We start from the raw sequence: 288,358 nt of genomic DNA, 5'->3' as shown, positions 1-288,358 counted from the left end.
ATCATTCTGTTATGCATTTTAAAGGCTATCCAATGACCAGTGTTCCCAAGTAGCTTGATACAAATCCAGGTGGTTGAGCTGGTGCAGACACTCCCATTTATTATCTGCAGGACAGGGTTATGCAACTGTTAAACTGAATGGTGGAAGTATGTTGGGAGAACTTTAATTTACACACAGAGTTCAGTCACCTTTACAACGCCTTATGTGCTGCAGAAGTGCCACTGCCAGAAAAGGTGGGCCAATCAATTTGTATAACACCAGGGCCTTTTACAGTGTGCCTGCCACAACCACCCACCTGACAAAAATGATTTAGATCACAGTTAAGCTAGCAATTAATTGCATCAGTTTACACTTGTATGACTCAATGAATTATTTTGCCTTTGTCTAATTCATTACACCAACCTTTACCCAAGCGATTATTGAGCCAATGTGGTTTTTCAAGTCACTGTGGTGCAGCTGTAAGCATTTTGGGTCTCAATATGGAACCTTCCTCTTACTCCAACTCCGACTTTAAAAAGTTAGTCTATAAACTCCAGTGATTGGTAAACATGCCTTGCCTAAATCTGAACACTAAGCATCTAACAATTTGAGCTCAGTTCTAATATCACCAGCTTTGCGTTTTACTAAGTGGAGACTGAAAAAAACCAAGAAGAGAGTGGGAGAGAGAGAAATTCTAAAAGACTGACTAAATAAATGCAGCATATATACTGCAGACAAGGTGCCTACTTGTGGCAGTCCAGGGCTGAAGGATGGTATTCTAATGTCATAGCCAGACTTTCCTTTAAAATGTGTTGATTTATTTTCCACCCCCATTGAATCACTCGAGGGGGACTAAAAACCATGAGTTCACAAAAAATGAATATTCACATGAATTCTGTGGGCTCAAAAGTAGTCCGTGAGGTTCACCAACCCTAAACAAACAAACAGAATTCAATTTTATCTGGCTAGGACACACTTAACTGATCAATAGCAAAAGCCTGTTTTGATAGTTTATGCTCCCACATGAGCCACTTTTTTCTCATACCTCTAAGCAGTCTTCCCCTCAAGCACTTGAGAGGAACTAAGAGCTAGATCAAGCTACTTCTATCCTTGATGAAAGGGGTGTGCTGAGGTGCGCCACTTTAATGGCAGCTTCTTGTGCTTGAGTCAGGCTCCGTGGGCTTGGTTTATCACCTCACTGTGGCTCCATTAGGCTGGTAGCATAAAGGGACTATAAAGTTGGCAGAACCCAACACTGGGGAAGACTCATGGCATAGAAGGAGCCCCTGCATGGTATCAAGCCAGTATAGTGGCTCCATGCCCAACCCCTGTCAGCCTCAAGACTAGGGGATTTAGTTGGTGAAGAAGCGGCATGGCTGAAGCATGAATATGCTCTGGCTGTTTCTGACCAGCACAGTGTCCCTTGGGGCCATAGGCAGCCAGGCATAAGTAAGGTCTAATTGCTAGTTCAGGTCCAATTTCAAGTCTTAAATTATTTCTAGATCTGGCAGGGAACAGTCTATATAGCCTTAAAACTGGAAGACATTGCAGAAGAGGAATACTTTTATCCTGTATTTTGCAAGTACTGAGAAGCAATATGCTCTCTAGTAAAGAGAACTGGATTTAGTTATGAAATGGTGCATCATAGCATGGCATCAGTTTTGCATAGAACAAAGTGAAGGGCTCTTCTTGAAAGTAGATCGGGAGGTATGAGAAAGCAGTTGCAGCTGCCTACCCTGGAATCTCTTGTGGATGGATAGTTAGTATTGCATTGGCACCAGTCCTTCAATTTACCAATCTCAAATATCTCAAATATTCATCCTGGTGTCAGAATTGGTTGCAGTCAGCACTTAATTTTGAAGTACAAGATTAAGGGGGTGGGGGTTTACACCACTCATATTTTCCAGCCAAATCTCTGGGTGTGTACATATTTAAACTATCTTGAATGGGAAAAAATGTAAAACTGCCCAAAACCAGTATGTTAAAGAGTAAATTAACTTCTCTGCCAAGGGAAAAAGAAGTTTAAAGAGATATGGCTGTGCTTTTATTTCCCAATACTTACATAAAATTCTAGAGATGCACTTTAGGTGTTAAGGGCCTGTGTCCTGAAAAACCTGCTGGTACATTTCAGCCCCAGTTTTACATTTCTTGACTTTAGTGGAATTCTTCTAAAACCCCAAGTATGTATTTTATGTACTGTACATGGGGAAAATTCCTGATACATCAGCATCTTTGACTGGGGGGAAAAAAAAGATCATCACAACCAATTCTATTCATGAAATCCATTTGACAAATCTCCCAACTCAAAATGTTACAAAATTTTAATAATTTTTTTAGATGAATTCTGATATTTGGTTCAAAATGATGGTTTACAAATTTAGTTTAATATCAACTGACCCAAACTGAAAATTTTTGGTTTGTGAACATTTGAGATTTTTGTCCTAATTCAGGAAGATAAAAATGTTCAAACTCTTACAAAATATGGGAAAACTGTTCCCCAGCCAGTTCTAACATACATAAACAACTGATATTAACACGATCAGATTTAATAATTTTAAAAGTATTAATGCATCAAAAGCAATAGAATTGTGTTTCCTTTATTTGCTGTTTAAGATCACTGTAAACGTTCAAAAGAACTGAATTCTTTGTAGCTTGACAAAAAAAGCATGAAAAAGTGGAGACATGCACAGTAGATATATTTTTAAAATGTCCAGTATCAAAAGTTTAATACCTGCAGGCCATATACTACAATAAGAACTATGCCAGGTACATGTAAACTACTTCTATTAATCTAAATTAATAGCGTTTGTGAGAAGAAAGTCAATACATTATTTTATGTTTGCCATTCTAAGATGGAAGTCAAACCAATGTTCTTGCAGTTTTGAAAAATAGTGGATATTCCCTTGTTCATACTGTGAATGAGTCAACTTATAGCACAATTATTTTTTAAACTATTTATACACTTCAAAAAATGAATTTTAAAAAAGTCTCTCTTGTTCAATTTCCAATTGGTCATTCTTCTCTCTCTCAAGCTGACCAAAACCAATACTACTTTAATTCTATGCATCTTTCATACAAACTATATCCCAAAATACTTCATAGAATTATATGATATACTGCACCACTATTCCTTCAGTCCAATGCCAGGTGCTCCTGAATATTTTTCTTGCACATTACATTTAATAATTTTACTTCTGTTATACACCACAGCCACACTCCAGTATGGCTAAAGCTGCAGAATGGAAATATTGTCTTTGATCTGCTGTGCATGATCTGGTCCCCTACAGCAGGAAGAATCAAAATGTCTGGATAATGTGAGTATAGTAGAAATTACTTAACATGAGATTCTCTGGTCCTGAAACCATGTGTTTACTGCATCTGTTTGATCATGTGCTGATGATTCCTGATGGTTACATTTGAAAATGACACTTAGTGGTCAAGTGATGCAGTACAGTGAACGGGAGATTAGAAGTGGCTCATACATGTGTGAATTGAGTTGCATGAACAGGTTTTATGAAGTTATTTAATTTGACTGTCAAAGTACAACTTTATGCTTGATCTTCTCTGGCTATCTGAAAGACAGGAGTGAAGGTTAATGGATTATATGGCTCCATTGCATATGGAGTAATCCTATAGATTTAGAATACAATAGGGATATAAATCCTGATTTTCCTCTCCCTTACAATTTGTGATCTCAGTCAAACTCAGTGCTGCTGAAAAGGAAGGGAGCTATAAGATAATTTTTCTTCTCCCCCACTCCTGGGCCAGCCGAGAGCCACAACAGCCCCCAGTGTGACTTGGGTTTGTCTACATTGGAACTAAATTGTACTTTCCTGCTCAAGTAGACACACTTCTGCTAGCTTTGATAGTTCACTAAAAAAGAAGCAAGAGAAGGGGCTAGCTGCCCTCAATATGATCCTGTCTGAGCACCTATATATGTATATCAGGGGGCTAGCCCCTCCCACCACTGCAGCTACACTTCTATTTATAGCATGCTAACTCAGAGTTAGAACGAGACATGCCAAATCCGTGGGAAAAAACCATAGAAATTGGCCTTGTTTTTGGCTTAATTGGCTTCTGAGTTGCTTGTTGGTTAGTAGCTTGTTTGGCTTGTAGCTTCTTTTTTTTCTTTTTTGGATTAGCTCTCGGCAAGCAGGGGCTTGGGGGGTGGGGGGAGAGTTAGCAGTGCACAGTGGGCCCACCACAGTCCCAGACTGCATGCGGAGGGAGGAGAGAAAATCTAGTCACAGTGTGTTGGGATTCTTAGGGATTGGCTTGTTTTGACCTTGTTTTGAAATGGAATTAGCTTGATTTTTGGTATATTGTGAAAGTCAGGGTGCTTATTTACTGCGTGAAAGTTGGCAACTGTGGTTAGAACTGGCATGTTCACTCAAGCTGAAAATTACATCTTCCAGCTCCAGTGTAGAGACACCCTTAGAGCAGTTGCAGGGCTGCTCTAGGTTATGCCTCCTGTACATCCAGCAGCTACAGTGGCCAATAATTGGTCAGATTGCTGTGCACTCCTCCCTGCCCCCTCTGATCTTCTTATGTTTCCTGCATTAAGACGGAGAATGGGTGGCATAGAACCAGCTACGTTGCCTTCATGCAACCTGAGGATTCCATTGTGGAAGGAAAAATGCTCAAATGACCCTTCAGGGCAGCTTTCTTCCTGGTCATCAGTGACTCTGCTGTGAGAGTAGAGACTTATAATTTGGTAGCACTTTACACAGGTGTAAGTGACTGCACAAAGTGCAAAGCAGTAGGGAATCTGGCTCAAGATGTCTGTGACGATGGGTTTGTATTACATTGATACCAAACTCTGGCAGTTTCTTGATTTATTTAGGGCATAAGCTTTTGGTGTATGATGTAATCTACATAGTTTATGTGGCTTTTAAAATTTTAACAAATTCAATATTAGGAAGAGTTGGATCCCTTTGTTTCTCTCTCTCTCACACACACCCACACACCCTGTCAATGAGATGAAGCACAGCAAACACCTTGGAAAAGTAGCTTCTTGACCTACTATTGGACATCTACAGAGACTTTTTCAATAACACTAATGATTAACAGTTCCCAACTTCCACGCACACCCCTACATTTTGATATAGTTGCCCAACTCATTGTGCTAGGGCAGGGCTGGGCAAACATTTTGGCCTTAGGGCCGCATTGGGTTTCATAAATTGTATGGAGGGCTGGTTAGGGGAGGGGGTCATGGCCTAGCCCCCACTTCCTATCTGCCCTCCTGGGACCCCTGTCCCATCCAACCCCTCCTTTCATTCCTGATGCCCCCCTGGAATCCCTGCCCCATCCAACCACCCCTTCAGGCCGGGGTCTGCAGCTGTGCTGCCCCAGAAACTCACAGCCCCACTGCCCAGAGCATTGCACTGGTGGCGGAGCGAGCGAGCTGAGGCCATGGGCGAGGGGGAACAGTGGAGGAGGGGCTGGGGGTGGGGGCGAGCCTCCCAGGCCAGGAGCTCAGAGGCCGGGCAGGACGGTCCCGCAGGCCAGATGTGGCCTATGGGCCATAGTTTCCCCCCCTCTGTGCTAGGGCAACACTTTATGTTTTCCCAGCTTTCATCAGCAGACAGATGAATATTGCACTGCAATTTCCTCTTTATTGCACACAACAGCAGCAAAGTGTGCACAGATTAAAACAGAGCACTGGCTCTGTAAAAATGATCAATTTCACAATATAAAAACAAAGAATGACCTTAGCCTGGCTTTTCAGAACAGGCGGTTCTAGCAGAAACAGGCAAAGTACCTACTTCTGTTCCCTCTGAGGTCTTTTAGACATAAGCATTTTCAGACCCATAATTCCCAACATGTGCAGCTCTATTACTGGTACCACTGATGAATCTATAGTAAACAAAGCTCAGGTCTCCATGCTTATTTTGAGCCCTGTCTCCAATGCAGCCTGCACTGCTGCTACTACTAACCAATGGAAATTACAAGTCTGAAAAGTCCTCTTGCAGACACAGCTCTAAGGCCTGATCCAGAATTCACTAAGGTCTTGTCTATGCAGGGAGGTTTTTTCCCCCCACCCCCACAAACTTTGGGGTTTTTAAGTTTAAAATTCTATCAGTGAGAATCAGGAGCAACTAAATTAAATCACTAGAAACAGATTCAACATCTGATACCTGTTATCAAGATTAGCAGTTAAAAAATGACCTAAGTAGAATTACTGCAGAAGCCCAAGGCCCGTCAACAGGCCATATTCTTTAAGTGGCTTTTGATTTGGGGCTCTTTCAAAATTGTTTTCTTTTGCTGAATTTATTGAATAAGCTTGACTCTTCAGAGGTGACATTTTCATTCCTGTGGAAGGTCTACAGTTTCCAATACTGCTTTTCTAGAGAGACAATGACCAAGATTTTCAGAACTAACTAGTGATATAGAGGCGCTTTAAGGGGACTGATTTTCAGAGGGCAGGTGTAGAGCACATCCTGAAAAGTTGGGCCCATTTAAGGTACCTCAAGTTGGAGACACACACCCCCACCCCAAAAAAGGAAGCAGCCAGACACACACCCCCACCAAAAAAATAAAATCACTAATCTAGGGTGACCAGATGTCCTGTTTTTAAAGGGACAGTCCTGTTTTTTGGGACTTTTTCTTATATAGGCGCCCCACCCCCTGTCCCATTTTTTCCACAGTTGCTATCTGGTAATCCTACACTAATCACTTTTGAAAATCTTGGCTGATGGTAGTAATTAGACATCAAGGTGTGGTAAGTACCTTAGAAATATGTAAATATTATATAAATCATAAAGATTAAAAACAGACTGCAAGAGGCAGCATTGAATATAGGAGATGGATAACATGAAAATATATCATTAACAGAGAATTTTAGATCCCATCTAGGTTAGGAAAAATTGTAACTAACCTGTACACCAAAAATAATTCTGTTTTCCAATGCATATGTTTATGTATTAGCATTACTTTTTTCCCCAAATAGTGGAATGGTATAGTTGATGGGAGTTAACTGCTTAGAGTTGATGTTTTTCTTTGGAGGAAATGGATGAGGTTATGTCTTCACTGCAAAAAGGGTGTGGTTTTTTTACATCAAGATGCTATGCAGGGTAAAAAACTCTATTGGAGACAAGGCACTGACATTTTTTACCTTGATGTGGCTACATAAAGGTAAACCCCAGATTGGAGGCAGGGGAAAGTATAGGGTTGTTTTAAACTAGAAACATGGAGGAAAAAATTTACATGTCTTTTTTTAAAATGAGGAGATAGCTAATTCAAGACAGTTATATCAATATAAAACAGGGGTTTTTTTATTTTTCAATGAAGATATAGCTTGAGTTGCTTGCAGTAACACTATTGTGTTTGTTTGTATGTAACAAGTCACTCTTTACTGAATTGAGATACTGATGTGTATTCTTAAAGTATTTTATTGAGTTAAATACTCAGTTGCAAGAAATTATTGGTTTACGCTTTTTGATTTTTCTCTGTTTAAATGTTCACAGTTGCAGGAATATATTGGGAACTCAGGAAATATTATTTAATGGCAGTAGACTGAGATTCAAAAAGTTAAAACTTTATAAACATTAGAACTCAAGTTGTCAATATTATGTCAAAATATTGAAAGTAAATATCCTTAAAAATCAAACTCTAATAAGTTTTCAAGTAGTGTTTTTCTTATTTTGCCTGTCTATAAATTTCAATTATTGATACAAATATTTTCTCATTTGTATATGATTTACATTTACAGATAAAAGTCTAATTCTTCCAAGCCTATGTATAACCAAGTGACTGTTATCCAATAAATATGAACCATTTAAGTTATTTAAAATGTTAGTTGAAAGTTTCCAATCCTTTTTCCCCATATGCAAGTCATCCTGCTGTGTTAGTATTAGCCATTTTCAGAGTGTCTAGAATATTTTGCAGCCCTGGAGACAGCGCATCATTTCATCCCTTTGTGTCTATTTTTCTTACTATAGCATGTGTCACCAACACACTATACAACTTTTGGGGGAAAGCCGTTGTATTTAGTACAACTACAACTAAGAACAAACTAATTGCCATTGTCATCAAAAATGCTGGAAGTCTACACTAGAGCCTCACTGGTGCAACTGAACCAGTGATAACACTAGTGGGAATTTTTCCCTTAAATTCCTTAATAGAGACATGTCCTGAATCATGATGCCAATAATCAAAGCCATTAGGCCACTGCATCTGTGCTTTCAATAACAATTTAATTAAGCTCTAATTTACCTTTTTCCCCCACTACTGCTTGTTGAAGGTATGGTGAGTGAGGTAATATCTTCTATTGGACCACGTTCGGTTGGTGAGAGAAAGAAGCTTTCAAGCCACACAGAGCTGTCTCAACAACAGAAGATGGTCTAATAAGAGATATTACCTCATCCACCTTGTCTCTCTACTATCCTGGGACCAACATGGCTACTGCTACACTGTATACATGTTGAAGATATGTTCAGTTGCCTCTGCTATCAGGATAATTCGTCCTGCATGTTCACACGTGGAAATGACAAGTCATAAAGTGGTAAAAACAAAAAGAAGTGAGTAAATTAACCTAAACTAAACTGAATCATCCCCAATTAAGAAATGGGTAAACTTCATTTACCCTTCACTATTGTACTGGAAGGGACCCCTCTCTGGGAAGAGAAAGCTTGGAACAAGGAGAGTGAGGGAGTAGAGTTGGGCACAGCAAAAAGGAAAAGGAAGAACCAGGGAGAAGAAACAAGGAAGAGGGGAGATCTGAAAGGGAAGGTAGAATAGAGAATTTATCACAGAGTTTCAAGTAAGGAAAGGCATCTTTACATGATACACAAAGTGCCACATGAGACATGGAAAGCCCAGTGATAAAAGAGAGGAGCTATATGATTTAACAAGTTTTGCATTGGTCTTGTTCCCCACATGCCCACTTGCTCCAGGTATCAAACTCACTTCATTTTCCTGTGCATCAGGATAGGCATGACTCAAAAATCTGTGAGACGGGAAAGGAACATTAGCATTATTTTATTTACAGGTATTTTTAGAACTGGTTAAGTTTTACACAGGTATAATCTCTTGTATCTGTCAAAGTCATTTCACTGGCATGGGGGGCACGGAGTGGATCAGCAACCATAGATCATGTTTCTTCACAGAAATGGGCAATTTTCTAATCTTCATTGCTGAGGTTTTTCTCCAGTGTTAAAAAAATCCCTATGATTATTCTAACTCCAAAAAAACAAAAAAAACAAAAAAAAAATTCTTCTACTATAAATGGCAGTTATAATGCTTACTAAATGATGCAAGTCACCCAAATTGGAAATTATTTTCAATCATGTCAGGGGGAGGAAAAAAAACAGTGGAAGCGTGTCATGGTATTTAAAGAAATTATTAAAATATAACATCCAAGGGTTTTTTTCTAAAAATCAGCTAATAAAAAAAATAGATATCACATGTATTAAACATCAGTTGCAACCTTGCAGTTCTTTGATGCAATAGAATGGGATTAGAAATTTGGAGCCTGATTCTCAGTTTCCCTGTTGTAAATTTGGAGTAACAGCAGCATCACGCTGGTATTAAACTAGTGTAAGTGAGATCAGAATCAGATTTTTGGAAAGTATCGGATTCATAAATATACTCCCTTTTATGTGGCTATAATAAATGACTGGCATAAAAATAGGTAGCTCTCTCTGATTAAAACTGGAAGTAAATCCAGTCAAAACGAAAATGGCTAGAATTTTCACTTACCTAGTATACTGTTTACTGGGCCAGGTCCTTGGCTCCGATCCATTCTATTTATGCCACTCCAGCAGCATTATGTAGGGGAAGTTATAGCTATGTTGGCTCTATGCCACCCCACTCTGCACCTATTGCTCCCCATCCAGGATAAGCAGCGTTCCAGGAACATGTTGTGGGAAATATGCTGAAGCACCTTGCACTCCAGCATTTTTGGAGCAGCAGAAAACACTCTGGGCATGTTGCAGATTGCATAGGATATAGCCCCATAAGCGTGTCATGGTTTGGTATTGCTACCCTTACTTCTGCGCTGCTGCCTTCAGAGCTGGGCAGGCAGATAGTGGTGACTGCCGACTGAGGGCCCAGCTCTGCAGGCAGCAGCGCAGAAGTAAGGGTGCCAATAACATACCTTGCCATCCTTACTTCTGCACTGCTGCTGGCGGTGGCTCTGCCTTCAGAGCTGGGCTCCCAGCCAGCAGCTGCCCAGCTCTGAAGGCAGTGCCACTGCCAGCAGCAGCGCAGAAGTAAGGGTAACCATACCACAACCGCCCCCCACACACACACAATTCCTTTATGGGTCAGGACCCCCAAATTTACAACACCCTGAAATTCCAAATTATAATAGCTGAAATCATTAAATTTAAGATTTTAAAAATCTTATGATCATGAAATTGACCAAAATGGACCATGAATTTGGTAGGGCCCTACACATAAGGCTGCTCAGATTTATACTTAGGGCAAAAGTGATCACCAAAATTGGGCAGTAAGCCACCTTTTCCCTGACCCCCTCCCCCCCCCCCCCCTTTGGGTTCTATGTAGCTCAGCTGGAACCCTTCACGTAACCAGTCTTTTCTTAGTAATTTTTCCTGTCTTTGGCCAGGCAGTCTAAAACAATAGAGCTTTCTACCACCTTGAGAACAGATAGTAGATAATGTTTTCACCCCTCTTAGCCAGAAGGCCGATAGTACCTGAACAGAGAACTAACACCCAGTCATCAATGTCATTTTTATATGCACAGCACCTGATACCAAATGATATTAGAAAGACATGGTGGGTGAGAATATTTTATGGGACCAACTTCTTTTGGGATTGACACAGCTACAACCACATTATATTAAGCAGGACAAGAATTTAAACCACAGTAGATAAAGTTAGTATGTGCTAACAACATGTCACTGAAAACTAAAACCCACGCTGTATGCGCTTTTTCTTAGTTAATGTACACATTAGCGTAAGGATTACGACAACATGAAGGAGCATTGTCTAGCGATCTCAACCTAGGACAGAGAACCAAAACTCTGGAGTTCCAGTCTTGGCTCTGCCACTAACTATATGCTGGCTCTGCCCTGGGAGAGTTACTTAACATCTCTACCTCAGCTTCCCCTTCTGCAACACAAGAGTGATCATACTACAGACCTCTCAGGGCTGCTGTGAAGAATGAGAAGCTAGTGTCTAGTGCTCTGCGTAATGTAAAGTGCTTTTATTCTGACACACAAAGGGAGTAGGATTCGCTTAGATTCTGCAGGCTCATATACCAGTCCTGCAGAAATGGCACAGAATCTATAAAAACCTGCTGCAGAAATCATTTCTGAAGTGCCGCAGAACTCCAAGGGCACTGATCACAGGAGGCACAGAATGGGAAGCAAACAGCTTCTTTTTCAAATATGAAAGTAGAACTCACTGTACAAGCATGAGTAAAAGCTTGCTTTGAGTTACAAGCTGAACAAATTTGATGTTGAAGCCACTGAGAATAAACATGGATCACCACAAAGGCCTCATTTTTAAACACACCCTGTCATGTAAGACTATAATTAAACATATCAAGCAACATTTTTTTTTAGTGAGTTTTTCCTTCAAATGACCAGGATTTTCTTCAGTAGGATAAACTAGAGATTTAGGCCCAGTCCACACTGTGGAGAGACACAGAGCTCTCTGTCCTGTGATTACATTGACATACAGGCCCTCCATTTTAAGACTCAATATTTCATTTAAGGAGTCAGTGACCCTACATGCTTATGAGAAATGGGTCCATGAGTGATAGGGCAGCCCCATCTTGAGCACACTCCTGCTGTACTACACCCCTCTGGCCAGGGGCTAATTGAGGTCCCCATGTTCTCCACAATATGTAATAAGGCAACCTGGCCTGGGGTAACCTCCCGCATCAGACCACTGTATGACAGATGCATCTGCCTCAGTCCAGCCATGAAAATAATACAGTTCCTTTCATTGTCCAATTCAAAGTCCCACCTCTGGGCATGGTTTAGTCATGTACACATAAAAGTCCATAGAACCTCAAGGTAAAACAAGTGTCCCCAGTTCCACTGTAAAACAGAGACACAGCAGTTCTCTCTGGGGACCTCACTTCCAGCTCATCCACCTGAGAGGGGAATGGAGACCACCAGCACTCAGTTCCCAGGGACTTTCTGCCTTTGGTCCAGGGCCCCACTCTCCTGGCCACTCACTTGAAAGTGACCCGCATCATGACCCTTCAACCCAAAACACAGTCCAGCAACTGAGCTCTGTCAGATATGTTTATACTGCAGCTGGGAGTGAGCCTCCCAGCCTAGGTAGACAGACTCATACCTAGCTTGGCTGTAGCTAACACACTAAAATAGCAACGTGGAGGTTATGGTCCTGGCAGCAACTCAGGGTAAAGCTCAGACCAGGGGACTGGGCAGACTTGAGCACCCCAGCTACAGCCCAAGCTGCAACATCTACATTGCTATTTTTAGCACACTAGTTTGAGCCCCACTAGCACAAGTCTGTCTACCTGGGCTGAGAGAGACACCCTCAGGTGCAGTGTAGACATAGCCTTTCAGCCTCCCAGCTCTGGTTCAAGAATCAGCAGTCTAGCCCCTCTCTAGTCTACCAGCCAATTCCTTGCTGTTCCCAGGGAGGGCCTGCAGAGCTTCCCACTCTGCAACTGCCCTGACTCTCCCAGGTAGTTCTCACCTGCTCTGTTCTGCTCCTTTCCGCTGGTGCTCTGTGCCCTGCCGTGCCGTGCCCAGCCCCTTTCTTTGCACTTTCCTGTGACTGACTGCTCTCAGACTCTTCCAGTCTCCCTAATGTGCTTCTCTTAAGCCCAACTTAAGCAACTAATCAGTCACAGGTGCACTGGACCCTGCTTCATACCAAAGGGGCTAATCACCCTGTGACACCAAGGCTGCCTACTTGGAATGGAATACTGCTCTTCCTTTCCAAAAGCCTATTCTGATTACCCCACGTAAAGGAAAGCTGGCCTGTCTGGCTGCTCAGGACCCAAGGTGTTTGAAAGCAACCCCCCCAGACTTCCTGCTTGGGAAGCTAAACCACTAAACTGTACGGTTCTCAATGCTACATCTTCAATGAACAGTGCATGACTCCTCCATCTGGGGAGGCTGTGTGCACCCGACTGTGGCCACACCACTAAGCCTGCCCCCACTCAGCCGCCTTCCCCAGAAGCCCCAACCATGCTCCACTCCCAGCCCCTCTCAACTCCCTTCCTCCACCTGCCAGCTGGCCAACCAACCACTCATGCACCTCTTTGCCGCCTCCCCCAGTCCCCACGCCCACTGTTTGTGCTTCTTCGCCTGCTCCCCCGCCTGCTGCTCACACCTCTTTGCCGCCTCCCCGAGTCCCTCCCCCACCTGCCACTTGTGCTTCTTCACCCCCTCCACCCACTGCTCACACCTCTTCACTCCCCCCCCCTTGGCCACTTGCACCTCTTTGACATAGTTACTGCTGCTCATGGAGGTGGTTTTATTATGTCAGCAGGAGAACGCTGTCCTGCCAGCATAGAGCTGCTACATGAGTGATCTTACAGCAGCGCTGTTGTAACCTTGCTTGTGTACACATGGCCTTAGGGTAGCTCCACACTGCAATTAAACACCTGTGGCTGGTCTGTGCCAGCAGGGCTAAGGCACTGTTTAATTGTGGTGCAGATATTCAGGCATAGGCTGGAGTCCGGGCTCTGGGACCGTGTGAGTGGGGGATGGTCTCATAGCTCAGGCTCTAGCCTGAGCCCATGTGTCTACACTGCAGCTAAACAGCTTCTTAGCCCAAGTCAGCCGGCATGGGCCACTTGAGAATTTTTAATTGCAGTGTAGACATACCCTTAAACATACCCTTAAGTCACAGTCCAAAAACTCATACTCAGCCTACTAATTAAACTCACTAATGTAAGCAGAGTCAAAATTATGGGGAGTCGGAAAGTGTTGCATTGGTATTTCGGTTATTTGATGGGCACTCACACCCCCCTTACATATACTATGGCAGCATGGGATGGTTATTTTTCGCAGAGCTGTGGAGCAATTTAATATTGGGGCAGGAGGAGGAATGAAACTGATTGGGTAAATGGGGAACTACAAAATTGTCTTGTGATGGGGGTTCATTTGTCAGCTGATAGCGCTTTGCTAGATGGGCACACATGGGTTCCAAACCATTTGAAAGAGAGAGGCTGGAGACAGATATCTACTGCTGTAGTGCAGTTCTTTGTGTGTGAGCTGAGCAGCAGTTTTCCTGTCCTCTCTCCTCTCCAATGTGGGAATGTTAGTGTTAATGTTCCTTAAGAATAAGATACAGGCACTGGGGCTCCCCTACTGAGTTGGAATCTCTAAAGCTGAAATCACTAAAGCTGGACTTACTGAGCTGAGAGCTGAGAGTACTGTACGTGCTAATGGGTGGGGGGGCTGAAGCAATACCGTGGAGCAGAGCAGCTGGCAGGTGGTGGTGGAGAGCAGCAGTGCCTGTGAGTGGTGAGTGGGAAACAGCGGCGGAGGCAGAGCAGAGCAGCCCACAGAGCCAGCCGGCTGAGCGGCGTTGCGGGACGGCTGGTGGGAAGCAGAACCCCAGAGAGGCAGCAGGCAGCCCCCCCCCACCCACGAAGTGCCCCTTTTTTTCCTGGGGGGGGGGGGGACCTCTGCAGAAGACTCTCTTCTCTGACTGGGCTGCAGGACACCGGGACAGACTTTTTTTTGGGGGGGGGGGGGGGGGGGGGGGTTGGGGGGGACTCAGAAAGAAGGAGAAGGACACGCCCAATTTTGCTGATGGTGGGGTCTCACGGTTTGACCCATGATGATCTTCTGTTATTTTATTTTCCAGATTTTTATGTGTTGTTGTTTATGCTACACCAACACTCTGTGCTTGTGAGAGGGGAAGGCCTCCTCCTTGAGGGCGGAGGTGTGTGTAAGATTTTCCCAGGTCACTGGGTGGGGGCTCGAGCTGGTTTGCATATGTTTGTGGGGCAGGGACCCCTATTGGGTTTACACTAACAAGGTGCCCTCTAAGGCACTTTACACTGTAGTTTGGACTTGCTGTCTCCCTTGAAATCAATGCTACCAGGGCATGCGCAGGAATCTAAATTTGACCCCTTTTGGAGGGAAACATTCTGTGCCCCTGCCAAGGCCCAGGGCTGGAGGAGCTGTCAGCTCCTACCGTGGTCCTGGGGCCGGAAGAGCTCGCTCTTCCCCCTCCCTTGACACAACCCCAGGGCCAGGAGAAACTCGCTCTGCCCCCCTCCCCCAGGCCGGAGGAGTTCTGTGCCCACCGATGATTACTGGGGAGGCCCATGCCCCTGCTCCCCCCCCCTTGTGCATGCCCCTGAATGCCACTGTTGTCTTGAGATGAGAACGCCATTTGTTCTGCCAGTTTAATGTCCTGGGGTTTGGTTATCATGACCTGTTGTGGTTGTTGCCTTTCCGAGACTTTCTCAGACAAAACAGCAAACTTAGTGTCCCTTATCTCCCTTCCTTCTGGAAGGTGGAGAAGGTATTGCCTGTTCCTCCGCAGATATGTCTGTCTGGGGTGACAACCTCGTAAGACTGCAGACAGGGCCGGATTCTGACATTCTGAGGCCCTAAACTATGTCAAGTGTAAGAGGCCCCATATAAAAAAAAAATGAATGTCTTATTTTCACAGAAAGCACACTGAATATATAAACACGAAAACTTTATATTTGCATATATACAAAGGCGAAGTTGTAAAAATAAAGTAATAATCATTTTTCAGCAGCCCTCTCTATAACAATGACATCATGATAGAAATACATTTTAGTCAAATTCTTTGAACTAATTTCATGTGTAAGTAAAGTAGAAGTAAACAAAACAATATAAAAAAAAACAAAATAAAAAATACAGTAAATACAATTTATTAGAAGAGTTCTCAGGAAATTTTTCTTCTCTGTTGGGGCATCTAAATTCTGGAATTCCTTGTCTGAATACCTAATGAGACTCTTAGAGGATATAAAATGGCAACAGAGAATATAAGCGGCAATAGAGGTTATAGGATGCAGATAACCCACAAGTTTAAAGCTCAACTATTAGTTATATTAATATGAATTACACCCAGGTAATAAGCCAACCATCAGAAAATTATATATGGGTTGTATTTTTCCAATACATTGATTTGTTTTGTTTTTATAGAAGGTTATGCTGAATTACCTAATATTGGTACTAAAATTAGTAGCAGAAAGTTTTTTATTGAAACAAGTAAAAATTTTAATTTTATATTATAAATATTGAGATGTATATATCTATAGAACAACAAATTATATATATGTTAATAATATATATAATATTATTTTTGTTGTATAGCTATATACATCTCAATATTTATAATATAAAATTTAATTTATATATAGATGCCAAAAACCTGTGTTATTTTACCAGGATATTTCTGTGAAAAGTTACTGCTTTTTTATCTATGTTCTCACAGGAAAATAAGAGAAGATATATAACTTTTTCTAAACTATGAATAAGGAAAATGATCCTTCTTTTCATATGAATACATAAAAAATTGATTAATTTTGTTAGGGAAATACAAAGTTTATCCAGACTATATATAAATATATATTTATAACTGTTTATTCCAATTTAATGTTTGCTGCAAAACAATTAATTGTTGGGATTTTTCTTTTGCTATACTATAAAACACAATATATTATGCATATGGTATGTGATTTATAAGTCTATATAAGAATTTTTACATAGCATACTACCTATAATAAAATATTATCTTTCATGCTCCAAACCCGGTGAGCAGAAAATCCCAGTCTTTTTCTAGGCAGACATCTCTCTTTGCGTTTGCTTGTCTATCCTATGTCTCCCACAGGACCACTAATTAATCTCGAGTAAACACCTCGGACACACAGAGTGACAACAAGCTCTATGCATGAAAGAGAAAGAAAGAATTTACCAGAAAAAAGACTGGTAATCTCTAGACAGGCATTGAGAAAGTGCCTGAATATATATTCAAGAAATATAATGAATATTATGGGCTTTATATATATATATGCACATAGTTTGAAATAACTTACTCACCAAATACTCAGAATATTTCGATATATAGGTATAGCTTCCTTCATGTCTCTCAAAACCCTCTATTTATCCTTTTATCAGCGCTCTTTGATAGTACTATGAAGGTTCCTGAAACTGATGGAGGAAAACCAACACAAATGTATCCTCCTCAAGATCCATTCGACCCAAGTCCATAAGATGATCACCTACAAACTCAATCATGTGAAGTATGGATAGTGCATGAAGCAGAAAGTGGCATGCGCACTAAAATACACAATTGTACGTATGTACAGATCAAAAGAAGAAGGAACACACTAACATATGAGTATGAGTTTGGCAGGATTGCTTCACGACACTGCCGTCTCCGACCTCACATTTTTTTCCCGATTTTGTCGGCAGTGAGATTATTTATTTATTTAAATACGTTACAAAGGCACGGTCAGAATTTTACCAGAAGCAGATGGCCAGCAAAATGCTGCCTTAGGAGACTGATAGCAGATTTACATGTAGAAATACTAATTTTACAAGTGCAATTATCATTTCTTTTTCTCAGCCCTGGCCTCCTGTTTGTCACTAATGAACAATTAGTGAAAGGTAAGGGTAGGGTAAGGGTATTTGTGTAGCCCGATGTGTATATTTTTGTCATATTTGAACAAAAATGTCTACATTTAGACAGAATCTTCTTTTTGCCATAGCTCCTTTATTTATCAACTGATTTCAATAAAATTTGAAATTTAGTCAGTTTTTTCTTTTTTAGAAGCCCCTCATATTGCAAGGCCCTAAGCTGTAGTTTAGCTATTTTATACCTGGCACTGACTGCAGGACAACCTCACGTGACACCACAGCTCTTTGTGGCCACCGATTTCCACTGCATCATGTTCATGAAGTGGTACATTATCTAGTATATAGTGTTATGTTTCTGACACACCACACTAATAGGTCTTGTGCACAATAGTAACATTGTACACATTGTATTGAATGCTGGGTAGTTATGCTAAATTCTATTACTTTAATTTGTGCTATGTTTTTTCCCAGAATGATGTTAACATCACATAACAGTTTGCAACATTTGCAACAGTTTTGCACAGCCAAGTACAAACCCTATCAGAAGCAAAATGAATGAATGGTATTTCCTGGTACCACAAGGGAATTCTGTCATGACCTACTGATACCTGGAATGTGGTATCCAAAGCAAAGATAAGGAAGCTACAGGATGGTATCAAAAAACAAGTATAGACTGGTGGATGACTTATCAAGTGCTCTCTAACTTGTAAACAGGTGTTCTACAAATATAGCTAGACTTAGGTACCTATTTTCAAATCAGACCTCCTGTATAAGGTGAATGCCATGCTGTGAGACTGATTGCTTCCTAGAAAGAATGGTATGGATGGCTCATTTTCATATTGTGCTTTGTCTTTCACTAATAAATCAATTAAACTTGGTTATTTGGTCTCTCAAATATTTTTAATATAAAACTGTAAGTGTAGTCAAGCAATTGGCTACACTATAGTTAAAAGGTGGCATTTTTTGTTTAAGCTGGCCAGCATTCATGGCACTGCAACACTCATCTCTAGACTCATCTTCAGTATACCCTCTGCCTGGGGAAAGTGCCAGGGAGGGAACTCTAGGCTAGGAAGTGTTGGGAGTGTTGATATGTTAGTACTTATTAGTTAACCTTAACCCTATCCTTCCCTAGGTCCTATATTCCTGCTCCCAGTAGCTCTCCCTTTGTTATATTGTTACTTTGGGGTGTCATTCCTTTGCTGGGGTTTGGGTTGATGTACTTCATTGTTTCTTGTGTACCGGGGTCAATACTCTGTGCCAGCAGTGGTAACATTATTCATTTTCCTAAGGGACAGCAGCCCTTGTGCCTCATGTAAATTGAGGAGTCACCTTGGTTGGAGGTACCAGGCTTCACAATAAAGGACCCTCTCTTCCCTCTAGAGCTGGCAATAGCAATTGGGAATTATCTGCATGAACTCCAGCTACATTCTATGTGTTAGGTGTAGCTGTATTGAATGGCAGAGGAATAAGCCAGAGCAGCTTTGAAGAGCTGTGATTGTGACATGAAGAAATCTGGTCTGAGTCTCCCCCATGCATGTTATAAAAGGAAAGAGATGCACAGGGACCTTGAGGTTCCAATCTGCACCATTTCAATACAGAATACTATGGCTAGATAATAATCAAAAGACCTAACTTTTACATAATGCTTTACGTCAGTAGATCTCAAAGGATGTTACATCATTATCCCCATTTTGCAGATGGGAAACTGAGATACAGAGTGGTAAAGTGACTTTTCCCAAGGTCACCCAGCAGGCAAGTGACAGAGCTAGGAATAGGCCCAGTATCACTAGGCCAAATGGTTGCTATGTGATTCCTTAACTTCCTTCTGCCCCTCTCTCCCCCCACCCGTACATTTATTTTAAAAGTCAGTGGGGCTTTAAAATTTTATTTAATCACTACATACAACTCATAAAAGAACATTCCTACCCCACCTGTAAATCTACTGATGCTTGTAAAAAAGCTACTTTCAAACAATAAGACTTTCTCCAATAACTACAAATCAAAGTATTATTCTGAGTCATAAGATACCATCTATGCTATATATTGTTCCAATATGTTTTGAAGCGCAGTTGTTTTATTTTTTCCCTCCATTAGGAGAATCACCAGTCTATCTTCAAATGTTTAACTCGCTTTGACATTTATTTAAAAACAAATTAATGTTTTGTTCAGTCATGCAAGGCAGCTTTTATAATAGCTGAGAAAATTGGGGGGAAATAAATCTACATTCCAGGAATTTTTTTTAAACCAAACTCCTCTAAATAGTATTTCTGAGTCTCAGTCTAAGCCAGGGCATAATCAAACTGTCCTTTCTCTAGCCCATCAAGTCCGTCAGCCCAGGTGGAGGTTGGCATACTCCTGTAGGGGTCTAAGAGAATTCGGAAGCATCGGACAATGAGGATGCCTAAGAAAATAAATAATAAGATCACAAAGACAAAGGTGGTTTTCTGTTCCAGGGTCAAGCTAGCGTCTTGTGGAACATTCCCAGGTGGCAACAAAGTAGAGGTGATAGGCTCTCCTTCCATTGTCCAGGGAAGCTGAAAGGAGTAATCCCACAGTTTCCTTATTTTCATCATCAGTTTGCTGAGGCCATGGTAGAAGTCACTTAGATGTACTTGTGTTATCTGCAGGGGAAGGGGAAAAAATGTTAGCTAAGAATGCACCTAATTTTTTTGTGTGGTCTCATCTGAACGCAGAGGGCATATGGGAAGGAACACCATGGTTGCTTCCATTCCATGTTTATTGGTTTCATAATATGAAAGACCTAATATTACTGTTAAATATCATGAACAGTCATCTTGTCTATAAGATGGCCAAGTACTGGGTGGTAAATCTGATCATGTACCATTTGGATTGATGTAGAATTTTCCCTCTCTTCAAGGGGAAGTGTCAGGGTTCCAATCACGCTGCTCAGAGAACACTGCTAAAAGGTAAGCTACCGAAAGGACAGGTCTGAAGCAGACTGTCTCTCATTCCACCTGGGAGAAGAGTGTCATTACTGTGCCAGCAGTTTTGGAGGAGGAGCATCAGAAAATAATAAAAAAATTTAACACCTTTTATCCCAAATGGACCCAGATGACACAGACAGCGATCTCTTACATACAACTGAAATTCAGACACCTCTAAGCTGGATTCTGGCAGCCATTCTGTGCCCATAGCACAACATGGCATTTATAAAAGATAGGGAAAGTAGCTTCTCCATTTGAAACAAGAGGAATTTTAGGGAGGCAGACTGAAATTACTCAAATGTAGCCCAACATATTAGTTAATGCCCTTATCTCATGCTGAAATTCAACCTATGATCTTTTAATAAGTAGAGTGAGTCGGAAGCTAGGTTTCACATTTCAAAGCATGCTGTAGTGCTATGTAGTGTCATCAGGTCAGTACTGACTCAGGGCCACATCATGCCATCCTTGCATATGGGCCCACTAAATCAATGAGTAAAGTGAAATGTATTCAAATGGGTGCCCAAATGTGGCTGTAAGAATGTCCCCTACCAAAATCATCAGCACTGCCTACAGTACTTACATTTCTATTAGTCTCACCTCAGGCATTGGTGAGGCCTAAACCTAGGTACCTAGATTATGAAATCCATATGAGGTATGATGGCTACAGGTTATCCCTGTTTGTCCCCAATTTAGCACAATAGGCTACAATCGGAGCACTTCATGCAGATGGTAAGAAAAGAGACTGTTTTTAAACAAAATTGAACCTGAGCTAGGAGGAAGGACGCAAAACTGTGGAAAGAAGCAAAACTTTTATGCTGCCATTGAAATCCATTGAGAATTAGCTGTCATTCAAAATGGAGACCTGGTCAGTAATGACATACAAGCAAGTCAATAAAAATAACCACCACTGAATGTGCTACTGAGAAAGCACAGTTATATAATTACACGTCAAGCGTAATTTTAAAACCACACATACTTCAAATAAAACAATGGAAGAGGTAATAAAAGAACAAATGTCCCAGCTGTACAATTATTAATGCCTGAACCAATGTATAACTGAAATGACAGAATGATATAAAAGTTGTTAATTTCAAATCTTTGAAAGTATATTTCCAGCTACCAGCTGATGAAAAATTTGAGAGCCTGGCTAATGAAAAGAGCTGTAATCCTAAGATCAAGCAGTTTAATAAAAGTGTCAGATCTTAGATGATAAATGGAGGAGGAAATGTAAGTAAGGTCCAATGATAAATCTTTGAGACACAGGATTTGAGACACAGGATTATAACATTGTGGCAATGATGCTATAATGAAGGTTGAAAACAAACTACTTCTACAAAAAAACCCTTCATTTTAGTCACCAAAGCCCTGAGTTAGCAAAGCACTTCAGCACATGCTTAAGTCTCAAAGACTACAATGACTTCAGCATGTGCTTTAAGTTAACCACAATCTTAAATTCTTTGTTGAATTGGGGCTTGAAAGTCTCTCCTAAAACTACCTTTTGGAGATACGTTTTGTCATCCTTGCTTTTAGCACAGATTTGAGTATTTTAGGAAAGGTTTGGAAACATACATTCAATAATGTACAATCATCTAAAAATGGGCTAAGGATTTTGGGGATGGTGGGAAATGGAAAGTTTTCACCTCTCAAGAAAGTTCAGATTTTTACTGTGCTTGAAAAACCTCGTTTTAAATTTAGCAGGTCTATATTGCTCAGTAAAACACAAATGCTTTGCATTCTTTGAAGAAACCGGATTTCAAAATCATTTGATGAATTATTAAAGATTGTGAGCTAATTACTTTCTTTAAGGATTGAACAGGCACCCAAAATGGGGTGTGTGCAGAGATGTATTGGGTAATCATTCTCATAGCCATAACTGGTTTTAGTTGATTTTATGTATCAACAGAGGTGTGAAGCATGCTTTGGATTTGGCAGCCTTTCAACCCCAGACTGCTCATTATCATGCTACAACTACATGCACCAACACCAAAAAAAGTCATCACAAAAGCCAGTTAAGGCTACTTCTTAGGCATAAGTCTTGCCAGCACTTAACCAAAACTTGTAAGCTTTTTGGAGCACAAAGGGTCTCTCCTTAAGTTCATACTGGAGTTCACTGAAGCACAATGGGACTCTGATCCTAACTGTGGCCGCTGCAATATAAAAGTTAAATCCAACAACAAAATGTTGCTAAATGACAACAAAGTGCTTATCTTTCACATCATTTACAAAACTCACCTTTCTGAAAGCAAGGAAATGACTGCCTAAGGACCTCAGAGATCTTGCACTGCCCATAGAGCAGACAAACATGTAGGGACAGATACTTAGCTCCCAGTCCAGCTCCTTTGCACCATTGCTGAGCAACTGTGGATCCCCTTCGTGTAGGTACCCAGTATAGGGGGCTACAGGGAAATGCTAGTACAACCTCAGGCTGTATTATCTTCGTGGGGAAACACCTGTGCATTCATCCCATCCACAACCTACCCTCTTCTCCTCCAGCCTGCATCCCCTTTCTGAGTATAGATCCTAGATTCATGGGGAGATTTTTGTGGGGCCTGGGAGATGGAAGGTATGGTGCTACAGAAGTAGCCAAACAACTTTTCCACATACACCTCTACCCCCTATAACATGACCTGATATAACATGGGTTCGCATATAGCGCGGTAGCAGCGGGGCTCCGGCGGTGCTTTAAAGGGTCTGGGGCTCTGGTTGCTGCAGGGAGCCCAGGGCCCTTTAAATCACTGCTGGAGCCCTGCCGTTGCTACCCCGGGCTCCAGCAGTGGGGCTCACCGGCAATTTAAAGGGCCTGGCGCTCCCCGCGGCTGGAGCCCCGGGCTCTTTAAATCACCGCTGCAGCCCTGCCACCTCTGCAGCCCTGCCACCGCTACCCCAATATAACGGCGTTTCACCTATATCGCGGTAGGGATTTTTGGCTCCCCACGACCATGTTAGATCGGGGTAGAGGTGTACTTCTGGGGACATCTGTGCATAAAGGGTCCCTTTCATGTACAGATTTCACGGTGGTGGTGGCATCTTACACTGCAAGCTTCTTGGAGCACAGACTGTCTTTCTGTTTGTTTGTACAGCACATAGCACAACAGGGCCTTGATCCTGACTGGGTCTTCTGTGAGATATCATGATACAAATGATATTATCATCTCCATTTTAGAGACTGAGAAATGGAAGAAGAGTGATTAAGTGACTTGCCAAAGGGTTCACAGGAAGTAGCACGGCAAAGTCAGTGATCGGAGCCAGATTTTCCACTTTTCCATTAGCCACAAAACCATCCTTCCACCCCTCATTACTTTTCACCTTCTTGTCTATGCAGTGATTTATGAAACATTGATGATAATTGTGTAAAACTCAAATAATGATATTGCATATGTATACATTGATCCAGAGAGGAATTCATCGTAGGCATCACAGAAAGTTACGACTGAAGTGGCAGCTATCAGATGATGAAAAAAAGAGTAGGACTGTGGTGATCTGAATATGTTTCTTATTGTTGGTTTTAAAAGCCAGCCAGAGCTGGGCCCGGTTATTACCTGGATTAGAGATCCTCAAGGGAAAAAATATTATAAACAGAGGTTTGTCTAAACACCAGGCAGCTGTCTATCTGACTTAAATAGAATTAAGACTGATTGAGCAAACAGATTAGCCTTTAACTCGATGAGTAGCTTTTAGAGGTAAAGGCATTCAAGTTCAATTTCTTGTTGAAATGATTTCCTCACAGATATGAATAATCTTTCTTTTTATGAGTACACAACTGAATACCTTTCTGTCCACATCCGTCTCTGTTGTTACCATTCATTCTTGCTAACATGCACATAACCATTAGCTCATTTTATTATAGTTCCGGCTGAGATAGCACTTTCAAGCTAAGTCACTCAGTTGTAGTAGCTATACATTTTTTAAAACAAAAGAACTCAAATGCTTATGATTAATGCCAGCCCAGAAGGTTTTGTTTTGTTTTTGTGGATTAAGCAGAGATGTTTGAAGAAATCGGTGGAGGTCTGTTTTAATGGAATACATCATTTTCCTTGGAACAATAACTGAAATATACCAGGTTTCAGAGTAGCAGCCGTGTTAGTCTGTAACCGCAAAAAGAACAGGAGTACTTGTGGCACCTTAGAGACTAACACATTTATTTCAGCATGAGCTTTCGTGAGCTACAGCTCACTTCTTCAGATGCATAGAATGGAACACACAGACATGAGATATTTATACATACAGAGAACATGAAAAGGTGGAAGTATGCATACCAACAGGAAGAGTCTAATCAATTGAGATGAGCTATCATCAGGAGGAGAAAAAAACGTTTGAAGTGATAATTAAGATGACCCATAGAAGGTGTGAGGAGAACTTAACATAGGAAAATCAGGCAGTTTCCCACTTTGCTGCCTGATGTTGCAGCATTTGAGTTGCTGCATAAGTTGTGAGAGGTTCTCACGACTAGTGCAATCTTCCTGTTGGTATGCATACTTCCACCTTTTCATGTTCTCTGTATGTATAAATATCTCATGTCTGTGTGTTCCATTCTATGCATCCGAAGAAGTGAGCTGTAGCTCACGAAAGCTCATGCTGAAATAAATTTGTTAGTTTCTAAGGTGCCACAAGTACTCCTGTTCTTTTTGAAATATACCAACGACCATGTCACTGCCACATAGGGACTGAACTTTTATTTCAAACAAGTCAGGAAACAGAATTAGGGTTACCACAGCCAGCTCAACTCTGTCCCCTTGCACATTTGCATGACATTGGGATCTCTCACTCTTTTGGACAGTCTCTCTCCATCGTTAAGGTTGTAACAAGGTTATCATTATCAATCAAATTTTGACCTGTCCCTAGTTTCACCCAGACTCACCCAATCTACAATGACTGGACAATCTACTCTGGATGCTATAAACTTCCATTGCTGGTTCAGTTACCTATCTCATGCTACAGAAACCACCTACCTGCAAACCTGAAATTTGTTAAAGTTTGAGTGTCCCTGCAGGAGTCAAACCACCCAAGTATATGGAGTTGAGAAGGTTACTAGCTTTGATACAGATGCACTTATTGAATACATTACACTGCTTTAGAAAGTTGGGACACAGACTACCAGGAATATGCAGGCAGAGTTAAGGTCAGCATTTCTAGACTTTCCAACATTTGGTTTTGAAAAAGGCAAACTTGCATTGAAAATGGTTGTGTTTTTTAATTATTTCTTTGCCAGGAACCCTAAAAAGCTTTCAAGCTTCTTAATTTGAAAAAAATATAACAGACTAATGGAAAAGAGTTGGGCATGGTGGCGTGCGCCTGTAATCCCAGCCATTTGGAAACCTAAGGCTAGCAGATCGCTTGAGCTCAGGGGTTCTGTGCTGCGGTGTGCTATGCCAATTAGGTGTCCGGAGCCACTGACAGCCTGGCCAGTGAGTGGCTGAACAACTTGAATGCCGTATTGTGATCGGCGCTCTCTCTATGAGGGCTAATGGACCAATCGATCAAGAAGACAATGGAAAGGAACTGTTCTTTTTTTAAATGTCACTCTTCCAAAACCGCTGTGTTTGTAACTGAATTGGACTTTGCACTGTTATGTTTAAACTGCACCTTTTTCTATTACCATTTATATAAAATAGTATTTTATATAATTGAATATAGGATTTGTGTCTGTTTTATGAAAGACTCTTGTAACATACATGTACAAGAAGGAACCTGAAATCTCAATTTGCTAACTTTTGTACAATTAGAATCTCACCATTTACCATTCAATGTGTTGTGTTTTTTGCAATTCTTATACTATATTTGTGTATAAACACTGCAGTGAACAGAGTCAAATATTTGCAAAACCGCCCAATTTTTGAAACACATTTGATGTTCGGTAGCAAATGAAATTCTAGGCTACTGTAAATGGAAGTAGCTCCACTGCAGTCAGTGGTGTTACACAGATTAACACTGGCTGAGGACCTGGCCCTTTGTTTCTAGGTGTGATGAAGAACGCATAATCTCCAGGCTTTTAAAGACATCAGCAAAGGAAATTCAAAGATAAAAATCCTGTAATTATTATTTTTATATTATTTTATATATATTTATATTTGTATCTATTTTTATATATATATATATATATTATTTTTATATAAAATTCCTTTTCCATAGACAAAAAATGAAATTCCAGGTTAAGTGTATTCCAGGTCACATTTATCTCTATTATTTAATAAATCACTTGCTATACAGTTTTAAGCAAATTACCTAAAATTAACAGGCAACCCTTTAAAATGAGCTGGATCAGTGGAGGAATCTGACCAGCTAAAACCAGTCCTGAGCATATAGATACACAATTTAAAGAGTTTTGACCCACTTTGACATATCGGACCAAATTCTCTATTGGTGTAAATGGCCACAGGTGCCATTGATTTAATTGCTTTAGATTTATCGTGGCAGAGAATTTGGCCCCTGAAAACTGTAAAATGTATAAATAATAAACATGTTAGGACTGAGATTGTGTGGGAATATCCTTGCTTTTAAGATAAAACTGAGGGACCAAATTTTGCCCTTACTTACACCAATGCAAACTCACTGACTTCATTCTTAAGAGCAGAATTTGTCTCTGTGACTTCACAAGGTACCTCACAAGTATGTATAATTTAATGTAAGTATATGGATTTAATGGCACATGTGGGTTTCCATTATGGCTTATCTAGTGTAATGTAAATCATGTGATTGCATGCAAGACCTAAGTTGTGTCACAGCCACATGTACTATTTTTCTATAATATCCTTTCTAGTTTAGCAGATTAGTCACAGCATTTCCTTACATACAAACATCACACAAGCTTCTTCGCACTCAAACATCCCTATTCTAAACATCTGCACAAAGATTTTTTCCGTACGCTCACAACTCTGTTGTAGTGATAGTCATATCAAAGCCACCTGGAATACATATAACTTCACAAAACTAGCCACTAAATTGGCAAATTGTATTAAATATGCCCACTGTGGTATCTACTTATGCCTCACAACCCTCATGTACAATATAACACTTTGACCCTGACAACCATCACTGCACAGTCTGAGTGTGAATGCAGCGACTCTTGTCTTATTTTACACTGCCTCACCCTCTCCTATTTATGAACTCAGGGCCAGCAGATTGCCACTGCCCTCCATGCACACACATCCTCATCTTCCTCCCAACAGCTTTTAGGGGCAGAGCCTCGCAGCCTGGTGGTATGGCTAGAAAAAGACCACATAGTGCAAGAATCAGTGACTGACTTTGTTAAAGCAACTTGATGAAGTTAATTGGATTTCAGGGGTAATATTAATATTATATTACTATAAAAGGAACTGTACTTTTCTTTGGCTGCCTCTCCAATAACACTGTGTACTGTAATTATGTTGAATAGTATATGGTAATGTTTAAACTGCACCTGTATCTTTTACCTTAGATGTAGAGAAGTAGCATTTTGTAATACTAAATATATGCTGTGTGTACTCATTTAATGAGACACCCTATTGTAAGGTATATGCACGTAGGGGCAAAGTTACTGGGGGAACCACTTAGTGCCAGAATCAGCAACTGACTTTATTGAAGTAACTGCTCACTTTACTGGCTAACTGGATTTAAACAAAAGGAACAGCATGTGGGAGTCAGCTGGTATAAATCAGCATAGCTTCAATGGGTTTACACCAGCTGAGGACCTGGCCCCTAATCTGAACCCGCCATACAAAATACACTATTTCCTTTTCCCTTTGTCTCCATGTACTTTTCCTTCTAAAAAGTTTACAGCTAGCATTGTAGCTAACAAAATTTAGAAATGCTAGCATTGTAATTCTTTCCCCATTGCATAGTGCTAAGGCATGTCCATAATATATTAAATGTTAAAGCCCTTTAAGCTAACATGTTATTAAAATATTTGATTAGGCTGGATCCCACTGGGAAGAAATAATCCGATTACAATTACAAACCTTTCCAAATTAAGAAATCCGCTGCTCAATGAGACTAATATATTTTACATTCCTCTTTCTTGCATTAGTAAAGGTCAACTTTGTTAACCTTAATGAACTTTTCAAAAAAAAAACATAAAAAACCAGTACAGGTCACATATACTTTGTATTAATTTATTTTAGATACATTTAATTTTAGTAGGTTTTAGATCTCCATGTCACAAAATCTTACCTTCTATCCAGGAAATATTGCATATAAACAGTATTAACCAGGCATGTAAAATATAAAGATTATTTATTAAATAAATAAGTACAATTGGGCACACAGTTTTTGTTATACAAGTACCTTCATCTAGTCGAGAGAAAACCCGACCCATTTCCTTCTGCAGCTGTTACGGGTAGTTCCAGGTATCTTTAGTTTCCATTCTTCACCTTGCTCATAATGTAAGTGCAAAGTAGCAGGGGCTGCAAAGAACCTGGATGAACACCTAAGCACTAGAGCTGCCTTTAAAAGGCTTAGAATTTTACATGAAAAGCAATGTTAGACAAGAATGCTGTTTGTGTGTTAGAAATAATTAGCTGACAAGACTGTCGTTTCTTTGAGGCGAGGCATGATTTCAGTTCTGCCTCAGCAACTCTTCAGTAGATTCTGCTTCACTGAGTACAGCAGCAGCCTAGCAATCTGTCTGAAACTGTCTTCAGGAGTATATTAACATTCAAAAGTAGTACATGAAATAAATAAAAAAAATTACAGGGCATTCCCATATCTTTGCTAAAATTGAAGCCATAAATATACCAGTATTTCTCTTTTTACTGTAAGGATTGCTGTCAGTATTAGACAAATAGCATTCATCAGCCAATCTGATTACAGTTTGTGACCTTCAGGAAAACTCCTTAATTAGAAGACTTCTAAAAAACAATGTGTGAGAGTAATTCTCGGCTACATTTACTATATAAAAATAACCTGCCGGCAACAGCATCTGGCATGCACCCGTCAACATAGCTGTTGATTGTTTTTAAACTTATTTTGATGCATTTCTTTTTTCCTGGAAGCCGTATTTGTTTTCAAGCCATGTGCAAAAGTTTCCCTTAATAAAATAGCTGCTTTATTTGAGGAAAAAACACTCTGTAAAGCAATATGGTTCTTATTTTCCCTTCCTGAAAGAAAACAACGCTAGTTTTAAAATGGTGTGCCAAGTAAATGACACTGATTTAAACACTGTTTTCCCCCTGGTTTCCACTTTTTCTGAAAGGGCTCAAGGGGGCAGGGGAAAGGATGAACAATTTATAGTTAGATCAGGGCATTTGTGCTACAGCCCTGTGTAGGGGGCAATGTGGAACCAATCCCCCCCAGCAGCAGCATCATGGGACAATTTGTTTCCCATCTAAGGGGCAATCCGTTTCCCAAGGTGCGTTGATGGTTATTGAGAGAGGCCCTTTGTGGTCCCCCTTCCATCCCTGCAGGCCCGTGTAAGGACTACACGCAATCTGGCTCTTAATGCTTTGTCTGATTTCACCATAGTAAACAAAGAGGAATAATATCTCCACTCATTCATCACACACACATGCAAAATTCCACATACCTGGCTCCAGGTGGGGAGGAGTGGCAGCATGGATGCAGAAACAGGGGTTGTACTGAGCTTTACTCCTGGTCTACGCACAGCTTTTGTACAGGTGTACCAATTTCAGTTATGGGTATGATTTTTTTTTAACTGAAAGAGTTATACCAGTACAAGCCCTAGTGTGGATGCAGTTATACTGAAATAACAGTGTTATACCAGTATAAACCTAATTATACCAGGTTAACTGTGTCCACACTAGAGTATTATGCTGCTTTAGTTATACTGGAAAGTGGTACAACTTATACGTGTAGCTAGCCAAGGCCTTACAGTGTTGGTAGCACAGAGGTAGTACACTACTGCTTCACTAAAACTGAATTACTAAAAAGAGCCCAATTCAGGACAGCTTTGTGATCCCAGCAAAGTTATGTGGGTTATCGGGAGGTACTTTTGTGTTTTTAAAGAATAAACTGTTTCTGCTGAGCACTTCTTATTGAATTATTCCCTTTGTGACACCAGCTTCAGCCTTTGTATACTAATCCACTCAGTTTCTCTCCTAGCTAGAGGATCAGCATGAATATACACAATAACCAAAAGATAAAGGCAGGATGGAAGAGGTTTGTTAGATCCAAGAGGAAAACTGTATGTGAGAGGCTGTTTTACTATATTAAACAAAGTTGTAGATAGGTTCTAAATAATTGGAAAATGTCATTCATGAATGTTTTCTCTTTTGGTCTGCCCATCTTTGTAGACATTCACAACTCTGAACCCATGTATGCTCCAATGAATGCACAGTTTGTGGCTAATAAACATGGGGACAGAGAGAATTGATGAAACAACGGGTGTAAAGATTCATTTTATCTTTTTGTTTTGTATTTTATTAAAGTCTACAAACAGCTGACAACAGTGACATTCATTTAAGGCCCAATAAAGTCCATGGGCGTCTTTCCAGTGAGTTTATTGGGCTTTAATGCAGTGGCCTTGCATACTATTGATATCAGCAATGACATCACTGTGCTGTAGTTACCAAATTAACAATACCTCCCACAATTGTCCCATGGTATTTACTATGGGCTTAAATCCTTATGTCCTTACTCTATTGTGCTCACACTTTACTGCACTGGGGTTTGTCACAGCAAGGACCTCAAGCTTTCTCTTTGTAACTATGGCATAGTAGAGCTGTGCTTGTGAAGATTACATACATCACATTTGGTGAAAACACTCTGTAGGAACAGCAAGGTAAAAATCTATTATAGCCATTTTAGTCAATTGCTCTCCAGAGGTAACACTCAAACCATCCCACTAATTAATTCTCATTACAGTACTAAACTACAGCATCTCTATATCTGACTCTATTTGGTGTTCTAGGGATGTTCTTGGTGTGATTTTATTAATAGGTCTGAAGGTATCCTTTTAAGTTAGCTGGTTATTATTGCACAACCTTTCCAAACGGCTATGAAAAAATAAAATGTCACCCAGAGATCCAATGAAACCTCTGCACCAATACTTACCATGAATCTGCCACATCACTGGAAGAATCCTACTCATTTTGATTCACTCTTCACCCTGCCATGTCACTCAAAATGAGCTGTGCAAAACTGACAGCTCTGAAAGTCACAGAATATTGCAAACATTCTGTAGGAACACATCTAGAGAAGTTTCTAAGATATGCAAGCGGGTCTGAGACTACCAATGCTGCTGTCACTGACCAACTGAATCTGACAGTGAGCAAGAGAATGAAAGAAAAAAAATCAATAGCCCATTTATCTACAACTCACTTTCTCAGATACACCTCTACCCCAATATAACGCTGTCCTCGGGAGCCAAAAAAAATCTTACCGCGTTATAGCTGAAACCGCGTTATATCGAACTTGCTTTGATCCACTGGAGTGTGCAGCCCCGCCCCCTTGTGCTGTTTTCCTGCGTCATATCCGAATTCATGTTATATCAGGCCGCGTTATATTGGGGTAGAGGTGTACCTGGGGATTACAGACTCCTTTGCAGTTAGACTCTACACCCATGTGAATTGACTGAAGGGAAGCCAGAGGAACATGCTAATGGCTTGCTCTTGGTCTATTGCTCATTGCCATGTATCTTGTCAGACTGGCTGCTAGGCGTGCATGTTCCAGCAGTGGCTGATTTTACAAGGTCTGTAGTGATGATCACTTAGGTATCCTAAAGCAGGACTGAGCACTAACCTGTCAACTCTGACATTCTGAAAATAGGCTGTGGGCCAGATTAACTGAAATGGATGAAGGGAGATATTATACTTCCCTGAGCCAGCTTGGCCCCTCTGTGCTCCAAGTCAGATCCATCTTAAATGAGGGCAGGAGCTAGCTTCACATCTACCCTTCCCTCATTGTTTTCGTGGGGGAAAGGGAGACAGGCAAGAAAGAGAACACTCTATTTTTAGGAGGTGAGATCCACTGGAGCTCCCCTGGCAGATGCTGTGAGGGGCACAGTGTTCTAGTGCATCCCTGATGACTCTTCCCATGGCCCCTTCAGGCTAAAATTTTCTACAGGCCCCCTAACAGAGGAGAAATTGCAGTTTTTTTGACACTTGCATCATTGTGGTCTGGTGGATTTTCTGTTGTCATGAGTCTCTGAGACTGGCCTAGAACTCGAGCTAACCCTACAGTTCCATCTGGTAGCTTTTCTGGACACACTTCTCTTGCCTGTCCATCTGGACTCTAAAACATTGAATCTCTTAATATTGAAAGGATTTGAGTGCAAGTTAAATAGAGCTATGAATTATGGTTATAAAATGTCAAGTAAAATGCAATACAATTAAATTTAAAATAATTCATTATACTTACTCCTAGCATGCTTGTTATCTATTTGCAATGGTAGAAAAGGGATAAAAAATAATAGGTATAATTGGTCAACAATTTTCTGCAAGAATAGTTTTCAGATGAAAAATGCAGTTTCTGCAAAAAATAAAAAATTTCCACAAGAAATTTGGGTTGTGTTCAGTTGTGCTGAAATTTTTCAATTTTCTGTCGGGAAAATCAAAATGAAATATTTTGTTTCTGCTCGGTTCAGTCTGAATTGGAATATTTCATTTTATTGAACTAATCTGAAACCTTCCATTTTGAATCAGTTCAGAAGAAATTAAACGGTATTTCCCTAGTGCATTGTGCTTTTGTGTTCTTCACAGATTTTCTAAGATAATACCATTGTAATATTTTCCATATTCTTAACTTGTTTTGATGTGAAGAACTACATTACTCTTGACAACTCCTATAAAAAGTGGTTTAATGATAATTATGATCAATATTTATATGGGCATCAGGTCTGAAATCAGTGTGCATTCAAAGATAGACACAAGCATTTTTTAAACGTAACTATAAAAGCAATCTTTCATAGCCACTTAGATTTTGAGCAAAAACCCACAAGCGTGAGGATCTTAGCAAAGATGCCACATTCACTGAGATTCAGTGACATTCCTGCCAGCACACAAGTGTAAAACTATATTTTGCATAAGTAAATTGATTTTTTTGTTTTTCATTGAAAGTTGGCCTTTAGGCCTCTGGCTGGCTCAGACACCTGTAAGAGTCTATCCCCTCTATGTATTTGTCTGGCACCATGAGAATATTCTGGCACATATATTATAAACACTGTGGATCACATTTTGGTTCCAAAAACAAAGCTGGAATTGGGATGTTTATAGGTGCTTGGAGGACATGGAGTTTTTCCCCCTACTCCTTTCTCCCAGGTCACAAAGCTCTAGTACTGGCACACCCTTAAGCCCTCAATAGAGCTGATTTTGAAAAGTAGATCTGTACAATCATAGATCTACTTTCTACACTCCTGCTTCTTTCCAATTATCCCCTCTATCCTGTTGTGTGTAGAGGTGTGTGTGCACACATGTGTGCGTATTTCCTCCTCATTACATTATGGCCCTGTAGCTCCAAAATAACAGGATAGTTTAGGCACTTTTAAAGAAACATTTTGACCACGTAGGCAGCAGTGGCTCATAAGGATGTATTTATTCTCTCTATTTACATCTATCTAACTCAAACATTATTCCCTTTGGAGTCGGGGACATTGTACCTCTAAATGAAAAAACTTATTCAGTGTACTTTTCCTGTCCAGATATGGAAAACTTATCACAGTTTTACTAACACTCATGATTTTATCACAAGTCTCACAATATTTGCTGTTTTAATTAAAGCCCCAGTTCCTGGAATCAGGTGATTGTGAGTATTTCAACTTTAATTTTAAAAAAATCTTTATGGTTGCAGAGAAAAGCTTCAAAGACTCAGAAAACACAAGACAAATAGAAAGAACCCAAATTTATTATTTTGGAAATCTCATGATTTTAAGCCATGTGGGGGGATTGAGGGTGGGGGTGGGGACTGACTCTGGGGTTTTGAATGTGTGGAGTTGGCAGTACTGTATTAGTCTCAGTTATGGATGGATATATGGCCTGAAGCAGCAATCACAGAATCATAAAAGTATAGGGCTGGAAGGGACCTTGTAAGGTCATGTAGTGCAACCCACTGCACTGAGGCAGGACCAAGTAAACAGGCCATTCCTGACAGGTGTTTGTCCAATTTGTTCTTCAAAACCTACAATGACAGGGATTCCACAGCCTACCTTTGAAGCCTATTTCAGTGCTTAACTACCCTTATAGTTAGGAAGTTTTTCCTAACATCCAGACTAAATCTGTTACAGATTAAGTTGATTAATCCTTGTCCTGCATATGGACGACAGCTGATCACTGTCCTCTTTATTACAGCACTTAACATATTTGAAGACAGTTATCAGGGCCTTCCTCAGTCTTCTTTTCTCAAGGCTAACGCTTTTTAACCTTTCTTCATAGGTCAGGTTTTCTAAATAGTTTATCGTTTTTGCTGCTCTCCTGTGGACTCTTTCCAATTTGCCCACATCTTTCTTAAAGTATGGCACCCAGAACTGGATACAGTACTCCAGCTAAGGCTGCACCAGTGCTGAATGGAATAGGACAATTACTTCCCATAATTTGCATAAAGTCATACAGTTTAAGGTCAGACGGGACCACCAGATCTTCTAGTCTGACCTCCTGTATATCACAGGCCACCAATACCACCCACACACTAAACACAGCAACTAAAATTAGACCAAAATATTACAGTCTATAGGAGACTGGACTATTATGTGCCACAGGCAAAGAATAGGCGGGATGGAGATGCACCAGTGCCAGAGACCCCCACAATGGCAGAGAAATGATTAAGTTAGATATGTCTGATAATCCGACCAAGTTAAGTGAAGAGGGTAAGATGTCAACGTGGCTTAGGAAAAAGCCACATTTTAAACTGAATTTATTCTGGATATTGTGCTTTTTCCCTTTTCTAGTTGACCTGCCCTGACCATTTTATAGTAGCTTAAACAGTCACCACTTTTATACCAGCCAGCATACAGATACCACATCAATGAGACTAGTCTAAATCCTGTTTATATGGTCATCATCTACCAACGATCTTAAAATTTGGTTCAGGTAGAGGCGGAAATTACATTTCATCTTCTCATTAAGCATTTTTGTAGACAGAGAAAGTTGAGGAAGGGAGAGGACAAGAATCACCATTGCGGTGAGGTGAGCATGACTTGAAGTTACCAAAGAGCTAAGATTTTCTAAGAGGTTATGAAGCACTCTCTTACATTTTTGTTTGTCAACTTTCAGTTTAAGCACGTATGGCCTAGGCGATAGTATTGCCAATTTCAGGCACTATTCATAAACAGTTCAATTATGGCACTTCTACAAAATCAGCAAAAATGTCTCCTGTTGCAAATCACATTGAGTTTACCGTATCATTTTCAGAAAGTGCTATAGATGAGAACCTTAATCCAAAGGTGGTGTTTAATACACTAGCTCATTTCAACATGACAATTCAGAAGATGGACTTGCATATTATGCTTCACTACTGATTCATTTATTTTCAACTTGATTTGCACTCTTTGTTTGTGCTGTACGGGTATCAAACAAAAAGAGAGTGCCACAATATCATTTAAATAATTCATTATAAAATCAACATTTCAAACTGAATTTACTTTATTTGCATTCCTCTGTTTCTTTTAATGCAGCCTGGAAGTGAGGTCTAAAATAACACAACACATTTCTGCTGCCAAAACAAAGATTATTGTAAAAAAAAATATTAAACATTTCCGCTTTCCCCTCCCTCAAAAAACATAGTGGTTTATGTAAATTGCTGTGTAAAAATCTGAAAGCAATACAGCAGTGATAAATGCTGGTTGCATTTAAAAGGGTACTGGACAACCCATGACAGGCAGCTCTGGAAGAAAACAACTACTTAAAATTACAGCTCACGTGTCCATGGCAGAATAAAAGGTCATGAATAATTCCATTTTTTCATTAGTACATTTTATTAACCAATAACTAGCAATGTGAAATTTTACTACTATTGCTCTGATAATTAAAATACTGAATTAGGATATATACCCTTAAAGAGAGCATTACAGCATATTAAATAAGAACTATGATACATTTCAATTATGTCAGCTACTGTGCCTTCAAGCAGCATTTTATGTCCAAGTGACACACACACACACAAACAGTAACAGCACTGAACAGACTTTATTGTTTAAAAAAATATAACTCCTCCCTAACATTCCTAATTCCATTAGCTAATAGTCCCTGAAAGTCCTTTCAGAATAATATAAACAGCTTCGTAGCATCAAACAAGAATACAAGTGGGGGAGAGGTAAGGGACAAAACACTGACTTTTCTGCTGGATGATTTTTATCCTGATTTTCAATAACTCAGTAGAACAGACAGCTACAGGTCAGAAATGAGATGGTATTGTCTTAGTAGCAATAGATACCGTAGACATAAGTGCTGGCACATGGAGAGATTTGAATGACAGTATGTTTTCCTCCTTCAAGATTTCCGTCTTTGGTGCAAGAGTTGTCCCTTTTCACAACCATGTAACCTTTTCAGGATTGGAAAGGGGAGAGAGAAAGAAATGTCTCTAACAATAAACCCATTCTGTTGAAATTTTATGCAGTGCTCCACATGGGTTTCGGCAGAGAATGCTGGTACCGGCCAAATAATTCTCCCCTGCTTTCTAAAAAAATTATTATTATTATTTAAAATAAGCCACTTACTTTTGGGGGTGGGAATGGGATGAAAGTGTCCTCTTGCTGACTCTTCCAGAAATGCAAAAGGCCAGCTCTGCCCACATTGCTTTTTCTAGTTAAAGGGGACAGTGTCAATTTGAAAATCAGATTTATTTGAACAATTTGTACTTGCTATATTTACAACAGCTGAGATTACCATAGCTGAAAGAGAATAGTGGGGAAATATTTTTCACAGCTCATATATTTCAGTTGCAGTACTCTTGTGTATGATTTATAACAATAGTAGGTGTAACCCTTCTGCCAGGCAGAGTTGACAGCAACAGGGGTTGGGTTTGATACATAGGGGTTCCCTTTCAACAGTACAATGCAAAACCGGCTTGAGCCCCCAACCAGTGACCTGGGGAAATTACACACACATCCCTGGGCGCCTCAAAGAGGCAATACTTCCCCTCTCGCAAGCACAGAGTCTTGGTGTAGCAAAAATCTTTAATAACAGGAGTTAAACAACTCAACATTAAATTGGGAAAACACCACAACTAGGGTCTGTAAACACAAAGTAGGAACCAGAAGACCCACTCCCAAGTAGATTGGGCCATGACCTTTCCCTTTGGTTCTTGAGTCCAGCAACCCAAAAGTCACCTCACTCACAGTTTCTATCCTTGGTCAGTGCAGCCCAAGAGTTCAAAAGTTCATCTGCAGAGTTTACCTCCCAGCCTGGGTGGAAGGAGAGAGGTATGGAAGCACCTTACATGCTCCGCTGCTCAGGCCCTCGACAACTGATTGATACACCTCTCTGTAGGGTTCTGCTGCAGTCTTCACCGCCAGCCGCACCTCTCCACCAGCCGTTCTGCTAGCCACGCCTCACTGCCAGCCACTCAGCTGGTCACACCTCTCCACTAGCTGCTCACCAATATGGGAGGAGTTATAATTCTGTTCAGTGCTGTTACTCTGTGTGTGTGTGTGTGTGTGCGCGTGTGTGCACGTGTGAGTGAGAGAGAGACACAGACACTTGGACATAAAATGCTGCTTGAAGGCACACTAGCTGACATAATTGAAATGTATCATAGTACATTTAATATGCTGTAATATAGATCCTAATTCAGTATTTTAATTATCAAAGCAATAGTAGAAAAAATTCACATTGCTAGTTATTGGTTAATAAAATGTACTAATGAAAAAATGGAATTATTCATGCCCTTTTATTCTGCCATGGACACGTGAGCTGTCTTAAGCTCCTCCCCAACATAGCTCTCAGTGATTTCAGCTGTTAGTAGGGGAGCCTCACTACTGGTGCACCCAGCTAGTCTTCTGCATCAGAACCACTAGCCCAAAGAAGGTCTAATGCTTAGACCTAGGTATCAGTGATTTCAGCTCTGCAGCATAACACAAGATTCCTAATTGAGTCAAACTTAGCTCTGTTATTACACAATGGAGAGAGGAAGGGTCAAAGTGGTGTTTTGGGCCCTCAGAAGACACCCACATTACCAGATACAAATACCTGTCCCCAACCTCTCTCAATTCACCAGGCTTTGGAACCCATGTCCCTTGCCTAGCGAGTGCTGCTTAGTTGAGGGCGAGTCCTTCCATCATAAAATACCAAGTACAATTCTACTGTCCTTGATTCACATAACCAGGATAACAACATTTTATTACTCCTGCCCCAATAACAAAGAGCCTGGGGATCCCACAGCAGCCAAAGTGACCATTTGGGCAAGCAGTCCATCATGCTAGACAGGGTGGGTGTGCCCATGCAAACGAGATCAGCCCCCGAAGTCCTTTTCCACAGCTCACCACCGGATATCAGGGGAGAGCTCATTCTGACTCTGCTTACATAGGTAAAAAATGAAGACAGAAATTTGTGCCATTTTAATCCCTCAGAAATAATAGGCTGTAAACAGTTATTGAATAAATTTCAAATGTGAACAAAGTTAGCAGAGTTAACCTTAGGTGATAAAATATTCAGTTATTATCTTAGCTGGAAAAAAATATGTAAACCCCCAGTATTTCATAATTCTACATCTTCTTATGATCCAGTCTCATGGAATTTATGATTCTTTAAAACAGAATTAGTTCCATCAACTGAAGATGAAATTATATACATGAAAGAGATATTTAACACTATTGATTGTGTCAACACAAGAGCAACCTATTAACATTTGCCATAACTTGAGTAAAAAGTTTGATTCTATTTATATATATTGATAAGCTTTCCTTTGAATGATCCTTAATATATTAATTAAAAATTAATTTGAAGGGTCCCATAAAGAAGCCGGATGTTCTATAATGACACGAACAAGGAAAAGTATGCCAGCAAAATGTATAAACAAATCTTAGATGGTACTGCACATAAGAAAGTTTCTTTAGGCCTTACTCTGTTTTTTATATGCCAACGTAATTAATCCATTACAAGTTCATCTAAATATTTATATCCTTTGACTGGTGTTACATTATAACCGCTAGCATGAAAGTGAAATTCATAAACATTTCTATTTTGAGCAGAAGTCATTTGTCCAGCCTTCTCCCATGTTAGCATATTCCACTTCACTCACCCTTGATGAAGTCAAGCTGCATCTTAGCTGAAGTCTGTCCTGCCCTCCTTTGAAGTGCAATGTATAATACAGAATCACCAGCAAAGAACCTAACAACATTTACATTGGATTTCAATAACCAGACTTTTACAAAGTTATTTCTGTCAGGACCATTGTTGTGAGCATGCCCTTCACCTCCCCAGTTCTCTCCCACAGCCTCCTCAGGCTCAGCCCCCATCACTGGCAGGTTTGGTGGTGGTGGGTTGTTTTTTTTTAAATCCTACTCTTCTAGCCTCCAGTCAGGAGGGGCTGTTGTGCTTCCTCTGTCTGCAGACAAGAAAAAACACCAAGGACAAACCCTCACTCTTAAAGCCTTAGGAAGAATGGGCTAGGAGAATCTGGTTATGAAGATGGGTTGGGGTGGCTGGGTGGTACAGATACACAGGTAGCACATGGACTGGTGTTCATAGGGACTGGGTAACAGATAAACTAGGGGTTGCAGATGGACCATGGTCATAGGTGTTACAGATGAGATGGAGGTGCTAGAGTGCATAAGAACTTTGGGTTGAAAGGAGGAGGAAAAAGACTAAGTGATAAAGGAGGGAGAATTGAGAAAGAAACCCAAACTGTAACTGAGGATGAGCGAGTGAGAAAGATGAGGAGACCATCGCGGGAAGAATTAAGGAATTAAGTTTTTAAAATGACAAAATGTTATCTCTTCTATACATAAAATGTTTGGGGAAATATTATATGAATTAAAAATACCAGTTACCATAACTCAGGAAGAGGACTTGAAGACGACACTGGCTGCATAGGTTGACATCTCACCCGGCTCTGTTCAGCCTCTACACACTATATTTAATCCAAAACCTATTATCTTCCTGGTGTTTACTGTCAGTAATCAAAACAGCCTAAACTCTCTCCCCATGGCTAAAGTTTCCCTGCACAGACATCTCTGTCCTACCCCCTAGTTCCTTCTGTCTAAAGAGGCTACTCCCACCTCTCTCATCGTCCACGTTGAGTTAATGGTGCTACATTTGCCACGATGGGTATGTCTACACTGAATTAGAAACCTGTGGCTGGCCCATCCCAGCTGACTCAGGCTCACGGGGCTCAGGCTACAGGGCTGTTTAATTGCTATGTAGATTTCCGGCCTCGAGCTGGAGCCTAGGTTCTAGGACCCTGCAAAGTGAGAGGATCCCAGAGCTCAGGCTGCAGCCTGAGTCAAAGTGTCTACACCACAACTATACAGCCACTTAGCCCGAGCCCTGCAAGCCTGAGTCAGATGGCACAGGCCAGACGTGGCATCTAATTGCAGTGTAGACATATTCAATGTGTCAGCAGCAATCAGTCTCCCTGCGGGATTCTAACACCTGCCAACGTGGTCAACAGAACAACCCTACCACTCTGTTAGGTTATGTCTTCACTGCAGAATTAATTCAAGTTATCCACTCTCCAGTTACATCTCTCAAGTGAAAGCAGCCATGCTGTAAATAACACTTGAGCTGCTATGTCCATAGTGGTGCTGCACTTACTTCTGCATAGCATTAAAACATATCCCTTGGTGCTGTGTGCTGCAGTAAAGCTCATCTTCCATATGAGTTTTTTCCCCCAATGAGTTGTGGGAGAGTTTGTCCATCCTTTCTGGGCAAATGGAGCAAACTGAGGGGAGGCATTGGAGGATAAGTGGCACTTGAGTGGCATTAGCCTGCATCCACACTGCAAACTGGTTGTGTTAGCAGCTGGTGAGTTGTGCTCACTCAAGCTTAGGTCTGTTCTACACTACAGAGTTAGCTTGATGCAAGGCAGCTTACGTTGACCTAACTTTAGACGCGTCTATACTTAAATTTAACTCCTGCTAATGTAAGCATCCCACTACGCTGACTTAATAACTCCATCTCCATGAGTAGCATAGAGTCAAGGTTGATGTAGTTAGTTTGGTACAGTGTTGGTGTAGACACTGTGTTGCCTATGTAGACTGTTACTGGCTTTCAGGCTCCACCCCACAATGATAGTACAATTGATACAAGCACTCCTGGTGAGGACATGCACTGCTGATACAAGGACCAAAGTCTAGACACACACAAATGATGTAATGCCGACGTAAGTTAGGTCAACTTAATTTTGTAATGTAGACATGGCCTTAGTCTATACCCTCTGAGCAGTCACCCAACTTAAGAGTTAACAGCACCACCACACTCAAGTTAAAGGATTTTTATGTGTGGATGGACTTGAGTTAAGAGCAACACTTGAGGTATAACTACAGTTAACTTTGCAATGAAGACAACCCCTTATAGAGATAACTAGCATTCAGATCATGTGATTACCACAAATTTAAAATGTTTAAAACATGTTCCTGGCTGGACCAAACAGATTTGACAGAAGCATCATTCCTCAAAAAGATTATCTAACATGCATGGGTTGGGTCCAGATTTTAAATTTAACATGGTCCAATCACAGTTACAGAAAGTGAAGGGTATGGTTAGACCCAGCCTAGATCCTTTAACAGACTCCATGCTAGCATTTTGATGAGTGTTGGTTTGTTTTGGAGGAAGGTGGGTACCATCGATCTTCTGTGCAAAGCAGTGTCTCAACCCATATACAATATACCACTTCCAGAATCCAGCATAAATACCTTAGTATTCAAGCTCACAGTTAGCTTTCAAGCTAAAGAAAGCAACAAGTGTAATTAAACCTGTATTTCAAGGCATAGGTTATTTCCTTGGATGATAGGAAAAAAATTCCCAACCTCATATTTCATAGGTCTCACCTACACTACAGACCTATATTGGTATAACTATCATTCAGGGGTGTGAAAAATCCACATGCCTGAGTGACCAACCTAATCTGCTTCCCCCCCCCCCCCCCACCCCCCATGTAGATAACACTATGTTGGCAGGAGAGCTTCTCCTGTCCACATCGTTGCTGCCTATTGGGAAGCTGGATTAACTCCGCTGACAGGAGAGCACTCTCCTGTCAGAGCAGTCTCTTCATTAAAGCGCTACAGCAGTGCAGCTGCACCGGTGCATATGCGCCAATGCAACGTTTTAAGTGTAGTAAGGCATAGTTCTCCAGGAGCGGTAGGGTGTGGTGGGAAAGGAGGGTGGCACTTTCTTGTATTTTGATGCACCTGAGCAGCAGAGAGCCACGCTGCATCTTCAGTACAGCTTCTCTGCCTCTGCAGAAGGAGCAGCAGCATTGTGCAGATAACATTTAAGTCAGCTACAAACATTCTGACTCTTTCCACACACTCAAAGGGAAATCACAGAATCTGTGACTCCCCTTGTGGCCAACCACTAGCACTAATTATGAGACTTCCTCCGCATGGCCCAGTGTTTTAATGGGGGCAGCCCTGGGGCTCACTAGGAAATCTGTCACCATCATCACACCCTTACATGTGCCAGAGCTTCAAAATGTGAAAGTTATGGATATTTTATTTTAAACCATGAAAATCACAGGATCTGTGACTCTAGTGACAGCCATAACAAATATATAAGCTTAGGGCCTCATCGTGCAACTGACGTCAATCAGCCTTATTGTGCCATCAATTTTAATAAAGTCAGCATTGAACAAGTAAATAATAATGAAAGGCTCAATGTTCACTCATGTGAGAAGTCCCAATATATGCCATCACTTTTTAAGCAAACCCTCCCCGATTCGTTTCAGCGGCATGTGTTAACCTAACGGGACTATTGACATGAGCTAAATTAATCACATAAGTGTTTGTAGGATCAAGCCTAGAGACTTTCATCTCTTTTAGGGCCATCTTGCAATTCACTACCAGGTGTATTAAAGTGCATTACAATGAGTCGTCCCTTTGAAGACAATGGGACTGCTCATGATTTTAAGTTCTACACTGAGGACTTGATGTTTGCAGGATCAGGACCCTAGACTGTAGTCTCCTGTGTACAGGAACCATGCCTTTATTTTAATTTGTAGCATGTCAGTAATTGAGTCAATGATAAACACATATAAGTAAAATTACTTGCAGGGGTTCGCAGAATGGGGCAATTCATAAGCAATAATACATAAAAATAATAATCCAGAAAACCACATTATGGGCAATATATGCAAGCTATTATCGCTATGGCAATCTTCATTTTGCATTTGCTGACTTATTTTGTTTCCTTATAATTGTACTATAGTTCCACCTGCACCCCAGTTTGTTGAGGGGGGAACAAAAGGAAAAATGCTAGCTATCCCACTAAAGAATTAATCAGCTATGCCTTATGCATAGATTTGAAACTACCTTGCTTGATATAGACTCTTGCCAAGACTTTAGGCCTCAGCCAAGCACTGACAAATTCATTGCTAGAAACCAGTCCAGCTCACCTGTGTATTAGGATGGTTAAGATGGTTATTGGACTTATAACAATGCGTGTAGTGTTCAGACTTTATGAAATGCTCCTAAGGTGCTACATGTATTAATCCTACTTATAATATCTTTATCACATGCTATAAGGTAATATTCAAGTTTTTGCTTTAAAAAATGTTTGCCCTGAAACTGTCAACCTGTCAGAAGGGATCATCTCCTGCTCATTAAGGAGGCCTATCAAAACTAAATGGGCCATCGTGGGACATCACAATACAAATTCTTTAATTGCCCCTTCACACCCATGAAAATGCTAGGTGCAAAAGGACTTGTCCCATCAGCTTGAATTTTGGAAGAAGGAAATTAAAGGTAGTAGACTAGAAAATTTTACATCTCTTTTGCTGTCTGAACTCCCATTGGGCAGAAGCTACAAACCAGAGAGTAGAGATTTCTAGCGTCAACCTAAGTTATCCCTAGAAGACATCCATAGCTGACCTATTACTACAACTCTGTTTAAAACCATAGATTAACTCACATGTATATAAGTTTAACTTATGCTGCCTGACCCTGTCATTCACCTAACTCCAATGACTGAATGGATTTCCTGCAAACTTTAAAAAAAGAAGATGAAGTTTTGGGTGAAGCCAAACTAAATGAGTGAAATTAGGAGGTTATAAAAGATGGTGAGTTGCAAAATTATTTATAATTTATGCCGCTGCAAATATAATTATACCATAACATTGCATCAACATGCTTTCAAATTGAGAGAAAAAATTTCCCCTAGGTTTATATTGCTGTGATGCTTTCTCAGGACTCGAGAACTGGAGTGCATGATTGTTATCTGCAAGGCAAAGTGAGGCTAGCATTGGAGATTGTTTGGCTGGTTAATGCACTGGAGGCGTCAGGAAGCTAACACCCAGTAAGCACAAATTATTCTTTCTCTAGCTCGAGGCAGGGAGATAATAAGGTGACATTGAGCCCTTGGCGTCCCAAGAAAGCATCACAAGTGCCCATTATGTATTATCTAAAGAGTCTCTTTCTATGTATGACTTCTCATCCAAAATAAGATTTATACATTTTCATTATAATACTGAACTGGAAATGTGTATATCCCTTCCAAAAAGTTGACAGGCAGGGTGTTGGCTTGAAAGCAAACACAGTACATCATAGAGATAGAAAAGAATATTAATGTAATTGACATTTTATTTTAAAAGCATCTGAACACCTACTTTTATTTCAGCAGTATTTTGAATGTTAACCTTTCATGACCACTATCTTATTGTCCTCTTGCCTTTTATAATATGCAGCATACTTAATTTTATTTTCTATGATGTTTTTATTTGTTTTGTATATTAAATGGTGGATGCCTAGTAGACAAAAGTAGTATTATTTTTTAAGGATACATATGCTTCATATGGCTCTGAGAAGGGTTACAGTCTTGTTTAATCACTGTTATAATTTAATCTAATCACTGTGAGATACAGTAAAAGTTCTGAAACTCTATTACAAAGCTGCTTCAGATATAAGTTTACTTTGAAGTACTCTGAACTTCACAACAAACAGCCTCCATAGTAGAACATGAAAACGTCATGGAATTCCTTAAAGAGAAATTGAATGATATTTTATCTTGAATTACTGTGTCTGACATGCTTTAAAGGATTGCTGCAAGGATCTTCATCAAAATAGCATGTCTTTTCACTGGGATTTTCAAAGCAACCTGAGGAAATGAAGTGCTCAGCTCCCACTGACTTTCAAGAAATGGGTCTACAGCTCATAAAGTTCAACATGTGCATCAATCTTTGTAGAATTGGGGACTTGAAGGTTTATAGCTAGAAAATGTTAAATGTTTTGAGTTTAACAGTCATAAAACTCTGCCCTTCTCTGTATGCCTCCTCCAGTCCCCTGCCCCATATCTCCATGTTTTCCCTGGATATTTGCACCCCGTGTCATGACCGCCAGTGTCTTGCCACTCTTCCTTGACCTTTTTTGCATGTTCTCCATTCTTGTGCATCCCATTCAGTCACCATGCTTGACTCTCTAGCCTTTTGCTCCCTTTTCGTGTATCCCTCTTTTATATCTCCCCCAGAGAACATGGGCTCCAAACACTATTTTGATGTCACCTCCTTCCCAGCATTGCCAGTCGCAAGAGTGCAAAAATATGAGATTTAAAAAAAATAATAGATTTTGGGTGCTCCTCAGCTGGTCTACACCTCCCATGGTGCAACACAGATATGGGTTCACCAATAAATGAGACCATGGTGCATCTTGGGAGAAATAGGCGGGCCAGTGGGGCTGGCCCATACAGGAGAATGGGGGCATGAAGCACCTGAACTACAATTATCATGAGACACCACAATTGCATTCCCCAATCAAAAAGTTTTTGGTTTTCAGACAAAAATGTCCAGGTTTTGATTTTTTGCCAAAATGGCAACATTTTCCCTGGAAAATTTTGATGAAAACAATTTTTTTTAATTTTCAGAGACATTTTGCTTGGAGGACAAACCTATTTTTTGACCAGCTCTAGATGGGAGAGAGATATTTGTGGGGGGAGGGAATCTGACACAGAGAAGTGTTGATAGTGAAGCTATTGCCAGAGCTGCTAAAGAAGAAGTTGGAGGAAAAGATTTAAGAGCACAAAGTCCCAAAAATCCAAGGATGAGAGAGATTAATGAGGGAACAAATCAACTGTCTCAGATGTTGGCTACACTGGAGAAATCCATCGTGTTAAGAAACATGTCAACTAATACCAAGTTAAACATGATTTTGTACTTTTTGTGGACAAGGACAGTCACGTTTAAAAAGGTCCTAGCTGAACATAGTTAACTCTGAGGTGGAGTTAACCATGAGACGCTGACACATTTTTAAACACTTGTCTCATCTAGGGTAGGTGCAAAACTATTGGTTAAGAAATGTTAGTTAGCATGATTATTATAAGCATCCTCTGAAATGCCATTCACCATAATCTCTAGAAACTTCGCACACCAGGAAACTATTTATATTGAAGCAAAATAAGTATCTGAATTTTTCAGTGAACTGTAAGTGTGCAAGTTGAAATTCATCTTATACTAAAATTTCTCCTGTGAAAAGAGTAAATTCACTAAGGTGAAGAAAAATAAGTATCTACTCCTTTATAAGATTGAATTAATGTCAGTACAGCTTCGAAGAAACCACAAAACTATAAAAAAGAGTGAGAATTTAAACTCTGTGAACTAATAAAAGGAGGATATCACAATTTCTTTGTCAGGGATTTACAAAATTATAAATTATTGTTTCTCCTACCTCTTTGTCTTGTGTTTTCTTCACCAGAACATTCATTGGTTAGGTATCAATCAAAATTACCTTTAAAAATCACATGTGGATAAAATGTTATTTTATTCTTGAATTTATTTAACTGAAATATTTTGCTAAGTTTCACAGGACAAAATAGCAGTTTCTAGACTGATAAGCTGAATATATTGTTGCATTTATGGCCTATAGTTGCAATTTCTGAAGAGTGCAGTGTTTTTAAAAATGAGAATGCATTTTGGAATACGTGATTGATCCCCCTTCCATTCTCACAATAATCCTGTTAAAAATGTTTCATTTCAGGTTTGGTTGTTTGTTTCCTGTTAAAATGTTTTAAACCAAAGTTTTTATAATGTTATTCCTATGATTAGAGTTTATCTTATCCAGTTTAATATTAAGTATTACGCCACCAATATTTTATTTCTAATGATAAAATTGTGGAGAAATATCCACAGGGAATATGACTGTAGCCCTCATGCAAACATTTTCATAGCTTTAAAGAGAGAAATAAATTCTCTTTGACAGTTTATGTCCAGACTTTTCATGTAGGACAGATGCATAGTCAATGTATTTCATCCTGATAGCAGTGAGGGCATGAGGCAGAAATTCAGTAAAGCCACCAATGTAGCAACGGATGAAATAAAAAGTTATCCCAGGACAAGAGCACTTCACTGCCTTCACTGAAAAAACAGGCTTTAGATTACCATTTTATTTTTCTTCCACTGAATTTTGTATGCTATAGAAAGATCTTCCTCTGTAAAAGCAGTTCTTAAGCATCTGACCATTTTGCAGTTTTCATTTAAAATAGATGTTAGCAAATGGTGTCCTAGATCAAACTGCCTTGGAATGGACAAGACCCACGTGTTTCCTCACCAGCCACGTTTGGATCCAGATGTTTCCTCTCTAACACTGCCATCACTGATTGTATCTGATTGTTTATTAACTGTACCTTGTGTTTCCATGGAACTGGCAGGACGGGAGTATTTGTCAGTGATAGTGGTGAAGTGATCAGTTTTGCTTTGCTTCCTGAAAGCACTATTCAATGTTGAAGTAAACAGAAATGATCATAATTGAATTTCAAATTTAACACCCTGTAGAAACTAGAGCTTGTGGACTGGACTCTTGACTAGTTTAAATCAGTATGGGTGCCACTAAAATCAGTTGGAGTTCATGCTGATTTACACCAGCTGAGAATTTAGCTCATAGTTTCAGTTCATCTGTAGAAAATGTTGCCACAAATCCACTGGGAAGAGCCAAAATCTTGGTGTCAGAGGTCACTTTCCATCTTCAGTTCAGTGAAGGCTGTGAAGTGAACATGCCCTGGGATAACATTTTATTTCATCAGTTGCTACATTGTTGGCTTTACTGGGAGTAGTTACACTGACATAGCTGCACTGGTGCAAACACATAGTGTAGACATACTGCATCCATACAGAATAGGAAACATTACAAAAAGGATAGGTAATAAGACAGAAAATACCACAACGCTATCATATAAATCCATTGTACATCCATACCTAGAATACTGCATGCAGTTCTGGCTGTCCCATCTCCAAAAAGATACATTAGAATTGGAAAAAGTATAGAAAGGGGCAACAAAAATGATTATGGGTATGGAACAGCTTCCCACGCAAGGAGAGATTAAAAAGACTGGAACTGTTCAGCTTGGAAAGAGATGACTAAGGGTGGATATGATAGAGGTCTATAAAATCCATGAATGGTGTGGAGAAAGTGAATTAGTAAGTGTTGTTTACCCCTTTACATAATCTACAAACCAGGGGTCACACAATGAAATTAACAGGCAGCAGGTTTAAAGCAAACATAAGGAAGTTCTTCACATAACATAGTCAAGCTGTAGAACTCATTGCCAGGGGATGTGGTCAAGGCCAAACGTATACCTAGATTTAAAAAAGAATTAGGTAAGTTCATGGAGGATAGGCTCAACAATAGCTATTAGCCAAGATGGCCAGGGATGCAACCCCATGCTCTGGATGTCCCTAAACAGCTGACTGCTAGAAGCTGGCACTGGATGATGGGGTGGATCACTTGAAAAAGTGTCCTGTTGTGTTCAGTCCCTCTGAAGAACCTAGTGTTGGCCACTGTCAGAAGATAGGATACCGGGCTAGATGAACCTGTATGGCTGTTCTTACGTTATGTTATTATCTGTATAAACTGTGGCTTGCATGGTTTGCATCCATGTCTTTTATCCTGGTTTGAAACAAGATTGTAAGGTTAGGAAAAAAAAAACCCAAACTCACTGTACTCTTTGGTGTTGCCCAGCCATCACTATTTCAATTACTTTCCCCAATAGATGGAAGTTTGAGATTAGTGCATTCATTTGTTGAGATGAAGGGACATCTCCATGGAGCCAAAACAAGTTGCAGTTCATTGCTTTGTCAAGCTGTAACAAAATGAAATTAATAAAGCATTGGTCAGTTTCACTGCTCTTATCTGGAATTTGGCTGCAGGAAACTGTGAATAATCATTTCAATTTCATTGCTGTGTTGCTCCTTGAGAAATCTCTAAGCAGCAGCAGACCTCTGTTTCCTTCCATCTGTCTTGTCTGTTTAGGCACTGGTGTTACTCAGAGGAAGCAGCTGCGATGACTGAGGCTGGGAGAGGAGTAAAGCACAGGAAACCTTCTCCCCACCAGGGGCGGCTCTAGAAATCCGGCTGCTCCAAGCAACGCGGAGCGCTGCGCCGCCCTTCCCCGGTCCCGCGGCGGGTCCCGTCTTCCCGCGGCTCCGGTTGAGCTCCCGCCGGCATGCCTGCGGCAGGTCCACCGGAGCCCGGGACGAGCGGACCTGCCGCAGTCATGCCTGCGGGAGCTCAACCGGAGCCGCGGGAAGACGGGACCCGCCGCAGTCATGCCTGCGGCAGGTCCGCTCGTCCCGGGCTCCGGTGGACCTGCCGCAGGCATGCCGGCGGGAGCTCCACCGGAGCCAAATGCCGCCCCCCCGGGAAACGGCCGCCCCAAGCGCCTGCTTGGCGCGCTGGTGTCTAGAGCCGCCCCTGCTCCCCACACAGCAGGCATGTGGCAATGGGAGAGAGAGAGTAGCAAAGTCTCTTTCTCTTTGCAGAAGCCAGAATGATACAAGCTTCACCTCTTTCAAGGGAGAGATCATGGAGTTACCTCTTCCTTATATAGTATTTACTGCCTTTAACAGACTTTGGGTAAAATCCTGACCTCATTGGGAGGCAGTGTAGCCTAATGGATAGCCCTGAGTTCTAGTCTCAGCTCTGCCACTGCCTCTAATGGGTGATCTTGGGCAAGCCACTTCAGCTCCCTGTGCCTCAGTTACCCCATCTGCAAAACGTGGATGAAAAAAGCCTATATAAGAACTAGGTATTATTTTGTAGTCAGTGGGAGTTTGGACATTGACTTCAATGGGGCCAGGATTTCACCTCTAACTTTATATAAATTATTTGATGCTGACACTATACAAGAAAGAATAGATGAAAATGAATAAACAACAACATTTAAGACTTACTGCCACCAAATTCTTGTTGCAAATTGTTTGGTTAGCAAATTCTCCACACCTAGAAGAGAACACACTTGGACAGGTTCATGAGTGGGTTAGAAAGGTAGGGGATTCCTTTACCAGTTAGCAAACACCAAAGAGATAGTGATGTGGATGAACTATATTTTCTGACCCACACGCTTTACGGCAGAAAATATATACATTTTGGTTTGGCAGTGCAAGGCATTTCCCAAGAGAAGTCAAAAGCAGTTCTATGGCCTGTGGTATGCAGGAGATCAAATTAGATTATTACAGTGGTCCATTCTGGCCTTTGAATCTATGAACCTTCAAACAAGCAAGCAATCAGTATTTCATTGATTCAAAATAGCTTTCCTTCTTAGAATGCATCACTGAGCACAACATGTAGTTCTATTCAAGAAGATGGCCTGTGGTTTGCATGCTTACTAGAGGTCCAGTAGGTGAATGCTGCACTCAAGAAGCGTCTGAACACAAGTACCAGAAGTGCCATCAGATGCCATTCTGTCTCCTCAAGAAAGTTCTGGAACGGCATCCTAGAATTTCCCAGCAGGACTCAAACACTGTATAGCTCAAACATTCAACCTGAAGATCTGAACTGAAGGGAATTAATGTTTATGCTTCATCAAATATTTTAAACTGAAGACCCAAAAAGTAGCCAAAATTTACTACATATGAAACACCTTTGGGGGAAAGATTTGTCTCAACAAAATAGTGGAGCAATGAATGTAAACATCTTTGTTGAACAGAGAAACAATATTTTGGATAATGAAATTCATCATATCTCAAATTAACTGTCTCATTTTATGGTATACTCTAGTGTGTTTCATTAGGTGGATACACCACCAACCAGAATATTTATAGGAGTAGCAAAGGGGTAGTTTTGTATTTGTCCTCTCACTATATTGTTCCTGAGTTATGGAAATATTAACCATATCCTGCATGTCAGACATAATCAATGGCCAGTTAACATCCCATTTAGCAAAGAGTTTATGCAACCCAGTATGACACACTCAGGACAAGTGCATCCGACGAAGTGAGTATTCAACCACGAAAGCTCATGCTCCAATACGTCTGTTAGTCTATAAGGTGCCACAGGACTCTTTGCTGCTTTTACAGATCCAGACTAACACGGCTACCCCTCTGACTCAGGACAAGTAATGTCTTCAGCACCAAAATACAATTGGTTTGTCTGTGCTAGCAACTCCACTTAGATATATTTACTGCAAGTTTTAATTTTATCTGTCTTTCTGATCACCAGAAAATGAATTTCTCTTAGAGCCAGGAGACCCTTGAAAGGTTCTAAGTTATTAGGCAGTATAAAACTCTTCAAAATGTTCTAATAGTTTGTGGGGGAAGAAAGCACATTTCAAATGAAAGAGTTTGTTTTTTTCCCCCTAGGACATATTGAACAAAATAAAAAAAAAACAAAAAAGAGAGAGAGAGAGAAATGTTCTAGTTTTTTAGAGTACAGGCCAGATCCTGCTCTGTGTTCAAGTTCCTCTCAGGATTGGGTGGTGGTGGGTCATCAGGGAGCCAGTTACAGCTTCCTGTTAAACTGTTTATGCCAGGTGGGAGTTGAAGTAACCGTTTGCATAACCATTATTAAGATTCCATTTTTTTAAAAAAATCAGCCATGAAAAGTATTTCCAGGACAATACAATTTCTCATACAAGGAGCAATTTTGTGTTACTTTCTACAAGTTATTATTTTTATAACTATTATTATATATTATAATAGGCAAGCACTGTTCAGGTTCATAAACAAAATATACAAGACCATCTCTCTTGGTCTCAGGTTTACAAAGAAATGAATCCTTTCATGGAGTTCATGCGATCATATGCCCAAGCTAACAAAACGCCTGAGTGAATTCCCACACTCAGTGCCATAAGCTCTCAAGAAACTTCTGTAGTAAAAGGAGAGAAAAGAGAAAGACCAAGTTCAGCTCAAATACTAGGCTAGAAAGAGGTACCCTTTACAATAAGGGTATATCATAAATTAAAGTCTTTAATCTGAGTGGCTCCAGAGTCTATAGCCTAGTTATAGCACTCACCTGGGATTCAGGAGACTGGGGTTCAAGTTCCTACTCAGGCAGAGCACCGACTTGAAGCTGAGTCTCCCACTTCAAAAGAGCCCTGTTTGTCCCAGTGTGGAATAGGAAAACCCTGCCAATTTTTGAAGGCAGTGCTACATGTCAAGCTAAAGAAATGTTCTGTGAAGACCCCTCTAGCCATTAGTCATCAAGGTCAGCATGATGGCCACTAAGATTAATTGGCTCTGAAATGCCCACTGGAAATACCTGCAAATATATTTTGGAGTCCAGTCATGCCAATACATAAATTTCACCATTCAAACATCTGAGATTTTTGTGCTAGGCAAAACAGGTAGTTTCCTTTTATAAAAAAGCTGAGCTGTGTAATAACACCCCCTGGGGTGCTGCACAGATACGCCCCAATGCTTCTACAATGCAGAGGCACAACATGCCAATCATGGTAATCAGGTAGTGCATGTCCTCCTACGCCAGGCCTTTGATAACTAATGCATATTCAACAGTTCTGTTTAAATAAATACAACTCCTCCTCTTAGAAACATCATTCTGTCAGAAATTCCCCATATGAAAATGGTCTAATCAGCAGTGAAATGGTATCCATGCAGTGAGCATATCGATTGGACAGGCACTCCTCTAATATTACCCTCCCACTGATGAATCATCTTAGCCAACTCCACTGTTAAAAGTGGATAGACACCATTCAGGAAAACATAAAAGCTCACCTGCTATAGGGACTTCACCGATGTGTCAGATGCTGGCTCTTTGAAGCAATCAATCTTTTCTTGTAATTGTCCTCAGTGAGGGTACTAAGCATGGTACCTTGTCCTGCATTCATACATTTTCTAAATAAGAGGCTTGCTAAAACTCCCAGCTCCCTGCTGGATCCCTGACACAACCGATTAAACACCACATCCACTCCAGCAACAGACTACCAAGCTAAAATTCTCCTCCACTCAAAACGTGAACCAGGAGTTACACTCATGAATGGCACTAGCCATTTTAAGTCTAGGAAACACCTGCTTTATTTCCTCTCGCCAATTTTCAGTCAAATACTAATACTGGCAAAAAAGCTGGTATTTATATGTGAACTGAATAAAAAGTTTTAATAACTAGAGGCTGAGCAGTGAAGGAGACACTAGAATTTTCACCTCCATCAGAAAAACATTTTTAAAGAGGCTTGCATTTAAATCAGTTTAGCTACATTTTAGTGGCATTAAGGCTATTTCCTAGTGCCTTTTTTCTTGTCCTCCAGTAACAAAAGTAGACTCTAAAAAAGGAATAGATTTGGAGTCAAGGAAAGATTCCCATGACCTCAGCGGGAATTGGATCAAGCCCATACAGCAATGCTTCCATGGGCTCCTCAGGAGGAAAGAGAGCATCCCACTGGCTGAATTCCCAAAGGTAGGTAGATAAAAATACTTAGCCCATACAGTAATTTTTACCTGGAGATCTCAGAGGGTTTCACAAAAGAGGACACATATTATGCTCTCCATTTTGCAGGTGGGGAAACTAAGGCACAGAAGAGTGAAGTGATTTGCCCAAGATATTATAGAGCAGGCCAGTAACAGAGCTGAGGACAGAACCAAGGTCTCCTAAGTCAGTCCCATGGTCTAGTCACTGGAGTGGGATCTCTCCTTCCCTTTGTGGTTCCTTTGCTCCCCTCCACACTATACAAACAGAGGGGAGCATAAAGGTGTTGGTGAAAGAAAGCAAATTAAGACTCAGGCTGCAAGTTCCTCTTCAGCTATCTACTGCTCCTGAAATTCTATTCATCTGCAATCAATGATGTGCCACATTTATCATAGATTTCAGACTAGTGCAAAATACTATTTAATGAGATCCTGTCAGGTACTAGCATTTTATAAAGATTAGCAGCTGTCAGCACATTCTCAATAAAACATGCAACACTTTGTACCTTGATGTTTCCCTTTAAGGGCTATTGTCTGCGATGCTGCTCATGAATTGGAAAAATACATGTGAAACTATATTTTAAAAATCATAAGTAGAATTTGGCTTTTGTGACAAATACTTTTTTGAGAGGAGACAAATGGCAGTGCTATAAAGAGGGGTTCACTGCAATTGGGCTCATAATTCTGCTGGCTTAGACAACAGGCTGTAACTTGAAGAACATTAGACATTCTGTACTCACTCCACCTCCCACAGTAAAAGAATGTTATGGTAGCAAAGGGAGCAAGTCAAAAAATTACAAAGTTATGGTTGCCTGTTTATGCCTACAGTGACTAATAAAGAATACAAAATTATTTGTGATTAAAATTTTTTTGCATGATGCACCCATGGGGGCCCTAGAAACCCCAAGACTGTCCATCAGTTTTTGTGCATCGTAGTTCACATGACAGAATTAGAAGCCAGCAGCCAATCACGCACAATTGAAAAATGAGATTTCAAAGGAACAAATAATTTTCTAAATGAGCATCTCATTCTATTCAGTTAATACTGTAATGAATTGGTTAGTGTGTGTGTGTGTGTGTGTGTGTGTGTATATATATATATAAATAAAACATTGCCACCTTCTGGATGCAATTAGAAATGCTTACTGAGGGCCATAGATAATTTATTATTATTTATATTATTGCAGTGTCTCAAAACAGCTGAAGAAGATTTCCCAATCCTTTTATGTGGTAAGGGCCTGTGTTTTTTTTAGAGCATGAATCCTAGCTTCTCTGGCACTGCAAAGTGCTAAACAATCAAAAAGTCTGTAGCATTAATGACAACCATAAAGTTCTGGGCAACCATGGATTTGTTAAACAATACAAATAAGTTTTAATACATGTAAGCAAGACAATCTGATGAGATTAAATTATTAAAAATTGCCTTTTAAGAAGATTTTAGTTAGAAGCAGAGGTTGCATCCTTTTGTTTGTCTTTAATTCACTGAAAAACTTCACAAATGTGAAAATATCCCAGACTGCAGTCCCTTCTATGGTAAAATTACATCATAAATACTCCTTTGAATTATGGCTCCAAATGTTTGGGAGCATTAAATAGGAGTAGGTAGCATTCACTAGGAGTGTCAGTGGTTCCTTTCTGCCCTTGAATACCTTTTCAAATATATAATAAAAAGAATCAGACAGAGGGGAAAACACACACCAGGCAAGATAGGAAACATTTAACATCTTGCTTTGAATGCTACATCCACATACATTGATGTTAAATGCTGAACGCAAAAACAGAAAGGGGGGGGGGCAACTTGCCTTCTCAGTTGATACATAGAGCCCCTGCTTCAAAGAGTAAGTGGAATGACCGGGTTTATGTCAACGGTAGGAGGAAGAGATGGAATCAGAAGGTTCAGAATGGCAGCCTGAGGGAATATGAAAGGTCTGAGGAAGATATAGTGACAGCAGCAGGACTTCCATTGAATGGAGAATGGTATGATCAGTTTTATAAAGAAAAGTTTAAAGAACAAAATAAGAGAAGTGACTGTTTGGGAGGAGATGGGGAGAAAAAATATAGACAAAATGGAATGACGGAAGTACTGGAAACTAAAAAAGGAAAGCTAAAAACAGAGCAAATCAGATGTCATCAGAACAGAGGCAATGACTTTAATCTCATGTTGTGCTGCTTGCTAAAGTAGTTTGAAGACAATTAGGGTCAAAGCAGGGGAATCCAACCATAGTACAGAGAAAATCCCTACAAAGAATCTTTGCGATAACAGGAACTGTTCCATTTTGAGACAGCGTAACTAGTACAAGAGAGCTAGGAGTTGCAAAGTGATGGTCACGTTTTCACAAGCACCACACATTTTTTGTCTTTGTTTTAAAGTTTTCGTTATAAATTAGTTGTACCAGCAGAGTAATGGCAGCATAGAAGTGACAGATGGCAGTTTCCTAAAATGTTATTAGAAGATGTGATTGAACTAAGTTTAAGTATCTTTGGGGTCCATGGTATTAAATGAATCATTTATATATTACTGTGAACCAGTGTTGTATATAACCTCTCAAGGGAGAAGATGTGACAGTTGAGACACTGGGGAAGGGGTTCAAAGGACTCTGTTGAACAGTGTGACAGACACTAGTGGACTTTTGGAACAAAACAGGTTTTCTCCAGGGGAATATCTGAAGGGAGGTGAATGCAGCCTTTTGAAGCTATACCTGCAGTGGGGATCACTGTCTGTTGATCACCTGTCTGCTGATCACCTCTCACATGAGGCCAGGATCAAAGGCCCAAGCTGTATAAAGTCAAGACTGAACTATTCATGGCTGATCTGGTTCTGAACCTAAGACAGTTATGAACTTTTAACCACAAGGAAAACCCAGTTTAGGTTTTTAAGGACTGACACCTACTAGAACCCAAAGGTAGAATTGGGGTGACATGGGGTAAACTTTTTAGCATGGGTGTAGCTTCTTTTGTTGTTTTTAAATGTTTTCTCTGTAATGCTTTTACCTTATACACAAGCACATTTATTCTTAAAGAACTGTGTTAATTTATAATTGTGGGCCATCATATTGTTCACTTGAGAGACCACCTCACTTCCCCCATGATACAGTCCCAGTTACCATCAGCAGAAGAGCTGATGATAGATCTCCCTTGATGTAACAGAGGAATTGGAGCAGCTAGCAAGGTTTCTCTTATAAGGGCTCAGACTCTGCAATGGGCTCCCATGCTGGTTCAATATAGCCTAATTTGTCAGGTTTCAGAGCACAGTGCAGGGAGTTTGAGGTAGGGACTCATGTATGGGGGCATTACTATTTGTATGAAAAGCTGCTGCTAGATAGGAGTGAACTGATTGAAAATTAATAAAAATCAAACATTTCAATGTATTTGTACAGTGTTCAGCTCTCTCATTTAAATCAAAATCAAAATTTAAAAAATAAGCCTTACACAGAACACCTTTTCCAACTTCATTTGGAAGTCTGCTGCATGCAAGTCTTCCAGTGGCCCACTTCTGCCATGCCGCCTACGAGAAACTCTCTCACTTATACTGACAAGCGTTAGGAGTAATTGGGAACAATTTATATTAGCAAAACACAGAGTTGGCTTTACCTTATAGTATCAGGATGCAAAGTGAAATTCAAGCCCTACCTGCTTGCCTTACAGACCATCAGTTTCAGTGCTTCCTTTTTCTAGCAGCAGTCAAGAATGTGTTTGATCTCGCTGTGGAACTACTTGCATTCCACAGAGTAGATATGCTCGTGCCTCATACACTCCAACTGTTCAGAGTTTAATACTCCGTTTGAGAAGAAACTGTTAGTGGTTTGACTTTTTGTCCAGAATACAAGTAATAGGGAATTCCTAGTCTGAATGAGTGACATCCTTTTAAAAAATTACCATCTATCCAGAATTTTGGAGCCATGCTCCTGGAACATTTGAAGAAGCAACTGACACTGGGGATTCAGAGACTGCACTGGCATAGCAGATTCTTGACTGTTTTGTATGGTGGTGAACTCTCTGAGGTAAAGAGTTATAACAGTGCTATACACTACACAAATAACCTGGGTCAGGCAGTTGGGCAACTTCAATCCTACCAAGTAGTATCATAGGAAGTAGACGTCACAGCCACCCATTCTGTCATTGTGAGCCAGGTGCTGAAAAATTAGCAGCGGTTCACTTCATCATGGTGACAACTGTCAGGAGAGAGGACAAAAAGGTCCAGCAGAAAAACAAGGTAGCCTATTAAAATTGAAATAGGCTATCCGATTCATGCCTGGACATGTAACCCCTTTGAGTATTAGAAATCTTTTACCTCCACCTTGGGGAAAAAGAGCAACTAACATTTTTCACAATGTGTATTCAAGAAAAAAAAATCCATGAGTTGAAAGGGCAAAGATGCCCTTATTGAAGACTGGCAGACAAGAGGTTTCTGTACCATATTTTTGGATTATGATGGAAAAGGCCAGGCTGCTCTTACAGACAGGATTAGACATAGCAGCAGTTTACCATCTTTGCTGAAAATATTTCCCAGGTAGCATGTTGCCTGCCACAGCTGTAGTACAAATAAAATTGACTGGAGACACACTCATTCTGTAAGAGATCGTGTAAGACATAAAACTGACTCAGTTTCTGGAGTGATTTTCATTTGCTTGATTTTCTTCTCCTGATACTATCTCAGATTCTTGATTTACTTTTATTATTCAGTTATTTTCAAAAGATTCATGAGGAGGGAAGAGACATGACTCCACATGAAAAGTCTGTCTAGATACCTCTGTGGTCTTCATCATTATATTATCAAACCCCACTTTTCCTGGGGAAGAGGTCAAATACTCTAAATTTGAGAAAGAAAAGAGGGCCTGAGATCAAATGGTTCAGAGACTCAGAGCAGCGAAGAAAATAAAGAGCTTGTTCATGCCCACTTTTCTCTCTTATTTTGAGCTCTTGGTCCAAAAATATTGAACTAGTAGGTTTCTGTTTTCAGATAACAAGCTATGCTGTGTCACTACATACCAGTTATACAAATGGCCTGTTTAAGACATAGTAAAAGTTACACTCATTCAAGCAAACTATTTTAAAAAAACGTTAAATGAAAAAAATATAATTCTGTAGGAAAAATGTTTATTCAATATTAATTTACACTGAGCCAATTATGGCAAAATATATTACTTGGAAAAAGGACAGGTTTTCACTGGGTACAAATATAAGAAGTTGGCTAGACAGTATATGGCATATAAAAATGTTCTTTGAAAGCATCTACAAAAGATAAAGGCAGAGCAGTTCAAGCTGAAAAGCTAGTGTTTAAGGCAAAGAATTCATCATTTGTTTTTAAAACAAACCTATTATCAAAATGTTCTTTTACAATAACTTCTGTATTTCTGAATAGAGATTTAGGATTATCTTTGAGCACAGATATGGGGTATCTTCAGCTATGAAGGACAGATATCAAAGATGTATAGGAGAAGCAGTGAATCAACAACACCTATCACACCATGCAGAAATCCATTCCTGCTTTGGAAAATACAGAATGTTTGCTATATTAACTTGTAGATGAAAACCGATAAAGAAAATTACATAAGAGTTTGTGTTATGTACCCCGGATGACTGTATGTAAATAAATGCTGGAGTAAGTGAATTGTGTTATACTGAGTTGTTGACACATTTTCATGTGTATGAAGTGCCTAATTCATTGGTTTCCAGGGGAGTTGGCTTGGACCATACTTCAGAAAAAGTATTTTTTTTTTTTTAAAAAAGAAGAGGTATGGAAGATGAACATTCAAAGTTATTTTGGCCCACACCTTGGATACATTTGAGCATGGACTTATGCCCTTCCTCGGTTATTCACTTTTAAGATGCTTTAGAACTATTCAGCAACAGTTCTGAAGTGCTAAATACTTCCAAAATTTAGGCATCTACAAAATACAGGGTAGTACCTCTACTGAAATGCAAAAGATAATATTTGTACCCTCACCCCCTTTTAAAAAGTTATACTTGAGTAAATAAAATATTAAGTTAAGTGTCTCAGCAAATACCTATTGTCTGAAATGACAATGCATCCCACCTTACAAATTTTAATGCTATTTGGCCCTGCTATAAATGTATCTGTTTGCATCTAATTCCCTTCTCATTCATTATACTGGATTATTAAAAATTTGAGTTGTTCATTTCCATTATTGGAACAGTACTCATTTTTTTAAAAAAGAAAAAAATTACAGTTGACAGGTAGATTACAAAATTGTGCTGTATCCACGGACGACTTGTATATTGGCAGAAGCTGCAATCTTTTCCTTCATATCAAGCTGAACAGAAAAACAGTACTCAGTGTGATGAGTCAAGCTTCTTTCAAACGGTCCTGGGTGGTAAGTGTTGTTTGTACATTCCTGCTATAGCCTTGGCTGCACTGTAGATCATTTGTCGACGGGACATACCAGTGAATGCCACATGCCAATCAGTCCTGTTGATATTCACTAAATTCTTCTCCAGCACTTCACCAACTGTCACCAAAAGACCTGACCATCTTAGATTGTAGTCCTGGGGAGTGAGACTCTGAGCCTGTGTAATAATTTGAGGAGATGTTATTAAATGAATGAGATAAAGGGCCAGGTTCTAATACCCATATTCCCCTGGATTAACACTTTATTTGGTCAGTAGTCTCAGTAATTTTAATCGGACTTCCTGAATAAGAATATACAAGGAGAAAGGGTATTAGAATCTGATCCTAAAAGTTTGCCCCATAATAACTGGTTACACCTCTGCCCCACCCCCCAACAGTTTTTCATAGTTCTACATATTACAATCTTAGACAACCATTAGACATTCCCAGAGCTGGAGTACAGCATGACTATTAAAATAAAGTCACCTTGTCATTACCAGAATGTTATATAAAAAAAGCTGCCAAACAGATGTGATCAATAAAGTTACTTATATATCTAGTGATTTTCATCTTTCAATGGGCTTTAAAAATATTATAATCCTTATAACAACCTTGTGAAACAAGTAAGTATCCCAGCTCAATGTGGAAAATCAGGCAGAGACTCCAAGCAATTTGCCCAAAATTAGAGGGAGTCCATACCAGAACTGGGTGTCAACTCCTTAGATCACCATACCATACTAATTTCATTAAAATTACAATGGGTTACATTCTTAGCTCCTTGCTGTGGCAACATTCTCACTGACTCAATTAGATCCAGGGTGTGCACTGTCTATCTATGTTGCTATACCAATATTGTGAGCACAGCCTCACTAGATCCTACTGTCCTGTAGAAGCAATACACCATTAGATGACAATAAATGCCAGTACATTTGCTAGACCACCACCAAATTCTGCCCTAACATTGTCATGAATGTTGTCATTGACAAGAGTATACAACAGTTTTGATGCAAGACCAAAGTTTCCTCTCCAGAGAATTAAATCAGCAGCAAAAGAATTGTTTAATAAGGGGATAGATAATTGTGACAGATGGTAATATGTGAGAAGTAGGCCCCAATGGCTGAGAAGGAGGAGCCACCTGCGCCCAAAGCTAGGATGCTTACGGCCACCCCCAACCCCAAAAAGGCAGTGCAGAATGTTGGTGGTCAGGGACTCCCTTTCGAGGGGAATGGAGGAATCCAACTGCCAACCTGACATGATATTTCAGGAGGTGCTCTGCTAGCCTGGAGCCTACACCTGAGATGTTACAGAAAAGTTGCTAAGGCTCCTCTGTCCCTCCAACCACTACTTCATGCTGCTCATCCATATGGTCATGAATGACACTCCAGATATGACCCTGAGCAGCTCAGCAATGAGCACAGGGCTCTGGCAGTGAGGGTGAAGGAGTCAGGGGGTGCAGGTTGTATTCTTGTCCACTCGCTTGGTTGAGGGTAAAGTCCTGGGGGGGGGGGGGAGGGGAGGAGGGGAGAAGAGAGCTAATAATAGATGATCAAGAAGGCTGAGGTATTTCATATCTATTTTGCTTCAGTCTTCACCAAAATGGTTGATGGGTGACAAGATACTAACACCATTAGTATGAACAACAAGGGAGAAGAAATGCAAGCCAAAACAGTGAAAGAACAGGCTAAAGAATATTTAGATAAGTTATTCACGTCAGTAGGGTACTTAAGGAACTAGTTTCAGCAATCTTAAAACCATTAAGCAGTTATCTTTGAGAACTCAGGGAGGACAAGTAAAGTCCCAGATAACTGGAGAAGGGTAAAAGTAGTACTTATCCTTAAAAACAAGAACAAAGAGAACCCAGGAAATTACATAACAGATCCCTGGCAAGTTACTGGTACAAATTACTATACAATCAATTTGTAAGCACCTAGTGGATAACAGGGTTATAGGGAATAGCCAGCTTGGCTTTGTCAAGGACAAATCATACCAAACAAATCTACTTTCCTTCTTTTACAGGGTTACTTGCTACTGACTAGGAGGGAAGCAGTAGATGTGATATATCTTTGTTTTAGTAAAACTTTTTATACTATCTGACATTCTCATAAGCAAACTAAGGAAATTACTATAAGGTGGGTGCACAACTGGTTGAAAGATTATACTCAAAGAGTAATTATCTATAGTTTGCTGTCAAACTGGGAGCGCTTATCTAGTTGGCTCCCACAGGGGTCACTCCTGGGCCTGGTACTAGTCAACATTTTTGTTAATGACTTAGGTAATGGAGTGGAGTGTATGCTGTAACACAGAGACCCATTGGTGGTTTACTACTCTGTGTCAGCAACTCTTATCAGGCCTGACATGCTCACCACACCTGACACACCATCATGATACATACCTAAAAGATGGCATGTAATGTGTCACTGGAAAGCAATGCATAAGGCCAGTCTGACCTAAACAAAGAAATATGTATTTGCTGGTTAGGCAGACCACGAAGGCACAGTTATATAGAAAGGTAAACAAAGATATCAATCCAGCGAGTGGGGGAGAGAGCCTCTGGAAGGGATTTGAACCTCAAACAATAAGTAATGGAATTAACTGATTGTATATAATTTTTTTTTATAAACGTGTATCAGGTATGGTCTTTTATGAAAGCTAGTACCGCACTGTTGATTAATATCATTATGAAATGTATGTATTAACACTATATGAGGAAATTTGGATACTCAGTGATATTATGCTTTAAAGTCTGTGACCAAACACAGAGAGAGAAACAGGTTTTTCCCTAGACAGGAGGGAAGGTAGCACTGTTAAATGAAAACAAAAGAAGTCCTTTTACATATGAATCAGCGTGGGAATAGAAAGTCCACAGAAAGGGAAGAACAGCAAGAGGTCCATCCTGAGTCTGGGGACAAAATAGTGAGATTGGGAAGATATAAGGAGAGAGAAGAAGCTATCTTGGTGTCCATCACTGGACAGAGACAAGGGGCCAGAGCTCTTGCAAGCTGAGAAAGATAGATAATTCAACCAAGGGGGCTGAAGTCTCTGGGACCTGAATGTAAGTAAAAAACTTGCTTAGGCAAAGATCTTTGACAAAAAGGCAGCTGTGGCTGGAAAGAAAAAGATTGGTAAGAAATCTGCCTTGAACAAAGGTTGTGGCTTATTGAGTTAGGTCTTAGCCACTACAAATTGTATTTTTACTTTTGTATGCAATTTACTAAAGACAAATGCCAAGTACTACACTTAGGAATGAAAAATTAAATGCACAACTACAAAATGGGGAATAACTGGTAATGTGATAGTACTGCTGAAAAATGATCTCAGGGTTACAATGGATCACAAATTGAATACAAGTCAACAGGGCTCACGAGACCAAAAAAGTTACATTTTTCCTTTTGGAATGTGCACATTCCCCAAAGTTGGACAAAGTTCTGAAAAATTAAAGTGAAAAAAGATTCAGGCAGTCTTCCATTGGATTCAGTAGCAAAACAGATAAACACCCACATCTGGGTGTTTTGGGTTTTCAAAAACTGAAACTGAAGTTAGTTTTTGTTCTGAATATAGTTTTGATTAGCAATGTTTCATGGGAAAGTTCCTACAGAAAAATGTTGGGAAACAATAGGAAAAAATTCTTATTGGTTATGTTTTGCAAAAGCTAGATGATGATAGGTTATATTTGATTTGTGTTCTTTAAAGTGGATGAGATAAACTAACGTTGTATGAAGTGTAGTTGTAGCCAGGTAGACCCCAGGATACTGGAGAGACAAAGTGGATGAGGTAATATCTTTTATTGGACCAACTTCAATTGGCAAGAACGAGAAGCTTTGGAGCTTTTACAGATGTCTTCTTCAGGGCCTGTCTCTCTCACCAACAGAAGTTAGGCTAATAAAAGATATTACCTCACCTACCTTGCATCTCTGATATGAGCTCAGACATTCTGAAGTTTAAACCTTCAAAGGGCATTCTGATTGGAGAGTCAGTTCTGAAATTCCCTCTCTTTGTTGGAGTGCCACAGGCCAAAGAGGAAAGATCACAGCCTACAACTTCTAAGGTCACAGCCTCAGAACAAAAAATCTGTTTATGCAGGATTTTAACTCATACACAGGTTTGGATAGGAGATACTTCCCACTAATTAAGAAATAACAGGGCAATTGTTTGTTTATTCTCATTTCCTCCATAGTGGTTGCTGCTACTGAATCTTGGAATTGTCTGTTTGCTGCTAATTGTTGGCAGTTTAAATTATATTTATGAACTCAACTTTTTAAAAAGTCATTAAACTTGGCCTCAAGTCTTATGTGATAGCTACATATTTTATACATGAAGATCTAAATGGAGTCTAGGTCACATTGTTAAAATGCTAACATTTATGTATACAAACAATAATTTGCACTCACACAGCTCATCTCAGCCAAACCTCTCAAATAGTTTTACTATTAATTGAAACTCTCAATACTTCTGTGGAGATGGCAAGTAAAGAAGGGCAAGCTAAGAAATAGGGTGGCTAAGGCCCTTAGAAAAGGTGATACTGAGTCTGTGGCAATGCTAGGAATTGAATCCAGGAGTGGTGAATACCAAGTCCCCTAGACCAAGGCTACACTTCACTTAAAGTGACAAGACAACGTAAAATAATAAAACTGATCCTTATGTGCAAAATAACCTAAAACCAAGATTAAATATGCTAAACAGAAGGTCTTAACCCAGCAAAACACCATGCATGGGAAGACCCTTGCATATAGGTTCACTGAAGGCAATAGGACTCCACGCTGGCTCACCATTTTGGCCCTCATATATTGTGGGATGGGGCAATAGCTTGTCGTGTCATTGAGTCACACTTAATACAAATGCAAGCATTATGATTCAGAAACTGTCATCTTTTCAATGATGGAAAAATATATTGACTCAGCAGTAACCTGCACAGCATGTTTTAATAATTCATTATTTTCAAACATTCCATTATTCTTTATTGAAAGCATTTTAAAATTTAAATTTCTTTCCTGGGCCCAATCTAGATCTTTATGACATGGCTTTTGCCAACTGTCATCTTGGATTTAAATGACTACCTATGAAATATCATGTTTGCAAACTGAAATGTGTCTACACAAGTTGTTCTGGATTTTTTAATTTAAAAAAGTAATGAGACTTGTACAGTGTTTATCTGCAAAAAGCCACTACACACATTGACTAACTTTCACAACAGTTTTCAGGTAGACCGTAGCCTCATTTTATAAATGGAAAGGTAACTGCCCAGAGAATCAGTGTCAGTGATGAGACTAGTACTCATGAGTTCTGAATCCTAATGCTCAGGCCATAAGTCTACCCTCTGATAAAAGATGGAAAAAAACCTCACCTGTTGAATGTATTCGAGAGGCACTGGTGTCGCTTGGGTAAAAGTTTCTAGATGAATTCCATGGACTGGATCTTCAACAATCAGACATCCAATGTCAAACCACCTGCAATGGCACACAAGTTACCCAAAGCTTTAAACAGTAAAGAACATCAACCAATTGAAGAATGGAATTCTGGCAATGATGCAACTCTGGCAGGGTTAAAATCCAAGCTCCATCTTATACATAAGGTATTAAAAGTAGCTTTGAAAAGTATAACTGAATGGAACAGAGTAGGTTCAAAAAAATAAACAAATCAAAGCCCAGCACATCGGCAAGGCTGTGGAGGGGTTCTTGTTTTTTTTCCCCGCCCCCTTAAGAAGTATTTTCTGAAGAAATCATATAAGACAAACAAGAAATGGGCCCTAATACTTCTCAAATTGTATTATGAAACAAATTACCTCAACAATTACTTGTCAGTTCCATCTTTTCTTAGGAAAATAGTTTGTTTAGAAAACAAGTTAATGTGAACTCCAAAACAAAAGCCTGTCAACTGCTGAGAGCAGTGCTGGGAAGTACATTTTGTGTGAACAGTAAAGGAAAACTGACCAGACTTGAGAATATCATGTTATTAGATGAAAGTACTACCTCAGCATAACATTACTAGAGTCTCAGTACCTACCCAGTATACTCTCCAAACCAGTTGTCATTTCAGAACAGAACTGGTAACCAATTCCAACTCTTACTTTATTATAAGTTTCTCACTTCTGTAGATTTAAGTGCAACTGTAGCATGTTTTTCAACTTTGAGTCTCAAAACCTGACAGAATTTAGCTATTAAGCTCTCAAGATTTTTTGGACAAGAAGCTGAACAATTTCATCAAAGCAGAGCCTGCCAAGACAATACCGTACACTGACAGATTCTCTCCTTTCATCTCCCAAGTAGAATACTGCTAACAACTCTTTATGGGGCACCTGGACCTAATACAGAATGATTTTTCTTCCAAAGAATACGTTTAAGCCTCTCACTTGTCAGGAAGCAATTCTGCGATGAAATTTTCTACAGATACAGCAGGCTGTTTCTCGTGTATCACTCCAGTCCGACGCAAGCTGTCTATCCTTTCCTGAGCTCCCTAGATGACAACGTAACAAGTTATTAGAAAATATTCTCCTCATGTCACAACACAGCATAAAACTGATGGACGAATGTAACTTTTATCATTAAGATACACCACAGATATTGTTCAAAAAGCCTTTCGTGTTGCATAACAAACAACATTTTGAAATAAAAAATGCTTCCTTTAGAATCCCAAAAGTTACAGGAACTGTGATAAAACTTTGACAGTTTCAAATTTGCTTTAGTTCATTACAAATCAAATTACTGACTTCCTGTGAAAAATAACTAGCTTTACATTGAAAGAAAGTTAAGACACCTTTATTTGTAATGGTGCCGAGTTTCACCACGGTTAAAGATTGTAAATGTTTCTATTACCCTCACCTATATTCTCTAAAGTTATGTTCTGGTTGTGTTAAAACTTTATCAAGTTGGTAACATCATAGGAGACTCTCTCCTTTAAAACTAGTGTAATTTATTTAAAATGGTACTGTAAAGTAGACAGGGGACCAAGAATTGATACACTGTGAAACTCTTATGATTTGACACAATATGCTAGGTACATTTGCAGTCAGTGACCTTGTAGAAAATGGACAAAATATTTATGCCCTTTAACTGTCTTTGCAACACGACACAAATGCCTGAGACCATTTTCTAATGACTGACTTGGCATAGATGACACCTATACACAAAGATAGTAATGAACAAGAAAGCTTCTCCATTTAATTTTTCTGGGGAGACAAAAAGGTATTTCTCAGAGGATGGGATTGTTCTAGGCAAATTGCTCCACTCATGATCACTGATATTTGTGATATTCTCTGCACAAAACTTTCGACATTGCCATTAACCCCTTACTTTTAATCCAGCTGCATAGCCCACAGGTTGTGGTGCAATGTTAGACAGTCCAGCTTCTCCTGTAATTGTGGCCATTCCGAAGACTTCTTGGAAAGCATCTCGAATGGCAGCAACTTTTACTTCTTTATTGGAGGTAACCACTATGTCCAGTTCTCCCCCAGATTCTACAAAGACAAAATATTTTAATAGAAGCTAATTCAAAATACACTCACATCTCAGAGTAGGCCTCAATAAAAATCAGTAGTCTCTTTCCCTATCTTCCTCATGTACTGTACATGTACAACGCACTATCCATTGGTACATGTCAAGCTGAGTTTCTTGTAATGGGTACTGGAAACAGGAGTGTTGGTTAGAAGGAAACTGTTCCCACAAGCCATCTCTTATGAAGTAACCTCTACTTAGGAAATCTTTTAGGTGAAGGAGTTACAATTAAGTTTTTTTAAAGTAAATTTTGCATTCAGGGAAGTCAATGGGAGCTGATGATAGTCAGCCCTTTTTAAAGATCAGACAACTTATAGAAGCCAGCATATGAATTTAGAAGCCTAACTTTGGTTAACGCTTTTTTTTTTTTAAATCCTGGCCATAGGTATAAAGTCTGATATGTTTTGGTGATGTGGAAACTTGCTCACAAGCAAATGAACTGACACCTCATACTTGTTAACACTTACAAGACTGTAAAAGCTCAAAAGAAAGGGTTTTTTCCAAGTATATTCTTGAACCATGAGCTTCAACATAGATTGTTTAACTGTGTCTGCTTGTTTGCAGCTCTAATGGTTCCGCATCTTTGTAGTTCATGTTTTCCTTAGACAGATAACATCTATGAAATGTGGGTTGTATTTTTAATCAAGAAAATAATTTTTAAGGAAAGAATTTAAAGAAAAACGTTTTATAGTAAACAATTCATACTTTTGGAAGAAGCCTAAAAATGACATTTTCACCACCTCCACACAATTGCTTTTTAACTGCTGCTAAGACTATTTTTGATATTACATTCCCTTTATTTTCACTAGTCAATCTTGGATAAGCTTTAATCCATCACAGCACCTTCCAAAAGTCCTTGCTGCAACATGCTTCACTTCTCAAGAACAGCTTAAAACCCCTCTCAATATAACATGTTGGTATTTTCAAGCAAACAATGCTGAACTTCAAGTAGTTTAGTTGGATGTTAATTTTCCCTTGCAAAGTATCAAATATTAATACTTTGTACAGACAGAGAAGACTGGAAAGTTGTTAGTCTGTTAAGCTGCCATTTCTGAAAATCCTCTGACAGCAGGAACAAACAGAAAATGAAAGCAGCCTCTTTAAAAAAGGCCAAGATAATGTATTGCTTGGGGGGGGGGGGGGGGAGAAGAGACAAAAAACAAGCAGATGCTACAGACATCAAACACTGCACCTAGAAAACCTGCTGCTGAAGTCTGCAGTACTTACCCCCAATATGTCATCAACAGTAGCATTTACCACAATCAACATGAAACTTAAAATATTGGGAAAAGAAGAGTTTTCACCTTGGCCCATATTGATTTGTCAACCCTCAATTACGGGAAACAGTTTCTCTGTATTAGAAGTCACTGAAGGTTTGCCAGAATGGTGACAACAGGACATTCTACCCAAGCCTTTCATTTTTAAAACAAAAAATTCAAAAAGTAACCATATTGCTTGATGGAATTTTATGTATATATTACTGAACATTAACAATTGCATTAAACCTTAAGGTACAGCAAGACAGAAAACTGAGAACATCTTGATATGAATAAGGAATCAGGCACTATAGTTTAACAGGTGTTTGAAGAGTCACGTAGGACTTATGCAGGAGTAAACGCTAGTGGAATGCCCTGACAGCATAAAAATCTTCCAGGGGGTTGGTGCTAATGCTAATCCGTTATATGTCCAATAAACTATTCTACATATGGTACACTCTTTATTGTAGCACGCACTACATGAGCTAGAAAGATACTGCAGCTTGTCAAACCAAAGCTATCAGGATTCAAGGACACACTCAGAAATGTAACTAGGTGGAAAAGAAAGCGATTCATTCCCAACATTATATTCACTGAATTCAACAGCGGTTTTGCCATTAACTTTATTAAGAGCAGGACTCGGCCCTGGGTTTATGATCATTATTTTTCTGTAAAGAGTGTGTGAGAGCATGTGTTCACTCATCTTATATGCTGTACAATGCTACAATATAGAAATAAAGGTATTATGTGAGGGGTTGGCAACCTTTCAGAAGAGGTGTACCAAGTCTTCATTTATTCACTCTAAGTTAAGGTTTCACATGCTAGTAATACATTTTAATGTTTTTAGAAGGTCTCTATCTATCTATCTATCTATATATATATACATATACATATACATATACACACATACACTAAACTATTGTTGTCTGTAAAGTAAATAAGGTTTTTTAAATGTTTAAGAAGCTTCACTTAAAATTAAATTAAAATGCAGAGCCCCCCAGACTGGTGGCCAGGACCCGGGCAGTGTGAGTGCAGCTGAAAATCAGCTTGCGTGCTGCCTTCGGCACGCGTGCCATAGGTTGCCTACCCCTGTATTATGTGCTAAAAAGCTATGTTAAATTTGAGGTTTTAACCATAAGTCAGGAAATTCAGAGTTAAGGTTAGCATGTCAAGTTTAGCTCTCCTCCTCTAATGTACAGATTACAACAGAGGCTTTCATTACGTGATTACAAAACTGGTAACACATGCTTCATATAAGCAGAGCTGGCAGCGCCACCAATAGTAAAGCCTGCTCAATGCCTTCCATTATAAGACCCCATTTTCAGCAGCTCACAATTTGGCCAAACTTCAGACTGAAATATTCCATGCCAGGTGCCTGCCTTAGGCTAAATTCTTTTTAGAACATGTAAGTTAAAACAGTTCAGCTCTTTCCAAGAATGACATAAGGGAAAATATATTGTTTTTGCCCATGTTAAAAAAAATTCTTACAACCTTTCCACTGAGCAACTCTAGCACCCCCAGATTTGGAGCCGGGATTTGAAGTTCTGCAAAGAAGGGGGAAATCACCCGGATGCCAGGGATGAGCCTTTTGCTATTTTCGTGACAACAGGAAGGTTGCAAATTTGTCATGATCCTGCGACATACAGGGTTCCTCAAATACAAAAAATGGCAGTATACATAACAGTTAAAGTTCCAAGAACTACTTTCCCCTTTGACACGTGTGTTTTTCAGACAATTTGATATAACTTGCAACGTGGGCAAGTTCATTTGGTTAACTGAATCTTAAGTTTCCAAGTTTATTACTGCATTAGATAATATTGTATTGTTTGCTGAATATCACATAAAATTGCCTAGAGTTACATGATCAGATCCTCTGAAAGAGGAGAGAGTTAAGATTGCATCCGAAGAAGTGAGCTGCAGCTCACGAAAGCTCATGCTAAAATAAATTTGTTAGTCTTTAAGGTGCCACAAGTACTCCCGGTTTTTTTGCGGATACAGACTAACACGGCTGCTACTCTGAAACCAAGATTGTAGTAGGAACCTTTAACTCTAGATTTACTAGAGCTTTGGGGTTCCCTGCCCCAAAACAGCTCTCAAATCTATTATAAGTAACATATTATGTATTCCAACACCTCCAAAGTGCTGAGTACTATGAAGTCTCTCTTTGAATTCTGCTGCCAGCAATTCTCAAGCAGCAATGCAAATGCTGTTTTTCCTCTCAGCCCACTCACCATACTCAACAGTGCTTCAGAACTGGCTGGGCAGCTTTAAAGTTTAACTTTGAAACAACTCCCAAGTCAGCTATGAGTAAAGATCCCAAATCAGTTTCTTAAATGAAATATAAAAAACTTTTGCCAACCCACGTTGGGCTTCAGGTCTTGGAGAGAGGAGAAACATTCAAGTATTAGCATTTCCTCTTCATGCCTCTACAAACCCTCAAGTTGTGTTTTGTGGCCTTTTAGTGATTTTCCATTCTCACTTTCTGGTATCAGAACTATGCTGGATGATATTTAAGTACTACATTAGGTAGGTTTTACTACAGAAAGTTGAAAGTGGCTGTACAATGACATTGTTGCATGAAAACGCAACACATTTAAATGGAAGCATACTGGATGGAAGATTTGTATAAGCAATTTACATAACCTTAAATAAAAATCTTAAACATTTATTCAAAATATAAGTGGCACACAAGAGAACTTTATCTTCTTATTGTTCTTCATACTAGAAGGGTGTGGTTAATGAAATTCCCTCAAAATAGTTAAAAACGAAATCCAATGGACTTTACTGCAAAGCACAGTTGCCAACTTTCATGCAGTAAATAAGCACCGTGACTTTCACAATAAGCCAAAAATCAAGCGAATCCCATTTCAAAACAAGGCCAAAACAAGCCAATTCCTAAGAACCCCAACACTCTACGTGACTACATCCCCCCGGCGTGCAGTCTGAGACTGTGGTGGGACTGCTGTGCACCCCTGACTCCCTCCCTCCCTTGCCAGGAGCCAATCAAAAAAAAAAAAAAAGTGACAAGCTACAAGCCCAACAAGCAACTCACAAGCCAATTAAACCAAAAACAGGCACAATTTCTGCATTTTTTTCATGGGTTTGGCATGTCTGCCACAAAGGCACCATTTTATAGTAGAAATAAGCCACTAGCCGGGTGAGTATTCCTTGGCCATTAGCATACTTATTGGACTACTAAAGGGACAAAAACAAATTCCAACACACTTGAGGCATGCAACATATTTTAGCTCTAAACTACATTACATTTTTTTTCCTTTTAGCCAAGAATAACTATGTAATTAAAATATTTTAAAGTTGCTGTACAGTCTGTTCTAAGATTCCAGGATGCTCACTGTGTGTCACTCTGAAGTCTAGAATGTCTGTTTAGCCAGCATGAAGCAATGGAAACAGCTACAAGCAAGGTTGAGAACTCTTTTTGTTCAGAATATCACCAGGTTCAACCATCACTGGGCTTCAGAGTTTATTACCATCCAATTTAAGTTCTCAGCCATTGTGACTTTACAAATTACATCCATGCAGGGAATAGATGCATGCCTTTATTGTAGCTATGCCATGCAAAGTCTTACATCATTGTGACAACAGAGGTAACTCAACAAATCACCACTCTTATGCTACAGCTAATTTGCATGCAACAATTTCATTATTGTATGAAGGAGACTGCAGGGATGGTGAATTACTTGACCCAAATGTCATACCCATGGGTGGGCACGGACTTTCAGTTACTAGTTATTAAATAAGATTCCAAGCTCTTCCCTCTCCCTTCCCTCAGTTTTTGTATTTTCATATGCATCTATGCAGACGACTACAGCAGACAAAGAACTGCACCATAAAGAGATAGCTGCAGGTGCCCAGATAACTGCTCACCTTCAAAAGTTTGCACCTGCAAATATTTAGAGACACCATGAGTGATCTTTCTGAAGTTAACATATTGTGCAGACATAACAACCTATACATTAGAAATCCAACCAACGCTGGTATAAGCAGTGTGGGCCACTGGCCTATCCCCTGGACTACACTGTAGACTTGTGTTCTATTCCCAGATCTGCCACTAACCTGCTTCATCAAGTCACTTTACACACCTCTGTTTCCCATCCCATTCTTGTCTGTCCTGTCTATTTAGACTGTGAGCTCTTTAGTGAAGGGACTGTCTCTTACTGTGTGTTTATGCCGCAATGGGGCACCAATCTCAGGTAGGACTTCTAGGCACTAGTGTAATACAAAGAGACAGTCCCTGCACTGAAGCGCTTACAGTCTAATGAGAGGGACAAAGGGATATAACATACAAGCAGAAGATGAAAGCAGAGAGAGATTAAGGCTACATCTACACTGTGAGTTAGGGGTGTGATTTCCCTGCTTGTGTAAACATGGTCATCCCAGCTCTTATTGAGCTACCCAAGCATAAATAGCAGTGCAGATGACGTAACACGGGTAGTGACAGCAGACGCATAGTTGAGCACAAACCCACCTGAAACCAGTGGATATGTACTCGACACAGCTCAGCCATGCGTCCACTACCACCACCTATGCTCCCACAGCTACACTGCTATTTATACTCACACTAGCTTGACAAAAGTTAACGTAAGTATGCGTACATGAGCAGGGGAATCACACCCGTGGCTCATAGTGTAGATGTAGCTGTGTGACTTGCTCAAGATCACACAAAGTCTGTGGCAAACTGTGACTAGAATCCAGGCCCCTTGAGTCTCAGTCCAGCGCTTTACCATAAGACCATCCTGACAAAACATCCAATTAAGGTGGCAGAATGGGTTTTTATACAACTTTCCAAAAAGTGCCTATTTTTAGAAATTATGGCATACTTCCTGAGCCAAATTAGAGACATTTCAACCCCAAGTTTAATTGAGGAAGTTACAAACTGATTGCAAAGTGGGGCATAGAAAGATAGCAGCATTCCAAATGTAATGATTCCATCACTACCACATCACTAAAAGTCAGTGTTGTGTAACTTGAACCATGGCCCAACATTAAAAAACAAACAACAAAAACCCCTGTCTTACATACAAAATTTGGTGTACACCACACTCCAGTACTGCTTTTAAATGATCAGTTTCATTGTAAACCAGTACAGTACCTAAAAGTTCTTCTAAAGAGTATAAGATCCACTTTAAGCTTACAAGTTCTGTATGATTCACACTTACTACCCTATGGAAGTTTGCCTCAAATACTTACTGATATATGGAGCCATGCCAGGATCCAGCGTGGTGATCATGGACTCTACTGAGTGTTTTGTTTTATCAAGCACCGACTTTACCATAGGATTCCCAGCTACACCCTGTAAAATTAACAAATAAATAAGTAAATACTGTATATTGAGTTTATTCTCAAACCTTTAGGCCTTTTCTTAAACCTTGAAATATTACACTTGAAACAAACCTGGGACAGCAAGTTGCTTCAGATTTTCCATTCAAATAAAACAGTGGTTCTCAAACTATTATACTAGTGACCCCTTTCACATAGCAAGCCTCTGAGTGCGACACCCCGCCCCCTTATAAATTAAAAACACATATATATTTATACCATTATAAAATGCTGGCGGCAAAGCAGGGTTTGGGGTGGAGGCTGACAGCGCACGACCACCCATGTAATACCCTTGTGACCCCCTCGAGGGGTCTCAACCCCCAGTTTGAGAACTCCTGAAATAAAAGTCAAGACACTTAGTAGGCATCTAAGGAAGATAAATCCACACTTTTTGACATTATGCATCTCAGGGCAGAAACCAGACTGAAATGATTTAAAATCAGTTTGAGGCTTTGTAAAACTGATGCAAAAATTTGTGCCATTGCAATTTTAGATTAAAATTTACACAGAACTAATGTTTTTTTAAATGCTCATATGCAGAATAAGTGCTTTTTTGAAATGCACTTATTGGTGGTGTATCTTAGTTGAATTTTACACAAATGCTATATGCAAAAAACTAAATATTGAAAATTAAGGTCCTGATCCCATAAGTTCTTGAATTCAATGGGACTACCCTGTGCTTGCTAAGCATGTGCATAATTGTTTCCAGAATTAAAAGCTAAAATGTTTATTAAAAATCTTAGTGGTATGAAATCTCTCTCGCTTCAAAATGAAAGTTACCTCAGTTTTAACAATTAAACATTATTTAAACTTTCAATTGAAGGTATGGTGTACTAAAAAAGTAAAAAAAAAAAAAATTAAAAAAACAGGCCAAAGTTCAGAAATAGAAACCTTAAGTTAGATTTCTAGGCCTGAATTTAGGCTCTTAATGTTGGCATTTTCAAAAGAACCTTTGTAATTTGGGCACACAGCTCCCACTGACTTCAAACTCTGATGAAAGAGGACAGTATAATCAAAGCATTTCAAGCTTTCTTGAAACGTAGAAATTCAATACATCAAAAAGTAACATTGTTTGCAAACACAGCTCAGGCTCTTTTGCTTATCAATTTTGGGTTGGAGTTTGTGGTGTTGTGCATTAAAGATATTAATGAGGCCCTGGATTTGTTTCAGCACAAATGAGCAATTTAAGTGTGAAATTTTTCCTATTGAATTTCAGATCTCAGTTGGGGGAAAGGAGATTGAACCATTAAACTAAGAAACAAGTACTACTATAACAATTTAAGTCTATAAAATGAAAAGTAAAAAAACAAAACCAAAAATGCATGTAAAAATATGATTTAAGTTTTTTTTAAATCATGATTTTTAGCCACAGAACAGAGACTGAGATTTACCTTTTCTCTTGGCTAACAGACACATACACGAGAGAAAGAGCAAACGAGAACGAGAACGCATATGTATGCATGCGCGGTGTAAACACATTAATGAATTCTCTTCCACCACAAGAATTTTGGGGTCTCACTACTGTAGTATGACTCTTTTCAACTAGGGTACACTTTTCTGACCTTACCACTAATGCTACTCCATAAATTCATTACTGAAAGGCTTTATTGAGATGTACATTAAACAACCCCTCTCTCTCAGTGACCAAGAGCATTACATACTGTAGCTTGTCTAGTACCACTACCCTAAGACCAGAAATCCTAGGGTTGTATTTATGTATAGGTCCCTAGTATTGATTACAGATGCTTTCACACCATGTAATTGGACTGCCTGAAACAATTTTAAACGAACATTAAGAAGGAGGGTTTCTTTTTTTACCTTCTGGAAAAGCCAATGTGATCTATTTTTGTATAGTCCACCATTAACAAAGCTTTCTGAAGCGACATAGCTGAAAGTCATTTATATATAGGTTCCAGACAATATTGGCAATGTGCCCAATGTTCCTCTGCCAAATCATCATAGGTGGAACTGCTTTCTACTGCATTCAAATTGTATTCTTCAATATGAATGCAAATACTCCCCCAAATCACAGTGAATGCCAGTGTCACTCCAGAGCAGCTTAATCAGACTTATTTAGTTTAGTGAAGGCACCAATGAAGAGTCAGCTCAATAACACTTTGACAAAAAGCATTTCACAAGCACAAAAATTAGCAAAAAAAAATACAATCAAGTATAAAACCAGACTTAAAAGTCATTCACATTTATATATCTACATTTTTGCTTTAGAAAGGCATCTTATAGCCCAGGAAATTTTCTCTTAGTGTGCAGCACTTGTTATTTATGTTGCTCAGTATATTTACAATATTTTGAGGAAATGTGCAATACTTAGAAAAGTTATCAAAGTATTTTAAATTGCTGACCACCAAAGCACTTTCCACAAAATACTGATAATTTCCATTTCTTTGTTGCAGATGCAGCACATAAATAAATCCACATAATTTATAAACAATAGCAATGACTGCTACATGTTAACAACAATAGTCAATTCTCATTCATCAGGTCACAAGATATTTGATACAGGAATCAGGATAAAAATCTGTCCCTCTGCCACCCTGTGCAGCACTGCAGAAGTAACCATGTGCATTAATTTGGGGATCAAGGAGATGGGGGAGGAAAGACATCTTCCACTTTCCTATGAACCGTCACACTGGTCATTGCTAGAAACAGGTATAAGGCTTGATGAGCTAACTGATTAGATACAGCAAATAAAACAGTTACTTACCCTACAGTAACTGTGGCTCTTTGAGCTGTTGTAGTCAGTGTAGTTTCCATTGTAGGTGTGCATGAATGAGAAAGGTTTTTTTTAATAGTTATGTCAGTCGTGAATGCACACGTTCCCTGCATTACCCTGCGCTTGTGCTCACATTCCCCGCATTACCTTATGCTCCCACCATGACCTTCTGTCAGTTCCTTGTAATTCAAAGTTTGTATTGCTGAGGACTCCAAAAAGAGGGACAGAGGGCAAGATATAGGAACCACACTGATTACAACAGATCAAAGAACCAGTGACTATCGGGTAGGTAACTGTTCTCTCTTCTTCAAGTATGTGTCAGTGTAGATCCTGCTGCAGGTTACTGGCAAGCAGTATCCTCCCTGGATGGTAGGACTGAGAAGTTTTCGCTGTCTCAGTCAGACAGTGAAGTATTGTTCTCCCAAAATTTGACGTCTGGCTTTGCTGCCATGTCAAGTGCATAATGTTTGTGTGATGCAGTCAACCGTTACTGGGTGTGAAAACAAGAAATCAAAGTCCCTGGAGAAGCAGCTGTATGTGGTGGACTACACCAGGAAGTCAGAACTAGAGTTGTGATCCAGCCTACGCTAAGCAATCACTAATCTTCACAGAAACTGCTAGGAGTGGGAGGGAGCCCAGCTCACTCCAGCAGATAATAATTAATTCCAGGAAGGGTGTTCTATTGCTTCCAGAAGGATTGCCTAGTGAAAACTGGGAGTCGGGAGGCTGACAAGTAACCCAGGAAGGCTAAAATGGAACCCAAGAGATTCTGGAACACGACAGACCTTCAGAAAGGAAAGTATCAAATCAGGAACAGCAGGCATGGGCTGGGCCTGCTTCCTTTAAAGCAGAGGTCTCAAAGTCCTGGCCCGCAGGCCATCTGCAGTCCAAGAACCTCCCCACTGCCTAGAACCACAGTGCTCTATGCATGACCACTACAGTGGCCAAAGACCGACCTGCAATGTCTAAAGCATCCATTGCTGCCTGCAACACTGTCTTGGCCACCATTGGTGCTGGCCTTTCTAAATTATGTCCTGAAGATCCTCTGCTGTCATAAAAGAAATTCCATGTTGAACAGGGTGACACTCTTTCTTGTAAGTATCATACTTCGGCAGAAAGGGCTGGCTGTTAGCCTCACACAGCTGGAACGAAGCTGAACAGCATGACTTCCTCTCAAATAAATTGAGTATTTTAGGGTCTTCGTCCTTAGATGTGCTTTAGCTCAATTTCTACCTCTCTTGTAGAAGTCACATAATTAAGGAGCCCAGCTTGGGGACAGTGAAAAGGTCCTCAAATCCTGTGGCAGACACCTGGTACTTCTCAGCTTGTTTTGTCATTGGCGTTACTATGGATGGAGTCTGCCACAGAGCTTTAGCGAGGTCGAGCAGTCCCTCATTAATGGGAAGGGTGATCCTGACAAGACCAAAAGCTGACAGGTTTTCAAAGAGCTTGTGAGATTTCTCTGTTCTGAGGACTGCTGAGACTGGAAATTGACAAAAGGAGTGCCTGGAACACCCTGAAGTCATCTGGTGCCAGTACTGATATCAAGGATACAGTTTCATCTGGCAACAAAGAGAAGAGATTCTTTTGCGATGAGTTGGGGTACTGATGTTGTTCTGACCCTAAATCTGGTTATTTCTGGTATTCAGGTATTAGAGGTCTGGCCATGCATACTGCTAGCAAGAGAGAGCTCTCTCTTTCCCTCAGTTATGGAAAATGGCTTCTCAATGCCTGTGATACTGGCTGTACAACACAGGAGTACAGCAGACTTTGTTGGATGCTGGTCAGTCTAATGCCAGTCTTGATGGGCCAGTCGTATTTGAGATCTATAAGAGAAGCCCATAGGGCTCCCAATAGCACTGATCAGAGGAAAGTTCTCTACTCAGTGATGGGAAAACATTTGCCCCAGTGACGGTGAGAAGCAGTAAGCCTCTTCTGGGGCAGCAGCAACATGTAAGGTGCTCGCAGTACCAGAGTCTGTACCAGTGCCAGTAGGTGTCTCAGCATCAATGATTGATCCAGTTCTGCCCTAGTCTCATCCCCCAAGGCCAGGATTAACAATGAGTGATGAATTATTGGAGCCAGGACTAGGGCCAGCAGAATCTGCTGCATAGTAGCCTGCCCTTTCTCAGTTCTTGAGTCTGTACAGGGCTTGGACTTCTCTGTGAATGCTTTGCAGCAGTCTGTCCTTGTGGGATGACAGTGAGCTTCTTCTTGAGTGTCAACCTCTATATTTGGAGCAGCCCTTAGTGGTACTTGACTTCAAAATCGGAGGTTTTGGTGCTAGCTTCAAAATTGTTGAGGGCAGCTTCAGTGCCAGGAATGCCTGTACCAGATCTTCCCATGGAGCAGTCTTCTCTGCACTTGTCTCAGGTGTCACCTATCTGGCTTGACAGAGCCAATGTAGGATGCGGACTTGTTCACTGGTGGGATTCTGGAGCTTGTTTCCTTGAGGTCTGATGAGACCTATATGGACTGTTCCAGAAGATGGAGTTTCAGGCCTTGCAACTTGTGCATTATAGCAGAGAAGGACAAGCAAACCAAGAATCTGCTCAGAATATGCCATTCCCCAAGCAGAAGACACAAATACTGTGTCCGACCTTCAGGGGGATTAGTCCATCACAGGACACGGCTTAAAGCCTGAAGGTTTCAAATCTGCCATGTTAAGAAGCTTTCTATAGAGGGGTCTGACCAGTAAAGCTCAGTCTACATTGGTTCATGGTAGTTGAACATAAAAGATAAGTAGTAGTGCTGAAGACTTTGTAAGGCTTTGAAGTTTAGCCTGAGTTATGAACTAATGGTCTGAATAATGCCAGGCTCTATCTTGTTGCCACAGGCAGTAAGAGGGAAATGAGGGAGGGATGCAGCCTTCTTGACATTAATGCCTTCTGGTCTCACATGCATGAAGTTCATGTGCACCTACAGTGGGATCCACACTAACACATACTTGAAGAACCTATGGTACATTTTAGTTTGTTAAAAGACTTAATCCACAAATGGTAAAAGAAAAAAAAATTACTTTTATAAATCCCCAGAGGCCTCCAGCAGATGCTTCATTCTGTATGCCAGCTCCTCTGGGGTCTTCATGCTCCTCTGGGAAAGTTATTGCAGAGCCACTTCCAGTTCCGGGCACCAGAGAGGATGGGAAAGTTGTTTGTGGAGTAACAGGATTTGTCAAGACACCTGAAAAGCAAAAATAAGCCACACACAAACATTCATGTATCCTACCACAATTAATTTGCTATAGCAATATTCTTTTAGCTGTCTTAAAGCAAGAGAGAGGCTGGAAATAAGAAAGCAGAAGCCAGCATCACATGACCAGCCAGCTCTCTGTATCTCACCAGCTGGTTTAGAAACTACAGCATTTAGAGTATACTTTATGGATTCAAAATGTTATACTATATTATCATTGTACAGCAAGTGGAGTTTCCACCCTGTTCTGAACAGAGCCCACATACATTACTTACAGTGGAGTTTGGCTACACAGGTTATCCTGAGTAACTTTTTGTTTTAGTTACATTTTTTCCCCTAAACTTGTATGTTCCTAGGGTTTCCCTGAAATGACACTTCTGTACTAGACCATGACTACTTCTCCCCAAAAAGCCACTCCCACCTCTTTATACGCAGAATGAGATAGATACACCTGGCATAATACAGAAGTCAGCCAGCATTTCTCTACAGGGAGGCAGGTTGAATAGAAAAATGCTGACACCCTACTATCCCTTATGTTACACATAAGGTCACTAATGAAAACTTGCCTCATCTTACAAAGACAGAACAAAATACTACCTGTGACGGAAGGTGCAGAAAACGATGGCATCAGCGGGGTCTGTGGTGCTCGCCCAGCATGACCTTTGGTAATGTCATAGGATGAAGCAATGGAAAATCCTGAAATGGGGGGTGCCGTGGGAGGTGCAGAAAGGTTAGGGCTAGGAATACAGCTTAGGGGAGGTGGTGTTGAGAAATGGGACATGGCACCGCTAAAAGCTGAAGCGGTTGGAGGGGTAATAAGAGGTGGGGCAGGAATTAAAGGGGGTGCAATAGTTGAAACTGTTGCAGAAGGCACAAATGGCAAAGGTGCTGACGACCTCATAGGAGAAAGTGAAGACACTAGGGGTGGTAGAGGTGTGGAGAATGATTGAGGAGGGAAAGATGGGAGAGGGGATATGTCTGGAGCAGTGAGAGAACTGGACAAAGCTAGGAGGGGAAAAAACGGAAAAAAGAAAAGGCACTTTAATAAAAAGTTATCATAGCTTTAAAATTGTTTACAAAATAGCTGAATAAGATACCTAAAGATCCCCCCCCCCCCCAAAATAAGTTTGAGTTCAAAACCTAGTTGTATGAAGTAATGATTTTAGTTACAAGTAAACTTTAACCAAAAAAGTAAGTGATGCCCCATCTTCCACTGTGACCCCATCAGATATCAAGCTAGGCAGCAGCAGGATGGGTCAGTATTTGAATGGAGACTTCCAAAAGCCAGTTCAATAGGTGACAATCTTCTTTCTGAGTCACTACTCAGTTAACACTCCAAAATGATATTAGGAGGACTTGTGCTACTGGAAGAAGTATTCATTAGAGATTCTGTAAGACTTTAATAACTCAAGGTGGAATCTAGCTAAATTCCAACTACCTTAATTTCACCTAAGTTTTAACTAGATAGGTATGATGTATTCTGCTGTACTTCCTGTGCTAAACTCTTGGGTAGTACTGCTGTACACTTAACAGCTTCCACATTTCACCTCAGTAGCGGTTACCTTTCGGTACTGTGAAACGATTGCTGTGTGTGATAGCAGTATAAAGTGTAGAGAGTACTTTGAGTTTAAGATACATAATAATGCAAATTAACAAGAAATGAATAATGATATAAGGTGGGGGGGCAGTGAAGGGAAATGTTAGGAAATGCTTAAATTAAGGTTCTCACGTCAACATTATTGCACACCCCACAGCACCAACTGCTATTAAGAGAAGAGTGCCTATGTAAAAATGATACCATCTTTCTCAACAGTTCTGATTCCTGTGTGACTTCAAAATCGTAACAAAAATAACTCATTACTTTTATGCCTTTTAGTAATTCAGAGGCAAAACAACTACTGGAAAGTACACTAGATTCTAAGTATCAACTGGAAGGTCAGATGTTACTCTGAGGTTGCACAATTGTGACTGCATATGCACCCAAAAGGGGGGAAATACGGTCTACAGAAAATGGTGCACACACTAGAAAATCAGGCCAAGTGAGCAGGTAATTTCCCCACATGATCCTGCCAAATCTGATTATCTACAGTACTAGCCTACTCTATTAGTAGAACCTACACAGCAGTCAAAGCCTCTATCTTCTCCACCCACTCCTCCATAAAAACCCTAGACATACACCCACATAATTTCTTATAGAAGTGTAAGTTTAAAAAGCCATATTCTTAAAAGGTGCAGCAAGTCATTTAAGGAGCACACTACTGGGATTAAGGAAGAAATTAAGTTCTTCAGTTTTGGAGAAGTGCACTGCAATTATACTGATTATAATATTGCTTTCACTTGGACTAATCGCTATGCTTCAAACACAGGAACAAGCAAAACCCAGTTGCTTGGAAGCCTCTTATACCTAATGAGACAGGTGTGGTGGTGGTGGTGGCGGCGGCAATGGTGATACCAGCAGCTACTGCCCCTGCTGTGCTTGGCGGGGGAGTGCCAGGTGGGGTCGTCTCTATTCCACTCTCTTCCATCATTTTTCTTCAGCTACAACAAACTGCAGAGAAACAAAATCTGTATTGAGAAATAAGACATAACTATTTCAAACTGAATTACAAAGAAAGGAGCATGCTATAGCAGACTAGATGCTGGTTTAGGAGCCCAGGACAATTCAAATACCAGTTCCAAAATAAGTCTTTTCAGGAGCCCTAGACAAACCATTTACCAAGGGCGTGGCTACACTTGACAGTTGCAGCGCTGGGAGTTTACAGCGCTGGTCGTACAGCTGTGCAGGAACAGCGCTGGTGTGTGGCCACACTCACAGCTACCAGCGCTGCAGTGTGGCCACATTTGCAGCGCTGTTGGGAGTGATGCATTATGGGCAGCTATCCCAGCGTTCAAGTGGCAGCAACGTGCTTTTCAAAAGAGGGGGGTGGGGTGGGTTGTAGTGTGACAGGGAGCGGGGGGAGGGGAGTGGATTTTTGGAGCCAACACTGTGTGTTAGCTTCCTGCCTTGAAAAATCAGAAAATGTTCCCGACCCCTTAGTCTTAACTCTTAATTGCAAGCAGCCTGCATCCAACGGACTCCCTTTCTCTGTCAAGCAAACACTCACTCCCTGCCTGCCTCATTCACAGGGGGTTATCTCATTTGATTGTTCACAGCCAGGTACAGATTGATCACAGCAAACAGGAGCTGTGTTTGTTTTTTTAGATAAGCAGCTCCGGTAGCAACGGCGCTCCGGAGCTCCGAGTTCACAACAAAACAAAGAGAGGCTGCATAACAAAACAAAGGGAATAATTTAGTTAAAAGCATTCTGGGATATCTCCTAATACCCTGGAGGCCAATAACAGCGCTGGTGTGTGGCCACACTTTACGACCAGCGCTGCAATTGTTATACCCCAAGCAGACTCAAGTGTACGGCCAGCGCTGCAGCCAGGGAGTTGCAGCGCTGGATGTGCCCTGCAGGTGTGGACAGTTACTAATTGCAGCGCTGGAAAGCCTCCACCAGCGCTGCAACTCTCAAGTGTAGCCATACCCTCAGTGTCCCGCAAATCTGTACAGTAATATTCCTTTCCCAGCTTCTACTATAGAGACAACGTTTCAAATTCAAAACTTCTCTCTGAAATCCTTACTTCTAAAACACCTTTCATTTAAGGATATGAAATATTTTACAAACACTAAACCTCACAAAATCCACACAAAGCAGATAAGTACGCATTGCCATTTTACAGATACATAAACTAAAGCACTTAGACTGTGCACCTGTTTTCAACAGGGTGCTGAGCACATCAACTTATTTCAAAAGAAGTTGTGGTAGCAATTCTGTAAATTCATGTGACTTGCCAAAGGTCTCAAAGGAAACCATTGGCATATCTGGGAACAAAACCCAGGAAATCCTGAGTCCTTGTCCTCTGCTTTAACTATGACCTTGTTTATATTCGATAACTTGTGCTGATGTAACTAATTGAATATAAAAATCTATGTTGTTATACCAGGGCAAGTCCCTAATACTGACACAATGGAAAATCATTTTAAATTGCACTTAAAGTGACTTACTGCATTAAGCTTAAACACAATTTAAAACAGATTCAGTGTGTCTACATTAGGGGGTTACCCCCAGTGTAACCAGATGGATTTTTATAATGATTTAGCTACAGCAGTTGATGTTTACCAAAACAGACAAGCCCTATGAGACCACACTCTCTCTCCCCTCACTAACCTAATGAGAGCATCAAAGATTAAGACTGAATGACAAACTGGTTTTCTTTCACCACCAGGATCAGTAGAGGATAGGAGTGTCTTTCATCATTCCAAAAACTCTGGAAAAATCCATTTTACCCCAAGAAACATTAAATCATACCCTTGCTTAAAAACACCTTATTATTACAAAGGTAGCACAAAATGTGTGGGAAGCAGGAGAGAGAGATGGGAGAAAAACATGCAAATGAATTCTCAACTTTCCTTTTCTCCCATTTCTGATTTGTATTCTACAGTACAAAGGTAATTAAAAAAAATACTAACAAATAAATAAATAAATAAATAAATAATGTCTTGCCTCTCAAGTCTGGTAAACCAGGTACCGGTAGTTATTATTTGCTTCTTGGAAGAACATTTCCTAAGGTAGCTATAATGAAATACAAATCCCATGTGAACTAATTATATGTATAACAAATAGACCGAGTCTTGATAAGAATTGTCCACACTATCCATTACGTCAGGAACTATCAAGCTCTGCCAGCATATTCCTTTAACGAGGCACACTGGGAAGGTCTTAGAAAATGTGCTAAAAATGCAATACAATACACATATAGAGATTTCCACTTAGAAAATTACAGGGTTTTTTCCCTGCTAGTAAAAAGTCATATTCCATGTAAAAAATAGTCAGGTACTGATTTAACACTAAAAATGTTCACATTCTTGTTACCTTGTTATTCTTGAGGAAGGTAAAATATACACATTCAAATACACACATAGATATACAGATAAACAGAAGGTATAGCAACAGTCAATTCTGAAATATGCTCACAGGTGAACTGTAAAGCTCCTGAGAATAAATGAAAGTTTATATTATACAAAGAACAGTTCTGCTGCCCCTGGAAAACACAAACAGAAGTCTTTGCACAAAAGGTTCAGGTGACAAGGAGGGAGATGGAATACTTGAGCACAGTTACAGAGAGGCAACAGATCCATTCCATGTCCACTATACAGTACCCTTCATGGCTGAGGTCCCCCAATATGGGGGGAATTCCCCATATGCCATTAGATCTACTGCCTATAAGCCAGCCTTTCCTCCCCAGCTCAAAACCTCTCTCCATTCAAGAACAGATGAAGGACCTCTGAAGCAGCATTCTGCAGCCTGTAGGGGGTATGGATCCTGTCTGCAGAATCTCTGCATCCACCCCAGTCCCCTGCAGTGGAACTGCATTGAGCAGGGTCTTCCATTCAACTTACCTGGGCTGAAGGAATTGTTTTTAATAGCATGTTTTTAAAAAGCTAATAGCACAAGTTTATATTTCACAATAAAAACATTCCTAAAGCTCTTCCTCCTTCAATTACCTGCCAAAAATCCAATGTTGTTTTTATGGCTGTGAAGACATTAGTTATTCTTAAACAAACAAGAAATTCTCAATTCAGGTTCCAGCAGACAAGTTTACTCCTAAGGGAATTCTGCACCAAAAAAAATTAAAAATTCTGAGCACATTTTAAAATTCTGCATACGTTATTTGTCAAAATAACACAATATCATACCAGTTTCAATTATTTTTGTAATTTATTTCAAAATACCTGTCAGCAAGTATGTCTGTAACAATACAGACAACAAAAAAGATTTATCCAGGAGTAGAGTTAAAGAAACCCCTAAGACAATCCAGTTTCTATTTCTCTGTTATGCTTGTGTTGGGTGTCTCACTCTGGGTATGTCACACGTGCCAGCTGGGCACATCTTGGGAAGAAAACTCTACCCTTCCAGTCTTTTAGTCTATTGTCATTTTTTTACTCTACCCCTCATAGAGTTACCATATTTCCAGTTTCCAAATAGAGAACACTGCCTCTCACTATGGGTGAGGGGAGAATTGGGGGGGGGTACAGTTTGTGGGGTGCTAGAGGGGTGTTTGTACTGGGAGGGGGGATTTGGCAGGTGCTGGAGCGGGTACCTGGGGCCTCAATCTTGAGATGGAGGGGCAATGTCACCCCCTGTCACAGTGGCAGGGTGCAGACCTAGAACATAGAGCAAGCCTGTCAGTCAGTGCCTCCGTGCAGGGCCCTCCCCCTGCCCAGGACTGGCAGCCAGGGCCTGGGTGGGCAGGATCCAGCAGCTGCAAGGGACCAATCAAATGTGGATGCTGGGGAGGGACCAACCGCAAAGCAGACCAATCAGGGCTCTTTCTGAGCTGCAACATCTGCTCTGCAAGAAACCCGGACATTGTCTCTCATTAGAAAAATCTGCCCGGACAGAGGGTGGAGGATCAAAAACAAAGTGAATAAAAATCAATGATTTTAAAAATAAATAAATCGGACTTTTTTTTATTTAAATTGGATTTTTTTGATAAAATGCTTTTTGAGGAAAAAGCAATCTAAAGATAGTTTAAACTAAGATACATTATAGCTCAAAAATATCTTATCATGGAATAGGAATTATAAATTCTAATTCTATAGTATGAGACAATATATACATGTAATGCTGAAAAAAAGTTTTGTAAATGAGTTCCAATAGTTCATGGATTAAGGACCCAATCTTATGGGGTTCCACAGGTTTCTGTATAGATTATTTAGGTTAATCTTTCCATCTACTCAATGGGACTCAGTGCTCAGTCTAGAAGATGCCATCAGAGATGCTTAGTTTTGCAGTTCTCAAACTGTGGATTTGTGTCTCAAGAGGTAACACGCTTGTAAACAGCAAAAATGTTTTAAAATAAATAAATAAATATATAGAGATGGGAAATAATAGACTTCAACCACATTGTCCCTTGCAAATTTGCGTTCACAGAATCAATTCCTTACCTCTCTCTAAAAGTGCAAAGTTTCAAAAAGTTCAATGAATAGAAGATTGTTGGGGGCATAATACAGTGGTTCTCAAACTGGGGCTGCCGCTTGTGTAGAGAAAGCCCCTGGCGGGCCGGGCTGGTTTGTTTACCTGCCAGGTCCGCAGGTTCGGCTGATCGCGGCTCCCACTGGCCGTGGTTCGCCGCTCCAGGCCAATGGGGGCTGCGGGAAGCGACACAGAACAAGGGACTTGCTGGCCACCGCGATCGGCCGAACCTGTGGACCTGACAGGTAAACAAACCGGCCCAGCCCGCCAGGGGCTTTCCCTACACAAGTGGCGGCCCCAGTTTGAGAACCACTGGGGTAACAGAACTGGACAAGGAGAAGAGGTCTGGGGATAAATGTGAGAAGTGAGGGATATGCTTGTTTTGTTAAAATACTGTATGTTTGCTGCTGAAGAAAAAAATCCAGAGTACTTAACATTGTTGTATTAGTTAAATAAAACAATTTAAATGTCTGTCTGGTAATGTTCTCCTCCTAATACAGCCTAGCAAGAAGATCCTCCAAATATCAATGATTAACTTGTTGAATTCGAGATATTTATGAAGTTATTGGGAGGTGTACTACCTACTTCAGTTACCTTTGGTAAATGAAATAACCAAACAATCATTCGTTTTCTGATATAGCTGTAAAACTAGTCTGAAAAGTTTACAAAATAAATCACTGTTTAAAAATGTATAGTGTGTACCTTCTAAAAATGAAATCTACATCTATCTCTGAGTTGTGGAGAATATGTATTAAGGTTATAACAACCAACAAGAATGTACTTTTATATAGAAAACCATGATTAAATCGAATCTTCCTGATTAATGATTTAAATCATGATTTAAATCAAATCCACCCTGATCAAAAAAGAGGCAATGTCTGCGAAAACCTGGACCTACTAACCCTAGTCACCTAGTCCCCCTGCAGGACCCTCCCCTTTTACTCTCAGTCTCCCCTCCCGGAAAGCAGCAGCCCTTCCCTGCAACTCCCAGCTGTTGCTCCTGCCTCCCCCTGAGGGGTGCAGTATGCTAGCTCTGGCAACTGCTGCACAAGGAGGGGACCCAGCCACACCAGGTGGCCAAGTGGGGCCAGCAAACCTGGGAACCATAGTCCACCCGTGCCTCCCATTCAGGTGCACTGTGAGCTAGGCTCTGCCGGGGCAGCCAGCAGCAAAAATTCTGCAGGAAAAAATGAAATTCTGCCCAGAACATTAATTCTGTGCAAATTCTACACAGTGTAGAGGCACAGAATTCCCCCAGGAATAAGACAAGTAAAGAAGTCATTGGTCAAAAAGACTAAAACACATAAGCTATTTGAATAACTCTCCATAACACAGATGCATCTGAAGAAGTGGGTGTTTTACCCACGAAAGCTTATGCCAAATAAATCTATTAGTCTTTAAGGTGCCACCGGACTCCTCTCCACAACACTTTCATTAAACAGCAGTATTTCAGATAATGCTGTGAGTAAATGCTGTTGATAGGTTGTTGTTTTTTTAAACACACACACACACACACACACACACACACTCTCTCTCTCTCTCCACGTGTAATGACTGAACAGCTTCCACATGGAACTTTCTCAGTGGTTGTTTACTACATATATTTTCCAGAATAAATTATAGGCTCAAGAGCTAAGGAACAAACAACCTAATCTAGAAAATAAGGTGTAAACAGGATTCTTAAATAGAAATCTATCATCCTGATTCTCCACTAGCATGCATTCTATTTACTTATTTACATTTATGTGGAATGAGTGCTAAGCAGGCAACAGCACTGCCTACCTGAAGTGTTCACATATCACAGGTATGCCCCTAAAAATCATGACTTTAAAATATATTTTGTGATTTTAAGTTTGCCTTCTAGTTCTTGAGTCGTTGAGGGGAAGCTGCCTGCCCCAATGTGTGTAAGAGCATTTCAAGTTTTATATATATATATATGCATATGCTTCACCACTGGCAGTTTGGAGGGGAACTTCTCCCTACTCCTCCTCCATTCCCCAACCCCCACTATCAGTAGCCTGTATCCTTCACCATTCCATCCCGCTGGCCTCCTAATCCACACAATCTTCCTCTCACCCTTCCATGCTCATCTACAGTCTCCAAACTTTAAGTTCACCTACCTCCACTTTTTCACCTCTTATTCCTTTACAGTATCCTACCCCTCACGTTTTTCCTCTGCCAACCTCTGTTCCAGTGGTACTCAATGCGGTGCCCGTGGGCGCCATGGCATCTATCTGCACCCGCGAACTGACCCACGGACAAGCATCCGCCGAAATGCCGCCACAAAGCAGCGTCAAGAGGCGTCGCCTCTGAAATGCCGCTGCTTTTCGGCGGCATTTGATCGGCAACGTCTCTTGACATTGCTGCTTCTCAGCGGCATTTCGGCGAACGCTTGTCCGCCAGTCACGGTCCTTGGTGGCTTGTCGTCCGGCGCCCGTCAGACGAAAAAGGTTGACTACTGCCCTCACCTCCCTCAGTCTGCCTCCTACACAAACATACTACCCATCAAGCCATTGTGAATAAGGGAAATGTCATGAGTTCTGAAGCCAGGAACTGTGAGATCATAGGAAACTTAAAAACACCCAAATATCACAAAGCTCGTGGTAAAGAAACCCCAGAAGAATTGGCAACACTGCAAATATAACATGCTTCCAAATTAAAAATATCCACTCTCAGTTTGCACAGGTGTAAGTGATTATGAATGGAGCAAGACAGTGGAGAATCAGGCCCTTAGATATAATTCTAGAGAATTACAAGAGAGCAGGTATGGAAGAGTAAGAGAAACCAACAGAGGGCAAATAAGGTTTGAAGACTAGTCACCACACAACTAAGCTGCTGAAAAATGTCCTGAAGAAAAATGCAGAGGCAAAGTGCCTATCAGTATCAGGCCCCAAATCCTTAGTCTCTACCAGCTTTGGCAATGGCCTTTGTCTTTACCATTACTCCCAACCTCATATTAAAGTTATTTAGGTACAGAAAAACCTCTTTCTCCTCGCTGCTCCAATCCACAAACCCATAATTCTCAGGGCTTGGCTACACTTACAAATTTGCAGCGCTGCAGCAGGGTGTGAAAACACACCCTCTGCAGCGCTGCTGCAAATCGCCGCGCGCAGCCGTGTGTCAAAAGCCCAGCGCTGCTGGCCCCCGCGCCCCAGCGCTATTCCCACCCCCCACAGGATGGAGAGCGCTGACAGCGCTGGGAGGAGTTTTCTCGGCTGGCGCTTGCGCTTAGCGCTGCGCTGCGCGCCAGCGCAGCAGCGCAGCGCGCTGCTGAATGAAAATGCAAGTGTAGCCAAAGCCTCAGCAAGTAATCCTTGAAGGTTAAACCCCACTTCCAAGCAAAGATTTAGTTTTACATATTTATAGAGCCCTACAGTGAAGTCTCTCTTCCTAAGACATCACTGCTTCTACACAACATACTACATTATAACCTACCAAAAACAAAATGTTTATCCAAATATATTAGCAACATGCATTGTGATATGTTATCGTTATTTACCACAAGAACATTCAATCAGCAGTGGATTACCCAGTCCTTAATGCAACTTAGTAAAGTCTATTTTAGGGTATGTCTACATTGCAATTAGACACCCACAGCTGGCCTATGCCAGTTGACTTCACCTCACAGATCTCAGGCTAAGGGGCTGTTTCATTGCCATACAGACTTCCAGGTTTGGACCTGAGTGCAGGCCTGGAAGCGTACACTACAATGAAACAGCCCTGCAGCCCAAGCCTGGGGAGCCCGAGTCAGCTGGTATGGGCTAGCCGGGGGGGGGGGGGGGGGGCAAGTGGTGGGTATCTGCAGTGTAGAAATGCCTCTAGTCACCTCCTCCACACACCTACTGCTGCCTTTTCTCAGATGATTAAAAAAAATGTCTGAACATAATCCACAAAACCGATACTTCCTATGTCAAAGTTGACTTAATACAAGCCCACAAACCAGTCCAAAAATATAAAATCCAGGAGACAAAGAATTACAAGCAGAGTCAAGCAAATGTGTAATTAGCCCAAAAGAAATTGTGTTCCTGCCATCTAGCGGATTGTGACTAAAAGTTCATTTCATGAGTCTGGTCATGTCACCAAATTTGGAAAAAACCCAAACTTGAGTGCATTCTGTACGATTACATTAAAGTGTTTATTAAACTAAATTAGGATCATAAAAGTAGCATATTCCTAACAGCTCCTTGCCCCATGGCTTTGTTTACACAAAGACTTCTTTTTGTAAATTTGCCACTAAAAAAGTTCCATTAATATAGATCAAGATTTCAGGAGGGTTTAATATAAAATTCAGCAGGGTTAGGTTACTAAATGAGAAGGGGGTGGGGGGTGAGAAAAACAACTGGTCTATGCTAATGCTACCACTGTGTCCAGCAATGTTAGAACTGCACCAGTACTGGAACAATCATGGGAGCTTTTAACAAGAAGCATACTTAGTACAGACAAGGTCTGTGCCTCTTTGAGGTTTAACTATTTACTTTATTCTGAGTGCAGAGCCAATATAGCCAAGGAAGAGGGAGCTGAATTCTAGTCAGTTGTTAGCCTTTCCCCCCAAATTGTCAGTTAACAGTTTGATTTTCCAAAGTATAAAGCACCCACAACCCTCATTTGCTTCAGCAGGTTGTGTGGGTATTTGGCACTTAAGAAAAATCAGATCATAAATTCTGACTGCACAACTTTTTTTTTTTTTTAAAGTGGTGATTATGTTAGAAAGAAGAAAAAAGTTTCATTTTAGAGATCAAAGGTTGAGCTTGCTGAGTTGGCAATCAGAAAAAGTTTACTTTTAAAAATCAAAAGCTATATGAAGTAACTGAAAAATATGAAACCAAATAATTTATATATTTGTTTTCTGACTATAATCTTAATTTAAAATCATTTTCAGGTTATGTCCCAAAAATATGGAAACTGAACTACTTACAAATGAAGACAACCCAAAATTGACAAGGATAAACTCAATTTCTAGAACTGAATCACAGTTTGCAATGGTGCTGTTTAATAGTTAACCCTTAACAAGCAGATTTCCACAGTTGAGTAGACATCCATGTTAACAGACAAAGCACAGCAGAATTATCTTGAGAGGCTCAGGCTTAACCTGAGAAGTGAATAAGCTCAGTAATCAATTAAAATACCAGACTCAAATGTTATTTAATACATTTTTTTTTAATATGTAACAGGCAATGTTTCTATAACTAAGTGTGAAAAGGTAATATTGTGTTAACACCTAAAGCACTGGTTAGGCTCATTAAGTAGAATTTTTGTTAATACTCTCCTGATTAAGCAGCAGTTGTCCTCATGCATGACCAATTAACTGCTAGGAGGCATCCCCAAATGAGCAGCCATCCTGAATACACACATCCTAATTAAGGGATATATAGGCACAGATATAAATAGTACTAATTTATGAACTGTAGCCCCTTTCACCTTCTAAGGCTATGGCTACACTAGAGAGCTTACAGCAGTTGCACTATATCAATGGGAGAAGCTCTCCCGTCAGCATAGCGCTGTCCATTCCAGTGCTTAGGTCAGTATAACTTATGTCTCTCTGGGTTGGCTTTATTCATAAGTGGCAGTGCAGACACAGCCTAAGTCTTTTACAGATATTAAACCATTATTTCCTAGGCAAGATGGGCACCAGGTTAGTTTGGGGGTGGAAGTGTATGGGTAGAGGAAAGGATCAGCGTCACTAGGGAAAGCTGAGGGACATCAGATTCATACCACCCTATACATACTGTAAACATATTGTTTCATCTGCTTATAAAGCAGGAAGCTGACTCAATAAAATCCATCCTATTTAGCTCAGACAGCCAACCTCATTAAAGGCCACAGAACAGAAACAGCTCACAGATACTGGGGTAAAGACTCAAGCTCTGCCACCCTATCTTTCTCTTTTGTGCCCCTGTGGCACTCAGCTCATTCTTGGGCAACACAAAAAAGAAAACAAGAGACACAGCAACTATCAGAACATGCTGTGATACCAATCTGCCAATCAATAGGGTGGCTTCTTCAACAAAAGGTCAGGTATTATAATTGAGTAATTAATCTTGACAAGCCTCCTGAAGAAGCTAAGCAAATGATATTAGTTTCATTTGACAGAAGAGGATCCCACACATTTTTAAATGCAGAGGGCAGGCTCCTCAGGTGACAGAGCCTTGCGGATGTAAATGAAGTGCCACGTGGGCACAGGAAAGACCATGCACATGGAGTCATCAGCAAGAATGGATACACACTGACATGCTCAAAGCTAAAGAGCTAAGCCAAAATCAGAACTTCTTGAGTTTTTCTATACCAGTCCTTTTCTCTCTTTTCTAGCATGGATGGTATTGATCAGACTACCCCAAGGCCCAGTTGTTTTCTAAACATTTGCTTCCTAAACTATGAGTATTTAACATTTAATCATCATCACTGTAGCAACAAGACTTCAGATACTAGAGGGACAGGCAGGGAATATCAGACCCAAGAGCTGGCCTCTGTCCCAATGAGTTTACAATCCTTGCGCTAATCTTCATAAAAATCCCTCAATTTTGAAATTTTAAAAAAGCCACCCAACTCTGGGATTTAGGATACTAGGTTACGCTCTGTGACAGTACGTTACACCAGAGTTACACAAGCAGTAAAAACAAGGCTGCAAACGTCCATCTGCAAAATCTGCAGTGAATTCCACTCCCTGCTAGAAAAGCCCCTTCAGACGCCAAGCCTGCACTGGTTCGTTTTTCAAAGTGATTCCTACCCCCCAGGTGCAGGAAAGAAACAACTCCTGCCAAGGTAACCCGAGGGCAAACCCACCTGGGGAGACCTTCCTGAGCCGGCCACCACAGCTCCCAGGGGCGGGACGACCTCTCGGGGCCTCGCACACGCTATTCAAACAGCAGCAGCGAGTGTTTCACTTCGGTTCATTTCGCAGAAGCGGCCCCCGAGCCCAGGCTGCGCCCCCGCTGCCAAACTCGCCAGCGCAGCCCCGCCCTGCGGCGGGAAGGACCCCGTAGAACAAGCCCCCTGTAACGGTAGCAACGGGCCACGGCGCTGCGTGACCCCGCAGCCGGCTCTGACGCGGCCGCCGGAGGAGAAGCACCGCCCCCAGCTTCGCGCGAGCCTGGGGGGTCAGAGCGCGAGGAATGGGGCGCAGACTCAGTGCAGGGCATACAGCTCCCGCGAGACTTGGGGCGGCACCGCACATGCGCAATGCCGCTCGCCGCCGGTCTGGGTTGCCACGTCTCTCTCTCCCGCCGGCGGCTCAGCTTATGCTCCTCGGGGCCGGGCCGCTCCCGCGCGCGCTGTCCGGCCTGGCGGCGGCATCTCCCACCCGTCCTCACCTAGCTGCGGGGTCCTCCTTGGCCGGGCCTCGGGCGCCACGTCCCCGGCGCTGTCTGCTCCGTGCCGCCGCTCGCTTCCCGCATCCGAAATGGCCGCGCCTGGGAGCGAGACGCCACCTCCTGCTGCCACGTTGGCCTGCGGCGGGTGGGGCTGGGCGGAGCCGCCTGCGGCGCGTGACCTGGGGCGGGGACGGGAGAGCCCGGTCAGGCCACGTACCACCAGGATCTTGGTGTCCGGCCCGCAGCGGGGTCTGCGCGTTGCCTGGTCGGTACCCCCCCCCACGGCGGGCAGGTCGGGGTCTCTTCCCCTCCGCCTGCTCAGAGCCCTGCGTAGCGGAGCCGCGTCGTGCCCCAGCCTCCCCTGTGGGGGCATATTCGCAAAGCAGGGCACAGATCTTGGTACGCCCCCCAGCTCCAACAAGCACCACAACAAAGGCTGCTCGTGAACACGGCGCTAAGCGTGGTACGAGTGGTGTAAGAGGATGAAGTTAGGGAAGAGGAGGCTGTGCAGTGCAGACAGACCTGGTGCCAGTTTATAGTGAGGCTGCTGGGCAACTAAGTTTTCCAGGCAGCCGGATTTCAAGCAGAACACCTGGTCGAAAAGGGACTCTTGATGGCTCTGGTCGCTAAAAGGCCAGTCAGCGGGGCTAAGGAAGCCTCCCTACCTGCCCAGGCTCCATCCGGCAGCCAGTATCTCCTGCTCCTAGGTGCAAGGGCAGCAACCCTGAGTAGCATCATGGGCTCCACAGCTCCCATTGGCCAGGAGCCACAGCCAGCGGTAGCTGCAGGGGCAGTGGCTGTGGGCAGCGCTCAAAGACCCTGTACCTAGGGGCTGCAGAGATGTGCCAGTTGCTTCTGGCAGCCGTCTGAGATAAGTGCTGCCCAAACCCCCTCCTGTGCCCCAGCCCTGCTCCTGCACCCTAACTCATTCCCAAAGCCTGCACCCCTCAAACTCTCCTGCATTCCAAGCCCATGCTCCAGATCAGAACCCACTCCTATATCTGAACTCCCTCCCAGAGGTGGCACCACACTCCCCAACCCCCTGAGGCCCTTCTTGCACTCAGGCTCCTTAGAGCCTGCACCCATCACACTCTCCTGCACTCCAACCCCCTGCCCTAGCCTGAGCCCCCTCCCACACCCAAACTCATTCCCAGAGCTCAACCCCCTTCCAACACCTCAAACCCATGCCCCAGCCCTGAGCTCTCTCCTGCACCCCAAAACCCTCATCCCTGGCCCCACACCAGAGCCCATATCCCCAGCCAGAGCCCCCTCCTTCACTCCAAACCCCTCATCCCCACCTCAGAGCTTACACCCCCTCCCTCCTGTATCCCAACCCCTTTCCCCATCCCAGAGCTCCCTCCTGTACCCTGAACTCATTTCTGGCACCATCCCAGGGCGCATAACCCCAGCTGGAGTCCTCATGCCCTCCCATACCCCAAACCTCTGCCCCAGCCCGGTGAAAGTGAGTGATGAAGGGAGGGAGGATGGCGTAGGGGACAGGGCAAGAGTGGGTTGGGTTTTTTTGTAATTAGAAAGTTGGCAACAAGAGGGAGCCTGCAGCTGATTGAACCTGACAAACTGCCACATTTCTCTCACTTCAAAAGCTGTTGTCTGCATCTCACAGACATATCTTGCAGTGATTAGTTTCATACACAAAGTTACCTTATGGTGTTATTTTTTCATTTGTCAGGACTACAAAAAAAAAGCTATATACATGTTTGGCTGTTCTGGATATCAAACGTTTTAAAAAAAATTTTTAGTCTGCTAGTTAAGCCAGAAAATGTATTATGAATTATAGGCGGTGCAGGTAGCAATGCCTATAGTGAAGATTGCCTGATACTTGTTGCCACAGGGTGACTGACCCCTTTAAGCATTTGGGTCTGGAGGACTACTTGCACACTGAGCATGTGAAAGACTCCTAGTAGGGAAAATTTGCACACTGCTGTGGGGATAAGTAGACTTTGTTTTAAAATGGAGCTGTTACTTTGTAGCTGTAAGTAGTCCTGTCTTTGCAGTTTTATAAAAGCTTACTGAGATGATCACTTGAGGGAAAGAAAAGTGTTTAAATGTACCCTTACAGAGTAAAGTACAAAGGTTCACAATCTTCTAAACTCTTTTCCCCCCAAGCACACAGAGTGTGATATTGCAAAGTCTCATCACCTGAGGAGCTATAGCTCTCAACTCCCACCTAAAACAACAGAGTCAAAAATCATCAACATCAGAGACAAATGGGGGGGGGGGGGGAAATCAGAGGAGGCCTCTGGAAAGTTAAATAAAGCTTTAGAGAGCTCTGTATTAAAGTGACTTTGAAGAAAAAAAGAAATGACTATTCTAGGCAATCACAGCTGGTAATACCTTGCACTCCAGAATTTATTCTGCTTCTGGTTTCTAATCCTTTTAATCAGTTACTCCAGATGTAGCTTTATGGGCCAGTTACACACAAACCAATCCTCTCCTCCCTTTGCACCACTGCTACACCATCCTAACCCCTACCTTGTAGTAGGGGGTGTATTGGGGAAAGAGGCAGCATGTCACAGATGGAGCACAGCTGTGCTCTGCTAGTTCTCAACTGGTAGATGATCCCTTGACCTTTGGGGTCCATAGTCAACAACTTTGGCTGGGGCCCATGCAGCTTGGCCCACAGAATCAAGGAGTCATAACCAATTCCCTGATGGTCCCCTCCCATTTGCCTCTGCTGAGCACAGGAGAGAATCTGACCCCAAGATAGCAACATTATGGACAGCCAAAGGGGTGGAGCTAAAAGAAACAAGGACGCTGCTAACAAGATGTTGATTCATAAAAATAGACAAGAAAATTTTCCAAATAGATAGCTGTGCAAGTTGGCCCTATTTAGGAAAGGTCTGTGTTCTTATCATACAAGACCCTGAAAACTGGAGTAATAGAAATGGGATGAAATTTAACAGTGCAAAGTCATGCACTTAGTGACTAAAACCAAGAATTTCTGTTATAAACTGAGGACTTACAGCAGGAGAGAAACTTGGGTGTACTGGTGGATCACAGGATGACCATGGGCCACCAATGTGATGCAGCTGTGGAAAAGGCTAACACAATCCCGGGATGCATCACGCAAGGTATTTCCAGTAGAAATAGGGAAGTGTTATTACCATTATATGGGGCATTGGTGAGACCTATGTGCAATTCTGGTCTCCCATGTTTAAGAAAGATGCTATTCAAACAGGAACAGGTGCAGAGAAGGGCTCTTAGGATGATCTGAGGAAAGTAAAACCTACCTTATAAGAGGAGACTCAAAGAGCTTGCTTTATTTAGCCTAACCAAAAGAAGGCTGAGGGGAGATATGAATGCTCTCTATAAATACATCAGATGGATAAATGCTAGGGAGGGAGAGGAGTTATTTAAGTTAAGCGCCAGTGTGGACACAAGAACAAGTGGATATAAACTGGCCATCAACAATTTTAGGCTCAAAATTAGGCAAAGGTTTCTACCCATCAGAAGAGTGAAGTTCTGGAACAGCCTTAAGGGGAGCAGTGGGGCAAAAAGACCCTAACTGGCTTCAAGACTGCGCTTGATAAGTTTATGGAGGGGTTGGTATGATGGACTGCCTACAATGGCATGTGGCTCATTGGCAACTGCCAGTAGCAAAAATCCCCAATGACCAGGGACAGCCCACTAGATAGGGGGAGCTCTGAGTTACTACAGAAAATTCTTTCCCAGGTATCTTCCTGGTAGGTCTTGCCCACATACTCAAGGACTAATTGATCACCCTATTTGGGGTTAGGAAGAAATTCGTCCCCAGGTCAGACTGGCAGAACCCCTGTAAGTTTTTTGCCTTCCTCTTCAGCATGGGTCACTTGCAGGTTTAAACTAGTGTAAATGGTGGATTCTCTGTAACATGAAGTTTTAAAACCATGATTTGAGGACTTCAATAACTCAGCCAGAAGTTAAGGATCTATTTCAGGAGTGAGTGAGGTCCTGTGGACTTCAATATGCAGGAGGTCAGAATAGATTATCACAATGGTCACTTCTAACCTTAATGTCTATGAGGTGGTATTATGAGACTGCCTACAATGGCATGTAGCTGATCTATGACTGCTAGTAGCAAATATCCCCAATGGCCAGAGATAGGACACTAGACGGGGAAGGCTCTGCGTTACAACAGTAAGTTCTTTCCCAAGTGTCTGGCTGGTGAGTCTTGCCAACATGCTCAGCGCCTAACTGATCACCATATTTGGAGTCAGGAATGAATTTCTCCCAGGTCACATTGAATTTCTCCCAGGTCCCCCCCTTACCTAGACCCCCACCCCATTGAGCCCCAACCAGCTACACCCAGACCTCCACCCCACCAGACCTCCATCCCACTTCCCCAGCGCCCAGATCCAACAAGCTCCACACACCCAGATCTCCCCATGCTGAGCCTCAACCACCTTCACCTAACTCCCCCACCCCCGGCAGAGTCCCATTCCCCCTGCACTTAGAACTTCTCAATAAGACCTGTGCATCTAGATGTCCCACGCGCCCAGAACACCCACTGAGCTGCCTAGACCCAGATTGCCCCACACAGAACCCTCCCACCCACTGAGCTGCCGGGATCCCCCCCCACACTAAGCCTCTCCACTCTTGGATCCTGCCGGGATGAGCCTGCTGGCCTACACCTGGATCGGGGGCCAGGGCTGGGTGTGAATGAGAAACTCTGTTCCTCTTGTTTGCTACTTTAGTGGACCTGGCACCGGGGTGCTGGAACAATTTGTATAGTGGGCTTGCTGAGAGCCACTGAACCAAACTCTAAACCATGTGTATGATGGAAATCACTTCAAGCCAGGGGGTGCGGCAGCACCCCTAGTTCCAGAACCTATGCCTGGCATGGAGGGGCAGGACTGCAGGGTGTTTCTGGGGAGGTCCAGCCCTGGTGCTGTGTTAGGGTTGAGTGCAGCCTCACGGCCAAGTCCATGTCTGGGGGGGAGGCCTGCAGGGTGCTCACCACTGCCATGCTGGAACTGCCACATCTATTTATTGACTAAAATTCTGCAAATTTTATTTAAATATTGTGCACAGAACTTTTTTTTTTTTGACATAGACTTTTTGGAGTAATACAAGAATAATTATACAAGGACACAACAATCATCCATTTACCCTGGTATCTGGTCTGTGAGAGTGGCCAACAATGAGTACTTAAGAAGATGTAATACATCCTTAATGCACTCTCCTTTATGACCTGGAGAGAATTTCTTCCTGACCCCCCGGGTGTGATCAGCTTGCACACTGAAGCATGGCTATATATTGTATATGCTAGCTATTAATATAACTACACAAGTGGTATTTTTATTCTTATAAATGTCTAACCCATTTTTAAAATTACTAACTTGTTAATCTAAATAATATCCTGTGTCAATGAGTTCAGACATTTGTTCTTCTAGTCTGTAAACATGCATATTTACAAAGCAGCTACAGATATTATTTGTGCACGTACTTTGACATACTTAACATGGTTACAATCAGAGCAGTGACTAAGTAAAACTGGTAACTTTTTATGCAATAATTCTGCTCCCTATGTGTATTTAAAGGAATAGCAATTTCCTTCTGTGATAAAAATCTGGTTAGCCCTGGAAAGTCAACATTCATGGGATTCTAAGCTCAACTGTTGTCTTACACTTGAAAAAATGGAAAGGAATAATTACATAAATCTTGCCACAATCCAGGCACTGTGCAAAGACCGATGACTGAGCTAAATGTTGCTTCCATTTTAAATAATCCTATGAAAGAGGCAGTCTTCACCCGTATGTAGTGCACATGAATTGTTAGTATTACTCAAAAAAAGGTGGTAAAGCTTCATCAATACCATCCATTAAGGCTGATGGTTTTTGATATTTGTGTCAGTGCCTCTGGGAGATGGACCATTCTTGATCTTCACATAGAATCATAGAATTGTATGACTGGAAGGACCCTCGAGCAATCTTCTAGTCCATTCCCCTGCACTCAAGGCAGGACTAAGTATTATCTAGACCATCCCTCACAGGTTTTTGTCCAACCTGCTCTTAAAAATTTCCAATGATTCTGCAGCGTCCTTAGGCAATTTATTCCAGTGCTCAACTACCCTGGCAGGAAGTTTTTCCTAATGGCAAACCTAAATCATCCTTGCTGCAATTCAAGCCCCTTGCTTCTTGTCCTATCGTCAGAGGTTAAGGAAAACAATTTTTCTCCCTTCTCCTTGTAAAAACCTTTTATGTACTTGAAAACTGTTATCATTTTCCCTCTCTATCTTCTCTTCTCCAGACTAAACAAATCCATTTTTTTTCAATCTTCCCTCATAGGTCATGTTTTCTAGACCTTTAATCATTTTTGTTGCTCTTCTCTGGACTTTCTCCAATTTGTCCACATCTTTCCTGAAATGTGGTGTCCAGAACTGGACACAATACTCCAGCTGAGGCCTAATCAGTGCGGAGTAGAGCGGAAGAATTACTTCTCGTGTCTTGCTTACAAGACTCCTGCTAATACATCCCAGAATTATGTTTGATTTTTTTTTGCAACAGTGTTACACTGTTGACTTATATTTAGCTTATGATCCACTATGATCCCCAGATCCCTTTCTGCAGTACTCTTTTCTAGGCAGTCAGTTTCCCGTTTTGTATGTGTGCAATTGATTGTTCCTTCCTAAGTGAAGTACTTTGTATTTGTCCTTTATTGAATTTCATCCTATTTACTTCAGACCATTTCTCCAATTTGTCCAGATCATTTTGAATTTTAATCCTATCCTCCAAAGCACTTGCAACCCTTCCCAGCTTGGTATCATCCGCAAACGTAATAAATGTACTCTCTATGCCATTATCTAAATAATTGATGAAGATATTGAACAGAACCAGACCCAGAACTGATCCCTGAAGGACCCCATTCGATATGCTCTTCCATCTTGACTGTGAACCACTGATAACTACTCTCTGGGAACGAGAGTAGTTATCCAACCAGTTTTGCACCGACCTTATAGTAGCTCCAGCTAGGTTGTATTGCCCTAGTTTGTTTATGAGGTCATGCAAGACAGTATCAAAAGCCTTACTAAAGTTAAGCTATACTACATCTATGGCTTCACCCCTATCCACAAGGCTTGTTACCCTGTCAAAGAAAGTTATTAGGTTGGTTTGACATGATTTGTTCTTGACAAATCCATGCTGTCTGTTGCTTATCACCTCATTATCTTCTAGGTGTCTGCAAATTGATTGCTTAATTATTTGCTCCATTATCTTTCCTGGTACAGAAGTTAAGCTGACTGGTCTGTAATTCCCCAGGTTATCCTTATTTCCCTTTTTATAGATTTGGCACTATATTTGCCTTTTTCCAGTCCTTTGGCATCTCACCCATCTTCCATGACTTCGGGAATATAATTGTTAATGGCTCAGATGTCTCCTCAGTCAGCTCCTTGGGTATTCTAGGATATATTTCATCAGGACCTGGTGACTTGTCTAAGTAATTTTTTTACTTGTTCTTTCCCTATTTTAGCCTCATGTATTATGTCATGATGAGTATAATCAATCAATCTCTCTGTAACCACAAAAATAGAATTACTTCTGGAAAAGTTATAAACACGATCAGCTGCTTCATTGCACTAGAGTCTTCAAAGAAAATCTTTCACTTTTTCCATGTCAAAAGGACATGTATGTAGAGCAAGATCCTGCACACCATTATCATGTTAGCTCTAGAGGTATACAGGAGCTGTAACATGAATGGAAAGTAGAATTTTCCTTGAAGTCTCTGATAATTATTGTAGATGGGAAGAAAAGAGCTAGAGGCTGTACTTAATAGGGCCATTGTTAAAGTGCAATTGGTCTGTTTAAAAAATTATCCTTGAAATGCTGCTGAGGTCAGATATGCTTTGGCTGATCTGCAGCATAAATGCTGATCACACAAATTAAAGATGCTAATGAGGCAATGTAACTCACTCAAATATTACAAGGATCGTGACGTTTTGAGTAAGTTTTTATGTTTGAGGCATTTTCTTTTCTTCTGTTCTTTGAATTTCAGACTATGGATTACAATTTTTAAAAATTTATACATGAGGAGGAAGTTCAGGATTTGGCTCTATATCTGGAATTGTTTGTTTAACCTGTTTAAGATAGTTCACTCAAGTTTCTCCTTTAAGAATCTCAGTTAATTCCAGGGAGTCAGATGCAAACACCAAAAAACTTATTTTCTTTCACTCTATAATTGAACTCTCAAAAGTAACCTCTGGTGTTAGCCTCATAATGAGTCACACAACTAGGCCTGATTGCCAGGTTGGATGTGAGACTAACTAGCTACTAGATCCCTCCTTAAAGCACAGTGTAGGCCAACCAATCCTGAAGGAAACTTTGCGAGATGAAACAGAACTTTCCAATTAACACTCAATGCCAGATCTCATGTTCCTGAGCAATCTAACTGTGGAGACAGTAAAAAGCCATCTCCAAGCACATTTGTCCACAACCAGTGTTCTTGAGCCAGCTTAGAGGCTTCATGCCAGGATATGGAACAGAAATGAGAATGCAGGTACTGCTGATGATCTCTTCCTTTCTACGTGCCTGTAGTTTTAGGCTTCTCACTGGTATTTTACATGGTTGATAATAGGATGTTGTTATTCTGCCAAACAGATGTGTGGAGGTCAAGATAAATGCCTTGACATTATTTAAATCTTTCCTTGATGGTCTCAATGCTGCTCAAAATTAGACTGGCTGCAACAGCTCCAAAGGCATCACTTTGACATCTAGGCATCAACGGAGTACAGCAGGACTCCAGCCATGCCACCTCAAAAGGGGTGGTATAGAGTTGGCTCTATTCCACCAGGAGATTTCCCTACACAAGTGGAATACCCAGGGAGACAATTAAGCCAACTTTATCACCGCTTAGTGCTATTGAAGCAGTGCAAAGCAGTCTTAGCGGGGGCAAGGAACTGACCCAAATACAGTAGAAATAAATGAGCTTTCATGTAATAGTCTGTGGTTGAAATCCTGGCCCCACTGAAGTCAATGATAAAACTCCCATTGACTTCAGTGGGGCCTGGATTTCACCCTATGACTGTTATTGAACTGTACACATAAAGCCTTCCACACAGAGACTACAATGTATATCCATTGTGGTACTTCACGGTGCCCCTAGAGAGAGGAAAAACAGGACGGAAAAACCAAACAACATTTCCAGTCTTTTATTAGAAAGTTTATTACATTAACCTACAAGCATGTTCGGTGATATAAATGGTAGTGAAGGGTAATATGATGAGCATCAGTCATCTTTGGAAAATAGAAAACATTTCAACATTGCAACAGGTTTTTTGTTACAATCGAGATACAAGCTAGACACCGTTTGTAGGTTTTCTTTAAAAATATATATTATAATTCAATCATATCAAAGTGGAGTGTGGCTGGGGTAAAACACTGAAAATATAATAGTTAGGCCCAGTACTATGGCACCAGTGTTAATTGTACCAAAAAGGGCAAGGTTTTCTGTACAATAGTTAAACAAGCACCCATCAGTTTTAAGTCATTTAAACTGCTATATACAGTCTTTAATATAAAGCATTTTTGTCAACATTAGCTCTGTATTCTTCAGTATGGATCTTAAAGATGCATTGTCCTATTCATGTGGCTCAGTGTAAGGGTCATTACTTGGAAACATAGCCCTACTCAACAGTCCAGTTTTAGCCATAGTATTTTGAAAATCAAATGCATTTTTATTAATGTGCTTACCAATATTTATACTTTTTAAAAACTTTATTTCATTAGCTTGATTTTGCAGATTGTGATAAAAAGGATAGGCACAATGAAGTCTGTTCACCCCTCAATCTGTATGTGCAGCTTCAATTAAAATTAATGGGAGTTCTCTGTGTAAATGAAGATGAGGGCAAAGTTTAAGTGCAGCAGTATGTTGGGAGTAAAAGTCTCTGATACAAAAAAGTCTTTTTGAGGATCAGTGTTTTTCTAAATGGCCAAGAGACAGTTTGTCTAAATCATTTAAAATTTCCGGGATTATACCAAATACCACATTTTAAAATAAGATATTAACTTTGGGCTAACTTCTGCACTTTATTGCACTGGCACACAAGTTGGTATGGACATTTATCCTAGGGTTTCATATTGCTTTCCTCTTTATGGGGTTCTGAACATATAAAGACACAGACGTCTTTTTCCATTTGTGCAAGTGGCAAGGCAGGATCTCTCCCCATAGTTCTCAAGAAGAAATCTGGAACGATAACCAGGTAATGCACCAGCATATACATCATATCCCTAAGGTGGCCTGATATGGAGGTTGGGAAGGGTCTAAATTCTCCCTCTGAGTTAATGAACATGCTGTGATCAGCAGCCAGGGCTCTTTGACAGCTGTGAGATGTGAGCTCTGGTTGTGCTTAAGAGCAGCAAAGTGTATGCCAAAGCATGTCTTCTTGAGAGACATGAGGAAACCTGTTCTGGATGGCATGATTGCTAAAGAAGTGCCCTGGGAAAATTTCTGCTTCCCCTTGTTGCACCAAGCAGGTATTTAGCCTTTATTAATATCAGTAAACATTGATTGGGGTTTTTAAATCAAAGATTATAGATAAATTTCTACATTATCCAATGTGCTTTATTCACTCAAGTTAATGACATGCAGAGATTGTTTAAACAGAACATATTAATTGTCCAGGCAACTGTGCATATTCACAAGTCTTTTATGTGACGTATGTATACTTATATGGGCCAAATATAAGCAGGTGCAACTTCCCTTGGCCACAGCAGAAATGTCACCACATACAGCAAGGCTGAATTTGGACCTGTATGTATGGGTATATTTAGAGCATACACAATAGCCTGAAGTGTCTGAGCAGGATTTATTGTCACGAGTGTTCGCTTGAATACATAATTTGAAGATGTGCACCACTTTGGGAATTCCTACACAAGTTAAAAATAATTTGCTCTGCTCTTCACCATTGTATACTATGAAGGACAGGGATTTTTTTTAATGTTACAATGAATAATTGTTCTATTGGCCATCAAATTCAAATTATACATGAGGTAAGAGGAGACGACTTTTGTGAACTCACAGTTGTAGTGTATTGCATTTACTATTCACAGCTTCAGAAAGGAGATTTTATTGTTAAGTTTGGATCACACAGTACAAACACATCGATATCACTACATGTACTTGGCACACACACCCCCAATCAGTCATTTACCTTAAGTGGGGTGTAAAGTGCTGCTTAATTTTGGAAACATCAGCATTTATTTTTATATCTGTGATGTCCTGAGCTGGTCATACAACTTTTACAAGGATGTGTAATTGCCCAGGAAGTTCCAGTTTGTCCACAAATCAGCCAATATTTATGTATGAAACAAATATGGGGTGTAAATGGGCACCCCATGCATCCACATGTGCTGCAGAGGCCTGAGCCCAGCTACGGTGAGGTCTCTGAGTGTACACCTCTGATCTGTCACCATTTTAATCGCAAACATCAGACAGTATTTCCACTTCAGCCCAAGCAGGTTTTGTATCCAGAAACATTTTTCTCATTGAGGCTCTGTATTGTAGCTATTGTTCCTCCAGCCAAAGGCAATGGGATGTGATTCTCTTATGAGCCAATACCCTCACAATGTCAACAATTCTTTGTCTAACATAATCCAAACTTTCAGATACAGAGCCATAGTGGAACCTACTGTACTAAGGCAGAGAGCATACGAGTACCAAAATGCTTGACCAACCGCTGGCCTTCATATTCTAATCACACAGTTCAGATGTATTTAAAGGTAAACCTACTTGTGACCGGGTGCGGAGTCACTAGTTTGGGAAGGTGAAAAAGGCTGTTTGAGATTATGGGCCATCAGCAGGATGCTTCACTAATATGATCAGCAGTGGTATCGTCAACAATACTGATATATAATCTCTGATCTTTAGGTTTCGAATCTAACATCCCAATAAGATGAAACAAGCAGTCCAGACACCCTAGAGCTATTGTTTCAGACTGTTTGAAGATTCAGGGAGATGTCTTTGCATCAGTTTTAACAATTACAAATAAATAAAAGCTTGGACTCCGGAGCAGACTTCTGTTTCAAGGGGTGGATTCCATGAACAATTCTACTTCCACTGAACTGCAGAAGACATGGGGCCCTGACTATAAGTTGGCTACTTGGGAGACAGAGGGGAGAATGCCTTTGGGAAGGCTGGCCTCCACATGCAGGGTCAGGAGTGAGCTGACCCCCAAGCTAGGGGTCTTCTTTTTTCTTTTCTGCTTAGGACAACTTATCATGCTTTCTTATTATAAACATTATCCCTCAAGCAAAACACCTTGTAATTGTATTTTTTTTCCTGCTGATTCAATCCATCAGTTTACACTACTACCTAACCTGTTTAGCCCATCTCTGGTGGACATTAATATTATATCAATTCTCACTTTTATACTCCCCCCCCATCCCTCCCAAAGAGAAAAAGTCAGTATTTGTTAACCAGACAAAATAAAGGCCAGCTGTCAAAAATGCAATAAACAGTGAATGTACAATAAAATATTTTGCAGTTATAAGCTAGCGCACTAGAAACATAGATACAAAAGTTAAAAATGGAGATACAAGTTAATGAAAAATGGGGTATATGTGTCAAGTTATTAGCAATGCAAAAGACCAGCTTAAGCATATTTTCCCTACATCAACTATTAAAAAAGGTGCCTTCTTAGCAAGTATGCACAGAGATTGTTCAGTCATTCCTAGGGAAAAAAATTAATCAAAACACTACTATTCTTATTCTATATTACAGTCCATATTACTACTTGTTTATAAAATTTAAACCTTTTCTTGCACTTCAAATTTACAGCATTCATCATTTTTGTCCATTCCTTACACACTCATTCAGTCCATTCTGACAAAAATAAACTGATTTCATTTACATATTTATGCAATAATTACTGATATGTTATGGATTATTACTCGTGTATGACAGGAATGATGGTCAGAATTGTAGTATATGGAGCAGTAATGCACCAAATGATTTGGCAAGGATGTGTGCCAAAGCCTACTAGTATGGGGTATCCATTGATCTTTGGGTGTTGCAATAATATTAATGCATGCAATGCTTTCATCACCTTCAAAACTACACAGGCAATGTATTTCCATAACCAGTAGTCAACATGAAAAACGTGTGTTGAGTTTTTCAAATCACTTCTGCATTGCATTTGGTTACATCCCATCAGATCAAGTCTTTTTACACATTTTGACTAAAAACAATATAATCCACCACAATATGATGTGATGTGAAAGAAATCTGGCAATATCATACAGTTTTCCTTCTAGATAACAAATGAATCAGACTACCTGTAAGAAGTGGATATTTGGTAGGTTGTACAGTCCTTAGGGGTATCTCTACTATGAAACATGAGCAAGTGAAAAACAAACATGAAATACAATTTCAAAGTAGCAGAATGGAACTGTTATCAGAACTGTTCTGCAAACTAATATGTTTAAACAAGTATACTACAGTGTAAATGTGTGGAATTGGTGTCTTTGTAAAAATAACTGTAATGGAAAATCTGATCAGGGTCTCTTCAGTTTGGCATCTATCCATGTGCCGTATCTGTGTATACAAACCTCAGCTTGAGATTCCTGTTTAACATACAGCAATTGTCTACAGAATGGATTAGGAGCCAAATATGGTGGCAAAGTACAGGAAGGAGCATAACCAAGCCACCATTCTCCTTAAGAGTTCCACTGTGCCATACAATGAGCTTGAGGTCATTCACTGCTGACCTCTTTCTCAGAGGATGATGGACTATCTCGAACTGGTAGCAAGTCATAATGGCATGGAATATGACTGTTTTTTGGAAGATCATAAGGATCTTGGCTGAAAGGTCCACTGTTACTGAATGTGCCCTGGACAACACTCACGGTAGGTTCTGTGATAAAAGAGAACACACATATTTGGGCACTGGTAATAGCAAATGGGAGGAAAATATCTTAATAAAAATGAACAAGTCTTGCTAAATAGTTACCATTGCTTAAAAGAAAGAACTTGTTCACTCAGCTTTAAATTCTGCAGTAAAGAGCATATTGCTTAAAAGTGTGCTGGCCTGGCATTAAAACTGCTCAGTTATGCAACAAACTCAATTGTATGTGCATTCATGAGTTTGTAAGATAACACAATGAAGCAGAATTGCATGTCCCCTTTTCTCTTTGGGCAAGCTGCAGGAATCCAGGCTCCTGCTTAAACAAACATTGGGCCAAACTTCAGACTTCTGAGCAAAGTATCAGAAGTAAAAGGATATTGTGCAAAGCATCCAATGGAAATTTGCATACTAATCCTGACAGACAGGTTGTGTAATACCATGCAGCTGCTTGGTTTTCTCTCTCACACAGACTCATTAGTCATGTCCCACTCTTCTTGATCCCACAGATCCCACTCTCCTCCGGGATGCCCCAGAGAGAGTCGCCATGGAATAGATAGTCCTTAGCAAAACAATGGACACCCTCATGGAATTGTAGGAAATCTCCACATAGGTACAGAAAGGGAGAGTTAGGTCCTTCAATGTATACAGCAGCTACATGCTCTTTAAATTCGGATCCTACTTTAAACAACTTTTTTAGAGCATCTTCCATCAGAGGTAACTGTCAACATGAACATCTTTCAACCTACTAGGAGAAATCCAAAATGTACAGTACAGATCCCCTTAAAGGATCAGGACTATTTTTTTAACCCATGTTGCTAATGCATTTTAGAATAATTAAGTAATTTATAACTAACCATACAGAGTTCTGCTATTTTTCTTCTATTTTATTCACAGTAATGCTTCTGACTTTTTAAAAGCTGTGACCTTATATATTAGGAAGAAAACAGAACATCTAAAATCTTAAAGTATTTCACTCCAGCTAGTAAGGGGCTAATGATCTTGTTGCCTATTCTGCATGAATTAAGAAAGGAAGGATGGTCTTGTGGTTAAGGCATTGGACCTGCACTCAGGTGATCTGGTCTGTGACCTTAGGTAAGTTATTTAAATACGCTACTAGTATGTCACAGTTTTCTTAGGACTGTAATAACTCATCAGGACCTGCCATGGGAAAGGAACCAGGATCTGCAGAGTTACTGATAGGAGAGCAGGGGTTGCGGGACAGGATGCACATTGTCTGAGCACAGAAGCCACAGAGCTCTGCCCCTGTTGTCCACCAGGGCTAAGCATATTCAGGACTGGACGACCTGGTACAGGGCTAAGTTATATGGCAGTGAGAGGCTACGTATGTCTCCCACTGCTGCTTTAAGGCCGGAAAAAACATTGGCTCTTTGGCAGAGATATTTAGGTGGGTGACTTATTTACACAACTGAAACTAAGGTATTTGAAACCATCTTCTTTGTGAATTGCTTCACAAGTTTGAAAAGAATGGGACTGTTCTTACAGCTACATGTTCATGTATAGAACCTGAAAGTGTATCAATATTTTTGTAGTGATTTTTTTTTGTTTGTTTTGGTTGAGCCTGTGTTGAAGAGTTAATGTCTTCAGGCCACCTTTTTGGGTGAGAGTGGCCACTTCAGTTACTTCTTATGTCATTCTCTGGTGGTCTGATTCTGAGTTTACCGGGTACAACCCTTCAGCAAGTCCACCCCCTTTCATCTTCTTTCTCAAAGGGTTGGGCAGGTGTTTGCAAGTGATCAGTCAGTCAGTGGCACAGGGCCCCCCGTCTGGGAACACTGAGCCCTGTCTCTGCTTGTTCTGAGTGCCACCCCTACTGCTCGGAGTTCCTCCCTTTTAAGGGCCCACCCCCAGGCCTGACACGCACATGTGGCAAGCTGCGGTTGGTTGTGACCACAGAAGTTCCTTAACCTTGTCTGGTTGGTGGGGCTCATCTGACCCACCACAGCTTGATTCAAAGGAAGAGTCTTGTGCATTGTGTCCTCATCACATACAGCCTAACAATGCAGTTTGTACTTACCAACTTCATAAACATTCTTGTTGGCTGAAGCAGAGTTGCTGATCTCTGCATATGGGGAGTCCCTGCGTGCCGGTGACTTCATTTCAACATATCCACATTCTGAGTTTTTTGGCACAAGTGCTGGTGGATCTTTAATAGTAGCATATGGATTTTCAGAGCTACTTAATGAGCAGTTGCTTAAATTGTATTCTGAGTTCTTCATTAAATCTGACAATAGAAAAAATAGCACTGTAATCTTTAGAATGTGCTGCGTAATGTGTAAGCATAAATATTGTGAGTAAGTAAAGCAAAATAAATGTCTGTTCCATAAAATGTTTGCTACCAAATAGATTGGCTACTTTGCGTTCTGCAGAGTTGCTCATAAATCAATAACTATATAGAAGCTTGTCATAATACTTCCCCTGATTTGTTTTACATGGTGATTAATAGAGTTACCTCAACTGCCCTGCTTTTTATGGGCCTGATTTTGCCTGGGGCATTCCTGCTGCAAAGTTCAACTCTCATTAAAGTTGGGTCTGGCACTAATTAAAGGTAATTTGCAGGATCAGGCTATAACTGATAATTTTAGAACACATTTGCCTTTGCAGGTGCTGAACTCACGACACATAAATAACACTATAATTACTGAAGAAACTGAGCTAACAGACGATTCCTGTAATAATTGGGAGAGAACTGAAGGCAGCGTGCTTTTAGTGAGGAGCCATTTTGTTCTGCCAGTGCCTTTATTGATAACCATCAAGACATGCTAAAATTTTCAATTGTTTTTCCACAATTTTCCTAATAGTAGGGATGGAGGAGGAAAGAATGAGCAGGGGTCAGTTGGTTAGTCAATTTGGGGTGTGGCTAAGGGAGTGATAAAGGAGATTTGGGATGGAATTGGGAAGACATTGTGAGAGTTTCTTCTGTCTTTGCAGATTTGCAGCCAAGACTTTCAGATCTGACTACTGAGGCCTGGTCTACACATAAAAGTTAAGTTGACAAAAACACATCCCTGAGCACCACAGCTATGCCAACCTAACCCCCAGTATAGATGCAGCTATGTCAATGGAAGAATGCTTCTGTTGACCTAGGTACTGTCATTTGGGTGTATTCCAACACTGACGGAAAAACCTCCTCCATTGGTGTAGGTCACATTTACACTATGGGATTATTCTGGCATAACTATGGCACCTAGCTATACTGGTATGGGCTCCATAGTGTAGATATACCCTGATTTTGGGTACGCAACTTGAGACACCTAATAGGTATCTGATTTTCAGAGAGTGGATGGTCAGAACTTTTCAACACCGGGCCCTTTTAACAAGTCTCAAATGAAGCACCCCAAAATCTTTCAAGAACATCCAGAGAATCCTCCACTGCCAGACAATATCACATACTGAAACATTATAATTGATTCCTTCAGTTAAATTATATTGTATTATACAAATGCTCTACAAAATAGCTGCTCTTGTCTATATACTGTGACAAAGTTCCTTCTCTACCTTGGTGGGTCCTACGCTTATTGGCGGATTTGCTCACCTCAGTGATCTTCCCCTCTGGTGGATCCCACAGTCTGGGTCAACTCCTCCTGTGTCTGATCAGGAGTTGGGAAGTTTGGGGGGAACCCGGGCCCACCCTCTACTCTGGGTTCCAGCCCAGGGCCCTGTGGATCGCAGCCGTCTATAGTGCCTCCTGTAACAGCTGCATGACAACTACAACTCCCTGGGCTACTTCCCCATGGCCTCCTCCAAACACCTTCTTTATCCTCACCACAGGACCTTCCGCCTGGTGTCTGATAATGCTTGTATTCCTCAATCATCCAGCAGTACACTCTCTCACTCTCAGCTCCTTGCACCTCTTGCTCCCAGCTCCTCACATCCGAATCTCACTGACTAACTGGGAGGCTTTTAACTAGTTCCACCCAGCCCTTGATTGGCTTCAGGTGGCCCAATCAATGTAGCTATCTCCACTGCCTTCTAGAAAGATCTTAATTGGCTCCAGGTGTCTTGATTAACCTGGAGCAACTGCCATTTGGTTACCATGGTACTAGGGATTTGGTTAGCCTGTTCCTTACTACTTTACTATAGCCATCTGGCCCTGCCCCATCACAATACTTAACTCCACCCATTTTCAGATGCCTGGGGAAAAAATGAGCCTTCCAGTGAGACTTGAAAGTGATCAGAATCGGGCTATTTCAGACCAAGGAGGGGAGCAAATTCCATAGTTGTAGTGCCCTGACAGACTATGCCCTGCCAGCTACCCCTCTAGTTTATACCACTGGGACTCCACCTGTGCTAATCTCAGCTGTGGTGGTATAGCATGGGGAGAGAGATGGTCATTCAGGTACTAAGCCATTTACAGCTTTAAAGGTCAAAACCAGAATGTTAAATTTCATCTGGAAACTCACAGCCAGCTGGGGCAGAGCATGGAACACAGGTTAAATTTACCAAGTGGGCCATCACATTCTGTACCATCTTTAGTATCCAGATGGATCTAAGATAGAGCCCTAAGTAGAGAACATTACAGTTGCATAATCTTGATGTGGGTGGCAAAGACATGCACGACAGTTGCAAAGGTGCACATCTGAAAAGACCAGTTACAGCTTCTTGGCTGTAGGTTAAATAATAAAAAGGACCTGGCCATTGCTGCAACTTAATCTTCAAGTGGTGGAATAAATATTTTCCGAAGGGTACGTGGTATCCCGTTAATGTGCCCACGTAGTGCCAAAGCACTGCAGGCTCACTTGTGGACACAATGGCAACCATAGGTCAGAACGGATGCTCTGTAATCTGAAACACTGCAGCATTATCACATTTAATTTTCACTGCAGTATTAACATGTTGCTGTCTTCTTGAACTTTTAACAGCTTACTGACATATAAAGAAGTTATTTTCTTTGTCTTATTACTGCCAAACGAGAACACAGCTCTGACAGAAATCTTCAGTTGACTCATGCGAGCTCAGTTGTGCCCGAAAGGCACAGCCTCATGCAAAGGAGTGTGATGGGGGGAAACAGCTAAGAAAGGGTAATGGGCTACTTGCCTTTCACAGGATCCAGCAGGGGATTTAAGGGAATGATGTATCCTCCTTCCAGAAAGGAAGAGAGGCAAAGAAAAAGTCTCTGGGGACTGCAGTCCACGTTAGCCAGGGGAGTTGCTTTATTTTGGTGTTACTCATGAGTTTTCTGTTTAACCAATAAATTGTGCCAGGAGGCAAAGGTCTGAAAGATTTGGGTATTGCACTGGTTTCTTCCTGGGCTAGTGAGATAGCCCATCAGCTTACAAAGAGTCACTGCACTTCATATATTCTCTTTCCACAGAAACCAAGAATAATTTTAAATAGAACATTAAATATCTGTGTATTTTTATTTAAATGTGTCAGAAAATAAAAACTCACCTTTCAGGGATTTTCCCATATATCCTCTGTCAAGCCCAAAAGCACCTGCAAAAAAAGGAGAGTAACAAAAACACAGAAGGTTTTGTAAATCTAATTGCAATTCTCTGGGCAACCATTCAAAATCTCTACAGAATTGTTTCATGGCTAATTTGTGCCTCACAGAAGAAATACCCCTACAATGAGAGCACAGATTCACTGCAGAAGCAGTGTGACTGTGCACCTATATACTGACTAACAGTGTCTAGCTTCATAGAGTTTAGGGCCAGAAGGAATCATTAATCGTTTAGTCTGATCTTCTGTATATCATAGGCCATTAAATGTCACCCAATGTAGACCAGGCCTAAGTCAAATAAAAGTCTAAGTATATTATGTTTACACAATTTCCTTTATCAACCAGACCTATTTTCCATAAAGCCAACTAGATTGTCTTTAATTATATTCCTCTCTCTGTGGGAACTGCTCCACTGGTCAGCCGAGGAGGAGAGCCATGGCCTTGATCCCTCTACGCTCAATTTGGCAAGGCTAGCACCATTGGCAATGTTAGCTAGCTTCACAGAAGAACCAGACTGTGCCTAGACCTCACACAGGAAATATCTGCTCTGCCATCCCTTAGACCCACATGGGGTAACATACAGCACCCTTTCTCTTTATTTCTTTACCAAGCTCATTGAGGTAGCCTCCATGTTTCCAGTCTGCAGGCAGTGTTCCCGTATAGTCCAGGACTGCACTCCGTTTTCCATGATCCACATTCTTAAGATTCACAAACAGCTGATTGTTTTTTGACTATTTCAAACAAACAAACAAAAGATAATGTAGACTGCAGCTGATTATAGATCACTAATGTTTGCACAAGATGATAATTGGGGAAAACAAAACTAAGTCCAATAAGGTAGTTTAAGAAATCAAATCCTTTATGAAAATGACTTGTTGAGAGATGTACCATGTAAAAGAAAACATTGAGCTAATACGGCTTGTTGATCTGCATAATGGCCACCATCGTTTTCTTGTTTTACCTTAGCAAGGGTCATCCTGTCCATGTTGTTGACATGAGGTGGGGTTGTGCACTGTGTTAGGGTGTGATAGCTAGGGTTGGAGAAGTAGTGGCTATTGGCATTCCCACCATTAGTATGAGGAATGGTTTCTGAAAAGAAAGGGAGAAGAAAATGAACAATTTAAAGGAATGTGCTGTTGCCTTTTGAAGATACTTCCCTGATACTCAGTCCCTTCACTCTTTTTTGCCTCCATTGTCTGCAACCTTGGCATTAACCAGTTTGCAAAAATGCTGACCACCAGCTCCACAACGTTGTGTGTGTTGCTTACTACTGTGACTCCCCCTTGGCCATATTTTTCAAACATACCTTCATCTGCTCTAACTACTGCAACTCCTGGCCTCCCAAAGCCCCAGCTTCCCTAACTCCCGAAGTTTTGTGAATACAAAAAACTGTGACAATATCAACCCAACTCTGAAACAACTCCATGCTGATTTCAGGGTCTAACTAAAAACTGCTCTCCTTGTTTTAAAACCCTTCATGGCCTTGCTCCAGCCTAACCTATGACTCCTGCCTCCTCTATTCTCTCCACTTCCTTCATTTGTCTCATACTACTCTATTTCATTTCAAATCTCAAGTGAAAACCATAGCCTTTCAGCATTTCTTAAACCTTTAAATATAGTTAGCCGAGGAACAGAAAAATTAACCCCGTCTCTGTATTACTTAACTCTGGAACATGTTTTGAGATACAATTTGCGTGAAAGATGCTAGAGAACAAAGTTGTATTGTATGGTATGTGGTCAGCATTTTCCTTTGTTCAACAGTACACATTTCTACTAGCATAGATGGGCTTTATATATTAAATGCATAGATTAAAGAGGCTATATTGCACAACACACAACAGTTCACATCTATAGACACGCGGAAAGATTCACTCCGAACTCTAACTATGTGCTGCTGACAGCTGAAAGGGGCTGCCATGCAGGGCTGCTGCTGTCTAGTGTGTCCTGAAAAGCTGAGTTGCTGGCTAGACAGGAGGGAAAGCCTGCATCAACTAGGGATACACAAATTCAGTAGATCCTTGAGAATCTCCCTCTTCGATATGGGGTATCTATGAAGCTCCATCCTCATGGAGATTAAAACTGCTCCCACTGGTGGAACTCCCAAGGGAGGGTGTCACTAGAAACAAAAGTCACTAGAAACCCAAATTACCCTCCCTGATAGCATAAACTTCCCTGCTCATAGTAGCAGTTACCGATGCAGAAAGGTGCCATCTGCACCTCCTCAAGCCTGTGGGGGCATTTACGTAGTCAGTATACGAGCTTGATTAAGAGAGAATGAATAGTTGTGAAAGTTAAGTGAGGAAAAAAACTTGCAATTTTGTTTCTCCGGTTGGGATTTACTTAGTCATGTCCCTCACATAGCTCTACTCCTACCTGAAATGGTGTAATCTGCATTGATGACCCTCATAGCGGGTGTATAGGTAACTGCTGGCATATTTGTTTCTTTCCCCTTCTGCTTGTGTCTATAAATAATGAATAGTGCAAGCAAGAAGAGGACAACCAGGACAAGAATAATGATTCCTGCGATAGCCCCAATCTGGTAGGAATCAGCAGGGATAGCAGTACTGGTACGGCTTAAACTGTTCAAGTTTCCTACTATGATCACACCAGCTGTAAAACAAGAAGAAATGAAAACACATGGCATAAATTCATACAAGAATTATAAAATGAAGAACAAAGGTCTGACTTCTATTTTTAAAGCTCTCTTACTGTGTTCATATCTAGATATTTTAAATTTAGTTAGAGCTATGCCGAAAGCATTAGGAGTGATAGCCCAAGCCTTACCCGGCAACAATAATTCATGCAAATACTCTACTTGTATATGTCTATTTCATGTGGCTGAAAAAATAGCCCTCTGCCCTCTGGCCAAGAAATACATAATGTACAAAGTACTTGACCCACCGGCAGCTTTGCATGGTATTACCAAGTACAACGCTGCAAAAGATATCATCAGGTGCTGTGTTAAAAACAAGCATTCTCTCCTAGTTCACGGTCCTTCCTTCCTCCAGTAAACTATCAATAAGTCATCCGATGGATTAAGACTCATAAGTATAAATATTATTAATAAATCATCAAGCAAGTCATTTAAATACACATCCCAGAGGGAATTCATTATTTATGTACATATGATATCTAAGAGAATTTACAGTACTTTCACAATCATTTTATTGCATGTCATTACCTTGATCACACCTTGCTCCTTTCCAGCCTGGGCTGCAATAACAAGTTCCTGTGATGTGGTCACAAGTTGAGTTGTTCAGACAGTCACATATTTGCCGGCAGCCATAACCGTATGTACCTGGGGGACACTCTGTGCAAAATAATAAAAAAATCAAATGCACATCTTCATATTTGAACCTATGAATATGAACTTGTGTGTAGTAAATTCTACTGAAATATTTTAATGTTACAGATACACGTAATAAGCACCCTAAAGATTTGCCATTGTAAAGCAGGTACATTTTTATAAGTGACCACCAGGTGGCAATGTGTTATTGGTGCTGGAGCTCTAGGAGGCAAGAAAATCACTTGTTTGTTTAAAATTATTTCCTATCTGGAAACAAACAAAATATTATGTTCACATGTGGATACCCGGTTCTGATTCTCTACTGCCCAGCTCTTTGTTTACATCTATGCAAAATGAATGTAAATTGTCTCCAAATCATAATGGCACAGGTTTAAAAGGCCACTTATGGTACAAGGCAGTAGAGAATAAGGCACCCTGGGCTAGAAACTTAGGTGTGGTGATGCTAAGCATTGCAATAGGCGCAGTAATACAGTGCTGATTAAAAGTGTCTCTTTAATCATGTCATTAGCATCACTTTACTGATAGCTTTGGCTTCTTTTTATATTGACACCTTCATACATTTGTGGCTTGTTACTTTATTGTAACAAAACTGGATTACAAAAGTGTAATTCTTTCAGACAGGAATTGGCAAACCTTTTGGAGCTTAAATTTTGTGAAGTTCTTAGACATTTTTGGAAGGGGAGGGTGGAAAACTAGTTTGCTTTCTTAATTTTTATTTATGTATTTATTGCAATTTAAGTCCATGTTTTATTTCCCCCAAAATTAGAGCTGATCAGAAAAGGGAATATCTATTACATGGGAAATTCCAACATTTAAATATTTGGTTTTGTTCCAAATCAAAACAAAAAGCCAAAATTTTGAAATTTTCCACAGACCTGAAATTCAGAAACAATTCTATGCATTAACATCAAAACATTTTGTTTCAATAATGTCAAACATTTTATAATATAAAATATTAAATGTAATTTGTACAACTATGCTATATTAAAATGAATGTTTTAATTAATATAAAACTCAAAACAAAATGAATCAATATGCTAAAGTCAAAACAAAACATTTTCACCTTATCAAAATGAAACGTTTGACATGGTCAAAGTGAAACAAGAAAGTCAGAATGGTTTGTTTTGAGATTTTGCTGTTGAAAATTCCATCAAAATCAAAACATTCCCGCAAAACATTGAAATTTCGATAAAACTGCATTTTCTGAGAGAAAACTGTTCTGTCAACATTTTTTGAGGCTCTACACAAAAATGTTAGTTAATTTAAAAAAACAACAACATCTGTTATACCTAATTGGAAGCCTGTTCTACACATGTGAAATTGAGCCCTGTGCAGAGGGCCTACAAAAGGCTTATGTACCGCTCAAGTGCTAATTAAACACTCAGAACAGGGCATAAGTGAGATTTATACAGTGGGTAGGCCCTGTGTTGATCTTCTGAACTGGAGCCAATTTGGGGGGTAATATGATGTATTAGGCATAGAAGCACCACTCTCTTGACCCTACCAAAAAACTAGGCCAACACAAGTGTGAGCCTTTGGGCCTCATTCTCCTCTCTCATGTAACTCCACTGAAACCAGTGAAGTTAATCCGGGGTAGAACTAGTATGTGTGAAAGGAGAATCAGGACCTATGTATAGAAAATTTAATGTGCCTTATATGCCTCCCTTTGGTAACTCTTTTGACTTACATAGAGCTATTCCAGGGATGAATTTGGCTCTCAGTCCTCCAGCTATTAGTTTTCATCAGGGTGTTATGACGGTAATAGTTGTTTGGATTAATTTGTTATTTTTGTACAGTTATGGACATTTTTCTAATATTATGTCAAAGGCAACTATAGGTAGCCTAGGACAGGAGCTTTTTAAAGGTAGATATAAATGTAAATAAACAATCAAAAAGATTTAAAGAAAGACTATAAGTCTGTCTTACTAATCTCTCAGGCATTCATCAGATGGAGAAACAACCTTAACTTCACACTGGATAGAGTTAGGTCCAAATCCCGTGGTCCTTACTTAGGCAAAACTCCCTTCGAAGTCAGTGCTGTTTTGTCTGAGTAAGGACTCACAATCACAGTATTCGGTCTAGGGAGTTTTGTATTTGTTCCTACTATGCACAAATATTTTCTGCTTCCTACTCACTCTGTTCACAGTGTTTCCCCATGAATCCTGTGCGGCAGGTGCACTGCCCCAATATGTGGTCACAATCAGCTCCATTCTGACACTGGCATATTAACGCACAGTCTTTCCCATAAAACCCCAAGGGACATCCTGCAGTGCAAAGGGGAGGAAAAAAAGAGAAGAGAATCTTCTATGAGGAATATAAAAGTTGTATTATTATTTATTAGAAATCATTTATATAGTGCCACTAATTTATACAGGACTTTATAAACATAATAGATGAAGAGCTTCTCTGCTCTGAAATGTTTACTGTGTAAATTAGACAAACAGACAAGACAAAGTAACAGGTAAGGGAGGATGCGGGGATTGCTGCTGATGAGAAGAAGATAGGCAGGAAGGATTTCTGGAATGGGAAGACGTTTTAAGGAGACATTTGAAGGAGGAGGGAGGGGGGACTTTGATGAATGAATCTTTGGACATATTTTCTGCACAGTTGATGTTGAAACATTAATGAGTAAAAATATTGTATCTCAGCTCCTCACAAAGGTTCCATGTCAGTATGAAGAAGACATATCACTGCAAACAGATCATTATTCACCAGCAGGAAGCAAAAGAGCCATGATAGCTGGCAGCTGAACCAATACATTGAATGTCTTCCACAGCATTATCCATATGGCCCCATAATATGTGTTATCTCCTGCCGCTCTGACATTGTGCTATTGAAAAAGGAGTGCTGTGACTTTAAAAAGCACCGCGTGCAAAGCAGATTTCAGTGGTACTTTGCTGAGATCAAATATGATGAGTATATCTGACTTGAGCATAAGCCAAATAATAGCTATAAATGTGATCATATGATACCTGTAATGAGGAAAATAAGACAACATTCCTTCAATCAACAGAAAAATTATCTCAAACTTTGTATGAACTATTGCTCAGTACTCATACGGAGATTTCTAGTCACAACACTTCCAATATCTAATTCATTAATGTAAAGTTCTTGGAGAGAGATCTCAGGTATTAAATGTATGAGTCACACAAAAACAATTCTAGAGTAGAGTATAAAATTGTGACCTGATGAAGTTTCGGTTCTGGTTCCAGATAATATAAATAGTCATGCTAGTACCTAAATTATGTGTTGGTAAAGCTTGTTCCCTGTAAGCTAATGGCTAGAGAGATAGGAGACCTGGAATAAAATCATTTTCCAACACTGCTGAGGAGAGGAACGTGTCTCTATGAATCACTGTCACGAGCAAACTTGAAGCTATTCACTTCATAGGACTTGATTCAGCCCTGGGTAATGCTGATGTAATTTTGGGTGCAGAGTGCCCAGTGGCAGAATTCTTCCCAGAGGAGGTTTTGGCTGGGGAAGGGGTACAAGGTAACTGCAAACTGCCTTTTTGTCAGGGACGCACACCTAGCAAGTGCTGCCTCAGAAGTGTATAGCTCTGGCCAGGTTGGGAGACAATGTCTGGGCACCTGGGAAAGCATTCATTCAGCACATGCACATGCCAGCTTCTGCTGCTGAGACTCCTGTGGACTCCTGGCTGTAACTGAATATTGCCTTCCTCTGTAGGAAACCCAAAGGGAAGACAGTGGTGTGAACATAGCCTATTCTCCTCTAAGGGTGAATTCCCCCTCAGATGCAGCAGTTCCAACTAACATAGGTGGCTACAATTTTCATCACTTGTACCAGCAGAAGTGACATGAGACACATCCTCTGGATTAGAATGACATAACAGTGTTGGAAAAAATCAGTGAACAAACAGGAAGTATTAAAAGAAATGAAGGAAAATACTGCTATTAATTGGCAGTCACACAACAACATAAGTAGATCATAACAGTCACTTACTCTGGGTACAATAAAGGCCAGTCCATCCTGGAGTACATTTGCACTCCCCATCATAGGCACTGCAGTAAGCTCCATTATGGCAATTGCAGGTGTGAATACAGTTTGGACCCCAATGGGCAGGTGGGCAAGCTAAAATATCCCAAATCAATTAATTAATCTCATCTGGTAAAGACACAAAGCAGCACTACATACAAATGTTTAAATAGTTCTTTTCTACCTTCTTCAGTCTGATCAATTTCAACCAAATAGTTTCCTAGATTTTTCTTTAAACTAACTAGTCTCTTATCCTGGATAAGAACAAATGAAAAACACAAACAGGAAAGAAGAATCAATGTGCGAGATCCTGATCTCAGTACAGTACTATGTGGCCAGTATCACTGGTTTCTCATAGTTCAAAAGGGGGAGTCATATAAATCAGGTGTTTGACTGAAAATTTTCACCCCTCCTGATTTCCACTGAACTAGATGGAGAGGTTATGCATTCTAATCCTAGCACAGGAGGAGAATAAACAGGGAGAGAGGAAAAATATTTGTACCCTGGCCCAGTTATCAATTAAATCCCTGTATTCCTCTCCCAAAATGTAACTTTATGGCTGAAGCAGGATGAATCAGAGATTCCATAGTTTAGCTTTAGTTTCTTGATTTGAGGCCTCTGATTTATTCACTGGTCCCCATCAGACCAAAAATCAATATAATCCTTCCAACAAACAAATCATTATAAATAGGGCCCTACAAAATTCATGGTCCATTTTGGTCAATTTCATGGTCAGAGGATTTTAAAAATAATAAATTTCATGATTTCAGCTACTTAAATCTGAAATGTCATGGTGGTGTAATTGTAGGGGTCCAGACCTCAAAAGGAGTTGTGGGAGGATCACAAGGTTATTGTATGGGGGCGGGGGGTGGTATTGCTACCCTTACTTCTGCACTGCTGCTGGTGGAGGTACTGTCTTCAGAGCTGAGCACCTGGGCAACAGCTCTGAAGGCAGCACAGACGTGAGGGTGGCAATACCACAATCCCCCTAAAATAACCTTGAAACCCCCCTTCAACTCCCTTTTGGGTCAGGCCCCCCAATTTGAGACATGCTGGTCTCCCCTTTGAAATCTGTACACTATCGGGTAAAAGCACACAAAATGACCAGATTTCACAGGGGGAGACCAGATTTCACGGTTCATGACCGTGAATTTGGTAGGGCCCTAATTATAAACAATAAAGTAAGTGAAGGTTCTTGCACATACAACAGCAGTTGCAAATATTACTGATGCAGGTTTGAAAACTGCTTTGAAAATGGTACATTGAATGAATTTGGTACAGAATGGTATTAACAGAAAAAATGGTAAAATGTCTCCCTAAATGCTAATTAATAGCACTGTAGCAAAAGAAAAGTTACATGTATATATGAATAAATCAGATCCCATTGAGAGCAGTGAGTGCTGTAAAAATGACCTCTTATTACTCTTCCAAATTTCTATTTTTAGCATAAGTAAAGATTTTTGTCATTTTTCATTGTGAAATCATTAGCTTTAAGTTACTTTTCTAAATTTAAATACAGTCTTGTGGAAAAAAAGAATTAATATTTTTACAGGAGAGAAGAAACAAATTATGCACTGGAGCTTGATCCCTGATTTTGACTATGTAAAGGGTAAGATAGTGTTTTCCCCATATCATATTCTGATTTGGCTGTCCAGAGACCTCATTAGCTTCTTCAAGGCAGGTCAGCAGTTGAATATGTTACTAAATGTTTGCATTTGCAAAATGCTTTATATATGTATAGCCTGTATTTTTGGGAAGTGTTGCCACAATTCAAATTTCATTTTATTAAGGAAAGAAAAAACACATTTGCAAGAAGTATCTTCTTCCTTAAATCTCAGTCCATTCTTTTTTTGATGTTTCCATATTAGCTGTGAAGAGTAATGATGATTTTTTAAAATTTCTGCATGAAGTTAGTGGTCAGCCAAGAAGGAATGTCAGGTCACATGCAGAAAAAGGCTAAGGGGTTTCATGAAGGACACCAGTTCAGATAGAAATTAATGGAACCATTATTTTCCATGAGAGCTGACAGCCTTTGCACAAAACAAATAAACTTCCTCTTTTGTGGTCACAAGCACAGCCTTAATAGATGCCCCCATTCATGCTGTTGGCATAATTTTCTTGCATTGCTTCTGTAAGTACTGCCTCCTCTCAAACACTCATAACCCAGAAAGGAGGTAAGGAGATGAAAAACAGAATGAGAGTCTGCATCCAATGAAGAATTTTGCCATTGACTTCATTAGGTCCTAAGTTTTATTTTGACCAGTAGTAGCAGCAGTGGGAGTTGTGCGTGTTCAGAGCCTCTGAGAGTTTAGCCAATGGACTTTTTTTTTTCCAAATTGATGAAACTTTGCATTGCACTGAGGCACAGCCAGTTAACCTGTGCTAGTCAAACCATAAGTAATGTAAATTATTATGAGATGCATCTTCTTGGAAACTGAATAGCTTTCCCACACCCACAGCTCAACATTTTCTGAATTCTGACATATCAGTGTTTGAGACTGTCCCAGTGAAGCTATGTATGTACAGGCTACAGGATTGGGCCATCAAGTTGCTTTTGTACTAGGCCTTGCTACCCATGAAAATGCATGTGTCAGAAAACTAATGCCAGTGATTACTGATTCAGATAGACCCGGAATAGGTGTCAGTAGGAAGCCCATATTTAATAATATAATGGATTGTACGAATCATAAGAAAAGTAAAATGTTGATAAAATTTCCCATTGACTTCATTGGTGCATGATCAGACTAATCTACAGACTGAACAACAAGTGGGCTGTAGCCCACAAAAGCTTATGCTCAAATAAATTTGTTACTCTCTAAGGTGCCACAAGTACTCCTGTTCTTTTTGCGGATACAGACTAACACGGCTGCTACTCTGAAAGGAATAGACTGTCATTGGAAAAAAATATTCATCAATGAAAGCTGCATCAATAAGGAACAGAGAGAAATCTGTAAAAATGATGCTAAATAAGAAGTCAGACTGCAAAACTCAAACCAAGAAAATGCTTTGAAAATTTACAATCTTTAAGAGGAGAAAGGAGGGTCTTGTGGGTAAAGGAACTGAACACAGGAGATCTCGGTTGTGTTTTCAGCCTTGCCACAGTCTTCCTGTGTGATCATGGGGAAATTACCTAGCATCTATATGTCTCAGTTCCCCATCTGTAACACAGAGATAATAATAATGACAATAATACTCCCATAATTTAAAAGTGTGTCCTGCGGATAAATCTGTTGATGTTCATAGGGTGTTCACAATACTAGACTGATGGGGGCCAGGTATGTAGCTAGACAGAGAAGGAAATGCATGACTGTTTAATCATGAAGTTTGAATTCTATGATAAAGAAACTGCTATGCAAATGTTCAAATGGGTTTTTTATATGGGATTTGAAATGTAAAGTAGGTAAATATCTCTTAACCGTATAACATAGGAGTCCTTATTTATTTTATTTATTTAATCTTGTCCATCTCTTTTTCTTATAACAAACCAAACAAATTCTAGGTGCCAATACTAGTCCCTGTCATTTATCAGTCAGTAACGAAGTGTTTCCTCAGCATCAAGAAGAAAATTAAAAGGAATTCAACTTAGTCTAATTGGTTTAACAAGATATCTCAAGAAAGAAAAAAACTGGTACTTACGCTGAGAGCAGTCACTGCCAATCCACCCAGGGTAACATTGACAAGATCTGTCAATAGGATTGCATGTTCCATTGTTGGTGCACGTGCAAATTCCGGCACAATTCTTGCCAAATCTCCCACTAGGACACACTGTTAAAACATTTTAGTGAATTTTTCATTTGTATTGTTTCCCTAATATTTGTAATTGAAATCTGATGTCTTGGATCAAGAAAATTCCTATTTAGTATAATGCCAAAATAAATGCTGCTATAAATTCAGTTGAGCAAATTTATATTATTTATTGTACAGCTATTTCATTTACCTAGAGGGTTCTTTTGATAATGAACATGATATCTCCACAAATAGAAGAAAGGTATTTTTCAAACATTAGGGGCTATCTTTTCAACCAACTTCTATCTGGCTTCAGTTTCTACATTTACAAGCTGCATGTACAAAACCAGAAACCACTTTGGGATAATGTGATCTGATAACTCTAGAATGCATGGAATGAAAAACATTGCCACACTTGGTCACTGTATCCATTGCAAGGGTCTTTATTACAGCATTTACCTTCATTGCAGAGGGCTCCTGTGAAACCAGGTAAGCAGTCACAAAGTCCAGTTACATGATGGCAGGGACCACTGCTGTGCACACACTGGGGGCATGCCTGGCTACAACGATGTCCATAAAACCCAGGAGAGCAAACTGAAATCAGAAAGAATATACTGTCATTTCCTCTTGCACTTTCTACCCCACAATGATCTATTCTTCTTCAACAACTAAATGGGGTAACAGTTTACCAGTTCAGTGCTGCCTTCCTGTCACTTCCAGTTCTGCTCCATTTACTAGGTGCATTCTTGTTGAACTAGTGGTTATTGTTATTTATCTAGTTCCAATGAGTGTTTAATGCCTTGCAGATATCTAAGATAAAAGTCCCTTCCCTGAGGAGCTTACTACAGTCTGGTTAGTAGCTGGTGACGTTCAGGCACTTGAAAGGATGTTGCCACAATGGACTACCATAAAGTAGTGGCAGTGAAAAACAGCACTGAATGTGTTAAAGCCTATAATGACCGTGACTCAAATTCTGGCCTGACTCACACCTTGAGCAATCCCATTCATGTCAGCGGGGTTACACAAGTTGTAATTCAGTGGCAGAATATGGCCTAGCCATGTATTCAGGCTATATTTCACACCAGCCAAACAAATACAAACAAGAATGTGACTCAGATCAAACATATTTCCGTTTAAGCAGAGGATGAGAGGAATAACGTCCATGAATTATGTTTGAAAAATATGTAGATTTGAAAATTAAAGGATAAGTAGTTGGAAAAAAACATTACAACACAATACACAGGAGAATGGAGTAAGATAGTTGTATTCTTAAGAGGAAAGACTTTACCCTAAGGCTTTGCTATTATTGACTTCTCATATTTTTTCTCACTTGTTGGACAAATCTAAATTACTTCAGCCCACTGCTGTATTGGCAGAAAGGCATAGTTCTTGTGCTATGAGTAGTAAATAACACTTCCTTATTTACTTTCTCCACACTATCAACAGGATTTGATAGACCTCTATCATATCCCTCCTTCGTCATCTCTTACAAACTGAAAAGTCACAGTCTCATTACTCTCTCCTCATATGGAAGCTGTTCCATACTCCTATCATTTTTGTTGCCCTTTTCTGAACCTTTTCCAATTCTAATACATCTTTTTTTAGATCGGGTAATCACATCTGCACACGGTATTCAAGATGTGGGCATACCATGGATTTATATAGAGGCAATATGATATTTTCTGTCTTATTATCTATCCCTTTCCTAATGATTCCCAACCTTCCGTTTGCTTTTTTGACTGCCGCTGCACATTGAGTGGATGTTTTCAGAGTCAAAAAAAGCTAATAGAATGTTAGGAATCATTAGGAAAGGGACAGATAATAAGACAGTACATTTTATAATGCCACTATATAAATCCAGGGTATGCCCACATCTGGAATACCGCATGTAGATTTGGTCACCCCATCTCAAAAAATAAATATTAGAATTCAAACAGGTACAGAAAAGAGCAACAAAAATGATTAGGGGCATGAAATAGCTTCCATATGAGGAGAGATTAAAAAGACTGGGACTTTTCAGCTTGGAAAAGAGATGACAAAGGGGGGGATATAATAGAGGTCTATAAAGTCATAAATGATGTAGATAAAGTGAATAAGGAAGTGCTATTTACTCCTTTACATAACACAAGACCCAGGGGTCACCCAGTGAAATTAATAGGCAGCAGGTTTAAAACAGAAGGAAATACTTCTTCACACAACTCACGGTCAACCTGTGAAACTCATTTCCAGTTGTGAAAGCCAAACTATAACAAGGTTAAAAAAGAATTAGATAAGTTAATGGAGGATAGGTCCATCAATGGCTATTAGCCAAGATGGTCGGGGTGCAACCCCATGCTGTGGGTATCTCTAGCCTCTGACTGCCAGAAGCTGGGTGTGGACAACACGGGATGGATCATTCAAAGATTGCCTGTTCTGTTCATTCTCTCTGAAGCACTTGGAATTGGCCACTGTCAGAAGACAGGATACTAGGCTAGGTGGACTATTGATCTGACTCAGTATGGCCTTTCTTGTGTTCCTAGGTTCTTAGTCTTCTTTTGGGATAACTGATTTACTGAAAAAGTCCATTGAAAGGCATGCAAGTGATAGTAAAGAACAATTACACCACTTAACTAGAAATGCTTAGAGAATACTAATGCCACAGTAATGTCAGGCATTTAATATTAGGGTCAATCATATCCGTCTTGTATCAGGAGGTAGCCGTGTTAGTCTGTATCCACAAAAACAACAAAGAGTCTGGTGGCACCTTAAAGACTAACAGATTTATTTGGGCATAAGCTTTCATGGGTAAAATACCTCACTTCTTCTCTTCATGTGTCATTATATAATGCCTGCATCTGTAATTTTCACTCCATGCATCTGAAGAAGTGAGGTGTTTTACCCACGAAAGCTTATGCCCAAACAAATCTGTTAGTCTTTAAGGTGCCACCGGACTCCTTGTTGTTTTCATATTCATCTTCTTCTTCTTCTTCTTCTTGAAATCCTGTCATTCCTGGGCTTTGTGACTCCATCCACTCCTGGTTCTGCTCTTATCTTTTGATAGTCATTGGATGGGCCTTTCTCCTTTCCTCTTTCAGTGGGGATTTCTCGGGTCTCCATCTTTGTCCCTTACTCTTCTCATTCAAAACCCTCCCTGGGGGGTGATCTTCTTCAGAAAAAAAGGCTACCATCTCTACGCTTATGACTCACAAATCTACCTCTACTCTGGATCTCTCTCCCTCACCTCTTCTATAGTACAAACAGAAAAATACAGTCTGAAAAACCTAGGAAGGTGGTCAATAGTGATTTGTACTCTTTGGTGGTTAAGAATTGTGCACACCCTATAATTTTTGTGATCCTGTTTTTTGCCACCCCACCTCAGCCCATTTGTTTGTCTCCTCTGTTATGTGGTGTCTTTTAGATTGCAAAACCTTTCATATTTATATATCTGTACATACAGTCCATTTGTGTGCTGTATACTGTGTTAGTGCCTAGTACAATGAGATCCTGGCCTGGTTGGTGTCTAGGTGCTCCTGCAACATAATTGTTAAATAATAGTAATAATTAGACTAGCAACTGCCATTGAACTCAGTGGGAAATGCAGATGTTCAGTGCATCTGAAAATCAGGCTTCTTTTATTTAGTTGCCTAAATATGGATTTAGGACCCTGATATTAGAAATTTGGATTTGAAAATTTTGGACTTTGATTGTAAGACCCTTTACTATAGCAGTATATAAATAATAAATAAAAGTATAAAAATATAGTAACAAAAAGTTGATGATTACTGATAGGAATTATTTGATAACTGTACATAAAGCACGTTTCGTTTCCCCTTGTATATTAACACAATTAAAATGCAGAATGTGGGCCTGTTACATCATATATTGGCAAAACCACATAGAGATATACGATACACATATTTTAAAAAGGAAGAAGGGAAGAAATTTTTAAAGCATTGTCCTTACTTCTTTGACAAGTGGTGCCTCTGTATCCTGGTGCACATTCACAGATTCCATCATCTGGAGAGCACGAAGCTCCATTTTTGCAGTAACAGGACAATGAACAGTTTGGACCCCATTGACCCTCGGCACACACGCTGTCACAGTGTATACCTGCAAGCCATTAAATACACAGATGATGTCACCAGCAGCACCAGTAGTCAGATTCTATAGACCACAGATAACAAACAATGGGGTGAAATCCTGGCCCCATGGAAGTCAAGGGCAAAACTCCCATAGACTTTAATAGGATCAGGATTTCATCCCATTCTTTAATCAGGTTCTTCTCCCTGCTTCTGCCTTTCCTGGACTCCACAACACTGGATCCCTTTATATTCCCACTTTGATTATTTGTGTGCAGGACTTGATCCTAAGCTCTACAGCAGGAAAGCATCGCTGCAGCTCTGCTTCCACAGAACATATGAGCTACAGGAGATTCTACCTTCAAGCTTCATTCCTGCTGAGCTTTTAAGATCTGTAAAACTGAAGTTAAGCCACAATGATTTAGGAACTCTTCAGGTGCTTAGCTTCAGTTTAGCAAAGCTTAAGAATTCCACAAGCCTGAAGCCCCCAATTAGCCAAGCCTCCAGTATTACAAAAAATTTTGGTGTCTCCCATGACCTTTATAAAACCAGGCCTTGTTCACCCCTCATTTTCACCCTGAGTATGTTCTGTTTACCAGCTGCAAAGAGAAATGAAATGGAAAAGTGCAAAATAATCCAAATGCGGCATAAATGGCTTTTGGTTCCTCTGTAATGATCATTCCAGATAGCAGAAGATCATTGTCACTTCTTTGTGAGGAAAATATACAAGACAAAGCAAACTACTGCAGAAACTTCTCTTCTGAATGTAAAAATTCTTAAGGACTGAGATAATTTAATGTAACAATAGTGATCAGGACATGGAATGACTTCTAATTAGTGGTGAGCTGATTACCACTAAGCCTCACACCAAATGGAAAAATGTAGAGCACACAAAAGGTTTCAAAACACACCATGTGAGCATTCCAAAATGCTTAGCTGCAACACAGTACTAAGGACATCCGTCATTCAGTGTTTTCTCTGTTTTTGGCACAAAACTGAATATAAAATTGCCATGACCTGAAGCCCAATACAGAAACAGGCACAAATCATAATATGAACTGGTAATTAGAATCATAGACATTTTTTTCTTTACAAACCAGCAACATTAAATCTAACTTTCCTGATTTTCTTTCTTTTCTATCCACTTCTGAAAAGTCCCCTGCATGTTAAATGCCAGTAAGCAACTACTGTGGTACTCAGACCTTATTGTGTCTACAGTACTTTGCATTAGCAACTGTCGATTATTGTAGTGCCTCTATTGAATGAATCATTTGGCTAAAGAAAAAATGGACTAAATCCAGCCACAAGTACGACTTGCTTTAGAAGTATTTTCAGCAAAATATGATTCTGGTCACTTACTGTCAGACTTTTCAAAAAAGGCAAAACAGTTTCACATGTGATATTTGAGAAAAATCTTCTAAAAACCACTGAAAAGTGAATATCTAGTGTTAGTAAAATACTGAAAATCCTTGAAAATAAATTACCCTATTCATCCATACAGGCACAGTGTCATTCTCCTACCCTATCCCCTTCCAGCCCCGCAACAACTGCTCTGCAAACTGCCTGAATCTAATTAAGGAATGAGCACCTCTCTGGTTAGAGGAAAGGTGAATCTCCAGATTCTTAAATCTTTGGCCTCTCTGTTAAGACTGTCAAAAAGGGGGCCAAAATAGTGCCAACAGTAGTGAAAACATTTGTCTATTAGAATCCAGATACAGGTCATCTAACAGCCATAAGATAATAACAACCCTTTGATTAATATTTACCCAAAAAGAATTTTTATTGCCATAAGGTGAAAGAGTTCCTGTATCTTAACAATACCACCACCACATTTGATTTTTTGCCTACATAGGTATCTTAATTGTCCTGCTTTTATCTACAGTTAAGACACAAAACAACCAGCTTCTCAATAACTTGGGCCAATATTTTCAAATTTGGGTACCTAACATTAGACAAATATGTCCATATTTAGGCACTTAAGTGGCCTGATATTGAGACATGTTAAGGACCCCCATTTGAAATCAGTGGGAACTGTGGGATTTTAGCATGTCTGAAAACTAGACCACTTAGTTAGATGCCTAAATATGGACTTATTTAGGAAACCAAATTTGAAAACTCTGGCCTGGGTTTATGAGTTTGTAACACCACCTGTCAAAAATAACACATTTCAGTATTAAATTGTACACTGTCTGCCTTAACTCATTCTATTTGTGCATTATCCTTCATATCATACACAGCTTCACACAGTGGGATCTTGTCATAGCAAACATTTTTTCACAGAGTTTCAATGAGGGTGAGTTGAGTTTCAATATATAGTGGTCATTAGTAACAAGTCAGCATTTGCCAACAGCTACCCCAGAGTGTTTTTCTGAGATTACGTAGTTCATAATGAGTTATGAGTTATTACAACAATGGGCTCCTATGATCTGCCCACAGAGAAGCCTCTATGACAGTGTTTTTCAAAGTTCTGATTGCGACCCAGTACTGGGTCGCAGCATGTAAGCCACTGGGTCGCCTTGCTTAGTGACCCAGTGGCTCTGGTCAGCATTAAAAGTCCAGTCGGTGGTGCTGCCCTGCTAAGGCAGGCTAGTGCTTACCTGCTCTTACACCACGCTGCGCCACACAAGTGGCCATCAGCGGGTCTGGCTTCTAGGCAGAAGGGGCCACGGGGCTCCGCGCAGTGCTCCCACCCCAAGCACTGGCTCCGCACTCCCATTGGCCAGTTCCCGGCCAATGGTAGCTGGGGGGGGAGGTGCCTGTGGGCAAGAGCTGCACAGAGCTACGTGCGCACCTCCACCTAGGAGCCAGAACTGCTGCTGGCTGCTTCCAGGGCGCAGGGCAGTCCACGGTGCCAGGACAGGCCAGGGAAGCCGCTGGATGTAAGCCCTTGCCCCACACCCCAGCCCTCTGCTCCAGCCCTGAGCCCCTTCCAAACCCAGAGCCCCTCCTGCACCCCAAACCCCTCAACCCTGACCCCACCCCAGAGCCTCCATGCCTGGCCCAGAGCCCTGACCCCCTCCCACACCCCAGCCCAGAGCCCCCTCACACATCCTGAACCCCTCATTTCTGGCCCCAATCCGCAGCCCTCACCCCTGCACCTCAACCCTCTGCTCCAGTCCTGAGCCCCTCCCACAACCCAAATCCCTCATCTCCAGCTCCGTTGGGTCACGGGCATCAATAATTTTCTTCAACTGGGTCCCCAGAAAAAAAGTTTGAAAATCACTGATCTATGACAACCATGCTATGTGGGGACATTAGTGTAGAAGGGGCAGAGTCCTGGGTCCATAGGGTCAATGAGGTTTGGGGGACCCAACCTGAGCCATGGAGGAACAAGAAAAAAAGACAAGCCCCTTCCCCCTATAGTGGTGAAGGAGAAACTTCCATGAAGAAAACTTTAAAGATTTCCTCTTCCCATGTGTTTTCTGATGGGTGAAGTTGATCAGGTGGAGAATTATTTCAGGATACTTAGCAAAGGAAAAAACATTGCATCTCAGATACTACTGTCCATAACTATGGGCAAATTTTGCATTGTTAATGGTGACTGCTGTATTTGGAATTGCAATTTGCACAACGTAATGCACTGAAACAATTCTGAACTTTCCATCCGCTTCATTATACAGGGAATTTCATTATATCTAATCAAGGCAGGTTCCACTGTATTGGGAGTTGGGGGCATGTATAAGCAGAGAGGTACATATACTAATTTAATGACATATTGTATCTCTATCTACATATTTTAAAATATCTCATCTATTAGTTATTGAGAGGAACACAAAAAAATTAAAAACAGGAAATTTTAGTTTTAATTTTTACATCTGTATAACTTAAAAACTAACTTATTTTTGAGAGAAGGGTAGAAATTTCAAAAAGATTAAACAAAAGAGAAAGAATTCTCCAGGCTCTGATTTTGTATACTACATTTCAGAAAAGAGAGCTAAGCTTTATAGCAAAGCTATGAACTGAGGAAAACAAGATTTTAGTGGGGTTTGCAAGAGATATTTTGACATAACCAGTATTATATGGTGATGAACAATTTGATTTAAAAATGTGTATTTTCTTTCTTATCCAATAAAAGTATTTTTGATAAGTTTGTGTGTTGCTTTTGATCCTGATAAGGAGATCTGTGAAGAAATGTTTTTGCCAGGGCTGCGGACAAAGAGCTCTTTGATTGCTTCCACAAGTTGCTAGGCAATAGCTGAATGGTCATGATAAACTTCAGCTAAGCAGCTCTGAAGAAATACTCATGCATTTAATGCCCAGTGCTTTATGCCAAGGGCCTCACATCTAAATCAGCATTCCCTCGGCATCCGAATTGCATGACTGAAGTAAATAATTCTTTTGAGGTATCAGTGTTTTCAGCCATACTAGCAGAGTGTTTACATACTCCATACACTGTACTTTTAATAGTTTGAGAATAAGTGATATATCCAAATCAATCCACATTGAAAGCTCATGGCTTATTTATTTTTGTCCTTTAAGAGGAAAATTCCATAAATAATTATTTCTGATCTGTAGTGACACAGGCAAAACTATTGTTCCCAGACACTGAGCATGCTTTCTAGCTTACTCACCCTCCATTTGACTGAGGAAAATAGTCCAACATACAATAAGATAAATATCATGCTACTATGCCAGTGTATTTATACTCTGTGTGGCATATGGAGTCTCCCATTATATCCTTAAGGAACAGAGTCAAGACCTGTTTTTAACCTATACACTGGAGTTAATTCTGACACAGAACACTGCATCTGAGAGCAGGACCAGACCCTCAAAATGTTCCATAAAATCTTGGCCTCCCACTGATTTCAATAGGGTGCAGGATTTCATCCCTTGTTTTTATTCACATGAGAAACACTTTTCCTTAAACTTACAATACTTCAGTTCAAAAGAAAGCTCAGACTCCTGAGAGGGAAAGCAGGTGCATCCTATAATGGAGAAAACCAAGGAAAGCTTCTCTAATTCTTTACTAAATGAGTGAATGAACACTGAGAAGGGAATCAGGTTGGGGTGAGTGCTTGATGGAGAGAGCACAGGGTACAGAGGTGGACAGTCTCAATGGGGATATGGTTGTTGGGGATGCCTTCATTGTCTCCAGCTGAGAAGAGGGGGAGCCCTTGATCTCCAATTAGGGGAAGCTGAGGGAATAGATAGAACTTCAGTGTTTCCAACTGGAGAAAATACAGGATCACTGAATTTTTCATATCAGTTCAGACCATTTGGAATTTCAATTTGCACAACGTAACGCATTGAAACAATTCTGAACTTTCCATCCACTTAGATATAATGAAATTCCATTTATAATAAAGTTCACTATAAGCAAGGCAGTTCCACTCTATTGGGGATGGGGGGAAAGGGGCACATATAAGCAGACAGGTACATATACTGATTTGTAACTGGGGAAGGAATAAATCTCCAACTGCTTTTGTAGGGAGCAAGCCAGCACCAACCTCTCTACAAAATCCCTGCTGAAACAGAGGCTGGTAGCACACATCTTGTTTATTTTATTAAAGGAAGAGCCCAGTTACTTCTAAGATTTCACAGTTTTTTAGTGGGTGATCTTTTCTTTTCCAGGCTCTATTAGACACTGCCACCCTGTCTAATGATACTTAACTTTTCAGTTATCAGATTCTGAACAGCCACAGGAAAAAGAAATAAAATAATGTCTCCTTTTCTTATGTTAATCTATTGAAAGTTTGTTCTTAAAAAGAAAGCACTATCGCCTCTGTGTATAGAAGGAGTCAGAGTGCACAACCCCAACAGATCTGGGGACACAATGAACTCACTGTAAAACAATATGGACCAAAACAAAAAGTGTTATATAACAAAGGCTTTATCATACCATGTGTTTTGGAAAGTAAATGTGCTCTTTATCATAGTACAGAATTATCACAAATGAGTGGCAATATGATTTATAGTGATGGCTGTCAGTATGCTATAGCACTCACTGAGATTGCAGGGATAGGACTCAGATCCTTATGCTCCAAAATTACAGACACCAGTCAATTGAGCAAAACAAGAATCTCCTTCAGCTGTCAGCAGTATAGTGCCTATGACACACAGCTCAGCATTATAATTCCTTCAGGGCACTAGTGCTATACACACCATTTATTACAGTAATCTTTTTAAAAGAGTCAGTGATCCTCTTCTCATCTATGCTGAAGTGGATCACTTTTTGCTGTTAATGTGGGGAGGGAACGTCACAGAAAAAAAAGACACAAAAGATATCACACACTACGGGGGGGGGGGGAATCGATCTAAGCTACACAATTTGAGTTACATTAGTAGCGTAACTCAGGTTGACGTAGCTTAGTTCTACTTACCGCAGGGTCCATGCTACGCTATGTCGATGGGAGACACTCTCCTGTTGACTCCCCTTACTCTTCTTGTTCTGGTGGAGTACCGGAATTGACGGGAGAGTGATCTGCAGTTGATTTAGTGGGTCTTCACTAGACTCACCAAATCAACTCCTGGTGGATCGATCGCCGCAGCGTTGATCCACCGATAAGTGGAGACAAGCCCACAGTATGCAAAAATGCATACTGAATAAAAGACAGACAGACAGAGAGTTCAGGCGACCCAGAGAACCTGCTTATTCACATCCATGAGGCAGGTTTTGATAATTATGGCAATTCACTTTTCAATTCAATAACAAGTGTGGCTCCCAAAGTAATGTCAGGATCACATGGTAAAAACACGACACATCCTCTTTACAGCAGACACATATGGTGACAGACAGTCTGACTAGTATCAGCAGGTGTCCAGGTTAGGGAAAAGACACCAACATCCTGTCTGGCATAACATATGGTTGAATACTGTACAAGTTGCTGGCATAACATAGACAGGAATTATTGCATCTGTCTTTTCCATAAGCCATTGCTATTGTTTTGATATACATAGCATATTTCATAATCCCTAGCACCACGTAAGCCTTAAATTGATTTTTAAAATTGCATGTGCAGTATCAGTGTGACATGGTATTACTTCAGGGTCTCCAAACAACTAACAAAATAGAGTGCAACACAGCAAAAGAATAATGTGTTATCACTAAGAAGTAAGGCATATTTTAAGTTGTCTGAAATAAAATCTTGTGCTTTTTACACTGGTTCAGTGGAACGTCTTGGCCTGCTACTGCCTGGATTTGCTAATTTTACTGGCCTGCTCCAAACTCCACTTTTTTCATGGCTGTTTGTGGAAGAGATGAAATTAGGGGATAAGGATAATAGCTTTGTTATGTTACTGAAGTTGCTGGATAATGATTATAGAGTGGAATAGTGCATAGTATCCAAGCGCATTAGGTTTAAAATGGTAGTTTAAACTATTGTTTTTTTAAATTAGATATTGAGTACCCAGAGTTTAAGATGAGAACTAGAAATACCAAAAATACATACATATGTAGATTAAATGTGCATGGACACATTGTACCAAATTTAATGGTCACTATTTAACAATAAGGGGTTTGTGTGTGTGTAAGTCTTTTAGTTTTAAGGCTCTTTTATTTTAAAGCACATTACTCTTTTCCATCGTCCTATTTATTCTTCTCCATCCAAATGAAGACATTAAAAAAATATCAGAGTGAAAGATGCCAAGGGATGGAGGGTGGGTCTGTGCATAGAGGTAATCTAAAATGTGTGTGAGTGCGTCCCTTTTATACCATAATAATTCAAGTGGCTCCTGGAATGCATCAGAATAGTGAGAACCAGAAAATAAGCCACTCCATTAATTCCAGCTGTTCTAAGCAGGGTGGGGCTTCTATATGGTGAACATTCTTAGTTTAAGTTCTAAACAGGGCTTGGTTCTTATAGGGTGAGCATTCTTAGCTTGAATTCTCTAAACGGGGTGGAGTTTCCTTTAGGACGAACATTCTTAACATAAACCTTTCACTGTGTAACAGTAGAAGATACTGTAGAAATAATATAGCTATTTAAAAAATGATTCTGATTACTTTGTGGTAGCTCATGACAATGTAATATCCAATAGTGAGTTTACAATTTTGTTCTTAAAAGTATAAAGAATTTTAGAATGAAAACAATATTTGGGAGGCATGGCTCATATTAAAGGCAAACTTATTTATAAAAATTAATTAAATACTATCTTAATTTGTTGACATACTGCTCAACTGTGGCTTTGCCATAAGTCCAGAGTATAAGACAATGTATTGTTGCACTGCCTCAGGAGCAGCCAGTTCCCTCACTGCTCCTGAGAAGGAATAACTTGTACCAGGTCTATGTCTGGTGCAGTGCACATTCCCCAGCATGCTAGTGCAGCTCCTCAGTCCACTGTGTTTTGGGAGGAGGAGGTGAAGCCACGGCCTCTTCCCCCCAAACCCTGCCCTGTTCTGCCCTCTCCAAACCACCTGTATGAATAGGACACACAGAAGCCCTACTTCCCCACCACACTGCTACCCATGATGCTAGTCACACAAATGACCCTTAGGAGGAATAATGAAAACTGAGGAAAAGTGCTAACTACTAAATGTTACATGTATTGGCTGTGTACCTGCTCCCCCCCCACAAATACCACAACTGCTAGTGACTTTAACAATTGCTCAGCACCCTCCTAAGATCATACTTGATGCCACAAAATCAATCCATGGCATAATATTCCTCTGATGTACAAAACTACCATTTGAAAATGCCTAATATCTGTTTTTCTTTTAAAAGGGAGGACACAGACACAGTATTTTCGAAGAGCTGAATCATATTTGCAATGAAGTAGATAGCAATATTCTTTGTTAATATTAACACCAAGGGGGAAGGAACACAAGCCAAAATTGGGAAAGAACAGGTTAAAGAATATTTAGATAAGTTAGACGTATTCAAGTCAGCAGTGCCTGATGAAATTCATCCTAGGGTACTTAAGGAACTACTGAATCAATCTAGGAACTGTTAGCAATTATCTTTGAGAACTCATGGAGTGTGGGTGAGGTCCCAGAGGACTGGAGATGAGAAAACATAATACCTGTCTTTAAAAAGGGGAACTAGGGCATGTCTACACTTCTATTGAACGCCCGTAGTGGCCTGACTAGGCTCACAGAGCTCAGACTGTGGGGCTATAAAACTGCAGCGTAGATGTCTGGGTTTGGGCTCGAACCCATGCTCTGGAACCCTGCAAGAGGGGAGGGTCCCAGAGCCCAGACCCCAGGCCAAGCCCTGACATCGACACTGCAATTTGACAGCTCTGTAGCCTGAGCTCCATGAGCCTGAGTTGGCTGACATAGGCCAGGCACAGGTGTTTAAGTGCAGTGTACCCTAAGAGGACCCAGGGAATTATAGACCAGTCAGCCTAACTTTGATACCTGTCAAGATACTGGAAAAAAATATTAATCAATTTGTAAGCACCTAGAGGATAATAGGGTTATAAGAAATAGCTAGCTTAGATTTATCAAGAACAAATCATGCCAAACCAACCCTGGGCATGGAGCCGGCAGCTGAAGCCCTGGGCATGGGGCTGGCAGCCACGGCCAGGAGTGGGGACGGCAGCCAGGACCCCAGACACGGAGCCGGCAGCCACGGCCAGGAATGAAGCTGGATAGCGCTCCCTCCCCGCCCCCCATGCTCCTCCATATGTTCCTCTGCGCCACCTTAGGGGACATGCCCCACTGATTGGGGACTTCTGGGTCAGATATTCAGAAAACCTTTTTAACTCTAAGGGTAATTAAGCTCTGTAACAGGCTTCTAAGGAAGGTTGTGGAATCCCCATCATTGAAAGTTTTTAAGAACAGCTTGGACAAACATCTGCCAGGATGGTCTAGATTTACTTGGTCCTGCCTCACTTCAGGCAGCTGGACTTGATGACCTCTTGGGGTCTCTTCCACCTGTACATTTCTCCTTGACTTCAGTGGAAGCAGGATCAGGTCTGATATGTCTGTAAACTACAAGAATTTGGAGTTTTTAATCCTAGCATATACCAGCTCAATGATCTCTTTTTAAAAATCTAATCATTTTATGTTGTTGAGTTTCAGTATCTCCATTCATTTTTCATACATTACCAATCTGTTTAAATTGCTGTTATAACAAAAGATATCTTCACCATTATTAGTTTGTTTACCCCCAACAGTCAAAGTGCCATCACTAAAATGTGAATCTATGGCACAGCTATTTTAGAACCTCTTGCTAAAGTATTATCTTTTTTTCCCCATTCTAAATATAAGTACATTCATAAGTAAGTGTGGCTGCCGCGTGGCTGTCAGTCTGATCCATGGTGTGTGGGTGGAGGATTTTTTCAGACAGTATAAGAAAACTATCTTGTTTATAAGATACTGTATGTCTAGACATCAGTGACATGTTGAAACTAGTCTCTCTTACACACACTGCCAAGATGACATCATCAGGGAGACTCAATTTCACCCATAACCATGTGTGAGGCTTTTTTTTTTTTTGGCTAATGTTTCTCATCTCTAAGTATAAAAGGGAAATTAACTTTGAAAGAAGCAAAAATGCATAGTTATTGCCCTCTTTTCAGTAACTGGCTTCAAACAGGACAGGAGAGTTGTGCTACATTTAAAAGTCTTGGCCACAACCTAGTTTAGAATATTCTACTGATAATTCTCAAGTCTCTAATATTTTTTTATGGAAAAGACCTGTTATAAAAAAGTTTGTCATGATTCTACTAAAGTCATTACAACAAATGTGTTATATTTTTAAGTTTCCTTTGCAGTTTTATAAAATGATGCTGGCCTTCATGACTATTTGCCTTCATATTAAGAGACTAATGGACAATTTTTCAGTTGGTCTTCTTACCTGTGCCTGCGCAATTTGTGAAGACATCCAATTACACACACCAACCCTGCACACTCGTGCTCATGATCCCAAACACACAATATGAGAATTTTTGTGCAGAAAGTTATTCTGAATGAACGTGACAAGTGAAAATTAATTTAAGCTCTTCAGCCAGTCAATAAATTGTACAGTATTCTATTTTTTATTTCTCCTCTCCCCCCCCCCCCCGCCCGGGGCCACCCTGGCACTCTCATACACACTAGAATGATAGTTCAGGCAAGGTCTATGCTAGTTCCCTTCTCTCTCTGCAAGAATCAAAGCCTCACTGGCTTTGTCAGTGCCTCTCCTGATTGTAAGAACTAAACGTAATCGATCAGAGAACAGAAACAGTATAACACAAGTTATAAACAATTGCAACAGCTAACCAACACATGAATTTCAAATATTGAGTATCAAATACCTGCACTGAAATGTCTGTGATCCATCCACAGAGTTAAAATACAGACTTGCAAAATAAATCAAGTAAATTCAAATAGTGCTTATGTTTGAAGAAATCAGTCTGTCTGCAAACTTTCTGTGAGCAGAAAAATATGCTATAACTTGTCAAGCGCTGCGTCCTCACTACTCCCCCTCCCCCAGAGCCTCCTGTACACCCATGAAACAGCTGATTGCGGGGAGAGAGGGGGAAGTTGCTGATCTGCAAGGCCGCCGAGAGGTGGGAAGCGCTGGGGATGGTGGTGGAGGGGAGCTGATGGGGGCTGCCAGCCCACCCTGGTTCCAAGCCCGCCAGGCCAAACAACGTTAAAAGGAAACACTGCGCAACTATAAATGAGTATGTGCTCTAATAGATCAGGGACGTAACAACTGGGACGACGTCAAGTGAGGAGTTACTGTACAGCTGGTAGAAAAAAATGGAACAAGAGTCTCATAATAAATTTCTAAACTTCTTCTGTTTCACAGTGTTTGGAATGGACCCAATTGTGGGTTTTTTTCAAGTTTCCACAACATTTTTATCATCAATTTTTTAAATCAAAATCACGATAAAAACAATGAACACTCTCATTTACTGAAAACATTTTTCTGCAAATAAAAGTGTTCAGTAACAATTTCAAACACAATTTTGACAAAAAATTGAATAAAAAATCAATACAAATGTTGCAGAAATGTTACCAAAATTTCAGTTTTTTTAAAGATTACTTTTCATCAGAAAAACTGTGTGCGCAAAAAAATTCAGCCAGTTCTGCTGACAACATAGCTTCTGCAGGAACCATGATCCCACTGGCTGGCTGCCTATTGCCTGAGTGTTAAAAAGTCTCCTTGGGGATGGTGCAGGTGTGGCTCTGTCAGCATTACCTTTTTCTGTCAGCATTACCTTAGATATCCACACAATTACCGACCTTGTCTTGAAGGGACCCCATGGTGTGGAGGTTGGCTGCATTTTGAGACTTCCCACTTCCACTCCCAAATGTATGCAGAGCCCAGATCCTAGGGAGCTTTACATTCCATGAAAGGGAACACATGCCATAGAGGTGGCATTCCTATCTTTCTGTACTTCCCATCCCAGAAACTACCAGTCTGGATCTTCTCTGCCCACCAAAGCAAAAGGAATGATTGGGTCTCACCTTATTTAGGTTGTCATCATTTTTTAACCCTCATATTAATCTCTATTTTACCTGACCATCCAGGGAGACAGCGACAGTAACCAGTGGTTGGATGACAGCCATCTGCATGGCTACAATCACAGCGCTCAGCACAGTCCATTCCATATGTGCCATCCTGTCAGAACAAAAAACATAGCTGAAACCATGAGAGCTAAAAAAGAGACTTAGATGAGAACAAGTTCTGATCAGTCCTCTCTCAAGCAGCAACAATCTACCTTTTTTATACTTTAATCAGCTTAATTAAGGTAAAACACCTTTCTGGTTTTCTATAAACCATAAAATCTGTGGTTTTATTCTTTTATTGCCAGTGGTAAGAAAAAAAGCTAATTAAAATGCTTTTGACAGATCCCAGACAGACAACTCTTTTTGCAAAACAGTTATTGCAAAGTTAGCAGCAGCACTGCAGCTTCCTTGCACTGTCCTACTAATGGCCCTCAAACCTGACCTGAAACGTGGAGAGACCTTGAAGGAGGGAGTAATTCAGTTTCCATATTGACTCAGTCCTTGACCTCTCTATTAAGATTGCCAAGAAGGATGCCATTTAGTGCCAGACTTTCATAATGAACTCAGTAGAAAGTAGAAGTATGGAAGTACAACTTTTAGCTTGCAGTGATACTAGGACTGCATTTTACATATAAATCTTTTATAAACAAGCACAAACAGCCTCACTTTCTTTTTATTAAAATTCCCTTATTTTGCATTACAGTAAATGCAACCTGACAATGGGAAGGATGCTTACTGATTGCAAAGGGAGATGGGACAATGATGTAAGACAAAGATTATTTTTTAGTGTGGTAGCATTTCTGTGGACTGATGGAAAGCTGGTGTATGAAGGATTTGACATAAGGGGTCAAATTCTCCTCTAAATTTCCCCATTGCAAGTTCAGATGACTTCCGTGGGATTCTAATGGAATCCCAATTCTAACTGCATTTAGTTTCTGTTAAGTAGGAGAGGGTAAACTGATTTTAGAGACAATTCCCCATCAAGCCAACCCTGGAAACTGCACCAAGGAAAACCACTAGATTCAACCTCAGAGAAGAAAGAAAAGTTTAACAGTAATGTGAAACTATAGAAAAGGGGATTGGAACCAAAATGAAATATAAGGCAGAATAGGTAGTATAATCACACTTATGTGCCTGGCACTACCTGCATAAAAGAAAACAAGAAAAGAAAAACACACAGCGCTGTTTAAAAAGCTAGTATAGTAGGATAATTTAAATACCAAGGCTAAAAATATGGTCATAGTAACATCAGAACTTGAAATGCAGCCTAAATCAAGATTCATCTGCTGTTTCTTGATCCTCATGCCTACATTTGTATAGAGTTCCACTGGATTTGGCCATTCAACTACCAGTCTTTCAATTCCAAAACAGAACAACACTGCACTACCCTGCCCTGCCCTGCACACGACTCAAGAATAAGCAGTGTCTTACTTATCTCAATAATCCATTTTAATGTAAGGGAGAAGAAGAGATTAAGGAAAGTACTTCCTTTGCATATAATCAGATTTGTGAAGAAAGAAAATCCTCAAATATATTCTGGAAAGAGGGTAATTTATAAGTAAGACATAGCAGAAATAAGACACTGCAAACTCACTTACTTTTGAATACTAATATGAGCTGTAATTTTAATAAAAAGATGTATCCTATGCTCACCAGAACTGGAATGACCAGCATAAGTATACAGCCTGAAATTGTGGCTGAAATAATAAAATATTTTTCCCCAGATCACATTGGACACAGGAAAACTGTGGTCTAGATTCAAGTTTAATAACTGTTGGAGATATGGGCTAAAAAATAAAACTTCAGTACATATGTTATGTCATACGCACTTCCTCTGATTCATGCTTTTTGGGAGAAAGTATTAGTCAGGAGGATCAATTTAATAATGAATGTGGATATTAAAGTGGACCCAAATAACCAACTAACTTTCTTGTTGACAAAAACATTTCTCACATAATAAAAGCAGAGGGGAAATATTTATGGATGGAAACTCTAATGGATAAATTATATGTACTTCAAAAATATTCACTTTTCATAATATTAATTTGTTAATTTTCAACTATGTACTCAACACAGTCCCTGTCCTGAAGATTTTATAATTTAAACAGCAGGCTTAGAGAAGATGATCTCAGTGTAAGTGCAAAACCTTGTCTCTCTCTTCAACAGAAGTCCAATAAAAGATATTTACCTCACCCACTTTATCTCCCTATGCTTAGAGATAAGACATATGTAGAGACTTACATTCAAATTAGTTTTTTTGTTTATTCTCATGTTACAGAATTTTGAGATGGAAAAAGCATTTGATAAAGGTTAGTATTTGTGGGTGTTGTTTTGCTGAAAATAGTGGATTGCTGTGGTTAGCAGCCTTGAAAGAGCAGCTTTCTCTTAAGGAGCCAATATTGGAAGGTGCTTATGCAAGCCAATGCAAGTTGAGGGCATTCAGCATCTTGCAGAATCAGATAGACAAGGTAGTTTTAAAGAAATCTGATCCTGTTTTCTAGGAGCTTAATTCATATTCTTGCTGGAAGCATTGTATGTGCTTATATTGTTAGTACCCCATCAGTTTTCTGTTTGTAAAGAATGTGTTTTCATTTTAGTATGTTAAGTTATATTATAATGTGTTACTTTGTGAAGAAAATTAATTAAAAGCAAAACAGTCTCCCCAAAATTTAACTCCTGATTGCTCCTATAGCTGCATAATCCGGATCCAATGAAGTAGCACAGGTATGGCTGTCAGACATGTTGTAATCCAGCTGCTCACACTGCCATATCATTGAAAAAAATGGAGCTAAGCAAAACACATAGATGTGGAAGTGGCATGTGTGGAGAATTTACAGGGTTCATGTGCAATTCAGGTAATTCATCTGTAACTGAATTAACCCAAAGCTTCTCTTTATCCATAACTCCACAAGAGAGTCTTCTTCACAAAAAGTTTTCTTTTCATTGGAAGACAAGATTTCATTGGAAACAAATTTTGGATGATTTTTTTTTCATTTCTGAAATGTATTTGAAACGGAAAAAAAGCTGAGAAAAAAACAATTATTTAAAAAAAGATTCCAATGTTTTCATTCTGAAATTGTGAATTTCCCCCACCACTCCAATATCTGTTTCCCATTTTCCAGTAGTTACATCTTAGCACAAATGGAAAGTGTTACTTTCCCTCTGAAATTAACACTTTCAAAAACAAAGTAACACTTTCACGTTTAACCCTTAACCCTTAAAATTGAAAGTGTTACTTTTAAAAGTGAAACATAGTTTACTTAGCTCCCATTTTTTTGCTCTTTCCCAGATGGAAAAACTGGGGAACAGTCAGAAAGGTCAATAGGGAACTACTTTACCACATTTTATACATTGCCTGTGAGAAAACTGAAATTTCCCAATGGGAAAATTTCAAAAGGGGATTTTCCTACTAAAATGTTCCTGGGGGGAAATCTCAGTTTTCTAGCCCACTCTAGAAAAACAATTTTACCAGAGGGATGGTCTGTAGAAGAAAAAGAGAGAAGAGACAAACAGATTTGCAGGTCTCTGGAAGCAAGCAAGAAACAAAGAAAGAAGAAATGGAGATAGAAGTGAGGAAGCATAAGGGTGTAGGTCAACAGGATGGAAGAAATGAGATGCAGTAAAGGTTAATCAAGAGACCACCCCCAAGTGTCTGACTCACAGTACTCCCAAAGATCTTGAGTAAAACGCTGTTCTATATTGATAATAAAGTTTCCTCTGTTAAAACCTGGATTTTTTCGTGGTTCCCTGAGAGATTGCTTAAATATTGAAAGTAGCAGACAAAGCTCTGAAGCAGAGGAACACAACAAGCTGCTACAACAAAAGATTATGTACATCCGGTTGAAGAAGGAGAGAGAAAGATTTTCAGTTGGGTTTTATTTTCATGATGGAAGACAAACTAACCTAGTTAAACACATTCTTATAGTCAGAGTAATTTTTGTTAATTGGAGGTTACATTTTTTTCATTTACACGCTCATTTTGAAATACCTTCATTGAGATAGTTTGGGAGACTCCTGATTTATACCGTTATAACTAAGAGCAGAATTTGGCTCTACCTAAGCTTTTAAACAAGTTCTGGAACAGTCAGCAAAACATCTGGAGTCAAATTTTCAATATGAAGGCACAAAAAAAGGTATTGTATATTCATTTACGCAGCTGAGGAGCTCCATTGTACTCAGTAGAAATACTCTCAGTTGGAAGTTTTGCAGGATCAGGCCACTTATAACAGAAACCCTATAGCTCATCATTGAATGAATTTTAATTACCTGGCAAGTGAGTTCACACTTTTCCCCTCTCCAACCTGGAGCACAGGTACAGGTTCCATCCAAAGCATTGCAAGCCCCTCCATTAAGGCACTGGCAAGTTAAATTACAACCAAGACCCCATGTGCCACTGGGACAGTTTATTGAACAATCCACACCATGCCAACCTGCCACAACAAAAATGAAGTGTTATATTAAACAAGGACATGTTTCTCTTCCTTTGCTGGGAGGTTCCTCTTTTGGAATCTCTCAGTGATACACAGCAGCAAGGATGGCCATGTAGCCTATGAAAGAGTATTAGTCCTCCCAGCTGAGGCCTTGCTCAAGTTCAAACAGATGTGTCCTTGTGCACCTGTAACAGCTGTGCACAGCACACTTTAATAATTGGTGTGAATATTTGAAAGCAATTAATAGTACATCTGAAGGGAAAACAGGACACCTTGAGAATGCTCACTGAAATGCACTAAACTATTTTGAATTTTGCAAGGGACAGCATAAAAAAAGAATTTATTCCTTAGAAAATAGGGTCAGTTCTTCTTAAAAACAAAATTGCTCATATAGGGTATGTATTTGCTATTTCTTTAGTAGTTTTTCTGATGGGCTCTTTGCAGACTACATTCAGTGCAGACAGAGCTATGATGCAATCATAAGTGGTCTTGGCAGAAGAAACCAAGGATAAAAAAATAGATCAGTGAAAAAGTCATTATGTGAGTTTTTCCAAAGACATATGAGATACTTCAGGAGATTCCTCACTTCCTTCTGAATATTTAAAAATAACCCCAGTACAAATTAGAAGATGTCTGTAAGTTGATGCTTCAAACAGTGATTAAGTCAGAGAAATGACCCAGGAAGTACACACTGAACTAAGCAGAAAAACAGAAAGCTTTTAAAAACATGATACTATACATCTATTGGATATAACAGCCAAGTAGTCATATGCTATCATTGACAGTGACACAAGTTAGGTTTCTATTTCTATACTCTGTTTATAGTAAGTGGGGGTCAAAATAACTGCACTGAATCTAATCAATAAGCTATTCACAACACATGTTGTCATGAATCTGCCTTGTGCTCTAGATTTCTAACTAGGTGGGAGACTAGATGGGAGACTAAATTGTTAGGCACTCTGACCTGCTTTGCAGGTACAAGAACCATCCACCGGAGAACAGATGGCTTGATTTTTGCAGTTGCACACAGAAGAACAGTTTACTCCATAGGTTCCCGGAGGGCAAGGAGTAGCACAATCAGAATCCTAAAACATACACAAATATATTAAAAAAATATTTTACAAAACATCAATGAGAGTTCAAACAATAATATATCACCAGCACTTTCTCTAATCCTAGATTTAACTGACTTGTCAACCCCCTTCTGAGAGACTGACTGTTGTTACAGTATTACAAGTATAAGAAAATGTGCAGACCATGTCACATTCTAGGCTGTCATCAAGTCAGCCTGGGTTTACAGGAAAGCATTAAGCAAGGCTCTTAATACTCTTTAAATCTACAATAAGTATTTGTTTTACATTAATTGATGTCGGAGAGCATTTCACATACCTGCCAGCACTTGGGTAAGCCAATATTCAGTACTACTGTACAAAGAAGCAATTTACAAAAGCAGAGTGTAATGTAAAATGGTAATGTAATGGAAAACAATTTGGATATATACAATATTCCAAAAAATATCATTTGATTAAAGTGCTTTTTCTACTATGCACAGAATTACTGACAGAAGAAAAGAAGTACCATAGTATGTCTTCAAGGTTACATTTTTAGTATCATCAAATTTCTATATAAGAACAAACATTTGTGAGAAACACAGAAATCAGGTATCATGATTTGTAGAAATAACTGTATTTATTGTAGATTTTTACTATAAAATAGTTACTTAAATCCACAGATTAGTGCTGCAACAGTCACAGTTCCCCGATTCCTTTCTGTTGTAGTAGGTATGTATACCTTATTAGCAATTTTCCATTCTCATCACTACATTATTTTTAAGAGATCTAAATGCAATTTTTTTTCTTTTATAAGCCTGTCCCACAAGGAGCTAAGTGACTCCTGACAAGTGACAAGCTGAATGCTTTGACCTCCCATTAACCTCACAGGAAGGAGTACACTCAGCATTTCACTGAATCGGGCCCTAACTGAAGGCAGTAAAGGAAAAAAATAAACTGTGAACTTCAGAATTATTTACCTTAAATCCAGGGGCACAGATGCATTTTCCAGTCACACTATCACAGTCAGCACCATTTTGGCAGCTGCAGATCTGTTGACAAGATTCTCCATAGAATCCAGGAGAACATGTCTCATTACAGTAGAGTCCAGACCAGCCTGGCTTGCAGGAGCATTCTCCAGACATAGGGTGACAGCTGGCAGAAGAAGATGAAAGGAATAAATAATTTGGGACTAAATATGACACCAAGATCCCAATGTAATTTTTTTTCAGAGAACAACATGCTGTTACAGATCTGTTGTTTAAAGGACTTCATATACTGTGTATAAAGATATATATATTCCCAAACTAAACATACACAACACACACACAATTCGTATAATGTAACATAATACAACATAAAGACACATATTTACAAATCTATGTGTTTATTTAGTTTGAAAAGAAAAGATCTATCTTTTCCATTTCTGTGTCGAAAAAACCCTACATATGCTACAGTTACCTTTCATGACTATAAATTTCATGACATTAAAAATATTTAAATAGTGAAAAATTCAAGCTTCCATCTATGCTTCTTGGTAATTCAGCTGTAACTAAAACATAATTATTTTTCAAATAATGGTTAAAATCAGCATCTTATTTTCTTACAAAGCCCATTTGGAAATATAATCCTTTTGTCTGAGAAAGATGATGAGTTTCTTTAATAAAGCAACATTCAAGGAGTAACATGAATGCTCTTCTCTTTAAAGCTGTGGTTCAGAAGTGTACGACTGGCTTCTTTCCAATAAATAATACCAAATCACTTTCATAGGGAGAAGTCAGAGGCACTTTCAAACTCAGTGACCTTTTAAAATGTGTTTGGTCTACACTGTACATACCTGGTGATAGACCAGCTGTCTCTACCTGAAACAGCAGTTTCATTGAATGGCCAGTCAGACAGCTGTTGCCTCATCACAAATGGACATCATCAGCTGTGCTAAGATATATGTGCTGGAAAAGTGGACACAATGGAGTACTCTGTGGCACTCTGGCAGACAAAGCACTTGCTTAATTCTCACCAAAGGAAAGCTTCAATATCCAAATCAAATATATTTACAATAGGAAGACTGTTTAAAGATAGTCTTCCGGCACTGATTGAAGTAAAGTCCCCTGAAGTGTATTGGAAAAAATGTGTCTAAGTCCAGACACATTAAATGACCCATGACATCAAGGAAGTTTTACATGCCTTTAAACTTCCTTCATTTGCTGACTGTGTGTGTGTGTGTGTGTGTGTGTGTGTGTGTGTGTGTGTGTGTGTGTGTGTGTGTGTGTGTGTGTGTGTGTGTGTGTGTGTGTGTGCGCGCACACATGAATAAAACTGATAGGTTTTTTTCCTATTTGAAGGTATGAAAAGTATTTTTGGGTATTGCAGAATTAATAATCATCATGTTTAAAATAGTCGCGAGTGAAAATAGGGAATGTGGCATTAAACGTATACATCTCTTTTTAACAAGGCATGACTCGTTTGTGTAAAACTGCTGTCAATGAGAGGAAAATCTAGCCCCTGATATTTTCAACTGAGTAGAGACTGAGACGTTTAGAGTGGTCTATTTAGTGCAGGGGTTCTCAAACTGGGGTAGGGACCCATCAGGGAGTCGTGAGGTTATTACATGGGAGGTCGCGAGCCGTCAACCTCCACCCCAAACCCTGCTTTGCCTCCAGCATTTATAATGGTGTTAAATATATAAAAAAATGTTTTTAATTTATAAGGGAGGGGTCGCACTCAGAGGGTTGCTATGTGAAAGGGGTCACCAGTAAAAAAGTTTGAGAGCCACTGATCTAGTGTGTCTGGAAACAGATCAAGCCACACCAACAGGCTATGTGATGTTTGCTGAAAACAGTCTATATATTAAAATATTAGAACACCAGCAGGCAATTGGGGCTGGAATGGAAATATTCTCAAATGAAATACATGTTAACCTCAGGAAACACATGATGTAGAAAGAGAAGCAGAAATGTGTTCCCTGAGAAATAAGTTCCCTATACCTAATTGCTTTTCTGTATGCCTCCAGAGGCATTTTGGATCTAATCCCCATATTTCTTATCACTACAGGAGGTATTCAGTGATACGGAAAGCATTCTCAACCTGCCCAACAATAGGCAGCATAGCATGAAGAAATAAGATAAATATATAAAAAATGAAAATTAGTGGTGCAGTGATTTCAGGAAATAAATCCTTTGAGCTGCCTTTTTTTTTTTTAAGAATGTAGCATATGAGACAGACAGAGGCATTGATATTCTGTGCCCCCCAGTGAGTATTAGTAAGGCATACTCGCACATATATTGATTGACACCAAAATTAGTATTCTGTAATTTGTAATTAGATGTAGGAAGCTGGAGCACTTTTGAAGCTTTTTGATGGTTCTCATGCAGTTAGCTTAATTGGCAATAAGATTTGTGTGTTAAGATAGGGAGGTAGAATAGATGTTGAGAGATGCTGCAAGTATTTCTGCCTTTTTTCCTGTTCATTTTTGTTCACAATTTATGGACCTATATGTACATTTCCTATATAAGCACTAAGATCAATTTCAGTATATTTGGTAATAATATAATTAAAGTTATTTAAGTCTGCAGTTTTCTGGCATACTTTATGCCATATATTTGTTTCAATTTATAAAATGGTCTGATGAAAAAGCTATGTATATCATAGAATCAAAGGACTAGAAGGGACCTCTAGAGGTTACCTAGTCCGGTCCCCTGCACTCATGGCAGAACTAAGTATTATCTAGACCATCCTTGACAGGTGTTTATCTAACCTGCTCTTAAAAATCTCCAATGATGGAGATTCCACAACTTCCCTAGGCAATTTATATGTACAATTCCACCATAAAAACCCCATCCAGAAATACAAAATGACCTAAAGTCAACATTAAAACACTATCAGCACACAAACTTAATCCATCCCTCATCATCTCATCCACTCTTGCCTCAGAAAAAGCATGAGAAAATAGATATGCTCTGTGTTAAACCTGGGGTCATGAATAAGTCCTGAGTCAAGGCCCCACTATTAAGAATGACCTTGGCATGCCAGGTTGAGTGTTCCAGCTGATCTCAACTGCCAGGATGAAACAATGATGAAACAGACAGCCCTGACAAGCTTATCAGATAAAAAATAATACAACTTGAACTGTATTCAGAAATTAACTGGAAATCAGGGCACTCTCTGGAGAATAGGTGTAGTTTTCTCCCTGTAAGAATTACTACTAGGTAAGTGAGGAGCTCCATTCTGTATCTTCTAAAGTTTTCACATGATCATCAGATGCCACCCAAGTAGAGGGACTGCAGCAATCCAACCTCAAAGTGACACAGCACAGATCCATTTCCAAAAGAACTGGCCAAAGGCAGTTCTGTCTTGCCAAAGGCAGGTGGAAAGTCATTATTTGCTGACTCCTGCCATTTGAACCTCCAGAAGCAACTGAAGATCTAACAAGACCCACAGTTTGTGAACCTGAATAGCAAGGGCAGGCAAACCCCCTAATTAAAAGGGCTAGATATTACTTTCACCAATTCTCCAGGTTGTTCCCGTAACCTTCTAGTTTTATTTCTGTCTTATCTACGTTTAGCCTCAGCCAGCTAGCTCTCATTCATGGAAAACTGATCAATAGCATCATTTGGTCTCAGAGCAGACAGACGTGCTGCACATCATCTGCATATGGTTGGCACTGCAGCCCAAATTATTTCACATTCATATTGATGAGAGGGAGTAGAATAAAACATTCCATGAGAGAGCCCTTGGAGCAGATGGGCAGTCACCCAGTACTACCCTTGGAGCCGTCTAGGACAGAAGAGAACAAAGTAACTCAAATACAATTCCAACCCCACCAGCGTCAGTAGGCATGTCAACAATATCATGTGGTCGGTATCATTCAAGGCAGCTGATGTATCTAAAAGAATCAGCACGGACGCTTGATTTTTGCTCTAACCCCTGCGCAATAGAGTCAGTCAGTCTCTCTCTCCTGTTGAAACTGTTCCACTTGGTATAAATAGTTAAATATTCACTGGGCCAGAGCATGGGTGGCTGGTGACCCAGCTTTTGGGAGAGGCTAGCCCCCAGCCTCTCCCATTCTGCCCCAAGCCCTACCCCTCTCCCTCCACTCCCACACAGGAGCCCAGAGCACCCTCATCATGACCAACAGTCCCAGTGCCAGGCAACCACCCCAAACATCAGGCAGCATGGTCCAACTGCCAGGTGGGTAGCACAGCCCCAGCATCAGCCACCCCAAGCCAGGACAAAGCACAGGGAACTGCAAGAGGGAGTCTGGGGGCAGAGTCACACAAGGCTGTTTGGGGAGGAACAGCCTCCCCCAGCCTATACCTGTAGCCCATGGGCCAGAGAGAGAGACTGACTCTGTAGCATGATTGTTAGGGCACTCATAAGGGAGACCAAGGAGGGACTTAAACCTGGGTCTCTCACATCCCAGCTCAGTGCCCTAACCACTGGACTATTAGCTATACTGGGATGTGTTAATAATTCTCTCTTTCTCCAAAATTCCTTCCTGGACCTCAGAGACCTTCCCTCTGTACATTTCCATGAAAAGCTTCCATTTTGACAAAAAATGTTTAATGGAAAAAGTCCCAATCAGCGCTACATAGACATTCCCTGATGTGTTTATGCGAGAGTAAGTTCTTTCCCACCAGGCTGGCATTTAGTCACAGAAGATAGCCAGAAACAACTGTATCATCAAAAGTGGAAGGGAAGTATCCTCAGTGGGGCCTATGTTTTCCCCATTATTATTCATAAGTTATCTGATTGCTACTAGCTGGTGGTCTTAATCACCCCCCAGCACAAAGGAAGAAGAAAAATATAAAAATACCTTGTGAAGCCTGTGAATTTTTGCTTCCCTCCTCTCACTTTTCTCTACTCAACTGTAACATGTGGTTACAGACACACATGTTCCCACACCCACAACAGTGCTAAGTTCCATTTGATTTGTCATACAGAGGAGAAAATGTTCAAAAAAAGCTCAGCCATATGCTGCTGTTTACATTTGAACATTTGTGATTTGATTTGACCACAAGCTGTCTTCCAGAGGTATAAATGAAGGAACAGCTGTGTTGAACACAAATCAGAAGTAATCCTTGAAATATCAGAAACGCTATACAATGCAATACTTTCCTGTCAAACTAAACTTCTACACTAGTCTTCAGTTAAAATTGCAGAAAACTGGCTAACCATAATTCATACACATAGTGCTATGAGGGCCAAATACTGACGTTTTGAGTGCCAGACAAGGTGCAGGGAAATGGGGAGGGATTATAGTTTTTCTTACCCCTAAATTCTCTCCCCAATCCATAATTTACTGGATTTCACGTCCTGTACAAACAGTATTGTTTCAAATCACATTTCAAGTAGATGAGGTAAACAGAAGTACAAGTACACCAACATACAAATACGTAAGTGAAATATGGGAGAAACGCAGCCCTCTCTTACATGGCTCGTCAACAGAAGTTATGCTGAACAATTTGAGCAATCCAAGAATTTATTTCTCACAGTGCCCTCTAACAGGATCACACAAACAGAGATATTCAAAAGGAGATTTTTTCATTAATGTCCCAGTGCATTTTAATGTCACTTCTAAATTCTGAATAAAGGCTTTATTTTTATGTATAAAAAAATGTGCATCTCAGATACAAAACACAACATTGTTCTGTGTCAGAGTACATCATTTCCGCAAATAGTTTTAACACAGCAATCTGTGACAGCAAAACATTTGGCATATGTACACAAAATTTATCTGACATATTGTGTATTATTAATGGAATTATGCATGAATGAATGCAAAATTATTGGAGTCTTTCATATAACCAGGTGTGCTTTATAAGAAGATAAGCCTTGTCATGAGAATTATATTCTGATTGTATGTTATCTTGTCTTATCTCCCATCCCTCCCCTAGTATCCCAAAGGGATTATCTCAGAATTTCTGGTTTATAGATTTTTATTACAACATGTTAAGGCTTTGTGGGTCCCATAGATACATACACAATGCAAAAATATTTGGCTCATGATTGCCTGAAAAGAGTCACATGATGAGTTAGTAAGTTTCTATTGTTTAGCTTCTCTGAGTCAATACTACAGAGGTATGGAGAAATGTAAATCAATTAGATTGCTTATACAAAAATTTTTTTTCAATTTCTTGGCATCAAACTTTACTTTTTGTCGAATGTTAGATTAAATGAAAAAGTTACACTTCTGAAATTTATAGTCATAATGGTGAGAATTCCAGATATATCTCATTAAAACAATCAGCATGCTTCCTCCCCACAATATATATATTGGGCCTGATTCTCCTCTCATATCACGGGATGGTGTACGGGATGGTGTATTTCCATTTATTTGATTGGAGATACTCTTAATTAATAGTACCCCAGTGTAAGTGAAAGGAGAAGCAGGTCTATTGACCTCATATGGTAAAAAATGTAAAGATTTATTTTTATATGCTGTAAATATAGACAAAAGGCAAAAACCAGGTCAATATTTATCTCGTGTCAATGAATCTTGATATTCACTTTATAATCTGATTATCGATTGCTATTTAAAGACAGCAAATAAAGCTGTAAGCCAAAAAAAAATAAAAAAATAAAAAATCTGCAGTTCTTGCCCTGCTTGTTATTGTGTTTCTTGCTGTGATTATAAAAACATTAAATAGTCTCTCTGCCTAAGCTTTGTGGCTCTTAGCTGATTCACTTTTCCTGGAAACCTAAGGAACTTATTTCCTTATAATTTATATTCTTGGTTAAATGTTCCACCTGGAGAAAATCTGCTAAAAGATATAACAACATACCTGCGAGTGTTCTGCAAGTGACAGGGGCATTTTTTGTCACACTTGAGACCATAGACTCCCTCAGAACAAAGCCTTGTTTCACAGTGTTCTCCCGTATATCCTGGATCACAGAGACAAGCACCACTAATATGATAGCATTTCCCTCCATTCATGCACTGACAGGTCTTCGCACATTGCACTCCATAAGTTCCCACTGGACATTCATCCTGGCATCTGTGAAAGTCAGAAAAAATTAAATTGCCTTAAATTTAAAACATTTTTGGAGAATCAATGTAAAAATGTATCTTAGTTTCTGAAGAGTTTTCTCTGGATAGAATTCTTAAAATCATTATAGGTGGAGCTAGTAATTTTGCTTCTATTTAAGGTTGCCTAATACTTTGCACTATAAGCTCCTATTTTCAGCTGCTTATAACTTTGCCAAATTTTAAGTTTTATATGCTTGTTATCTGCCTCAGACTAAATGTTTTTTGGAAAGTTTCAGGAAAACCATTTAATTCATTTCTGAGTACAAAAGTTAGGGAAAATAGTTTTTCCAGTGTTAAATATGTCACACACACACACACACACCTCTATTAATGGCTGGTTCACACAGTAGGACAACTTACTGACACTAATAGTTCCTTCTTTAGCTCAAGTAGTCATTTGTGCTATGATCTAAAGGTCCTGACTTCGTACCCAGCTGATAACCATGAGGGCTGCAGACTGGGAATGTAAATATAGTTCCACATGGCTTTTCAGTTTGTTTTTTAAAAAAATCCTAGAAATGACATTCAAAAACGTATGTTAGAAGAAGACTGAGTGGGATTCTGTGCTCAAACAGACACAGCGTAGAACTGGCAGCCTGAGAAAAGGGGGATATGATAGCTTTAAGTCACCTTTGTCTGTCCACGGATCTTGGGCTACTCCAGTGGCTAGCAAGACCCCCAGCAGGCCTGTCTAAATTACAACAGGCTTCCTGGGTTTCCCTAAGGACTGCTGCACTGCCTGGTATTTCTGCACTCTGCCTCCCCACACACAAATTACACCAAGACTTGTGAAGGGATCCTTGGAAGGCAGCCACACAGCTGTCTTCCACAGTGCTTGCATCAGGGGAAATCCACACCCAGCTGAATATGGGTCTTTGGAGGCCCCTCTATGTCACTCTGGCCCTTTTGTGCAGAATAAAGAGGCCAGAGCAAGGATCTCACCCATTATGGTTGCAATGTCAAACACTCAAAAGTTAAGAAATGTAAATGGCAAAGCAAAGGTCAATTCATCCCCAGTGTGAGTATGCATTATGATGCATTTAGTTACACAGTCTCACAGTATTTGTTCTATAGGAACCCTGCCTCATTCAGTGCACAGGATGGACAATGAAGAATCAGTAACTTGCAAGAAGAGAAAGCCTGGTCTCTCGTGTTTAATGCTTCTGTACTGGGATTTTGGAGATCTGGATTCCCTCCTTTGCTCTGTCCCAGGTTTCCTATGTGATGACGGGCAAGACTATTTTAATGTACAAATGGGTCAAACTAAAGTTTCACAAGCATTTCCTAATTTTTGAGCACTTGATTTTCCTACCTACTTTTAATATAGTTTTTGTATTAAATATGAATAATAAACACATTTGCCATCCTTAGCAATTTGGAATTACCAAAAGTGATTGTGAATATGATTCAATATTGTCAAAATATGGGAGTACGGCTCTGTCTTTAGAAGTAAGCTTGACATCCTAACTCTAAATAAGCCTTAAGACTTATTGATCCTAAACTATAGCGAACTTTTAGTAAATAGATAGTATTTCTCCTTGGGTTTTAGCTGCAGAAACTGTTGCCAATCAGTCACCAGAAATCCTAATTCTGCTTTACACAAATTCGACATGTTGATGAAAGGGATGATAATGTCCCCTAGCAGGAAAGAGATTACCAAATGGCAAGCAATTGCAAAAAGAATTAATCATTTCTCTCAAGAAGGAACTTATACTAACTAAGATCTCAGGTTGAGTTTCTTCCTGAATGGTTTAGCTAGATACTGAGGAGAGAGATGTAGTTTCCTGGAGCATGGTATGCAATATTTGGAGATACAGAAAAATTCCTCTAGGGACTCAAGTGAAGTCATGTAAATGGGAAGTCAGTGTAGCAGGCATTTTTCATGCTGCCAAGTCACTAACAAATACAGTGTTAGGGATCTGGGTCAGTGTTTCATTTTAAAGAAATTGTCAGCCTAGCAAAGGAAAAAGATAAAAAATTCAATTGTATTAAAAATAAACATTCAAGAGAAAAAGCCCAACAAGGTCTGTAAATCTGTGCAAAAGAATGTTTAATAATAGATTAGTATAAATGCAAAGAGATTGGTGGAGGCTGTACTTTCTATTTAAATCAACAATTAAGCTGTAAAAACCCATCTGTACGGAGTTGTCCTGCTACTATAGGACTTGTCAACCAAACACCTGTTAACTACTTTTTAAAATGGGTTTGCACTGGATGTGTTACATGTTTTTATTTTTATTTTGAAGATTGTGAGGGAACGGAGCCATCTCAGTTTGTGAGTTGAAATGATCCATTATGCAAATATGAGGATAGAAAAAGATTTAGTCACACTTTCACAGCATTCATTGTGACCCTCTGTTAGTTCCCCCACTCCTGTTGTGTTTCATTTAATATGAAGCAATTTGCTCTTTAAAAACAAAACAGGGCAGATTTCTAAAGTCTCTCTTATGAATTCTGTAGCCACTGGGATTTGTGAAGTGCAATTGGACAGGATTTAACAACTTACTCCCACAAGAACACAAAGGGGCTGAACTTGTGGGGTGATTTCAGTGAGAATTCAGCACCCCTTGCAGGATCAGGCCCCGAAAGATGAATAAGGCTTGCATAAATGTTGTTATTTTTCCTGTAACAGCTGACATAAGAATAAAGCAAAAAGTCTATGCCCAACAGTGTTTGCTCTTTAGAACATAAGCTGGTTGTAAGGAGATAATTGAAGGTTAGGGGGAAAAAAAATCTGAGTTAAGACCATCTGCTACAGATGTTTTCCACACAACACTAGTGCTCTGCCAACATATGATAAAATATATACGGAGACCACTAACAGTTCCCTGTAATTCAGTCACATTAACTTTTCTAGGTTTCCATTACGTACAACACTGAACCCACATTAAAACCTGGGGAAATTACTCATCACCAGTAATTCTGTTTGTCAGACTCCCTCATCTCCTCCCTTCCTGCAGATGATTCCAGACAATCACAATTATGCCAGGAAGCAAGTGAGTAGGCAAAGAATATTGACAGGTTGGAGTAGCATGGAGCTGGCTATATATATCCTTTGCCTTTCATTATTCTTTGCCTTCTGGCTTCCAGGTATACAGCACCTATTGCTGACTGCTTGGAATCTTCTACAAGATGAAATACAAGGTCGGTGAATAAAACCCTACCTTTCAAGGATTCTAGCAGCACAAAATATGGCACTTGGTATGATTTCAATTCAGTTTGAAATAGAAAGCTACAAGTATTGTGTGAGAGAGTAGGTCCACCTCCAGTGTCCTCCAGTGTCAGGCCATGACATCATATACCCCCAAAATTGGAGGCTAGGTTTGAAATTGCAATGCATCCTCTCCTGGGTCATTTTTACAGCCTGAAGGCTGGAATAGCAACAGTAGCGCCTCTACAACCCACATGTAGAGGTTTCCAGTCACTAGATCCACATAGCCTCAGACTTCTCTTCTGGCCTCCCCAAAACTATGTCCTATGCCTTTCCCAGTTTGGAACAAGAGAGAACTCCTGTGCACAGTAGCTTTGAATCTGGACATTCTCTGCTTCAAACACAATGCCTCTTGGAACTGCACCAGGAATAATTTCAATCTTCACAACTGTGCCTTAAACTCAGCACTGACCCCAAAGTAAAGCGTTTGTAAATACCAAAACTCATTCCAATTCAGAAAGAGCAGTTTGGGCCAATTTTTTTTATGTCATTAGGACAAACCTAACTTTCCATCTGAGGGAAAATAATTAAACTGTTTTTTAATTAACCCTAATGTTAAAAGTGTCCCTGAATGGACTTCCGAAATGAAATCAAAATTAGGATTAATCCCAGCAGGGAAACTACATAAGGGACCAAAGGGGTTTGTGCTAAAACAGAAACCACTCTAACATGCAAACCTTTTTCATGGCTCCAGCCATAGAGAAGGAATATTAGTTATTCATTTTATAGTGGTGCCTAGAGAGGACCCATTGTGCTAAGGGACTGTACAGATTTATAGTAGGAGGCAGACCCTGTCCTGAAGAAAGTCCAGTCTAAACAGATAAGACAAATGGAGAGAGAGAAAACTGTGGTACAGAGAACATCCACAGATTCAATGGTAGTTGGGAGTGGGCACAAAAACAACCCACTTGGCTACTCATTTTCACACATACATGTCAGAGGAGGCTTGAATTCCACAGAAGATAGTAAAAAATAATGAGCATTTTTAAATTTTGCTTAATTTATGTAGCACCACCATAAAGACACAAAGTCAATTTCTGATCAAGGGATTTCTTTTCTAAAGCCTCCATCAGACTTTCTTTCATGTAGCTTTCGAGGAAAAATTAACAGCTTTTTCCAAGAGTAAAAATCTGTTGAATTTTTTACACGTTTTGGAAAAAGACATTAATTATTTTGAAGATGATTCTGTACATCTTGCTATCTAGCACAAATACTGAAAAGCCAGTTTCCTGTTTGATCGTTCTAAAACATATAACCCATTTTCCTGATGTACTTTTTAATAGACATTTCGCTTGGGGTTTTTTAGAGAGAATATACGATCTCAGCTTGATGTTTTCAGTTTGTGCTTCTCTGTGTTTTATGACTGAACTGTTAAAAATCAGAATGACACCACCCTAAAGCCCTTATTAAAAGCCCTAAAGATTTTATGATGCATTTCACAGCAGGCTGACCTTCCTACTGAACAGGTTACCATGCACAGAGCCAGGATGTGGAGTGTTTCACAGCTTCACATGCCAGAGAAAATCAGAGAATATTTATTGATACAGGCCCTATACAAATTACACGATGTATTGACTGGTCCATATAAATGTACACAGAGAAACAGAAAGACAGATAGATAAATAGGGCCAAATCCTGAAATCCTTACTCAGGCTACACTGACACTCCAATCATGAGATGTGTTATACACCCATGGGAGTTCCAGGTGCACAGCACCTTCCAGGATTTGGCTAAATGAGAGATTTAGCTTGAGAACGTGAAGATTTGGCCTAGAGCTAATACTGTTTTTCTGCCTATTGAAGAAGGAACCAATTCTCTTCCCCAATACATGAAAAAATAGTCTCCCTGGAGATATCACACTATCTTTGTATGACTGGCAGACTCTGCTTACAAATGGGGCACTTCAGAGCAGAAGATTTACCTCACTTAACAGAGGTAAGTGAGGAAAACATGTTCAGCTCCTGCCCACCCTGTGCCCAGCTCAAGCCAGCACTGTTAATCCCTCCGTTTCATAAGCACTGATGGTGGGATTTTCAAAAATGCTCAGTGCTGACCTAATGCTTCTGCTGACATTAATAGAAGAGTCATTAGGCCAATGCTGGGAGAAAATCCCACCTACATGTTTACTCACTTGGGTTGTGCAAAAAAAGTTAAAGGAGAAATATTGCAAAATGGTGATCAAGAAATCCAACAAAATTAGACCAAATTTCACACTGCAATTTTTAAAAAATATTTGTTTAGGAAAGAACCTCTTCCATCCTCTACTGAAGACTGGTATCAATGAATCCCCAGTGGGCTGTGTTCAGAAATTACGGCTAAGATGCCATAAACTGGACTCTCTTGAATTTAATTAGATCTCATTACACTCATTTAGACTCTATTAGACATACTAACACACATTTGCTGGTGTATAAGTGAATGTGAGGGAGTCTAAGTTAGTGCAGCTACCACACTGAAGAGTCAGAAGAAGGTGCCTGAAGTTATAAATTGATATAGGGAGTAGTTTAACACCTGTTCACACCATCTTGTTAGCTGCTAATAGGAACACAGACACTGCACACACACACCCTTGTGGGGGGACACAGCAAGTACTTCCCTCCATGGCTGGTCAACTGGTGTGGAGTAGCCAATGAGACCAGGGCCTTCTGAGCCACCCATACTACAGTGAGATAAGTAGCACCCTAGCAGGGAATAGTCCCAGCTTGTTGGTAAGCACAGGGACTACAGCTATGCCTGGACCCTATGCAGGAGGGCAAAAGATGAAAGGCTCTTTGTACCTCAAACTTCTGCAAGGGATAGACACAGTGTGGCCTATAATTGTTTCTGATTTGTAAAGTCAAATTACAGCAAGACTTGAATCTCAAATGAGAAAAATAGAAGCCACAACTGTCTTTAGAAATACATATGTGCAGCATGGAGATTCTCGCATATATCGTCCTGTCTCTCATGAAAGTGGTTTGTGCTTTCATTCTGATTTGTCTGTGTCTGTTTAAATGCATGTAACACAATCTCCAGTGTTTCCTTACAGAGGCAAACATTTAATTTTGGCAACACTAATAGCTCTGGATTGGCTGTTTTTCTTCTTTGGGGTTGTTTATGGTTTTTTTATGGTTGGTTGGGTTATCCCCACATCCTGTGGATGCCTGCACTGGAATTGCATGTGGAATGTGGTGACGGTACCTATCATTGTTGGCAGAGATCCTACGGACTAACCCCAGTGGTTAAGTTACTGTGGACTTCAGCAACTGGGTTGTGTACTGTTTAAAAGGTATGCAGGAAGGTGCTTCCTTCAGCACTTTCTACCCCTCTATAAGGGAAAAATATTATTATGTCCACTTTTACTATGAAACACATTTGATGGACATTTTAACCGCAGGTAGGCAATGAAAAAAGATTAATTTCTTCTTTTGAATGAAAATGCTTTGAAAAGAAGACAGCTGGTAGCCCAGTTCAGAGACCAAATGGATCAGCGCTTCTTCAGCCCCCTCATCTTATAGCCACCATTGATCCATCTCACCCCATTATTGGTTCTCAAACTATCTCATTCTGCAGACCCCTCAGCAAGGGGCCTGTACATTACTGGGGGTACACTGGGCACAGTATGAGAGTCCTTAAACTAAACCATTTCTCATAGGGACTAAAACATCTTTCAAGAATTGAACTGCCACATTTACTTTTGATTCATTATCATTTAGGTGACATAACTGACAAATCTATAAAACACTTTGAATTATATCACTGACGATATGCTTCCACCTGCTTCCTAGTTTTTCCTTTTGCTGTAAAATCCTTGGTACAATTTGGTAGAAGTGAGTTTTACTTACCGTTCCCCTGTGTAACCTGGACTGCAGTGACATTGCCCTGTTGCTGAGTCACATGTTCCTCCATTGTGGCATTGACACTCCTGGGAGCAGTTCTTTCCATAACGACCCTCTGGACAAGGCTGACCACAGACTGTGCCCTGTTTACAAACAGAATCTAAATATTAGGCTTGGGACTGCAGCTGTTTGGAGAAGAAGAAGAGAAGGGGATTGGAAAGAAGGGAGGAGATTAATGGGATCATGTATCAGACTGCTTATGCTCTTCTAGAAAATGCAGATTCATTTTTAGCCTTAAACACAGAGTATGTTTTGCCAAAATGAAAAAAGGATTGCAACATTTTTGTTTTGGTTAAAAAATGAGAACCAAAAAAAAGTTCATTTGCATTTTCACCACATACACTCTTTTCACGTAGAAAAGGAGAGAGGAGTAAAGTGGAGGAGAGGACAAAAACTAAAAAACGTTTCAATTTTCATATTAGTGTAAAATTCTATGAAATATTCCAAAGCAAGCCACTTTTTTTTAAATTTTGTGTGAAGTTTTTCACGGAAAATATATTAGCATTTTCTGAGTAGCTTTAACTAAAAACAAAACACAGCAAGAGCAATAGACATCAGTAGGGAAAGAAGACTGAGGGTAACAGCAATAAGATCACATGGTACATGTGTACAGTTGGATGGTTTGGAATCTAAACTTTAAATGTTTCCCTTTTAATTATTTAAAAATTCCCTGTCACATCATTTTAACTCCCTTTCCACTGCCTGCCAGTAATGGTCACCCGGGGCTCACTGCCTATTACTTTACATAATATTTATTTGTTTTGTTTGTTTGCCCCTTACTATATATAGACAATCTCCAACCACCCTGGTATCTAGCATGATTAAATTTGTTGGTTGTTGGATATAAACTGTTGAAAAAATGGCCTCCGTCCTTCTACAGAATTCTCTTCCCCATGTGGGGCTGGGAAACCAGTGGAGCCTCTCACGTTTGCCCTTGTGGTAGGAATAGGTCCTTGCTGCTGTGAGGTGCAAAGGGATAGAAAGTCTATTGATCAGTTATGAAGCAGATGTTCTGATGTCACTGTATTCCTGGGCTATAAAGGTGCCACCAGAACCTGTCCATTACCTACTTTTCTTTTAAGAGGGCAGCATCATATGTTTGGAAACACATGTGAAGGCCGTCATAGGAATATCTGATGGTGCTGCTGTTCAAAATGTAACAGTTATATCAAATTATATTCACAAGGACATGACTTCTGATCAAGTTCCAAAAGATGCTGTTTGCATGTCTGCAGAAAGCACATTTTCCTTTTCCCACTCTTTGAAAAGGTTAACAAGGCAGTCCAGAATTTATATTTGATTTTGATCCCTTGTGGTGGTACCATGTGCTAAAATACATTTCCTTTTGTTCCTGGCTTCAGTCACACTGTCTTTGCTTTTCCAATTAAACTTTCTCCTGAAGTTGCCTGAAATCCACAAACATGGAAATTTACCCAGTTTATATTTATTTTAGAAAGCAGCTTTACCATCCATCCAGGTGGGCAGGCACATTCCCCAGTCACATGGTGACACACTCCTCCATTCTGGCATGGACATCTTTCTTCACACTGTGGCCCATGCTTGCCGGGGGGACAAAGATCCTCACAGCTAAACAATTGGTGCATAATGAGTATAATTGTTATTTATATGCAAAGTTCAGTGTCTCCCCCTCTCTTACACAAGCAAACAGAAATAAAGGGAAATAAACTTTATGGGATCAATGACATGAACATATGAAAATAAGGTTAGCAATTAAAAAATTGTAAGTGTATGTATCTTTCTTTAAAGATATTTCTTTCTAGAAAAACCAAGTTTGGTCTTGGTATGGACAAAGATTAAAACTCTCTGCTAGAATGATTAACCCAATCAAGTGCATTTTTCTATGCTTAATTTTCCACTACAGGGCCAATCTCTGTTGGCTGAATTTTATAAAACTTGGACAGAATTTGGACCATGTTTTATGGACCAAACTCATTCCTGCAGTACAGGGATTGCGATTTGTTGTCCCCTTTGCCTTCCAAGAAGCAGCTGCTTTGGCAACAGTGTTCACCTTCTAAGCTGGGCATAGGGAGCAGCTCTATTTAGCAGCCAAGACTTGACATGAACTTCACTAGCAGAGACTCTTTAGGGAAAGCTCTGGATCAGGACACTGTTGTCTTGCATGGCCTTGCTTCCTCTTGGGCCAGACCCGTTCCCTTATAGACTGTGCCAGCTAGTTTTCTACCAGGAGTTTGTGCACACAAACAGAGTGCTGCCCATCCAACTATCAATTACGTGTGTTTAAATACTCATTCGTATGCCCCCCAAAATGTGAGCATATGTACAGAGAATGGTTTGAAAATTTGGGCTTAATCCTTAAAATTCAACCCCCAAATCTTAAACTGTTGACTGCTACCTAGTGCAGCCAGGACATTAACACTCAAATTATGGATTCATCAGCTCTGTCCTGATGTTCCATTGCAAGAAGTAGGCTGGAGATGAAGTGGTTAATTTACCGGTAAACACAAATCTAAAAGCTGAAGTCAATTCTCAAACTTATACTAAAACCTAAATGTAAACCATACTATTCATTAGTGCAGATTCATAACCTCAGGAATGCTTTTGAACAAAGTTGCTGGTGCTACCAGTGCAACAGCTGTACCTTACCAAGAGCTTTTTCTTTAGCATTTTAATAACATTCATTGATAAGAGACTTATAATCAGATATAAGTATTGGTAGGTTTTAAAAGAAGCACTTGCAGCATAATGTTCACATAGGTTACTAAATACTAAATATTTACCCTGGGGTAGTGCCATGCCAAACCCACCTTCCCAACAGTAAATAATATACCCTCTGCTTACAAAGCACCAGTATATCCAGGAGGGCATCTGCATTCTCCAGTCACATGATCACAGGTGGCTCCATTTTGACACTGACATTTTTGGTGGCAATCATTTCCATATGTTCCCTGGTCACAGCGTTCCTCACAGCGCCAGCCCTTGAAACCAGAAGCACAGTGGCAGGCTCCAGTGATGGGATTACATAAGGCTCCATTTTTGCACTGGCAGCGACTACTGCAGTGGGGTCCCCAGTGGTCACTATCACATGCTGAGGAAGTGGAAAGAAAATGTCATAGCACTTCTATAAGCATGCATGGTGCAGTGCAGAAGACATGATGATTCAGAGATATCAAGATGGCTTTTTTATGACACAGAAATGGTAGTGGTATCCTTGTAGAGACACCCTCAGCTCTCCTGGGTCTTTAAGTGTCTTGATAGCCAGATAGGACTTAATTTCCTGTTTACAAGTATATGCCTTAACCTGCACTTAAAATAAACTGAAACTTCATCTACAGTGAAATAAAGGTAAGTTCCAAATTTCTTCAATGCATTATAATGTGAAACTGAAATTATGATGATAGTGAATCATTAGTTACACGGTCAAAGGGTCATATTCTCCATCTGGCTACTTACTTCAGTGGAATTGTATGAGTATAAACTAGAGCAAAATTTAGCCCATAATCTGATTTTGGAGCCATAAACATATATCAGAATCCCACAATGAAGTTATTCTATGTAAAGATGAATTCATTATAAGAGGATCACACTACATGGCAATTTTTTAAAAGCAAAACTTCCAACTAGTTTACATACTTACCGCTATTTCCTTTCATATTTTACAATACTATTGGTTGACAGTGCTGTAAGCAATGTAATAAACATTCCATCAAACAACAGAAACTAACTGTTATTTGGTTAAACAATATGGTGATATATACCACAGACAGTAAGGCTACAGTTTTATAACCACTCTACTATGTATTTTTGTTTTCTACATTCTACTCCATCAGTAGTAATGATAGTAAACCCTTCTCAGAATCTTTTGTCTTCTCACCTTCAAAAAAAATCTTTAACAGTAAGGAAAGATTTGTTTAAAATGAGAAATAGCAGTTTTCAATAAGAAGAAGATAAAGGTCACCTACAGTTCACCAGAAATGTGCTAATCATAAAGGTCAAAGGATCTGCTTTTAATTTTTTATGTTCTGCTGATAACAATAGTGCAGTGGTGAAATCTCAGTTGCAATCACTGGATGCCCTTAATGACTGACCACTATTGTTCACTCAGTCTTCTCCTGGGGCAGAGCAGCCAAGCAGAGAACAGATCTACTTTCTTAGAGCGAGACAAAAGAACTCAAGACATCTCCTGGGGTAAGAATTGCTCTGCTATAGGAACTGATCACTCAGACTACACAAATAAACAGGATTAGGGTCCTTTAAGGAATTTTCTCCGTCTGTATGGCTTGTGTCCTGGTTAATTCCTAAGAGCTATGGCATGCTTTGAAGTGACAGTTTCCTCTCAAACAGTATTTTCCTAAAAGGTCACTGGAACATGCTTTCCACAATGTAGCTATTGTTTATGTACACATATTGTGGCTAAAAATGTGTATGTATATACACACACACACACACACACCTCTACCTCGATATAATGCTGTCCTCGGGACCCAAAAAATCTTACTGCGTTATAGGTGAAACCGCGTTATATCAAACTTGCTTTGATCCGCCGGAGTGCGCAGCCCACCCCCCTGGCGCACTGCTTTATCACGTTATTTCCAAATTCGTGTTATATCAGGCTGCGTTCTATAGAGGTAGAGGTGTTATGTATATTTATAAATGGAGTAAACCAAACATGTAGTAACTGCACCTCTTTCATTTCTTCATTCTTGTCCCCTCTCTTCCTCATTTAGCTATTTAAACATTCATTCTTAAGTGCTGGACTATCTGTACAACGCACAATGTATTTCACACAAGATGCATGTCTTCCCTCATTATAGCTCACAGATAAGCCCAGGCCTGGCAACACAATATTTTGAAAATGTCTAGATGGAGGAAAAGTAATCCTCGTGCTGAATCAGTCCTCAACTTCTCCTCAGGAAACCAACTGTTCTGAGAGGTATGTATGTATGCAGTGGATTTGTGAGAGAGACAGATGTTCTCTCAAGACTGTATGGAGGCCACCAAAATCATTTTCTTTCACATCCCATCATGGATTCATATTACAGTCCCGCTCCTGCTTCCAACTGAAAAGGACAATTTCAGCCATTTCTGATACAGAAATTAAAAATAAACATGAACGTTTTGGAATGTTTGAAAAACCCTCTGTGAAGAACTGAAGGATTTAAAATTATAATCAGACAGCAGCTCTTTCAAATAAAATAAAATGAGCCATATGCATCCCACTGGTGGAGTTACATCAGGATGAACTTGGCCCAACCTTTCTTAATATATAAAAAGCACCACTAGGCAAAAGGAAATTTATTTTTGGCTTACAGTTTGCAGCTTGTATTATTTTACCAATTGCTGGAAGTGAGATATTTGATGCAATCCACCAACATGCACACAGAGGTTTGGAGAGAGAGTTTAATGAGTCTCAAAGACATGCAGACAGCCTTTGCTACTGTATATCTGCCACAGTACCAATACCAGACAATATGCACAATGACAGGATTACCACAAACTGTATCATTTGTGAAGAATTGCAGGCTGCTCCCATTATAATGCATTTTAACAGCTACATCATCAGACTGTCCTCTTAGATTGTTACTGTCCCTTGGAGATCTGCTGAAGTTAGAGATGAACTTTTCTAGACTATTTTATTGTAAGAGGCATGTGCTGCACATTGTATGACATTTTATTGGTTTCCTGGTGTGCTTTTCTCATTCTGTTTGCACAGGGCCTATTAAAATAAAAACACTAGGTGCTCACTCTTTAGTTTTCCAGTCCCATGGTCACCCTCTGTATAGAAGGGTGAGAGGGTGGGAAACAAATATTGACTACCTAGTTATTTCACTATAGCATAATGCTGGAGTATTTTACCAGAACAATTACCGCTATAAGTTAGTCTATTACACTAGGTCTGTCACTTGCCTACTCTCTAACTGTGAGTTATGGGCACCACTTCAGAGAAAGCTGAATGATTAATGGGATTAAATAATATTCTTGCACAAGATAGATAAATTGCATACTTTACTTCTATATATCACTCTAATCAATAAGGTCTCTCATAGGAAATTAAAGTGATTTATCAGAAACGGATACTTAGATTACAATACACAAAACAAATATGGGCAAAGGGAAGGGGTAGAAATGCGTCCTGTAAAGAGATATATTTTTAATTATCTTTGGAGGCTAAACTTGCCAAATATTACATCGGCCTATTTCTACTTCTGCCTCATATTCAAAAACTAAGACAGGCTGGAAGTCTGGTAAAAAGAGTACTCTTTGAATTAATGAGTATCCTCAGGTTACAGACTGTCAGCTAGAGTTTAATCAGAATAGCTACTATAACAACCTTCCTTACTACTCCAAGGTCTCTCTCTCTCTCTCTCTCTCTCTCTCTCTCTCTCTCACACACACACACACACACACACACGAAAGTGTCAGCTAGAGACTTCAACCAAACCGAATTAGGGTAGTAAGTCATCTTTCACAGTGTAGGGCATAAAGGAGGGGAAAGAGAGCCACACAGTAAAAAGAAATAAAAGTCCCATATTCAGAACTGTTTCAGCAGAAAATAATAAGACTCAGCACTAACAATTCAGGGAATTGATTTGAGTCCTATACCAAAGCATCTCAGAATCTATCCACCAGTTATTGCTGACTCAATGGGTCATCATGTTCATGAGCCTCAAGAACTAAGTGGTGAGATGTGTGTAATGTTAATGGTAAAAACTTGTTTCTTTAATGTGATTATATTAATGTATTATCATGGACCTCACCAATCAGTTGCTGATGTTGACAATAGTGATGTTCTATTTGCAAAGTATTTTCATCATTATTCCTAGTAGCTAGAGAATGTTTATTCCTTATTGGGTGAAATCCTGGCTTCACTGAAATCAATGGCAAAGCTCCCACTGATTTCAGTGGGGCCAGAAGTTAATCCCTGGATTTATAAATAATGAAAACATATTTTTCAAAATATTCTGGAACAGATCTTCACTGTCATAGCTCCGCTGACTTCAATGGAGTAATCACAATTTGCACCAACAGAATATTTGCCCCACCATATCCATATTGCATATATTTGGTCCAATCTAATCTCAGATTCACGGGCACAGCCTCTTCAAAATACCAAACACCATTCCTGAACACACTATATGCAACCTCAGTGTTCTCAATTTTAAATAAAACAGTTTTCCAGACTTACTGTTCAAAGTCAACTCTTTTGTGGGAGTCATAGGGATCTTATATCCTACATCTCACGCTGTAGGAAGAAACTCGGAGAAATGTTTGCCAAAAACTGCATAGTAGACTTTTTAGCAAAGAAAAATATTTGGTGCCATTTATACAGTTTGTTCATCTGAGAATAATATATATTTTAGTCCCTTACTGTATGTCCTCTGTACATCACAGTGTTACAAATATAGGACAGCAAACATTCCTCTCAAAAGGCTCTCAGTAAAAGCGAAGGCATACCTTTGGGAATAAGGGCATTATATTATATAAACCCTCATTTAAAATGCATCAGTATGATATGGATCCCTAAGACAATATAAAGTTACTAACATAAAAACAAATTATAAATGCTCTCTGTAGCACAGTATCAGATGACAACTTTATGAACAGAAATGGTCCCAGAGCTTCAGCTGCGAAGAACCTTCTTCAAGGAAAAAGCAAAGGAAGAAAATGTGTGATGCAAATTGGTACTATTCTTGGGGCTTTTGTATGATACTTGAAGATTTAAAGTTGTATATTTCATATTATAATAACTTTAATGCACATTGTTATTATGCTAGACAGATCTCATTTTTATTCACATGGCTTATCTAGCCTGGTAGTGACTTGCAAATTAGTAGGCAAGGTGTCCTGATATTTTACAGTGTGAAAGAGGAATTTGTATCATTAGAAGTACACTTTTTTGGTTTTATAACTCTTATATTCCTTATAAACAAAAACAATGTGCCAGTCCAATTTTAACATGACATGATCTCTGTCTCTCTACATTGATTGCTCTTGAGAAGGTAACAAAAAGAGAAGCATGAATGAGTCTAAGTTTATTCCTGACAAATCCACCTTGATCACATATAATTCTGAGCTTCTCTAAAGAATGGCATATGATGAGAGCAAAATATGGCTATCAAATCAAGTCAAAGAACATTTCAGAAGAAAAATCCCCTTAGAAACTCAACCAAGACAACTACCTTATATGTACACTATAAAGTTACTTATATAATGTGATATTCAGGATGCAACATGTTTATGGCAAGTTATTTAAAGTTCTGACTTTCTTGTGTTTTTCTTTTTTTGCTAATGCTAACATGGATGCTAAAGTAAAGAATCACACTAAAATTAAGATTTATTTTTCTTAGCATCTTTCTTTGTTCCTATCAGATAGGTGGTACGGAGATAATAACATACTATTTAATTCTAGCTCATAACTGTTCCTGGGATTGTACGGCAGAACATTATAGTATGTATCTGGCAACAAGTGCCATTTATACTGCTGCCAAAAACAGAAGAGACCTTTATAAGAGTACTAGACTAATATAATTTTAATCTCCTTTCCTGTGATGCCTGAAGTGATTGCACAAGTTTAACCATAAAACACATGCATGAAAATGTGTTTTTTCCAACCACAAATTGTGGGTCAGAGTGAGCTGCCCACTCATTTGGGAATGTAATTTTGTCAGCCAAAAATTTAAATAAATAGCAACTGTAAAAGTGAAAAATCTCATCCCCTGTCCATCTAAACCTCCAAACATAATTTCTTTAGCTGAGTTCAAAAGGTCGAGGTCTATGGTACATTAAGGTTGCTTTGCACTGCTTCAGCTATGCAATAGCTGACTTAACCAGCCTGTAGCCTAGGCATCATCTTTGACCCACACTCGAACCTCTCTCCTCACATTCAGGTTACATCTCAATCTTGCTGATTCCTTCTGCATAACATCTCTAAGATATGTTATTTCCTATTCTTCCACACAGAAAAACTTTTGCCCAGGCTTTCATCATCTCTTGTCTCAGTTACTGCAACATCTTTTTTCTCTGGCCTTGACAAATGCAATCTTGCCCCACTCATATCCCTTCAGAATGCTGCTGCAAATATAATTTCTCTAGGCTGTCACTCTGACCATGTCACTTCTCTCTTTGCCTCCCTCCACTGCACATCTCTGTTGCATCACACATAAACTATGTATCTTCTCTTTCAAGGCTCATTCACTATCAAGATGTCAACTCTTGCCTCAAATCAGCCCAAGGTGCTAGCCTCCATTGGCAACTTGTTAAATTTTCAAACAAGCACCTTTGTGGTTTTTCCCATGCTGTTCTTCACACTTAGGAGGAGCTCCTCATAAACATCCAGAAAGCTACCTCACTCGCCTTCTTCTAAAGACTCCTTAGAACTCTCCTTTGCCGTGATGCCTACAAAAACTTGACAACAGCTAGGTTGCTGGTGTGCTGTGACCACTGCCTAATGTGCAAACTAATATTGTCTCACTGTTTCCTTGTACTACCCATCTGTCTATGTCCATCTGTTGCCTCTTGTCTTATACTTAGATTGTAAGCTCTTAGGGGCAACGACTGTCTTTTGTTCAGAAGCACCTAGCAAAATGGAATCCTGGTCCATTACTAGGGCTCCTAGGCACTATGGTAATTCTTCAAGAGACATCTCTGATATGGAAATTATCAATTGTAACCTCCCACCTTTATGATCATGACAGAGTTGTAAAGTTTCCACTCTCCATTGGCTACCAATCCATCTGATGATATTAACTTTCTTCCTCTTCCTGGTTTGCCTGCAATTTTGCCTGATAGTGAGTGCTAGAAGAAGGTTGCTCTGCAATTGGAGAGTTATATGGCCACAAAAATATGTTATTCTTTTACCTAGGGTCTCAAGTAATTGTGATATTTCTAAATTCATCCTTCTTGTCACACCTTCATTCATAGTTTTGTTTATCCAGGTATGTTTTAACATTTTTCAATAACACCAAAACTTGAATGCTCTGGATTCCTTTAAGCGTCCACCTCTCACATCCATACAGGAGAGCTGATCATATGTAGCACTACTTCAGCAATCTAGTGCAGATGTGCAGTTTTTACTTTTGAAAGCACAGAAGTCTTTGGAAATTGTTAAATACATTTTTGCAAGCTCTATTATTTTCTTGATTTCTTCATCACATCTTCTGTCTGATGTTACTGGACCCCCTAAATAGGGGGCCCCACTATTCACTTGTTCTAACACTTGACTATCAAGTTATAGGCATTGCCTATCTTATGCATCACTGTATTTACTCATTATAATAGTTTGTCTTTCTAACATTGTCATTCCATATTTCTTGTGGACATTGTTCACAGCAATAAGCAAGTTCTGAATTTCTTCCCTAGGTGAAGTGATACAAAATAGATCATCAGCATATCTTATATTGATCTGCATGCCCTGGTAGTGTCTTCTAAACTTTGCTTCATTGTACTTTCTACAAATAGTTGTGAAGATGTAAGTCAAGATTACATTCTATCTTTCTTGATGTTACAATAATCAGATAGTTCATAGTTCATTCAGACTGCTGCAGACTGTCCCCTATACAGGCTTCCTATTAATTATATATCTCGAGAGCCAATATTAGATTCTTTAAGAATTTGTATTACTTTCTTGTGTTTGATTTTACCAAATACCTTCTCATAACTTACAAAGAACATATAAATTTCCCTTTGTGCTTCTCACACGCTCACATAAGATCCTCAGGGCAAAGACTGCCTCCCTCATGCCTACTCCTGGGTGGAAACCAAACTGACTTCTGCTAATTCTTGTCTCAAGATGTTGATGTAGCCACATGCCAACAATTTTCAGCAAAACTTTAAGTGTGTGGCTTACTTGGCTTTATAGTTAAATGCTGTTCAGATTCTCCAGCATTATTAACCTTCAGTAGATGAACAAAGACTTAAAACGACCTGTGCTTCCATTCTCCTGAGCTGTGCTGAGTACAGCTTAGCCATAGCTTTGAATCTGAGCCAAGGTCTCTTCCCTTAACACAGACAGTGAGAAAAGCCCTTTTTTATATTTCTGGAACTAATGTGTTTGAAATCCAAGTGTGGTGATGAGTGGCAGGTCTGCATGAGAATCCCAAATCCAAACACCCTGAAGTTTAGAGTTTAAATCTAGATCCATATCTGAACTTTAGAATCAGAGGGGTAGCCGTGTTAGTCTGGATCTTGCATCCGACAAAGTGGGTATTCACTCCCGAAAGCTCATTCTCCAAAACGTCTGTTGTCTATAAGGTGCCACAAGACTCTTTGCATATCTGAACGTTGTTACTCAGGCCCACCTCAAATACGAAGGAGCAGAACCCCTGTGAGGAACCATACCTTAAACAAGTCACTTCAACTCTACATAGACAGAGGGCATCCCATCCACCTCTCTGAAGTCAATGGGTGATTTGCAAGTGAATTAAAAATCAGGATGTAAATCCTCTTATATGTTGTATACATTAAAATATGTTCAATGTACTGTCCAAAGGGTACTCTAAGCTTACGGTATGAAGCCTTAGAGTCTGTGAGTTATGTCTGTAACATTTTCTAGGCTTTAGGTAAATCATAATCTTTGCCATAAAACTGGATTGTATTCTTTTTGGTTTTTTCCTCTCCTTTGTCCACACAGAGGTAGCAGAGGAATACTAACATCCTTTAAGTAACATATACTATGGTAATATATCATGCAACTTAGACCTTGTAAAACTGCATTTTGAATGGCTTTATATCCTATGGTTCCCTGATTACAGTGTCATTAGCCTCTGTGAAATGCTCAGTCAGACAAAATACGAAGTACCAAAAAGATACAATAGTGTAGAGACTATTCTCATTGATGCAGTATTTGGGACACAGATTCTGTAATGTTATTATATGACCTAGATTGTGTCAAGAACAGTAAATGGAGTAATATCCATTCATTTACATGGCAAAACCTATGGCAAGAATGACACTGTCACCAACCTTATCCAGTCCGTTCTTATTACACAACTCAGAGTGCAATCTTGTGACTACTCAACTCTGATACCAGGGTTTGGTTAGTTCAATACTGAAAATAATGTCACTCCTTTCCTTTAGGCTACCCTCTGAGGATAGGAGAGTGAAAATTACTCTCCTAAGTGAAACTTGAACCAAATAACATTCAAGTTCACCCTAAATTTCAAATCAACAACATTCAAGTGGGTTCAAAATTTGATTAAACACATTAAGTCCATCCCTACAACTGGCATCAAACCTGCATGTTACTAGGGTTACAAGATGGTAAAATTTGGAAGCAGAAATCTCAGAAATCAATTTAAAGGGCTATAAATCAAGGCCAGCTATGCTGAATCTTCCACTCTGAGAATCTTTTAAAAAGGCTTCAATTAATAAAAACAAGAGATTATTCTCCATATCATTTTGCTATTGTGATCTGTATGGTTACCTCAGTAGGCAAGAACTACATTCTTATGACAAATATAATCTTCTTCTTTAGAAAAATCTTTCTTAATAATTATGAAGTATTAATGTCTTTTAGTAAAAGACTTATTTTTCCTACATCCCAGACACAGAAGTACTTAGTGCTTTTTGTAGAACACAACACTTCCTATTAAATCTGGATTTCCTTTAGAATCTTTTGTTTCTATCTGATTTCATTTGTTACATTGAAGGCTTTCTACCCTCAGGCATATTTTTCATTCTTTCTTATTGTTCTGTATAAAAGAAAGGATTTTTATTCAAGACTTTTTTTTTAACTTTGTAAAAGCTTTTTGGTCTGTGAAGTGGAAGAACAATGAAAATGTGTTTTTTAGACTCTCTAAAGGACTGGAACTGTATGCCTTTCACATGTCATACATTTCATAAGACTCTTTAAAATATTTTGGACCTCAGAACACAATGGTGGATAGCTGTTAAGGAAAAACACAAATAGTCTTTGGTTCTAATTTTACCGTCCTACTGACATGAACCCTACTCACAATAATCATTATTGTAGAGAAGGTTAAAATATCATATGAATTTGAGTATAGTATGTAATCAGATCTTGTATGCACCTCATTGCGGGACTGGGACTTGAATTTTTTCTGCCCTGTATTTTGAAGTTCTTAATTTTTAATACAGTAACTAACCCTATAGTCCTTCCCAGTGAAACCACTGGGAGCTTTGTCTGAGTTAATAAGACAGGATCAGTCCATTTGTTGATAGAACTAATCAAATAATGAAAAAAATTGCTTTTGTAAATAATGGTTCACCAAAATTCACCACACATTGTTCACCATCTACTCAACTGATCAAATTCCTAAACAAACAAAAGTTATTGGATAAAAATTGCCAAAATTTGCAATGAATGTAGACCTGATTCAGGAAAGCACTTAGGCATGACTAAGACTCCAGTGGGACTTAAGCACATGCTTCAGTGCTGTCCTAAATTGGGGCCAGTATTTGCAGTGAATTATTTAACCAATTCTAGCAATTTTTCCCCCTGGTATGGAAATGGTACAACTTGTACCATAATTGGAACAACTATGTTCCTAAACCGTAGTTTGGAACAACTAACTGCTTTTGCTCCAAATTGAATACAAAGAGATTCACTCATATTTAGGACCCAAGTCTACAATCCTTACTCACACGAATAACCCTTATTCACGTGAGTAGTTCAACTCAAGTCAATTAAATTAAAGACAATACATTTATTTTGGTGTCAATGGGATTATTTCATAGACTCATAGAAGATTAGGGTTGGAAGAGACCTCAGGAGGTCATCTAGTCCAACCCCCTGCTCAAAGCAGGATCAACACCAACTAAATCATCCCAGTCAGGACTTTGTCAAGCCGGGCCTTAAAAACCTCTAAGGATGGAGATTCCACCACCTCCCTAGGTAACCCATTCCAGTGCTTCACCACCCTCTTAGTGAAATAGTGTTTCCTAATGTCCGACCTAGACTCCCCCACATCAACTTGAGACCATTGCTCCTTGTTCTGTCATCTGTCACCACTGTGAACAGCCGAGCTCCATCCTCTTTGGAACCCCACTTCAGGTATGAAGGCTGCTATCAAATCCGCCCTCACTCTTCTTATCTGCAGACTAAACAAGCCCAGTTCCCTCAGCCTCTCCTCGTAAGTCATGTGCCCCAGCCCCCTGATCATTTTCGTTGCCCTCCACTGGACTCTCCTCAATTTGTCCACATCCTTTCTGTATTGTGGGGGAGGGGTGGCAAAACTGGATGCAATACTCCAGATGTGGCCTCACCAGTGGTGAATAGAGGAGAATAATCACTTCCCTCGGTCTGCCGGCAATGCTCCTACTAATGCAGCCCAATATGCGGTGAGCCTTCTTGGCAACAAGGGCACATTGTTGACTCATATCCAGCTTCTCATCCACTGTAATCCCCAGGTCCTTTTCTGCAGAACTGCTGCTTAGCCAGTTGGTCCCCAGCCTGTAGTGGTGCATGGGATTCTTCCGTCCTAAGTGCAGGACTCTGCACTTGTCCTTGTTGAACCACATAAGATTTCTTTTGGCCCAATCCTCCAATTTGTCTAGGTCACTCTGGACTCTATCCCTACCCTCCAGCATATCTACCTCTCCCCCCCAGCTTACAATCATCCACTCACAAATTATTCTTGTGAGCAAGAGTTTGCAGGATGGAACCCAATTTTGTATTAATTTTAGCAACCAGGCCAGGAATCCAATCTTACTTTCTCTGTTATTTTTAAATTCCTTTTTTGCTATTTTTAAGGGATATAGACTTTTTAAACAATTTTTTAAATCTTTATTTAAAATATTTAGCATTTCCAGAAGTTGTTTTAATGTGGCCCCTTGAATATGTGCTGAGCTTCACCAGTGACCCTATTAATATAAACAACATTCTATATGTAAAATAATAACAGTGATAAACACTGTTTTTATGACAACCTAAAGTTAATCATATTTTTCTCCTCCCAACACCTATTTACCAAACACCACTAGCTCCCTCCAGACACACTAAGCATATGCTTTAAAGATCATTTGGTAACTGCTGAATAGAAAGATACAAATGTTTCTTTGAGCCATAGTATGAATGTATGTTAAAAGAGGTCTGAATAAAAGTATAGCTCTCATAAGAAAGCCTTTTTGTGACCATAAAAAACAAAACCACATATTTTAACACGGGGTATGTCATAAGTCAATTAGTTCTTTTAACTGATTTTAAAACAGACACTAGCATTTCTAGTAATTAACTACACCATAACAGCTGATAAGAAATGTAGTTATATTTAAAAAAATTACATGCTTCAAGGGAAATGTAAAGTACAAGGTAAAACCCAATGCCTTCAACCACCAGAGGCTTATCATTAAGGCTAGCATTGCTAAGTGAAATAAACTGTGTTATTGAAATTGTTAAATTACTGTTAAATGTTTAGAAGAAAGATTTATTGGGACTATCACATACACCTAAATGAACTCTAATTAAAAACAGGAATAAATTACTTCCAATGATTCATTGTTCATTTATTACATTTAATAGATAATGTTAATATATAATATATTTTAAAGCAAATTAAAGTAGAAATTATGGCCCTGATTCAGAAAGCATAATTATTTCGGAAGGTGCTTAAGCATATACTTAGTCCCACTGGATGTAAGCACCTGCTTACCTCGTATAGAACCAAAAACCACCCAACTATTTCCATATTAGGGTCTTGAAGACCCCTAGTATGTCAAAATTGGGAAAAAAAACATGGCATGTATTTAAAACTAGCTTTATTGTAACCAGTGAATTATAAAACTATGAACAAATTAAAACTTTTCTAGATTCAGGAGCACACTACATAGTACTTGTGTTGGGATTGTTGTGGAAAATTGACCACACGGTTGATTTTAGATCAGACAGCCTGAGGCTCCTTTATTTTATACAAGCATATATGCAGGGAGAGTCAGATCTAACTGACCCCATGATCAAACACATTTTTTTTAAAAGCTACAAACTATACAAGTGTCAGGCTCTAACTGATGCTACGTTTAGACAATGAAAAGAGATAGCAACAGCAACAAAATCAAAGGCACAAATACAGCAAAGTGGCAGTCAGTGGCCTACTACTTCGAGCAAAACGGGCAAACAAGTGACGTGTTCTGAACATACAAAGGTTTTACACTTTGCACATTTTTGTGTGTTTTTCTGTTTCTTGTTCTGAAACAGATGGAACATCATCCTTGTTTCCTAGTCTCTGGATCAGCAACTAGATGCTGCTTCAGCAACTAGACGCTGCTTCCTGGGATCTCTATGAATAGCAATTCCATGCTTGAATAATAAGAATATAGCAGTAGGGATATACTACTGACCACTGATAGTGACTATGAAATGCACAAGGAGATTAGAGAGGCTATACAAATAAAAAACTCAATATTAATGGGAGATTTCAACTACCCCCATATTAACTGGACACATGTCACCCCGGGACGGGATGCAGAAATAAAGCTTTTTGACATCTTAAATGACTGCTTCTTGAAGCAGCTAGTCCTGGAGCCCATGAGAGAAGAGATAATTCTTGATTTAGTCCTAAGTGGAGCACAGGATCTGGTCCAAGGAGTGAATATAGCTGAAGCACTTGGTAATAGTGACCGAAACATAATACAATGTAATAACCCTCGGGGGGGGGGGGCACCAAAGCAGCCCACCATGGTAGCATTTAATTTCAGAAAGGGGAACTACACAAAAATGAGGACGTTAGTTAAACAGAAATTAAAAGGTACAGTGCCAAAAGTGAAATCCCTGCAAGCTGCATGGAAACTTTTGAGACACCATAATAGAGGCTCAACTTAAATGTATACCCCAAATTAAAACACATAGTAAAGGGACCAAAAAAGTGCTGATGTGGCTAAATAACCAAGTAAAAGAAGCAGTTAGAGGCAGAAAGGCATCCTTTAAAAAGTTGAAGTTAAATCCTATTGAGGAAAATAGAAAGGAGCATAAACTCTGGCAAGTGAAGTGTAAAAATATAATTAGGAAGGCCAAAAAAGAATCTGAAGAACAGCTAGCCAAAGACTCAAAAAGTAGCAGCAAAAAAAATATTTAAGTACACCAGAAGCAGAAAGCCTGCTAAGCAACCAGTGGGGCCACTGGACAACCAAGATGCTAAAGGAGCATTCAAGAAAGATAAGGCCATTGAGGAGAAACTAAATGAACTCTTTACATTGGTCTTCACGGCTGAGGATGTGAGGGAGAGTCCCAAATCTGAGCCATTCTTTTTAGGTGACAGATCTGAGAAACTGTCCCAGATTGAGATGTCATTACAGGTGTAATTTACCATTTGGAAAAAAAATGGTAAATTAAACAGTAATAAGTTACCAGGCCCAGATGGTATTCACCCAAGAGTTCTGAAGGAACTCAAATGTGAAATTGCAGAACTACTAACTGTAGTTTGTAACCCATCATTTAAATCAGCTTCTGTACCAGATGACTGAAGGATAGCTAATGTGACATCAATTTTTAAAAAACGCTCCCGAGGCGATCACAGCAATTACAGACTAGTAAGCCTAACTTCAGTACCAGGCAAATTGGTTGAAACTATAGCAAACAACAGAATTGTCAGACACATAGATTAATACTATTTGTTGGTTTTTGTAAAGGAAAATCATGTCTCACAAATCTACTAGAATTTTTAGAGGGGGTCAACAAGCATGTGGACAAGGGTGATCCAGCGGATATTGTGTACTTAGAATTTCAGAAAGCCTTTGACAAGGTCCCTCATCAAAGGCTCTTAAGCAAAGTAAGTTGTCATGGGATAAGAGGGAAGGTCCTCTCATGGATCAGTAACTGGTTAAAAGATAGGAAACAAAGGGTAAGTTTTCAAAATGGAGAGAGTTAAATAGTGGTGTCCCCACAGGTTCTGTACTGGGACCAGTACTGTGCAGCATGTTTATAAATTATCTGGAAAAAGGGGTAAACAGTGAGGAGGCAAAATTTGCAAATGATACAAAACTACTCAAAATAGTTAATCCCAAAGCAGAGTATGAAGAGTTACAAAGGAATCTCACAAAACTGGGGTGACTGGCAGATGAAATTCAATGTAGATAAATGCAAAGTAATACACATTGGAAAACATGATCCCAACTATACATATAAAATGATGGGGTCCAAATTAGCTGTTACCTCTCAAGAAAGAGATCTTGGAGTCATTGTGGATAGTTCTCTGAAAACATCCACTCACTGTGCAGAAACAGTCAAAAAAGCTAACAGAATGTTGGGAATCATTAGGAAATGAGTAGATAAGACAAAAAATATCATATTGCCTCTATATAAATCCATGGTATGACCACATCTTGATTACTGCGTGCAGATGTGGTCGTCCCATCTCAACAAAGATACATTAGAACTGGAAAAGATACAGAGAAGGGCAACAAAAATAATTAAGGGTATGGAACAGCTTCCATAGAAGGAGAAATTAATAAGACTGGGACTTTTCAGATTTGAAAAGAGGCGACTAAGGGGGGATATGATAGAGGTCTATAAAATCATGACAGATGTGGAGAAAGTAAATCAGAAGTGTTATTTACTCCTCCTCATAACACAAGAACTAGGGGTCACCAAATGAAATTAATAGGCAGCAGGTTTAAAACAAACAAAAGGAAATATTTCTTCACACAACATGCAGTCAACCTGTGGAACTCTTTGCCAGAGGATGTTGTGAAGGCCAAGACTGTAACAGAATTCAAAAAAGCACTAGGTAAGTTCATGGAGGATAGGTCCAGCAATGACTATTAGCCGGGGTGCAGGGAGGCAAAACCATGCTCTGAAGTGTTCTTAGCCTGTCTTTGCCAGAAGCTGGGAATGGGCAACAGGGGATGTTCCCTAGAAGCCTAAGGAAGGTCTGCAATGTTCCTTTCCTGCACCAGTGGTTTCACCATTTCTGTACCCAGGTCCCTTAGAAATACCCATCTCTTACTCAAAGATTTATTATGCCATGTGTGATTCAACAAAATCCAAACAATATGTGCATTCAGATATGCAATGTGCATGTGCAGCAGTGAGTCTTTTCCCCAGAAATTCTTTGCCCCAGCATCTGTCAAGTCTGTGCTTGCCAGAAAATAGATTTCACAACTGTGGCTTCCTCAGAATCCTAGCAAGTGTAGGCTTCCCAGAAAATCAATTTGACAGTGTTATCTTCAAAGAAACTCAATTTGCTGGACAATTGTGGTGATACATGAGGAAAATGTTATCTGGGGTGTCAATGACCCCACCTCACATCCCACCCTAGACCCCACCGGTGCATTTTTTAAAAAACAAAAACCACTGAATCTATGATGGTAAAAACAATGCTGAAATATATTGCTGCCTCAAAATAAAATGCCTGCATAATTAATTTGGGGTCTGACCCTAATATTTTTTGAGTGACTTTTTTGCACCACAACAGATTTGTAGACAGGTTGATATACAGGTTGTCCTCAGGAGAATCCTTGAAGAAAAGAGAGGCAGTGGTTTCATATTTCATTTAAATTTTTGTATGTGTTTAGGGTCCAAGAGACCCCCAAAGATCTTGGAAGTGTAGTACTTTCATTTTCCCCGTTCACTAATATTGAGTGATCTAACTGATCCCATTACTTTTTTAATTACCTTTTTTGCTACACAAAAACCACAACAGGTAGGATGATAAACTAATGTGGAAAGATTGACCTCATCCCTAGTCTAAGGATACTTAATGTATGAAGTGGCACAGGTTTGGCTTGTTGGGGTCAGATAGACCCTGAACATTAGGAGGGTTGAAGATAAATATGTGCTTTAGTACTTTCTTTAGGAGGGCATATATTATTTATGGAACTTTGTGCTGTTTGGAAAGGATTTCTAAAGCTACCGTGGTTCATATTTTCATTCCAAAAGCTACTGTAAATCATTAGACAAATAATTCTCCGAATTAAGGACTGGAGAAGAGCTCCGTGTTTACTCCTGGGCTTAAACAATGGGGCCATGATTCAGCAGAACACCTAAGCATGTGCTTAAATTTAAGCAGGGGCTGAACTTCCACTGACTTCAGTGGGATTTCAATGCTTAAGTGCTCTACTGAATAGAGATGGTCTTAAAGATATGTATAACATTAATCTTATGTGCCTTGCTGATTTGGGGCCTGAATAAGTACCAAAGCCATGTAGCATCAGAAATTTTGGCTCTGCAGCTAAGTTACCTATTACTTAAGCCACAGTAATGACTCCGTCCACTGTTAAGGTGTTGATGGTTTCCATTTTTGACCCCCAGCACTCCATCTAACTAGCTGGGAAAAGAAACCCTACATCTTAAGCTGAAGATTCTCATTGATCCTAGAGGGAAAAGTCAGAAGTTAATCAGAGAAAGTTGGATTTAAATTAGGGGAATTTTAGAAATTACAAGTAAATTACAAGTTTTAGTGGATCCCATAAGTAGAGCTGGTCAGAAATTTTCCAGTGAAACAAAGTTTTGGAAAATGCTGATTTGTCAAGCCCAAAACATTTCACTGGAAATACCTGTATTCGAAAAACTTTCAGAGAAACCAAGCAGGGTTCCCACAGAACCCTGCCTGGATTCCTGTTGGGCTGCAGGGGACCCTGGTCTGCAGCTGTAGGGCAATTCCATCAATCAGACTGCCTTAAAGTCTTGGACCCTGTCACTCCAAGGCATATATTGCATATGAGATTATGGGAATTATGTGGAGAGATTCACTGAGCATTCTCAGTGCAGACCAAAGCCTAGGACCAGATCCTTCCTTGACTAGCTGACAGTCATCCAGGAAATATATTTTAAAAGTTGTCACTCACACTTAAAATAAATTTTAAAATGACACCAAATTCAGCTCTATGAATGACTCATCCTCTGGATTCTGTCATCCTTATTCTCATTGAGGAAAAGCTTCCTTATGAATTGTCCTGTTGATTTCAGTGGAACAATTTGTGGACTAAGAACTATTTAGCCTGAGAAAATGTGAAGAAAAGGAATTTCCTAATTACGTATCAGGAATCAATATTACAGCATATGCATACTTCAGTCACATACATGTCCCACACTGAGACTTGTGTAATCTATAATGCTATGTATCATTTCATCTGGATATCACTCTGTGTCCCCCAATCATGAAAAAAGGTAAAATAGCAAAAGTTAGAATCCACCAAGTAAAGCTGTGTTGTGTTCATGTCTGTCTAGATGTATAGAAATGAACACAACACATCTTCACTTGATGGTTTCTATCTTTTGCTATTGAGGAATTCGCAAATGAGGAATTTGTTTTACTTGTCAGAAATAAAATTAGAGAGTTTGCAGTGCACACTAACCCACATGAATCAGAACTCACAGTACTCAATGATATACAGTTTGTTCCCACACCCATAAGTAAAATCTCTGCTAGTGGCAGCACTACTCTTACAAGAAAAAAACTGGATATGTATGGGCTCTTATTTTTATTTTCCTCTAATACTGTAACCAGTAAAACTTATACTACTGTAATTCAAGTTTTCACTACAACTGTTGACAAAAATTAATCTAACTATGAGACAATAAGAGGCTCTTTTTGTCAAATCTATTAAAATACTTTCATGTTTAATCCACCCCTTCCTATCATGATCAACCTTTCTCCTCTCCTCTGCCCTCACTCTGACCAAAGCAAACTGATCAGTTCATACTCTTGCAGCTTCATGAACAATTTTTCAAAGTGATCCTGACAGTGAAATGGATGTACTGATTCACTAGCTCCAAGGGATAGGTTCAATATGTCTTCTGTCCACTCAAATGACATTGATCTGTCTATTGTGTCCAGTCAATAAATCTTTATTAGAATAATTTACTTCACATGAATGTCAGCTCTTGCACTGGAATGAAAATGTTTTGTAAATGTGCACCCTTTTAATCCATGTGGCATTTCTTTTCAGATTTATATTATCATCTCATTCATCTCTCTGCACCGAACTATACCGCAGGCAATACATTACCCAATGCCTCATAATATGTTTGCCAAAAAGATAAGGTCTAAGGTCTGAAGAAAAAACATCTATACATATGACAAATTCATCAAGGAGATCTTAGACATAGCAGGCCTGAAGTCTCTGCTCATATTTTACTCACGGACTGGTGAAAAACACTGATATTTTTACTGATTAAGGACATCCGGATTTTGCCTATGAAAATAGACTAAATACTGGCATGCAATGAATAGCTTTCTCAATACAAGGGTTGAGAGTCACAGTAGAGTAATTCCTTGGCAAGACACCTAAAGTAATGAAGGGAGGTGTAACACACACACACACACACACACACACACACACACACACACCTACTACAATGTGCAGCAAGAACAGACCTACTTATAAAAAGTTTGCAGTTGCCCCACTAGCAATCTAAGGAATTGGTGTTTCAATAAAGTTGAATCGTCTCCGTTCCTGGCCTCTCACATGAGTCTGTCACAGCATGTAGGGACCAAGAGTCAAGAACAAGGGAAACTAAAGAGAATCTCCTGATTAGGGAGGAAGAATCTTATGCCTGCAATTCCTGCAATAAATCAGGGAGGGGAAAAGCTGATGAACCTGTCCTCCCTCTTGCATGGAATGAAGAAGAACCAAGATCCCCACTCTGTAGGAAGGATGGAGAGGAACCAGGTGCTCAGAAGTGCACAGGATATGGTTGGGAGAATAGATGAATTTCCTTCGGTGGGTTTCCCCCTGCATCTCTAGAGAGAGTGGAGTTCAAATCTACATCAAAAGTGAATTGGAGTCCCATGCTAGTCCCAAATGGACATTAGCTCATATCATACTGAGGTGAATTGGCAGTAATGGGTATGGGAGGAGGCTGCTTGCACAGCTGTTACCTGCATGATACCCGAATCGAGTCAGTGCAATCACTTTGTCATTTTTAGAGAGAACATTATAGCACTCAGGAAGTCCTTGTCTACAATTACCACCCAGCAAGCCAAACAGTCACAGTAATACAGCAGCCCAAGACTTTTTGAAATAAAAGTTCTGTTAACAGAAGACAGTTACACAATTGATAAATAATAGTCAAAATGCAAGTAGGGTTTGAAGAGGAAGAACAGGTGGAGAGATCCATTATGGGTCCAATTCTATCCTCAGTTACAAATATGTGCAGCTCCGACATAGGGCAGTGTTTGACCCTCCTTGATAAGGAATTGTATTTTTTGGAGAGTAGGTTCATTTCTGCACCATTTATATAACAGGTTTTATTCTTGAGTAGAATGACCATGCAAATAAATTAAACACCAAATCAGGATTTACCAAACAATAATTTACAACAAATTTCAGAATCCTAGGTAAATGTCTCCCTCTCTATTTTAGGATTTAATACTGCCGCCCATCTCTGAATCAGAGCTCCAACATGTAAATTTGGATTTCATGGAGAGTCTCTGGCTCATCTTACTTACTGAGTTAGATATCTAGGCATATATCATCACCACAGTATAATCATGTTATTTTATAACATCCCAAAATGTTTATAAAAATAAATAATCTGATATATTATTTTATTGTGCCTTTGTTGAGACTAAAGAAAATGCAAGTCTTGGGACTCCATGGATAACATAGCTGAAAGTATATTAGGTGAAGAGGGCGGGGGGTTATGTTATGCAAATGTTGATGAAAATCAGGTCCAGTAGTTGTCTTCCCAGTGTTACAAACTATTATTTATTTGGTCTGATTTCCACTATTGGTCTGTTTTAAGAGGCACTGTCTGTCTGTCAACACAGATGAGGAGATCACACAATTCTGTCATACTATACCAAGTAACAAACTTCACTGCTCAAATTAAAAAACTTACCCTCCCCTCTATGCTGGCCAACAATAATGTTATTTGTTCCTAGAATGCTTATGAACAACTGAATCTTCAGCAAGACAATCCACTGAAAGCAACATCTCATTTAAGCAACATCTCATAAAAAAGCTGGATATTTGCCAAACCACATGTCTCAAACATTGCTTCAACAGCATGGGAACAAAATACCCTCTTCCTCTTTAATCCTCCCTAGAAGAACAGCAATCTGAAACAAATTTTTAGCAGTTAAATTTAGCTGTATTGGTATGCAAAAACTTTTACAGAGCATCACAAATATCCCATGAGATCACTCTATTCAAGGTACAATAACAAAGGCTCTTTCACACTAGGTCTTTTGTGTACAGAAAGCACAAGGTATTTTCACTGCTGAAGCTACTATGACCAGCAGTCAGAGGCAACGTGCAGAGGCAGCAGCAGTAGCAGCAGAAGAGAGTTGATTTGAAACAAATATATTCAAAATAAATTATAACTGAAAGGGCTTTGGCTAAGGGAAAGTAATCCTGGAGAGTCATCCTGCAGGCCAGATGTAGTGAAACTAGTTATAATGAAGAACAACTGAAGTCCCAAGTTCTTTTAGTGCCTTCAATGCACTAATTAAAATGTTTATGATACAGCAATGAACCTCCACTTCTGTTTTTTTTGCAGAGTAACTTCATTCTAACATCACATACACAGAAAGCTTTTACATACAACAATCAGATTCTAGTGAGGTCAGAAAGAAAGCTGTTATTGAATAAAGCTATACACCTTAAAAGGAGATATGGAGGAACACCATTAATATGAGTTTTCATATAATAAATCTTGGAAAAAACTGATTTCATTACTCCACTACATTTCTATTTAAAAATACAAAACATACAGGTCAGTACCTGGGTTCCCCTATCCCCAAAGCCATGTGGTCATAGTACAGCTGCACCCACTGCTGACAGGCACCGTGCACTACAGGGAACCTGCCTGGCAGGGTTTCAACTCTCTGGTACCACCCAGGTGGGGAGGGAGAACTCTTGGAGAAGTGCAGGGATGTTCTCCAGGTCTCCAATTTCCCATGGCAGCTTTAAGTGCTGGGTGGGGAAGGGCACTTCGATGCTGCCTACACCTTCAATTTCTCTTTCTTTCTTATTCACACACACAGCAAAAGTGAGGGAAAGGAAAGTTGGAGAGAGGTGGCTGGTAAGTGAAAAACAGTGAGGGAGAGTGAAATGAAAAGAAATCAACCAAGTAGAGAGAAGGTGATAATGAATGTAGGATATGGAATGAACAAAAAAAGGATACTGAGTCAATGGAGGAGGAAGGAATGGGAATGAGTGAATGAAGGGGTAAATGAGACGAGGGAGGGGATAAAGTAAAAGGGGTAGGGAATAGGCAGCGGAAGAGACTAGTCAGGTTTAAACTTGAGCTTAGGCAATCATTCTTTTTGCACTCAGAAAACAAAAGTTAGAGGGAACCTTGATCAGGGCAAATATATTTACCTTCTCCAGCAATGGAACTCTATCCAATTTGGCTTGCCAATGGGGCTAAATTAATTAGCATTTTTTAATATTGGCACGTGCTGCAACTGCTTTGGAATAAATGAAAGAAATCAGACCACATACAGAGTCCTGACACATTCTGGTAAATCAGCGCAAGCTCCTCCAACAGTGACCAGGAGATCAAGCACAGGATCTATGATAATTTCCCAAAAGAAGGACAATACAGTAAAAACAGCACAAGACAGGCAGCAGCAGGTGTAAACTTACCACTAGAGCAATTGGGTCCCCCCCAGCCAGGCTCACACTGACAGGTGTTTGGAGCAATACAACGACCATGGACACATTTATCAGCACAGTGAGCTGTCAAAAAGAGAAATCAATAAAAATAAGAACATCTTGCACAAAAATAAAAACAACCACCACCCAATAGCCTTTTCCCCAATCCAGCTGTTTTATATTTTTGTCTCAAATATCTTTTAAAAACAAGAAAAAATGTTGGTAAATTCATGTTTGGTAGCTTCGCCTGGGAGTCATTTTTCAGACTTAACATGTATTATATAACCATACAACTTCTTCTCTAAGTTCAAAATCTCAAAATAAATTCCATTAAGGCTGCTCAAATACCATTTCATGCTAAGCTATGAGAAGATACTCTAAACTTTTGGAGAAAAACTCATGCCAGTTTTTGCTGCAGCAGTGAATAAAATATGATTTTTCTCTATACGACACAGAATACATCACAACACATCAGTACTTTAATATTTATCTTTATGAATGACTGTCTGACTCAGAAGCAGCACAGTGAAACAAATATGATCACTAGACTAATACAAAATGTAAACTTGCTGGCTCCTCCTGCAATTATCATTGCCAGTGCTGAGTAGAGCTGGCTGAAATTTTTCATTTGGAACTTATTTTTAAACAAATAAGGGGTTTTTTTGAAATTGGAAATTTTGGGGGAAAACTTTTTATTTTGACCAGCCCTAATGTTGAGTCTTTTGTGCAAGATGTGCTCTAGTGTTTGGAGCACAGAAGTGGGAGCCAAAGTGTTCTAATCCTGGGCATAAGACTTACACTAGGTCATCTTGGGCAAATCACAATCTTTTTGCTTCAATTTCCTCACCTATAAAATTGAAATACGTGTTACTTGCTTACCTACATAATGGGGTGAACATGAATTAATGTTAATGTTTGCAAAGCTCTTTGAAGATGCAAAGCACAGTGTAAATTATTATTGATGAACAATCAGAAACAGTGGTCTAGCCACTAGAAGGGCACACAAAGCTACATACCATTAGCATGGGATACAGGGAGGGAAACCTAGAGCAAGAAGGAAGTTATGGGAACCCAGAGCAGAGAGGGAGCAGCACAGAGAAGACTGGAATAGGGAGGGAATTGGGGCTGTTGTGAAGATATGTCCAGAGTAGGGATTGAGGTGAAGGCAGATCTTTGTTGGACAAAAAGGCCAAACTGAAAACAAGACAAAGACATCAACATACTGACTGAGGGGAAGGGCTTCTGTCAGTCACAGTGGCAGACAGGTCAATTAGTCCTGCACTCCCAACTACCAGTAACGCTTAGGCCAGGAAACTAAAGAAGCCTCATAGAATTGCCCTTCACAGCTACTCTGCAGGAATTAGGGGTGGTAAATATTTAAGACAATGACTGACCGACCACACCTCTCAGAGCTTGAAATCACTCTAGCAAAGAAAAACAAATAAAGAAAACTACATACACTGAAGGTATATCCCCAGGAAGGTCAGTTCATTCACATTCACACACACACACACACACACACACGGAATGGGAATTTTTCAACAACAAATTCAAACAGTAATTTCTAAAAGATACACATGGGATGACAATTCTCTCTGTAACATCTCAAAAGTCTGCCATTTGAAAGAAACATCCACAACAGAAACCTGACCATTTATACCAATGAGAAGTGAATCTTTGAGGGAGGGGAAATGAGAAATGGTTCAGCTGGTGTTTACAAGAAGTTTAAGGAGGCTACTTATGAATTGGACTTTTGTTGACTGGATGAGAAATGCTTCAGCCCATAAGTTAATTAGCACTGAATAATAAAAATATGTTCAACATTCCCACTGATTTTTTTCTAATTAAGGATAAGAGGCCAGAGTGGTCATCTTTAAGCTTTGGATGATAAAAAAAAAAATGAAAACCCATAGTGATCAGTCTGATAGATATGTGCCTTATAGACCAATAAAGGTTTTGTTTATTGAGCCCCAGACTGTAAACTTCATGGTTTCACAGCTTCTAATTTTCTCTCTGGATGTTTTGTGCTGGTAAGCTCTTTTTCAGAGCTGCATTAAAATGACCTTCATTAGAAATCTAGGTTGAGAAAATATATTTTTAAAGCACCAGCCAACAGAAAATATAAAGCAATCACACTGGAGGTTTTTGTGTTAATTTCCTAAATAATTAAATTAAATGATACATCATACTTTTCCACTAGTCTTATAACTAGATATGCACTATCTACATCACTGAAGATTCTTGCCCTAAATTAATGCTGCCTCACACACTAGAATAGCTACAAGTGTTTCCTCAGCCAAGTCTGCTGTAAACTTCCCAATGAACCATAGGGTTTACACGGTGATAGTGAAAGCAGCAAGCCCGAACTATGTGTATGTGTGGATAAACAGGTGATTATTCACATACTAAACCCAAATTTCTATGCAATGGGGCTACACAGTTCTGCCTTGGCCCCACTTTCATTATATCCCATTATGCACACTGTGAAATTCATAGAAATAACACATACAAAAGTTTGTGTGTGTTAATACAAGCCTAAATAATAATACCTATATAATATCTTTATAACTTAATACATCTGTAATACCTTCATCAGTAACTGCAGAGAAATCTACTTACTAGACTGTTTTAAACTTATAAAGCTGGAGATTTACAGCCCCCATGAAAAGTAACTGTTATTTTAAAAATAAAGTGAATTTAGTGCTGGTGAAATATGCCAGGTTGCCAATCCTGCAGACTGAAGTCCTTTATCTATCTATAGAGGAGCTACAGCATGTGCAATAGCAGTTCAGGCTTCACCACACAGCTACCAATGTGTCCTTGATCTCAAAGGACCTCCCCTAACAGTGAGCATAGCTCAGTTTCCCTCTCCATTAGTTCTTTGGCCACTCCACTAAAGCTGTTAACAAGGATGCCATTAAGAGACCTCTTTGATGGTGTAAGTGGACACATGCCCATCAGGAACTGAATTAAAACCACCACCTCATTTCACATAGATTACTGATTAACCATCAGATTGCAAAGACTTTGAGTCACTAAAGTCCAGAACTGATTTGGGTGGCCTAGAGGTGAAAGACTCTGGCCCAGATTCTCAATTGTGCCCAATGCCTGATGGGTACAGCAGAGGGGCACAAAGAAGCCGGTTGTGGCTCCTTGAATCTAGATTCAGCACTGCTCCTAGTATAGTATAGAATAAAAACAACCTTAGTCCATTCCACTAGCTGACGAGTACCATACTGCCTACACTATGAATAGAGACTGCAGGGAGGTGGCATTGTATCAACTGCCATTTTGAAAGAAATTCAAATAGGCTTTAAACTAATTTTTCACATCCAAAACTCCTGCTGACTCTTCTGGCCATTCCTTATGTACAAGGAATGCAGGATGAAGTTCATTGATATAAAGGGTATTATATAACATGATTATTAAAATATTTTGGAAGCAATAATAAAGATAATTTAAAACATCAAATGAAAAGACCATGTTTACAAAATTCTACACAAAAGGAGATCCACGTGTAATTCTTTACTTTCAAGAGGTTATACTAAAGTTGAGGAATATTTAAGTAATATAAGAAAGGCAGGATCACATCCTATGTGTGCCTAAGAAAAAAGAGAAAGGAGGGACATGAAACATTTCTTAGTTAATCTCCTTAAATCCAAAAATATATCTAATTCAAGAAATGTTTCTTTCCATACTCAGGACACTAACATATCCATAACTGTTTACAGTCATAAAAATAATTATTTGTTTCCCACACATCTTCTATGGTTACTGTTGGACTCACAGCATCTGAACTCAAGCCAGCATCCTTAACATATATTGTGTGAGGCAAAAAATACCACATCATCAAGTTCTGGCATTTTAAAACTCTAAGCTAAATTCAGAGCTGGCACCAAATAGAGCAACAGCATCTGCTCCAGTGGAAGGAAGTGCAAATAGGGGCATATTATCTGTGGAGGTGTGTAATGTGTCAGAAAAGATGTAAGAAGACTTGCACTGGGCTGTGGGTGGGATATGACTTGGACTAATGAAAAAGCTGAACAAGGCATGGCATCAAGGAAAGAGGTCCTGTTAGCATTATGGCCCACTAAAGAACTTTCAGACCTGATGCTAACATGTTGATGTACAAGGATTGGTGTAACTTAACATTGAGTCTGTCTGGTTCAAATAGCAACAACCAGTCGTTGACAGTAGTAAGCAGCATGCAGAAAGCACATTCAGCTCTGCCAGATCAACCAATGCCAAAACAATCATTTATACGAAAAAATGAGAGTATTTTTCAAATGAGAACACATTGCTGAGTAAGCTCAGTACTATATATTAAAATGTTAAAAGTGTTATCCGCATAGAACATAGCCATTTTTATTATTATACTATTGCAACTGGTGGTGGCAAACTCTCCCCACACACATTTTCAGACATATCACAGGATCATATCATGGTGAGGGGAGATCATACCAAGGGAATTAAACCATGTTTAGTGCATATAATACCGTTTCAGATCAATTTGCAATTTTCAGACACTAACCAGATTAGTTCTACCACCAGTACAAGGCCTCTAATTGATACTTGTCTGTTATCATGGGGTACAGACAGACAGTATGACATTTAGAGAAAAGATTGCAATCCAGAAACCAATTTTTATATTAATTTGCTACAGTACACCACTTGTGGTGCAAATTTAGACTTCTCTTCAATTCCACCATCTACTTAAAATATTACACTTGAGTGTTGGAACTTATATGTCCCATTAACCTTACACCTTTACTTGTGCACCAGGCCTGTCAGCTGTGAAACATAATCAGGTGAATCAAAATTTCTGAATAGCATTTTATGAATCCGCACAGTAACAGAAAGTGATATGAAATTTCTTAATCATAAAGCCATTGTGGACTGTGTTTAAACAGCTGTGCATAGAATTATCTAATGTCAAAAGAAGATGCTGAAGAATTCACTACAGTAAATCTTGAAATGAGAAAGAGGGTTTGATCTTTAATACAAGGAATGCACAATTTTTTGAAGAACTTTGTCAAATACTTTGAAAAGAATTAAACCTATATGGCTCAGGAATAGGGCTAGGTGAAAATTTTCAGATTTTTTTTTTCAACGAAAACGGCAGATTCGGATCTACTGAACTGTGAATCTGCCAAATTATTTCAGCTGGAAAATAAATAAATAAATAAAATTTTGAAAAAGTCAAAGAATGTTTTTGACATATTTGAAATGAAACATTTAGATTTTTCAATTGAAAATGACTTCTCATTTTGAATTTTACTTCATTTTTTTAAATTATAGGTAAAAAAGCCCTTGAAAACAAAATGTTTCATTTCAGGTCAAATAAAATGCATTGTTCATCCTGAAATGATTTTTTTTTTACTTTTACAGTTTGCTGAAATTTTTGAAAAAATGTTAATTTGGGGTGAACCCAAAACAACCACAACCACAAGCACTTCTTCTGTTCTTCCATGTTTTGGTTCTGCCACTGAACTGAAAAATTGGTTATCTGCAAAACTCCAGAGAGAAATATATTTATAAAAGGCCAAATCCCCAAGACCACACTTGGCAAAACTACATTTGAAGTTGAATGGCTAAATCATGACTCCGCTGCCCGACAGGCATCGATCCAAGCTACAGCCCAGCTTTACCTCTGGGCCAGACTCTGTGCCCAAAGAGCAGTTAGAGGATATTGCATGTGTCTCTGTAGTGGCCACAGAACAAATCCTAAGTCCCCATCCCCATTCCCTCTTTCACAGGCAGAGTTAATGAACCTGTCCTCCATTGCTGCAGATGGCAATGGGATCACTGGGGAATGATGTTGGGAGGAATGTCCCAGCATGGGGAGAAATGGGGAAGCAGGTTCTCCTTGCTGACCGACAACTGACAGGAGCAAGGAGATACCGTACCAGATAACTGCCAAATGGAGCCATCAGCCCAGAAAGGACACTGCAACTGAGAATGACTCTTCTAAGGCAAAAGAAGTGAGGAGGAAGAAGGGCTCATCAGTCACAACCTCCCTAAGCCAGTACCAAAAGCACATGGTGTTGGTGGGAGTGGAGGCAAACAGAATCCCCAGAATCCACTATCCCCTGCACAGATAGCTCCCTGGAAGTTACTGTAGTCACTGGGGGAAAAGACTCCAAAGACCGTGTGAGGAGAAAAGGAAGGAGGCGGGATCTGCAGAGAGATGGTGGAAAGTTCTTCTGAACTTCTGTGGGGCTCAACTGCGATCAGTTTTTCATAGATTCACAGATTTGAAGGCCAGAAGAGACTACTGTGATCATCCAGTCTGACTTCCTTTATAGCATAGTCCAGAGAATGTCCACAAAATAATTCCTAGGCTAGAGCATATCTTTTTCAAAAATATCCAATCTTGATGTAAAAATTGCCAGTGAAGGAGAATCCACCACAACCCATGGTAAATCGTTCTGATAATTAATTATTCTCAGTGTTAAAAAATTTACTTCTTATTTCCAGCCTAAATTTATCTAGTTTCAACTTCCAGACATTGGATCATGTTATATTTTTCTCTGCTGGACTGAAGAGCCCATTATCAAATACTTATTCATAGAATCATAGACTTTAAGGTCAGAAGAGACCATTAGGATCGTCTAGCCACAGAATCTCACCCACCCACTCCTGTATTAAACCCCTAACCTATGTATGAGCTATTGAAGTCTTGAAATTGTGCTTTAAAGACTTCAAGGGGCAGAGAATCCTCTAGCAAGTGACCCATGCCCCACGCTGCAGAGGAAGGTGAAAACCCCCCAGGGCCTCTGCCAAACTGCCCTGGAGGAAAATTCCTTCCTGACCCTAAATATGGCGATCAGTTAAACCCTGAGCATGTGGGTGAGACTCACCAGCCAGACACCCAGGAAAGAATTCTCTGTACTAAGTCAGATCTCACCCCATCTAACATCCCATCACGGGCCACTGGGCACATTTACCGCTAATAGTCAAAGATCAATTAATTGCCAGAATTAGGCTATCCCATCATACCATCCCCTCCATAAATGTATCAAGCTTAGTCTTGAAGCCAGATATGTCTTTTTCCCCCACTGCTCCCCTCAGAAGGCTGTTCACTCCTCTGATGGTTAGAAACCTTAATCTAATTTCAAGTCTAAACTTCCTGACGGACAGTTTATATCCATTTGTTCTTGTGTCCACATTGGTACTGAGCTTAAATAATTCCTCTCCCTCCCTGCTATTTATCCCTCTGATATATTTATAGAGAGCAATCATATCTCCCCTCAGCCTTCTTTTGGTTAGGCTAAACAAGCCAAGCTCTTTGAGTCTCCCTTCATAAGACAGGTTTTCCATTCCTCAGATCATCCTAGTAGCCCTTCTCTGTACCTGTTCCAGTTTGAATTCATCCTTCTTAAACATGGGAGACCAGAACTGCACACAGTATTCCAGATGGGGTCTCACCAGTGCTTTGTAGAACGGTATTAACACCTCGTTATCTCTACTGGAAATACCTCGCCTGATGCATCCCAAGACCACATTGACTTTTTTCACGGCCATATCACATTGGCGGCTCGTAGTCATCCTGTGATCAACCAATACTCCGAGGTTCTTCTTCTCCTCTGTTACTTCTAACTAATGTGTCCCCAGCTTATAACAAAAATTCTTGTTATTAAACCCTAAATGCATGACCTTGCACTTTTCACTATTAAATTTCATCCTATTACTATTACTCCAGTTTACAAGGTCATCTAGATCTTCCTGTATGATATCCCGGTCCTTCTCTGTATTGGCACTACCTCCTAGCTTTGTGTCATCTTCAGACTTTATTAGCACATTCCCACTTTTTTGTGCCAAGGTCAGTAATAAAAAGATTAAATAAGATTGGTCCCAAAACCGATCCCTGAGGAACTCCACTAGTAACCTCCTTCCAGCCTGACAGTTCACCTTTCAGTATGACCCGTTGTAGTCTCCCCTTTAACCAGTTCCTTATCCATCTTTCAATTTTCATATTGATCCCCATCTTTTCCAATTTAGCTAATAATTCCCCACATGAAACCGTATCAAATGCCTTACTGAAATCACGGTAAATTAGATTCACTGCGTTTCCTTTGTCTAAGAAATCTGTTACCTTCCCAAAGAAGGAGATCAGGTTGGTTTGGCAAGATCTATCTTTTGTAAAACCATGTTGTATTTTGTCCCAATTACCATTGACCTCAATGTCCTTAACTACTTTCTCCTTCAAAAATGTTTCCAAGATCTTGCATACTACGGATGTCAAACTAACAGGGCTGGAGTTAGTCAGATCACTTTTTTTTTTCCTTTCTTAAAAATAGGTATTTATAGACTATATTCAGACACCCCGGGCCATCTCTTTGTTAAGCTAAATAGATTGACCTCTTTGTCTATCACTATAAAGCATGTTGTCTAATCCTTTAATCATTCTTGCGGCGCTTTTCTCAACCCTCTTCAATTCAGCAACATCCTTCCTGAATTGTGGACACCAGATCTGGACATAGTATTCCAGCAGTGTCAATTACAGAGGTAAAATAACCTCTCTACTCAAGATTCTCCTGTTTATGCATCCAAGGATCACATTAGCTCCTTTGGCCATAGTGTCGCACTCGGAGCTTGTGTTCAGCTGATTATTCACCTTGATTCCCAAATCTTTTTCAGAGTCATTGCTTCTCAGGATAGAGCCCCCAATCCTATAGGTATGGACTACATTCTTGTTCCTAGATGTATACATTTACATTTAGCTGTATTAAAATGCACATTGTTTGCTTGTGCCCAGCTTACCAAGCAATCCAGATCAGTGACCTCTCCCCCTGTTCTTTTGTCATCTGCAAACTTTATCAGTGATGATTTTATGTTTTCTTGTTACCTGTGGTACTGGACATCCAAAATGAAGCTCATCTCCACAGAAGTAATGGAGGTGAGTGGCCTCTGGTATTTAGCCCACTGGTACTTTAGCCAGAGTACAATTAAAGGTCCAGTTCTGGCACCCTTACTTATTCTGCAAGTGGCCTCATTTAAATGATTCTTTCTCTTCCCCCTAATCTTTGAGGGGAGTTATTTAGATTTCACATCTCCTTTAAACTAGAACAAAAATATATCTTTACTCAGATAATCTTCATTCCCACCCTGCTTGACAGAATGTATAACTCTGAGTTAGTGATAATGAGCGATTTGATCTTAAAGAACACAGTGAGTGTCATCTAATTATGCATCAAGAAATATGATTGGCATCTGTCATGTGTGGGGTCTTCTCTCATTCTCTGTCTAAAGTAAAAACTGTTTTTATTTCTGAAAGCATAAGGGTCTAATCTGTGGGCAAATTAAAACCACCACTAGCAAAGGATGCTGACAAAGGCTTTTTCACAGTGCTTTACAGGTATGTTTCCAGGGATAAACCTGCACTCCACAGCAATGGATTCTGGTTTCCCTCTAAAAAACTGAAATATGTTTTGGCTGTGGTAGCCAAAAAGAACATATTGAGTAAACATTGGTTTTGCTGATCAGGTTGTCTCACTTGCAAGGGCATTATCCAGACTTTCAGGAACAAAAAGTTGGCACTATTCCATTTAGATGACAATGGCATTATAGAATAAACTAAGAATTTAGCAAATTTTCCTTCATAAACTCAATAAGTATGTCAATTTGACAGTCAGAATGGCTACAGATATTTGCTGGCAGATTTTTCCAACTACATCCCTGGCAATGGGTTTGGAATCTAATTTTAAGAAGCATGGCATTTTATGGAACATGGTGTTCAAAGCAGGTCATAGAATCAGAGAAATGTAGGGCTGAAAGGGACCTAAGCCACATCTCCAGCACTGATCTGTGTGTAGAGAGCTGAGGAGATCCATCTCAGGAAGGGAAACTGAGGCAGTGCCACACTTGGCCAGTGGGGAGGGGGGTGCTACAGGGAAGCCACATCCCACAACATTAACGTATTTCAGTGGTTAACTATCTTACAGTTAGGAATTTTCCCCCAATATCCAACCTAAATCTCCATTGCTGCAGATTAAGTTGATTACTTCTTGTTAGTATATGCGCAAAGTGCCTCAGGTGACACATGACCAGGATTCATCACCAAATTTGGTCAGCTGGTTGAATCATTAGCCTGCCCAGGACAGGTACTAATGGGGAGTGTGACGAGAATGCTGATCGATGCCCCCCCAGATTACTTCTTGACCTACCTTCAATGGACATGGAGAAAATTTCATCACCATACTCCTTATAACAGTCCTTAACAATATTTGAAGACTATTATCAGGTTCTCCCTCAGCCTTCTTTCCCTAGATTAATCATGCCCAGTTTTTTTTAACCTATCCTTAGAGGTCAGGTTTTCTAAACCTTTTATCATTTTTGTTGCTCTCCTCTGGATGCTCTCCAATTTGTCCACATCTTTCTTAAAGTGTGGTGCCCCAAACTGAACACAGTACTCCAGCTGAGGCCTCACCAGTGCTGACTACAGCAGAATAAATACCTCCCATTTCTTTCATCTGACACTCCTGTTAATACACCCCAGAATGACATTTTTCACAACTGCTTCATATTGTTGGCTCATATCATACAGTTTGCAAACCATTATAACTCCAAGGGCCTTTTCAGCAGCACTACTGCCTAGCTAGTTATTCCCCATTTTGTAGTTGTGCATTTGATTTTTCCTTCTTAAGTGTAGTAATGTGCACTTGTCTTTATGGAATTTCATCTTGTTGATTTCAGACTGATAATCTTATGGAAAATATTGCTCATATAGGATAGATAGATAGTTGTTAGATAGAAAGTTATTTTTATATTTGAATAATAAAGGTCTAGTAGTAAAAGTCAATAGTAATTTGCCAAGTAAGAATCAATTATAGAACTAGCGAGTGTTCATGTGCTAGATCCCTAATCAAATAGCACAGTATTCTGTGCCAGGAAAACTGAACCATACACAATACTGATGCTTTCTCTCATTTCCATTTCCAAAATCCCATTTCCTGGTGGCAACAGCAGACGAAGAGTATGCTCCTGAGAATCTAAATGTTACCAAGGGAAGAAGTTTCACCCAAGACTATAACCCTTCAAAAGCCAGCCATGAAATAACATATGTTGTAATTGTTACTATTTTAGGGCAATAAATAGTGAGGTGCCAAGCTCCTCCTGAAAGCAGGACAGCAATGGAAGATAAGATGCCGTAAGAATTGTGAAAAACTCCCGGAAGCGGCCAGCAGCAGGTCCGGTTCCTAAGTAGAGGTACGCAAGCAGCTCTATGTGGCTCTCACCCGCAGGCACTGCCCATGCCCCCAGCTCCCTTTGGCCGGTGAGCTGGTGTTTAGGGCAGGAGCAGCACACGGAGCCCCATGGCCCCCCTGCCTAGAAGCCAGAACTGCTGCTGGCCGCTTCCAGGACGCAGCGTGATATCAGAACAGGTAGGGACTAGCCTGCCTTAGCCGGGCAGCACCGCCCACAGGATTTTTAACGGCCCAGTCAGCGGTGCTGACCAGAGCCACCGCGACCCAGTGCCTTACATTCTGCGACCCAGTACTGGGTCGCGACCCTCAATTTGAAAAACACTGGTCTAGTATTAAGTATTTATGTATTGTGTTGGAAAGGACACAGACACTTGTACTGTATGAGGTGCAACATGCCAGCTGATCATTAGTGAAAATCATGTCAAATGTATCTACTTATACATCTGAGGTCCAATTATCCTGTCATCTGCATATGCACAACACCAATTGACTTCAAAGAGAGTTGCATGTGCACAACTGATGGGATAATTGAGCCCCTGGTAATTCAAGTTCCACAAGTCTATTTCCAAAGAGGAGTGAACCCAGCATTTTGATAAACACATGGAATTTCAAAGCAATACAAAGTTGAACTTACGGACACACATTTCTCTGCTTTCATAAAATCCAGGACAGCACTGAGATTTCCGTCTGTACATTGTTTTTTCTCCATGCCTGTAGGCAGTACGGTAACTGATTCTAATGAAAAATAAATGGATTTTACATTTCTTATAATGGCTTTGAAATAGAACAATGTTTAATTTAGCATATTTAAGGATATCTTGGGTTGATACATAATACAAGAGAAACAAAAACAAAGATTTGGCTTTATTGGTTGATAAATTTAACAATATCAATGTTCCACTGGAAATCTGCCAGTATTACCATCATAAATCTTATTTTTCAGGGGTCAGTAAAAAAAGATTAAGCATTCTGGTTATTTACCTACATTTAAGCCAATAGGTGTCGCCATCTTAGATTTTGACATTTCTGGAAATAGAGCTTTCTAATGTAACATTTTCTAGAATAAAATTAAGGAACTACACAACACAAATTGGCCAGCCTATAAGATCATTATAGGTTCCAACTTCCAAAGGCAATAATTCTGGAAATTACCCTGCAAAAGGTTTACTCAGGGTGTCAGAGCCAGAGCCATACTGCAGGGTTAAGAGGAAGAGAGCACAGCTCTATGGGCTCACATCCTGAAAAGTGCTAACTTTTGTGAAACACGAGGGCACTCAGCATTTCACAGGCATGAGGCATTCAGCACCTTGCAGGATCACGCCCCATGTGAACAGAAGCACTAACACAACAAAAAAAACCACAAATTGTGTCACTGTGACAATGGTAAAGAATCACAGAAAGAGTTGCTTTTTTTTTAACCACTAAACAAGCAACTTTATTAGAATAAGGAATATAGCTTTATCCCTACAGCCTCTCTCTCTACACTTTCTCTCTTTACTGTAGAGTTCCAGCCTAGAACCTTACCAAGCTCTCTCCTGCCTGGCTTCTGACTACAGATTTAAGGAAACAATACACATATCCTCACAAAACCCAACCTAATATGAACACTGAACAATGAACAGCACACATCTAAATGGCAACATAGAAGACACGTGTTGTCAGTACAACATCTCCATGAACTCTGTATCACTTGTATTTCGTATTGTCAATATTAAACTATCTTATGTGGTATGCTCAAGGAGTAGTTACCCAACACCACCATAACTAATGGGTGCATCATATTGGGCAGAAGCGAAAGAATACTTTGCAGCTGCTGAGGCCAGTTCTGAGTCACTCATTCCTTCCTTATTTTGTTACTATGCATAAGAAAGGGATTTCCTTAAACAAGCCTTTTTTCCCCCTGAAGGCAATGTTCCCTTTCTCCAAAGAGGGCAGCAAGTCATATGTCTCATTTTACACCTCCCTCCAGTTACTCCTTATAGGAGCTGAGGGGTATCATATTTTGGTATATCATACAAATCTTTTTTAACTTGGTCACCACCTATCAGATACGTACCACATATATGATGGGTTGATAGACCCTATGATCTTGACAGGGACAAATGCTATAAACACATATACAGTTGACTGATTTAGACAAACATTTTCCAGATGAGCTGAACTGTAACTGCTAGACAGTTTATTCACTATTGTTGATGTATGTTGTACACAACAGTCAGTTTTTAACACACTAAATATACACCTTTCATACATTACTACAACAAATGAACAATTTGAAAATACTGATAATTATAAATTACCTGTGTCGTGTGCATTTAAACCAGTTCAATATGTCAGTACAGCTGGTGTAGTAAATTTGATCAAAAGGATGTGGATAAGATTCTTGAACTGTAACTGAATAACTGAAGAGAAAGAAAACAGATTACTGAGCAAGTATGTGCTCATAGTATTACTCTTTTTACAAAGAAAGATCAATCCCAGTAGAATAGCTGTAGCTAGAATTGATGACTACACATAGGTCTTTGGGGGAGCGACAATAACCCCTAGAAATATTTATATCGGTATTTAACAATATAGGACTATGAACTTGACAGTCCTTTTCCATCCAAGTTTGCCTTCACAGATGCAGACCTGCAGAAGAGATGTTCCTTAAGCCTCTCTAAGAAACAGCTCTACATATTACACTATCAACTAAGACTGTCCCCTTCCTAAGGGTAGAGTCTGTGACTGTCAAGCTCAAACTACTATGTATGAAAATTTAGGAAATGGCATCAAGGAAGCACTTAGCACACTCAATGCTTTTTCTACTGTTTTACCAGAAGTAGATGTAAAATGGAGTGGCAAGTTCTTCTCTGGGTGCCTAACAATCAGGGACGACAACTCCAAAATGGAACACAGCTAAAAAAAGGACAGGATTCACTGAATGGAAGGTTCTCTCGTCATGATAGTATTTTGGAACAGGGAGGAAAAAGAAGGATGAGCCCCCTGCCTCACTACATTGAACTATGAAGTAGGCATCTCAAGTACTTTCAAAAAAGTGGAACACATCCAACCAAGCCAATACCCCCCTCAGTAGTGATTATCAGCGTGGGAAGATCCCCATCCTAACCAATAATTGCAGATTTGTTACTTTCTATAAAGAACCCCAGATCTAAGTTCCTTTCTCACTGCCTTCTCCTCTCCAGGAGCGAATAATACAGCAGGAATTACACCAATTACAGCTCTAATACTGTATATATTTTCATGACCTATGGCATAGGCTCAGAGGGAGGAGATGGATGGCTATCCCAACCTTCAGCCCATCTTGCTGTTACAGTGCTAGATATGAGTAGCTATACTACTAAGAACTGTGAAACGGAAGGGTTTATTTTGGTTTCTCTTTTGCACATGGGGCCATGAACAGGTCAGTTCACAGCAGCAAGTAGTTTATGAGGCATTATGAGCCTTATGTGCCCCAGGAGGCCATTCACCCACTCTGCAGAAAAAGGGCCAGCTCCTGAGAGGTGTTGAGCACTCTCAATTTTGATTGATTTTAGTGGAAATTATGGACATTCAATAACTTGGAGGATTGGGTCCTAAGGCCTTAATTTGGTACTACATAAATAAAATAAAATAATCACCATCCTAAAAGAAGCATATCAGCGCATACAATTTAAGTTTTGCTCTACATTTATTTTTTTCCTTAATATTATCATGCACGTTTATTAAAGATACAGACCACTAAGGGTTATTGTTGTTTGGGTTGTTTGTTTAAAGACAGCCTTTCATTTTGTGCCAAATTTTCAGAACTTGGGAGGTCATATTTCTTTTCAAGAAAACTGTACCTGAAATTAATTATGTCTGTCAAAGAAAGTGATCACTAGATTCTGATTTATTGAAGACTTTAATAATTCAAAGTGGATGGCAACAACAACTAACCAATGTAATCATTTAGAAGTTTCTGCAAAATGACTGAGCCCTATTATGCTGTGAATTGTTGTTGATTGTGAGCAAAGTATAACAAGTAATCTTACAGTTAACTAAAGAGTAACATCTGCGTCAGTCATAATATTTTAATGTTCTTATTCCCAATCCTAACATTGTCCATCATTTTATGAAATGGAAAACAGCTAATTGCCACAGATTGGATCTTAACAACCTAATAAATCCTATATTATGCAGATATTAACAGATAGCCAAACATAAAATTGATTTCAGTTTAGTTTTTTAATGTCTACCATGTTGCAATTTCCACATTGAAAACATACAGCACAAGACACAATACTGTAATGAATATATCCACTTGTAGTGAGATGTTTACTGATGGATATTAAAGTTAAAAAAGGACAACTATATGTAAAATTGAAGCTCATCAGGAAGTGCAAGCTTAATTAAGCGGTGAACCAACCATCTTTAAAGAACAGAGAAAAGACACGAACTGAAAAAGTCACAGACCTCACTAAAAAAAGAAAATTGTTCTGCATGCAGGCAGGGACTGCTCTGCTGGGTAATATATCTGACCAAATGGAACTAAGAATAGATTGTTTAAAGAAAAGTAATGTAAATCTGAAAAATCAGTTGTCTCAAGTGAGGACCAAATTGGAGAAATAAGGCAGGAGACTGAAATTTGTAATATATTTTCCTGAGGATATATCCAGGGAATAAGCTTTTAAATACTCTCACTGAGCAGCTGGAGAGCCAAGTTTGGAGCCATAAATGAGGTTTCTTGGCCAACCAGAGAAGGTAGAGAGAGAAAATCTGCTAGGACTTTTAGAGAAATGTCTGAAAAAACTGTACCTGAAATCCTCTTTGAATACTGTGAATGGAAAGACTTAGAGGGATGATTAAGAGAATACCTAAAGTTATGGTATACTTAGATACTAAAATGACAGGAATCTTAGAAATATGTTGGATGATAATTGCAGACAGTGTGTAGAACAATTATTTCCTGTAACAGATTAAAGAGATGAAGTGTATTCTGAACGAGGCTTAGAAAGTATGGGACATTAAAGATAAACACATTTTTTTAAAATGGCTTCCAAGAAATACAATTTTAAAGTGTTAGTTTTGTTTCCTGCCAAACTACAGGTGCAACCCAGTGGGAAAAGTATATGTGGTTTGGGACTCAAAGCCTGCAGAGAAGCCACTGGAGCAAGTGGAATCCTTCTACATTTCAGAGGAGAAAATAATAACTGAATCTTAGAAAACTCTTAACCAGACTGTTTGTGCTGGCAATAAATCAACTTTTCACCGAGTAATGGGATTATAACGTATGAGAGTGAAGGGTACATTTTCTTCTGTGGTGCTAATTCCCTGGGCTGGCCACAAACATGTGCCAAGTGTGCGGCCAAATAGGGCCCCACACATTTGGTGTCCCTGATCAGTCAGTATCTATTCCAAGACAGCACCTACAATCTTCCCTTCCTGTTTTGACACTTACCTTGAGAGGGGACACTAACTTTTCCAAGTGTCCTGAGCCCACTCCCTGCTGGTTCCTGCATCCTTCTAAAGACAAACAACTCTAATCCCATCCAGCTGTCATATTCTGTCCAACCAAATGTTATGGGGGTTACCTCAACTTCCCTGGGGCTCTGCACTTCTTACTTTACACAGAGCCAGCTCTGTTCATTCCTACTATGATCTCAGTTCACATGTAATGAGGGTTTTATTATTGGGCGGGCCTCTTACTTAAAGTTTATAGGAATGCCAATGACACAGGCAGCAATAAGCTGGTAGCTGGTGGTTACTCTTTTGTACCTGCTGTCTGTTCTGAATGGGAATATAAATGCTATGGCAATTTTCAGTTTGTGATTGTATACATTCTACCCCCTCTCTAAGCCCCAGAAAATGGAAAGATGAATGAAAGTTGACATTTAGAAATACTAGGCAGATTTGTTACATTTTTGTTTTCTGCAGCCTTTGATTATTTATCTTAAAGAAATCTTGCAATAGATACTTCTTTTCTTTTTGTTTACATTTATCTTGTAGCTTCCTTCAAAATCATCCCTAGAGCTGAGGACAGCCCTCCCCAGCCCTCCCACACACACCCCCACACACCATATAGGATATAAAGTAATATCAAACAAGCTTCTGGCTTTGTGCTTGACATTCAGAAACCGGGTATTTATTCAGCTAACTACTTGATATATATCAGCAAATACAAGTTTTTGCATATTCTAACTTGCATGTGAGAATTTAAGGCCAGAGAGTTGAAATGTTCCACATGAATCTCAGAGTATTTGTTGGATCAGGCCCTTAGAGGCCATTTTTGATAAATAGCCCATAAAGTGTAGAAATATCACCATAAGGCATGTGTCTCTACTAATGCTCACCAAAACTCTCAACACTTAAATATATAATACAATTTACTTCTGATGCTGGAAGAATAACCTAGAGATGTCCTCAAACTAACAGTCAGCCTGGCTTACTGACTAGCTGATCAGTTATAGGCATTATTAAATAATGATAATGAGACCATGAGGCATGGTTTCATTATTATAATCTTCATACATGAAAAGAAGGGAAAACAAATGCTTATTGTTTAATCTTGTCTTACCCAATGTGAACATTCTACTGGCAATTATCATGAAATCATGAAAGCAACAGACTAACTAGATTGATGAATTTATAGCCGTACATTTTAAATTTCTGAATCTCATCAAAAAATTAAGCCAACAAGTCTTAATTTAGATTCAGGGAAAGCTGAAAAGTAAAGAAGCATCCTAATCATACTTGGCCCAATTCCAGTATGGCTAATTATATTCTGAATATGCAAATTACCCTGCTGAGTTAATTGGATAAGGTATTCTTATTAACTTCTGTCCCTGTACGATTGTGTAGTGTTATTGGTGTCCTTATAATGGATGCTGCATCCTACCCCAGAGATGACTGCATTTCAATGTAAAGTGAGATGGTCCCTTTACATATACATGGCCCAATTTTTCATTTTTCCCCTTGTAGTAACTGCAGGATCTGGTCCACAGTTCATTATTTTATAAAACACTTTAAAGCATGTGAAATGCCCTGTATAAAATAAATAATAAATATAATCAGAAGCAACTAAGGATATATCAGGTTTATGATGCTAATAGAAACATTACCTCTCCCAGTGGCTACACACATTTGGATCTTCAAGATTCAAGGATAATGTTGTCCCCATCCAGTGGTGAAACAGTACAACCGGGAAGCACACAAACCAGTTCAAATTAATAATCATCCTTTCAAATAAATGACCTGTGAACAAAAACATGATTTATATTATGTCAAGGTAATATTCAAACTATAAACATAGGGAGACAAATTCTTCCTTGGTGAAACTCCATTGGTTACACCAAGTTAGAATCTGGCCCCAAACCGGATTATGTAGGAAAGCAGGCATTTAACAGCAAGACACATGGTGACAGCCTCGTAGTAGGAATACAAGGCTCTCCTTAATAGAATTCAAAATCAGAAATGAAATGTGAATGGGTTAGATGGCACTGAGTGAGCAAATGCACTATAGTTTCACCTCTGGAGATCTGTGTAGGGATAGTCCCGATATTTGAGGCTTTGTCTTATATAGGCATACTACCCCCTACATCCTGTCCCGATTTTTCACACTTGCTATCTGGTCACTCTAGATCTGTGTCACAAGTGAAATTGTGTTAGATGGGCTCAGTTTACATACTAGTGGTTATCTGTCTATATCACAGAACAGACACACAAATTAAAACAACTGACATCTTTAGCTCAGAAAAGACTGAAGACTAAAGGAGCAGGGATGTTCCCAATCAGAATGAAGATGCAATTCGTTGAGTATTGTCCAAAAGTGCAGACAGCACTTGTTCACAGAATGGCTGTAGGCAGGGCCGGCTCCAGGCACCAGCTCAGCAAGCAGGTACTTGGGGCGGCCAAAGTGAAGGGGCGGCACGTCGGGCTCTTCAGCAGCAATTCAGCGGCGGGTCCCTCAGTCCCTCTTGGAGGGAAGGACCTGCTGCCGAATTGCTGCCGAAGAAGAAAGTGGCGCGGTGGACCTGCTGCTGATCACGATCGTGGCATATTTTTTTCCTGCCGCTTGGGGCGGCAAAAATCCTGGAGCCAGCCCTGGCTCTAGGGACAAAGTATTTAGTACTATGAGTCCCACAATTTAATAGGACCCAACTTCACTTATAAAAAACCACGATAGTGTATAATGTGAAACAACTGTCTTTTGCACAGCATCTCTCATAAAAACTGTATCCCAGAATTCTTCATCTATCTATTTCTAATGGCTCCCCTTACTATGTCTGAGTACTACACAATCATTAATGGATTTTAGCCTCACAATACCTCTTTGAGGTAGTGAAATATCACCCCCATTTTAAAGATGGGGAACTAAGGAACAGATTAGAATCAGAGATTGAACAAGGTCACACCGGAAGTCTATATCAGGAATGGAACAAAGGTCTCCAAAGTCCAATGCCCTATTCACTAGACCATACTTCCTCCTATTGATATAATTCAATATTCTTATTGTTTATTATTTGTATCACTGTAGAAGCTAGCAGACCTAGTCATGGATTAGGACCCCACTGTGCTAGGAGCTGTATAAGCACAGAACTGCTCTAAGTAGTTTACTAGCTAAGTATAAGACAAGAGATAAGAAAAGAATGCAGAAAGAATGGGGAGTACAAGAAAACAATTAGATAATATTGGTCAGCATGATACACCAGCAGAGGAGAGCTAGGCAAATGAGAAAGATCTATATTTCAGATAAGATGTGCACAGAAATTATGTGAATAATGGCAAAATCAAGACTGATCTTGGACCAATGATGGTTGAATGCACTGTGAAAAGGGTGCATGTTCTGATCTTGGCTGTGAGAATAGACATGTCCCACTGCATACAAGGGAGATGCTTGTGCACAGAGAGTTGAACTGGATCCTATGCTTATAGCAAAAAGATAGACTTACTTGGAAAAGGACTGTATCTTTAACAGATGGAAGATCCTACTAACATGCACCTAACATCACAGTTAGCATGTTTTAATAAATATTATTGTTTACCCAGTCTAGGATGGTGAAACTGACAACAACATCACAGGGAAAGATGGAAGTCAAATAAACAAACAAGTAACAGTAAATAAATGCTACACTTTTTTTTGTTTTTTCATATATATATATATATATATATATATATATATATATATATATATTCTAATATATATATATACTCTACATATATATATGAATCACATATTACTCAAACGTGCAAGATGCTGAACAAACCCCTCAATGACAGTATAGAGTGCTCACCACCTCCAGGAATTGCTCAATACCTTGCAGAATCAGACCCATAATTCCCATGCAAGTGCATACTTTGACAATGTTTGTGGGTTTTTTTAAACCAATTTGCATTAAGTTTTTGCAAAATTTTCTCACAGGTGGTTCCAATTTTTTGTTGTGCTTCTAAGTTTAACTGTAAAATATCCATAAAAATCATTTTATTGATGTCTGATATAAAATCCCCAATTGTAAGTCATAAAGTTCTGTGCTAGCACAACTCCCTCCTCCAACAAAAAATTCATGTTAAAAATAAACTGAAATGCCACCCAATTGCTTTGAGTATGTTGTAGCTGAATTCTCAGCTACTGAATTTTAAAATACATACTGAAATGCTTTTACTTTTTAAGACCCGGCCTCTTATTATTGTTCCCACAAAAGATTAGAATGAAGGCTGGTAAGCAGCAATTTGCCATCTACTTAAAAACAATTACCTTAAATTAAAAACTATATACAGAGTCACCAGTTCAAACAAAAATATCATCCATTTACAAATTGGAATTTGCTTTTTTGTGTAAAAGTAGAAATTAGACTAAAACAATGATTTTATAGATGCATTAAGGAAGATCTATTATAGATCTGCTATACTGGGCCAGATCCTCATTTGGTTTAAATTAGCATGTTTCCATTGTAATCAATAGAGCTATACCATTTTACTCTAGCTGAGGATCTGGCCCTGTATCCTCATTTGATGACTGTTTCTAACATTAACTCTATATTTATACATGGCTTCTGAAATCTGGGCAAAAACAATTCTAAGATTGTTAAAGCCAACTTATGATGTAGAAATAAAGTAGATTTCCCACCAAAGAGTTAATTTTTTAAGTAATGAAAATATTTTTGGTAAAATAAATGTATCTGAAACAAAAAGTTTCTGAGTTGTTTCACTACAGAGTAACACAAAACCTATTGACATATTATTTTAAAAGGAAAAAAATAAAAATGCATTGGAACATGGTAGAAGCAACATGAAATAGACATAGACTTACTTAATGGTACCGCCTCAAGAATACAAAATAAATATGCAAGCAGTTTAAGATCATATTTTAAAAAATCTAAGAAACATGCTTTTTTTTTTTTTTTTTTTAATTGTGAAGTAGAGACCACAGAGATTGCCCAATTTTTCAAAACCTTCCTTCAAAACCCAGGCCTGACTGAAGACATTTCATGCTCTGGAACTTCCCTCTCATTCTGCATAGCATGCCAAGGTATTTAGTGTGGAGTTAGTTTAAAAACAAATAAAAGCAGCTGCATTTTCAATTTAATAATACCAACAAAGTGGTGATTTCCTCCATTAAAATAGACATTTTTATTTATATGCAGACTGTATACTGTATTTCTCTTTTTTCTTTCTTTTTTCTTTTTTTTAAAACTTCAATAACTTTGCTTTTGGATACATTTAACAAATTTTAAAATATATTTTAAAAAAAATCATTTGCATGAGCCCCCTAGTGTAAAACTTGATTGCATTCCAGATCTTTTGCTTAATTATTAAGGAAAATCAAAACAGAAAATCAGTACAACTGATTAGCATTGCTAAAGTGTTTACATTAGCAATAAAAAAAACCATAGATGATTCATTTAACTCTTGCTGCCTACACTTTGCACTGATGTGTCCTGCTCAGAGATCCATGTTTTCTACTGTGTAGTGCTACAAAAGGCTCAACAGGTAATATTACCAGTATTTTTCCAGTGCCCCCAATATGCAGTCTACCACATACAGTACAAATGATCTAAGAGCTGAAAACGTTTATGTTGGAATATGTCCTCTGTCTACATGTTACTGATTAGCAAAAGTATGTGTAAGTAAACAACTCATGTAAGAAGAGAAAGATCTTCTGACCTCATACAGATTTTTGTATAATTTATGCCACTGATGTTGTAAACACTTGCTACCAGGCCTAGAGCTATAAGTAATTCCATTTAAATCAATGGTAAAGCGTTCCAAAGAGGTGAAGAAAAGCCTTCAAAATGCTCCCTCATTGCCAGCAATATGTTTTCATACTTAAAAACCAAGAAATTTGTCACATCATATTTAACACTGCAAAACTAACAAGCAATTTAAGAAGTAAGATGTGAGGGCTCCACCAAGGCCATGTGTAAATTCGCAGAATAAACTTTAAAAGCAATTTATTTGACTGGTAACTAATCAATGCAACTCTTTTGATATAGATGAAGTACTCCCATCCTTCATCAAGGCATGACTGAAACCAAAACAAATTCAATCTAGCAACAGCAATAAGGTCTTTCTAACCACATTTTTCCTCAAAAGAATAGGATAGGATGAACAATGACCACCCAATAGTTCACAACAGAAGGTGTTAAAATTTGATTGCCCTGCCTCATTTTCTGTTACTAGTGTAAGCAGAGTCAGAATGAGCTCTACCCTGACATCTGGTGGTGAATTGTGGTGAGCTGTGGAAAAGAACTTCAGGGACCGATCTTGTTTGCATAGGCACACCCACCCTGCCTAGCATGAACCCACAGCAGCCCAAATGGTCACTTTGGCTGCTGTGGGATCCCCAGTTTCTCTGTTATTGGGGCAGGAAAAATGAAGTGTTGTTACCCCGATTATGTGAATCGAGGACAATGAAACTGTTTTATGCCAGAGGGACTCGCCATCAACTAAGTAGCACTCACTACACAAGGGACATGGGTTCCAAAACCTAGTGAATTGAGAGAGGCTGGGGACAGGTATTTGTACCTGATGGTATGGGCTCTTTTGAAATGCCAATTGCATCTCTTCCTCTTTCTCTCTCTACTGTGGAATCTTAGAGATAATTTTAATTCTATTAGGAGTCTAGTTACAGGCTCCTGAGCTGAATTCACATTGGGACAATGGTGCACCAGCACTGAGGCTCCCCTACTACAAGCTGAAATCTCTAAGCACTGAAATCACTGAGTGCTGTGGTGGGTGGCTGAACCTATGTTGCTGAGTGGCTGGTGGACTGGAGCAGCTTGCAAGACAGCTGGTGGAGCGGAGCAGTTTGTGGAATGGCTGGAGGGGTGGAGCGGCTGGTGGCGTGACTCGTGGTAAAGACTGCAGCAGAACCCCATGGAAAGGTGGGGCAGTCAGCCTCGGACCACGTAAGTTGCCCCTTTACACCGCTGTGCCTCCCCTCTAGGCTGGGAGGTAAAACTCTGCAGATAAACTTTTGAACTCAGGGACAGAGACTTTTGGGTTGTTCGACTTTTGGGTGATTTTTGGGTTGCTGGACTCAAGAGACTTTTGGGGTGCTGGACTTTTGCGACTTTGGGTGAGCTTTTGGGTTGCTGGATTTAAGACCCTGACGGGAAAAGGATACTGCCAAACTTACTTGGGGGTGGGTCTTTTACTCATGGTTTGTGTTATGAATCCTGTTAGTGGTGTTTCCACAACATAATGCCGCACTGTTTCCCTCCTTTATTAAAAGGATTTTGCTACACTCAGACTCTGTGCTTGTGAGAGGGGAAGTACTGCCTCTTAGAAGCGCCCGGGAGGCAGGGTGGTATGTAATTGTCCCAGGTCACTGTTACTATACCTGATTTGTGCACACAAATCTGGGATTTGTAGATGTGCCCACTGCACCCACTTTTAATAATCTGGACCTAATTAAGAAAACCTCAAAACCCCAGAGTGGTAGGTAATATTACTATACCTGGCAGGTAGTTACCTTTTTTTTAAATTAAGTTCAGGATCAGAAGTAGAAAAAAGGAAAGGAAAGCAAACATTCCTCATTTACAGATTTGTAAATGGAGGCCCTACTCACAGTTCTCTGCTCTAACCATTATACTCTAGTCTATCTTAACAAAATGTAAATGTTGGGAGAGGTTGGGGGACAAAAGCTAAAATAATGAAAACCATGAAAGAAGCAGAAGCTGCTCAGGGCAGTGGAGAAGTATTTTATGGTTATCAGAATCAAATGCTGTTGGTGAATTAAGCAGTATTAGAACTGCAAAGCAACAGAGCTATAGTATGATACGATTGCTAACATGACCCACTGGACTGAAGAGCAAGGGAAATGCTGATATAGCTTTCCCACAATTTTGCAAAAGCACTTTTATCTCTGCAGCATGAAACATGCAACAGAAACATATATTTAATTGGGAAAGGAACTTGTAATATCTGCTTTGTTCTAATCAGTCAGATATTTTTTGTTCATTTCTGTCCTTTAGCACAGATATTGTATAGGTTGTTTGGAAACTTTCTAATCATCTATAGTGCACTCTGTGAAACTGGTAAACTAGGTGCCAGCTCTTGCCAAGGCTGAGCACTGACAAATTCATAACTGGAAATCAGACCAGTTCTCCTGTTCAAGATAGGTGTTGGACTTGTAAGGATGTTTAGAATCTATAAAACACTTGTAAGTTGCTGAATGCATTAACCTTACTTGTAATATCTATAGCCCATGCTGTAAGGTAATACAAAAGTTTTGCTTTATAAACTGTAAAAATGCCTGCTCTGAACTTGTAAACCCAGGAGAAGGAGTGGTTCCCCAGCCCACCTTCTTCTCAACTGTTGGGAATGGGCCACATCCACCCTGATTGAATTGGCCTCCTTAGCACTGACCCCCCCCCACCCTCCGCCGCCGCCTTGGTAAGGCAACTCCCATCTTTTCATGTGCTGAATATTTATACCTGCTTACTGTATTTTTCACCTCATGCATCTAATGAAGTGAGTTATAGCCAGGGGTGAAAGTAAAACTGAAAACTTACCGGTACAGGAGCCAGCTCTGGTACCTCCAGAAGGGGCGGGGCCTTGGGAGGAAGCTGGCGGAATTGAGGGTCAGCATCCCCCAGCCAGCCCTTCCAGGCTATCTGGCCTGCACCACCCGGGGCTCCAGCAGCAATTTAAAGGGCCCGAGGCTCCGGCCGCTGCTGCCACTACCGTAGCAGCGGCAGCAGCCCTGGGCCCTTTTAAATGGCCTGCCCTGGGGCAGCTGCTTCTTTTACTGCCCCCCCCCCGTTGTCAGCCTGGGGGGGGGGGGCAAAAGGGGCAGTGACAATAAAGCACTGCCGCGGCAAAGACCCTGCTTAAAGTGCTGCCGCGGTAGTGCTTAACAACCCTACTTAAAGTGCTGCCATGGTAGTGCTTAACAACCCTACTTAAAGTGCTGCCGCGGTAGTGCTTAACAACCCTACTTAAAGTGCTGCCGCGGCAGCGCTTTAATGTTGTTGCCCCTTTTGTGCTCCCCCATTGGCAGCCCTGCCACTAGGAACCCAGCAGGGCCACTGACGGGGGCACAAAAGCAGCAGCGCTTTAAAGTAAAGTGGTAGGAACCAGTACCAGCGGCCACTTTTTACCGGTATGCCATACTGGCCAGTACCACCTTACTTTCACCCCTGGTTATAGCCCATGAAACCTTATGCCCAAATAAATTTGTTAGTCTCTAAGGCCTGGTCTACACTAAGAAGGGGGGTCGAACTAGGGTACGCAAATTCAGCTACGTGAATAGCGTAGCTGAATTCGAAGTACCCTAGTTCGACCTACTCACCCGTCCAGACGCGGCGGGGTCGAACTCCGCGGCTCCCCCGTCGACTCCGCCACCGCCGTTTGCAGTGGTGGAGTACCGAGTCGACATGGCGCTTCCGGAGTTCGAACTATCGCGTCTAGATCAGACGAGATAGTTCGAACTCCGAGAAGTCGAACTCACCGCGTCGACCCGGAAGGTAAGTGTAAACCTACCCTAAGATGCCACAAGGACTCCTTGTTGTTTGTATCAAAACTAAGTGCGCCATTGTGAAGCATCAAAATATGAAGCTTGGGCTAATTGCCTTCTCACATCTGTAAAGCAGTTATGTACAAGGAAGCCTGTCCCATCAACTTTAATTCTGGAAGAAGAAAATAAAGACAGCCGACATGAAAATTCTTCATGTCTTTGCTGTTTGGACTCTCACTGGCCTGAAGCTAGGAAACAGAAGCAGAGATCCCCAAGGTCAACCTGGTTTAGTCTTCAAAAGATATTCGGTACTGAGAGATTACTACAACTCTGTCACCTTTTGGAACCATAGATCACTAAATCCAGCTTGCCTGGGTTGCCAGATAGACTGCAGTTCCCAAGGGGACTGTCTGTGACTCTAGAGTAAGACTCATATAGTGATTCAGGCGTTCACATTTGCTACTATGTTGGTGAAATCTAATTATAGAACATACCACCGGTTTGGGGTGTCAGCGCTGAAGTTGGCACTCACAGTTGTGAGCCACTCTATACAACATGACACATTGCATTCCCTTGTATTACATTTGTACACAGCCATCCTGCACATATGATAGCAGATGATGTTATTTTAAAAAGAAATAACCTCTTGTTCATCATACTTTCATTTTCACATTGTGTTTACAAATTGTACAATCAATATTGAGTATGGTGTTGGTGATTTAGGAGGTGGCCCTCCTCTCTCTCAATCCCTATTGTTTAGGAGTAAGCCAATGCCGCAGAATAGCATTAGGTGATAGAAGACTGTGCTCCTGAAAATGTCCCCAGATGAGAGACAGAACTTGAGTATCACCTAAAGAGTTCATGGTACTTTTTGCCAAAATAGCAAGGTTAGCATCAAATTCTGTTGGTAGCTGTAATCTATGTATTTTAAATACCCACTTCAGTTCCACTACGGTAAGGTATTCTTTGCTTCCTTTCCTAACTCATTGTGTAGTGTTTAGTGTAACGTTAAATCATTTCACCCTAGAGGTGTTAGTTCCTCTGCTATATTCCCTATTTGTTTGTAAAGCTCTTTGGGATAAGGCACAAAATAAATGTAAGGCAGCATCACGTGACATAGAGCACCTTTTTAAAAAAAGTGTCTTTCCTTGCCAGGGACACAAACCTTAATTAAAACAATAATAAAACCAAAACAACTTATCAAAATTTGAATTTGACCCCATCTTGTCAGCAATTATTAGTCTCATGCTAACTTGTAATCAATAAAAACAATTGGGTTTTTCATAGTCACATTACAAAATTAATAGATGAAGAGAATGTAACGCAGTATATGTTTTATATGTGGAGATTAAAAATGAGTTTGATGCAGTGACTCAGAAAATCTTGCTTGTAAAACAAATATGAATTTACTTCTTATATGATCATTGTCACATGGACTGTAAACTGGCTGAAGGACTGTAAACGAAGGCAAATGTAAATAAATGGCAGCATGTTATTGAGAGGTTTCTAGTGAGGCACTACTAGGATCAATGTTAGGTTCAGTTTTATTTAACATCTTTATCAATGATCTGGAGGGAAAAGGTAAGTGGCATATTAATTAAATTCACAGATGTTACTACATTGAAAGATATTGCAAACACCTATGAGGACAGAGAAATAATAGAGAAGTCAAAAATGCAGGCAAACAATTACAAAATGAGAGTCATATTGGAAAGGGGGATAATCCAAAACAGAGATGTTCAATAGGATGAGAATACTTGAAAGGCAATAATGCTGAAAGAGACCTAGGGTGATATTGGATTGCAAATTAAATAGGAACTTGCAGTATGTTACAGCAGCCAAAAAGCTAATGAGATTTCGGGCTGCATGGGCAAAATATCATAACACAAAACTGGAAAAGGATAGTCCCGCTGTATATGGCTCTAAGGACAGCGTACTTACTATACTGAACACAATTTGGACAGCTTCCATTTCAGAAAGATGGCAAACTGGAGGGAGTTCAAGAAGCACAAAAATTATTCAAGGACCGGAATGATGGATTCATGAGTGAAGATTACGAGAACTAAATAGCACAGTTAGTTAAATGATGAGGGGAGAAAGAGTGTGATATGCATCTACCAGTATTTAAGGAGTGTAAACACAAAGGATCAGCATGTCACTGGGCTTCCCCTCTATTGCCGCAGTGGAGCAGTCAGACCTGGTCACAGTCGTTGAGAATCCTCAAACACAGAGACTGCTCCCTCCTAGGTTTCCCAGAATCATGTAATGCCGAAAGGAGTGAGTCCATTTCCTGTCTTCCCTCCTCAACAGCCAGCAGTTCTTGCCAAACATGGAGAGGCCCACATACTGCAGCTTCCCAGTGAAAATTGTAGCATGGGCACAATTTCTTCCAGAATTGCTGAAGGTATGGCCTTACGTTGCACCGAGAATGACTTTTTGTGACTGGGAATGATTGAATAGTGGTGGTATTGTTCTGGAATAACCAGATCTATGCTTTTAAAGAAATGCATGCTTTTAATTTGTTATTTGTGTATGTGAAGAATTGTGATTTAGTGGTTACAGTGCAGAATAACAAGATACAGGAAAATTCAGTCTGGTCTAGCGCCACGTGTCCCATCTTTGGCATACTCTCAGTCAGAATAATTTGTTGAGGATAAATCTAACCTCAGATGCTTTGGGATTACCATCCCATAAAAGAAATAGGAGATAAAAATATTGAATTTCTGAATAGAACTATGAACACCTTGTGGTTGCTGACAAGTTGCCCAAGAAAATCCTGTGGTTGACCATGTACACTCATTCCTCAACTCCAGCTCTGCTGAAATCCTAATTCCTGCCTTCATTTCTTCTATCTTGACTATTCTGACTCCCTCTTCTATGGCCTGCTCAGGTCCCAACTTTCCAGATTTCAGCATATGCCACTGGCAGCCTTCTCACCATATATAAAAGAGTATAACCACTTCGCTCAGACAACTCCTCTAGCTCCTTCATTTTAGGATCCAATTCAAACGTATCCCCCTTCCTTTTAAAATACCTCTGTCGTCTTGCTCTGACATTCTTTAAGACACTTTCTCTCTCTCTCCCCCTTCCCCACTTTCTTCCAGGTTCATCCACACATCTATCACTAGCTTCCTCTCTTTCCCTTTATATGTCTCATTATTGCTAATGCAAGATCCTTCTTCTCTGCAGCTCTCACCAGCTGTAAGAGCCTTTCTTCTATACTCTCCATTCCTCCATCATTGACATATTTTCAAAATCTCATCTATGGACACCTCATTTGCTTATGCCCCTTAATTTCACTCTACCTATTATCATATGTTTAAAAGTTTAGCTGTAGTACTGTATCACTGCATTTATCTTGTTAAATCATCCAAGAATACTGTCTGAATAGAAAACACTACATAAAAGAGAGTGTATTATTTTATATAAAACAGACTCTGCATTCTTGACATATATTGAGAATATGGCTCCCACAAACTCTCATCACTATACTTTGTTACAGAATTTAACATTCAAATGCTGTGACTTAAAATGAAAAAAATATGTTAAAAATTAACTATGAGTGCCATTTCATTCTAAGAATCTATGAAAATTTTGAGCAGTTCAGTGCATTTATTATAAGCCTTTCTTTATACCTTTAGGAATCTAGTTCAAAGCAATCTATGATTCATTACAGAAGATCCCCCTCATGTCAGCATTATACCACAGTACACTGATGTAGAAGTCTGGGTAACCCAGAAATGTATTTGCCCACATTGCCAAGAGAAAAGGTATGAAGAAATTAATGAGCATGACATGCAATCAGGCACTCATTCACAAAGATTAAAATGGGCACCATTCCTTCATTTCCCCCAACAAGGGAAACAATCTTTTTTTGCCTCAGAATCAGAGTGACTAACATGCAAAACTGAAAGGTCCTTTTTTGCTACTTAAAATTACTTAACAAATCAGTAAATATTAAGGGCCAAATCCTGTTCCCATTGAAATCAGAGGGAATTTTGCCAAGAGATTTCAATAGGACCAAGATTTAGGCCTGGTCTACACTGGGGGGTGGGGAGGATCGATCTAAGATACGCAACTTCAGCTACGAGAATAGCGTAGCTGAAGTCGACATATCCTAGATCCAATTAAAATTACTTACTTCGCATCTTCGCGGCGCGGGATCGACGGCCACAGCTCCCCCGTCGACTTTGCTTCCGCCTCTCGCACTGCTGGAGTTCAGCAGTCGACGGGAGAGCGATCAGGGATCGATTTATCGCGTCTACACTACACACGACAAATCGATCCCCGATAGATCGATCGCTACCCGCCAATCCGGCAGGTAGTGTAAACGTACCCTAAGAGGCAGGATGTTACACACTAGGCTGACTCACCAGCACTTGAAGTTCTTTTCACTTCTTCTCTTTGCAAAAGCAATGTGCTTACTGCTAACTGTGCTGAATGAAGAGTGCTATAAGTGAACAGCATGTGCACTTGCTAGATCAGAGTTATACCCATTTTCCCTGCATACCCATCGCCTTTCACTGCGATGTTTGTCTACACACTCTTGCCATCAGGCACCACATTCATGAACCTCTGTTTACGTGATGATTCCTCTTGCATGCATCTTTGTCCCTCCTGGTTTACATGTGGAGTCACAGGCAAGATTTAATTTTATTCTATGAGTCTTCCATACTGAAAACTATATATCCCTATATGATCCTTGCCCGAAATCACCTAGACCTTTACATATTTACTTACTGACTTGTTTGATTTGCAAGGTCATATTCAAGCCTCATTAACACAGGGTGGCAAAGTAAATTGGTCTAATTTTCCTAGTTGTGAGCCCTTAACACCTGCAGGCCAATAACAACATTAACAACTGGTTTGCTGTAAAATCAGCTGAACATAAGAAAATTCAGAGCCTCGCAGGGCTTTTTTAAAATTCTCCTGAAAGTAAAATTTTGCTTTTTGTAGAATAAAGAGAAATGTTAGTGAATGAATTTAAACTCTGAAAAATATAATTTTTTAATATTAGGGATTGGGAGTAGTAAAAGATGTCCCTTCCACCAATGGCAAAGTAAACAACGTTACATATTATGCATAAAAATGTTTTGATAATTAAGAGTGATTTAATATCAAAGTTTCCAGTTGTGATTTACATCACTTTCAGTTTTTCTCTTACTACAAAAAACATTTTTTTAAAGATGTCCCAAATCATTAAATCCTTACATCCTTTTCCTTTAATGATGAACCCGACTCTGCTTTAAAAACAGAGCCTGGTTCATCATGAAAGGAAACTAATGAAGGCACTTGCCTTAGAAACTGTAACAATCAAAGAAAGACCCCTTTGGTTGTAATTAATATTTTTTCTAGATAATTTCCCTTATTAAAATATGTTAATTTACTTTGGTTTCAGGTTATCTGAAACCTTTCTAAAAGTGAAGTCTGAAGCTAATTCCTGCTGCAAGCAGCGTAATTTGAAGCTAGAAGAATTGAGACTGCATTTTTTATTAACATGAGCAGAAGGACTTAAATCCCAAAACCGTGATCCTTATATGACACATGTTGCATTCTTTAAATCTGCATCTCTTTCCATTACTGGCTGCAAAAGGGCAGCAGCACCAAAAGCATTCTGTCATTACAAAAATGGTCTATTCACACATTGTCTGACAAAGCACCTACATTAACAATGAACCCTATTCAGTGATCTGATTTTTACAGACATTTGTACACCAAATTCAAAAATCTCTATGATGGTGGGTTTAATGAGGTACTTTGTTATTCTCTGTAATAAAAATTAAAAGAGAGAGACAGAGTTCTTCAGCTTAATTGCCACATCTGTTATTTGGCACTTTACTGTGATTGACTGGAGTGTATGCGTCAGAGACTCTGCCAAAAACAGGCACATTGCATAAATAAACTTATAACTTATAGCCCAACTGGTATTAGCACCTTATCTGTTACGGCTTCTGCTGTTGGTCAGTTAAAACAATGTATCTCTTGGCCCAGGTTCATTCAGTAAGGAGTTATGCGGTGGGTGGTTGATTTTTTTTTTATTAGAAACATTTACTGGTTTCAGAAGTAAGAGCTATAATAATTTACATGCACATTTTATAAGATTGTGTCTAAGGAGAGCAGTCAGCAATCCACAATGCCAAATGGGACTAAGTTTCATGTTTGCTTACAGTTGTGTAGCACTGTTTTGATATCGTTGTAGATCAACAACCAAGCGCTGGGACAACAAAGAACTACTATATTACATTTTGTGGTCTTTTATTCTTATGAATCAAATTTGTATATAAAGATAGAGGGTGGGAGGTGACACATTAAAAAGGTATCAATCTCATTTCAGTAAATAGTTTACTAATTAGAGACATGGTCCATATTTTGATTTTTTTTCACCTCAGTTAGGTCACCATTTTCAGTTTGGGCACTGAAATGGCCATAGAGGTACCCAATTACCCATTTTGGGAGGCCTAATGGCTAGTTTTCCTGCCTACATTTTATTTTATAAAACTCTGTGAAAGTAAGAACAGAGAACTATGCAGCCATCTTACAAGTTTCAATATATGGAGCATATGATCTCTCTGCCCACATTGCTACTAAGCTTCAGAGAGAGAGCCCTGTCCATTGAATGAAGAATCAAACTCTTTGCTTTGTATACTTCTCCACTGTTTCATTTGATTTGTTCAACATCTTTATCAATAATCCTGGATGATGGGATTAATTGCACCCTCAGTAAATTCGCAGATGACACTAAACTGGGGGGGGGAGAGGTAGATATACTGGAGGGTAGGGATAGGGTCCAGACTGACCTAGACAAATTGGAGGATTGGGCCAAAAGAAATCTGATGAGGTTCAACAAGGACAAGTGCAGAGTCCTGCACTTAGGAAGGAAGAATTCCATGCACCGCTACAGGCTGGGGACCGACTGGCTAAGCAGCAGTTCTGCAGAAAAGGACCTGGGGATTACAGTGGATGAGAAGCTGGATGTGAGTCAGCAGTGTGAACTTGTTTCCAAAAAGGCCAACAGCATATTGGGATGTATTAGTTGGAGCACTGTCAGCAGATCGAGGGAAGTGATTATTCCCCTCTATGTGGCACTGGTGAAGCCACACCTGGAGTACCGCAAACAGTTTTGGTCCCTCCACTACAGAAAGGATGTGGACAAATTGAAGAGAGTCCAGTGGAGGGCAACGAAAATGATCAGGGGGCTGGGGCACATGACTTATGAGGAGAAGCTGAGGAAACGGGGGCTATTTAGTCTGCAGAAGATTAGAGTGAGGGGGGATTTGATAGCAGCCTTCAACTACCTGAAGGGGGGGGTCCAAAGAGGATGGAGCTAGGCTATTCTCAGTCGTGGCAGATGACAGAACAAGAAGAAATGGTCTCAAGTTGATGTGGGGGAGGTCTAGGTTGGATATTAGGAAACACTATTTCACAAGGAGGGTGATGAAGCACTGGAATGGGTTACCTACGGAAGTAGTGGAATTTCCATCCTTAGAGGTTTTTAATGCCTGTCTTGACAAAGCCTTGGCTGGGATGATTTAGTTGGTGTTGATCCTGCTTTGAGCAGGGGGTTGGACTAGATGACCTCCTGAGGTCTCTTCCAACCCTAATATTCTATGATTCATCTTGAAACTGAAGTCTTTGAGGCTTTCTTGCCCTTGGCTGTTTGATTATATGACACAGAGTATTAGACTTCTGAAAAGTCTTTGTGCATTCAATCTTGAGAGCTCACTGGCTATCCAGAGCTGTTCTGATAGATGAGAAGGTTTTGGTGAGAATTAAGGTGGTACTATCTCTTGCAACCTGTAGAACTGGGTGCTCAGTTTTGGGATGAAAGCTGAACTAATTCTGTTACTTACTCCTTGTGAAAGGTACAACATGATGGCTGTATGATGCTCCCAGCTCTGACATTCTTCTTTTTGAGATTGATAGCTATGAGGAAGGCCAACTTGATTGATAGCAAGTAGAGACATCTTCCCAAACAATTGGATTGTGTGCTTTGTGAAGATATTTAAAACCAAACTGAGATCCCCTGGAGAGTTCTATGCACACAATGTAGGGATAATTAGGGACACCACTCTGAGGAATCTCTTGATGCCATGATGAAGTGAAATATTCCTCCAGTCTGTTGGCTCCAATATGCTGGATAGAGCTGCTACTTTATACTTTAGAGATTAAAGATTTAGGTCCATGATCAGACACCTGGTGGGAATTCCATGGCCTGCCTCCTCTGGCCTTAGCAGATATTCTATTATATTCCTTATTTCAGCAATTGAACTTTTCCTGTTTGTGGAGCACATGCTATTAGTCCATGCCTTCCTTGATCCTAGCAAAATGTTTATTAGCTTATCCAAGTACACACCCTTTCTTCCTTAACTGTCAGCCTTTCTTGTTAAAATACAGGAATGATTTGCATGAGATAGTATGTTTCTATTGTGAGGAAAGAAAGTGAATGGGAAAGCTGCCATATTGACGAGGACAGAGAACCTTGGCCTTCTGAGTGATGGAGTTTATTATTATTGTTATTGCCGCCTCTTTATTGATTTTGTGCATTGTTCTGTAGATGGGTGGGAATGTGTAGAGAAGTGATCATGGCCAGCTCTGGGAGAGAATATCTATTGCTATGGACGGTTGATCCAGTTTTCTGGAAAGGAAGTTAGGTGTCTTACTATTGTAACTTGAAGTGAAGAAATCCACTGTCAGTCTGCCCATGATCAGAAGATTGAAACTCCATTCGGCCCAATATATCAATGTCCTGATGGGCAAGTCTGCTGCGATGGAGTTTGACTTTCAAGTACAGGGCACATGGGGATGTGGGATTTTTCTCCTCCAGAAGAGTAGGGGAGTGGCCTCTTTCTGAGAAAGCTCCTCCTTGCTTATTGATATGGGCCATAGCAGAAGTGTTGTCTGTCACTACTAGAATGTCTTTGTTGAACAGTTAGAGAAATCAGAGCTCCAGGACTGTTTCATACTGCTCTAAGCACCAGCTAATTTATATTGTGGCTCAAGTTCCCTTGCCTCTCCACCCCAGTAGTCTCTCTCCTGCTTCCCACGTGTCTTGTACAACATCTGCTTTTCTTAAAACTCCCCTTATTTCTGCAATTGGTGGATTTTATTTGTTTAACTAAAGCACATCTTAAAGATAAATTATACAATACTTTTCATAAAGTAGTTCTCAAAGTTCCTTATAAAGAATGTAAATATTTTTAGCCAGATTTTACAAAACAGGTAACTAATGCACAAAGGGATGGAGTCACTTGGCCAAGTTCACACAACAGGTCAATAACAAAGCTGGAAATAGAACTAAAGTCTCCTGACCTCTTGTTTAGTGGTCTATCCATGGGACCATGCTACTTCCAATACACCTTCCAGCCGCAGTGAAAGTAGCCATGTGTGTAATACCATTATCAAAGTCATGAGATGTATGAGTTTGGGGTTTAATCCTGAGAGATGCTAAGTGCCCTCAACTCTCATTTACTTCAACAGGAATCAAGATAATTCAATCAACTCTACAAAAGAGGCCTTTAAAAAAAACAGGATTGAGCAATGTCACGGAGCATGGCTCCTCTCTTGCCTTCTTGCCGCAAAAACTGCCCAGACCCCCATGGTTGTGCCTTCACCATGTCTTTTTATTTTGTGTTCCCTCCATCAATTTCACAACAGTCCTTGTGCAACCGCCTATTTACAATATTCAACTAGCTTCTGGCCCTCTCACTAGGGCCTGAGGGTAACTGAAGACTCCCTGTTCTGAGCCTCTGTCTGGCTAAACTCAGCTAGCGCTATTTATTCCTTCCTTTCTTCCTTCCTTCACCTTTCTTTTATCAGCCCAGGGTTGATGGGGCAATACTCAATCAGGCTGCCCAGCTGAGCTAATTACCACCATCAGCTTCCTACTGGGGAATTAATTACTATTAGAATGATCAGAGTGCAGGCTCTCCTGTTTGCACCCTGCACTCTGTCACAGGGAGTATATGAGGAGGTAAAGATGCTTTTTGGGTTGCATTGTTTTCTGCTCTTTCATTTAATTACTTTTCCATTTACTTTTCAAGATGTTAACTACAGTGAACTAACTTACGTCCTATGATGCCAAAAAGGAAAGCCGGGTATACTAAAGCTTTGGAGACAGACACATCTGGTGCAAACAGGAGCAATTCTGAAAGCACCATAAGAGATTCTGGCAAGGACAAGAAGAAGTTGTTGCATTCTAGGATGCAAGCTCCACTGGCTGCAGTGGATTCTAGCAAGGAAACTACTTGTTCATTCCAAAAACCAGCCATCTAAAGAAAGGAAGACAGACAAGGTTGGCTTGCATCTTTCCTCAGGTAGTTCACTGCCAGAGGAGAAAGTGTTTCATGGCTGCTTCCCAATATGACTTTGTTCAACAGAGGATGATTCACTTTCTTAAAATGACCTACTGCAGACCAAAATAGGGTTGAAAAATCTGAGATCTGCAAGGAAAAGGTGTGCATAGGAAAGTAGACAGTCTGAAAGGTCATAGGCGTGGAGTCCTCAAATATTTTAGAAGAATGGAAAAGTATCCAAAACTTTGGGATGCTTAACCAAGCCACTAAACCTTTGCGGTTCGCCCATAATGGAAAACATGTTTTAAGCTTTTATGTTATTCATGCATAACACAATTTGACAAGAACTGTAGTTATGGGAAAAGAAGTCTGGTCTTAAAATGTGTATTAAAATTGCAGAAAATTAATTGAAAGTGTTTCACTGAAGAGATTAAGTCTCATCATGGCTCTCTAGGTTGTAGTGGAGGGAACAGATGGATGTTGGAGATGGAAGAAACTACTGGCAGCAAACTGGAGCCATTAGAGTGAACAAGTATCTCAGTGTATTCTGTGTGTCTTTTTATTATCACAAATCAAAATGTTTATCTTTATTTATTATTCTGCTATAATAATTAATAATATATTCCTCTGTGGGTTATATGCAGCTTTTCCAGAACTAGTGAGTATGACTTTCATATGGCCTGACCTCTCATCATAAGAAATATCAAATCTCCTTCTTTAACATACCGAGGCTCAGCCATCATATAAATGTAGCACTGGTTCTATGGTAGCTCAGGGTAACAACAATGGGCCAAATCTCCCCTTTGTCCCAGAGACTTACAGAATGTAGTGCCTTTCATCCATCACAATGATAAAGCATAAATACACTTATATGCTGTACATTTTCAGCAGACTTGGAGACCAAGTAAGAAGTTCAGCATTTTTCCTTTAATGTTCTACTAGAAGAGACCAATTGTATGGACTTTGGAAGCAGCTTTGCAATGTTTAGATTCCACAATAGCATTTGTTCACACATTGTACAGTGCATTAAAAAGGGATAGTGTGCCTCCTGTTCTTCTCACTTACCTCAGTTACATTGTAACTCCATTGACTCCACATTTATTCTGGTATAAGTGAGAATATCAGGCCCAATACAGTTGCCTGAACATACTAAAGAAAAATAATTCTATGCTTCTAATCATTTTATTTCTAAATTTTGCAATAATTAAAAAATAAAATCAAAACTCTTCACAACAGGCAATCAATCGTTTTTACTAAAATAAAGCCTACAGTTTAAAATATGTTTCAATCTCACTGGCAGGTACTCTTCAGAAACAGTTGTTATTTACAGTATCTGTCTGGGGAAAAAAAAAAAGATTAAAAGATCAAGTTACTCTTCACTTCCAAACAAGTCAGGCCACAGCTGTACATCAGATTCTGAGCAACTGTTTCACATGCACACAACAAGGCTTCTGTCCTCCCGCAGGGTTTACTCAGGTCATCTGCATGTGGCATGGATTAAAGCAGCACTAAAGCTCTATTATAAAGTAGGCTAAACAGTGAGTTTATACACACAGCGCCTGTGCCACTGGTAAATTCCTCCATTTGACATTCTCATCAGAGGGGTTTCCATATATTGCATGCAGAGGAGACTATACAAAGTTTTAAGTTCCATTGAAAAAAGTAAAAAAATGGTGTTTCATCCTGTGTATTTCCATGCTGCATTTAAAAAAAAAAGAGAAATAGGAAGGAGGAGTCTACTAAAAGGTCTTTCTGTGAAAAAACTGCAAATAACTGCAAAGGAATCAATGATCCTTTGTGTTAATAGAAAAGCAGAATTAAAAGACTTTGTGCAGATTATACTGTTTTCCCCAGAAGTCACACTCTCAAATTTTAAAAATATGAGTTGAGGCAGTGGTGTGCTAAAATGGGACCAAGTTATCTCAGTGGGACAATAAGCAACCCATCTCTCACCACCCCAGCATTATCCAGAGGAACAGGCTGGGTGTGGGAAGGAGTGGCACAATAGTAGGGGGTTTCCTTTTCCCCGATCTACTTAGAAAGGCTATACTAGCAGGGCCTTGCCTGCTGAGCCCCAGAACACTCTGTGATTGTGTTTAAGGTTGCAACCCAATTTCCCTCCCTCCCTGAGGGACATCACAGCCAAGGCTGTCCTTACCCATACACAAAGTATACAGCTGTGTAGGGCACCAGGAAATGTGGGGCACCAAATTGCCCCAAATTTCCTGGTGCCCTATGCAGCTGCATGCTGTTCCAGCAGCCAGCCCGATCCCCCGGCTGGCTGAGCTGGCCAGGAAAGCTACCCCCGCTCCCGCCCTGTGTCCACTCCACCCCTTCCCCACATAGCCCCCCCCCACCCCTGCTCTGCCCCTGCCCCACCCCAACTCCACCCCTTCCCCAGAGTTATGTCCTGGGGGACTGCAGCAGAGCTCGGGTGCGCCCTGCACTCACCAGGCAGCGGGAAGTGGAGTGACCCAGACTCAGCCCGCTGCGCCCCACCGGCTCCCAGCCACGCCATCAATGAGCATTGGGGGGCAGTTCCCCCCTGCTCCCCCAAGGCAGGGTGCCAGAGGAGCACAGCAGAGCAGAGCATGCTGGGGCCAGGTCAATCCACTTCCCCCCGCCTTACACTTTTCACTGTGTCTTTATGCAGCTTCCCTCCAGCCTCTCATGCTGCTTTTCTCCTCCCGGCTTCCAGCCACAGCTCCTCATCCTGCCTTGTGCTGCTCTATCTGTCCTTCCCCCAGCACACACAGAGGCCAGGACCTGAGCTGGGCTCCCTAACTGGCCTGGCTGCCTGGTCAATTAGACTGATTTAGAGTACTGTCTATTTCCCATTGGCCCTGATGTGGAGCTCTCAGATTGGCCAGAGGATCCTTTCAGTTCGAGGATCCTGATTCCTTCTCAGTCCTTCCTTTGTCTCCCTTGTATAGGGAGAGGGCCATCCAAAAAAACCCCACCAAGTTTTTGTAAGGGGCCAACGGTACCATTACATTCCTCTGGGCTTTTCAAAACTTATCCCCCTGGCCTGATGTACAATATATCACATAACACGTTGGAGTGGGGTGGAGGGACCACAGTACAGCAGGTATCTCATTGTCCTTGAAAATCCATGCTCACCACTCTGCCCAAGCAGTCACTGTACAGATAGTTGAGTAAGGCATTAGCAAAGTTAATAATGTCCATGACCATGTTTGTGGGGGGAATCAAAACATAGGATACTGAAATGGATTATATACAATTGAAGTTAGGTATTACAGTTATATTTCACCCCTCCTGTACACAAAAGCACTTCTGCTCATCATTGAGATACCGGGTTGGTACGACAGTCCTAGTGGAGCAGGTAGGTCTTTTGGAGCCCCTAACCTGACTGCCTCAGAAGCCCCATCTACCTCTCCCTCAGCCTTATCACTTACAGGTTCATCTACTGTGGCCACCCATTCACAACTGCCAACTCTGGCTCAGAATTTGCAACTGCTTCAATGGTGTATGTGTAAGGGACCCATTTCTCCTTCTTTCTGACACTATCACATATGTTCCTGAGCGTACTGGGTTGGCTGGGGCCCTCTGTCTTATTGGTTTGGGAGGTAAAGGGCATAACTTGAGCTGATCCCTGTGTACTGCTCTCTCTAAACCACCCTTCTCTGGCCATATAGTATATATGGGCAACTCCAGGCTGTTGCGTCTGAGCACTATGTGGGTAACTGCTTCCCATCTACTCCCTATTTTATTCTAGCCCCTTGACTTGTGGTTCCTGACTAGCACTTGGTCACCAGTGTTGATGATGGCTCTGTGAGACTTATGATCATAGCCCCTTTTCCAAGGCTAAGCTGCTTTTTCTGACACTTCTCAAGCAAGGGTCACAAGCCAACATGAACTTCCAGTGGTGTTTGTGGACCCATTCATCCAGTACTTCAACTTCAACCTCAGGTCAAGCTGATACCCAGCCCACATCCATGGGCAGCCTTGGATCTCTCCCAGACAACAGACAGAATGGCGCGTAACCCGTCAATGAGTGCAGGTGGCTGCTGTTTGCCAGAACCAATTCAGGAAGATGGTCTTTCCATCTCTGCTTTTGTTCAGATTGCATAGTCCAGAGCATATTATATATGGTATGGTTGAACCTTTCACAATCCCTGTTCCCTGATGGATGATAAGGGATTGTCAGCAAGGTTATACATTTTACACAGCTCTGCTATCACACTGGATTTGAAGTTCCAAATCTGATTGGAGTGCAGACATGCTGGACATCTGTAATATCCAAACCGATGTTGTACCAGGGGTCTAGCCATTGTATGTGCAGTCTGATCCAGTGTGGGTACTGCAATGGTAAAACAGGTGAACATAGAACATTTGTCAGCACCAATACATTCTCAAACCCATCAGATGTTTTATATGGTAATGTGTAGTCCAGAGCCACTATCTCCAGTGGACTAGTTACATTTATACATCCTATTGTGAGTCTCTCACAGGGACACGGGTGTTTGGACAAAGAACATCTCTTACACTGCTTAGTCATTGTGCAATCTCTGGTGCCATATTGGCCAATAAAAGCTCTGCTGGATGACTTCTGTGGTATCTCTGGAACCAAAGTGTCAGGACAGGTCCAATACATAGGTCGTCAGCTTGGAGCCTGCAAAAGTTCCCTATTGTGACCCAACATTTTTTCCATTTGGTTCTGTGTGATTTTACAGCACTTCTGAGTCAGATTTTGTTCCAGTAATTCTCCAGAGCGATCTTCCTGATTCGAGATTACAGGCCAGAAACTCATCTTCACATCCTCTGCCACTATCATGAGGAAGTCTTTGTCATTCTCAATGTCTGGGACCTCTCCCCACTAGGCTAGGTATGGGACAGGACATCAACATTCTGCTTGGACCTGCTGGGCTACCCATCTCTGTTCAGTTGCTCCCAGACTGGCAGTATCCAAGTATCTCATTGGGTTGTGGTCTATGAAGACAACAAACTTTTGGTACAGCAGATGATCTTTGCATTTTTCAGTCACCACCCACTTCATTGTAAGCAGTGTCAACCTGAACACATTGTAGTTTTTATTTCTTATGCATTTCTCAGTAGGCTGCTCGCATATGCAATTACTTTTTCTATTCCATCTTGCTTCTAGATGAGCACAGCTCCCAAGCCCAGTCTATATGCATCAGTGGTGGAATGAATGGTAAACTAAAGTCATATATCCTAATGTGTGTTGTACTTCCCTTAGATCAGCTGGCATAGGCCAGTTAACCAAAATTTTAGTCTTTTCTTCATCTGCTCGGATACCTTGAGACATAACTGTGTGTCCTAGGAACTGAATTTCCTTCCTCAACCAACATTTGCTAGGCTTCAGTTTGAGGCCATGCTCTTTTAACTTGGAAAACAGTGTCCAATTTCTCCAAGTGGATAGAATCACAGAAATATAGGGCTGGAAGAGACCTCAAGAAGTCATCAGGTCCAGCTCCCTGCACTGAGGGACATAGATCATCTCTGCCAAGTGTTAGTCCTTAGGTTCTTAAAAACCTCCAATGATGGGGATTCCACAACTTCCATTGGAAGCTTATTCCAGAATTTAACTACTCTTATAGTTAGAAGGTTTTCCCTAATATCTAACCTAAATCTTGCTTGCTGCAGATTAAACCCATTACTTCTTGTCCTATTTTAAGTGGACATGGAGAACTATTGATCACTGTTCTGTTTGTAACAACCCTTAACATATTTGAAGACTGTCTTCAGTCTCCTTTTCTCAAGACTAAACATGCCCAGTTTTTTAAACTTTTCCTCATAGGTCAGGTTTTCTAAATCTTTTATCCATTTTGTTGCTGTCTTCTGGATTCTCTCCAATTTGTCCACATCTTTCTTAAAGTGTGGTGACCGAATCTGGACATATTACTCCATCTGAGGACTGAGGAAAATATAATTATGTTATCCAGATGTAAAAGGAGAATTTCATAGATATAATAACTGCTCAACACCTTCTCCATTAAGCATTGGATGGTGGCAGGGGCACTGCACAGCCCAAACAGCATCAGTGTCCACTCAAACAGTAGAAACAGGGTAGTGACAGCAGTCTTCTCTCAGAGGTGCAGTTTAATGCTGAAAAGATTTTGGTCCTTCACAAAACATCCCCAATTCATGGAAGAAGATATGCTTCCTTTCAGGGCACCTGGTTCAATCACCTATAATCACAACAGAAATGGACACCTCCACCTTTCTTCACCACTATCACAGCCATAGACTATCACTTTTTTTGAGGATGCCATGGGAGACCAGATCCTGTACATCACCTGAATTCCTGGAAGACAGCTTGGGATCTTCCTGTGTCTCTTTGGCCTGGTCTACACTACGCATTTAAACCGGTTTTAGGAGCGTTAAACCGATTTAACGCCACACCCGTCCACACTAAGAGGCCCTTTATATCGATATAAAGGGCTCTTTAAACCGGTTTCTGTACTCCTCCCCAACGAGAGGAGTAGCGCTAATATCGGTATTACCATATCGGATTAGGGTTAGTGTGGCCGCAAATCGACGGTATTGGCCTCCAGGTGGTATCCTACAGTGCACCACTGACCGCTCTGGACAGCAATCAGAACTCGGATGCAGTGGCCAGGTAGACAGGAAAAGCCCCGTGAACTTTTGAATATCATTTCCTGTTTGCCCAGCGTGGAGCTCTGATCAGCATGGGTGGCGATGCAGTCCCAAATCCAAATCCAAAAAGAGCTCCAGCATGGACCGTACGGATGTGATCGCTGTAAGGGCAGGCAAATCTGTTCCATCAGAGCTCCGTTACAGAAGACGAAATTCCAAAGCATTTTAAAAAAATCTACAGACAGAGGCCACAGCAGGGACTCAGCACGCTGCTGCGTGACAAACGTAACGGAAAGCCAAAGAATCAAATGGACGCTCATGGAGGGAGGGAGGGGGGACTGAGGACTCAAGCTATCCCACAGTTCCTGCAGTCTCCAAAAAGCATTTGCATTCTTGGCTGAGCTCCCAATGCCTGTAGGGTCAAACACATTGTCCATGGTGGTTCAGGGCATAGCTCGTCAATTTACCCCCCTCACCCACCCCCAGAAGTAAAAGAGAAAAAAATCCTCTCTTGACTCTTTTAAATGTCACCCTGTGTTTACTGAATGCTGCTGATAGATGCGATGCTGCAGCAGTCAATGGCAGCATCCTCGCCCCCCCTTAAGGGTGGCTGATGTTACAATATGGCTGATATCCATCATCATCAGCAGCAGCAGCAGCCTTGTGGCAGATGGTGCAGTGCAAAAGGACCGTCCTCATCATCAGCCCGTGAGTGCTCCTGCTTAATGTCCTGTCTGGACTATCATAGCAGCTAGAGGCTGCCTTCCCCTCATATCTCACTAACAAGTCACTGTTTCTTATTCCTGCATTCTTTATTACTTCATCACACAAATAGGGGACACTGCAACTGTAGCCCAGGAAGGCTGGGGGAGGAGGGAATCAACAGGTGGGGTTGTTGCAGGGGCACCCCCTGTGAATGGCATACAGCTCATCATTTCTGCGGGATCTGACACGGAGCGGCTGTGCTCTCTGGTTCTCTGATACACTGGTTCTCTAGTACACTTGCCCCATATTCTAGGCAGGATTGATTCTATTTTTAGATACCATAAAGGAGGGATTGACTTGGGGAGTCATTCCCATTTTTGTCTTTTGCGCCCCCGGCCGATCTCAGCCAGGGGCACCTATGACAGCAGCAAATGGTGCAGCACAAAAGGACTGGTAACCGTCATCTCATTGCCAATTTACAATGGCATGGTAGATGGTACAGAACGGCTGATAACCATCTCTGCTATCATGCAAAAGCAAATGAATGCTGCTGTGTAGCGCTGCTGAATCGCCTCTGTCAGTGGCATCTAGTACACATACGGTGACAGTGACAACAGGCAAAACAGGCTCCATGGTTGCCATGATATGGCGTCTGCCAGGGCAATCCAGGGAAAAGGGCGCGAAATGATTGTCTGCCGTTGCTTCCCCGGAGGAAGAAATGACTGACGACATTTACCCAGAACCACCCGCGACAATGATTTTTGCCCCATCAGGCACTGGGATCTCAACCCAGAATTCCAAGGGGCGGGGGAGACTGCAGGAACTATGGGATAGCTACGGAATAGCTACCCACAGTGCAACGCTCCAGAAATCAATACTAGCCTCAGACCGTGGACGCACACCACCGAATTAATGTGCTTAGTGTGGCCACGTGCACTCGATTTTATACAATCTGTTTTACTAAACCGGTTTATGTAAAATCGGAATAATCCCGTAGTGTAGACATACCCTTTAATTGGTTCCACTTCCCCCATGGGGATTCGATGGGTGTCCGAGGTGTTATGCACAAAATTGGTGTCATCTTTGGAAAAGGCTTCCTTATGTTATTGTACCTGATCTTCAGTTAGGTCCTCCTGTTCAATATGTACTAGAACCTCCCAGTGCAGATAACCACTAGTTGAGCCTGGAAAGGTCAGACCCTGAACCTCCTTGGTATGTAATATGTTCCTGGTGTTACTGAATGCTACTTTTCCCACTGGGACTACTGTAGTTGGCAAGTAGACCTCAGCAATGTGAACCCTTGGATGAAGTAGGATGGTCCATTCACTAGCATTTAACACTATGAATGGAATTTGTCCACCCTTACTTTGGGCCAAAGCATCAGCCACTTATAGTCCATCGGGCAAATCTGTTGCACAGGATCCTTCCACTGTCCCATTACAAAAATAAAGGGCCAAATTCTGTCTCCTTGTCAAAAAACCTGAGGGAGGGTTCCTCTTTTGGAGCTTCCCCCTACATTATTTAATGGAGAGGGATGCCTCTCCTTCAAAATGGGCAGATAGTTTGGCCCCCAGAATCCCTAGATCTTGAGACGTTGTCCAGAACTATTTGTGCTGAGGCCCTGTGCCTCCTCTACAGCTTCAGGGTCTACTGTCCTTCCACAGTCCATTTCTAGTTGATTTGATGGGGCTTCTGCCACTGGGATCCTCACCCTTCAAAAGGGGTAACCCACAGAACATAGATGGCTCCATGAAAAAAACTGAATCAGCACCAGACTGTACTAAGTTTTTAGTGAATTCCATGCAGAGTTATAGGGCAATAAGGGAACAATTGAAAGATAAGTGATTGGGGACAATTCCCTTCCCCCACTCTGACTTGGGTCAACTACTCCCCAGATGATAAACCTGCAAAGACATAAGAGCCCTCCATGGGGTCCAGAAAAGGAATGGGTGGCTCTGAGCAGGCAGATGACTCTCTCTTCCACACAGAAGTGGGAGTCCTACACACTGAAGATCCTCTACATGTGAAGAGCTGGGATGCATGATCTGGTTCCAAATTTCTAGTTATTCTCTTTGTAAAAATTTACACATTTTCAAGGTTTTGCACATTTTCAAGGTTTTGTCTTTCTTGTAATAATACATCCCAAGAAACTGGAATAAGATAACTAAGAAAGTGGTGATCTTCCCTGTGTTATCTCAATGGAGTGTTAACTTTCGGGTGTAATTATTAGCCAGTAAGCCTCCAGGTTCACATATGTTTATATGTGGCATTTATAATAACATGAATTGCTTCATATATGTATGTCAATTCAAACATGCAAGAGCATAACATCTAAGAAATCCCAAAAGAGCCCAGAGAGAGAAGGTACAAGCTCAGAATTTCCAGTTTTCAGAATACAGTTTAATCCATTTGATGTCATGTAAATTATTGCCCCTGATTAATTGTATTATAGCTGTTTTGCATGAATTACACAAAGATAATTCCCTCACTTATTTTCAAGTATACACTACAGGCTTTGACCATACCTGCCTTTCTCTACACTGACCAGGCAGTTGAGGTCAGCATCATGACACTTAACCCAATTGTTAAAAATTGTATTTAAACCAGATTCAGTTTCTTTCAGTTAAGAAAAACCCTCAAAGAGCAACAAAGATGCTGCTCCAGCATATGTTCTCCATAGAAACTCTAGCATCATCCATGTTGTTACAGGTCTCCTCAACACAAAATGATGGTCTCACATACAGCCATGGGCTGTGGCAGAAAGCCACAAATAGGCTGTAAGGATGTATGTATTAACTATATATATTTATTAGATTTATCTACAGTTATGTACACCAACTTTGGCAAGGAAAGATCATAGAATCTCAGGGCTGGAAGGGACCTCAGGAGATCATCTAGTCCAACCCCCTGCTCAAAGCAGGACAAATCCCCACACAGTTTTTTTTTTACCCCAGTTCCCTAAATGCCCCTGTCAAGGATTGAACTCAGCAACGCTAGGTTTAGTAGGCCAATGCTCAAACCACTGAGCTATCTCTCCCCAAAGTAAAAGAAAGTATTGAGGACACTAGATTTCAGATGTAAAGAACATGCCAGAATTTATGGATATTGGCCTGCAAACCAAGAATATCTGATAGTAGGATCCTGAGATATGATCACCACATTAGGGATAATTAAGAAGGCTGTATCTAATCCCAGGTGCATCGCATTTAGGAGTCCACAGAAAACCTCTGGAGAACAAATTACTACCATTAACCAGTTCTTCTTTGACAGTAATGGAGGTTCTAGAAGGCATGTAAATCCAGAACACTAGTGCACCCTTAAAGTTAACGGGGGAGTAGGAGGTAAATGGGTGTGTGTTCTTTTTTGTATCTTTGTGTTGTAAAAAAAATAGACTTGAAAGGTTTTGTGGAAGGGAAGAATTAGGAGCTAATTAAAAAAAATTACATTTTGTCTTTCACATTAGAATTCAGGTCTGATTTTCCCCAGAAGGTTCTGGGGATATGTCTACACTAAGCTATTTTACTTAAAATAGCACCAAGATAAACTTGCTGGCAGCATTTTAAACAAACACTTAGGTGAGTGGAGAACTAGTGAAATTATGACATCACAAGAGTCAAGTAAACGCTGAATAACTGAAAGGGAAAGTTCAAACAGGAATTAAGAGAAGGAAATCCTATGGCCTGGTGTCATGCAGGAGGTCATACTAGATTATCACGGTTGCTTTTCTTGCCTTATAATCTATTAAAGGAATTTTTTTGTCAGACTGTTTAAAATTATCTGTTTTTCGCTTACTTAACTTTACTTACTTGTTTTTGTTATTTAACTTCAGTGACTAATTCTGCAGAGAATAAATCTTCAGTAAAGACTGAGCACTCCCACCCATTTAAGTAAAATATAAGAACTCATAATATGCATGACTGAAGATACCCAGGATGTCCCCCAGCAAAACCAGGGAAGCCTGGATGTGACATTCCTAATATGTCTAAGATCCAAAAAAGAAAAAAATTAGGTGTTTTTTATACATTATTTAAAAAGGCATAAGTCCATTTTTTAAAAAATCTGTTGCAGTTCAAACAGAAGAGAATGTGGGGCAACTGAAGTATGTTTGTAATGTGAAAACTTTTTTCTTTGATACCCCTTGAAAGCAACAAACTGGTGGCTACAACAGCAACACTACAGTACTGTGAATGTTGCTTGTACTGCAAGTTCCACTTGTTAAGCATATTGGGCCAAATTCAGTGCACCCAAGCAATCCTGTTCTTTCCCTCCCACTTTCTGTGACATATTTCTGGTGCCTTTTCCTTCCTGAAAGAATTCCAGCTTGCATCTTTCAATGTCATCAAAAATATTATAGATTGCATGAGTTTCAAAGGGACTTCCAGCATTTGTGATGTCACTGAATATAGCAATCTGAGTACTTTCAATATACCTGAAAATACCAAAAGAATTACCCGGTGAGGGGAAAGAAGATATGAGGAAGGGGGCATGCTAGAAAAGGAAGATTTTTTTAACAGGGAGCTGAAGAGATATTTCTATGATGAATGTCAATGGCCTTTACATGCCTAATTTCTTTAGCCTTCTTTGAAAATCCCAGCCCTTGTCTTTAAAATGATCTCGATATGCATATACCTTAATGCTCGTTATATTAGTATTCTGTTTTATGAATTAGTTATCCTTCTGGCTATGTTACACATGATTTCTCTGAAATGACAGACACAGACATCCATGCTAACAACAAAGCAAGAGCTTGGAACTGAAGTATATAACTCATTGCCTAAGCAGGACCTGGGATGAGCTAACGTAAGTGTAAAGTGCTACTTTTAATAATCTAGCCACCAAACAGTATGTAGTAGAAATAATCTAGTGCACCAAACAGTATCAATCATCACTATTTCAGTACTATGATATACCTAAATTCATATACTACGCAGTCAAAAACTTAAAGCTAGCTGCTGCTTTTGTTTTTTAACCGCTATAACCAATAAGATACAAATAAATGTGGCCAGTGCTTCCAAACAATCACTTTGAACCTAAATTTGTTGACACAAATATAATTATCACTACTTGGCATTAATTCCCTTTTGTTTAATCCTAGTAAAAAGGAGCATCAATGAAAAAAAAAAAGCTATTCTATGAACTTTGTTTCTCATAGTAATTCAATGAGATATTTGCTCTCATATTTTTATATAATCTCCAAATAAAGAGACAGCCCTGTTTTAAGTGACAATGATTTAAAGACATTAATAGTGATGTTTTAAATAAAGGAGATCTTATGCACAAAACGGTAATTATATGGGTAATTAAAATCCACTGCAGTAATAATGATGCTCTGTGGCCTGCAGAACATTCCTCAACCATAGTGCATACAAAACTCGCAGACATCATTTACATACTGCTTCTAATAGAAGGGGAAAGCCCAGCTTTTACAGAAAGTCTGGCATAGTTCTAAAACAAGCAATTTTTTAAAAATGGTTAAGATCCTTTTCTTGAAGGCTGTCTCCCACAGAACAAAAACAGACTGGCTAGCACAGCTCCATACTTCGCAAACCTTTATTCTCCTAAACTATTCAACTGTGCTAGGTCACAGTGATCACTCTTCCAGGAAGGTTTCTTCTAATCAATGGAAGGAATTTCTTATGCTGACAGTCTAGTCTCTCTCTGGCCCTGGCTGGGTGGAATCTTCACAGTTCCATGGGCTTATTTCTTTCCACTAAAAACACTGACCAAAACATATATTTAAAGCCTTGGGGGAGGAGCTAGTAGGGGTTCTGATTCTCCCCTCCTTATTCCACATTCCTCCCAGTACTTCTCCTGGAGCAGTGTGGCTCTGCACTGTCCCTTACGCTATGAGTACATAGCACTAACCAAGGGAAAGCTTACAAAGTAGTGGGCAAACTTTGTGATTTTTATTGTCATAGGAATCACAGTTATAAAAATGGCTGATTTTAGTCATAGCACTTAATAACGATACTTTGAAATGAGCCATTTGTAAATTAAAGTACTCTGTCCATATAGAGCCTGATTGCCCAGTCATTACATTAGTGAGCAATTACACTTTGTGCCTTTGTGGTCAATGGTGTATATGTGAGCATACAACCCTGTGAGTAAGCATGAGCAATAGCATTTCATGGGTGTAATACTGAACAGAATGTGGCCCTTTGTTTTTGCTGATATTTTATATATAAATAACAGAATCATCTTCTACCAAGGCTCTTATGCTATGTATTTAACATTTAAATACTAGTACATCTACTTTAACATTTCTATGTTTCATTTTTGACAACAACTGCAAGAACAAAATACCTTCTAGCATTCCTTAACTGAATCTATGTTGACACAAAGTAGTACAAGCATAAGTAATTTTGGTAACAGCCTCTCCCAAAAGCATATAAAAAAAGAAAACAAAAAGTCCTAATGACAGATAATTGAATAAACAGGATAGATTATTTAATATACTTCTATTATCAATTACAAACATTGCTTTTTTTCTTTCAAGTGTCTCCAAAATCAAGTATTCACTTACAAGAGTATAAACAAAGGGTAAAAAATAATAAATAAAGTGCAATAATTTGCATCCATGTAATCTAAAGCTTTACAACTCGTTATTCAAAACATTATTACACAGTATAATCAAGGTACAATGCAAAATATAGATAGACCATAAGCAACCTTGGGGAAGCTTAACTCCTTATGCTTCAGTGTTATATAGTAGTGGAAAATAAAGATTAAAAAACACCGACAACAACAAAGATCTTCTTGAGAATCATATGTGGCCTTTGAGCTAAGTGTTTATGGGTAAACATGTTTCAAAAGAGGTTAAAGTCAGAGCTGGATCATAGGATCCAAAAAGGTAGTGAAATGATCAAGTATCATTACTCTTATTTATGGAGTAAGGCCAAAATCCTGCCCCCCGGCTCTCAGCATGAGAAACTCAGCTGGATACTGGGGAGCGTTGTCAGGGAATAGCGAGAAGAATCCTTCCCCAAAGGCAGTGGAGGGAGAACAGTTGTTTTTAAACAAATACATTTCTAATTGAAGACCTTTCCACTCCAGCTGTCTTATCCTAATTTTTAAATAGGCTTACAGTGGATGACGCAAGTCTGCTGCCTCTGGGGGCCAGAGCTACCATAGTGTACAAGTATTCTGGGACCTTGCTTCTTTTCTTGAGTCTTGTAATTTTGGCACATGATCATGAATGTTTTGGAAAAGATTTTTAAGACAAGGGCCAAATGCTGCCCACAGATATTAGTGTATACAACTCCTATTTAAGGTTCATTAGTATAACATACGTGTATTTGTGGGCAGATTTTCATTCAAAATTTGCACTAGTGCTTATGAGGCATCTATAATAATTTGATTAAATGGACTCAAAAGTATACTGTGGGGAGAAATCCTGCACTAGGAGATGGAGGCACTAAATGACCAACTTGATCTTTTCTATCTATAACATCTGTTATTCTATTTGTATGATTCCCATTCTAACTTTATAATTCTATATTGTCTATTATTTGCTGACATATCTTACGTTTCCATACAGGAGCTTACAAAAACTATATACAAGAACTGCATCAGTTATGTCACTATAAACAGTTTAACTGCTGTAGACCTTCATCTCTTGATGTTTTTTTACATAAGACCTCTTCCAATGTATTAGTTTCCTTGGGGCTACCAAGCTTAGTTTGACTATTGGCTTCAATAGGCTCTGATGCCAGCCAGCCATACATAATGGCTTCTTTGTCTAGTTGTCACATGAACAGTTTTATGTTATGATTATTGTCACTCCAGGCTTAAACAGGAAGGCATGCTTTCACACAAATCATCCACTTCGTGGGCTCTATTTGGCAGGAGCCCTGTGCTTAGAACTATTTTACTCCATAGTTTATCAGGATAGCTGATTACTAAAACCTTGAGAATAAAGTTTAAAAATTTATCTAATTCAACCAATGCTTAATTTTATCCACCTGTCACAAAAACAAAGCAGCAAGTAGCATGAATTAGCCACCATTTAAATAATGATGCAATTTCAAGGAAGAATCAAAAAGAATTCAAGTGTTAAACCATACGGATAATAAAAAAAATATATACTGCAGTGTGATTAAACAGCTGAATGAAAGTAACAACAGAAATACAATTTAGAGTGAATTGACAGTCATCCTTAATTCATCGGGTTGAAAACATATTGCAGCACATATGGTCAGAATCATCCCCCATTAGTCTGAAACCACCTCAAAAATGTAACCACAATGGGGAGACAAGCACAGCATTTCAGCTAGAAAACTGTACCTCTTTGTTTTACCAGTCTCATCCTTACCAGGATTTATGTACCACTAATTAGAGTTTCAGGTGGTACATAGAGCTTTGTGTGGAGAATGGTATTTGGGAAAGAAAACACATGAATGTCAAACTTTTCTGCCTCTGAAATACACAGCTCAAATATCTTAGAAAAAATTAGGAAGATAAAGCTTATATTGACTTTAACAGGAAAAATACAGGTTAGTTTTGTGGTGACAGCAATGTTAGTTTGTATCAGGGGCGGCTCCAGGCCCCAGCACGCCAAGCGCGTTCTTGGGGCGGCACGCTGCGGGGGGCGCTCTGCCAGTCGCTGGGAGGGCGGCAGGCAGGGCTCCGGTGGACCTCCCGCAGGCGTGCCTGCGGAGGGTCCGCTGGTCCCGCGGCTTCGGTGGAGCCGCGGGACCAGCAGACCCTCCGCAGGCACGCCTGCGGGAGGTCCACCGAAGCCGTGGGACCGGCAACCGGCAGAGCACCCCCCGCGGCATGCCGCCGTGCTTGGGGCGGCAAAATGTCCAGAGCCGCCCCTGGTTTGTATTACATTCTCTAAGAAAGATATCCATCAAATTCCCTTGCTGTGGATGGCTAATAAGTCTGCAGTAGAGTCTGTGACATGCTAGACGGTAGACAAACCACCATGAAGGAATCATTCCAATTTATGCTGCTAGTGCACTGATATCTATGAGACTCCATTAGGGACTAAACATCTACCTTTATAAGAACAGAATTTTCTTTGCAGGACTGAGACCTAAAATATTGAGGACTAGATTCAGATACTCTTACTCACTCTCTGAAATACCCTGCTCTGGAAGTAGTACAAGTGAAGTCAGTAGCACTACTAGTGGAGTAAGGTCCTGTTCAATTAGCGTAAGTGTAATAGAAACTAGCCCTAAGTGAGATCAGGGCACTCAGCAGCACCTCACAAGATAGAGTTCCAAGTGCCTAAAAGGCCTCGCAAAACAATATGAGTTATCCCAACTGAAATGGTAAAATGTTTGAAACAACAATCTATTTGTGTATTGTTTCCTGAGTTTAAACCAATAATAAAATAATTATTCAATCTCCAGTCCAGCTTCTGCCCATCTCATCCACTGAAATGGCTCTCATCAGTCTCTAAATACCTCTTTCTGGCCAAATCTCAGAACCAGTACTCCATCCTCATTCTCCTCGGCCTGTCAGCTGTCTTCGACACCACTGACCACACTCTTCTTGAAATCCTGTCCTCCCTTAGCTTCCATGACTTAGTCCTCTCTTGATTCTTTTCCAACATTTCTATTGTTCCTTCAGCATGTCATTTGGAGGATTTGCCCCATCCACCCTCCAATTTTCTATGCGAGTTAAAACAGGTACTTGATCCCTTTCTCTTCTCCCTCTTACACTTTGCCTCTGGTTATCTCATTTGCAAACATAAATTCAACTACTTTATGCTGACAATTCACAGATCTACTTCTCTACTCAAGATGCGTTTCCTTCTGTCCACTCTAAAATCTTGGCCTGTCCCTCTGACCTCTCTTTGTGGATATCTAGCCATTAGCTCAAGCTCAACATGACAAAAACAGAGCTCCTAATCTTTTTCTCCCAAAAACTGTCCCCACTCCCTCCTTTCTGAACCACTACAGACAGTACTGCCATTCTTCCTGTTACTCAGGCCTGTAACCTGGGTGTCACTTTTGAGTCAGCTCTATGTCAAGTTCCTCATATCCAGGCTGGGTCTAAACCTTGCCAATTCTTTCTGCCACTGTCGGTAAGATATGGCCTTACCTATCCATCCACACCACTAAGACTGCCAGCCAGGCTCTCATCACCTCACGTCTCTATCACTACAACATATTTTTCTCTGGCTTGACAAATACAATCTTGCCCCCACTTGTATGCATTCAGTGCAAAGATCATTTTCTTAGTTCTTCACTTTGACTATGTCACCCCCTATCCTGTACTTAGGACGGAAGAATCCCATGCACTGCTAAAGACTAGGGACCGAATGGCTAGGCAGCAGTTCTGCAGAAAAGGACCTAGAGGTTACAGTGGATGAGAAGCTGGATATGAGTCGACCATGTGCCCTTGTTGCCAAGAAGGCTAATGGCATTTTGTGCTGTGTAAGTAGGGGCATTGCCAGCAGATCAAGGGATGTGATCATTCCCCTCTATTTGACATTGGTGAGGCCTCATCTGGAGTACTGTGTCCAGTTTTGGGGCCCACACTACAAGAAGGATGTGGAAAATTGGAAAGAGTCCAGTGGAGGGCAACAAAAATTATTAGGGGGCTGGAGCACATGACTTCTGAGGAGAGGCTGAGGGAACTGGAATTGTTTAGTCTGCAGAAGAGAAGAATGAGGGGGGATTTGATAGCCGCTTTCAACTATCTGAAAGGGGGTTCCCAAGAGGAGGGATCTTGTGGTTCTCAGTGGTACCAGATGACAGAACAAGGAGTAATGGTCTCAAGTTGTAGTGGGGGAGGTTTAGGTAGGATATTAGGAAAAACTTTTTCACTAGGAGGGTGGTGAAGCACTGGAATGGATTACCTAGGGAGGTAGTGGAATCTCCTTCCTTAGAGGTTTTTAAGTTCAGGCTTGACAAAGCCCTGGCTGGGATGATTTAGTTGGGGATTGGTCCTGCTTTGAGCAGGGTGTTGGACTAGATGACCTCCTGAGGTCCCTTCCAACCCTGATATTCTATGATTCTATATTTGCGTTTCTATCTTGGCTCCCCTTTCTCTATCACATCAAACAAACGATTTGTCGTCACTATTTGCCTTTCACATGGCTGTCATTTCTCATAACCTATCCAGATTTTGACTGCTGCCTCCAGTTGACCAATGATGCAAGCCTTCATCACTCATTATATTTTCAAACAAGCCCTTCTGTGCTTTCTCTCATGCTGCCACTCACACTTGGGAGGACCTCCTTGTAAACACCTGCAAAGCCACATCATTGTCCTCTTTAAAACTCTCCTTTGCTATGATGCCCACACAAATCTTGACTGTTTATCATGCTGACCAAGATTGTTTCATCGTCTGCTTGTACTCCCTCATCAGTCTGTCTATATCCGCCTGTTGTCTTAAATTTATATTGTAAGATTTTTGGGCCAGTGTTTGTAAAAAGCCTACCAAGAGGCCCTGATCTGTGACTGAGGCTCCTGGGTGCTACCACAATACAAATAATAAACAACAACAGAACTCATATAGAGCTTTGAACTTTCAAGCTCCTTTACAATTATTAACTAATGAAGCCTCTTAGCACCCCTATGAATTAAATAGTTAAAAAGTTAGATAGAATTAGAATTATCCCCATTTTAAAGTTAGAGAAACTGAGGCAGAGATTAAATGTCTTGCCTGAAGACACACACTGAGTCAATGGTAGAGCCAAGATTACAATTTCTGATGCCCAATCCCAGGCTCATTCCTCTAGAACTCATTGCCTCACACATCGAGAGAATTCAAAATTATTGTTTCAGTGCACATTATGGATCAATTTCTTTGCTAATTAGATATGAAAGACAGGTACATTATTTAAATTAAATTGTTACAAGAGCTGCAACTAGACTTGCCTGTCTAAATTTCAGCCTGTAGCTAATTTGTACATCTCACAGACTGAGCTATCTGCAGTCCTCAAAAGATGTTTTGTTTGAGTAAAGACCAAATAGTCTGCTTGGGTTTATTAACTGAGACACTGACACAATTAATCAAACTGAATCAGCAAGGCCAATTGCCCCCCTAGAACTATTTTTCTGACAAGATGGCTGTAATTGATATCAATAGTCTCAATTAATTGGAATAACGTTTATTATATGAAAATACAGATTTCTCTCATAATTTTATATGCCCAGATGAAAAGAAAACAGGCACAATTATGTATAAATTTGTGCCACATTGTTTTTAAGTCTCTGAAAAAAACACAAGTAGAAATTATTAGAGATTAGCGTCCATTAAGTAGGTATGAGATTATCACTGCAAATGTAGGCTCAAATTCCATTATCCTTGCTGATGATGATCAGCACCTTGCTCCTCAATTAGTCTGACTGATTTCAGTGAGACTGTTTGTGGTGTAGGGTACTATTCAATGTAAGGGAACCAATTTTTGACTGGTAGAAAGGCAGTAACCGTGACAACTAGATGGTCAGATTCTGATGTCAATAAACCCATTCACTGAGTAAAGTGATACTTACGAGTGAGAATCTGGCCCATAATCCCATTGTTAAAGAAAAGGTTTATAAAAGATGTTTTATTACCACTATATTTAATGTTTATTTTGTAATGTTTTGTATAGCAACACAAACTATCTTAACTAGTACCTAGAATTTCATCACATATGCAAGCACTCTGCATTTTTTCCAACAGCAGCTTAGTTTCCATTAAAAAAGGACATCTGATAATGCCGGTACAACAAAAAGGTATGAGACATGCTGTGTAAAACTTTTGCCAAGTAATTTGAACAGAAACTCAAGGGACACTTACCAGCTGCAGTCAAAAGCCCCTTCAATACAACTCTGTTTTTTGCCAGCTAAACTTAAATATGTTAATACTTTTCCTGTGTTCCTTCTGTATCCAAATTAACTGCTATTGAGAAATCAAAACTAGCTATTTGCCTCATTAGATGGTTGCGCTCATTTATTGAATATGCCTTTTTTTTTAAATATATGAACATAAGAATGTCCACACTGAGCCAGACCAAAGGTCCATCTAGCCCAGTGTCCTGTCTTCTGACAGTGGCCAATGCCAGGTGCTTCAGAGGGAATGAACAGAACAGGTAATCATCAAGTGATCCATCCCAGCTTCTGGCAAACAGAGGTTAGGGACACCATCCCTGCCCATCCTGGCTAATAGCCATTGATGTACCTATCCTAGATAAATTCAGAGAGTTCTTTTTTGAACCCTGTTAGTGTCTTGGCCTTCACACCATCCTCTGGCAAGGAGTTCCACAGGTTGATGGTGCATTGTGTGAATAAATACTTCCTTTTGTTTGTTTTAAACCTGCTGCCTATTCATTTAATTCAGTGACCCCTAGTTCTTGTGTTAAGAGAAGGAGTAAATAACACTTCCTTGTTTACTTTCTCCACACCAGTCATGACTGTATAGACCTCTATCATATCCCTCCTTAGTCATTATGCTCATGGTAGGTGCTGGATGAACCACCTAAAGAAATTCCCAGTTTATCTACAAACTAGGTACAGCACATGCAACAGTAGTGTAAAGTTCCCTACATTTTCTTCTTGTGTGCCTGGTTTAGAGGAATCGCCTCTAGGATCTTGTCTACTTATTAGCTGTATTGCACTCCCAGTGCAGCTCCACCAGTGATAGCAATGGTGGAAGCTGTTATGTAGACAGGACTCAGGCATTTTTACCACTGTATCATCCAGGTTTCCACACTACAGCATTCACTGTTTCTACTGCATGTAGAGAATTAAAGCTACGAAGTTTGCTAATGCAGAGGCAGCCTAGATGTGAAAGGATAATTCAGTCTCCAGGACTTTTTATTCCTTGGTGAAATAACACCAATACCAATTCTAGTTTATGTGATGTAAAAACTTATTCAGGGAAAACTAGACTGAGATAACCAACTCATTTTACATAAACCATTGAAAGGACAACAAATGATCATTTTTGGCTAGTTATGGATTAGAACTAGTGAGCTAGAGGGAAAGATTCACTTTCAATCCCATGAACTGTTCAACTCCCTGATTAAAGTTATTATTTTAAACTGTTAGTCATTTATCTTTTAAGGAGATTTGTTAAAGGGCAATCCACATTTCAAATTTGGTCGTATGACAAGAGAATATGTCTGTCCCAACTGTCTTTATAGGGAAAATGATCTAGTTTTTACAATACAAGACCCACATTTTCAAGATGTGAATGAGTACAAGTTGGACACATGCAAAAGTGAAAATTTGGGCCTAAGCTATATTGTACATCCAATTTATTAAAAATTTTCTGTAATACCTCTGCCTGTCTGGCACATCTGACTTGAGACTGAAAATAAAAACTGCTACTCAATGGCTTTTAAAAGGAAACAGAATTAAGAACCCAAAAGACATGGATAATTTGCCCACCCAAATTGCTACTTTCATAAATTCCTCCTCCTGCTCAGTCAGTTCCACCCTATACTGCACATCAAGAAGAATGCACATAGCTAATTATGTATGCTTTCTCCCTGAATTGTGTTTTTGGGCACAACTGCCATTCAGGGTTGTTTACAATGAAATTGAAGTCTGAACACAGTTTTCAGTTTCAGTCTCATATCAGACATGCCACTGCTCACTCAATGCATCTTTTAAGTGCAGGTCAGCAACAAATTACACTTCTCCAAACTGATTTTTAGTTGTATAAGTTACTGAACAATAACATTTTCCTAAAGTCACTGTTGGTCTCTCTTCCAAACTATTTGACATCGCCAAGCATAGTTGAAAATCTCACTAAGTTTTGCACACAATCTCTTTTATACCATGCTGATAACAAATTTTGAATAGAGATTTTAGACCTTCAGTGAACTGAAAGGATTATAGACCAAATGTAGGCACCTAATATAGAGAAAGCATCAATGTGGTGAATGGCATAGAAACTACATTTATATTCTGACTATAGGGAAGTATCTTACAGGTAACAACAACATCTTTGAAGAATTCATAAGATTCCAAACTAATTTGTGTTCTTAGTTCACCCTAAGAAATTCACCTAAAGTCTATTCTGAAAATAGAGTTTCATTTTTTTATAGTTGATTTGAGTGTATAATTCCAGCTGAAGTCCAACTAAGGTTTGGAAGAAATGAAAACATGGAATATTTGCACTCCAAAAATGCTTACAGGATATCACACTAGTGAAAGTCTTTATGCAGACACTCCTGAACACAGTCAAGTTATAAAGCAGGTGTGCATTTTTATGAGCAGAACTTGCAAGTTTACACCCACTTACAGCCCCAGGTCTCCTCCTGTTGTACAATGTTTTTAGAATTACTATTAGAGATCAAATTAGTTCAGGGGGTCTCAACCCGGGAGTCGTGATCCCTCAGGGGTCGCAAGGTTATTACATGTGGGGTGGCGAGCTGTCAGCCTCCACCGCAAAATCCCACTTCACCTCCAGCATTTATAATAGCATTAAATATTTTAAAATGTGTTTTTAATTTATAAAGGGGGTCACACTCCCCTTGCTGTGTGAAAGGGGTCACCAATACAATTTGGTAGTATTGCTGAATTAGTTGCTCGTAAAAAAAGGCCTTTGAAAACCTTTTCTTTTCCCTTGTTCAGATACAGCCCAAATATGTCAGAAACAAAGGAGACGAGCCAAAGTCTAAGAGCCTTCAAAGAAAAATTAAACCTCTTTAAAGAAACAGTTTCCCTGCTACTAGTGTGGTCTGCCAGTCATAGGCTTGATTCTGCACTGAAGTGAATGGGAGTTTCCACTGACTGGAATGAGTACAGAATCAAGTCCCAAAGAAGGGGGAGTAGGCGGGTGCTATAAGGCATGAGAGAGGACAGCTGGGAATGTATTGAGTGGAATCCCTATTTATCAGTTCACCCAGCAGTGATAACCCTACAGAAAATTATGATTAGTCTGTTGCCTTGACTAGTATGTAAAGTTATTAGCTTCCTACACATAATTTTGAAGTCAAAAGGACAATGGAGAAAAAGTTACTCTTTGCAGAGGAAACTTATTTAAATGTTATTTTCCCCTTGCTTTGACTTAGAGAAATTCTGTCTAAACAGTCTAGACCAACTGGATGTGTGTGGATTATAAAAGACTGTTTTATTATTTGTTTAAAATAACAGTCAAACAAAATGTATATTTTCATATCACATCTGGTGTGGGTGCTAAAACAAGGTATATTATCTATAGAGAAGAAATAAAAGGATTTTTAAGTTACTCCTTCACACATACAAAAATGAAAACAAGAGGCATCTATATGTAATTTGTTACCAAATCAGGGGAAAAAAATGCTTCTGACTGTACCCAGTACATTCAAGAAAGAAAGAAAGAATACAAACACTCAACTACTATAAAGAATAAACACGGCCGTCAAACCTGTATTTAAGGAGAACCCGTCTCCAAGGTTTCCACAAACTCAGCTCCCAACAAGTGGGGAATGGCACAGACTTCAATATAAACAGCACACTTTAAACCTGACCCTCTTCTGGAGTGTCGTGAACATGTGGCACTGCCGCTCCCCCGCATCTGGGGACCTGGCAAACATTAATGCATCTGCAAACACTGAGTAACTAATAGAAGAACAGTTTGGGTGGGGAGGGGAGGAAGAATCCAAAGTTGCCAGAGGAAAAGACAACAACATCCCTGGGTAAAATATTCATGTTCGGAGCTGAATGGTGAGTCGAAAGGCGGCTGTAAATGACCCTAAGCGTGTTGCTCTCTGGACGAAATGCCCACTGTGAACCGCTCTCTAATCCACAAAGCGCCCAAAAGAAATGCAAGCGGCATACGAAGATCACCCCAATCCCAACTTGGGGGGATTTCCCCTACAACAGCAACACTTAGAGGGCTTTTACCGCGCTCCCACCGCATGCAAAGTGCTGGGAGAGCCGATACAAACCACTTGGAAACTGAGCGCAGCCAGCACAACCCCGCGCACTGCTGAGGGGCTGGAGCCCAGAGGTCAGGCACAGCCCCGCACCACACACACACACACCTTACCAAGGAGAGCACGCAAAGCACCAGGCCCTTGCCAGGCTTCCTTACCTGCCCCTGGAGATGCTGAGCTGCACCCCAGCAGCGTCCTCCTCAGGGCTGCGCGCACCCCCCTCGCAGGGCACTTGCTGCTGCGGCCGCGGCACGCTGGCTTAGCCTACAGCCGGCTGCTGCACCAAGCTGACGCCAGCATAGTGATTTGGCCCTAGGGCGAAGGGGGCAGGAGAACTAGATCCCCTCCCAGGGGTCCCGCTGGCCGCCGGGCGTGGAGGGCTCCCAGGGATGGGGAGAGCCGGAGGGGGGAGCTCAGCTGCGGCTGCTCCTGGGACAGTCACCGAGGCGCTTCTCTGCGCGAGTGCCCCCCGCTGCCGCCCCCGCTGTCCCAGGCGGGCTCCTGGAACCTGCTGCTCCCCTTTGTGACACCACAGCGCGCCTCGGCCAATGGCAAGTGCCCCGCCGCCGCCGCGCTCGAGCGAGAGGCGTGGAGTTCCCAGCCCCGGGGAGAGGCTGGGAGACGGAGCAGAGGATGCTACTGCTGCTGCTGCTGCTGCTGCTGCTGCCGCCTCCAGCCTGGCCGGCCGGCGTGAAACACCCCCTACCCACCCACACCCTGCCCGGTGACATGCCCCTCTCCCCCGGGCAGGGAGGCGCCCGTAGCTAGAGCGGCCCCACCCGGAGCCAGGGGACACACGCCAGGAGATTTGCAGGCAGGACAGAAAGGGACCCCGCGGCAGCCGTCAGCCGTAGGTAACGGGCCGGCTCTCTGCGCTGGGCAAGCTGTGCTCAGCTTTGCACTCCCCTGAGCCTGAGGCTGGCCAGGGGCCGGGCTGCTACTCCAGGCAAGTTGGAGCAGCCTGAGAGCTCCCATGCCCGGCCCAGGCAGGCCCTAGGGCCCAGCCACTCCGCCGAGGCTTGCAGGGATGCCCTAGACATGACTTCTTGCCCCAACACAGAGGACGCACTTACAATGGCAAAATGCCACCCAAGGCCCTGGGGGAAGACTCCTCAGGGGTCAAATCAGCCAAGGCACAGCAGGGCCAGGGATTTGGCATGCAGTATCTAGGGGGAAATCCTGGCTGCCTGAAAGTCAATGGGAGTTTTGTTCAGACTTTCTTTCACACCAAGCATAGATGCAGGACAAAGCTACATAGGATGGTCTGGACTTTAGGCCTACTATTGGTTTCTCATAGCTCTCTCTCTCATGGAGGGGCAGTTTGTTACATAGTACCAGCGCATTTCTGGTGACAGCCAAGGAAGGAGCGTGCACGCACACACACACACACACAGTATTATAAATGAGCCTTTGTACTGCAATATGACAAATGTTCCTATTCAGGAAGGATGCTTTCTTGGTGCTCTCCACACTCAGCAGTCCCACCCTTTTTTAAGGCAAATTATCGTATTTCTATTTTATCCCTTTATTAAGTTCTCCCATATCACTATATTTCAGTGGAGTTAAAAGATGCATCCTTACTTTTCTCTGAAAATATTTTCAAGCGATCAGAGGTTGAACCTTCTTCACCCTTCAAAGAGTAATAGGTAGCCCTGAAAACAAAAACCCATTCATAAAAGTGGGCAGCCTATAGTCACTTCGTCATACAGCGATGGCCAGAACAACTTCAAGGCTTTCAGAGGTAGGCACAATACAACCCCCTCTAATAATGTAAAGTGCGGAGAACGAGCAGCTACTCTTAGCATGGTTGCTGCCCAGAAAACAATATTTTAATTTTATTTTGAATATAGTTCGGACAGATAATAATAAAGAAAGGCAGTGACTAAAATCCCCCAATACACGGTAATATTGGCAAATCTCCTACCTTGCAAGTTATACATCTACTGTATTTATGACAAATAGGTAGGGTGGCTGTCTTTGCACATTGGTAAGACGTGTATAGCTTTTTATGCCAAGCAAAGTGTTTATAATTTTGTAAATTAAGTTTTCATTTTGGAAAGTATCTAGAAATTAGAGTTATGAAAACTCCACTCTGTATTGAGAGAAGTGACAAAGTGAAGCATTTGTGCTCTGTGGTTGAAGAAATTTCTTTGAAAATAGTGCCACCTGCTGTTTGCAACAATCTTTTCAGTATTGGTACCAAATCCTATTGCTTGGGTTCATTACAGTAATAAGAGTAGTCATTATGTTAGACAAAGAACATTTAACTTTTTTTATTTAATGTGGTAAAAACTCCTTGCCAATACTAATGTTAGATTTTTTTTAAAACTATAACTGTTGTAGAATTACACAGATTGCATTTATTCCTCTCTCCGCCACCATCACCCCTGACCCCCCCCCCCCCCCATTTATATGCTGAAAATTAACCACACTTTGTGGATCCCTACAGAAAGAAATATTTCTGGCTAAGATAATGTCAGAGAAAAATAGACTGAGCTGAAGACTGTGAGAGTCTCAAAATGCTATGGCTAGGAACTGTCTTTTCCTTTGTGTGTGCGCTCAGTGCCTAACAAAGTGGGTCCCTCATCCTTGACTAAGGTTAGTGGGCACTATCAGAATACAAATAAATAAATAAATAAATAATAATAAGAGACTTTTTTAAATGTCCTCTTTAGTACTGGCAAAGTACAGGAACAAGTAATATCAGGTACAATTTTTGAAACCAGAAACATCAATACCAGTCAAGATTTATGTAACCATAACAAAAAGGCAGATTTTATTACCTTTACTCATATTAAATAGTATCTCATGAGCAGTTCTACTGATTTCAATAGGGCTGCTTGTAGAGGTTCTTTTCAACATGTGTAAAAGTGGCAGACTCAGGTGAAAAATAAGTGACAAGAGAAATACTTAAAAAGACTATTTAGCCACAGGAAATCCTTGATATTCTGTCACAAATTCTGTGAGTAATGATGAATACTTTTAAAGTTAAAAAAAATCCACGGTCACATTGTCTTGCTTAGAAATACCTGTTTCCATTAACATAGGTGTTTTTTACTGATTTCAACTCTAAGGAATTAGAATCACAAAGCATTATTAAATAAATAAGGTGAGAACTGACAAACTCATAAAACAAAACTAAAATTTTCCTGCTGACATGCTGCACTTAAATTAAATATCCCTATAATGGCTAGATTTTTTTCAACGTATTCAGAACAATGTAGCACATCTGATCATAAGCACTGAAGATGATAAACTTTTGATGCAATGGTATCACTCATATTTAGTTTGCTACCTATTAACTGCCTTTATGGGAGAATCTTTCCTGGACTTTCTGCTTTCCAAGCAGCTGATCTCCAATTTGCATTTGGACTGTTTGTTCCCTCCCTAAGTGCATGACTTCAAATTTATTTGGATTTTGAAACTCATCTTGTTGCAGTGCATCACCTATTCTAATCCCTCCAAGAAATGGTAGCTTTGTAGTTGAATTCTGCACTCATATGCATTTAGAATCATAGACTTTAAGGTCAGAAGGGACCATTATGATCATCTAGTCTGACCTCCTGCACAATGCAGGCCACAGAATCTCACCCACCCACTCCTGTATCAAACTTGTGTCTGAACCATTGGAGTCCTCAAATCATGGTTTAAAGACTTCAAGGTGCAGAGAACCTTCCAGCAATTGACCAGTGTCCCACGGTTCAGAGGAAGGTGAAAAAAAACCCAGCTTCTGCCAATCTGCCCTGGAGGAAAATTCCTTCCCAACCCCAAATATGGCGATCAGCTAAACCCTGAGCATGTGGGCAAGATTCACCAGCCAGACAACCAGGAAAAGAATGAAAATAGACGTTTCCGTCCAACATATTACTGGCATGAAATCCCCACTGGTGACAAAGTGGAGATGCCATGGCTTATATACTCAAAAACCAAGAATGCTGCATACTGTTTTTGTTGCAAACTCTTCCAGTCTAATGTTCCAGCCACACTGGGTTCTACAGGAACAAAGGACTGGAAAAATCTGGCTAGAAATCTGGCATGCCATGAGAAGGCAGCAAATCACCAGAGAGCATTCCATAGGTGGAAAGAGCTTGAGATGAGACTAAGGTTAAAGGCCACCATAGATGATCAGCATCAAGAGAAGATTGCATCAGAGTCTCTTTACTGGCAAAATATTCTGAAAAGGCTCATTGCCATTGTGAGAATGCTCGCTACCCAAAACCTAGCACTGCATGGCACTTCAGATTAGCTGTATGTGCCAAACAATGGAAACTTCCTTAAAATTGTGGAGCCGATGGCTGAATTTGATGCTGTACTCCAGGAGCATCTAAGAAGAGTGTTCACACACCACTACCTTGGAAAAACAATTCAAAATGAGATCAAAGTTACTGGCAACAAAAGTCAAACAGCAGATCTGAAGTCAGCAAGATATTACTCTGGTATTCTGGACTGCACACCTGACATCAGCCATATAGAACAAATGACTTTAATGGTGTGTTTTGTAACAACAAACAAACAAACAAACAAACAAACAAACAGAACCTAGTCAAAATGTCCCTGCAATGGTGACTGTCAGAGAGCATTTTCTAGAATTAATTGACACTGATGATACTACAGGAGCTGGTATGATAAATGTGCTTCTTAAAAAGCTGAAAGATATGGGAATTGCGATAGCCGACATGAGAAGTCAGGGCTACGATAATGGTGCCAACATGAGAGAAAAGAACAGAGGAGTGCAGACATGGATCCGAGAGTTAAACTCTCAAGCTTTTTTTGTCCCATGCAGTTCTCATTCATTGAACTTGGTGGTCAGTGATGCAGCATCATCTTATAGTGAGGCTGCTGAATTTTTTAATGTAATTCAAAGCATCTATGTATTCTTCTCTGCATCAACTCATCAATGGCAAATTTTGAAGCAACATCTGGGAACATCCTCTCTGACACTGAAACCACTGAGTGCCACACAAAGTTGAGTGGAGGCAATAAAGCCTATCAAATTAGGAAGATGGCAACTATGGCATTATCTATTATGGAGGGAAATGCTATGACAGGAACTGTTCGTGGGAGAACAGTGGCAGAAGGAAATAGAATCACCAGAAACATACATAACTTCAAATTTCTGTGTGGCTTAGTGTTGTGGCATGACATACTGTTTGAAATAAATGTTGTAAGAAAGAGACTCCAAGGTGTTGACCTTGATACATCTGGAGCAATGGAACAACTGGACAAAGCTAGTGTCTTACCAGTCAGATGAGGGATTTCAAAACGTTCTGAAGAGTGCACAGAAGTTGGCAGAGGAACTTCACACTGAAGCTATTTTCCTACTCATTCAAGAATACAAGAGTCACCAAAGAGGACATTTTGATTACGAGGCATGGGATAATCCCATAAGAGACCCCAAACAACAATTCAAAGTTGAATTCTTTAACCAGGTGCTAGATTGTGCAATACAGTCAGTTGAAGAACGTTTCATGCAGCTCAGGGAACACAGCAGTATATTTGGGATGTTTTATGATATTCCAGAACTCCTCTCTATACCTGAAGAAGACCTACACCAGCAATGCAGGGCACTAGAAACAGTGTTGACACATGATGACATGTGCGATATTGATGCAAGTGATTTAGGTGATGAACTGAAAGCCATTTCAAGATACATTTCATCAGGATCAACTCCAAAGACGGTTCTGGAATATATGTGCACAAATAAGATGACCACCCTCTTTCTAACTGCTTTTGTGCTCTGCGCATACTTCTAATACTTCCTCTAACAGTTGCCAGTGGAGAACGCAGCTTCCCCAAGCTGAAGTTAATAAAAACACATCTACGCTCCACAGTGACACAGGAAAGGCTGGTCAGCCTTGCAGCCATCTCAATAGAGCATGAGCTGGTCCAGACTGTGAACCTTCAGGAAGCAGTTCAAATCTTTGCAACCAAGAAGGCATGGAAAGCACCACTTTGATTATTCAAACTGATAAAAATACCAGTGGTTACTATTCAGACAAGAAAAGTTACATTTGCTGTTCAGGCATTTGAAAGTTAAGTGTAACTTAAAATTGAACAAGGCATTTTAAGTTGTTACTTCTCCTTTATTGGGGTAGGTAGCAGAGCAGTATTATGAAAGGAGTAGAACAGGAAGAAGGCAGAATTGAGACCTTTCAAAGTTTTGGCCCAAGCAAGGGGGTATGAGGGCATCATTTGAGCTCCCTGCCTCAGGTGCCAAAATGTTGTGGGCCGGCCCTGCACCCCTTCTTCTAAATGGAAAAGCACCAGGTTTAAGATGGATTCCAGTACCACGTGACATGGTCACATGTCCTGTGAGACCTCAAGCCTCCATTCTTTCTGGCCAGACTCACATGAACACAGGAAGACTTATAAGTAAACAGAGCCAGTTACAACCAATTATCCTGGTTAATGGGAGCCATCAAATTTCTAAACCACCATTAATGGCCTACACTTTGCATAGTTACAAAAGGACTTCAGAGTAATACTTCCTATTTCTAGCTTCGGATACAAGAATGATACATTCATACAGATAGGATGAACATACTCAGGCCTTGGCTACACTTGCACATTATACCACAATAAAGCCTCTCAGAGCGCTCTACCTTACTCCCCGTCCACGCTGGCAAGGCACGTAGAGCACTCTGACTCCCTGGCTAGAGCACTCCTGGTACTCCACCTCCCTGAGAGGATTAACAGCTGTTGCGTATTGGGTGAGACGCTTCAGTGCCAGTGTAAACGAGAAGTAATGTTACAATGCTCTAATTGACCTCCGGAAACATCCCATAATTCCCTTAACTGAAATGGCCTCTCTTGTCTTTGTTGTGAACTCAGGATGCAGAAGTGCCCTTTCAAAGCTCCATTTCGGAGTGCCGGATGCTTATCTGGTCTGAGAAAAAAAAACCAAACAGTGAGCGAGAGAGAGGCAGGGGAGCGAGAGGGGTCTGAACTTACAAGACAGCGTGCTGACACACTCAGCACCCCAAAAACCCACTCTCTCTCCCCCCACACTCCCCGTCACCCTCCACCCCACCCCACCCCACCCCTCATTTGAAAAGCATGTTTCAGCCACTTGAACGCTGGGATAGTTGCCCATAATGCACCACTCCCAGTGCAGCTGCAAGTGCTGCAAATGTGGCCACGCCAGTGCACTTTCAGTGTGGACAGACTGGAGCGCTTTCCCTAGTGCGCTCTCCAAAGGCTGGTTTAACTTAAAGCGCTCTACAGCTGCAAGTGTAGCCAAGCCCTCAGTAGATTATAAGCTTTGTAATTATATCTTACAAGAGACCTTTTGCATAAAGCATATTCCAATTACTTTATATTCACACTTACAAACATATTTCCATAAAACATATGGAGTACAACATCACAATGGGGCAAACAGCAAAACACAGGAAAAGGAGATTCTTGCATTGAGTATCACCTCCCTCCATGAATAGTCTCATTGGCTTTAACACAACTAATTGCAGAGTAAAGGACTACTCAAAAAAAATCTGAATCTTTTGGGTGTATTTGAAGAAAGTAAGCTTGCAACTTTCTCTTTAAACACATCAAAACATTAGTCACATTTTTCCTAGTATTCATCATCAACTTAGCTCTCTGCACTAATTTGGATAGAATTTATTGTTAGGATCAGAGGAATTAATGGAATTTAGCCATTCACAAATATCAATTACAAGTCAGACAAGGTGGGTAGTACCCTGAGACCCATTAGGCTACAACATTGCACATAATTACCAGTTGGTTTCCCCAAAGAGCAAGATGTTTTGCAAGCTATATTTCCTTATAAGAACAACCCCCACTGTCTTTAGAAAATATTAATTCTTAGAAAAATATTAATACTTATCACTTTTATAGTTCTGCATCTTCAAAGTATTGTTGCCTCTTTTCGACCAGAGTCCCTGGTCAAATTTCAGGGCCCTGGGAATGTTCCATTTGAAAATTGAAATCAGTGGAGTCTGGTATTTTCTTTGATGCAATCTTGTTTATTTAAAACAAATGTACAACGTTTTGGGTCTCTGAACACAGAATGAATCAAATAGCAAGAAAACAAGTTCTTTTGCTCACAACACCAAGAACATCACTTCAGTCTCCACCCTTGACCTAAAGCTTCAGGTTTCTCCTAGGACACCATGCTTCTTCTGGCTGGCTGTCTCTCAGGGCTTGTCTGCACTATGGAGGCCATAGCAGCATAGCTACACCACCACAGTGATGCACATTACAACATCAGAAGCATTTTTTCTATTGCTATATTAACTCTACCTCCATGAGCAATGGCAGCTAGGTTAATCAACGCATTCTTCCATTGACAGTCAGGTCTATACCAGGGATTCAGGCAGCACAGTTATGGTGGCTCCAGGGTGTGTAATTTTTCATACTCAAGTGATGCAGCTATGTCAAGTTACATTTTGAGTGTAGATCAGGCCTTAGTCACTCCCAGATTTTTTTGTTTGTTTCTTCTGCCTTTCCACACACCTCTACCCTATCCAAAAACAATATTCAGCAAAAGCCCTCCAATTCACTCAGTCCAAACTCCTGGGTGGTTTCACAACTCCCCTTTGCCTTTTGGGTGGAGGAGGAGTGTTTCTGATCAATTAACATATCTGTCAGGATGAATTAAAGGGTGCATTCACACCAAACTAAAAGAGGTTCGTGATTCATGAAGTCACCCCTACTTCTCAGCATAACAGTATTAACCAATCAACTCTCATAATACCTCTGTGAGCTGGATAAGTATTTATCCCCATTTTACAGGTGCAGAAAATTTCAAGGGGTGAGCCAGGGCCAGAGTCAGAATTGCTTAACTCAGAACATGCTGTTTCCCATTTTTGTACTTAGTACATTAGACCACACTGCCTCTAGATCAGGGGTCGGCAACCTTTCAGAAGTGGTGGGCCGAGTCTTTATCTACTCACTCTAATTTAAGGTTTCGCATGCCAGTAATACATTTTAATGTTTTTAGAAGGTCTCTTTCTATAAGTCTATAATATATAACTAAACTATTGTTGTATGTAAAGTAAATAAGGTTTTAAAATGTTCAAGAAGCTTCATTTAAAATTAAATTAAAATGCAGAGCCCCCAGACCGGTGGCCAGGACCCAGGCAGTGTGAGTGCCACTGAAAATCAGCTCATGTGCCGCCTTCGGCACCCATGCCATAGGTTGCCTACCGCTGATCTAGATCGTTTGGATCGGTTTTCTAATTGATTAATTTAGAACAATGTATTTTTCCTTTTTCTTTCTCCTTAACCAAAGAAGGGCTATAACATTGCTCAATTAACACACACTAAATGGTTTAAAAATGTATTATGTATAAATGCATAATTTTATAAATTTAGTTACCACAGATTGACTCAGTTTGAGTTTTAAGCAGACTTATCCAAAATGCTACGATCATTTGCTCACATTGAGTTGCACAGTCTTCCCACACAAAGGTCGCTATTACAAAAATCAGCATTTTCAACAGCAGGGCAATCGTGAAGTAATTCAGCTTCTGAACACAGGAGAAAACCGCAGCATCTTAGATGCTACCATGTAGTAAAAGTGTGTTTAATTAACTTTTTAATGATGACTGCACACTGTGCATAAACCTGGAATCATTACAGGAATAAGAATGAGATTGTGTCAGGTCTATGCTCCAACTGTAGTACTGGTGTACTGGAACTCACGGAAACCCCAGCCAGCCCTGGCTTAAAAACGATCATAAAAATTAGGAAGATCAACTTTTTTGCCTTTGGGGGGGCCACACTACACCAAGTGATAGACAGGTAAACAAAAAAAAAATTCAGATGGCCTTCAAAACCCACACACTAAGACTTACGTTTCAAAATCATGCAAGTCAAACACAGTGCTAGCCTCCCACTATACTTGGCAAATGTTTCAGGAGCAAAGTATAGACACTTCCAGCAGAGGGCATCTTAATCTCAGTTTATTTGCCAAATAGTATTGACTCCATACTTGGTTATGCTTATGACAACTTGTTTTTGCTTAAATAGGAAGACTAATGAATACCTACCCCATTATGCTTCTCTGCAAATGCATTCCCCTTGCTACATAGGGTTTATCATACAGTTTTTAGAATCCCCTATTTAAATTATTGACAGCATTTCACTGAGATATATAGAATACTTTTTCTCATACTGAGTAGAACACAGAAAATTTTTCCTATTCTAAATTATCTTCCATTACATATTGGGAAAAATATACATAAAAATATACCTTTAAAATACTCTTTTAAAAAGAAATATATACACAGATAATTAACATAGTATAGGAGATATTTGGTATGTCACGACAGAATAAAAGATCACAAACTTGGGTCAGAATTACTCAATGTTCATACTGTTGAGTTATGAATAAGATTGACTGCACCTTTAAAACATAGGATACTTTTTTTGTGATTCACACTATGGTTTCAGTGATGATATTTTCCTTCTTTATGATGGAACGTGCTGAAAATATGATTTAAAACAAGTGTTTTTCTTAAACTAGAAATAAAAATATATAATATGATATACCTGTTTTTATTATTTACTGAGAAAAATACTAAGGAATACATTCAGATCACAAGCGTGAAATGATCAGATATTTTTCCATATAAATAGCATTTTAAATGAATAGTATTCAGTCCCACTACTTGAATTGCTGAGATAAATTGACTGCATGATGATGTCTTTGATCAAGTCTGTCTTTTCATTTAGAGAAAACATTCAAATTATAATGTGGAACATCTGGTTTCCACATAAAGCTCAGAATTTACTTTCTCTTGTGAACTTCTTATCTGAAAGTTTCACAAAGGGGATATTCTCAGACCATGTCAGCATTTCAAGGTTTTTAAATGCAGTTTTAGCAATGAGCCAGGTGCTCAAGCCACTGCCAATTATTGGGATGGAATATTGATTACCGTGCTTATTGCCAAGAATAGCACCTGTAAGCCTTTGTACCAGCCTTAGCATCACTAAGGCAAAGCTGGGGGAGGGAGTGGTCACAAGGTGTGGGCTTGACTGCATTTTACCTGATATGCTGGGGTAGACGTCTGTGAAAAACAGGAAGCCTGTCTATATTTGACTTCTGGTGCATGTGTGTCAGGGTTCATGAGACTCTGCAAAGGCACATCTATATAAGAGCTTTAAAAGTGCTTGCTTAATAGTTTTTCTTTGGTTGACTTGTTGATATAATTGTAAAAGTTACTAACATAAAAGGGGTAGACAGGTCTGAGGGATTTGTATTTGACCTTTTGGACATCTCTTGGAATCCCCAGCGACAGGCAGCTAGCTGGCCACCTGAACCTTGTTGTTTGACCACTCAAGACCCCTCCAGAGCATGGGTAACTATTGTTTGGGGGTGCTCTGGAACCTGTTATGTTTGTATGTTCTTGAGACTAAATAAAGCAGGGACTTTGAGTAAATGCATTCTGGAGAGAGTGCTGGAGACTAACAAAGTAAAGGCTTTAAGTAAAAGCACTTGACTTTTTGTGATTTATGCCAGCCATATAGCAGATTGAGGTGCTGCATCTCCCTTGGTTTATTTCCTGATACCACCTCGCAGAGAGTAAAGTTTCCAAGCGCTTTGGGTTTAGGTAACCATGGGTAACAAAGGGACTAACAGGAAGATAGCAGATCAGCCTGAAGAAGGTGATAGTCTGTTAAGAAAGCTGATTTACTAGGGGTAGGACCTGTATATGTGAAGTCTTAGAACTGTGAAGAGACAGAGATCAGAAACAAATACGGCCACTGCCTGGAATACCTGTGCCTGGAAGGTCTAATATAAAGTTGACAGAGTTCTCTTTGAGTTCTCCTTTTATGTGCATATGAGTGGCACAGGTAGTGATGTCTATAGTTAAGGTTACCCAATACTTACTATTCTTAATGACTTCTTTGTTTCGGTCTTCACCAAGAAGTCTGAAGGAATGCCTAACATAGTGAATGCTAATGGGAAGAGGGTAGGTTTAGAGGATAAAATAAAAAAAGAACAAGTTAAAAATCACTTAGAAAAGTTAGATGCCTGCAAGTCACCAGGGTCTAATGCAGGGGTCGGTAGCCTTTCAGAAGTGGTGTGCCAAGTCTTTATTTATTCACTCTAATTTAAGGTTTTGCATGCCAGTAATACATTTTAATGTTTTTAGGAGGTCTCTTTCTATAAGTCTATAATATATAACTAAACTATTGTTGTATGTAAAGTAAATAAGGTTTTTAAAATGTTCAAGAAGCTTCAATTAAAATGCAGAGCCCCAGACCAGTGGCCAGGACCCAGGCAGTGTGAGTGCCACTGAAAATCAGCTCATGTGCCGCCTCCGGCACGCGTGCCATAGGTTGCCTACCCCTGGTCTAATGAAATGCATCCTAGAATACACAAGGAGCTAACAGAGGAGGTATCTGAGCCTCTAGCTATTATCTTTGGAAAATCATGGGAGACAGGAGAGATTCCAGAAGACTGGAAAAGGGCAAATATAGTGCCCATCTATAAAAAGGGAAATAAAAACAACCCAGGAAACTACAGACCAGTTAGTTTCTGTGCCAGGGAAGATAATGGAGCAAGTAATTAAGGAAATCATCTGCAAACACTTGGAAGGTGGTAAGGTGATAGGGAATAGCTAGCATGGATTTGTAAAGAACAAATCACGTCAAACCAATCTGATAGCTTTCTTTGATAGGATAACGAGTCTTGTGGATAAGGCAGAAGCAGTGGATGTGGTATACCTAGACTTTAGTAAGGCATTTGATACGGTCTCGGATAATATTCTTATCAATAAACTAGGCAAATACAACTTAGATGGGGCTACTATAAGGTGGGTGCATAACTGGCTGGATAACCGTACTCAGAGTAGTTATTAATGGTTCCCAATCCTGCTGGAAAGGTATAACAAGTGGGGTTCCACAGGGGTCTGTTTTGGGACCGGCTCTGTTCAATATCTTCATCAACGACTTAGATATTGGCATAGAAAGTACGCTTATTACGTTTGCAGATGATACCTAACTGGGAGGGATTGCAACTGCTTTGGAGGATAAGGTCATAATTCAAAATGATCTGGACAAATTGGAGAAATGGTCTGATGTAAACAGGATGAAGTTTAATAAAGACAAATGCAAAGTGCTCCTCCACTTAGGAAGGAACAATCAGTTTCACATATACAGAATGGGAAGCGAGGGTCTAGGGAGGAGTATGGCAGAAAGGGATCTAGGGGTTATAGTGGACCACAAGCTAAATATGAGTCAATAGTGTGTTGCTGTTGCAAAAAAAGGAAACATGATTCTGGGATGCATTTACAGGTGTGTTGTGAGCAAGACACAAGAAGTCATTCTTCAGCTCTACTCTGCGCTGGTTAGGCCTCAATTGTGTCCAGTTCTGGGCATCACATTTCAAGAAATATGTGGAGAAACTGGAAGGGTCCAGAGACGAGCAACAAGAATGATTAAAGATCTAGAGAACATGACCTATGAAGGAGGCTAAAAGAATTCGGTTTGTTTAGTCTGGAAAAGAGAAGACTGAGAGGGGACATGATAGCAGTTTTCAGGTAACTAAAAGGAGGGATAAGGAGGAGGGATAAAATTTGTTCATCTTAGCCTCTAAGGATAGAACAAGAAGCAATGGGCTTAAACTGAAGCAAGGGAGGTTTAGGTTGGACATTAGGAAAAAGTTCCTAACTGTCAGGGTGGTTAAACACTGGAATAAATTGCCTAGGAAGTTTGTGGAATCTCCATCTCTGGAGATATTTAAGAGTAGGTTAGATAAATGTCTATCAGGGATGGTCTAGACAGTATTTGGTCCTGCCATGAAGGCAGGGGACTGGACTCGATGACCTCTCAATGTCCCCTCCAGTCCTATGAATCTACAACCCTGCTCTCGGTTGCTTATAACTTTGCCAGACTTTAACTATTTGGACTGAAGTTCTCCATGCTGGGTGTCTGCCTCAGGATGAATATTTCTGGAAAATTTCAGCAAAAATGGTTCAGCCATATCCCAGAATGAGATAAGGGAAAATACATTGTTCTACCCATATTAAAAAAATTCTCACAATCATTTTATTAAGAAACTCTAGCATCTCTGTACTTGAAACTTGGCAGGATGGGGTCACCCTGTGGTCTGGAACATGTCTTTTCTGTCCCTGTGAAAATCCATCCAAATTTGGCCAAGTTATAAGCCTCTGAGAACCACTGTTCTTACATGCTCAGTAGAGACTTGTTAAATTCTCCAACGTTTCTGTCTGTACTGAATATGTACCAGCCCAGGGCTGCAGAAGTCAAGCAAGACTTCCCCTGAAATTACTGATGCCAGGGTCCAGGGACTGTTTCTCCTGAGTTCTCAGTGCCTTCCCCCTCCCCTCCTGTCTTGATCCCCTCTCCCCCCTCCCAGGATCCAGGGAGCAGGAAGTTGTTTGACTGGAATTCAAAGGGGTAAGGTGTTGAGCAGGAGACTAGGAAAAGGTGTTGATGGGGTTTAATATGGAGACTGGGGTTGGGATTGAGACAAGGAGCTGAGAATAGACTAGAGCGGGGTAGGCAATCTATGGCACGTGTGCCAAATGCAGCCCGCGAGCTGATTTTCAGTTGCACTCACACTGCCCAGGTTCTGGCCACCAGTCCAGAGGGCTCTGCATTTTAATTTAATTTTAAATGAGGCTTCTTAAACATTTTTAAAACCTTATATACTTTACATACAACAATAGTTTAGTTATATATTATAGACTTATAGAAAGAGACCTTCTAAAAACGCTAAAATGTATTACCGGCATGTGAAACCTTAAATCAGAGTGAATAAATGAAGACTCGGCACAGCACTTCTGAAAGGTTGCCGACCCCTGGGCTAGATGATAGACAAGGATAGGCTAGAGAAGCCAGGGATGGAAGGGATCAGACTTTGTTGGGGTGGGGGAGGCACAGAGTCAGGGGGAAGCAAAGACAGAAGAGTCTGTAACCACTAGAGAACACTCTTCCTCAGAACCTGGTATAGAGTCAGAGTTTAAGGCCAGAAGGGACCACAAGATCATCTAGTCTGGCCTTCTGTATATATCATAGGCTACCAACACCACCCTTACACTAAACCCAGCAACCAACCCCAGAATTCAGGAGTCTCAAGATTCCTCTGCTGTCAATATAGCTCCACATAACTGAATTTTTGTTTTTTCAGTTTGCTTTATTAAAAAGCCAGGAAATTATACACACGCAAACTATTTTAAAGAACATTAAGGTTGCAGAAGTACAATCTTAATTTGGCCCCCTTGTATGTATGCATTATATGATACCGTCTCTAATTACATGATCACTTCCTTCCCCCGTTGCTCCCCCCAACCCCCAGGAGCCAGGTAACACTTCTGTACTTTGATGTATCCCAAAAATTACAGTTGGTATGATCCTTCAAACATGTAGGATATTGGTGTGCTTTCTGTTACTCTGTTAACAAATATACTTTCCTTAAACATACTAATATCAAATCTCATCATGCACAGGGCCTAATCATGTCCTACTAGGTGATAACATGGTTTTGTAAACAATTTTGTAACATGGCTAGGCCTTATTTACATTGAGATATGAAATGATCTTATTCCCATCCTAACAAGAACCAATTTTAAACGTGACTCTAGCTTACTAAGGGGAACTCTAGCGCAGATGCATTCTTAAGGGTTTTGTAATAAGAATACATATAACTGACGTTGTTAGCAAACATTTGATACCATACATGTGTTTCCTAACAGTCAAGGTTAGATGTAAGTAGAACACAGCAGTTTGTATTAAAGCACAGAATTCACCTGATCTTGATTGAGACTGCATGCAGTTCTAACCTGTCAGGATTCTAGAATGGGGTATTCTAGCCAACCATAGAAATGAAGTTTGGAGATGAGAAATGGCATGAATGAGATTAGGAGAGGTTGAAATCATTCTGTAATTTTGAAGGAAATAGACACCAGAGTAACTATAATGATGCTGTGTTCCTACAAAGCAGTGTTTCCTTGCTCAGGCAGAAGCTGTTTTCAGATGGGAGAGGAAGTAACATTTGTTTTCAGCCCAGAGGATATGAAACAGGGTAAAGTACCATAAAGCACCATAGCAACCAGTCTACCTCTCTCTGTTTGTGCTTTTGGACTTAAGACCAGAGGGGCAGCAAGAAATTATTCAGGTTGATAATAGGTTTGGCTCTAGAGTAATCAGGGGAAGGAAAAATGGAGACTGGGAAATATAGATAAAAAGGAATGAAAGGAAGTCAGGAAGAAGCAAGAAAAAAAATGGAAAAATATAGAGAGATAGTGGGGGAAGTCAGAGAAGTAAAGCGAACAGGGAAGAAGGAAGGAATTAGTAAAAAGAGCGAGAGAGAGCATGCACAGTGAGGGAGGATAGCGGTCTAAAAGCTGGAACACAAGAGAGAAGCAGCAAAAGCAGTTTTTGAGCTGCCATGTTCTTCAAAGAAATCTACATTGTAGTTCCAAATAGCTCAGATGATTTCCCTCATTCTGGCAAGGAAGTGTTTACAATCAATCAGTCCTATACACTTATTAGTATGAACATATGTGACTTAATTTTGGTCATCATTAGCAGTGTATTGTTAAGATTAAGTGATATCAGATAGAAATAATATAATTTAAAATCACTGACTGCTGCCATTTAACAGAGATTCTACTCACCAGTTATTTCTCCTAACATAGCTCCTTCTGTTCTGTTTATCTGTGAGGAGCTTGGAGACAAACTGGGACTAATGGTCTTCAAAGAATTGTAGAATTAAAAAAAATCTGTTGAGGAAAAATATAAGCAGTCATAGGCAATATCATCACTATCTATAATAATATGATCTGTCTAGACAAAAATAATTTCAGTCTACTACATTCAGTGCTACATTTCAGACTTTTTGTACTGTGTAAGGGTTGCAGTACATTCTAGCTTTATCTTGAAAATGACCTTCCCTGACTTGATCATGAGTTAAACCATGGGACATAATCAAGTGGAAAATAATACCTGCTGTTGCTAAAGAACTGCTTAACATTCAATGCACAACAAAATATGTGTGGTAGATAGTCACAAGCAGTCTTATAAGATATATTGCATCAAAACAAATTAAATTAAAATAAAATAACTTGGCATATTGGATTTTGGAACTATGCAACATCTACTGTATACAAAAATACTCTTTAAATTTCAATGATCCTCAGAAAGAGAAAAAAATTTCTCGTGCTTGTGCTATTTGCTATATTACATACCACTGCTTATCATACTCCCCATAACAACAACAAAAAACCTAAAAGACCTTACCATAAGTACAACTCTCTAAAATTAAAATGTAATATCATATTCTTCTATGGCACCATACCAGGGTAGCTTACCAGTGGGCTTGAGAACCTGGGCCTCAGCCAGCCCTGATTAAGATGAATCTCATCTGAGAAGGATCAAGTGATCCCAATACAGCAGGAAACTGTAGGGAGAAGTGGTTGAGAGAAGTAGCTGACAGAGGCTAGAGGTCTGGTAGTACACTGGGGCGTGCTCAGGAAACAGAAGACTGAGAAGCTGTAGCTGGCTTGAAGAAGCAACAGCAGGGAGTGAAATTGGCTCCTGCAGAGACTTTGAACTGTGACCCAGCTCTGGGAAAGAGTGTGGGGAACCTCCCAACTGAGGGAGAGAAACACTAAACTGAGGTTGGGGCCAGGTGTACCCCAATAAATTGGACCCCAGGTGGGGAATGTTTGTAATTTTCCTGGGGACTGTGTGGAACTTGTTTAAGGAACCTAGCAAAGGAGACAACAGGGGTGGAGTGCTGCAGAGACACACCACGAGGGGGCACACAGGAGGCAGTAAGCAGCCACTGTGTTACTTTTACTCCTCTTGCAGATGGGTAAAATGAGCCTTTGACAGGTTAACTGACTTGCTTGAGGTCAAGCTGAAACTCATTGGGAAAGCTGAAAATAGAGCACAGAAGTCCTGACTCCTAGTGCCCTACTCTCTAATATTGGATGACAATACCTCCCATGTTATAAATATGCTTCTTTCACTTGGAATCCTGCGTACAAATCTCTTTAAAACCCCCAACCTGTAGTGATTGCCTAGGTTGATATTTTTTTTTCTGTGCAGCCTGTTGACAGAAAAAGGTTTGCTTGGTGATTCTTGGGCAAGTCACTTAACCTCTCTGCTTGCTCAGCTGTAGAATATGCTTAACAGTAACTTGAATCTTACTGAATGTGATAAAATCTAATTAAGAACCATCCTGGTGGCAGCACTTCATTTGTATAACATTTGATTCTGTAGCTCCCAACAATAATGCCTCCTGCAACACTGCTTTCACTTACAGTAACCTCCCCACAGCTGCTAATGTGTTCCTCTGCAGCCCAGAATCCTCAGCACTGAGCACGACAAGCACTCTCCATTCCTAGCCCCAATCCTTTTTCTCCAATTCTCAGTTCTACCCAGGGCACATATCCTTTGGCCGGGGCTGCATAAAGAGGAAGCATAGGACTATTTACTCTGGCCTTGTGCTGTAGCTGCACCAGTGGAATTTTCCCCTGTCCATTTGCAGCTCTGATCAGCAATACAATCTACTCTAATTTAGATAAGCAAAGATAGAATAAACACATCACTAGAGTACTGCACACATCCTTACTAAGATGTGAGCAACAATAAAGAGGGAATAGTCTTTTTCTCAGTATTCTACAACAGACATCAGTACCAATCAGACTTACATGAAGAATCCAGCTCCTGCTGCCAGAGCAGCTATTTACAATGTTGCAACAAGACAGAGGTGAGAAAAAAATGATGCCTGTGGCAAATTGTCCTTATGGTAATTGGTTACTTCATCACCAAAGTCAGCCTAATGTGTATTCTGGAATAAAATCATGAGCTCAGTTCAATGCACAGTCAGCATGATGGTATTATGTGCTAAAGGACATATACAGTACCTGTGGTTGGCAACTAAGCTTTCAGTTCAGTGGCTTTATTTTATTTCTCTGTGCTGCAGATAAAACCAATCTGTGTTGTTTGGAAAAAAAACAAATCCATAACCATCTAAGGCTTGCATAAAGAAAGGAAGTATTGTGAGCTTATGCACCCATCCTGGTTATGCCATTTGGAGCAACAGAACCACAATTAGCAGACAAGAAAACATAATAATCAATTAGGCATTCTTTACCACAGGCAACCACAGTGTTTCTTTGTGGTGCAGAAAATAAACTCAACTCCATGTCATTTGCTTGCCATGATTTGGTGATTGCTCTTATATTTGCAGATTTTATAGAAATCACTCTCCATGAGCCCCACAAGCTGATTCACTGATTATCTTTGAGATGACATATCACTGCTCCAGTAATTAGTCAGTAAAACAAGTGCATCACTTCTGCAAATAATTCAATTTCCCCATCAATGTAGGGTCCAAAGATTTCAAGTTTGCTTTTGAATTGTGGTCAGCGAGTTATCTTAAGTGCCTATACAAATGCAAGAAGCCTGGGAAACAAGGAGGGAGAACTGGAAGTCCTGGCACAGTCAAGGAATTATGATGTGATTGGAATAACAGAGGCTTGGTGGGATAACTCACATGACTGGAGTACTGTCATGGATGGATATAAACTGTTCAGGAAGGACAGGCAGGGCAGAAAAGATGGGGGAGTTGCATTGTATGTAAGAGAGCAGTATGTCTGCTCAGAGCTCTGGTATGAAACTGCAGAAAAACCTGAGAGTCTCTGGATTAAGTTTAGAAGTGTGAGCAACAAGGGTGATGTCGTGGTAGGAGTCTGCTATAGACCACCAGACCAGGGGGATGAGGTGGACGAGGCTTTCTTCTGGCAACTAACAGAAGTTACTAGATCACAGGCCATGGTTCTCATGGGAGACTTCAATCACCCTGATATCTGCTGGGAGAGCAATACAGCGGTGCACAGACAATCCAGGAAGTTTTTGGAAAGTGTAGGGAACAATTTCCTGGTGCAAGTGCTGAAGGAACTAACTAGAGGCAGAGCTCTTCTTGACCTGCTGCTCACAAACAGGGAAGAGTTAGTAGGGGAAGCAAAAGTGGATGGGAACCTGGGAGGCAGTGACCATGAGATGATCGAGTTCAGGATCCTGACACAAGGAAGAAAGGAGAGCAGCAGAATACAGACTCTGGACTTCAGAAAAGCAGACTTTGATTCCCTCAGGGAACTGATGGGCAGGATCTCCTGGGAGAATAACTTAAGGGCTAAGGAGTCCAGGAGAGCTGGCTGTATTTTAAAGAATCCTTATTGAGGTTGCAGGAACAAACCATCCCGATGTGTAGAAAGACTAGTAAATATGTCAGGCAACCAGCTTGGCTTAACAGTGAAATCCTGGCTGATCTTAAACACAAAAAAGAAGCTTACAAGAAGTGGAAGCTTAGACAAATGACCAGGGAGGAGTATAAAAATATTGCTCAGGCATGCAGGAGTGAAATCAGGAAGGCCAAATCACACTTAGAGTTGCAGCTAGCAAGAGATGTTAAGAGTAACAAGAAGGGTTTCTACAGGTATGTTAGCAACAAGAAGAAAGTCAAGGAACGTTTTGGCCCCTTACTGAATGACGGATGTGGAAAAAGCTAATGTACTCAATGCTTTTTTTGCCTCTGTCTTCACGAACAAGGTCAGTTCCCAGACTGCTGCACTGGACAGCATAGCATGGAGTGGAGGTGACTAACCCTCTGTGGAGAAAAAGGTGGTTCAGGACTGTTTAGAAAAGCTGGATGAGCACAAGTCCATGGATGCGCTGAATCCAAGGGTGCTAAAGGAATTGGCAGATGTGATTGCAGAGCCATTGGCCATTATCTTTGAAAACTCATGGTGATTGGGGGAGGTCTCGGATGACTGAAAAAAGGCTAATGTAGTGCCCATCCTTTAAAAAGGGAAGAAGGAGGATCCAGGGAACTACAGGCCAGTCAGCCTCACCTCAGTCCCTGGAAAAATCATGGAGCAGGTCCTCAAGGAATCAATTCTGAAGCACTTAGAGGAGAGGAAAGTGATCAGGAACAGTCTGCATGGATTCACCAAGGGCAAGTCATGCCTGACTAACCTAATTGCCTTCTATGATGAGATAACTGGCTCTGTGGATGAGGGGAAAGCAGTGGACATATTATTCCGTGACTTTAGCAAAGCTTTTGATATGGTCTCCCACAGTATTCTTGCTGGCAAGTTAAAGACGTATGGGCTGGATGAATGAACTATAAGGTGGATAGAAAGCTGGCTAGATCATCGGGCTCAACGGGTAGTGATCAATGGCTCCATGTCTAGTTGGCAGCCAGTATCAAGCGGAGTGCCCCAAGGGTCGGTTCTGGGGCTGGTGTTCAATATCTTCATTAATGATCTGGAGGATGGCGTGGACTGTACCCTCAGCAAGTTTGCAGATGACACTAAAGTGGGAGGAGTGGTAGATACCCTGGAGGGTAGGGACAGGATACAGAGGGACCTAGACAAATTAGAGGATTGGGCCAAAAGAAATCTGATAAGGTTCAACAAGGACAAGTGCAGAGTCCTGCACTTAGGACGGAAGAATCCCATGCACTGCTACAGACTAGGGACCGAATGGCTAGGCAGCAGTTCTGCAGAAAAGGACCTAGGGGTTACAGTGGATGAGAAGCTGGATATGAGTCGACCATGTGCCCTTGTTGCCAAGAAGGCTAATGGCATTTTGTGCTGTATAAGTAGGGGCATTGCCAGCAGATCAAGGGATGTGATCATTCCCCTCTATTCGACATTGGTGAGGCCTCATCTGGAGTACTGTGTCCAGTTTTGGGGCCCGCACTACAAGAAGGATGTGGAAAAATTGGAAAGAGTTCAGCGGAGGGCAACAAAAATGATTAGGGGGCTGGAGCAAATGACTTATGAGGAGAGGCTGAAGGAACTGGAATTGTTTAATCTGCAGAAGAGAAGAATGAGGGGGGATTTGAGAGCCGCTTTTAACTACCCAAAAGGAGGTTCCCAAGAGGATGGATCTAGACTGTTCTCAGTGGTACCAGATGACAGAACAAGGAGTAATGGTCTCAAGTTGCGGTGGGGGAGGTTTAGATATTAGGAAAAACTTAGATATTTGGATATTAGGAAAAACTTTTTCACTAGGAGGGTGGTGATGCACTGGAATGGGTTACCTAGGGAAGTGGTGGAATCTCCTTCCTTAGAGGTTTTTAAGTTCAGGCTTGACAAAGCTCTGGCTGGGATGATGTAGTTAGGGATTGGTCCTGCTTTGAGCAGGGGGTTGGACTAGATGACCTTCTGAGGTCCCCTCCAAACCTGTGATCCTATGATTCTCCCATCCATAAACGGAATACAGTATCACTGGCCATTTTAAAATCAAGATTGGATGTTTTTCTAAAAGATATGCTCTAGTAATTACTTTGGGGAAGTTCTATGGCCTGGGGCTAGTCTACGCTACATAAATCCACATAAAGCATCTTAAGTTGACCTAATTATGTCAGTGTCTACATTACAGCCTGCAAGTATAAAAGGGTCTGAGGGGTCTGAGAGGCAAAGGAGACTGGGGCATGGTTATAGGCGTCTTGAAGGTTAAAAACCATAAAAGCTAAAACTTAAGCATACACATTTGAATGTTTTGTTGTTATTTAAGTTAACAGTAAAGGAAAACCCCAGGCAATAGGAGAATTTGGATCAGATTCATCACATGTTAGCAAAGCTACCTACTTATAATATACTTATGAAATTTCAGCTGAAATAAAAACTAAATAGAGTAACTTATACCCTGTTGGGCAAATTCTGACTTCCGAATTTGGAATAGAAATCGAAAGTGCTCAGAATCTTGTAAAGTTGGGCCCAATGTAGCCCAATCCAAGACTATTTTTAGTGACAAGAGGAACAGAAATCAATGGAGTTACACCCTTGATGAACAGCATTTTGTGCTGACATACTAACTAATATTGTAGATTCAGCAAGGAACCCTCACATGTATAGACAGAGATTAAATAGTAACACACTAACAGATTCTGCAGCATTTAAATTGTCTGGAGGATTTAATTAATCTTGTTTAAAGATTTAGTGTCTTTTATTTATCTACTGTATTTATTTATTAAAGAAAGCGTGCTGTGGGATTGCTTCTCTTGAACTGTAGATTTAGCTTTAAAAGGTTATTAATCCTCCTCACTAGAGAAATGGTCTTTAAAGTAAATACATGTTATATTTCCAGCTACAGGTTCTTGCAGAGTTAGGAATTTAGAGCACAAGATTCATGCCTTGGTAGGAAAATGAATATGTGATATGCTGTCACATTTCTTCCAGTGTAATTCTGTAAACTGATGTCTAATTATGTGCAATCCATTATTTGTTATCACCACCCCAACTTAGTCTCAAATCCAGAATGCTTATCATCATTTTTAAAAACATCATGTTTTGCATTCAAAATTTCTTTAATAAGATAAACACATGGGGCAAATGATGCTCCATTCCCTTCAGAGCCCTGGAAGACCTTGAATGCAGTGGAACTGGTGTGGTTCTGCTGCATCAGGCAAGACAGGATAGGATGCAAGGAAGTCACACAGGAGTCTACACACCCAGAGCTGTGCTCCATGGAGCTTTCTTCCACTGTAGCAGAGAGGGATCTTAGGGGAGGTATTTGCAAGTAGGCAAGTAGATCTTCAGCTCTGCACATGTAAAAACAAAACCCCCATGGGGAAGAGGGTGATGCAGCTGCTGCAGAGTCTACAGTGGCCTTCAAGTTGCAGAGCAGGTGCAGAAGAGGCTCAGCTGCCCATCCCCAGCTTCATTACATTTGTTTTAGTGGCTTTTATGTTGTAGTCATATTCCCCCACTGGGAACTTCTCAAGGTTCCTTCTAGCCCTATATTTCTATGATTTTATGATCAATTTCTGACATGCTTCTCAGTTCATAGAATCATAGAATATTAGGGTTGGAAGAGACCTCAGTTCCATCTAACCTTCTCCAAACTAAGCACATTCAGCCTCTGTTACAGGTCAGGGCAACTGCATATGTATTTCCCCTTAATGATCCAGCAAGGGCACCATTCTCAAGTTTCTGGCCCCTCCAGCCATTGCTTTTTTGGGTAAAAACCTGCAGCTGTCTCCCTTTTGATCAGGGTATTTCCAGACTGAACAATTCCCTGACTTCACTGTGTTATTTCCAGAAAAACATAGACTGCCTAGGCAGGCTTGCTTTGCTTCTCTCCTCAGAGATGGTACACAGTTGCCCCAGTTGTAAGTTACCACACAGTTCTTTCTAAGCAAGCATATTTTATTCCTAAGGTAAAAGCACCACAGAAAACATATTAAAAAAATAAGAGAACCTACACACATGCTAATAAGCTTACCAGAGATACCCACCTCACATCTGCACAAGTGCTTTGGTTGGTGCCAGTCTTTCCAATCCTTTCCTAAGGATTGGATCCCTCCATGAACCAGAGGTTCTGTCCATTCGCTGGATCAGAACTAAGGCTCTCAGTTATCGTAAACTCAGACTATTTATTCAAAAGTTCTTTCTTTGTCTGTTACCCTTGAAAACTCCCTACAGGGTCTTTGAACTGTCCTCCTCAAACAGGTGATCAGCCTACAAAAGGTCCCCCACTCAGGGAGAAGCTTCAAAGGCTGAGTTCATAGGCGGATGTTTGCAATCCCCTCCTCCCCAGTACTTCCTAGGAATTCCACTTCATGCATATTGTCCTAAAAGATCAATCATGTTTATACATTATTCAACATAGTCTTTTGAAACTCACATTATCTCCTAGAAATTGCATTAACCCTTCTTCTTCCTAAAGAAGTTCCACACAATCCCACAATAGCACACAAACATTTCTATTTTCTATACAATGGACCCAAAGGTATTAAATGTAATTCAATAATGTTTAACTGAATTCCATGAAGTGTGCCCAGGATATTGCAGAATATTGTCATATCCATCACAATCTCCTTTTAACTGCAGCAGGCTGCTTTGGATACCTTAATTTATATGATTCACCTACATATACCACATTGCCTATATTGCACCCACTTTATTGTTCAATACCATGGTCTGTATTTCTATGACATACTGGAGCAAAATCTTTCACAATGCCTTCTGATTTCTGTGACTCAGTGATGCCAGGTACTGCAGCACATGAAAATTCGGTGGATTACGTGAAACAGCACCAGAGCAACTTTCTGATTTTTCTCCAAATTGAGTGTAGAAGTTAATAATATTATAGCAATGTAATATATCATATGTGAGGTTGTGTAAATACTATAATCATTTTAAAGCTGCCTACAAAGAATAATGTAAGCAACAGCAAAAGTGGTTAGAGAAACTTCAGAGTGCAAAATAACTAAAAAAAAAATTCTTAATTGTGATTTTGTTGTTCTGGGGAAAATAATAACTGAAATGTAATTATTGTCTAACGAGCTAACGGATCCCCACTGTTGGGTTAGCAAACACCCATTTTTAAGTAACTGAAAGTGTGTTCATTTGTAGTATATATTGACTATAAATATCTGGAGGGGATAGATTGGCAAAGTGATAGCCTCAGGTCTGAAATATCTCCCTGGAACCACAGGTTCCAATCTTGCCAGGATCAGTTCAGCCTTTTGATGAAGTTTAGTCCATGCAATTGACTATATTTTGGATGAGATATTAAAAAGAGGTTTTGCCTGCTCCCCTTGGCCCATAAAGATCACAAACACTTTTCACTAGAGTCTTGGCTAACACTTTATTATGCTCCCATATTGTTTTCTGTCCTCTACCCCAGACAGGGTTGCATTTCAGTGGCAAAAAGCTTGATTATGCTCCTATTGAGGTCAATGACTAAACTCAGTGTAGCAGGCGTAAATGTCAATAAGACCATAATTATTAAGTGGACATTGTTTCAGGGGAATACAGAATACAATTTTTATTTAGGCTCTGGTTACTAAACAAAGCATACTGGGTGAACTGTTCTGAAATAAAATCATTTCCCATTCAGGCTCTCGGTTTTGATTCAACCCATCAGCTCAGGCAAAGTCATGGTGGAAGTATCATGTTTAGTGGTTAAACAGATGCAGTAGAGCTCTCTGTCTCCCAAGTTGTATGATTATTATACAGTGAAAGAAGCAGCTACTGCCTCTCAGCTGAAAGCAGACACTGCAAAGACTTACACAGCTCACCTCACTGTCAGGGTAGCATGTGAGTGTGTCCATTTGTGACTAGTTACACAGTAGAACTATTATTTTTGGAGTCCACTACTCTTTTTCCCCTCCCTAAAACACACACTGAGAACACAACAGGCCCCAGAATATGCTATGATAATAAAAAAGAAAATTCCACAACTGAGCCACCCAATGAAATAAAATTGTTTTTAACCACAGACAAATCAGACATAATAAGGACTGGAGGTGGAGTCTTGGAAGCTTTTAACAATGGCACTGCTGAAATACAGTATATTTAATATAAGTATGTAATATGAGACCAGTTCCTGCCTAGAGAATTCCAATTTCCAGAACACAATCCATTGTCTCCTTTATCTGTTCCACAAGACAACTGTTCCCCCTTCAGTGGGTTATTCCACAGCACGTAGAAGACAGGGGTAATCGGGTGTGTATGCTATTTTTCAGTGTGTTACAGAATCCCTGAGCAATGTCAATCACAGTCATTAGATGTCACTATTCTCAGTTGCTATGGACCACTGAGTTTCTTCATTTATAAAGATGTAACATCTTTGTACAGATGTACAAGGAATAGATGGAGGGGGGGAAAGACTTACAAATTGTGTATGTTAAATCTAGTGTCTATGTGTAAAATGTATTACAGAAGTGCTAGGGAATTATTGTGTACCCATCATGGTTGTCCTTTAAGAATGAAGGGGCAGATCCTCTTCTGGGGTACATTATCCCAGACCCATTGAAGTCAAAACCTCCTATCATCAGAAAGATGAATAAAATAATCATAAAATAAATTACAGTACAATGTGGGCACAGTACAAGTTCCAATGATTCTTTATCTTTGTTTATTCTAATCTCATCATTATACACAAAGTGCTCTATAAATGTTCCATATAATATTGCAGTGTAATTACTTTGGCTTATATTTAAATAGGTTCTATTTATTATTTTGACGTAGATCTCACAAGCCCATGCTGTCCCTAATGTGAAAATACCTTCCACAGGGTGCTCCTTACATCTTGCTTTGTGTAACGAGCCAATCTTACCCTTCAATTATAAACTGCTTGTGGCAACATTCTTGTCTTCTCATGCCCATAAAATGCCACATACCTCTACAGAGCTTAATAATACTAATACACTTGCTAATTCTTGCTTCAGAGCAAACTGGTCTGCACTGCTTTTTAAAAAAAACAAAACTTTGATTTAATAAATGCTCTCAACAAAGATGACCTTTTATTGATCAATAGAAATTATTGGTTCACCTGCTTTAAAATGAGAATTGCAGGCACTTTGATAAAGCAATTTAAAAGTTTCACAGTTTCACTGTTGTTTCTCTTGGTGACTTCTGATTTTCCTTTGAAATGTTACTGACTTTGTAACATCTTACAGTGATAGTTCTCAATGAATTGCGACATCCTGTCCTTCTGTATTGACAGCAACAGTGCCCTGCTGGGGAGTATTTTTCTTCTCCATCCACAGCAGTAGAACACCCCACTCAGAACACTGCACTTACCTCAGCACTTGCCCCTTTCTTCACCCAGAGCACTAGGGCCTGCAGTCGTTGCATTTATTTATTATTGTGTTCACACACATCCCAACTGCTTGAGAGCCTCTTTTATGTTAGAATAAGAACTCATACAGCTCTCCAGTAGCCATCTTCAATTTTACAAGATTCTGCCACCACAAATGAAAAATTATAATCAGCATTTTAGCACTGGAAATATAATACATTATAACCACAACGATGCCACTGTATAATTACATTTCAAATTAAATGTGCAATCAAAAATTGCTAAAAAATTGCAATGTACAATACAAAAATGACCAAGCTGGCTGGGGTGGGAGGAGGGGAGAGATGATCACGAATAATGCATCACAAATTATTTGGCAGTGATTAGATAAATGAGTAAAAACAGAGAAAGAGGGTAAACACATTAATAAGGACTGGAGCATAAGCTGGCAGAAGTCTTTGTCTTATAATCATGAGATAGTCGTCATCAACTTTGAGGACGTTCCAGTTGCCTTAGTAACTAATCAATGTTAGCACAAAAATCCCTAAGAAGAGGATGTAGTTGGACTACACTAAGTATAGAGACTACTTCTATAATGTTATCTAGCTTTCTGAAGGGCATCACTGAAATGCTTTTAAGGAAAACTATTCTATTGTTGCTATTTTGAGCAGATCGTCATGTTATTGAAAGGAAATTAATCAAGATTTGGGATGGTCATATATTATGAAAGGCATGCTTTTCTGTAGATAAGAAAACTAGGACACTCTGGAGTAATTTGTACTGGTCTATTACTTATTAGATCTTGAGAATTATAAAGAAATGGACTGAAGCTATTTAAGATAGTTAATATGAAAATAAGGGTTAACAACTTGAAATTCAGGCAAAAGATTAGGATTAGCAATTTTAAGAAGAACTCATTTTGCACACACAGTGGATGGAGTTTGGAACAAAATGTCAGAGCCAATGAACTCATGTAATTAGTATACCAGCATATCAGTTCAAGAGATCACTGGGAAAGGAGGGAATAGATTTGTGGGTACTTATGGTATAATATTTAGCAGATTGATTTTATTGTCTGGGTTTTTAAGGGCAAGCCTTGATAGGCCATATGTTATTTGTCTGGCTTTTTAAAAGAGACTACATAAAAATAAGTCTTTGTCTTATTTAAGCCCAATTAAACTCCTCTGAAGTCAATGAGATTCCAAGGAGTATAAACTAGACAAAATTTGTCCTCTGTGTTTTAAAATCTGTTTTTAGCCTACGTGAACAATGTCTCACATTGTTTATACTTTCTACAGATGTCATATACTGTTCTCACTTACACTGGTGCAACCCCACTAGCTGCAGTATTATATCTGAGAGCAAAATCTGGTCCATATTTTTTTCCAAGGTAATAGTTAGACATTTACCCCATTGTTAGTTAAAATCCTGGGCAAATCTTCTTTAAGTGCATACTCTTTTATTTAGATTGCAAACTCCTTAGTGCAGAGATTTTGTATTCATTCTTATCTTCAAGATAGCTACTATGCCATTGGCACTATATAATTAGAAATAAAGTTATTTAAATTTGGGTTCTTTAATTTTTGGGTGCTCAACTTGAGACATCTTTTAAGGGGACCTAAGTTTCAGAGGGTGAGCACTCATCGTTTTCTTAAATGTCTTTAAGATGTCTCAGGTTAGTCCCTCAAAATCACTAATCACTTGGAAAATCTTGGTCAGATTAAAAGAAGAAAAAAAAACCCACCACCATCACAAACATTTTCAAAGTGAAGCCTGTGATAAGATAGAATTGGGCCATTTATAGAAATCTGTTACTTTTACCCAATTTGGATAGTGCCCTACTACATGATTAGCTCCATTCATTTCACTCACAAAGGAAGGTACTATTCAATGTGAATAAGAATGGCAGAATCAGAGGTTAAAAATATGAGTCTCACAGTTAAAATGCTATGCTACTCTTTGGAAATGAAGAAATTCTTCACTGAAAAGGGAGAAATTCTGCTGGTGACTCACGTTCAAATGCATATCCTGCTATACCAGATTTATGCAATAAGTGTGCAAAAGCAGCTGCAATCAGGATTTTTAGCATAAAAATTTGTTATGTTTTAAAATATGATTAAATCAATTAAAGCACATAAGTACTTTTTTACAACATTCAATAACTAGTAATATAGCACAAATGATCACTTAGAATATGAAATATACATGAAATCCTCATAAAAACAAAGTCAATATGATCAGAGCTGTTATTAAAAATTGTAAGTTTTACTGTCAGAATGAAAGATTTATAGAAAGGTTTGGAAGAAAAGTGAAAATCAGCAGTATCTTGTCCAGGATTTTGTTACAGCATCATAGTTTTGAAGCAATTTTTATAGAACTGTGAATAAGAAAAATGGATAGAAACAAATTATCTATCTATAATCAGGTGATAGTTCTGCAACTTTGCAGACATTTGGCCAGATTTTCTCTTATACTAAGGATTTTTTACTCTGTTCTAGAAGGGTCAAGGGCCTTAAAGTGGGTGCAAATTTAAAGTTCCTGGTACAAGTATAATATGTGAGAGCAGTGTAAACCAGTGTAGATGAGAATCCAGCTTGATTAATTCTAGAAAGATGGAGTCCACAGAATTTGGTTGCATTTGCAATATGAAGTTAAATGCTCAGTGAATTTATGCCTGGAGACCAGTCTGTGATGTCTTTCACCTGAAAATGACTTTTTCCAGGCCGTTAGCATCACAGAATGAATTCAAAGTATACTTGACATGCAAAAAGCAATTAAACAGCCATTGCACAAATTCTGAAGTGATAGTAAGTAGCTCCCATATGTTAACACATAAAACCCATTTACTTTCTCTATAACCACCACCTGAAGGTTTTGTTTGCAATTACTTCTTGTGTAAGTGGTTAAGTGTTGGCAGAATACTAATCTATAATCCCTGCTTCCACTACCCTAGTCCTATCCCAGCATTATTCACTGGATAATCTGCTCTTTTCTAGACTTCTAAGTAGCTCTATTCCTCAAAATTCTCAATGATAGTTAGCCAGATGAAACATAGTATAGAAAGTCTTATTCCTCAAAACTAAATGAGAACTCAATAGAGAGTGGGAAAAAATCATTCAGACAAGACTAGATTGGCAGACTCATCTTAATATGTCTGCCATAAAAGAGAAAGGATGGACTATACCATCACAGCTCTTATTGTTCAGACTTCAAGCCCACTTCTTGCATTAAGTTACAGTACAGTATTTGAGACAGATTCATCCTTGGTGTAACTCTGAATTTGGCTCCTTGCATTTTAGTTCAGCCATGAAAAGACCCAGGAGCCTACTTGCTGTAGCCCTGTACTTTGTAGAGTCATTTACACCAGTGCCAAGTGTGTATAAAATGCTACCAAATCAGAATGGTAGCATTTTACACATACATTTTTCACTGGTGAAAAGAACCACATGAGGTATAGGGTAATAGAGAATCAGACCCTGACTGTATAGATGCCCTTATACCCAAGCCATGCCTGGTTACCATCAGAAATTACATGAGCTTGCTTAATTCTATTAATTAAATCTGTTTTGTTTAGACAAAACCTTTGTTTAGACCTCAATAGCAGGAGTTTATTACAATTGCTGCAGCATGTTTCTTTTGCAATGTGAAGGGTGGTGTTAATATATACTGTGGGCAAAATTTTGCCCTCACTTACACCCAGGAAATCCCATGGACATCATCGGGGTGCCTGGATGTGACGGTAGAATTTGATCCTATATGTGCTTTGTGCAGGAATGCTTAGAAAATTTCCCTAGATTTACATGACCAGTAAAGTATTTCATGGTCATACCACAGTCATTATCTAAGATGTTCCTGCACAGGTCATATGTGTTAAGGTGAATCCATCAAAAACAAATTCTTTAGACCTGTGTGGAATTTGTCAGAAATTCTGCACTGTTCTTGAGGCTCAGATGAGAACCACCAATGTTCTTAGAAGCTAGTTTATGAAGTCCACATTCATTGTCATATCAATATATATTAATCATGCCAAGTTAAAGATCGTTCCTGTAAGTTTCATGACAATGACATGTTCCACTTTCTTCCCTAGCAAGGTTATTTTTAATATCAGCATCATAGTCCATTGCGCAATTATAAATCCAGAACTGTTTTTTTTTATTCCTTGGCTTGTTGTTTGTGTAAGTGACTTCAAGTTCTCTTGCACTTTGCTTTAATGATTGTAAAGCAAGCTCTGTGATTTAACTCCCATAGAAAAACCTGTTTTTAGCAGAACTCTAATGAAGGGAGTTTAAGGTTTTAAACTAGATGAAGAGAAAGAAAATGGATAACATTTTATTTTTTAAAACATCCATTAACTAATGTTGAATTACAAAGGATCACCTGAAAGCACATGCAACCACCTCATGAATACCAAGTGAATTTCATATGATCTGAGCTGTTGCTATGAATAGTAAATCCTACTGAGTACATCCAAGGCAAAATGTTCACAGAAAGAGTGAAGTTACATGTAATAATTGTGCCATAACACAAGAACTAGGGACCACCAAATGAAATTAATGGGCAGCAGGTTTAAAACAAATAAAAGGAAGTTCTTCTTCACACAGCGCACAGTCAACTTGTGGAACTCCTTGCCTGAGGAGTTTGTGAAAGCTAGGACTATAACAGCATTTAAAAGAGAACTGGATAAATTCATGGAGGTTAAGTCCGTTAATGGATATTAGCCAGGATGGGTAAGGAAGGGTGTCCCTAGCCTCTGTTTGTCAGAGGATGGAGATGGATGGCAGGAGAGAGATCACTTGATCATTGCCTGTTGGGTTCACTCCCTCTGGGGCACCTGGCATTGGCCACTGTCGGAAGACAGGACACTGGGATAGATGGGCCTTTGGTCTGACCCAGTACGGCCATTCTTATGTTCTTATGCCCTGGGTTTAATTACAGGGCTGCAGCAAAATAGCATTTGACATTAAATGTAGCTTTGTGCAAGAAATTCAGTAACATTCTTTGTTGAATTCCTTGCCAATTAATACATAACTGCAGTGTTACAGTGCTGCCTATAGAGTCAATGCTGTTTCATGACCAATTTTATTGAACTCTACAAGAAAAAGGCTAATTGAGCCTGGTACTCTTGCACCATGCACATTAGGCACAGAGAACAGTGTTGAAAGTCACACCAGGCACATTCTCAGCTAAAACAGTTCCCACCATAGGCTGCAGACAGAGCCAAATTGTGTTAATATTTTAAAAAACATATTCTATGCCAGGAACTATAAGAGATGGGTTGAAAACATGCAATAATGTATTCCCTGAGTTTGATCCCTTTTTCATGAAGTATCCACAGGTTTTTTGTATTCATTGTTCAAATCTTTTCTGTGAACAGGTTCGCTCTATAGACTGTTTTTGAACTGGTCATTAAAGGTCAAACTGTGACTTGGACAACATGCCCATGCAAGAGAATAAGACTCCCCTCTTACACCTTATGCTGGCTACTCGGACTACTTCGAGAGAGCAGGGCTAGTTGTCCATTTACTCCCTTCCCTGAACAAGTGGTAGGGACAGGTGAACAATGGGTAAAGCTGCAGTTCCTCCCCTTACTTGCTTACCGGAGTATCTGAACCAGCACCGTGGGTGAAAAGAGACAATATTTACCACTGGTATAGGCAACTATACATTATTGCTCCCTGCAAGCAAAGAGGAAGCAGGGGAAGAATTGGGACTAAGAGGTGTGTCTGAAACACAAGTGTCTCCTAGAGACAGGGGCGGCTCTACCGTTTTGGCCGCCCCAAGCAGTCATGCGCGGGAGGCGCCCCGGAGCCGCGGGAGCAGCGGACCTCCCGCGGGCATGACTGCAGAGGGACCGCTGGTCCCGCGTGGCTCGGCTGGACCCCCTGCGGCTGCGGACGGTTCGCGGGTCTGGCGGCTCCGCTTGAGCCGAGCCGCGGGACGAGCGCCCCCTCCGCAGTCATGCCTGCGGCAGGTCCGGTCGTCCCGGGGTTCCAGTGGACCTCCCGCAGGCATGACTGCGGCAGGTCCGCCGGCCCAGCCTGCCGCCCCCCCCGGCCGCAGGGGACGGGCTCGCAGCGGCAGGATGAGCTGGGGCCCCAGCCTTTTGCCGCCCCCTAGATTTGGCCGCCCTAGGCACCAGCTTGTTTTGCTGCTGCCTAGAGCTGCCCCTGCCTAGAGATATACTTGTGGTAGTACAGCACATGCAGCACTCTTTGCGCAGTGCTGTGCCTAAAGTCAGAATCCAGTCTTAAGATCCCTGGCTATTAGCACTGTTTGGTCACCTAAATCACTACTAAATGCTACTTAGCCCCTATAGCTCTGGGCTACAGCATACCCAGTACAGATGGAATCTCTGGGGAATTTAGCTGTCAAATGCTAACAGTTCTCTGCTGAGCATGTGTGAATTGAGATTTTTTCAAAGATTTATAACTTGACCAAAATTGGGCAGATTTTTACAGGGACAGCAAAAGGCACATCCCTCACACAAAAGTGCTAAATTTTAAGCTCTTGCTCTGAATCCAGGGGACACTAAAGCTTCTCAGTAAAATGGTTGCAATATTTATTTTAACGTGGCACAAAATGTATTTTTTCTTAATCTCATTCTCAGAAGTGACAAAGTTTGGCAAAATTATAAACTGAAAATGGGATCATAGAATGAGATATGGGCAAGCTTAACCATAGGCATCATCCATCTGTAATATGATTTTCAGAAGTGCTCAGTATTGACCTAACGGATCTAATTCCACCCCAGTGACTTTTATTAATGGTGGTCTGATTTTTTAAAAATAAAGTGTGTTAAAATCCCATTTATTTTTTAGTTTGGCAATTGACCTGTTTTGTCTTTTAGAAGGTAAAGTCTTGGGGCAGAGACCTTGCTTTTAGTTGTATTTGAAATAGCACATTGTAGGCACTACCTGAAATAAATTAAAAGCAAACATAATAAAACTGTTACCAAAAATGTTCCACATGCAGGGCAGAATTTAACTAGACCAGAAACATATTTTGGGGCAAAATATTTCTGAACCATATCACAATATTGAAGGGAACAATATATTTTAAGGTTAGTTACTTGGTGGAACAATACGAGACATTTCTTCCCTTTAGCTCTTCATTCTGGCCATAAGAAAATGTCAGTCTCTTGGGGGTCATAGATATTCCTTTGATTCTTTAAAACGAGTCAGTTATTGGCACTTGTGATAATAAACCTGTTGTTTTATAATGGAGGTTTTAGGCTGAAAAGATTTTCTTGACTGAAGTAAACATACCAAACCATACCAAATTATTTGATTAAGTAACAGTTATTGAACTGGTGCTTTCAGTAGTCAAAAATTGGAATTCAGAAGTTTTTACAAAAGCTTCTCAAAGCTTGACATTTCTCTCACCAAAAATTAGCTTAATTGTCCAACTATTACAGTTCAATTTTCCTCAGTCATTGTCCTAATTTACAGCCAAAGTAAATTGCTTGTGAATCTGATGTCATGCTTTGTCTGTGTTAGCAAATTCTAATTATGATAAAACCTAAGATTAATAGTAAAGGCACTAAAAATTTGATATATCTCCATGAAAACTAGACAAATGTTTTAAAACATTCTGTGACTCATTAACAGCCATGCATTTCTAATTAACATGAAATATTATACCTGCCACATTTGATTGCCTTATTTCTAAGTCTTTGATTTACAATGTCCAAGATGCAGCACATCTGAGACAAATTTTAAAAGAATAAGATCTATACTAGTAATAACCTCTGAATCACAATTTTTTCCCTTCCTTTGGCAAACTGGAAATCTTTGTTCAGATAATAGAAAGTACCTTCAGGGCAAATTTTGCTGACTTGCAACCTTTGATGAAGTCAACAGGATCTCAAGTGGCTTCAGGGTCAAATTTGGCCCTTATTGTAATGTGAGGAATCCCTTCAGAAAGCAAGACTGAATTACAGGTTTCTTACCTAACTCCATTTTCTTACTTCTTTCACAATAAATAAATAGGAACAAATTGATAAATTAATTAATTGAAAGAAGGTTCAGTCTGAGGTTCGGGTATTTGGTGACTAATTACAGTAGCAGATTATGTTAACTTCATGAAGCAGATTCTTTTGTACACTGGAACTGCTTTGATAGATGCCCATGCAACTCACTTGAGGCCCAATCTCTGTGTTAAAAATATAGAATACAAAATACAGTGTGAATGGCTGCTCTTCCTATCTTGATGCAAATTGATACCCACTGGCAAAGCACTTAAAGCATGTGTTTAGCATTGTTGAAATCAATGGATTACTTATGTGTTTACCCTTAGCATGTGTCTCAGTGCTCTTTACTTTCCAAAACTGAACACCATATACATAATTATATTGCTCTACATTTTCCTAAAGGATCTTCTTACTTTATTCAAAGTCACTTTCCCAATAAACGTGAGTCTCATTCTCTCTCTCAAAAAAAAAAAGTTACCAAACTGAGACCAGGCTTTACATATTTAAGTGCAAGAAGCCACTGCATGTGTTCAAAAGAATCAATGGTTGGTGAGTATCTATTGTATTATTGAGAGGTTTGTGCAGTTTGTTATTGACGTTCCATCTGTGCTTACTGTTATACTGATGTGCCTGTTATGTACCAGCATTTCTTCTCTAGCCTAGGGATTGCCTGACAGCATGATTCTTCCTTTTATTGTACTTACTTTGCTCTTCATATGAAAAAATGATTGAAGGAGAAAAAAACAAAGAAAAACAAAAATGGGAGAAATGGATACTGAATGTCAGTGATGGATTAACACAAGAACCCACAGGGCCCATGCCCAGGGGCCTCGGCCAATTTTGGGGCCAACGGCACCGAAAATGTGGCCCTGCCCCCTGCTACTCCTGTTCCTTCCTCCCCCAAGGCCCCACCGCCCGGCCAGGCCAAAAGCCGGAGTCAGGCTGTGGTAGAGTGAGCGTATTTCCTGCTACACCGCCCCACACCTGCACATGTGGGGCTGGTGTCAGCACTTGCCATTTTGAGCAGACTGTCACCTCTTGCGCTCCCCCCCCCCCCACACACACACGTGTGGAGATGGCCTGAGAACTGCCACTCATTCCTCCAAGCCTCTTTTTTGGCAAAACTGGGCATTTGCCCCATTTCCTCTTGCTAACTGATCACTTGGAATGAGCAAATGAGACAAATGCCCAGTTTTTCCAAAAAAGCCAGGATATCCGGGGGAGAGCTTAAAAATGCCACAGAGAGTACACTTATAAAGTTTGCAGATGATACCAAGCTGGGAGGTGTTGCAAGTGCTTTGGAAGATAAGATTAAAATTCAAAATGATCTGGACAGGGAAGTGGACTAGAAGACCTCTCAAGGTCCCTTCCAGTATTACAATTCTATGATTTTATGTCCTATTGTTTTCTACAGTGCTCATCACCGCAGCATCAGAATATTACACAGGTAGATTAGATCTATGTGAGCAAGATCCCTCATGAATTTCATGGAGTCCTTTGTTCTTCTACCTTCTTGAGTTTATAGAGAGTTCTGCTTTATTAAAAATACACATACATTTGATTTCCCTCTACCTCAGGTGGATAAAAATCAGTTATTTTAAATAATCAGAATGTAAATACATTTTTAAATAAGTCTATTCAAAATTAAATTTGTAAATAGGACAACTCATATGAAGGCCTACACTTAATCAAAATAATTTTAATTAAATAAAAATAATCTTCAAGCAATAGATGCTGGCTGCTGAAATTTTACAGAAAGTCAAACCACTGCACTGGTAGAAGTCACTGGCTAGAGCACCTGGAACCAGGGTTTGTTGAAGTGCTAAACCAGATTTTGACAGCAATAATCTCTTCTGCAGGTACCGAGAAAATGTTTTCTTCATTTCAGTTTGTTTAACTAGTTCACTTCAATGACTAGCTCATTCAAAGTTGAGAAACTGATAGGAAGTTGAAAAAGCAGGAAAGCTGGTTTTCCTCTTCCAATCTTGGAATATAAACAAGATGTGAGGGGATGAGATCTGTTAGTTCTACAATCCTGAAGGACATAATGACCAGAAACAATCAGTTCAATTCACTAACTACAGATCATACTTCCTTACTTTAATAAATGAGTGTTAAATGCAAAACAAGTTTTGATAAACATTTTTCCTTACATATCCAGCACATTTAAAGCAGAGATATTTAACTAATTAACATTTTTAAATGCTATTTTTGTGCATTTTAATTGAATTCCAATTTCCATCCCAATGCAGCTTGACACAAATCACAAATAAAAAATTAATCATCTAGTAAATAAGAAATGAGTCATTTGCCATTTTCTAACATAAATAAAAAATACAAAAATTAATGTGAATAAAAGTATGTTAGGCTAGATAAATGCTTAAATAAACATATATAGACATAGTGTATCCTCCTTGTAAGCAAAAAGGAGGAAAGTTAGTGTAAAGGCAATATTTAATTTTAAGTTAATATGTTTTAATGGTTACCAACCAGTGTGAAAATCAACCTTTGTTTAGGAAAACCACTAAAAAGTACAAATGCAAAACAAAATTAAAATAGATTTAAATCAAGGTTTACTATTTGCTGATTCAAATTGATCTACCCTGCTCCATCCTCCCCCTCATCATCCCATTTATGATGGAAAAGCTTTACTTTAAGCTCTGGAAGTTCATTCCACAGTTGAATACCCCTCACGCCTGACCAAGAGCACTTACCTCCATCTCATCATTTGACAATGGTGGGGGATAAAGTTGCTAGCCTGCCTCCTTTTTGTGTTCTCTTTGGCTCCTTCAGGAATAACCCATGAACAGTGTTGTACTGAGTTCTCTCTGCAGCCAACAGCAACAGTATAGACGTGCAGGTCATGAAATACCAACTCTGCTGGGCTGGCCACTGTGCATGTATGCCTGACATTCACCTCCCGAAGCAAGTTCTCTTCTCTCAGTTATGTCAGGGAAGAAGGGCTTGCAGAGGAAGTGTTTCAAAGACATACTGAAAGGACACCTTAAAAAGGGAGGCATCAACCCAACAAAGTGGGAGGACTTAGTGCGGAACAGAACACAGTGGTACCACACCATACACCAAGCCACAGCTGACTTGGAGGAGAACAGACGTGCTCATGAAACAGAGAAGCGACAAAGGAGGAAAGAAAGGGCACAACAGCTCAGCCAGTGATTCCCTGTTGCTTTAAGCAACCCTGAACAGGTTGGGGGGCAAACATTTGCAACAATCATAAATCAGAGCAGCCTTAAGCAGGCTTGAAATGATATTTGGGACCATCCTAGCAGTCAAAGTTCAGGATTGTTGGATATAAATGGTGTCTTTACTGATCCATCCAACTTGCCCTAAGTGGTCTTCAATTGGAACTAAGAAACAGGACCAATATACTGAAATTTATGTAAAGAAAATATTGCTTTAAAAATATATTTAACCCATTCTAAACAGAACATATTCTTTAAAACAAACACACCGAATGGATCATGTTTGTCCTCTGTTAGGTGCTGCACAGATGGCCTGATTGATCCAAAGCCTTGTGAAGACAATTGAAAGAATCCCACTGATTTCCAGTGGGCAGTAGATCCGATCCTGAGTACCCTGCTAGTGCTCAGTGATTTATAATCTGTAAAGTAATACATACAATAATAGTCATCACAGTGAGGAGCACAACAGGAATGAGTACTTATAAAAATAACAAAGTATTGTCCCAGAAACCACCAGGCTGTTTATGTATGTGTGACTACAGCAAAATTTTCTTGTGGTTATTGGACTACCAGGCAAGGGAAGTTCATGCACAGATATTTCTCTAACTTTCACTGAGGTAGGTCATTTAAGCAAGTAACAATGTACTATACCCGACATTCATCATTTAAATCGTCATGCTGTGGTGTTTTTTTTAAAATGCATTCCTCCGGGTTCTCTTGCCTTGGGCAAGGAGCATTGATAATTATTTCTTGCAGTTATATCTTTGTGCAAAAGTTCTCTCTCATCAGAGCAAAAGTTACCTCTCACACATGTGGACCTGCTGTTCCTCTGCTCATTATTGTAATTTATTGGTATCTGTGACAGAGATTTTTCTAGAATGTTACTTTTTTATTTTTAAATTACTTGAGAGTTCAAAATCCTGCATTTGAAAGTAAGAAAATGGCTCCAGGGTATGATGGCTCAGTACGTGGCATGTGAAATGATTTCATCTCAAATAGGGGAGAAAAATAGGCCCAAATTCCCAGCTGCACCCAATATGTGCAGAGGGCAGTTGTGGAGGTAAAGAAGAATGCATGTGTGACGGTACCTCCCATAAGGCTCTGTGGAAATATGCTTAGAATGTGTTTTATGCTACATATGCCATGTAACATATATCCGTAAAGGTTATGATCTACTGAATGTATTAATCCTATTTGCATGCATGCATCATTTTTGTATTCAAAGTTATGAATGTTATGAATGTTGGCTGTGTACTGGCTTGATTTCTAAATAACCTTAGTAGAGCATTTGGTTAGTTCCTGGAGAAAGGAATGTTGAAATTAAGTACCTAATCAAGAAACACTTAAAGGACTCTGTATGTATAAATATCTCCGGTCTGTGGGTTCCATTCTATGCATCCGCAGAAGTGAGCTTTAGCTCACGAAAGCTCATGCTAAAATAATTTTGTTAGTTTTAGGGTGCCACAAGTACTTTTTTTTTTTTTGATACACACAGACTACTGCTAACTTAAAGGACAATGGATCTTGGAATGCTCCAATCCACATAAGAAG

General features: G+C 40.2%; 3 protein-coding genes across 13 annotated transcripts; all 3 read right to left on the bottom strand.

Annotated features, from left to right (window-relative positions):
• Nucleotides 1-16,855: 16,855 nt before the first annotated feature.
• Nucleotides 16,856-29,067, bottom strand: CTXN3 (cortexin 3). Its single transcript, XM_039544755.1, has 2 exons — nt 28,706-29,067; nt 16,856-20,122 (listed from the first exon to the last, which is right to left on the bottom strand). The coding sequence occupies exons 1-2, from the start codon at nt 28,709-28,711 to the stop codon at nt 19,781-19,783; spliced, it is 348 nt and encodes a 115-aa protein (XP_039400689.1). The 5' UTR covers nt 28,712-29,067; the 3' UTR covers nt 16,856-19,780.
• A 30,086-nt stretch (nt 29,068-59,153) lies between these two features.
• PRRC1 (proline rich coiled-coil 1) lies at nt 59,154-94,903 on the bottom strand. 9 transcript variants are annotated; one of them, XM_039544993.1, is made up of 11 exons: nt 94,755-94,890; nt 85,977-86,087; nt 84,976-85,044; nt 82,833-82,976; nt 81,026-81,433; nt 80,256-80,419; nt 74,377-74,479; nt 67,712-67,875; nt 66,772-66,875; nt 65,767-65,869; nt 59,154-60,604 (listed from the first exon to the last, which is right to left on the bottom strand). In XM_039544993.1, exons 4-11 carry the CDS (start codon nt 82,954-82,956, stop codon nt 60,395-60,397), a joined length of 1,380 nt encoding a protein of 459 aa, XP_039400927.1. In that variant the 5' UTR covers nt 82,957-82,976; nt 84,976-85,044; nt 85,977-86,087; nt 94,755-94,890; the 3' UTR covers nt 59,154-60,394. The 9 variants fall into 9 exon arrangements, with proteins under 9 accessions (XP_039400927.1, XP_039400925.1, XP_039400928.1 ...); XM_039544991.1 differs by lacking the exon at nt 94,755-94,890 and adding an exon at nt 94,228-94,624; XM_039544994.1 differs by lacking the exon at nt 84,976-85,044.
• A 12,120-nt stretch (nt 94,904-107,023) lies between these two features.
• MEGF10 (multiple EGF like domains 10) lies at nt 107,024-265,695 on the bottom strand. 3 transcript variants are annotated; one of them, XM_039545246.1, is made up of 26 exons: nt 265,399-265,695; nt 264,706-264,810; nt 205,872-206,004; nt 201,093-201,194; nt 199,427-199,527; nt 187,577-187,669; nt 164,933-165,179; nt 163,579-163,699; nt 162,059-162,195; nt 154,779-154,991; nt 147,978-148,152; nt 146,913-147,033; nt 145,785-145,948; nt 141,528-141,630; nt 129,021-129,167; nt 125,538-125,672; nt 124,989-125,117; nt 121,320-121,448; nt 119,492-119,620; nt 117,231-117,359; nt 116,423-116,659; nt 115,011-115,138; nt 114,657-114,780; nt 113,998-114,042; nt 110,624-110,830; nt 107,024-108,597 (listed from the first exon to the last, which is right to left on the bottom strand). In XM_039545246.1, exons 2-26 carry the CDS (start codon nt 264,722-264,724, stop codon nt 108,437-108,439), a joined length of 3,429 nt encoding a protein of 1,142 aa, XP_039401180.1. In that variant the 5' UTR covers nt 264,725-264,810; nt 265,399-265,695; the 3' UTR covers nt 107,024-108,436. The 3 variants fall into 3 exon arrangements, with proteins under 3 accessions (XP_039401180.1, XP_039401181.1, XP_039401182.1); XM_039545247.1 differs by lacking the exon at nt 265,399-265,695 and adding an exon at nt 265,328-265,372; XM_039545248.1 differs by lacking the exons at nt 264,706-264,810; nt 265,399-265,695 and adding an exon at nt 248,254-248,547.
• Nucleotides 265,696-288,358: the final 22,663 nt, after the last annotated feature.

Source organism: Mauremys reevesii, linkage group 6 (genome assembly GCF_016161935.1).
Source record: "Mauremys reevesii isolate NIE-2019 linkage group 6, ASM1616193v1, whole genome shotgun sequence".
Taxonomy (NCBI): domain Eukaryota; kingdom Metazoa; phylum Chordata; order Testudines; family Geoemydidae; genus Mauremys; species Mauremys reevesii.
This window is presented reverse-complemented; position numbering and strand designations above follow the sequence as displayed.

What these genes read in the sequence shown, in the direction of transcription:
- PRRC1 (XM_039544990.1), bottom strand. Translation starts at nt 82,956, where the DNA reads ATGATGGAAGAGAGTGGAATAGAGACGACCCCACCTGGCACTCCCCCG. An exon ending in GCAGAATTGCTTCCTGACAA is followed by an intron (nt 65,870 to 66,771) that starts GTGAGAGGCTTA and finishes GTGCCATTGCAG; the next exon opens with GTGGTTTGACATTGGATGTC. An exon ending in CTCTCGAATACATTCAACAG is followed by an intron (nt 60,605 to 65,766) that starts GTGAGGTTTTTT and finishes ATTATTACACAG; the next exon opens with GCTCAGAGTCTCACTCCCCA.
- MEGF10 (XM_039545246.1), bottom strand. An exon ending in CCTGCCCACCTGGATGGATG is followed by an intron (nt 162,196 to 163,578) that starts GTAAAGCTGCTT and finishes GTTTGTAAACAG; the next exon opens with GGCACAGTCTGTGGTCAGCC. An exon ending in TGGCAGTGACTGCTCTCAGC is followed by an intron (nt 121,449 to 124,988) that starts GTAAGTACCAGT and finishes GGGATATTTTAG; the next exon opens with CTTGCCCACCTGCCCATTGG.